The sequence below is a fragment of the Apostichopus japonicus genome, chromosome 5 (assembly GCF_037975245.1).
Source record: "Apostichopus japonicus isolate 1M-3 chromosome 5, ASM3797524v1, whole genome shotgun sequence".
NCBI classification, from domain to species: domain Eukaryota; kingdom Metazoa; phylum Echinodermata; class Holothuroidea; order Aspidochirotida; family Stichopodidae; genus Apostichopus; species Apostichopus japonicus.
This window is the reverse complement of record NC_092565.1, coordinates 6509826-6742722: the sequence shown is the minus strand read 5'-3', so window position 1 is coordinate 6742722 and position 232897 is coordinate 6509826. Positions and strand designations below refer to the sequence as shown.

Below are 232897 nucleotides of genomic sequence, written 5' to 3'. Positions count from 1 at the left end.
AGCCCCCTTTAGGATGACATTACAACTATCACAAATGGTTTTGTTGGCGATGGGAACATTGTTACTTCATATCAGATTCGTTTCGAGTCCTTACTTGGTACTCGTTTTTGAGCACTGTTGCCGGGACTCGTCCTCATGGATTTGTACTCGTATTTTTTTCGGAACATTTTAAAATTCAGTATAGATACTAGTACAAGATTAAATACGCGTACTCACGCTTATAGCCTTCTACTCATAAACTGGTACTCACATCGAGGGAAATTCTACTTGTACTCAGTCTGTTGTACTGGCACTACATGCATGACCAAGGAACTGGAATTTGCGTGTCATGAACTGTGTTTAAAAATAAGTATATTGAAAGGGCGCCATCTATTAACATCTCGCAACGCCAAGCATTGGTATCCTTGTGTATATGCATTTGCTTGTTACCGGATAAAGGAGACGTCTCGAAAGTTTCATTCAAGTTATCGTCCCCTGCCATTTCCAATCTATCCAATGTGTTTATTTTTATATATGATATATGTGAACTCGAAACATGAACAGCAAGTTTGTGCAGATTATGGCAGTTTTAGATCAGGGCAGAACGTCAGTGCGTATGGAAAGCCGTTTTAACATTTAATAAGGAAATTCAGATATCTCGAAATAATTTCAGATATTTAAAATTAAATTACAGATATCTCCAATTTATTTAAGATATCTACAAATAATTGCAGATATCTTAAAATCAATTTCAGATATCTCGAAATACCAGGGAATTTCAGATATCTGAAATTGAATTCGAGATATCTCGAATTCATTTTCAGATATCTCGAATTCAATTTCAGATATCTCGAATTCAATTTCAGATATCTGAAATAGAATTTTAGATATCTCGAATTCAATTTCAGATATCTCGAATTCAATTTCAGATATCTCGAATTCAATTTCAGATATCTGAAATAGAATTTCAGATATCTCGAATTCAATTACAGATATCTCGAATTCAATTACAGATATCTGAAAATTCTCGATTAAATGTTAAAATGGCTTTCCATACGTGCCATTTTAACATTTAATCGGGAATTTCCGCATATGCATTACAGATATCTGGAATTCAATTGCAGATATCTCGAATTCAATTTCAGATATCTCGAATTAGATTTGCAGATATCTTGAATTCAATTTCAGATATCTCGAATTCAATTTCAGATATCTCGAATTAAATTTAAGATATCTGAAATAGAATTTCAGATATCTCGAATTCAATTTCGGATATCTCGAATTCAATTTCAGATATCTCGAATTCAATTTCAGATATCTGAATTAGAATTTCAGATATCTCGAAATCTATTTTAGATATCTCGAATTCAATTTCAGATATCTGAAATAGAATTTTAGATATCTAAAATAAGAAACAATTTAAGATATCTGAAATTCCCGATTAAATGTTAAAATGGCTTTCCATAAGTGCGTTCTCAATCTTTCGTCAGCGTAGCTTTTAAGAATGGTAGGGCGCCCTCTCATACAGTAACCTAAATGATTGTCTTCGGTAGCCTTTACGAATACGTTGTGTATCTGATTAGGAATTGTTTCCTCCAGATAAGGGAAATTCTCCCTTTGGGTCAGAAATGGCTTCAAATGTGTCATGCGTAATACACATAACAGGTATCCACGTTACGAACTGTTTTGAATAAAAGTTTAAAAAAAGCCGGGTGAAGTAATAAAAGTGCAAAAGTTCATTGAATTGCAATCATCATATATTTTTTATTGGCTGTACTTATTAATTTGGTTTTGGAAAATTACATAATATAATATATTGTGACGTCATGCATGGACATCAAATCAATTGTTCTTTTCGTTATCGTTGTGTTTTTTTTTCTCTCACTGTTGCAGTTATGGGACTCATCCGAAGTTGAATTTTTAATTTATAGACCCTTTCTCTTTCGATACATACTGTGAACAATATACAGAAGCATGATCCATCGTATATATGCGACACGGGTAAGTGCAATTATGATATACCTACGCGTTTTTGTATGTCTCACGTGTCCTTCATCGTAATTGGGACTTGCGCATGCGCACTTAGCAATGCCATAACGACTGATTGAAACCATACATCTTCTACCTTGAATATGACGGACTTGGAATGTTTGACTGAAAGTTGTACTTTTTTCAGTCTGTGATGAACACATGTTCTGTACTTCGGATAAAAGGCGCCCGAAGTACAACCGGAAAGGAAAGAGGGGTGGGCGTGGCTTGTAGCTATCTCAATTCGATATGGGTGTGCAGGTTCCAAATCGCGGAACGGATGAAATAGTACAATCGAGAAAGTAAAGCCTTTTTAAATTTGGTGAATAAAAAGGAATGAAATTCAGTAAGTTCCTTCTCCACATCCTACCCGACTTCCTCCCAGACTTCCTCCCCGACTTCCTCCCCGACTTCCTCCCCGACTCCCTCCCCCGGTCCCCACTTGACTTCCCAGTTTACAACAAGACCCACCCTTCACTCTTTTTTATATCGCTATAAATACTGAGGGCAGATAGCGGGTTATATAGGAGTTAGCAATCAGTAAAACAAATGATAGTAATTTGAAACTCTGCAAAACAAACATAACCCAGCGCTAAAAAAAAAGAAAAGAAATATTTGGTCTCTACTTGGAGCGAGGACGGTGACTACTCCCCCTTACATTCACTACAATAATACCACCCTTTTCTCCCCCCCCCCAGCCCACCCACGACCCTCACCTCGCAAATCTCATCCTGTAGCGACACAACAGATCACCTTTAACACACACTAACCATTATGACTTATTTGCTTAGTCAGTAATACAGATTACTTGAATAGACAAACTATTTAATCCTCCCAGGATTAGCCGTGGATTACGCGGGTATATATGGATAGGATCAATCAGACAGATAAAATCTTCAAGTTTAGGCAGCTAGTAATGCAAAACACACCTGTTTTCCTTCTTTCGGAAAAGTTTTCGTAAACACGGCTACGGGAGTGTGAGGTCACGGTCCATGCGCAGAATGATGCGCTAAGCCAGGTTTCTTCCTCTGATATATATAGTGGCATGTAAGGGGTGGGGACGGTGGGAAATAAAGCAATCCATTGTCAAAATTCTGTAAGACGTTTGACAGTATTCGGTTGCTTAGCCTAGCAATATCTTAAAAACTTGATCGGTTAATACAGAATTTGACAGGATTGATAAAAGTTTGAATGATTTCGGTTTACAAGGTCTTCTGGTAAAGATCAGATCTTTCCGGCATGCAATATAGTCAGTTTTGTGGTGAGGAGAGGAACGCTTTGAAACCCCCAACAATTCGGTCATATAAAGAAATTGAAATGTATTCAGAATATGGGCGTTTTCTCTAAGACATAAAATCACCTTTTTCAACGTCCCCTTACACAAACCCACCACGCTCACTCCAACTTAACCACCCTCAGACAAAACCCAGACCCTCACACAATTAAAACTTGATTTTTCAACCAAAAAGTTCATAAAATCCGACTGCAAGCATGGGTTCAGAGAAAACAACAACAACACCCCCCCCCCTCCCTCCACTCTCCAACTCAATCTTTTAATTGTTATTTACCTACAAGTAACATCTTTGGATGATGAATGGCTTTCTGACCCTCCCCTCCCCTCCACCAACCTTCCCATCCCCTCCCCAACGCATCAAGAATAACCTTATTATGTCAATAAGGAAAGATCGTACATTGAAAACTACACATGTCACGGGGACCATATCCAAACAGGGGCCGAACTGGTCTTATCGTTACAATCACTGGTCACAGCTGTGAGGGCTTGGGTTGGCAATGTGGTTACTTGATGACTGTTTAGGTGTCGCCAAAGTGGGACGAAATGGAGTCTTTACAACCCTACATTTACTGACCCCATCTTTTGCCTTTACATCATCAGCCGCAGATTGCAGCGGTTGGCTCCTATGGTTGACCCTGTCACATGAACTAACTTGACGAGTTCATGTATATAATTCAGTTTCGTTCCATTTACATCATTTTATATGTCGTATGTAGGTTATATAAACGTCAGCGCACTTTGGCGACACAGGATCACAGAATACTTTAGCCAATTAGTAATTTTGTACTATCAGTATCCCTGTCGAGCGGAGTAGTTAGTAAGCATGCGCAGTAAAAAGTTTTGGAGAATTTTGGCGATGACATTTCTCAGTATAAATATTAGTTTGAGATGTTTTAGCATGTGTCAAATAGTGAAAGAAAGTAAATGTCAAAAAGTTATGACATGCTACACGAAGTAATGTCCTCATGTGCTACCGATGTTCCTTTGGTAAATCAAGATCTCTAATGCCAATGCATTTGGAACGCCAGAAGGACCACAGCTGTTGGTGATGATGTAAAAAGTTCATTGTGATCATGTGGTATTGACGATAGTAACGTGAAAGTTCTCTATTATAAGGGTCAAAGTTCACTATGATATGTTAAAAGTACACGAGCATGAAAAACACAATGACATTGCTAAATATGATGATAATATAAGAGTACATGATGGTAATACGAAAGTACATGATTGTAATGTTAAAGTACATAATGGTAATATAACTGTACATGATGGTAATACAAAGTACATGATTGTAATACAAAAGTACATAACGGTTATGTAAAAGTACATGATTGTAATACAAAAGTACATGATGGTAATGTAAAAGTACATGATGGTAACACAAAGGTACATAATGGTAACACAAAGGTACATGATGGTAACACAAAGGTACATGATGGTAACACAAAGGTACATGATGGTAACACAAAGGTACATGATGGTAACACAAAGGTACATGATGGTAACACAAAGGTACATGATGGTAACACAAAGGTACATAATGGTAACACAAAGGTACATAATGGTAACACAAAGGTACATGATGGTAACACAAAGGTACATGATGGTAACACAAAGGTACATGATGGTAACACAAAGGTACATGATGGTAACACAAAGGTACATGATGGTAACACAAAGGTACATGATTATAATACAAAAGTACATGATGGTAACACAAAGGTACATAATGGTAACACAAAGGTACATAATGGTAATACAAAGGTACATGATGGTAACACAAAGGTACATGATGGTAACACAAAGGTACATGATGGTAACACAAAGGTACATGATGGTAACACAAAGGTACATGATTATAATACAAAAGTACATGATGGTAACACAAAGGTACATAATGGTAACACAAAGGTACATGATGGTAACACAAAGGTACATAATGGTAATACAAAGGTACATGATGGCAACACAAAGGTAAATGATGGTAACACAAAGGTACATGATGATACTGTAAAAGTACATGATGGTAATACAACAGTACATGTTCTGTACACGTTCTGTCTGCTTGAAATTGCTGTGTAAGTAGCGACCAAGAGCAAAATGATGGACGTTTGTAATTGACAATTTTGGTAATTCAAGTTCGGCTTTTGCAGAAAAGATTGGAAAATTACAAAAGCAAATATGTTGACTGGCGAATTTTGGCATGCTTGGCGAGCTTAAGATCTCTGCGCTCTTTTGATCTGTGGAAATTTTCCGGAGAACCATATTTATGTATCAATACAAGAATCACGGAAAAAATACTGTTGAATAGAAAAATCGTGTTTCGGTTATCAACATAAAATCGAGTTTTCCTTTCCATTTTGTTTTTCGCTCTTTTGAATGAATCGGATGTTTGGTTTTAGGACTCGACAATGATGCACCGGTAAGAAAAATAGCTGTCGACTGTTTTTCTTTGATTATCAGATTTTTGTTAATGCTGATATCAAAATTTGTATACTTATCAGGTCTATTGGGAAAAGAATGTTCTTTTTTTGTGGAAACATAGACATGCGAAGATGGGGGCAGAATTGGGCGAATGGGTTCGGGGAGGGGAAGGGTCGTGACGTTTTTAATGAACTTGACAAGAAAATCAATCCCTTTTAACCCTTCATAAATTATACTGGCGGAACTATTAATACACCGAATATTTCTCATATAAAGAATGTAGCCGGAGAGTGATATATAAATATAAACACATATATAAATTGATATATATATATATATATATATATATATATATATATATATATATATATATATATATATATATATATATATATATATATATATATATATATATATATATATATATGTATATATATATATATATATATATATATATTTATATATATATATATATATATATATATATATATATATATATATATATACCGTTATAGCGCTTTGATATCTGCATCTTTTGATCCATAATCTGGAGGCAACCGTCGCAATTAAAAGCCGCCATTTTAACTTCTACTACAGATATTCTAACAGGTGTTAAAATATTTTTGCTCCTGTTATGAGGATTCATAACATCCTACCGTCCCCAGGCTATGATTTCTGAAAGAATTTGAGGGAAACTCTTTTGGTTGTCGAAAATTGATAAATTTTGGCAGCAAACATCAACAGTTTTCAGCGATCAAACGTTGTTCTTTGACCACAATTTGTTTAGATTGGTCACCCTCATGTCAGCGAGGTCAGAATCTTTGACGACAGCGAGTGTGACACGCTAACGGCTTCATGACCTCTTCAGGTCAAGTTTGTGACGTCACTGTACTGTCGGATTCAGAGGTGAGAGGGATATTGCTGACTGGTTATATTCCGTACATGACGACAGCAGTAATTAGCTCGGTATATGTTCAGTACAATGTATTTGAGTGTATATGGACATTTAAAAAAAAAAACTCCAATCGATTCACTGAGTACATGTAAATATTTAGCATATTGTCAAGGTGAACAGCTTAAACACCGTAACGGCTTTAAAAACAGTACCAGTACTCTTTTTTTTTTCGTTCTTTTACTTGGACTATGACATATCAAGGCTAAAACTTCCTACTTATGTCACCTTTTTAAGATAGGAGATGTAGGATATCAATATTAACGTGCTAGAATTGCGATACATGTTTCTCCTGGTTCATCCAAGTAATTTTGGGAAGAGTGGGATTTTTAGTCAATTTTGATACGGTACATGGGGATGTGATACGTAATAGTTCTTTCAGCTTGACTATAGCCAAAGCTTGCTGTCAAATATTAGTCGCGGGAAAGTTTTAATTTTTCCAATTTGATTTTGAGGTGATTTGATTGATGACGAGTATGGAAGGTGTCTGAGCGACGAAACGTTAAACGTTTTTTCGGGGGGGGGGGGCTGGGGGGCTGGGGGGGGGTTGCGTCAGTTTTACCAGACCTATCGAGCACTTTACTCAAATAAAAAGTCAGAAATGTATATCACTTTACTCAAATAAGAAGTCAGAAATGAAGCCGATTCGATCTACAATATTTCGTCACCCATACCCTTTTATTACCCCCTTCATGTTTAGCAATAATCACATTTTATAAAACAAAAGAAGTAAAATGCCAAAATATTTTCTGGCATCGGTTCTGGCATTGTTTGAAATGAAAAACACTAATTAGTCGAGTAAATAAACAGATATGTCGTCATGGGATTCTCGTATCGTAATAGAGTATCAAGAAATTTGTACGAATCGATTCAAAGTGCTGCTTTTCTCAAGTATCCCAAAACCCAAGGGATGCATCGAGATATACAAGCGGATCTACAGGAAAAAGACCCTTTTCAGGAGCATAACGCGGGTAAACCCTGCGTCAGTAGCCGAAATCGTCGAAAATCTTTAGATCTTTTCCGACAATAAAGAAAAAGCCCCCCCCCCCAAAAAAAAACAAATGTCTTATGATATCGCATTGCAACTAATGAGTCTCGATACTGTATCGAAAACAAAATATGGACAATGGGCGACTGACTTCGCCTTTCCTTGTCTCTCTCATCTGTTCCTTCTTGAGATATAATAGGCCTTCTTTATAAGCCTCTTGTAAACTGTCTCACGGAGAGGCCCCTATACACGGTACGGACGAACAAATGATCGCTTAACCATGCAGCAACATGGCTGTAAAGTTTTATACGTCTGTGTAACTTGACTACAAAATAAATGATACAGTAGCTATAATGTGAGACAGAATCATCAGGTTTTTTTCTTTCTCTTTTTCGGCATCATACCGTACATTTGTCGCCGCATTCAACCGTACACACACACCCCGGCCGCTGACGACTATGTCTCGCGGTGTAGCCCGTTTGATGTCAATCCGTTTGCCAGTTCTCGCCGCAGGGGGATTTCCCACGTTCCACCCTAATCGGACGCATGGTGAGCCAATTAAAGAGTCATGAAATATTTAAAAAAAAAAGTAAATAGCCATCCAGGTAATATCATATAACTTGACAATTTGTCAGAAATATTAAAATAGACGCTAGAAGTATTATATATAGGCCTGTATATATTATATATGTAGGCCTATAGTGCGCGAACCCTTGAGATTTTAGCTTCATTTGACTATATAACCCATGAACACCCGCGAACCGTAATAAAAATAATAATCATAATAATAATAATAAAAGTCCTGGTCGACAAATACACCAGTGTACTTAGCTTTGGGGCATAGATATAGGCTATAGATTATTACCCTTTGTCATAATTTTTGTATTTTCTTGTATTTGTTATCGATGATTATTGATGAACATTCACATGATTAACCCAGGCGCTTCTGTTACATTTGACGCTAAGCATAGATGAACCATCCTACTTTTGAAGATAGAGGGGGGGGGAGAGGGGGGAAAACGATATAAAAAGCCGGTTGGTAAATCGTTAACCACGCTGGGCGCATTATAAGAACTATGTTAGATGGCGAAGGTATAGGCTTGGGCTAGGCTAGGCACGTTAACATACCGGACCATCACCGGCGGAGCTATCTGTTACATTAAGTCACAACTAGATAGTACATAGGTCTACCATATTGTCAACTGTAGTTATACGTTCATGCTTACATTAACCCCCCCCCCCCCCTCCCTCTCTCTCTTCTGATGGCAGCTGTCTTTTCGACAGGATTCGATAATAAATTGTCAAATTCATTTCTAAATCATTACTAGTCAAGTTTCATATTGCAATGAATAAAGTTTAGGATGTGCCGTTGATAAAATTCTCAGCCCCACCCTCCACCTCCAGCCCCCTCCCAACCTCATCACCCGAAACGGGAATTTTGTCAATCCAGATATAAACTGAAGGCCAGTCCAGAGGTGATCCTTTCTTTTCTTGGGGGGGGGGGTGGGGCGGGGGGATAGCCTATTCTACGCATCCTTGTGTAATTCGCAATCATTTCATACGTACCCGTATATTTGTGATGATGATGATAGTTCATATTTCATAAGTCATAATATAGAAGTACCCCCGCCGAGACTATATATGCCTACATATCCCTTTAGATGTTGGATTTCCAAACTCTTCTTTGTACAAATCAATTAAAGATGGAGTGTTCTTTCCAGATCTTGAAGTCGAATTTAGCGGGTTTCGTTGATAAACTGATAATTAAATAAGTTTCTAATTAAGCTTTATGTGTGTCATTAATTTGCAGGCCGAATGGAAAGTTCAAGTCAGTCATTGCAACTTTCATGGAATATAAGATTTTTACTTTTTTTCAAGAGTAAATTTACACTATACAAACAAATATTGCCGACCGGCTTTCGTCGATTTGCGTATACCGTTTGACGCTTATATAGTGTACGGAACGCCATCTGTGCCACAAATGTATGTGAAAGATATATCAGCTTGTCAGATAAAAAAAAAAGTTAACAGCAACATATCATTATTAAAAATCAACATTTTAATGCTTCAATATCAGATAATATATCCAAATATTACCGCTCAATATCAGAATATCAAGAATAAAATCAACAAATTTAATACAACCGCGATTGATGAAGTTGAGACCGGCCTACCATTATATACACAGTAACTAACTATACATGAACTATATATATATATATATATATATATATATAAATAAGCCTACTATATCACAACGGGGAAAAATGCTGAAGGAGAGCTTTATTTAAACCGAAACCAACCCCAGGCGAGAATATTCATTCTGAGAAAATCTTTTCGAGGTCAACAGACCGTTTCACTTTACTTTGTTTTCCCATCGACGAAAATTAATTTGAAATTCATCCAGTGATCTTTTGGGTAATCTTCTTTTTTGACGGTACATGTTGACTTAACCGAGTTGGCAATCATTTCCTGGGACGACCACAAGATTATAGTACGCCCTCTTTTTTTTTTTGGTCTATCGGGTCATTCACCTGTTTTTCAGACTCTCTCGTCGCTTGACAACTAAATAAACTCTTAGGAACGTCTTGGCTTTCATGATCGACAAATATGAACAAATTTGTGCATGTTTGTTTAAGGTAGGATTTCGTCACTGCCCTCAGGTGTTCCGCTCTTTGGTGTCAAAGGTCACACCTCAGGGGCTTAGTTTAATACCTAAAATACATTTCTTGGCTTTGAGTTTTTTTGGTGAGTTTTAATTTTTCACCCCACGAGACATATTTTGTTAAATGGCTCCCGAATCTCATGCAATGACGACATAACATGCACGGAATATATAGCGTAAACTTAAGAGACAATAACGTTGGACCTAAGAAGTATTTCATGGTTTAAGAAAATTTACTTCAACATTTTCCATGGTCATTTAGCTTAAATCCACGAGACGTTGATAAAAGAGGTAATTTGTTGTTCTTTCAAAAACAGAAAGTCCAGAGGAAATTTTAAATGTTGACTGACTAATAAAAGAAGGACACGTACCAAGCATCGTAACGAAAAACTGATGACCTTTAACCCTCGGTCGCAACACTCTTGCAGGTATTACACTCGTACCTCGTTTTAGGCGTAAATTGGTCGGCTACTCGATTCTTGTGTCGTTGTGCGGTTACCATGCATGCAACCCCTACCCTAGCCCACTCCCAGCTCACTCCACCAGCCCACTCCCCAGCCCACTCCCTAGCCCACTCCCCAAGCACATTCCCCAGCCCTCTCCCTTAGGCCACTCACCCAGCACACTCCCTAGGCCACTGCCCCAGCCCACTCCCTTAACCCACCCCAGCCCACTTCCCAGCCCACACCCCTAGGCCACTCCCCAAGCCCACTCCCCAGCCCACTCCCCAAGCAGACTCCACCAGCCCACTCCCGGTGTAACATGTTCGGCTAATGTACCCTACCGAGAACAACATTTCATGCCTTTTTCTGCGATATGTTTGTTTATTCATAGCACATCCCACTGTTTCTTTAGTTTTTGGTTTTTATGAGTCATAATAAAGAATAACACCCATTGCCATCCTTGGACGCCTGCTCATACAAAAGACATTCAGAATTCCACCGTCGTTCTTCGGCGTGCGCATTTTGCAAATGGTATTAGTATTGACTTTGACAAAACCACCAAAATATGGTTTTCTTGTTAAATTGGAGAACTGTAAATATATAGTGGGCTGATCAATCACACTAATCAATCAATAGATATATAGGATGATGAAAAAACAACACGTTATCATTTGTCATTTGGTTTTGCCACTCCCTATATCAAGGCGACCCCATTCTTCATTCTGTCAGCAGTTAGGGCGAACTTTGCAAACAGAGGCGCCGGGGAAAGAACAGAAACAAGCCTATTTACGCGTCATTACACCTAGCGTTAACAGAAGTGGTATATAATATATATATATAGATATATATATATAGATATATATATATACCAGCGTCCGCTCTATAATGTCCCCGTCAAATGGTTCGGAACAACTGTGTGTGCCTCTCCGTCGGATCACTAACTACCTTACAAACAAAGCTATCTTCTGATAAATACTTTGTCGAGCTGGCAGTATTCAGTTACACTTCCAAGTTAAATCAATGTCACTTCAAAGTAATCTTATAACATTTGTTACGAAGGTCTCATTATTAATATACCGCTTTTGGATGCTACTATATAGTTCGACAAGAGTTGGGAATTTCAGATCCGCTATGGTGTCCATCCATCTTATTCGGTCCCCTCCCCCCCCCCCCCCCCCGAGGTCCTCATTTGACAAAGAACCGTGCACGGTTTGCGGCAGATATTTAGATTCTGAAATCCGTACAGAAATGATTCTGTCGGGACTTTTATTGTCTTCCTGTCTGTTGATGTTTTTTAATGTTATGATTCACTGTTAATTTGTGGGAAATGCCAACTGGTCCATAAACAGGAGAATGTATACCTTAAACCTTGGATCCAAGTTTAGATTATATTACCTTAAAAGTCATTAGCCTATGCCCAAATTAAAGAATGCTAAACAAAAAAAAACACGTGAAAACAATTGAAAGTGTTATTTCACTCCAAGTCTGGTTGTCGGCTCCAAATTATGCCAAGGCAAGGATGACGCCCTGACGCAATTAAATGAGTCAGTAACAATGTTTTGTTGCTTTTCTCAATTTTCTAACCAATATTAGGCAGTGTTGGCGAACTTTAATGGTTGGAATGTCATGAAATGTGTCAAAGTTGACGCGAACAATTTCGGCTCTGTGGCCAGTATTTAACAGATATAATTATGTTCTAAGAATGTCCAACCAGACATATATTTGCATTCTTAGGTGACCACATAAGTTAAATATAGACTTCAATTTCGAATAATTCAAATTTAAAAGAAAACAAAACGTCCACAAAACAAGCTTCGCTCCTTATACCGTGAACCCCAACAGTGAAAGAACCGCATATATGGACCCGAAGGCGTTGTCTGCCCTCGCCTGTAAAAGTGCAGTGAAGAAATAAATAATTGAGAGTGGCGTGATGGCGTAAACAGTGGCGTAATATCGTTCTAGTGGCGTATCCTGCTATAACACGGTCATGGAAAGAACAATAAAATGATTAATTAATGGAAATCCAATTTGTACTTTGCTGTTTTCATATGATCTATATTCTATGCATCAAGAAGGAATTTCGAACGGCAAAGATTAAATGCGTTTATATTGTTTAAGGAGAGATATGGGATGTGAAGGGGAGGGGGAGGGGGGGGGGGGCCGAGGAGGAGGAGGTTTTGGGAACATATCACCATCATCCCCTCCCATACCCCGTCCCTTTCCATCCATGCCCGTTCCATGCCTTCCAATTCGGTGAAATATCCCACAGTGAAAGAGCGACAACGTACTATACCTAAACTGAATACACAACAGTAGGAATTCACGGCGCAAACTCAGAATATACCATATACTTATACAATCAACAGACACGGGTTGGCTTTTCACCCGCACGCAGTGGCGTCGCCATCATTCGAAAGTTGGATGGGGTGGGGGGGGGGGGAGGAGAGAAGAGCAAAATGAGAGTAACTTGGGGGGGGGGCACGAAATGATGGTAATGCAAGCTGGCCCGCTATAGGACCCCTGTACTCCACGCCCGTTTTTGGAGATAAGAGGTATAGATATACGGTAGTCGATATAAGTCAAAGAGTTTTGTTTCTTCATGCCTATATTTTCTTTTTTGTGGAGGGGGGAATGTGCACCAAGCTAACCTAAAAGTTTTGGGTGGGGTTCCCCCTCCCCTTCCCTACCCTTCCGTTGCGATGCCATTTCATCCACGGTTTTCTCCATGTCCTATACCGCACCACAAGTTCACAACATGACTGATTTACCCGCGTTCTAGATTTCACGTCTCAAACAACACAACTTATATAACTACGAAGTTTGATTTATAAAGTTTCACTTTAAATTTTTAAATATGACACTTGTTCGGAATTTGAACCAACGAGACCGATCGTCATGGAAACTAGATATTTTCATACCAACTAATTCGACTTTGCTATACGTAAAAACTTTCAAAATAGTCAAATGTCATATTTTGGCTACATTGAAATGTTTACACCAATATGTTAACCTATACGCGTCATCATGTAAAGCACCATATGCTTAAATTACATCCAGATTATAACTGCTGAGTGCCTGGTTATCTTACCGGCCTGAGATGTTAGTTTCATCAGCAATGTTTCGCTAACGTTTTCCCCTGTGAGAATCCATTATGAACGATTGTAAGAACGGGGAGCTATATACCTTCAATTTGATGGGTGCGTTCTTATACATTTATCATTATTATTATTTGGGGGTGGGTCAGGGGGTTCTTTGTCAGTCCAGACATTGTTCAAAGACCCTTTCAAAATATTCAATGCTTTACGTCACTAGTTCGTGGGGTTTCGATGGAAAATCTTTTTATAGGGAAGTATAAGATGTTATCAGTCTTCCGCCCCTCCCTTCCACCTACGCCCTCACCCTGTTACCACTGGTCAACTCCTTTTGCTCATCCCGCGTGGAACATTGGCGTTATATGACAAACAGCACAATGGTTTCTGGGAGACTAATAAAAACCTAAACTAAACGTCGAGTCTCATCTTTAGTGCAACGGTGCGTGCCATGCATTCCCAGGCACATGCTCCTAGAGTAACATCATAATGGTTTCCATCCCACCCAGTCCACCCCCCTCTCCCCCTCTCCCTCTCTCTCTCTCAATGTCTATTGTTCCCAGTTGTCAAATAAACGTATGATGCTACGAGCGGCTGAAAACCACTGAAAACTAATTATCAAACTTGCAATGTCAATCTTCAGATATTTTGTTATATTAATTGAACACGATACTGTTTTGATAATATTGTGATTTATTGTTTTAGGTATTTTTTTAATACTGTCTTGATACTGTCACGAACGGTCTTGTACGGATAGTCAAATGTAAGATTACTGATTCTTTCAGGTTTTTTTTCTCTCCTTCTCGTGAAGGGTTTGTGTTTCATATTACTTTATTTTTCTTCATGAACATATATAGAATATGCCATCCTATCCTCGACATGTTTTTAACTCCAAACTATTGACATGCATGAAAGCACCATGTGGAGTTCGAAACCACATCAAACCTTCGGCGTTTAGCAACGATCTGTGATATGGAATTGTCTCTCCTTCCTCCCTGCGAACTTGACAGTCGGAAATTAATTGACCTCCTCCTTCTATCTCTGTTTATATACCAGAAACCTTCTTGTATTTGTCTGGATGTCGGATATATATATATATATATATGTGGATATATCTGGTGTACAGCAGAAAACAAATAAAACCCAGTGGTGGTATATGGGTTTGACGGAAATGTTGAATCTGACATTACGATCCAACAAATTGGCTAGGTTCCCCAAGGAGCCCTTCCTTCGTGATTGACAGCCCTAAAATACATCACAGGTGGGCCGGCCGGACTCATCAAGTTCATATAGCGCATGATGTATATACCGTCGAGTTGTGAAAGTCAACATATCGTCGTGGTTTGCTGGGGAGGTTTTATATAAGTTACCATCAACGTAACATTACTCGGCCTAGTCGAAGCAGTGACGAATTGCTTTCGTATCGTTTTTGACACAGACCCAATTGTCACATTTATCTAACTTATGTGACAGAGGTCTTTCGTTGTGTTAAAGAACCCCCTGCCCACACCCCCCCCCCCCCGCCACCTCCCAAATAGCTAAGAATATGCTTGTTTCATTTTGGGAGAAATCCTACTTTAAAGGTAATGTCTGGGAGCTGTCATCATTTTACAAGCTGTGTGATGTTATGTTGCTTCTTGGGAACTCAATCTCCTTTTACTATTTTTTCTTCTCCATATTTTTCACAGTTAATTTTTAACAGGGTTGACAATGAAACAAATGTCATGACGTGATGTGAAGAAATTGAATCTTTTAGATTCAGTATTTTGAAAATCTCATCTCTGTTACAGAAAATAAGAAGGTACTAAATAAAGTAAAACCTCTCAAACTTGAAGCATGTGTTGTTGGCTCGCGTGATGTCATATTCAGACTTGCACAAGTCAGCAATCTCAGTTGTGCATGAAGGAATCTTAAACATGTATACATTATATATGTTCGAATGGGGGGAGGGGGTTGGGGTGGGGGAGTTTTCGTCATAGCTCTCTCTCTAACACGGCCGTGATGACAAGTTGGGTTCGTAAAAGGTAACAGGGTACCGTGCAATGTTTCGAGGTATTAGCATCGATATTATATCATTTAATTTAGCAAACTCATTGCTAAATGCTGCGTGGTAATAATAAAACTACTCTCGTCCAGTAAACAACGCAAGTTTCAAGGCATTCGTACAATATTCCAGTGAATGTTATCCCCGAAAATATGTAGAGTCAACGAAAATAAATTAAGAAAATTCTGCATCGTTTTCGCCTTTTCACACCCCTCCCCCTTTCCCATTCCCATGTGTTCTTCATGGAACCGGCTTAATCTGGATACATCTATTGGATGGTATGTACTAAGTGACATTGTGTTACCTTTGATTGACTCTTCCCTCCCACCCCAACACCCCTCCCCACACCCCTCTCGTCGTCGACGCAGGTATACTTGTTATATATAGGCCTAATATCCGTATCATTTATTGACAAGCCTGCGTGACAAACCCGTCAAACCTTCTTCGACCTTATGTTTTGTCAATTGTTAAAATTTAAAGGTCCAATAACTTGTATAATTAAATATGAGATCACAGAAATGTTACCCTTTTTTGTCTTAAATGTTAATGAATAAACAAAGAATTATTTATTCCCTATTAGACGTACTTTTCAGTGTATGGTGTTGATCATTGATGGTGGCCGACTTTATTATGTTAACTTACTTCCGGCAAGACTGGATAAGCTCCTTCTTTGACCATTGTTCTGAGAACACCTGTTCTTCAAAATGTTCTCCCTTCATGAATCAGATATATTGTATGTGTATACAGCCCCAATAGATTCAGGAGAGCGCACAGGAATATTCGACTGGACGATTACGTCATAGGGATATCTAATTCAACACGTGACCATCTCTTACAAGGTGAGACCCTCCGCGGTACCTATATACTACGCCGCAAAATCTTGAAGACCTCCAGGATTGAATAGCAAGTTATCACCCACCATTAACAACACATTCACTCTTTAGTAAGAAATGCGCCAAGACAATGGGCTTTTAGCTCTCTATTCAACTCCGTAAGCCTTTATGTACATGTCACCGCTTACTCGACAAGCTGCTCTCACAAGACAATCTCCCTTGATATAACCGCAGTCTTATTTCTTTGCTTGCAGTTCCCTGTTTACCAATCTGCTCTGGAAATTTTTCAAACTAGACTACAGTTGGTATATATTCTTCACTCTTACCTTGAAGAGACAAGTGTATTTTAGTAGACTTCGTGGCTATGGCTATACGTAACGGCAAAGATTCAAGTCTTTAAATCTCTCTTATAAGTCATGAGCAATTTGAAAATAAAGAAAACTTAGCCCCCCACCCCCCCCTCGATGGCCGAATTATGTAAAACGATTTGTTTGCTGCAATAAATCGCGCACTTCTAGTCGATCTCTTTGTGTTATAGAGTATATTTGGAATGGTAAAAACTCCAATTAACTTTATGAGATGTCAACTAGTCGCTTAGTCCCTCATAATCGTCACTCGAAAGGACAAAAAAATCGTTACTTTTTAGCAGAGGAACCTAACCAGGTTTTCCAAGTATCACTTTAGGTAGAATTTCAGCCTTGAGATATCATAGTCCAAGCAAAACAAGAAGCAAAAAAACAAAACAAAAGGGGGTGGGGGGGGGGTAGGCTGGTAACATTTCTAACTTTCTATGTCTATTCCGTTATTCAAGTTTATTAGCTTAAAACTATGCGAAATGTCTGGAATACCCCTTTAATGCTAACTGGATGATGACGTCAGCATGTTTATGTTAATCCATTTTTGTACCAATTCTATAATAACTCAACTGAAATATGTCGCATGGAAGAGTACCCTCAGAGGTCATGAAACAACATTTGCCCATCGCCAATTTGTAAATGCATTGTAAACATGTTATTTGAGGACATATAAGACTTATGTTTTGTGTTGCATATGAGGCACTGGTCTAATGGTTTGTGTGTTAGACTAAGTAGTCCAGTCACTTTAAATGATGAGCATCCCATTTCTTCAAGGGTCATTTCTCAAAAGTAGAAAGTGATACAAAAATACAATCTGGAGAGAGGGGATGGGAGGGAGGAACATTTGGGAGGGAGATGGGGGAGGATGGGGAAAGATAGGTATAAGTTCATCAACCAGGCCTGACCGCATGTATTTCTCTGCCCGTGCTTTAGTATACAAATACACCATCCTAAGCATGTACAACATATAATTCCCTGCCCACCTTTCTATAACTGCTGCTTTAAGGAAATCGCCTTTTAACATCACATAATGGGAAAAATCAACAACAAGCTTTGACATGATGGTTTGCGCTTCCACACGGTCACCATGGACCCATTCGGTGAACGTGGTGTTTCCGTGGTTTTTCAATAGGCATGTAAATATCGCCCCAAGCATGCAATGCAAAGACGTTAGGTAAACAAATGTCAGATTTAGTCGCCGTGGGATAACACTTTCCTAATGCACGGGGAGGGAATCTAATCGCATCCTTCCATACCGGTCAGTGGGTTTCGTCACTGCGGGGTGTGCCGCGTATATACCTTAACAGTATAGCCTGTTACTCCTCAAATCGGAATTTTGTTTAGGCTGAGGAAGATGCAACTGGAGTCAGCAACATCATTGGAAGCTTTTTAGGGAACATACCTAAAAGGAGGTTACCGTGACGCATCATTAGCCTATCGCGCATTTGGGTGTAGTTATATATATTATTAATCCATTTGGATATAATTATCATAGCCTAAGCTATATGATTATTTTCGCGAATGAGACAAAAGTGCCCATACTAGGCCTATATAGTGTTGGAGTAGTGTTTCCACATTCCAATGTAAATGTCAGTCATAATTGACACATTGTGATCTATATATATATATATATATGACATTAACTGAAACCACGGAGTTATTCACCGCTGTTTCAACAATATCTTATACGTATGGGATTAATTCAGTGGAAGATCAGTGTCAAAAATCCATCATCGACGGAAAATAACTAAATTTGGTTTGCTTTTTCTCTTCTCGTGTTTTTTCTTCTTCTTTCTTTCGAAAGACAGAAAAAAGAGTAAGTAAACAAACCCCGCGCCAACGATTTCGCTGTGTTTGGACAAACAGACTCCTTGGTGAATAATAAGTTTGGAAGAACTCAAATATGAGCCCAAGTTATCGTTCAATGTCAGCGAAACGTTTAACCTTTGATTTCACGTTGTGCTGCCTCATTGCACGCAGTTTATAAACTGTTGGTTAAAGTTGTCTTTCTATGTGAGATGACCCAAGTATTCTCTCGATCATACATAACCAAAGTATGTCGAAGAAAGACTGATGAGAATTAATACTGGAAAGGTTTTGCCAAAACCAAGAACTTGGAGATTATATAGCTTGTGTTTTTTTTGTGTGGAGTCGAGTACTCTCTATGTGGCATGTGACTAAAGTGACAGCAGTAAGTGAGTAAAGTTGAACTGGTATGGAGCTAATTTTGTTATTTAATTAATTAATTAAGTTTTTTGCATTTCGGGTGTGTTGGACAATCCTTCAAACGGTTATCTATATACATTAATTCTGCAACGTACTATATTGCTAATATATGTAGAATTTGGAAGGAAGGAGGGAAGAAACGGAATTTTCCCAAAACTAATTTTCAGGAGCCGCCATTTTCATTTTTACTTTATTATATCTCGTTAGAAAACGGAGGTACAATATTTATTTCTGTGGATTTTTAATCTATTCAATGAATTATTATACTCTACGGTAATTGACTAATTATCTACCATCGTTGACTGGAATCTTGGAACTGGAAAAAGGACCGGAAGTCGTTTGTCACTGCCTCCTATTTTTACAGGTAATTTACAGAATAATTTACACGTCTTAAAATTGTATCTTCCGATCTCAAGTGTACTCAAATAGCCCCCCCCCCCTTCCCCATTGTATATTGTTATCCTGCCATAGAAATTAACAAAAATGCCATAAAAATTCTCAAAAGCATTCTTTCGCGATTCATATAATTCGCATACCTTGCAGGTCTCCGAATTTGAGCTTGATATAACTGCTAGGTGTTGTAAAAAGTAACGTTTTTGGAAGTTTTGACCATTCAAATTTGTGCCAGACACAAACAAGGTTTAATTTACACTCGCGTTCGTTCGTATTCAGGATATTGAACTTTTAAACAATGTAGGAACTTAACCGTTCCCAATCCAATTTAAAAAACAAGAAAACAATTTGAAACATAACATGTGTTTTTCTATTGTGCATCAAAACAGATTACACGTGCTTACTTCAAGTACAACCGCCCTAGCTGTGTGTTTTATATCATGTCTAATAAACTAATTTACCGTTATAAGCCTACATGTGTATCGCTGTTCCACGAGGGGAGAGGTAAAAAGTACAGATATATATCCGTGCGCGCAAAGATCTCCATGATGCGTGGGTGTGTAAGCTTCGCGCTCCTTGCTTACCTTTTATGCATTCGAAGCTCGAACTCTCCATCCCTTCTCCAGCTACTAGCATTTTGGTCACACCTATCACACCAAAACATCCAATGAACATCCTATGTAAATCACAAACGGGGGATGCTACTTTTACAATGGGCCCTACCCACTGGGAAGAGGGAGGCGGAAGGGGGGGGGGGAGTTGAGGGACGCGAAGCAACTGGCAACCTCTAAACTAGCAGTACGTAAATGTAGTTAAAATGGTATACACGATTGTACCATTTTGCACCTAACGCAAAACAAAATAATTCTCATAGTCATAGGAAAGGGGACACCGCTCCTATATCGCCTTCCCAAGACGGACCTCGGCCAACTTTTGCGAAAAGATAAATCGAATCCTAGCTACATGCTAGCAATCGCAGTAATAATAGCACCATCAAGGTACCAACTCCAGCACTCTAGATTTCGCTATCACCAAGAAATGTGAAAGCTTCCATTATTTTAGCTTGTCATAACTGAGCCATGCAAATCTTCTTCCATAATAAGTGGAAAGCCTTTCACTCTATGAAATACATTTGGTTACCATCTTTTGGATTATTTCATAATCAATATGCTATCCAAAGTAATAATCAATACGAAAATTTTGTGCTTCACAAATTGTATGTAATTCATCCTTCCTGGTGCCATTCCGGTATAGGGGTAAAGATACAGTTTACGTTTTCATGCATAACTTTTAACGGCGAATTTTGTTGCAACTCCGAAGGCGAATTTTGAGATGTATATATCTTTAAAGTGATGCACCCCAAACCCATATACGGGGGTTGGCATAAATACAGAAGTAGCCCATAAATTGAGAAGAAATTAAACCACTCCATTGGGGTCTGTTATGTCAACTGCCAAGATAATCATACAAAAATACCGAGCCGTTGTCATACCTTTTAGCTTTCTATCTCACCCATAAAGAGACAGATTTGTCAGAGAATAAATCTAGTTAATTTCATCTGGCTAGATTTCATTGTGCCAAATTGATTCAATTTTGGACTGTTCAAACGAACACTGTATGGGGAGTCACTGCGAATTATATACGAGCCGAGTAAAGTTGATAAGGTCGTTTATTTAAAGGGATATAAAGAACAGAAAAATCTTGTTCCGTTTTGGGTCCTGTCTGGAAGACGTCATTTTGTAATTATAAATGTGATGTCATATAGTATAATATATACTTATTGAAACATATACAGGTGAAGCATGCACTCAAAACGGGCTAAATTCAGCATCAAAGGGGGGGGGGGGGGATCACAAACTTATGCAATTTAAACTCTTTCTTCTTCGTATTTTATATTGCTTCCTTGACATTTTACAACGTCGTTAAACATGGTTGGTTTTGTTGCTTGAACATACGTTACACAAGGGGTTGGTTATAAATGATCTCTGGCACGTGGCAGCCATGCATATAGAGTTCACCGTTGTAAATTCCATACGTCAAAATAGGCCAACAGATTAAAGGAGTTGAATGTTGCTTTCGAGATGGGCATCGGTTGAACGTCGAGATGGGCAAAACCTCCTAACTTATACATATGAAGATGGGGAGAGCAGGAGGCGGGGGGGGGGTGGTGGTGAGATAGAATAGGCAGGGGGGGTGGTGGTGAGATAGAATAGGCAGCAAAGGGCAGTGCAGGGGGAGGCATCGGTAGGGGTGGGTTAATACCGCGCTCAAATTGGTTTCGTAATTTGATTTCAAAATGAGGAAAGCTCGGAGGTGTCCAGCTGCTTCAGACTAAGAAGCACAAGTTTTGAACTATGTATCCAAGTGACTATGGCCCCGGAAGGCCGGTTTGAAGTGAGGGGGCTGTTGATAATTAATCACGTACACACTTATCATGGTGTGTGACTGGCAGTGAAAAATATGAGTGGGGAGGGAGAGAAGAAGGGAAAATGAAGGAGAACCTCAATGTACGGGAGAGAGATATCAAGAGCCTGATCAGAGGTTCGAAAATGTTGACTGTTTTTAAAGACACTTTTTACTTTTGCTTACGAAATTGCCAATCAAGTTTCCGACATTGAGCTGAGATAAAGAAAAAAACCTATTTAAAGAATGACCTTGTGTGGTCCGCAAAATAAGTATATATCGCTGCATATCAGTCAGTGTAGTAACAGGCTAATGTCTTCAAGACTGTTACCTTTCAAAATATACCGTTGCTCAATGTTTGGAATAAACCAATTGAAACTAAACCAAAGAGGATATCCGTTCCTTACATGATCCATTTCTATAATTCTATAACTTTACGTCGAAGTCTATATATATGTCTTCTGTTTATTTTGTAGTATTTGTGTGTGTGTGTGTGTGTGTTGCTAATGGGCTGGGTTCTAAACGCGGTCGTCCAGTCGTTTAGATTGATGAAAGAAAAGAAAAGTTCAACTTCGGTAACAGTGGTGCATTATTGCTACCATGGATGTAGGAACATTTGATAACCGTGTTTTTGTAATGCTCTTTTGACACAAATCCTGTGTTCGGAGTCAGCCTTTAACAAAAATGTTATAATAGGATTTCGGGTTTCATATTTTTACTTTCCAAAGACACTGTAATTCCTCTGTTCAACTTTCTCATAATCGTATCCCGACTTAATACTATATGTTTGTCATGATCCGTGTATTTCGTGGAGTGTTCCTTTAAAGTAGTAAGGTTTAACGATCGATTTATAAGTGCTGTTCCTACTTTTCGTGAAAGATTTATTGATGTGACATTTATTATTTTTGCACCTGGGATTCTATTTTCTCATCTCAAACACATCTGAGAAATATATATGTAGAATTATATGGTTGTGTAACAGGTAATAGCATGTATGATTGACATGCAGTCTCCGAGCGCCAAAGTTATAAGTTCTCGCATGTACTAAACATATAGATATAAAATAAAAAAACTTTTTGTCAGAGCGATTGGTAGACATTGGTATGAAATTATGCGTTACGAACCTTTAGTGTGACGTAGGGAGGTGACAGGCTAATTATTAGCAGGATATAGAACTGCACCTTGGGAGATTGGTAAATAGGCTAAATTATTCTATATGAATTATTATCATTTAATTTCTCTCATCTCTGATACGGCATCGCTCTAAACCTTCTATGATAGGAGAGCTTGCCTGGCCATAACTGAAAGAAGTTCACTGATCCTAGAAAGTAAATCCAAGTGTTAAAGGTTCCCATTGGGCAGTTGAGATTCAGTGTTGATATGTTACAGCGCAACGAAAAGAAAATTCATGTGTGTTTACAGTGTTGGTTTATACTGTCTATATTCGTTTATTTCCGTTATCAAGAGTCAACACATCCATGTTTGATGTCTGGACTGCTCCTTTAAGGGCAAAATCGATAATGACGTCACCTCCTCACGTCAGAGTCTCCTCTCTCCCCCCCCCCCCCCCCATCCACACTTGTATTTTCACACGTAACCAGTATAGGCTTATAACTATACGCAGTTGATATATGGTAACGGTATTAATGATTGTCTCCAATGAACGAAACTTTAATACAAAATCATCAAAAGACCGGATTAACGATTAAAAATTAAAAATTGTTAGTTGGAGATGTCAGTCTGTTCTCAAATCATTACTGCTCTATATCACATGTGATAGGACAAACACCAACTTCATCGTGAATACAGGTTAGTTAACAGATGAGGGGGCGGGGGGGGGGGGGGAGGGGGTCGGAGATGGAGGGGTAAAGCAAATAACAGCCAATATGTCGACTTTATCTATAACTGTCAAGAGAAGATAAAATCAGGTTAAAGGAGACAATTTCCAAGCACAATGGAAAGGAAACCAAATGTTCCTATAACAAGTTATATTTCTCTTTTCCTTATTTTGAAGTTGCCTATCTTGGAAAACTAATCCTCCGTATAACGATAACTTTGAGGTTAGATTACATCTCATTATCCTTGATCCTATCTTTACTCTCTTTCTCTACACCATATAGTTCCCATGGAGTAATCCAGATAACTCCCTGCCTCTCCCAAGGATGTCTCAGCTTTGGTAATCGTCTGGAAAACACTTTCCTTCTTTTCCACCTCTTGTTTCTTTTCATTTTAAGTTTACTTCAGAGGAATTCCGTATCGTCTTTCATTTCACTGTACAAATTATATACTGATGCACAGAAGCTTATCAGGAACTTCTCAAAGCTATTGATGTCCTTCACTCTTCGACATATAAAATGAATGTTATCGCAAGTGGCCTTACGTCTCAGTATGGCGTATGTGTATACATTCTTGAGATCGCACGAAGTGTGCAGATAAAGAGGGTGGGGAGGGGGGGGGAGAAGGGATTATTTGATCCTTCGGTATAGCCAATACGATGGTAAATAAAACTGAGGAGAGGTATTGGATATAGCCAATGGCATATACCACACAATGCGAGGTGTATCAAGGTATCAGGGGCGTGTGGGGGGGGGGAGGGATTGACCAGGGGTCATCAAGATACTTTTTGAGATTCAACTGCCAGCAAAATTTTAGACGCCAAATGGTGCATTCTGAAGCATATTTAGAAATTACATATATTAAAATAATAGCGTGCTCTCATAATTACTCTGGATATGTCTCACAGTTAGAAATGGTATACACCCCCCTACCCCACCCGGGATCATTTTACACCTGCTTTAGATAACCCTCAGCTAGCAATCATAGGCCCTATATACGAAGTTAGAGTTTGGGGGGATTAGTTGCATGCATGATTTCGTAGTAGCGTTCACAAGATATTATGTACTGTCGTAACCGGTTTCACACTTGTAAGTGGTAAAAGCTGTACACTGTCAGTCAGTGACTTTATACGTCACAATGTAAATAATCATAACATTGAATGTTGGGGGGGGGGGGGTGGGGGTACATGCTTGGGAATACTGCCATCTGTCATGCATGGAGCTCGATCCTTCTTCCACTTTCTCGTCGTTCTAGCATGTCGTGCATGCAGTACGGCTCCCAAGGTCCAAACACTATATCTCCATATATATCACATCAAAGTCGCCGTGTATGATATATATACACACATCCATGATTATATATACATCCACATGCAAGGCTCTCGTATTTGTTCGACTCGTTATAAACTCGATTTATTTTCACAAACAATGGAACACTTTTTGGAAGGTTTCTCGGTGGCACTTGTTAAATAACGTCATCATATAGTTTCCACGGACACCATTTTTGGTTTTACTGATGTACACACACACACAGTCATCCATCATGGGAGGTGTATATACTACTTGCGCGATTGAAGTACTATTATAGTTCGCAAACTAACCACTATTTGACTAAGGCTTACAACCAAAGCACTGCGCAGCGTGTTCGTCATTTGGGGGTTTCTTTTGTCTTATTGGAGTTTTGAACTTCCACCTAATGATCTTTCTAATGGGTTTGGTAATTGATGGTTCAGCTAACAACAATTTTTTGTTTGTAAACGATCTTAATTAGGCGGAAAATTCCTCCCCCCATTTCGCAGTCGCGTAACACGCCAGATAAATCATTCTGTCAAAACCAATTCAAGTTTTTATTTTTTAAACTTTTGTCTTTTTCGTATATAACTTCGATCAGCTATAATAGGCATACATAGCAGAACAATGAGCATGCAGGAGAAGATAAAGATTTTAAAGTCGAGGTTAGAAAGTTACAAAGAATTTCAACGTTTATTCGTTCGACCAATATCATACACATTTACAACTCCCCCCCCCCCCCCCCCCATTTGTCAGATGCATTTTGTTGTGGATAGTAAGTTTACGAAATTCTGACCAAACCATGCAAAGCTCACACATGATTCATCTGCGTTTTCTTAATTATAGTGTTACAGACGGTTTAGCTTAATACAGAAAATGATTTTTCTTTTTATGCCACAAATTTTAATTGTGATGTTTGACTTTTTGCCAACCTCTGTGAATTTCATATATTATAAAACAGACCGAATACTGTCTGACTAATCACAAACCGATTCAACTCGACTGTCGTGTCCTACTTTTTGTGATGGTCGTGAAGATATTTTATTCATAGCAATGTAAATTAGCACATATATCCTGAGTCCATTCGTTTCAAAACGATTCGTCGCATAAACGAGGGTTTTTTTTTTGTTAATAGAATTTTATTTATTAATTTTGAAAACGTAAAAAAAAAAGGTCATTTACCTTAGTCTTTCTGATTTGAAGAATAAAATAAAAATTAAACGAATGCTTTGAGTAAATATTGTTATGGAAGAATTAATTAATAATAATGATAATGCAAAAATCAGTTTCATAGCGGGATATATTGTGTAAGTCTAATTGCGACTTAAACGCTGACGTATACTGAAAACATTTACACTACTTCAGTATTGTTACCAGAGCATAATCGATGAGATTTCAGACATCTGACCCGCTCACTTTGATTTATATCATTAATAATTGCACACACATTGTCTCTTTGTGGTCATTAGGAGGACACATGTACCATATACCGCCCCCCCCCCCCTACCAGGACATTATATGATACAATACACAGACAGGGTCAGTACCGACAAACATGTAGGCAGACTATGCGCAAGTGGGAATGAATGGAACTTGAAAAGCGCCCTCAATTTAACATTCTAGGTTGTGCAGTGAATACTGCATGACTATGCCACCATATTATGACCAACATTGCTGAAAATCGAGCCGTTTTTCTATCATATGGCATTTCTTCGGCAGAAAACTGTGCCTATGTCCAAGACTTTCTGTTCATACATAACTGCAACTATCGAAATATGAAGTACTGGTCTTTTTATTCCAAAAATTGTCATTTTGAGTTGAATTTTGTCACATTCTGACCGGGTCAAAATGAAACGCGTGAACCGTTTACCTGATGGAAGATAAGATATCTTAAAATATAATCTGCTACTTATAGGTCGATCGACATCGATATCACCCAGCCACAACGAGCAAATAAAACGTGATATTAAGTTATGTGGGACACACATTTTTGGCTGTATTGATTTGAGGACCTACATTGAATGTATAGGTGCAGCCCACCTTAGGGGTATGTAATTCGCCTATATAGTAGTCTACATTGTGTGGTGAGAATATCGAAAAGTTACAACCGATAGAGGCAAAGCAAACTCGACACTGTAAATGAGGCTGAGCGTTTATTGACAATGTTGTTTTGTCTAATATTTCAATGATGCCTGGAAATGAATACCGGGTAGGTCTCAACATTTTCTCTTCAATTAACGTAATAGCTCCTAACTTTGCCATCTTATAAATTTGAAAAAAAAAATGAAAGATAAGCATCTCAGTATATGCAGCCGTGAAACATGTTGAAGTTCTGAATGCATCTTGACACCCAAACAGTGCAGAGAGAAAGAGCTTTAGCATGCAGTGTATATAGCAATTCGTTCCCTGCAGGATTCACCTGGATTTGTGAAAAAGTCCGACAGAAGTGGTCGTCGATATTATGTATATGTGTGCCTGTCCCATGAAGACCATTCAATCGGTGACGGTGCTTATCTGTCGATTATAAGAAGGAAGTTGGGTTTCATTTGAACGCTTCAGTTTGTTTGGTTCCTTGTCATTATTTACACATTTCTCCTGCTATTATCAAGTTTTTTCCCCCCTTCTTTTGATCTGAATAGTAAATGCATCCTTTTCCCCTAAATTCTGGATTCCACTAAACACAATAATCCCGATTTAGCCGAGGCCTCGCGGGCCGATTTCCTATTTTTCAAAGCTTTTTCTTGCATAAGCCCGAAGGCGAGGTCTTACTATTTTTGTCGGGTTTGACGAGCTGCATTCTTTCACACTTGATAAGTTTTGGTTCTTATATTTTGCACGCTGTGTGTACATGAGTGTATATAGTAGAGGTCGGATTCACAATCACATTGAATGATATTGGAATTTCAATGCAGAAGGTATTATCATACAGTTAGCAAGACTTTATACACTGTCAGGGAGTTGATAGGCCTTGCATAGACTCTGCAACTTCGTTTTCGCGCAGTAAACCAATATATGCATACTTCGTATAGGGAGGTATTACCTATATATGTATCGTGAGAGTATGGTAACAGCTAACACGGTAACTTTGGAAAATTTGCGGAAACCCTTTTTTTCAGCAACATTATTTTCTACCGTATAATGTAACCGCTGTTTGTTAATTCTTTCACGAGTAAACTTTCAAAGAACAGTGTCCTTGATTTTATGCTTGTTTGCTTTCTTCTTTGGTGATGAAGTATACATCGGTATCGAGCGATCAAATCACATGTTGTGAAAGGTTGTGAAAGGGAAAGTTATATCTAGTCCATTCTTCTACCCCCACCCCCCCCCCCCCTCGATTGAGTAGGAGTTTTAGGGGAAGTGCACAGTAAATGCGACGATTTACAGATGGACAGGTGGTAAAATTTGAAAGTTGAAATTTCTGAGTGTTTCAGAATGGAAGAAATTCCCAAATTGTAAACTTGACAACGGTTCGGTTTACAATTCCATGCATTTTCCTAAACGGACCCAAAAAAAAAGTGTAAAAAGGTGAACAAAAAAAAAAGCACGGGCATTCTTGTGGGCGAGAAAAAATCTTGAAAAACAAAGCGATCGCTCAGCGGCATCTTTCCTGCAGTGGCTGGGTTTGTCACTAACCCCTTTGTTGATATAACCCGGAGATTTGATCTCAACCAAGGAAACTAGATTTGCTGTCAGGGCAAGCACCCTGTTGTCGTCTGCGCAGAACTCTTGTGTTTTCCTGTCGCCATTTGAGAACAAATCATGTTTTCTTAGCTTTTTTGATAGCGAACGCTTGAAGGCGTTCAACGATACAGGATTGGTGTCGTACATATCACCTTTCTGTTGTCGATTTGAGGTGCCCAAAAAATAGCAGAAACTGGCAAGGCATCGTGTATATAGCTTAATATGTGATATGAAGACCAAATATATACGTTACGGTTACACGGCTTAAAATAGTGAGATGGTTATATGCAGAGAGCTTTCAAAGTCGCACTGCAGTAACACGGATTTCTTTATACATAGTCGATGTGTCGTGTGTTTTACGGTCATAACTTGTACCTCAAGACTTTAGTTGGAACATTATACAGGTAAGAGAGCCTATGCATATAGTTTCTTTGGTTATTATGTTATAACTGCTGTGGACGATTGCTTTTTGGTTACGAGTCATATAACTGGTTTATTGCAGAACTCATTATCTTGTGATATATAGCCAAGACTCTGATCAAGTATGATATGTCATGTGTGTTTAAATTAAGGCTACAGTACCTCTTGATTATCGCATATCTGTGACTGACATATAGTTGATTGTATAGAACAGCAGTATGGGAACTAATTGCGTGCATGGTCAAACAAAATGTATCGTTTATGAAAAAAGCTATCATAAACTTATGTAACCTATATTAAAAAAATTGTATTATTTGGAATAATAAGAGATTTGTCATTTTGCAGGTTTGTCTTTTCACATTCACTGAGCAGCTTAGATTTAACTGTTCCAATTAAAACAAAACACAGAACGAAGAGGTCATGCTGAAAGTTTATAATATTTTATTTGATATAGTAACATATTTCCGGACGGTTGATGTAAGCTTTAAATGTGTCTAAAAGATTGCATTATGTATTGACCAACTGCCAGTAGAAAAAAGAAAAAAAAAAAGAAAAGGTCGTTTATATGTGTTCACTTAAGCATTATTTCAATTTATTCTGTATGTTTGCCGTTTCATTTGCAATCGCTGCAAGTAGTTACCAATTGCTGTTGTAAAAAGAGTAAACAACACTTAATTCGAAAGAAAGAGAACCTCCCTTTGAATGTGTGTCTATGCATCAATCTTTCGGGAGTAAATTCTTTCAAAATTGGGTCCTGTGGTGTGAAAAGACTATGTTTTAAGTCTAAATTGAGAGCTGAAGTCATGCCTCTTTTAAAAGAGAAAGACTTTCACTTCAATTAAGAGTGATAATCCTCAGCACTCTCAAAAAGTGAAATCTCACTGTTTGGAATAAAACAATGTAAATAAACACCCGTATAGGAGATTTGGTGGTTGAACCCCCCTCCCCCTCCCCCTCCCCAAAGTACAAAGAAATACTAAAGAAGGAAAAGTCAGATACTAAATGGTGCATTCGGAGACACAATTAGACAATAAACTAGATTTGGAGTCATGTATATACGCAAGGTTGTGCGAATAACTACTTTTGATTGTTATGAGGTTGAGTAGGGACGATAGGGGGGGGGGGTGTATACCCCTACTCTGACCTTTAAGGAGTCCTGGGCCCCTGAGGAGAGGCCTAATTCTTCTCGTCTGAATGTAACAAAAATCCACCGACTGAACGTTTTTCTTCGACTAACGATGTAGGTGGGGTGGGGTGGAGCCTGACAAGACCATCGCCTTTTTTTCGCACACCACTCCCCCCCCCCCCCCACGTAAGAAACCGTACATCAAGTCTAATGACACATGGAATATACCTTTGTAAGGATGTGGACGGATTTCTTTTAATTCGGTCTGTAACTTCAAAGAGTATACAATATATATATACGCCGTACATACGTGTCATTTGTGTCACTCACCCCCTTCTAAAGAATCTCTCTATAATGATGCATTCATGACCGAAGTCTTGGATATGAATATTTTACACCGTATCGTTAAAGGAGCTGAAAGTATCACGGAAACAAGCTACATCATAGGGTTTGTGACATTCGAAGCGTAGTTTTACGCTTCGATATGCTTACTTGGACAAAGACTATTGTGTGACTAGTTTGTTGAGATAACGTCTGGGACAGATGTTTTGAACTGGACTCTCATAAAGCATGAAAGAATTATTTGCGCTTAGTCAAACAATGTTATCACACCTATCGAGTATCAAGTATATGCGGTACCGTAGCCTATGACTCAAAAAATAAGGTTTTAGTGCGGAATAAACTAGAAGACATCGTCATAGCTGTTTCCACTACGTGAATGGGTGATGGGGAAGTAATCTAAATTATTTTCATTGTTTCTCAATACTTCGTCACCCATGATATATATTTTCATGAAGGTATTAATAACATAGAAATTAAATTTATAAACATTGTTATGATATTTCAATGTCAAATAGAATCGACAAAAAGGAACATAAGCACCCCCCCCCTTCCCAAAAAAGAAGTTACTTTAGCAAATTTGTGGCTTTCTCAGAAACTAAAAATGAACCATTTAATGACCCTACTGTGACTTTCCGCCCTAATATATACATCAGAAGTAGCCTAGCAATATCCTATATAGTTACATTCATAGGCGTACGAGGCGGGGGGGCAGGGGGGCAGACTGCCCCCCCCAAATTTCCAGAGGACAAGAAATTCGGGCAAAAGTCCTGAAAAATTCGGGCAGCATAAGAGGAGAAAAAAAAAGTATATATATATATATATTTTTTCTCCTCTTAGGCTGCCCGAATTGTTAAGGACTTTTGCCCGAATTTCTTGTCCTCTGGAAATATATATATATAAATATGCAGTAGCTTGCCCGAATCTTTTTCAAATTTTTGCCCGACAATTCCATGATTTTCTTTATTTAGCATTATGATGCCCGAATATTTCCGTGTAACACCACCGTAAGCGCAGTTCATCTGGGCTACCACGCTTTTTGAAATCAATTTTTTTTTTCTAACTAGTCCTGGACCAAGGGCGGCGGAACCGGGGGGGCACGGGGGGCACGTGCCCCCCACTTTTCCTCAGGTTAAAAATGTGCCTTTTTTCTACATAAAAATTGAGGTGCCTCAAGTTAGCAAGAGGCCAGGGAACCAGAATGAACACTCGGGAAGGGCCGTTTCCGGCCATCTGAGGGCTTTGTAAAACCAACAATTTTCTAGTACGCTCCGCGCCAACCAATGGTGGCGCTCCGCTCAGATAGTCGTGCATACAACTTTGCAAATCCTGGCTAAGCCCGTGACTTTTAATGAATTTCTGTGGGTCAAACTCAAAGCTATTTCGAATGGAAAAGATTTGTTTAGATATTAACAAGAAAAAAATTCTAATTCGGAAGATTCCTACATAAGCAACTAGCATGATTTCACCTCATTTTGTCTCAAAAGAAAACTTGTTCTTTGTTTCCCAATTTGCGCATTGGATATTGCAGTGCTAGTATGCATATTTTCCTTTGGGGGGGGGGGGGCGTTGATGGAGTGATGTGTTTACACAAATAAGATAATACAATAAGAGTTATAAGGGGTACTAAATATAAGGCTGCATCAGTCAAATCGAATATCTTCAAAGTGCCCTTTCATGTCGGTTCCCCCCCCCCCCCCAAGATTAAAAGTGCTTCCGCCGCCCTTGACCTGGACATCCCCAACATGAGTGTTGGGGAGGGGGTGGTGGGGAGGGGTGCCTACAAGCCTAGAAGTACAGGTTTATCATATTCTTTGTTATATTTTATACTTTTTTGTGAGACAAATTGCAGTCTCACCCGACACAGCGACATTATCCCGCCTACGTGTCGTTGAACAATGTATGTTTTTCTGGAGGTAGCTGAGTACTGTGTTAAAATAATAAATAAGGTAACTAAATAGGAGCTTAAAAAATATACTGTCCCATTTTTCCCCTTCAAAGTGATGTTACCATTTTTTCTTCTTCTAATTTACCAAATTTTTGGGGAAGTGTAAATTTCTAAAACGTGAGATTATAAAATAAAGAATGTTTAGAACTTTAGATGCAACTTGCAAGGCCTCAGAAGTGCCGTTTCCGGCAATCTGAGAGGCATTGTGTGCCAAAAATTTTCTTGTACGCTACGCGCCAACCGATGGTGGCGCTCCGCTTAGTGTCACGGGAACTTTCGGGCACAAAAAGTTCTGCCCCCCCAAACTGAAATGGTCCCGTACGCCTATGGTTACATTCGCACTGTACAATATAGGGACTGAAAACACTAATACCAATATTCCTTGCCAAACTTGTATGTGCGTGCACCATAATTTATTAATTTCCTTATCCTCAAGATGTTGCCTATTTTAAGAATGTGAGGCCTACCACCGCATTCGTGATGATGACGTCATTCTTTCGCTACAACATAATTATTTGTTCTTGGTAATATGTTTAGCTCTGTAACTTCCAAACAAATCGGATAGCTTTCAAGGTCATCAGTTTTGCGCCGGCCCCGCCCCCACCCAACCCCAATATGATAAAATGTCAAGTATTGGTCAACAATGCTCATATTTGAACAATCACTTTATTGTAATTCTCAAAGCGGTTTTGCCTTAATGAGACATGTAGAATAAATGTATTTGAACCCTCAACTTTATCAGGAAAACAACATGCTAGTAGAAGCAGAACCTATAAGAAAGTAAGCTACTTGAGTGAGACTGCTAGCAATTCTTCGCGCCAGTTTTGGATGACCTTTAATGACATAACATTCCATTTTATCGAAGTCAAATCACCAATTTGAGAGAGTACTCTGAACCTTACTAGATGTATCTATGGTAAATATCGGCACTCTGAAAGCACAGTGATTGCAGTTGCAATGGGATATAGTATTCACACTGCCTTTAATACAGACCAACTTGATAGCTCAGCCTGGGTTGCTGTTAGATAACCAATTTCATAGTCGACCAGTCTAAATTGTCCATCTGTAATGAAAGATTACTTTTAGCGGTCTAAAATGTGTTGGGCGTCAAGAATTAAATGCTAAGCGGTGGAAAAATACTCATAAATCACACACAAATCGTCTTATCGAACTTCCTTGTGGACTATGCAAAGCGGGAGGCCCCGATAGCACAAAGCGCGCCGCACGATCAAGTTCACAACCCACATACCGTAAATCAAGGGGAAAGCTTTCAAGCTGGGTTCAAGTTTGGCAGAATTTTCGAAGTCAAACAGACTCCCAAATCAAAACCGATGGGCATATAGAAAGGTGTTTTATTAATGTTAGATGTTTTAAAACCAAAAATAAAAGTGTTACAAGAACTTATAACTTGTACTCCTTACGCTACATGACTTGATTGGCGAAGAGTGTGACTGCGCTATGCATTAAACGTTTTAAGGTCACAAAAATTATTTAGGTGCCACGTTCATCGTCATCAAATATTAACTTAGTTGATATTAGAGGTAAAGTGTACTGAGAAAAAACCCAAGAGCTCGACTTTGTCATTCTTATCTTTAACATGGCAAGAAGTGCGTGGACTTTATCAACAAAGCTGGGGAGTGTTTGTATTACGTGTGAAAGACAAAATAGCATCCATTGATCTTCGTTTGTGCAGCGAGCGTAACGCTAGGCCTCTGTACTGTACTTAGGGCTGCCATTGTGAGTAAGTGTTTTACACACAGCGCTGGATGATAGTGGAATGTTTTTATAGTCACCGAAGAAGTGTTTTTGTGAAAATATACGTGGGGAGCTACTTTATACTTCGTTCAGTCGGTTACCATTGTTTCTGAAAATCATGGATTTACTGTAGATTGCAATCATTTGAGTGGAAGCCTTTTGAAATAGGGGCAACGTCGGTTTGGATGTGGTGTTGTGCATGGTAGTTCTTTTTCACACAATACTCTTTGAGTCTTGGTCTTAACCCACACTACCAATATTATGAGGAAAGTTTATTGGTACTATTTATAGATGGCAGAGGACTATTTACACTCTTTCTTTGCAGTAATTCCTGCGGAAGTTACATTTGCCTTCCATTTTAGACAGAAAACATTTCGAGCAATACGTTACAGTTATCTGTAGTTGTGCTTCTGTTTATGAACTTGTGAGCAGTTCTTTTCTATTATACGGTATATATACATATTACTTGACATGACACTAATTAGGCCCTAAGCCAGTTAGGCCTAACGTTAGCCTAAGTTAACAAGTAACATATATTTAGCAAAATTTAATTTACCAATGACCAGTTCTGACTGGTTCAACAGTTTCATTTCTGGTAATTAGTCTGCAGCTTTGGACTTCATTTGAGTGTTAATTATTTATTATTAAGTAAATTGTTATAAGTTAATTATTAGTATTAGTATATCATACATTTTGATTTATGCCATTATGGTATTTATTGTAATTTGCAGTGTGGACTAACAAGTAACATTAAAGAAAATTTATATAGGCTAAGTGTACGTATGTATGACATGTACAAGTTTCGATCAAGTTAAAGCTAAAAGCTAACATAGCGCATCATGCAAACATTGGAATGTTTGTATGCAGGAAATCATATTTTGCCAGTGGTATACAGAAATTCAAATTTATGAAAGAAGGGATATGACACAGGCATGATTGTGTCTTAAAAAAGTCTATAAAATTGACCAAAAAAAAAAGAGAGACTAACTTCTTATAAGTAGTGTTTGAATTTGTTTGTTGGTTATGAAGCAGGAATGCTTTTAAATTTAAGTTTCGCATGTTGATTATACATTAATAAATGGCAATATTTTGTTTCTCTGTGAAAATTTGAATGGCAAATATAAATAAACGATCAACAGATCTACACAATACTGTAACAGTTTATTTTAATGGTCTACTACGTTCTCAACCATACTAATCTGTATAACTCTTAAAAATAGCACTTTGATGCTTAACATCTGGTATTGCAAGGAATAATACATCTCGCATTGCATTGCAAAATGCAATATGTGCAAACTGAAAACATATATTATAGCAGTTTTAGTTTGTACAACTACATTATATTTTGAGTATTAAAAAAATGCACAATTGCCCACTCTAAATTATTCCCGCCATGTTGACATTTTACATTTTCTTCTTCTTTTCTTCAGATTGGTTTGGCTGGTAACAGTAACCAGTCAGAAATTTTGACATGGCACCAAATTTTTTGCTCCTTGTGCTGTTGGGGACTTTTGGGCAACTTTCCTCTGCTGAAGTTCGAGGTAGGGTCAGGACACGATATTTAGTTTGTTGGTTTTTACAATTTAACAGAATTGGATAGGTGGATTGAGTAACATTTATTTGTGTTTCATAATTTGAATTGCATTTAATCTTATGGAACAGTGTTAAGATTGTATTTGAAGGCAGAATTACAAGGACTGCATGTATGCAATTTGTATCTCAATCTGCGGAGCTGTGACAGATAAATAGCATATATATACTGTCCTGTTATATGTTACCCTAAATATATTACCATGGAGGTTAAAACAGATATTACCGAGGAAGAGTGACCCTGGGGTGTGCACACTCATGTATGACACCATGGGATACGCACCATAAAGTATTTTGCAGTTTCGGCAAGCTTACAGTGTATACTATCGTGGTAATTTGGTTTAAGGTTGTTTTAATTTGTAAATTCTTGCTAGTAAAGTAAGTACTGTATTTTCCAACATATTTGCCAAATATTGTTGCCATTGAAGTAGGCCAACTGTTTTAAGCTACTGGATATAATTTGGTTGAACTGGGCAATTTATGCAATTTAACCCAAGCACACTTTCTGTCTGATCCCTACATCTATGATTATTAATTTGAATATAGAACAAATCTATTTTTCTTGGAAAAGAGGACTAACTGTTCTCTCTATTAGACAGGTCTCTCTCCTCTTGAGTTATGATACTGTTGCACTTTCTCATCTACCTGGTCGATGAATTGGTAATATTTTAGCACTGAACCCTGCCCAAAGCCCCCCCCCCACCCATCTCCCTCCTCTTAAACCCAATCTTTGAGGCACCATTCATGAGGTCTACATTGTCTTTAATCTAATACATGTGAATCTTATCTAGCATAGGTTAAAAGACAGTTTCTTCTAAATCAGAAAAATTGCAATCAACTGATAATTAATTAGTCAAATCATGTAAGGAAAAGTAACATTTTGCCCCAAATGATCATTATGATGAGGCCTACATTTATGACAGGCCCATGTGAAGGTTTACCAAACAGATAAACTTATTGCAGTCTTTGCAATCATTAATTAGCCAAATAAAGCCAATGAACAAGAACCGACCAATATATCCCATATAGTTTAAAGGGGCCTTGTTAAGAATGCAACAAGAACACAATTCATGAATAATAATATGTGGACAAGTCTTTCTGCGTCTAATTTACTCAACCAACAGCTTCAAATGAAACTGTTCATTGCTGTTACAAACTCTTGTTTTAAGTAGTAACACTTAGTGCATGTATGTGGTATTAAAAAGCACTGTCTTCTACTGTATGTTGATGTAATTTTGCTAGTTAATGCAATTCTTTTAAAACTAGAAATTTCTTTCCAGGACAAGTGACTAAACTCGAGTGCTTCATTCTTCGGTTTGATCTGAGTGATACTTTGATAACCGGCAATTTCATTCATGATTTATCGTTTTATCTGTATTGCTCTTTTATTGTTTAATAACAGTTATTAGAATAGATTTCAGAGCTAGCTCCCCAGTCCGATCTCAGTTCAATGCATGGCTGTCTAAATTTTCTCTACCACTCTTGTCATATATTTGTTGCAAGCCATACCATTCTCTGACATTTATAGCCAAAATCTACCCTTGAACAACGTTGTAAAATTCAAAGAAGCATCTATAAAGAGAGTTTATGGCTTGTTCAAAGTCAACACGTTAAGGACAGCATTGACTCTGTGACGGCTATCGACTCTGTGATTGACACATGAATAGTACTCTGCATTGAAGCCAGCAGTATACCGTCGCGTAGGGTAAAGCTCTGACTGAAAAGGATTTTATGGTTAAAGTTTATTGCAGATTCATGGCTTTTTAATCTGCAATTCTAAAGATTTCCAAACAGGTTTTTTCTAAGGCTGTATATATATATATCTAAGTTTATTTGTTGACAAATTGTTCTCAAAGACAATAAGTCTACAATATATGAAAGGCTCTGGGATTGGAAGTCGTCGTCGTCGGACAGACGGACACACTGACAGGTTTACATAGGAAGGTAGAGATCATAATGTGTGGGGTGCAGGTTATAGGTAAGGCAGTGTGTATTTTGCAGGGTGTTTGCGGCAATAATATTGGTTTGTAACTTAGTACCATGATAGAGAAGACCAAGTATTGGGTTCATTAGCCTATGCTGGCGTATAGACTTAAAGTATCAGATAAATAGAATGTCTTAGGCTGAGTAAATTTGTGTGAAAAAGTTTCCAACATGTTTCTTTATTTACTTACTTCCCATGTTACTTGGCATACGTGTGAATTTTGCAATCGGCCACTGGATTACATTTTCAATATTTCATATAAATTTGTTCTCTTAACAAAGGTATAAATGGTACATGTCTGCAAGTCAGTGAAAGTCAGGCTGTCATATAGGTTTCAATTAATATCATAATAGATCTGATTTAATCAGAAACTATTAAATTTGAGGTCAAAGGTCATCTGCATTCAACATTAAAGTCAAAGTAAAGTATGAAAATCTTGTAAACAAGGTAACTCAAGTAGTACATCTTTCTTGAACTTCATACTTACTATGTAGATCCAGCTTGGTGAGTGCAAGAACCCTCATCCAGGAAGGGAAATCTGGTTCAAAGACTTGATAGTCTTGCACACACTCACCTCTTAGTGCTGATTTGGGTGTGAGATATTGTGCCTTACATTTCCCATGAGGGTAACAAATGTTAAAATTTAAAAAAAAAAAAAAAGTTGTGCAAAAAATGAGAAATAAAGTGCTAAGTTTCCTTGAGGGTAGGGTAGGTTTGTAGGATAGGTTTCCAGGATAGGTTTCCATGGTAATTAATACATGTACCATGTTTATATGCCGAAAATGTCACAACTCGTTCCGCTCCAATATGTACGCAGAGGGAGGGGGGCTTTGGGGATTTCTACTCTACTTGCTGGACATTTTTTATTCCTTGAAAACATTTCACTTTGACAAAAATTCTGCAATGTTCAATCTGTATTTGATTGCTAGCTTGTGGCACTTTTAGCACCAACACCCAGATCTGTGCAAAATACAGTACATTTGCTCATACTATACTACAGTGTGGTTTGTACTTGGTCAAACAGAGATGGCCCACTTCACTCAGTGTCATTCGAAAATTTATAGAGCTCAGAGGTAGATGTACCATCATCCCATGACAATTTTGCTGCATTTGCAATAGTAGAATTTGTGTTTGATAGCTTAGTTGGGGAGGTGGGGGCCGGGGAGGAATGATCAGAGCGACAAGCAATTTATGCAATTGAGGACTTTCTGAAAAATTTTCGCATGATCATTTTCTTGAGCTAGAGTAATTGCATATATCAGCTGGGTATTTATTTATTTATTTTCTTTTTCTTTCCAAACATGATGTTATTTTAAATTGATGGTAATTTAATTTCTATGGGATTCATTACCTGGATCTATTAATGTAGCACGACTAATATGAAATAAGTTGAAAAAGATAAGTATATTTCACAATTCACATGTGTCTGTGTGACAGAAAATATCTCACCTGGCACAAAACACAAAAAGATCTATTTAACAGATTTGTGGAGGATCAGTGAAACCTGATTTTGAATAACACAAGGCATGAAATATACACACATGTGTAAGTATGCATGTATGTAGGATCTAGACAAACAATAGTCACTCACAGCAACGACAAAATTACTAAGGCCCGTATTTGTGCCACTGTAAATATCCACCAATGTTCAATGTGTAACCTAGCCTGTCCTCATTATAGGCAACACTGATTCGTCACCTTTCAAATTGAAGAAGAAAATACTGGTTGTTCGTCTGCCATTGTACTCCACCATTTGCCACTTGAATAAAAAAAAGAAAAGAAGAAGAGGTAGGGAGAAAAGGCTTAAAAAGCAAGAACAGGTGATAAACATGACCACCGTACAAATCCAGGTTTTAACCCAACCCCGTTTTCCCCAGAGTTTAAACTACAGGTGGACAAGCATGCACGGAGACCCGGTACTGTATTGTGTTGGATTTCAAAAAAAAAAAAAAATCAACTCCATGCACAGATGACAACAACAACGAAGTAGAAAGTGCTTCCTGCCACCGGTCATTTCTTGGCAGATAGAAAAGATAGATGATGTGTGCTTCAAAAGGTGGAGTGGTTAAGTCCCCCTCATTTCACAAAATGAATAGGATTACATAAGGGTCTTTTGTAAGGGGTTGATGGGTAGTTAGAGCTATGGTAAAAAGCCTTTTGTGTGGGGGATTAGTTCACAGAATAGCAATTATTTGAGTGAAAGGCTCTTACCAAGACACAGAGCTGAATTGACAGGGGAGTGAATATTAACGGTCCAATAGTGTATGGTTTCTGGAATGTGAGTGAGGACTTTTGCAAAGAAATGACATCTGTTTGTCACTTAGTACTGGTGATGTACCATAGTCTCAGCAAGTGTATTATTATTCAGAGCCATTGACATTATATAGTGTTACACATTTGACGTAAACATCGTCACATATGATCACACGGTCACAGTCTCGATGTGAGGGGACTGGGGTCGAGAGTGGATCAGCTAAGTTGTTTGGTTTTCGTGCCAAGGCGCAAATATCTTGGGTGACTTTTCTTAAAAAGTATTCTGAGCATTCATAAATTACTTAGTAGTCCTGAGTGGAGTGAATGGTGCTGCTTCAAATTTGATGAAAATAAATATATAATCTGCTATGCCGAGACCGTTAATCGCAAGCTACTGTAGATACTTATGACAAGCCTTTAGCAAGGTAGATGAAGTAAGCAATGAGTGGTTTGATAGGTGAGAATTAGTTGAGAAACTTGAGACAAGTGGAACACTAGTAGTTATTACTCAAAGTTTCCTGGTATGGAGAGAGGGGTTGGACTAAATACAGTAGTACCATAAAGAAATGCTTGGAACAAGTTTTCTGCTCCTCCTCTAATGAGGGTTGTTATGATAACAACACAAAGAGAACCCTGTTTGTACATACACACAGTCATATAAGCATGTACATATGTACACAGTCACATACACACAACCATATAAAAGCATGTACACACTGTCATACACACACAAACACAGATGAAAATCTGAGTAAACCTTGTACCGTTTAACTCTTTCCTTGCTTGTGTAAATAATGCTGCTATGTATTAAAAGTCTGTTTTTTTTTATTTATTCCCCCCAACATTAGTACATTTTTTATGGTATGTATAGCTCAAAGCAATCTTGATTCCCACTCATGTCACATCCATAAAGCATGCCGCGTCTCGTTCAATTACCATGTCAATCATAAATACACATTGTGAATCTTAAACCTTGGAATCCTTGTGCGGGGACGGGCAAGATATAAATATATATATATATATATATATCGCAGCCGATCTGTGATGCAATTAAACTTACATTAAATGCTGCACACCAGAATTTGATGGAAGCGTCTAATTAATGGTGTAGTCGTGTGCCTGTGACAGTCAAAGCACTCTCGAATTTACTGCCAAAAGTACAAAGCTACTGGCAGATAGAAGGGGAAGAAAACAAACTTCTGATTCTTGGGATTATTGAAGGTTAATAGTACCGATATGCTAAACTATTATAATGTATGTTGTCACGGTTCCTGTTTATATAGAGAACTTTGAAATCAACCCCCTTATTCGTCACACTCAAAACATGTTGTGTTTGTTTTCTATGTGCCCTTTTTGTCCCCGCTTGTGTACACTTCCTCACAGCCAAGGTGTCTCAAACTTCAACTGAACTGTCTTGATTTATGACTACAAATCCTCCTGCCTTGGTATGCAGAAATAGTAACAGGGATCAGGGTATAGTCAGAATTTATTGTCATCAATTTTGTCAGGAGTTTTCTCTAAGGTGAGGGTTGTGAGAACTCAGCTGGCCTAATTGCAGTAAATCACTTGCAAACGAGGAGTAGTAGTAGTACAGAGCCCCCCCCCCCCCCTCCACCTAAACCACAAGTTGTAATTTCACAGGCTAGAAAATGGAATTGAGTGTCAGCCGTCGTCTGTGACCATGACCAGAGCGTACTCTACAATATGCTAGGTATTGTGTAAACAATAATCCACATCAAAAAGGAAGGATAAGAGCTTTTGCTTATTTTCACAAACAGGTGAAAGTGAAGGCTAAAGAAACCCACCCCAAGGTAAAGGTGACAAAAAAGTACACTGCCATTGATTGGTGCACTCACTCTCTGCGGACAGAATGGAATATTGGTGAAACAAAACTACCCCGGTTTAAAGAAAGATCTGCATTTTGTGTGACATTACAGAATCTGTTGCAAGCGAGGGGATGCCATATTTCATATTTTTAAATGGAAGTTAAAGGCAACTGAGGTTTAAGATATGCTACTTTCATAGTCCATCTACTGTAATGGCATCAGGAGTAATAACTGTGCTTGGTATTTGAAGTACTATGGACACCTCCTACTCAGGTCTGTAAACAATTTGCCCCATATTCAGTAGTACGTATCTGTTGCGTGTGATAATCTCATTCACAATCCGTTGAAAAGTTTCGCAAAGCTCTTTTCGTTTCCAAGATGTACCGCACATTTGAAAGTTTTGACAAATCTGTGAAACTCATTAAATACATGCAAACTATGACCAGGAGTGTTGCGCTGAGCATCAAAATTTCTTATCTTAGCCCTTAATTAAATTAACCCCTAATTACAAGCCCTCATACATTTAATGTGATGTTCATCTATTCAATAAAGACAAATAAAATATTTCAAAAAATCGCTTTAACCCACAAACCTGAACTTCAGTGACCTTGAAATGAAGGTTGTTAAAACAAAGGGATTACATATCAGAAAATTAGGCAGTCACTCCCTGTACATCATCAATGTGCATATAATTAGCTAATGTTTATTCATTAATAAAACTAGAGTTGAGAAAAGACTTTTTAAAGTGGTCCATCTTTGATGGATTTTGATGGGAGTTTGCAGCTATTTTCATGATTTCTAATTCCTAATCGAATGATTAGGACATTGTTGTTCAAAGGTGTCCGTAGACCTTTAAACGTACAACGTCTGCAAATGAAAGTATGAAAAATGACATTTTTCCACAATTTTTCCACAATTTTTCCAAGGTTGGATTCAATGGTGTTAAAACACTCTACATGTGAGCTGTAATCTGGTGTTAACCACCATACCTCATTTATGTATCTTTTTTTCCAGGTGTGAATTTGTATGGCTTGCCATCCACAATGTTAGAACCTAGTGTAAATTGCAGATTTATTAGTAAATTATACAACCCATGGAAAATACTGCAGAGATACTGCCTGTGAGGGATATATTTATTCTTCAGTTACTTGTGATATTTGAGGTACCCACTGAGAGCGTTTTGGTCTTTTAATTTGCATCAATTCTGCTATTTAAACTTGCCAAGAATAAATTCCAAAACCTTGTAAGATTTAGCTGTTCATCCAACTGTAGTCATTCACAGGCTTTTTAACTACATTTCTGTAGCAGACTGAATTTTAATTAGCGAGTAATTAATAATTTACCATTGAAACTTCCATATGAGCATCGCTGCGGCAACTAGAAGAACAAAGCTGAAACTTAAAACGGTTATTTGTCCCGTAAAATGACCTTGCAAATGGTCACCTTGTTAGTATTCAACAACATCAGCATGTCCTAAAAAGTTAGCAACCTGTAATGAACTTACCAGAAGTTTTCAAATTTCTCTTCAAGGAGAAATTGGAAGAATATTGTATATCCCTACGGCCTCCACATTATTCCCATAAATATACATTGAGGGTCAATGGTAGCATTTAAACAATTGTCAATCTCACCATGCAGGGAGCTGCTTCTCTTACTAGAATAGCAGCTCCCCTGGTCTCACTGTCTGAGGTAGTGCAGTGAAAAAAAGATGTTCAAAGGATGAAAAGTTTTCCCCAATATATCTGGCCATTTTCTGGTCTGTCAAACATATTTGGGGAGAAACTTCATGACCTATGCCCTGGGTCCCTTCTGAGATTTCCTAATGAGTTTGTGTGTGAAATTATTTGACAGTATCTAGCTTTGTTTAAGCAGGCAGAACAGTTCAGGATGATCTTATCATGAAATTCCCAGTGAAAAAAAGTGTAATAAATTATTATCTACTGTACTTGTGCAAATTATAGATATAAATCTCGTTAAAAATAAATACTAGGAAAATTTGGCAGCCATCCAAAATGATAACCAAAAGTAAATGAGGGTCACAGTACCATTGATGTTAGCCAAAACACAAAACAAAGAAAGAAAGAAAACAAAAAATGCCATATATTGATGGCATATAAAATTTGATGGCATATTAATATTTATGGCATATATTGATATTGATGGCATATAAAAATGCCATATAGCTATATGCATACTTGTCTTCTACAGTACTAATTCTGTTCTTGTTGCGTTTATCATTGTAGGGACACAACTACTGTACCCAGTGTTGGGTTAAAATGCTTCAAAAATAGCTTTTGAGTGCATTTTTCTTGAAATTTCAAATAAACCATTGATAGAATTGATTTCAAGATGTAGTTCACTTCAAACTGGGGGAGATTCTACACATTTAAATGTGAAATCACCTGGGAGAGAACCGTTTACATACACAGTTAGTTAACAATGTCCCCCTGAATAAAATACTTGAAAGGAGATTTTCTAGAGCTGTTTTCAGTGTGTTGATAATCTTGCTAGCTCCCCCTCCTTATCTGTATACCATCCAAAGTGTACTATGTCAGAGCATTTTATTATTGACTGCACTGTAGTTTATTTCCTTATCAGTTTTGAAACCATGATATCACCTTCAACATCAAGTTTATCATATTACCTACTTGGAATGTCAGTTCCCTGATGTCCAGTTTAAGGTATCTTCAAAAAAACAAACAACTTGTCTTTGAGTCAGGTTGGACCAAAAACAAAAAGAAGATAAAACCAAACTTTGGTCTTGATATATCTGATGGAATGTAATATAGCTGGAGGGTGGTGACCCAGTTTCAGATGGCTCCCCGCTCTAATTATTGAATGTAACTTTTATATTTTCTTCTTCGTTAAAGTAGTATTTAAATGGGAAATTAATCTGATTGCAGTCACACAGCGCCAGTATTTACTACTACTTCTGAGGCCTATTCATGCCTACATTATTACACTGACCGTATTGCATCGTACATTAGTTTGGGAATGTTTGGCATTGGCACTATATAATTAATTAGCCTCCGTACGATACAACCTTTGTCACTGGTCCTTCATTGCATGCAAGGTGGGTGGCTTCTGAGTTCTGATAGTACTATACTGTAGTAAAAACAGCATGCTTCATGTTGAACAGTATCTTAATTCCTATATATACTACATCAAATTACTCTAGAACTTTTGAGTCATTTAGCAAACAATAAATAACAGTCAAAAGTTGTAATATTTATATGAAAGTTCAGAACTAGAAGAATGAATCTAAAGTGACTACAAGTGTTTGAAATAGTTTTGCTTCTCTGTGTGATTTTCCACTCAACAACCCTTTATCACCCTTTAAATTTGAATCTGAACATTGTAAACACTAACTAAAGTTACAAATGCATTCTAGGCAATAGATCCATGAATCAAGTGGCCATATATTTGTAAATTTTAACTGGCATTACGTCTGTCCCTTGTACATGAATTTCCTTTTAACCTTGCTTTTGTCTTCCCAATTTCAGTGTGTAACCTAACGTTCCCTCAATGCACTTATTGATTCGCTCGGTGTATCACCAACACATCGTGGAGTACAATGCACTTAGCAGACTATCTTTGAGCCGTATCTGAAATATTTACTCCGAGAAATATATATGAACGAGAAAAGAAAAGGAAAAAAATTGAAAGCATTTTTGCCCGTTTCCTTTCATATCCTCACATCATATTCCACCACATGTATTGAATAATTTTTGTTTTTTTGTCCCTCTGCCACTCAAACCTGCCAATTTTGATTTGACACATTTAACCCGATCAATATTTTAGGCCCTTTTTACGGAATCTAGATTTTAAAATTGAAAGCTATAGCCAGTTTCCACTCAAGACTGCATGATAACCGTCTGTGATTTGATTGGTGGCAGCTGAAAAGTGCAATTATGTCATCGGGGTAACTACATGAGAAACCGTAAAACGAAAAGGTAGAAAAAAAGAAAAAAAGAAGCAGAATGCCTGGGAAACACTTTCTTCCTCAGAAGAAGATCAATAAATTTTGGTGGCTCAATGGTGAAAAAATCCTCCATCAATTTGTTAGTATTTTCGCCCAGGTAGAAATGAAGAGAAATTGAATTCGGATTGATCGCGAGCCCGGAGTCAGTTTGCAGCTAAATCGGTTAAAAGGGAAGAAAAAAAGAAGAAATAAAACTAAGTTAGCTTGAATCATCAAATTACAGTGTTGGTTGCATCAGTATATCACCACAGGAGTTAATGACTTGCTATGAATCATAGATTAGAAAAAAAAGAAAAGAGAGAAAAAAGGGTGAGATTGTGACCTTAAGTAACCCATCTATGTTAAAAGTTATTACAATGTGATAAATACTGTGTATGGTAATCAACAATTTATTACAGAACCCAAATTAATGTAGAATACTACCCCCAAGTAACTTGATGATGATGTTGGAAGTTAGTTATCACCTGCTTTTCATACAAATATGCATCACCTCTCTTCCTCTCCCTCTACCCCCCTCCCCTCCAAATTTTTTGACTTCCACATGGCTTACATTTCATACACATGTGCAGAGTAGTATGTACATATACTTCCAACCTTTCAACTTGTAAGTCACACAAAATGTTGTTAACGTGATTGAAATGATACTACCCACCATTTTGCAATTTTTTGCATTTTAATCTCTCGCTCTGTACTCCCAACAATAATTCCTCACCTTAGATCCCTTCGCAGGACAAGTCAGACATCAGTCAACCTTTGGGTTTATGCTTCTTTAACTTAAAACACACAAAATAAATGCCAAAAGCATACTAGAAAATATAAATTGCAGAATATCTTTTCTCAAAGTATATATGCATAATTTATGTGCCTGTGTTCATATTAACATCTAAATATACATATTCTAAAACCCATGCTGATTTGTTGGTAAATACTGTAGTTGGTATGGAAGTACAGTACAGGCTTCAGTACCTTTTGTATGGTATTGAAGACACTTTGTATACAGGTATTGTTGCTGTGTTTTTATTGTATTTATGTGGATTTTGTTGAACATTGCCGTAAAAGTTCTAGTTGTTTTCAAGTATTTACCAATATGCAGTAAAATTTATGTTCATGACTGTTGTGACAGAGACATAATATTCAATGACATACGGTCTTATTTTATGGGAATTTCAGAAATTTGGGTACATTTACAGTAGTCTGTATTTCAACTAAAAAGGGGTTATGAACATCGACAAAAATAAGTGAAACAATGTTAAATTTGGGACGCACAGAAGACTTGTTTGATATGGAAAAGCAATAGTTAGGATATCACTGTACTCAGTGCCTCAAAGTTGGTGTTAGGAAAATTATGTTCAGGATGAAATTTAGGATTTCGAAGTATAAAAATTAATTCTCCTTGAGAATGCAGAAGACCTCAAAGTAAAAGTGGTTAACTTCTGAATGTTAGTTTCGGAAGAATAGAGAAATTTGGCAGCCATGTCCCAGGAGTGGGATGTACAGGGGGGGGGGAGGGGGGCGTAGTGCTAAAATGTGTCCAGTCATGTAGTTTTATAGGTAGATGGGCGAGTGCACTTATTAAGATTGGAGAGTTAATTACCTGGTTAGATTTGATCCATCCCCTGTAAGAATTGTTCGCTTGTTTATACTCAAAGGGGTAAGGTTTGTGAATTTGATGTTCAAGATGCTGTGCACATAAATTTGTGCATTGCATATAGGTAAGCTGTATGCACAACTCTATGCAGCAATGTACAAACATGTGTGTTGACTAATAAGTTGTGCTCTGCCATGCAACCTGGACGTAAATTTGGACGTAAATTTGGACGTGACCTGTGACTCTCTTTGACGGAAGCATCCAGACATCGTCACCGCGGACGGTGGCGTAATGCGTCATGACATTTTATTGTCTTAGCTAATCTCTCTAGCGGGGTGAACATTTTCATTCCTGGCAGGAGGGGAGGGACAGCACCATATTGGTTTCTTCCTGCCTGGTGGAAAGTCATCCTCGATCTACGGCCGACCCCACGGTGCCTCCGAAGTTTCATTGCTACACACACGGCTGACAACGTTCACTCCCAGTGCCTCCCCATGTCTACAGTGCATTAGTATCGATCATGTGAGCGGTCCAATTCGGTAATCAAAACCACAATCAGTCAACCTCAAATTACTCCAATTTCTCCCACCCGCCCCTAACATGCTGTGATTTCATTTGGCGGGTGAACAGCGGGGGTACGGTAGTAATGGTGGTTGACCCATAATGACAGGTCCCAAATCCATAGACTGCCATCCAGAGTCTCTTGATTGGTAACCTGCAGGGTATGTTTGAAGATTACCCACCAGTTTTTTTTTTTTTTTTTTTTAAATAGCTTTAAACTTTTGATCATGCAGCTTGCAGCCCTAGCATGTGCTATCCTATCAAAACTGCCAAGGGCTGTAAATTCCATTTGTGGCAAGCACAGTGGCAGTGCCGTATGCATGGAGTATGTATTATACACACACACACATGTTTGTATGTGCATAGTGCAAGTCAAATCAATTTCCATGAAATATGCAAGAACACAGAGAAATATGTGACCTTACTGAATTAAGCAGATTCATAGTCGCTACAAAGGAAGGCATGTATGTGAGTCATTTTGAGGATCCTAGTACAGTATGTATCAAAGGGATATAATGACTTCTAGCTTTCTGTGGGCTGAGCGTGTGTCTGTCTGTCTGTACTCTAAGACCTACTCTCAGAAAAAAAATCTGTTTTTGCCGACCATTTTGGTGACTGAGAGAATAACTTATCCAGCATTACATCACAAATATCCATGCATGGGTCAACTCATATTTCCTACACAAGTGCAGGGACTTTGCAGTTTTTGTACAGAGAAACCATAGTAATTTATTTGGAGATGAACGTTACAGCCGTCAAAACTGCTGCACCAAATTGCAAGACTGATATTGACTTCATTCCTCACTTACCTGTCTCATAAACATACATACGGTATGAATGTACTCTGATCTAGCTGCATTGGTAACATCCTTGCACTGCGCCCCCCCAATGACCCCCCCAACGACCCACCTTTGGAGGTCACAGCCCATGTCCTTCCAAAGCTATCATTCCAAAGGTACAGTACTGTATTGTAACAATGCTTTCTGGCTGGAATTTCATCCACTTGAATCCAACTTCCAAATTTCATAAAAATGCAGAGTTCTTAATAAAGAACTTGGAATATTTTCTGTGTTCCTTCCATCAATTTTCTCACAGACTGCATTTGTAATATCCTTGAAAATTTCTGTTTATTTTTTTCAATATACATGCTTGCTTTAGTTCATTCAGTTGTACGTCTATTAGTTTTGCCCCCTGTAAACAGGATTCAATTTTGCCTTTGGTTCCCCTGCAAAATTTACCTAGATTTAATAGCCATGCCTCTGTGTGAGTGCAGTTGTAATCTGTTATTCCTCTAACTTATATAAATTAATTATTAGTAATTACTAATTATGTTTCAAAACTAACTAAACAATCCTGCAAAGAGAAATATAATGAAAATAAACCTTTCAGAAAATAAGCATATATGTATCAGTAGAAATACTGTGCAGTACTGTACCTATAAATATGTTTGGGCATTATTTTCTTTTTCCAATGGACTATCTAAGTCTGTTTGGTGTTTAGTTTGATGCCATCATTGTCAGCCAGAGCTGCCAAGGTTCATTAGTCATTAATGAATTCACACTCCTGTCAGTCAAACCAACTATCAATTGGCTAGAATTTAGAAAAGGCATGATATCCCTCACCCTTAAAAAAACACCTAGCAAAACACGAGAGGAGTCTTTTAATTATAGCTAACATTCCTTTATAGTCCCAATAATTGATGTGAGTATGATGTGCTACAAAGATATATCTGTGTGGTGCATTTCACATTCACTCGATGACAGAATGATCTGACAGTAAGCAATTTAGTTGTCAAGAATATGTTATCCAGTGGTGAACTTGAACTTCTGACTATATCTTGAACTCGAATTCTGTGTCAAGTTTAAATCCATTTCTCCTCTTCCCCCACCCCCACTCTCTCCCTCTTTCCCTCCCTCCTCTCCCTCCCCAAAAAACAAAGGAAAAAGTAAAGAAATGGAACCCATGCACTATCATTCAAGGAAAGATAAAATAATGAAAAGGGATGTTGAATCAATACTGATCAAAGTGAAGGCATGTACATTGCAACTTGACCCATGAAGACTTAGTCTCCTTAGCCAGCCAATTTTATTGATGTAACTCACTAACCTCAGATGCCTTAAAGGATCATTTCTCACAAAAATACCAAACTTACTATATAAGAAATACAACCTGTACTTGATAGCAGTGGGTTTTTAACATTATGTACTTAAAAACTTGTCAAATATTAATTTTACATGCCTGAAGTCATCCTTTAAATAAATCCATGCCTGTAAAACAGTCACAGCGCCTCTCACAATCGCAAATGAAAAACCGGAACGCAACCAGTCTTTGCATACCATATGCCTCCCCACTCTTTTGACTTTCTCTCTTAGGACACAAGATCATTGTGTACATTTCCAATTTGGAAGGTATATATGACTAGTACCTTAAACCTAGCCAGTTTGTTGGTAGTTAGTCTTGGCTGTCAAAAGTCATTACATTCTGTGATGAACTTGCACCATGGGATTCATTAGGCTAGGCCAAGGTTCACCTCCCCTGTCACAAACTTGTCAGGCTGGCAGTAATATGATTTTAATCAACATAACTCATTGCTCATTGGGAGGTACTGGGTGTAGATGAGTCCAAAAGTGGAGGAAACATTTGATTGAAATGACATTTTTGGATTTATTCTGTGGGTTGTAAAAAGAGAAAAAGGAAAGGAGGTTTCTTCATTTTCAGAACAACAGGGGGAATTTATTTATTTATATAGATATGCCAGTGCCTGTGTATGATACTAACTGCATTTGACAATTTAGTTACAGGTGACATTAGTAGGGGAGGTTTCATGATTAGAGTTATTAGTCCACCATCTGGCAGGACAACAATTGCTGAACATTTCTCTCCTCCAGGTTGGATATTGGTAGAAGTTCTATATAGTAGTATCTTCTAACCTCAGGCATTTTAATGATGAATATCCAGGGTTATCAAGGCTGAGTTGGAAGGGGGGGGGGAGATAGGGGGAGGTGGAATAGGAAATGGGGGAAAGGTGGGATCAATAGATGGGCAGAGGCAGGGACGATACTGTAGACAGTAAACTGTATGTTAGATAATTGTAATAATTACGTGAAAACTTATGTTAATTAGATATATATAGCCAAATTAAGATGTTTCGAAGCATGTTAAATATTTATGTCAGGTACTTATTAGTTTGATATAGCATACCTGTCATTACATTCTCCTCACTACTGTCGTACTGCTACATCCTGCAACTGTGTTATATATAGACTAATGTTGTCATTTAGACGATTGTAAATTAACCCATTGTACCTACAGTAGGACCATGGGATTAAATCTTTCAGTTTGGACACATCAAGTATGAAGCTTAATACCATTGGTGAGACTTTATACTATACTGTAAGATACTGTACAGTTGTTGTGATTAGAAATAGTAATTCTGGTCAGTGAGATTTTATATTATACTGCAGATAATACTGCGTTAGCTGTGTGATGGTTTGTGATTGGCTTCAAATGAATTTGCTTAGAAATGATAACTTTAGGAACCATTTGACATAAACATAATCATATGTGCCCTGAACAATGAGTGATGGAATAACATAATTACTACAAATAATGGATCTGAAAATGCTCAATACAATGAAACTCCCAAATACCATATTTGTAGGTCATCAGTACGCAAGGCCCCAGAATTTAACCTGCAAAAAGTTGCCAAACATTTTTAAAACAAAAGTAACATTAACTTCGCTCCTCTCTTACCTGTCTCCAGTCTACTTGTGCACTTTTTTCCTTGTATATTTTAACCAAAACTGTTAACATTTTAGGTGTAGGATTGAGGGTGCAGACTGCAGTGCTATAATGCCACCAGATATATGGTAGGCTAGGTAAATGAGGAAAGTGCATATGCACACAGGAGATAGGTAAGAGAGGAGTGTAGTAGAGCTCCCAAACCAGTAATTTTTTGTTGTTGATAATTTGGAAGGATTTGTCACCTTTCAAGTTTTTCCCAGTTTTCAGTTAGACTGTCATTCAAAGCCTCTCCTTGAGGAAGAATTTATTATGATAAGATATATGGTGGCAGTGAATTGCTTACTGAATATTGAGCCTGGGCATTGGTGTCCAGTATTTGACTATCTAGCATGTATCTCTGCGCAATGTCCACGACCAGGATTTGTCGAAACTGTTCCTCCCGTTTTGCTATTGAACTGTTGATATGAAGGTACCACCTTTTCCACCCATAGCCCCAATGTTTTCATAGGAGAACAAAGGCTATACAGCCTTTCAATACCCCATGGTGTGAGAATCCATGACCTAACTACCCTAAGAATGCAAGCAAATTAGGAAAAGCAAACACAACATGGAAATGAATTTGAAGAACTGTGGACAAGCTGTAAAGGTCAGAGTGACAAAAAATAATATTGTGTTCTTGGGTTGAAGTGGCAAATTTCTTCATCCTTTTTTCCTTCTATTTTTTTTTCTTTCAATATTGTTGTGAAAATATTATTCTAAGAAACCTTGCCAAATTGAAAGAAGGAAAAAAAAAAAGGACTCAAGGAAAGAGACAAGTTCCATATTTGACTATTTTTGTGGCATGTCTGAAAACTGGAGTTTAGGAGCCTTAGTGAATTGTTGTTCATGGGAGTCCTGATATGGCCAGGCTTATACTTGGAACTTGTTATTTAGGGGTGGGGGGAGGGGAGAGGATAGGGTAGAGAAGGAGTGGGAGGGGAGAAGTGCACTTGAAGAATGGTTATAATCTTCAAATCTTCAAACCTTGGGATCTTTTTGCTCCTATTTGTAGTATTGTCTTCCACGAGCTGTATATATACTGTACGTCTAACAATAATCTCTCTTCTCTCTTCAGGACCGCCACGAATAAACGGTCCAATAGAGAAGCAGCACCAGAAGACACCGGTTGGAAGCACGGTACGTTTACGCTGTCCGGTGATCGCCCACCCGCCCGCCCTTACGATGTGGCAGAAAGACGGAGAGACGATAAACAACATCTGGGAGAGATTCAAAGTGAAAGAGGCGGGGCTGAGAATAGAGAACGTCGTCAAGGAAGACTCCGGGCAGTACATCTGCCGGGGAACGAATGGGTTCGGGACAGTCAGTATTAACTTCACGCTTAGAGTCATAGGTATGTACAGAAAGCATAGTCGGTGTAGTCTGTGTGAGATCTACAGGGGGGGGGGGGTGGTAGGGCTATGATTGTAAAGTTCTCTGGTTGGTTTAATTGAACTTTAATTTAAAATTGTAATAAAGATACCAGCAAATCCTAAAGTTAATAAAAATAAATGGAAATTTTGCAATTCAGGGTAGTTTGCAGTGTAAGGACACCACCCCCTCCCCTCCCTTCACAATAATCTGTGATAGATATTACACACTGTAACAGCTTGAAGACGACACAAACCAGAGAAATACTCAACTTTGGCAATTAATTGGGTGAAGTGATTTGACTCTTCTGACATGGTCTTTTACCATCCACAGTTTCTCTAAATTTATGACTCATCGATATGAGTACCCGACTTCCCGATCTCCGACGGGGTTTGCAACAACATTGAAGCACAATGGTTTGCGCAGAGAAACTAGAGCATTGCTGTTGATATGTTCTGTTCTGCTTCACTGTCCACGGTCATACATGTGCACACTGTAATTAATTGCTCAACCTATTCACATACATTTGTCCATGGCCAATTCCGTTTATCGTCGAAATATCGATTTGATTTGATTATGCTACGCTACCACGTCTCCACCGTTTTGCCATTCTGTTTGGTTTTGCCTTCTTGAGGAAGCCAGTCGATTCCAAACAATAAACAATAATACTAAAAATTGTTAGCCAGCGCCACTGTGACGCTCTTCCGTTGTTCACAGCTTGATTATTGAAATAACACAACAAAAGGTGGCCGTGTCGTAGTCGAATGTACTAGCTGCTACTGTAGATATAATTATATATCCTTTATTAGAATATTTCTTAGAGCTGTAAATTGACAATGGGCACATTCAACACTCTAACAAGTTCTTTTCCACAGTAGAGAGGAGTTTTTTGTAAATTTTGTATTAAAGGCACGGGTGATAAAAGATTTGTGGTTAGGCATGTTGGGCCTACCGTAGTTTCATATGGAGTAATACTTTTAAGGTGTTATCTATCAAACAAGGTTCGGTATTCAAGTCACAGAACATGGTGTTGAAAATATTTATAGGCAAATATTTGGTCAATGTGGTGGTCCAAAATGTGAGATCTGTGTCTGTACCTTCTGAGAATAATTATAATAATAATAGTAACTAAGATTTATAATGCGCTAATTATAAAAAAAATAGTTGTCCAAAGCGCCAATTATTGGCCTATCGTAGTTACTCACTCTGGGTGATATATCCTGTGCTCTGATTATAAGATATGATGGACTCGTGATTATAGTTTGTGATTATCTGTAAACTCCTAAATAGATGTAAATTTCTTACAATGTGAGAAAAACATCAAACTTTTATAGACAGTCTTAGTGAAATACTGACCTCAAAATGTTACATTAGATTAATTGTTTTATATTGGGAGAGGGTTGGAAGGCAAGGTGACGGGGTAGGGTACTAGGGACACAGGGTAGGGGGAGGGGAAAGGGCAGGGAGAGGTGAAGATTGTGAAGGGTGAGAGGGTACTATGCTGTTTGCTGTTCAGATGAAATCAAAATTTGTATTTTTGTTCAATACTTCAAAATGAAAAGTATATTATCAGCATAAAATTGATGAAGATAAGATATGACAATATTACTGTTCAATGCCATGTTTTCTTTGTGACGTAAAGTCGTACATGTTCCACCAGTGCTACCAGTTCAGAGAGAACAGTGTAGCAGTGCATAGGGACGGACTGCACACATGTCAGTACATAATACAGTCTATATAATTTCTGGATTCCAGATGGTGCTATGCATATATATTGAAAGGAAACTCAAATAAACAAAACACTTTAAAAATTAAGAGCATTGCTGAAAGCCATCAAGAGCTCTCCTGGCTACCACAGTTGGTGAACCAGATCGTTTGTCGCACTTGCCTTTAAAAAGTTTACCTTCTTCAAGTTTGTTAACTTAAGAGATTAGTGCCATTGTCAAATTAAGTGTTTTGGTCTGCTCTGTAATTATGCCATAAAGAAACTAAAGAAACAGCCAATGAATCATAGAAGCGGGTAAAGTTTACTTTTGGTGTTTAAGCAAATCATCAATTTAACCCATCATCAGGCCTGCCCATCATCGATCAATTCATATCTGTTCGATTGAACTTAAAAGGGAATTGGCATTTCTTTGCTGTTGAATATGCTGGCAAGGACCTACACAATGTCACAAAAAGTTTTACACCTACAGCTTTATATGATAACTAGAAACCTTAAGAGAAGTTTCCCACAAAATTATCAGCATTTCACTTTTAGGCCGGCTGGAGAGGAAAAAAAAATTAATTATGGCCGCCTAGCACTATAATCTTTATATTGACCGCTTGTATTTTTTTTTCTGTCACAGAGATATTGCTCTGTCTTCAAAACTTACCAATCTGGTAAATCTGTGATATTTTGATTACTGCCGGACCTTGGTGTTTCGTGACTTTTGAAGATGATGTTTTTCATAGCTTCCAAGGTTTTATTCCCCATACCTTAAAGCATGTCTGATTTTATTTGATGAACAATTTAATGTAGATTTTCAATTCTTCTTTTCATCCTTTTTTCCCTCGAACACCGACAGACGAATCGGATCCTCCAGTTATCGAACCGCAGGTTCCTTCCTCCGGTGAAGACGTGGTCCTGGAAAGAGGAGGAGAAGGTGAGGAGGGGGATGGTAGCAAGGTCTTCCAAACAATCAATGAGAGATATCACACACATATCTATATATATACATTACATATCAATTGCTGTGCATAGTTAGTAGAGATCTCACATGTATATCGTCAGCAGTCAGTATTATTCACTGCAGCTCTGATCTGACATTCTCGTCTCCGTTATTAACGCGAATGCATTTTTCCGTGACGGTCTTACTCAGCGTACGACCCTAACAGGTACCCTTCTTCGTAAAACCTTTTTTCTACCCTGCCGTACTTTTTCTTCTAATGTCTGTACTCCTTCACGAATGTACCATCCCCACCCCCCTACCTCCCCCATTTTGTAGTGGAGAAAGCTATGTGTAAATGCATTTAATATACCGCCCTCCCAACTCTTTTTACAATTACCACCAGCGACAGTGGCTCTGTGCTAGATAGCAGGAGATTGTGAAGCATATGTCTTTGAAACCTATCAAACTACAATCTGTTATCGCTCTTCATGTTTGATAGCTCCACCGGTGTTCAGTCAGCCGGAGAGAATGGAAAAGAGAAGCCTGACACGGCCGATGAGGAGCATCGTCAGGTTGAGGTGCAAGGCCTCCGGCAAGCCCAAGCCGAACATCATGTGGTACAAGGATGGCAAGATCATGCCGGAGAAAGATCTGGGCCTGGAGGACTCGAAACGGGCCTGGGTCCTCAGATTGGTCAACGTGCAAGAGGAGGACAGTGGAGAGTACATGTGCCTGGTCTTCAACAAACACGGGAGAATCAACGCCACGTACATGCTGGAAGTTATAGGTAAACGTTTTGTATTGAACGATAATGCTTAAACCCATTGGTGTACCAGAGGTACTCTTATGACACAGTCACACTAAAATGGCAACACATCTACGGTACGGTCATATATGAATATATTTCCGTCGAGAGGTGTATCACACAGTTTTGTCATTTGGCAGGTCTGTTGCAAAGTGTTGAACTTATAATTGTGACACCTGTTTGGTGGTTTGGTGTGTTGCACAAAAAAATAGGTTGGATACCAAACCAAAAGTGGTAACGGGGAAACCTCATAGTGAGTATCGGAAGCATGAGTGTTCTTCTAAAAGAAAAAATAATAAAATGCTGGGTGTAAAAATAAATTACCTCATTGTACCTCATAGGTATGGACCTCAGCTGTTCAAACTAATTTACCTTATGGTAAGTATATATCTAAAATATGACTGTTTGTTTCTAAAACAGGATATGACATCAGCTTTCCTCTGTTGGTTTTGGGCATAGCTGGGCAAACCCCATTAGAAGACAAACACCAGCTTGCACAAGACACCACCACCATAAATTGCATCTTCTTTAAATGGACAAACTATCGTTAATTTATTCTCTCGTGTGTTGTTTTCAGAGCCATTTACGGAGAGACCGGATTTCTTTGGTGAGCACCCAGTCAACACCACCGTAGAGTACGGGGGGACAACTTCCTTTCAGTGCCGTGTCAAGAGTGACGTCAAGCCGCACATCCAGTGGCTCAAGAGAGTGGAACCCCACAACGCCTACCTCTACGCCAACGCCACCATCGACATGCACGGAGATAAATATGTGGTGATACGGACGGGCGATGCGCTGTCCAGGCCGGGAGGTCTGTACATGAACAAGCTGGTGATTCCTCACGCTACGGAGGAGGACGCTGGCATGTATATCTGTCTCGGGGCCAACGTTATCGGATTCAGGTTCAAAAGCGCTTTCTTGGAAGTCTTACCTGGTCAGTATTTTTGCAATGCTCATCACCCCCCCCCCCCTCCTCCCTCCATCCTCTTTACTCCTCTTAAGGAGGTTGAGAGAGAGGATCAATTCAGTCAAAAAACAGGGAATAACTTGTCTGGGTTTCCACAAATATGGAAATAGGCACACACAAATGATATAGTTTATAGCTCTTGTTTTATTTTTTAATAGCCAATGTTTTACCTTCAGTCGGCTTATACAGTGAATAGCTGATGACTCCAAACCTGGCGTGCAAATTGTGAAAACTATTTCTTCTGTTAAAGCAAGTCCACACAGCTTTGAATAATCATGATTATGCTACAAGATTAAAATTCTTACTACAATAGAAAACTATATTTGTTGTATTAGATAAAAACATATCAAGCTGTAGAGAATTGTAGTCATGTCTTTGAAGTAGGCATGTAGTAAATTTTATTTGCAGTGTATGTTGTGATTGTAATAGTGGCTCCCATATTTATGTCCTCATAGGTTGTTTTGTGGTTTCACGTCCCACCAACATGTGTCCCTCCCCATATGCTGTGGATAAAATTTGGGTACTTAGTTGTCCAAAGCTTGTCCATTTCCTATGAAAATAAAGGATGTAGAAAAATGGTTTGCCATTTCCGTTGCTGGTGGAATGTATTGCCTTCGTTGGTAAACTTGAGACTGAGAAAAGAGGAATACAAATTGAGAGGCTCAGAAAGGCCGTTTTGAGGTCACAGAACTGGAAACCTAGGTAACAAGATGTAATCTGTTGAGGGAGATTTTGATAAATGTTTTACTTTGTACCTTTCTGCAGAATTACCGTTTGTATTAACATTTCACAACAATGGGGCACATTATGTTGGGCTTTGCAGGGGAATGATAGCCTATACCAAGGAATCACTGATATGTTATTCTTTGCATACCAGCAGCCCTGTGAAGATACCATGCTGCCCTGCAAAACATAATCTTGTGGGAACGAGGTTACGCTCGGTTCACTCAGATGACGGTTAAAATATTAAGCCAGGCAGTGTGATGTGCTCTTCATTGTTTTAGTCTGTCCAGAGCTGCAAGCAATGCATGACAATTGAACATAGTCCTGTGGTGCCAACCTGCAGTGTCAGAATTTAAAAATAAACACTCAACTGGTCACTGTTGAGAAATATCTGAAAACTTGGCAAAACTACTAAGATTCATGAGTCTTGTTAAGACATAATCTTAGGATAAAACTATGATTTCAGTGATGTGTCAGTGTAATTGTGTATAGCACTGATCAAATGAGATCTGCGATATTCTGAAATTGAACGGTTAAGTAAGCCGTTCAAAATATACAAACGGTCTTTCAGTATGTTCAACTGTTAAGGTTCCAAACTACGTCAATTTAACTCTGATGGACATTCCGTCATTATTCCATGTGCTCCTAGTTTCGTGGAAGCGCTGCGTTGTATATCCGCACTAACTAGATTCACAAGAAAACACCATCAGGGTTCAGTTCGTACATGAGTAAAGAAGAGCAAGATAACATAAGGTGGAAGGCGGCGACTTGAAAGAGAAGGCAAGTATTTTTCGAATATTTTTTTCCCTGTATTTTATATGAAAGCATCGATTTCGTTGTCGTTAGGCACGAACGTGTTCAAACACGTTGTCGTTAGGCATGTATGTGTTAAAACACAGTGTTGTCACATGAAGGTTCGTACAGTCTAAACACCTACCTTAGAACACTAGCAACACTCTTCATTGTATTAAGTTTTAATATTGGTTATACTTGTTACAGGCTTTATTGATTGTATTTATGCTAAGTAATATTACAATTTGGCCAGCTGTTTTACACCCAGTTATTTTAAATGCGCAATATTATCATTTTTCTTCGTAATCCTGTTTAATTTGTATGTATATTTATAAAAAAATTATAATAATAAATTGGGTAAGGCATGCATACTACATGTCAAGGTTAATTGGGTAATGTGTTTATATTGTATTTATGATAACATCAGTAGGTAGTTCATTTGTATTATTTATGCTATTAATGTTTTTTTCCCCCTTTTGCAAACAATTCAAAGTTTTCTTTTGCTACTAACAGCTGCTCCTCTCCCCACTCCTTGTTTGTATTCCTGTCTTAAAGTCACTAATACTTGATGTTTAGAAAATAAAGTAGTATATTATATTATGTATTATTATATATATCCTAAAATATCAAACGTTGATATCCATTGAAGAATGTATCGCTGGTAGTCTTTAAGAAAAGGTTCATCATCTTTCAAATATTGTAGGATGTGCACTCATTTCATTTATAAATATATATGATTCCTTGGAATTGTGAAACTATTTGGATTTGGAAGTGGAAGTTTCGTGCCATGCATGTAGTGTTGATCGATATTTGAAATATAAGCATCTTAGCGGTCAAGTTTTCTACTCAAAACTAACCAAGTCACTGCTCATCAATGTTCTTACTATGCTGCTCATTTGAATGAGCAAGGTGCTGCTCATCAGAATAATAACCTGGGTGTTTGTCAGTTGGCTGAACGGATAGGATCAATTCAACTGCTCATTATTTGAGGATCATCTTGCTGCTCACCAACCATAGCATAGCTCTGTCTTTAATCTGATCAAGTCGATGAGTGTGATCAATGAACTGCTCGTCAGAACTTCACCAAGTTGCTGCTCGCCAATGACTTTTGCTCATTATTGTCGATTCAATCAGGTTCATGAGTCTGCCTAATTAGTTGCTCTGACCAAGTTGCCGCTAACGGAATGAATTTTTGGTTATGGACAATTCAAGTCGATGAGTATGTTTAATTTCAATCAGAATAAGTTTAGTGGCTGCTCTCCTGTGTGAAAATGGGAGATAAATGTTTAAAAACTGGTAATTTATTGAAGTTTCCTTTCTTCTTCACCTTAGCTTCAGACGAAGGCTGCAACAAGAGCAACTCTGACGCCACGGTAACCAGCGAATCCGAGAGCAGAGATGACTACTACAAGGGATTCTTCCCGCCTCTCCGAAACAGATCCTGCAAGAGGATAGGGAGGAGACAGGCCATGTTGGAATGGCGGGCGCTGGAGTGCGACCGGCTGCAGCTGGAACAGGAACGGGTCGGGGTGGAGCAGAGGTACATGACCATCCGAAGGAGACGTCTGGAGATGCAGGAATGTCGTCTCTGTCAGCTCGAGAGCCGGCAGCTCCATCTACTGAAGGAGGCGGCCCTGCAGAGGGAGCAGTTCAGAGTGGAGAGAGAACGTCTGGTGTTGGAGGTGTTGAGATTAAAGACAGAACAAGAACGGCTGAATTTGGAAGAAAGAAGAAAGTGTTCCTCTGAATTCCAAGTCATCTACTGAGGAGATCTTCCTCCTCAGGAAATTTACGGCTTAAAAGTCAGTGAAAAAAAGGACAAATTCTGTTTTATAAGACTGAGGTATACAAAGTCTTCCTCACCTTTGATGGACGGTTAAAGGTAACCCCTCGCGTGTCAGATGGCTTTCCATGGCAATGAAACATGGCAAGGACTTTTAGTCTGGTAAATGGAGTGATTCAAGTGATGCAAGGGACAATTTCTCAGCTTATACAGAGAATTAAACTGAGTCTTATCTCATCATTGGCTTCTCAGGAAAACTTCATTGTATGGACTTGAACCAACTTTTTGACAGAGAGTTATTAATTCAAACTTTGTATGGAACTCCTAGAAAAAAATAACAGCAAGGCATAATATGTGCATCATAATATGATGATAATCATTTCATTCAGGTTTTCCTATTAAAAAAGGGAAAAGAGAACGACGAAAAATCTTTTAAGAATGGAGCAATTGTGTTTTGGTGATTCTGCATTCCTCGATATTGTGCAAGATTTGATGTCTCCGGTGGTGGTGGGGGGGGGGGGGGGTAGTGTGCAAGAGCATTTCAAGCGTCCATTGAGGGGAAGGGTAGGATGGGGGAATTGATTCTCAAAACAAGGAGATAGGAGGTGTAAAAAATATCATGGGATGACAAATTTTCAAATACTTGAGCTGACAGTTCAAATATGGATGAGATGTTTTATCAAAGGGGAAATAATTAATACAATGCTCCTATGTTACTAATACCTTGCAATCATTGAACAAGGGATCTGCCATCTCTCAAAGATTGGTGTTGATTGTAAGGTATCTCGTGTAAAAGAAAGGTTGTTTTCAGGAGTAGGCTACAGTTTAGGGCAAACAACGGTCTTATAGTTTATATTTCTGTTTGTACATGTTATAATGTATCTCTAGTAGTTATGAGGCACTTAGTCCTTGCAGTGTTGTGAACTTGTGATTAAAAATTTTAAATAGTTTATATTCCATAATGGTCAGTATAGTATGCCAGAATAAATGTAACTTTTTTGTTGTTTTCTGTTTCATTTCATAATTAATTTGTCTTTTGTTTAAAAGGGACTACATTGGTGACCCCACAATTTATGTGATTAAATGGATGGATGGATTATAAGTTTAATGTTAAATTTGAAATTTTTCATGCCAGGTATTTTGCTTTTACCTCAAAGATTTGTATCTGATTTTATACTACATTTGAACATCTCACTCGTATGTAAACTTCATATCTTTAGAGTAGTTGGAACACTTTAGCCAATCCAAAGTCAAAACAATAAAGAAAGATGTTTATTTGTCATTGTACAAGATCTCACACATCATCACATTCTGTTTGTTGAAAGTTATTATATTATTACATATTTGACTGAAAAATCTGGCATCTCTTACTATGGTCTGCTTTGTCCAGCCAGTGTAATTGGTGGGCCTCAGAAATTGAAAGGGGCATTTCTCAAATATTACAAATGGTCAAGAAATTCTACCTAATTTGGTAGCAGTGACTGTTCAGTGTCTACAACATATCAAAATTAAATTTTCTGCCATAAAAGTCGAACACAAGATTTTGTGTCCCACAAAATTTTATTTGCAAACCTTTTGATAAAGTCGTTGGTCATTCATTTTTTTGAAGGTCAAATGAAGTAAGCGGAAATGAGGAATTGTGTCTTCCACATTCTTATTTAAATATCATTTTATTTTTTAATGATCCAGTAATAGCAATAACATCAGATTAGGCTTCTGGTACACATACAGACAGCATGAGTATAAGGCACAAGTAGAATTCCCCTTGGTGTGTGTGACTGCAAGAATGAATACAAATTTGACTTAATATTTGTGCTAGTATCTAAACTACATTCCCAAAATAGCCCGAGGTACAAATCCACGAGGGGCAAGTTCAAACACAGGTGACACAGTGGTAGGATACAGGTAGCAGCTATAGACTTACTTCAAGTCCCCCAAAGCAGACAATGATGGCCAATTCAAATTGCAGCTATTTTAAGGTCGTTTGAAGTTCATTCTGTTACCAAAAATTGCCGGAAATCTCCATCTGTCGTTCCAAAACCAACACCTTCATAGCATTTTGTAGTTTACAGGTATATCGGTAATATGGAGCTGAACCTTAAAAATGTTTGTGGATTATGTGAAATAAATATAATATTGAACCTTATTATGAATAGAATAAAAGAATAATTAATATTGTATTCCTACAAAATCAGTAGTATTTTGATCAAATTTTTAATATAGAGAACATTGGGAGTATATCAGATATTTTCATAATGTACTCACATTTCAAGGTTAAATCAAGAAGAGGTTTATGATAGGAAATAAAAAGGTTTGGAAGGTCATCTTCAATGATCACATGACAGACCACCTGTTATGATCCATTCCTGGATTAACAAAAAAAGGGTGTTTATGTTACAAATAGTTTTGGAAAAAAACAACATAGAATTTAGAATCAAAATTGCATCCACAATGACAGTCTAATTATCTGCCACGGCAATATTCCTTCAGATGAAAGTAATTAGACTCAATTTGCTTTGTTTAAGTTGAAGTTGTAGCAGTTGAAGGTAACTTAATTGATAAAACTCTCATGCTAACAAGCTCGTCTGTCAATACTTACAGGAACTGCTCAAAATCTCCGATCGTCACACGGCTGTAATATAGTAAGAAATAATTATCTTGAAAAACAGCTCAACAATTCTTTTAATTTCCTTCTTCTTTCTCTTCTTCATTGTGTCATAAATCCTCGACAATGTTCTCTCGAGTGGACATTTATCTCAAGTTGACAATCTAAATATAATTACGTTATCTTTGTAAATCCTGGGGCGGGCGGCATAGTAGCTCCAATTGGGTCTTATTTACGAAAGCCAATGTTTACCCGGTGGCTGACATTTACAGCCGGGCCTCGTAACTAATGGGTCTTATATGGGAGCTGTGTCTTTGATTTGGGGTACTTGAAGTGGTTGTTAAGATATCCTTAAACTGTGTCAGTTCAAAGCCTCCCCCAAGATAGAACAAACAACATTGGGGCATCCGTCTGTTTTAAGATAAGGAGAGACATACTACTTGAAGATTGACGGATGTACTGTACCACTAACAGGAATGACATGTTCTTTGACTGCAGTGTTTATGTGTGAGTGTATGAATCAGCTATGTCTGTATTTATGTTATGTCTGCTAATGGAAAAGTCTGAGCAGTCAGTCCCCTAACGATATTAAGATGGAGGAACTTTTAATTTGATGAAAGGGAACCAGACAATGAGGCAGCTTTTGGAGAGGATGCAGTGGCAATACCAGCCTTTACCATCAGGTGGAGGGGGGGGGGAGGCAGTTGGGTGTGGGAGGGGATAAATAGAGCATACCAAATTGGGGCAAGAGGGAGAATATTTTACAAAAAAAAAAAAGCCTATTGCATTTCACAAAGATACACTTTGCAATCTATTTTTTCAGAATAACTCATTGGCAATATAAGGCTGTTTTATAATATTTTCCCACCTCATCTATGGGTGCAAGGGGGAGGGGAAGGGGAGGGGAAGGGGAGGGGAAGGGGAGGGGAAGGAATTCTTATTGAGGGTGATGTAGCCTTCTGTCCTCCTTAGTTATTGCCACTGAGAGGACTTGTGGTGCTGAAGGTGTTCTACATGAAGTCCACACGTCAACCACGTCCTCGTAACTCAATCCCATCCTCAAGTCACCCAATATAGACAAGAACCAATCTGCAAGATATTGGAGAGGGTGGCGGGGGGGGGGGGTGGCAGGAGGGAAGTTGGGCTGGGATATGGGTAGTAGAGAATTTCTCTTTTTAAGTTTTCCTCAGCACTTTAAATAACACTATTTTACCATATTCTTTGTCTAAGGTTGCATATAACTTAAACAATTGTTACAATTGTAAAGCATGTTCATTGAGATTCATTTGTGACAATTTTAGTCATTACTGCAAGCATTTTCCATGTTTCTTCGATGCTATTGTTCCTGTGGGCTTCATCACCTGTATGAATATTAATCACCGTGTAAAGGTAAAGGGAAGAGGGAGAATGGGGGGGGTTTTAGGTGTGCAGGAATCTGAGCTCTCAATCATTTAGACTTTCTGGGGTATTTGTGGGGCAAGTTCCGATGGTGGTTACCAGAAGGGGGTCTGGAAGGAGTTTAAGAATAAAACGTTACTTTTGGGAATGAATATTAGCACCTTGGTTCGTGAGCATTGCTGCTCTCTCTGTAATGGCGGACAACCGCCATTACTTGGCAGCTTTTTGATCTGGAAGTAACAAACTTTCCTCTGTTCTGTTTTTAGATCCCAACAAGAACACTTTATCGGAGGAGAACGCATCTGAGCAGATCGACCGGGCTCTCTCTACGCAGGCCAAACTCGTCCTCATTGTGGCCGTGCCTCTCACGTTCGCGCTCTTATTTGTGGTCGTCGTGTTTGCCTGTACTTACAATCTCAACCATTCGCAGGGTCAGTCCCGCCAGAGGCAGTCACTTCAGAGGACGTGCCCGCATCCTGACAAGGACTACGAGGACAAACTCCAAAAGAATATCAGCTATCACCATAACTTTACGAGAACTAGCGGGAGTAGCCCGTATCTAGGCCCTGAGCCTTCAGAGTCAGAACACAGTGCCCTGACGTGTTCCCACAGTAATCTACCGTCGGGGGGTTACAAGACGAGTAGTGACAAGGTGTTTGGGAGGTACGTCGATATGCCCTTCCATCCGCCGAGTCTTTATTCCGATACGACGTTGAACAGTCAGAGAAGTTTATCCAATGGAAGGGTGCTCAGCCTCAGTAATCAGCATCATCTCGTCACGTGTTGATTTTGTGATTTTGGAATCGACTGAAGAAAGGGCGAGGACGAGGTCACAGCGCCACGGTTTCACTCGGTGGACGAAGACCAGGAGCAACATGTGACCTCTAGTGGTTGAATGTGGTTTGTGATCAGTTTGGCATTGTATAACTGCCACATGTTTGCAACAGCTGTCATTCTATATGAAACATCTCATTGTGATAGTGACTTGGGCTTAATTCTTATGTGTATTCAGAAATGCAAGCATAGCTTGAATTGTTTAGTAAACCACGATTTTCATTCATTGTGAACAACAGATGTAAGTGGAGTCCCTAGAGTTCCCTGAACATATGAATGGCAGAATGAAGTCCTCACACTGTACCTCTGTATGTGACAGAGTAATATTCTCACCCTGTATCTAGGTATGACAGTACATAGTGTCTTCACCCCGTACCTGTGTATGGCAGTGATGTCCTCACACTGTTACTATGTATGACAGAGTGGTGTCCTCACACCCTTCCTGTACCCTATGCATGACGCAGTGATGTCCTCACACCCTTACCTACGTGTGACAGAGTAATATCCTCCCATCCCATCGTTCCTATGTGTGACAGTGGTATCCTCACCCTGTATTTATGTATAACAAGAGCCCTCACCATCTGCCTATGTGGTGCAGGGCGATTCCCTGTCCCTTCACACAATCTGGAATTCCCTTTTATGATCTGATCAGACATATTGTGTTTATTTATCATATCAAGAGGGGTTCTTTGTTATTTTTATTTTGCAATATTTTGCTCATGAATAGATGTCAAGGGTGTCCCCGTATTGGGAGCTGACTAAGACTGTGTGGTATATATATGAAATGAACTAACGGACTGCCTCTGTGTTCCAAACCGTCCATCTTCATTGTAAAGTCACAGTATTGCCCACATTCGAGTAATGGCTGTGAGAAGTACACTATGGCTACAGTACCTCATCATATAGAAATGTCTTCACCAACAAAAACCTCATCACGACTTACAAGAAGATATTCGACAGACCTCATTAAAAAAATACTTAACAAGTGACGTGTTGAATGATAACATGTGGGATACCTCATTCTATGAGTGGTGAAAGAATCCCATCCAGGTACATCCTCATAAAGGTGTGATATGTTGAATGATTACATGTGGGATACCTCGTTGCATGAGTGGTGAAAGAATCCCATCGAGGTACATCCTCATTAAAGTGTAATATGTTGAATGATTACATGTGGGATACCTCATTGTATGTGTGGCTACAGAATGCCATGGAGGTGCATCCTCATCAAAGTGTGATATGTTGAATGAGCACATATATGTATGAGGGATACCTCATTGGGAGTGTGTGGCTACAGAATGCCATGGAGGTGCATCCTCATAAAATTGTGATATGTTGATAAGCACATAAATGTATGTGGGATACCTCATTGGGAGTGTGTGGCTACAGAATGCCATCGAGGTGCATCCTCATAAAATTGTGATATGTTGATAAGCACATAAATGTATGTGGGATACCTCATTGGGAGTGTGTGGCTACAGAATGCCATCGAGGTGCATCCTCATAAAATTGTGATATGTTGATAAGCACATAAATGTATGTGGTATACCTCATTGGGAGTGTGTGGCTACAGAATGCCATGGAGGTTGGTTTTGGTTTAGTCTTAAACAGGACCTCATCAAGAAGATGTCATGACAGAACCTCATTTAGTAGATATGGTGATTGAGTACATGTGAGGCATTCCTCACTGGTCTATCAGCAGATGTGGAACCTCACGAGGTAGAGAAACCTCACCGTTGAGGACTCGGTGACAGAAGCCCTCATAGACAGGATGTGAAGATGCGATGAGAGCTATACCTTATCCAATGGTATCATCATAAGAGAATAAATGCGAAGGGTGTGTTGAAGAAGATTTTGTACATAACGGAGAGAGAACATAGAGGTATAGATATAAACAAAAATATCCATATTTGTTTTTAAGTATTTATTTTCAACATTTTTAAGGACCAAAGGGTATGCTTCGTATATATTAACAACGTCGTTAAATAATCAGTGCCAAATGTTTGCAGTCGTAATTAAACGTGTCCCCCTCGTGGAAGGAGGGCTCTCTTCCTCTTCTGCAGGCGGACATTTTGTTGAAATTTTTTTAGAACTTTTTTTGTTTCATTAAGTCAAACGATCCAAATCATCTCATTTCTCAGGAATAGTTTTGTAAGTCTTTTTAAGAAACATTTCTTTTTCTCTCTCTTTGTCAAAAGCTCACATGCGTGTTCTTAATCAAGAAAAATGCATTGAGGAGTTTATAACAAAACAAGTTTCAAATATTCTGAAAACTTTTATTTCAACTCAAAAACTTTGTGTTGTTTGCAGATTGGTGGCTGGTTGGGCCTTGGCTGTATCGTGAATTTGCTGCTCGCTGAATTCCGTATATATATGCCCCCCAATCCCACCTATCACTACCCAGAAAGAATAGTTCGTGCCAACTCTAGGTGCTTTGAATTCCCATCACGTCATTACCTCAGCAGTCAAATTTTGGTCGATTTTATTTTAATTTCTGTTCGTATAATCTTGCAGTGAATTATCAAGTTAGGGTTCTGCTTAAGATCTACACACAAAGCTCATTGAGTATAGAAGTTCGTTCTTTCCAATAGGACCCTTAAAAAGTTTCTCACCTTCAAATTTGTGCTCGTTCGCTGGCATTATAAAATGAGGAACTGTGGCCCCTCGAAAGAGAAAGGCCGAAGGAGAGACCTATCTGCAAATTTTGTGGTGTGTGACAACCGTTGCAGCTTGAAATCAATTGCTGACAAGACCGAAAAAAAGTATTAAAGTTACAATTAGAAGAAAGCGATATGATTACGTTGCATACTAATCATTAGCGAGAGAGAGAGAGACTACCGAAATTGGGTACCCTTATTTTGAAGGGCAATATAGAATATTGTCTATATGTATGAGTTATACAAAGAATCATGCGAAGGGGAGTATTCCTCATTAATCAAAAGAGAAGAAATAAATTATGCCTATAACAACTATTGAGTTTCGCCAAAGAAGTGCTCTCACCTCTGCCCTACGCCCCCCCCCCCCACTTCCTAACACTCACACACTCTCTATATAATTCAAGAAATTAGTATTTTTAGGTACAGAAGTACTATTGATAAAGAAGATGGTTAAAGTACTAAAATGTAAGCATTAATTTAAGAAGGTTAAGATTTTTTATCTCTACTTTGTGTATATTTTTGAAATGTATATTTGTTCATCCAACAGTTCCTTTTTACAGTCAAATTATTTCATGTCTAAAAGAAAAAGAAGGGGGAAAAAAACGTTAAAAAAGAAAAAAAGGTGAAACTAGAAGAATATATGTGTAGATTATTTGTTTGTAGCAAACTGAAAGAATATTATGGAGAGAGCGAGGGACAGATATATTTGAACAACGGGGTGGGGGGCGGGGGGGGGTGATGCGTAAACTTTTGCATTCTCAGCTTGCACTAGTTTATGAAACAGAAGCTGTGATTGTCAGCCGATGAAGAGAAACAGGAAGATTTACAGCATAGTAATTATATGTGGTAGGTTATCGGGGATTGGAAATGGGGGGGGGGGGTGTGAGGTTGGTAAATTAAATATATTTTTTTGTTATTTAAACCATCTGTTGAAAGATAGGGATATGCTACTGCTAAATAATGAAAGTACTTTTCAAGGTTGAAGACTTTAGAGATTAAACATTTATCAACAATTATTTTTTCCCCTTTCGTTTAGTCTGTTGATTTTCATACCATCTCCAAAGTTATATGATTTAAACTCAGTTTTTTTCACTATCTTTGTATGGTTGAAACATTACCTTTACCAGACATGTTGTCAGTATTAAGCACATTTTGTGCCTTTCTTATTTGCTCTTTTTGATACCGTCTCCTGAAATTATGTCTTTTATCTAGGATTCAATTAAAAATGAAAACCCAAACAGGTCTCCTCACTGATAAAAATATTAAAGGTTTAGCTCTCGGCCAAGCATGGCATGTTTTTGTGTCTACAACGTTGCATCAGTAAGGAAACCAAAATTTGCTTAATATACAACTTTGCATATGAGAATTGGGACTGAAAGTGTATCACATAAAAGGAATAATCATCGAATAACTCGAGAAAAAATCTGGGCAAATGAAAAACTTATGGTTATTAAATTCAAAAATTGTCACTTTCGATTTCGTAAATTGTTAAGGAGATGAATATCCAACATAAAATGTCACCTTACTATAGATGAGAGAACCAGCTTTTATTTATTTACTTTTCTTTCCTGGAAAATCTATCAAAGTTTGGTCATTGTTCATGCAGCTTCATCCTGAAGGAATTCCTGTTTTAGGTTTTTGCTTTGTTCTGTTTTTTTTTTTATATGACTGTACTCTTCCCCCAAGGGGTTAGGAGTTAAATATTAAGGAAAGCCATGATGTTTACTTAGGTTGTGTTCTGTTCATCAAATATGCAAGATAATATATCTGTATATAAAATGGAAAAGAAATTGTAATTTGTATTGTTTGATGTGTTTTGTCAGTGATTGGTTATTTTTTTTTAAAGAGTAGGGGTAGCGGAGCTTGGGAGCAGGGGCATGGGAATCCCCTCTACCGTTATATAGCTTAGAAGGGTTCCTATTGTGTTAACGAAAAACCCTTTTACCACTTTTGTTTCTCAAAATGTGGCCTTTTGTTGAGAAGGTAAGAAAAATGTTATTAAAAGTGTCCTTTTCTCCAGAAAACGAAACTTACCACTCCCGTGCCCCAACCAAAAGAAGAAGAAGAAATAGACAAACTCATATCTTCTGCATATAAAATGCTATTTAGATGGGATTATGAAATAATAATAATTTTGTGCAGCAATCAACTTCAACCACCGGAATATCACATTTTATGCTGATGTGATGTCCTCAAGAAGGTTCTGATTATGCCCATGGGCATTTTCCCTACAATGTAAAGGTGACTAGACGTCCCCGATTTTAGGGGACAGTTCCAGGATTTAATTCACATTCCCGAATTAAAAGTGATCCCGGAAATATGCCCGGGTTGTATATACTGTTATATCCCTTAAAAGTAAAGTCTGCAGTGAGTAATTTCTATTTTACCTATTTGGCCTCCCGTTGATACAGACATCTTAAACGTAAGCTGTGATCGTTTACAACAACTAATGTAAAGTTCACACACGACGATAACAGAAACCATATCATATGTAGACGAATTTCACCGAAAGCCTCAAATTCACATGAAACGCATCATGTTGCCCCACGCGATGTATTATATGATTACCAGTTACCTTCTTTGTTTTTTTTGGCCTTGCATTTGTTAACTTGGACGGAATACTTGTTTCTAAATGGGGTGTTGTAAAGTGGGGCATTTGACCACCACCTGGCACAACCATTAAAGGTACAGTGTTGGGAATGGCCTAACCATTGATGTTAGCAAGTCGGGTGGTGGTTGTAGGGGGAATCAGCTTCAATATCGCATCTCCTTACCAAACTATGCTAGAAAGTCAAATATCGTTCACCCATATTCAAACTTCACTTTTAAACATTTGTCTCTCAAGCCCGTCCCTAACCCGTCATAAGTATGGTAGCGAATGGCGTGGGCTGTCATTCTACTTTCAATATCCAATACCACAACATTTCCGACGTTTTGAGCCAAACATAGGCCTATTATGCCTTCCATTATAAACTTACACAAATCGAAACATATTTTAAATGCCTTTATCGTCTTTTTACACTTTTGAAAGGTTCCTACAATCACAATATTATGATGAAGTGTAATGAACCCTTTTGCAAGGAATGAGTAAATTAAAGTTTTCGTTAATTGTAAGCAAGTCAGCGGACACCTGTTTGTTTTGTAAATAGAATGAGGTCCGCTGTATAACACTGTACGCCCTATACACACAGTCAAACTCTATTGACGATTTTTATAGCAGAGAAACAAGGATATTTCTCGTATAAAGCATTTGTGTCACTTGGAATTATGGAATGGATTCATATATTTTAGTCGTTCTACCAATGGGCGTTAGGTAAGTCATGTTCTGTCTTTATACGTTTGGGGTTTGGGTTATTTTTCTACGGCAAGAGCAGGTGTAGGCTATTTACAGGTAACATGTACATTACATATTGAGATTACCGATTGCGCGATGAACTGTATGCGTACAGTATGGATACGTTTGTTTACAAGTTTGCATACATGTTTTCTTTGGCTTGTTTATAAACAAACCTATCAATTGCTCATTATTTACCAAAGGCTTTATTCCTGTAGAAAAGTTGTCATCATAATAATATCGTAGCGAACCTGTCAAAACCTGTAAAAGATAACGAAGGCCGTCATGATTGGTATCGCTCTGTGCGTCTTTATAATGGATTATATACATCAATTTAATATAGTGCAGGGTTGTAATCGATTTCAGCCCACCCGAATGCGTGGCATTCCAGTCCTCTTTGTTCGAGTCTTTGTTTCTGAACTACCCAAGTTACCAGATACCAACTGTTTGTTTAATCAATTTTCGAATCAAAAGTTGTTATCTCCAAAAATGTGTTCATTCTGGTTTGCATAGGCTAAGCTATAGGCCTATATAGTTTTTATTACGAAGTTACGAATGTTACGTTCACAGAAGATTTGCTTAATGATGTGTCGCAGCGGAAAAAGGCCTTAAAACTAAAAGTACCCATAGCGAGATAAGCCATCTGGAAACTTGTCCGGTGGACACTGGACTTTATAGCAACCGCGTAGCCAGGGGCGATGGGCGATTCCCCCCCCCCCACCCCCACCAAAATGAGTGAAAAGAGCAAGAGAGAAAAAATGCACTGTATTGATTGGATTGCATCCATTTGTAGCACTGAAATTTCACGTTCATGGAATATCAAGGAGGCGAGTACTTCCTTCAATCGAATTAAGGGCTTCGATTAATTCACATTGTAAACATGTCCAAAATCAACTCTATGATAACCTTAGGCGAGCAAAACCATATCAATTGAAGTACTTAGCAATGTGCTGTAGTGAACTTTTTAGTTCCATGATGCTGATCGTCTTCAACCGTGTGTTCCCCCAACTATGTGTTGTTTTCAATTGCAATAAATAACATGCTACAGCTAATATGGTTATTGGGAAGGAAAGGGATTGTTTGGGTAGGGATTTTATGGGATAGGGGTGCTGGGGAGACCGTGGATCAGTAAAGCCCGCCTCAAATGCCATCTTGTATTCGGTTAAAAAATTGGCGCGTGATATTTCAGTGCAAAACAGGCAAATACAAAAGAAAGGGGAAAAAAGTTATCCTCTTTTTGAGGGCGTTATTTCAGAACCGACCGCTGGAAGATTAAAATTTGTTCGTGAGGTTTCGAAAACACGGAGAGTCGACATACCAGTTATGATATTGAAGTGTTTGCTAAAAATATTGTTTATTTATTAAAATCCATTACATTCTTTCATTTAAATACTGTTTCTATTTTTCGTAGACCAAACCTCCAGTTTGTAGTCAAATGGTTTAAGGAAACAAGCATACATTTCTTAATATTTATTTACGTTGAGAACATTATCAAAACCGACTAGATGATATTTTAACAGTCACATTAAATGAAAAAAGAAAGAAAGATAAGAAAGTTGACCGCACACAATCCCTTTTGAGAACCCTTTACTTGTCCGACAACTCCTCCCCTCTCAAATGTGTTCACAAACCCAGTCCTTATTATTGGTAGAAACTACTGTCTTGAACAACTTCGACAACACAGCTAAGAGAAAAACATGCTTCCATTTTGGGAGGTATCACATTAATGTGTCTTCACACCGGGACTGAAGACTTGATCAAGTGTAAATATGACATCATCGACCTACACACGTGCTTCAGTTGTTTATGTCTTGCTGAACTTTGACGATGGTATCATTTTCTGTAATGTTTTGGGGACTTGAGACTGCTGAAACAGATTATTGAACCTCATAACATGATCAAATGATGGCATGAGTGTCATTGTCAACGGTGTAAACAATCTTTTTTGAGTATATGAAAAGAAAGAGAGACATAAAGGTTTCATATCCTATTGGCTGCAATTCGACATCAAAGAAAACAATGACAGCTCACAAACCCGACATTTCAACTAGGAGATCAATCATAAACGGAACTTGATTTTCCTTAGCTGTAAGGAGAAGTTGTTCTTCACAAAAAACCCTGTCATATATATATGACCAACTTAAAGATGATAGTTGGGTTTGTGTCCCCTTAAATTAAATAGCCAAGATGTTGTGATGAATAACAGTTCAACGTTGCGGCTGCCTATATTCTAAGTTTGTCGCTGTAACCGGCCGTCCGCCCTTATAAAAGTTTCGTTTTCATACCTGTACGTATACGTATACTTCTCGTTTGACAACCCTCTTCCATCATTCAGTCTATTTTTAAATAAATCGTGTCGTATTTGGCTACTATAAGTTTGATCCAAGTCTGATCTCGTCTATCGAAAGAAGCGTATAACTGAAACCCCCATAATGTAATTGACAACTAAATGCATCTTTTTTTGTTAACATTGCACTCGTTATTCTAACCAAAGATCCATTTGAGGTGAAGGAAGGGAAGGAGAATAGGGAAGGATGGGGCAGGGGCGGGTTGGGGAGGTTCATCACATATTAGCCCAAAGCCTTATCGACATGTATGACCCTGGAAAACCCTATTTTCCATGCAGAGAGGAAAGAAGGGGGAGGGAGGGGAAGAGGCAAGGGTATGGATGGTGGTGTTCAATTCACCTCTGTGTAAACCCAGATGTCTCTAGATAACAATACCCCATCTTCTGAAAGGTCTCTAGGTAACCTTATCCCTGCTTTTGATGGGTCTTTATGTAACCTTACCCTGCACCTTTTGATGAATCTCTAGAGGTAAGCTTATCCCACCTTTTGATGGATCTCTAGGTAAGCTTATCCCACCTTCTGATGGGTCTCTAGGTTGCCTGATCCCACCTATTGATGGATCTCTAGGTAAACTTATCCCATCTTCTGATGGTTCTCTAGGTAACCTTACCCCACCTTTTGATGGATCTCTAGGTAAGCTTTTCCAACTTTTTGATGGGTCTCTTGGTTGTCTGATCCCACATTTGTATTGGTCTCTAGATAACCTTATCCCACCTTTTGATGGATCTCTAGGCAACCTTACCACCACCTTTGGTTACGACCCCTCACCATTAAAGTAACATATATTAGTACAGGCTACAGTACATCCATGCGTGTTCTCCAGTCATTTCTTGCACGAATATTGTTTCATGATGAAAAGCTTAGTTCCAAACGTTCACTCGTTATCAATTTACACAAGGACCAACAACAAAAGAGGTGGTACTGTGTTTATGTTACTGCTTGAAAGATAACTTTAGGCACACATTTGTGGTATGTTGTAAACCGTTTAAGCAAAACAAATATATATATATATTAAAAAACGGTGCTACGGCAGTCCAACTTATATTTCCATGTATCGTTTCTCATGCATTTTGTTGTATAGATTATGCTATTGTGAGAACATGTTGTGCTTAGAGGGTACCGGGTATAGGTGTGAGAAATATGATATATATATATAAATATTACAAAGACGAAAACGAGAATCTAAAACAAAATAATATAATTATGATTAATATAAAAAAAAGTAAAGACTTTACACAGTAGGTAACCTTATAATAGTAGCTAGTTAAGCAACCAAAATGACCCGATAATCTAAGACGAGTTTTGCACGCATCCTTCGATAAAATACCGCACACATACAACATTAACTTAGTATTTCGGTAACGAATAATTTCGGAATAAAAACAATTCCAAAAAAAAGTCTCAGCAATTTAATATAGTACTCACTGTGCCAAAAAAAGAAGACCTATTGAAACAAATTAAAGGCCCATCTATCTCTTTGATATTTACTTAAACATGATTGGTCGATTCAAGACAGATGACGTTTTTAAAGTGATTTTTGCTTTGGTACTGTATTATTTAAGACGGAATATGTGATGTTAGAAGAGAGTATATTAGGTATGTTTTACATGCTAATCGTGGAACGGAAATTTGACGACTAATATCTGATTTACATTTTCAAACGTTTTTGTTTCCTTAACAAGGAGACGTTTTTCTATTGGTTATTTCATGTCACTGCCCATGGATGGGAGACGTCCAAATCTCTTCACAGCCAATCGAGATAGAGAATTCCACGAAGAAATGAATATGCATATTTAGTCTCTTTGCGAATATTGGGATAGCAGTTTAGGCTCAAGAACGTGTTGCGCATGCATGCAAAATGGTCTGCAGGTCAACCATGACCAAACATACATCAGACATTCCAGTGTATCGTGTACTTGTCAACCTCACATACGAATATACACTACCTACCGTAATTTACATATGCATGCTGCATAGGCTATATCTATTTTAGAAGTAATTTTCAATTGAAAAATCTTGTTACTTTCTCTGTTTTGATATACACCTTTCACCATAAATAAACAGCCAGATAGAACGAATTGCTTTATTAAAGCGGTCACGGAAGACTATTGGTGCGGTGTGAGCTTAATAAATTGTGCTGTGCATAACATGCATGTCCGTAATGAACATTCATAAAACAGCCGACTGCTATTCATAGCCTGACTAGTTTGTTTTCTTAAATTACAATATTTATAAGAATAAAATTCTAAGAAAAACATATACCAGAACCACCACAAAGATACCGTATATGACGCTCGCCAGTCCAGCTTTGTGATAAAAGTGAATCGAAACTTTCGTCGGTGCAATTTCATAAATGTTGACAAAATTCACTTAACTCAGAGTCTCTTTCTTCATTGGTTACCAGCGCCACCACTTAGGCAGTTAGGCACATATACGTCATCTGCAGTCATTGATCACCACAGTGTAAACATTGTTGAACATTATATGAAGAAACCACCTCTCGTCCACACTAATCGACTTTTCTTCTGTTGCATAGATTAAAATATTGATAAATAAATGTTAAAAAAATGATACCTATGTGAATAACGATGATGGTATGTTTCTAGGTTACACAATGGTGAGTAGTTATATGTCGACTTAAATAGGCAACCCAATTTTCTTAATGTGTGACAGACCTTGCACAACTCATGGGATTTTTTTTTCAATTTTCATATTGAAGATTTTGTAAAACATAAAACAATCCTCACGTAGAGAGTTTGACTTCACATTTCCATGTGTTGACTAAGTTCCCTATAATCAGCACCAAACTTAGCCGACAAAGAATGTAAAAGGAATCATCAGGTTTCAAAAATGTATTCTTTGTTTCCCTTTACATTATTATAGACAAATTATCGATAAATGTAGGCTAAGGTATATAACTGAGTCGATCAATCCTTTATTAAAATTAAATATTTATTTAACACAAGTAAATGATTTCTATAATATTCCAAAGTTTTATTTTCGAAAATTTGATATCCTGACCGAAGCTAAATTTGAGTTGTAAGAGAGCAGAAAGTATTGAATATATATTGAAACTATAGGCGTGATACACCCCCTCCCCCTCACCCTCCCTCCCCTCCACAATAAAATGAAAGAAATTCATTCTGTTGATTATTTGTTACATGCTGTCTTCCTAGCGCGTTTGGATTTGATGCAGTACTGAGCTCATATTCGCAGATAAATGATCTGAAACGTGCAAGCTTGGAGTGTTGCCATGACGTAACTACTACGTCAGCGTTGCCTCCCTGCACTCTCCACCATAGCAAGCTAGAAAGTCGAATAGTGGTCGATTATTGTTGAAACGCCAGCAAAACATTTTCTCTCCACCTTCATAAAATCATTTTGCTTTTGCCGAGAAAATATGTTCTCTTATTGAACAGTGTCGGAGAATAAAGTAATAAAGGAAAGAAAAAAATGTCCTTTTAAGGCAGGTATTTATGTAAAAACTTTAAAATCATATAAGAAACACCTCCACCTTCATCAGTATAGAAATATGCCTATTTACATATATCAACCAGGAAAAACTTATGAAATCAAAGTTTTCAAAGATCCTTGAAACTTAACCGGTAACATGAAATAAGTTGGCAACCACGTGTCACTCAGTTATGAATATTCATTGAGTTTTACCTTTTAATATAAGGTTCTTTGCCCTCAGGTGCAAGCTTACATACTAACTATACCTTATATTAAAGACGCCATGAGACTTGCTAGAATCTGTTGTGTTTTTTTTTTTACCTATTTTCTTTTACAATACTCAACAATAATATACCAAATATGATAATGCATGCCATTATTTTTTTCGTTAAAAATATTTTTTCTGTATAATTTTGTAACAATTATTTCTGTATTATTTCTTAATTTTTTTTTAATATAGGATAACTCTACATTCTTTGTACAATTTATTGCAAAATGAACACCAAACTCTACGTGAAAAAAAAACAAAGCTACGGATGAACCCTATGCATGAAATCCAAAATTTTCATCCTCAGACTGATATCCAAAATAGAAATTGAAGAATAAAAGAAGAACTTGCAACAATCCATAATTGTGTATAACGAAAGCTTTTAACCTTTAACGATAGCTATGAAGTCGCCGCATACAACAATTTGTCAATTAGAATATACCACATTCAACGCTCGTTGCGCGTGGTCCATTTCCTCCCTCTTTCTCTGACGAACCTACTATATATTCCAGCCAGTGGAATACATCCTTGTGTACAATTTTGCCCTGAAGAATGCGTTCTTGCAACGCTAACAAACTGCACACATCAAATACCAACATAGCGCCACTCCTCTAAATGCTCGAGGCATCAATACCCGAATCTTAATCAAAATTCGTCGGTGTAAAATTTTTCGCTTAGCACAAAGTCAGCGTAACGACGCAATGTAAGCATTTTTCTTGCAAGTGTACCTTGTTGTAACCTTAATTAAAGTTGAATTGTAATACGATGAAAAACATTGTACTTAGCATACCAAGAAAGAATATCACCATGAAAATGCGATCCACCACTAGCGCAACTTGCTTCCAATCATTTTCACAACGTTCAACTTTTTCTTTTTCTAATGCCAATTCTCTCATCAATCGGAATTCTTCCCGAATGGATTCGAGAAGACTTATTTCGCGCAACCGGGTCGAGCTTGCCGATCTAAGTGCGTTGAGTTGTTTCCGTGTGTCCAGTTCGTTCGCGGAGGGCATAGAGTTATCCAGGCGATCTTCCCAGCCGTTCACAGCCGTGTCTAACGGCTCCATCTCGATGCTGGATAGCGCCTTCCATCTTCGTTTGCGGTAAGTCTCGTACTCCCGCTTCTTAGTGGTACGTCTCATCATAAACAAACGTCCGACCCGACCATGAACGATCCTACGAAGCCAAGGGGGTACTTGATGTGTCTCCGGTCCCCTGTGGTGAAGATTAAGAACCACTACTGACATCGCCAGCGATAGGGATACCATCACCATGGTTGCGGCGTAGTAGATACCTGTAGAGTAAAACGTTGGATAAACAATTGCTTTTGACGTTTCAAAATCGTTCATCGTTAAAAGACAATTGAAAAGACAATGCACTTCATTTTGATGCCATCAGAGAAAGTGATGACTAGGGCGACTAAACAAGCCTACCGTAGCTTGAAATTTAACTGTCCCATCCTGTCCCTCAGTGTGGCCTATAAGACGGGGACGTATAGGGTGGAGAGGATGGTGTGACAGTGGCGTGCGTAAAGCGGGATACTTGTCCCTACTTCTATTATAAGTCTGGGGATTTTTTTTAACATTCAGTCGGGAAAGAGATTGACCTCTCCCATGGGCTCAGGATACCATTCCAGAAGGGTTGTTCACACTACTTTCCCGACCCTATACGCCCTCCTTCCCGACCCTATATATACGCACGTCACTCGTCATTGATATCCACAGACGTGACTTGGGACTTTCCCGTCTTGCATGTCAACACAGTTTCATAGCTCCATCTTATATATCCTCCGTCTAATCATCCAGTGTTCTTCTTGGAGCATCAAACATCGTCCACAATATTATACATCATCTGATCAACGAAACGTGCAGAAAACTTTTGACAACTTACCTATAATAGGGACAACGTCTGTAGGTGGTAGTAGTTCCGCGACGATCAGGAGAAAAACAGTCAGCGAAAGCAGAACAGTTATACCCAAACTGACCTTCTCTCCGGATTCCGGAGGCAAGAAAAAACTTAGAAATGTCGTCCCAGATATTAGAAAGCAGGGCATGATCAAGTAGAAGACAAAGTAAGTCGGTATTCGATGAAGCTTGACAGAGTATTCAACAAAGGTATATGGGACCGGTGTGTCATCTTCATAAATGACGTAGTCCTCCCGTCCGGACACTGTTTCAAAACCGATGACTTCCCATTCACCTGAACTTCGAAGATACTTTTCGGCGGAACCTTGAGTTTGTATAAGAGGAGGAAATAGGACACACAGTCAGCGATTTCCAAATTGTACTTATATCGTGAAGGATTAGCTCGTGGAAGCATTTGTCGTTCTATCGATCAACATCTGTTGACAGGTCACCACATTCTGGCAGCTATTATGTGATATATGCTATGTATGGATGTGATCCACCTTTTACAACACTGGACTTAGCTTCAACTTATGAAAACGTGCGAACCATGTGTGAGATTGATTCATGTAACGAAGAATAGTAAATTGTATAAAGTAAATAGCATTTATCAAGATCATGATGAATCTTGTTTCAAGCGTGAAACCAAACCAAATAAAGAAAATGTAAACCTAAAACCTTGAAATGAAATCAATTCCTGGAAGAGAAAGTGGCGCTTTGGCTTAAAGTTTCTTCCAAATTCTTCACTCTCTCAGACCACTGATGGCATCGGAGGCAATCCTAGATGGGGTATATATATATATATATATATCATTTCTGTATACCTTACAGAATGTCCTAAGTAATTTTGACTATCAGAATTAAAATCTGCCCTATGCAATCGTACCAAAAAAGACCCCCATCAAATACCTCCACCCTTCAGCTTGTGTAAATATTTAATGCGAAGGACACTTTTCGAAACAGGACATATGGAGAAGCAGGAGAATGGTATCCTATGAGCATACATGGGAAAATGTTCATTGGAAAGGGAGCAAGAGTGGGTGGGAGAGGATGGACTAGGAGACCTACCCGTTCCATTCAGTGTTATTTCGTCCGCTCCGTGTTGCCATGGGCCAAAGGTCAGGGGACATTCTTGGTAATCGAAGGGGAAGTTGGTTACGTCCATGCTACAATGGGTGGTGATGATGGTTGGTGATTGCCAAACCACTCTACCGTTTGAGTATACACTGCATATAGAATTAGCCGTGTAGTCTTCATATCTGCTGCCAGCACTACAAAATACATTGACAAAAAGCAAAGCAAAAAATAAAAATAAAAAAGGGAGTAAAAGGAGAAAAGAAGAAGGGGGATTACAATTTGAAACGAGCATAAGTATACAAGAAACGAGAGTCCTGTGAGATATATACATATCGTATATTGAATTTCGAGGAGCAAATTTATTCATCAGCAGTATCTATGTGTTACCAAAGTGTCAAATGCTATTCCTCTGGGATGCTTATCTGTGTCAGAGTATTTCATGTTTGTAATAAGATCTTCGTTTGCTCGCGTACCCTTGGTGTTACGGAGCTCTTTGTGTTGCTTGTCATCATTTTATATTATACTAATTGGTACTCAATTCCCGTCGTACCCAGTGAACAATTTCCTTATGCAGACTATAAAGCCTGTAGTCACGTCTCAAATCAAGTATAATTCAAGGAAAGGAAATGAATCGTATCAAAACTTCCTGATTCTGTGTAAATGGACCTTATCAAGTTGCAACTCTTGGAAATATGAAGAGCTGCAATTCGGGATATATTTTTTTTATATTTCAGCTGACATCTGTTAAGTTAATTTAATGTTCATGATTCCATCCTCCATTTATTCATCACATTAATAAAAATAGAGTGAGTTTGTCTTTTTTTTTCTTTGTTCATTTAAAGCTGTTTGGTGTCCAAATAGTACTGATTAATTTAATCAGTTATCATTAATGTCAAATTCTTTTGACCCTTCAAAAAAAGGGGGGCGGGTGTGGGAATGAAACGGGTGAAATAACCCAAATTTCCTGAGGTATGTAGTAAACATTTGGGATTTTCACATCTGTTAAAGGAGAAAAATTTGAATGCCAAAAGAAACAGTTTATGAAAGTTATCACGGCGCTTACGTCAAATTCACAGCTCTTAAAAGTCTCTGTTGTGGGAATAGGGCTAGTTGCGGTCAAATCCCAGCCAGTCATGCGCAACATTAAAAAGTCAGAGAAATTTATTTCGAAGTCCTTTTTGGGAGCCGATGTTTCCCATTATTACTATCTTACTTCTTAACTGGCTCACTAAGCGCAAAATCATCGCTTGACTTTACGAACTAATAAATAAATAAATTAACCTAGTTGATTCAAAAGAATTGATATTTGTTATAGTTGCATAGTATAAGAGTATGTTTACTGAATTTCCTAACATCAAGTTAAAGACAGAAAAAAGGGGGTGAAAATGTATGTTTGACATTTTGGTGGATTTTTGAGAGGTGAAATTAGATAATTTTCACATCTACCTAAAACTTTAGTAAGGGATGTCTATCATTCTGGCAAAATTTTGTCAATAAATCATCAACCGATAAATAATTGGAAAATATATCAACAAATATAAACGTGGTTTGCTAATAAAAAGAAAGGAAAACCGTTCACCCTATGTGAAAGTAAAGTACATTATCAACGCTATGTCAATACTGTCCATACAGACATGTCATTAATTGAGTGAGGTGTATATACATTTTCCCCATAAGTAATTTTTTCATAAACTATGTGAATATTATTGTGAAGTGTCACGTGTATACTAATGTATAGCACTTATACTTGTTGTAGAGCCACAGATCAGGCATCCATACTATATCCTTAGATATCTTGTGAATCCTTTTTTTTATATTTATATTGTAAAGTGTCTCGTGTATAATAATGTACAGCACCGCAGATCAGGCATCCATACTATATCCTTAGATATCTTGTGAATCCCCTTTTTTATATTTACATCGTAAAGTGTCTCGTGTATAATAGTGTATAGCACTTACTTGTTGTAGAGCCACATATCAGGCATCCATACTATATCCTTAGATATCTTGTGAATCCTTTTTTTTTTATATATATTTATATTGTGAAGTGTTTCGTGTATAATAATGTATAGCACTTACTTGTTGTAGAGCCACGGGTCAGACATCCATACTATATCCTTAGATATCTTCTGAATCCCCTTTTTTATATTTACATTGTAAAGTGTCTCGTGTATAATAATGTATAACACTTACTTGTTGTAGTGCCACATATCAGGCATCCATACTATATCCTTAGATATCTTGTGAATCCCCTTTTTTATATTTACATTGTAAAGTGTCTCGTGTATAATAGTGTATAGCACTTACTTGTTGTAGAGCCACAGATCAGGCATCCATACTATATCCTTAGATATCTTGTGAATCCCCTTTTTTATATTTACATTGTAAAGTGTCTCGTGTATAATAGTGTATAGCACTTACTTGTTGTAGAGCCACAGGTCAGGCATCCATACTATATCTTTAGATATCTTGAAGTTAGTCAAACCATTGTAATCATCAGGATCCCAAGTTAAATACTCATCAAACCAGCGCTGTTAAACAGAAGAGGGAAAAAATGGGAGTTGAAAATATTTATTGATAATGCATGATGTTATAACCCAGACTGAAACCCATACCCGCATATACATACTATATACATAATCAAGTGTTATGACCATGAGCAAATTTAACACCGAAGCATACACATTCCAACATAACAAGATGATGTAGTGTTATGTAGCTAAATTTATATAGTAAAGATGTTAACATGGTATAGTGGGGTCCAACCCGATCCACACAGAGAACACAGTATAACTACTATAAATCTTAAAGTTTTGTACCAGAGTAAAGACTGGATCGTGCAATAAATCTGTAACATGTGCTGTTATAGGATTACAGTAAGAACAGGATATGTGTAATCCAGTATGATGCATTTGTTGGGATTAAACATATCCTGAGTTCTCACTGTACTCGTAATAGCACATGCTACCGATTTATCAGCAAGATCCAGTTTTTACTCTGGTACAAAACTTTAAAATTTACAGTAGTTACTATAATCTCTGCAGTGTGAATCGGCTGTGGAATCACAGGAGATTAGCTCCATACGCATAATAGATTAAGTTAATTTCAATTGCTGAGCGAATAACAAAGTTCCTTTAGTATGTTTAAAAGACTTTCTCAACTGTCTGTTGTTGATGTTGTTGTTTATTGTCAACAGCGAGTCAACACGATCGCGGTAAAAGTTGATCAAACGGATTAATGTAATTAAAATATCGAAACGCAATACTCAATACTTCAAATCACTCACTAAAAAATACTTTCATTTTCGAGTTCCAGTTATTAATATTTAATGTGAGTTGCACTCAACAATGGCTGGCATGTTCGATATATTACTTTAAAGTTGAACTTAAATTTGCTTTTTGTTTGATTCCATGTTCCCTCTCCTCCTCCTCATTTAACCGATCGAAGAGCCATTTAACTACGGATTCATATAACCAACCAGTTTTATTTTTCGTTATGGATGTAGTTCGATAGTAAGATATATAGCATTTGATTAGATTTTTTTCCACCAAAGCATGTTTCCTCCGATGCTATATAATCCTTCTAGTTCAATGGTTTGATCATAACTGTACGCAAACATACATTGCACAAACTAACGTCATTAAGACCATTGAGACAGACTGCTCGAAAAAAAGAAGGTTTAATGGAGAGCTATAAGGTCTTCGCAATAGTGATATTACATCTACCTACTTGCCGCATAATATTGAGATTAAGTCTGCCAAGAAGTAATATAATATGCAGCTAGTTCAATTAATCTAGATATTAAAAAAATAAAAAGTCAACGAGCTGTATTTTATACTTTTCACGCTCGGTCATGCATTCATTTCAGGAAAGTTCAAATTCCGAAGAAAAGAGAAAAAGAATTATATGTGCATATATACATACTGGATTATTGCGTACATGATTATCTTCTGTACCCCTGTGTTAATTGGTAGACAAACAGACAGATAGATTAAACATATAGTCAGATATCAGACAGACAGACAAACAGACAGATAGATAGATGGAAGGAATAAAAGATTATTTCTTTAATTAGTAGTATTCTTTTTTTTTATCATTAACATTAGGACCAAACATCTTCGACGCATGAATATTACATGCACAAGAAGTGTGGGGGGGGGGGGAGGTGGAGAAAAAATTATAGCATTTACACTCGGGATATATTGATAAGAATGTCTTTGTATTTCACTGAGCGTCACTATAATGTTCACTAGTAGCTACCGTAGTTTGTGAATTCATATGAGGAAAATTATTAAGTTTCTGGATTATTCTATATAAAACAGCTACTACTTGCCACCATACGATCTCAAAGACCACGAGATTATTTCTTTACTTTGTTTTGCGATTTATCCTTTTAGCATACCCTTTGTCATATTAATATTGAGATACATGTTCTCAAGTAACTCAAACAAAATTATTTCTCCATCGTTTAAATGGTGCGGCAATTGAGTCACTATTTCAAACAGGTTAAGGCTTAGGCAATTATTGAGACAATTTTCGTCGTAACCTGTCATATTGTATGGTTGATCTTCCCCAATGGGATTCATATGATTATGTATGAAAATGTTATCGAGAATATATAGACTTGTTAAGAGCTATATATGCAACCATCTAAAATTGTCAATAATGTATTTTCTCCCTTTCTCGATACAAACGACAATTTGTTATTATTGCTCCGCTCTGAATTCATCTACTTTGAATAGAAGGGGAGGGGGGGGGGGGGAGCAGAATTGCTTTTAGAAATAAACTTTTACCCCTTACAGTCTTCCCTTTCTCACATCCTGGTGCGACATCAAAACAAAACCCAAATTTAAACTACAAATAACACCGCAAAGAGAAAGCTAGAATAACGATTTTTAACAAATTTTGCAATGCCTGCCTTACAGATATCAGATAACTTAGTTTACCGCGACACACTTTTCCTGCATCCGCGGTATACTGCATACCTATTCAGTTCACAATTAATAGTTAATCAAAGAGGAAGAAAAAAAAACGATTTACGTTGGACTTAAACTGTCTATTGTTCCATCGGTTCATTCTTAACTTGATGTAAATGAGTTCTTTGAAGCCATTTAATCCGATTTTAATTACAAATTAAATGATTTCCACACAACCTGATGCTTATATAAGTGATATATCTGGACTCTTGCAACACGACTGTAAACAGATGTATGAGTAAACAGTAGACTAAGTTGTTAGCTGAAGCTGTGTTATTATAGTGCAATATACATGTATGTGTGAAGGTATATATGTGTGTGGGGGGAGGGGGGGGGGCAAAAGTGTCTACTTGTCTGTTTTAATATTACTCGTGACGTACGTCGATGTAAATGGACTAACTCACTGAGTGCTTAAATTAGTTTCATTTTATTTATTTTTTAAATTTTATATCTAGGTCCTAATAAATACTCTGTATTATGATGTAGTTTTATTTCGCGCGTGTTATCGGCATTCCAGTTATTTATTCTTGAAGGATAATAGTATCCGTCCCAAATTGTGCTATAGAAAGTTTAAAAAATGGTCACTCATATTAAACCGTCCACAACTTATTGGATTGTCACAATCCTAGCTAACTTTTTCACTAACTTATTGAACTGTCTATTTCCATAGACAATATGTATTTGGAAAAACGTGGTATGTTAGATCCTCAAGAAAAAAAATTACTTGTGAAAACTGATTTTAGCAGGGTACAATTTTGGCCAATACTGATGATCTTAATGACTATATTAAGTGAGAGGGGCGGGGAGTTGGGGGGGGGGTGACCTCGTCACTGTAACAATGTTGTAATCCATCATTATTCTGGTATGTCTGGTCTGCACTGGTGCACCGGTTACTGCTACCTTTTTGTGGGCGTTATTTTGTTTATTTTTATTTATTTATTTTGGCGGGAGAACCGACCGTTAGGTTGATAACACAACTACAGCTGTTTAAGACATATCATAGCAAGTATTGTTTTTCATTTAACTATATTATGTCTTTAACAACTATCGGAAAGTTACGTAATTTTCCTTTGTATGTTTCTTTCATACATGTGTTTAATATTATTACCATGGAAACGTGTCCGGGCGACGAAATGTTGAGCACTGAATGACGTTATTAACTTATTCGCTCATTAATCTTCCTTTGGTAAAGAAGGAAAGCAAAATGCTAGTATATCAATTTCACTCTTTTATTTTGGATCAATACTCGCTAGATTTGCTGATATTGCTTACAAATCGCACCTCAAAAAAAAAAGAAGCTACTTAAAAGTGATCAGTAATTGGCCCCAAATTTTAAACAAACTAAAACTGTTTCGCTATACGCGATCTTTATCAGTATCCCCGCACATGCATATTGTTCTACAGTAACAAAACCTTTAATGTATGGGTTTATAGAAAGTTGTCTGGAAAAAAATGTAATACCGAAAGTAGTAAAAATTATAAAGATACTTATCTTTTGGATGAAATTTCAGGCCTCTGTTTGGACATATACAAGTTATAAAATTTGCAATCGGGAGAAAGAAAATCTGGATGCAAAAATCTTGATTATGCTGATATTTATCATTCCTTTTATAACCAAAAATAGAACTACTTGGCTTATCAACGGCGACCTCGTGCTAGTTTTTATATTAGTTACGACAGCATTCATGGAATACTATGGATATGTAATGATCACAAATTATGATTTCTGGCGGGAGGTATATTTTAACACATACGCCACTTCAATAATGAATTCAGTAAAAATGTTAGTATTGATACGTCATATATAGTCAAGACAAGAAAACAGAAAAAAAGAGTGCTACTAATGAGTCGTGTAGCTACAATGATTTTCGAAACAAAAAGTAATAATAAAAATTCTTTAAAAATATGCATTGTATCTGGAATGCTCTTTTAATGCTAACTTGATATAATGACGTTGGGCCGCTTGGGTCCTCAGAGAAAAAACTAAATGTTAGTCTATTGTTTTCAAAATTCTAATAACAATTCTTACGTTTTTTTCTTTTTTATATTCTTGAATGGAGTAGAGATATAACCCTTATTGCATAACACTCACCTGGACACCCCAAGCTAGAGAGGAGAAGGAGGGGGACGCCAAAAATACAACAACATGGAGGATAATAGTTGAGAATGATTAGATGTCCTGGAATGATGTATAAGGGAGATAGCCTTCCTTGAGAGGCAGGTGAACATTGCAGGCGTATGGGCCTCGTAGACCGACAAAAGATTATAGGTGCAGAGGTGAGTTTATATTTTATTGATATTTATGTGTGTAACGTATGATGAACTGCAGACATTACGAACACATATGTCGGTTCATAATCGTCAGTTACAGAATCGACACGAATTCCGTATACCTAACATATTATCAACAAATATATACTATTGGGCTGCTCTCAATTGCCATGCATCGTAACTGATGTTTGTTCCAATTCAGGGTACTGATCTTGATTTTAGCCAGTAGATGTTTTGTTTTCAGCACCTGCGATTTTTAGCAAGCGCATGCTGAAAGCTGCAGATATTATATATGCCTGTTGGTACATAAATATAAGCCGAGCTGGAAACATTGTTTGTTTTGTTTTTTTCAACGGTATAACAAATATATCCAAATTCGTTTTTTTTTTACCTAATCAGAAAGCATCGAAACCAGCACGCATGCTTGTTGATTGGTTGATCGCTTCGGAAAGCTGTTTCGTTGAATTTTAGTCTGATTGGTTTTTTCTCACTTTAGTACGAAGAGGTACTTTTCACAGTAAATACAACATCAACAAGATGAAGTTACGTATATTCGGCGAAACAATAAAAAAGATGGTTAGGAATTGTAGGCTTTTTGAAAAGTGCCGAAATAGGAAATAGTTTATGGATATAAGTGGTTGAAAGTCACATCGGAATGTCCCAATTTATTTACAGTTAAGCAAGTGACGAGTATTCCGGATCACATGTTTTGTTGTTGTTGGTTGAAATCCAATCACAAAGCTTCACCTCTTGCGCAAATGCAGAATGCCCCCCCCATGAAAAAAAGGTTGGCGTCTACTTGCCCTCATCTCCCTTCACTGAGATCTGTGCGTATAACGTCATACAATAGTAATCCCAATATCGCTCCTTGCCCCACCCCGACTCCACATCAACCATCACATCTATACCTGCTAACTTCTTATATGCACTTTTCTTAATCGGGATTAATCTTCATATCGATATAAATATCCGTTCGGCTTTAATCGAAAAAGAACTTCAGGGTCGGTCTGCATTAATCAATGGGTTCCCAAAAACAAAGCAAAAACAAGAAAAGATATCATCATCAAATAGTTGAAAGGAATTTCAAAAAGAAAAAATGGACTACGAGATTTCAACTTGAAAGTAATCTTGGCCGAGAAGAGGCCAAAATTCAGAATTTGTTAAAACAGTTCTTTGTATTTTAACGACTTACCATTGTCAACCAAGCGTTGATTTTAAATGTTTCAAGTCTTTCGTCCTGAAAAATGCAAAGAAGAAAGAAGAAAAACAAAACGGAGAATTGTTGAAAGTTTTCGGTTTGGTTACTGCATGCGCTAAGTTTGAGTAAAATTGCTGATCAAAACCCAATTAGCTGCCTTCAAGGGATATCCCCGTGGCAACCAATGTGACACTTATATGGAAGATATAATATATATATATATATATATATATATTACTATGGATCATACCTTAGGTCGACAGTTACATTGACTTTCACACTAAATTCAATCTAACCCTAACCCTTTTTTCTAACCCTAACCCTAAACCGACCCTAACCAAAACTTTTAAATGAACGTTTTATATATATATATATATATATATATATATATATATATATATATATATATATATATATATATATTGTAATCTCCTTGTTGATTTTATCTTGAAACAAGATACATTTGGAATATTTTGCTCACCAGTTAATATTCTCTTTAGTCAGAATTTCATCAAAATGCACCATTTTTGTTAATAGAAATAATATATTCCTCTATGGATAAGATATGGATAGAAAGAAAGATAGTTGTCGCAGGAAAATTGATCCATGCTTGGGGCACAGCTCCACACTTGAAGCACGACATGCTTGGTGCACAGCTCCACATTTGAAGCACGGCTCCATGCTTGGAGCACAGCTCCATGCATAGAACGATAAAGTAGAATAGACCTGCTGTAATGATAGCAAAAATGACATGCTGTGATGGTGTCTCTGAAAGACTATATAACTGCACCACCTACCAGAACAAAGAAATGTTGTAGTGTGTGTACATATACTCCCTGCAAACATGATCATAATAACTTGTTCCATTTTCAAAGTAGCTTGGAAAATTAAAATGAACTGTTCATATGCCACGGACAATGTTTTCTTTTGCTTTTACAAAACAATTGGCAATAGTGATAGACATTTGAACAACCTGAACAGGAAAATATTCATATTAATAATGCCTTTTGAACTAATTGTAAATAATTTTGACCCAGATGAGAGAAAAAATGGGATCGTGGAAGGAATGTACCAGCAATAGAAAATCCAGTGTACAAACATGGAAAAAGGAAGTGTATCATTTATAACCAGACAAATACCATCTATTGTTTCTTGTGTTATACAATTGCTCAAGTTTTCCTGAAAGAAACTGATGGGACTTGAAGCAAGTCGACACTTACGTCACCACACTTTTTCTTCTCTCTCTCTGGAGGTCTCACCACTTGTAATTTAATTGTTTAGGCTATTTTAGGATTACCTTCCTGGAGGATGCTTCCTACATCTAATTACAAGGACGTATCAAAGTTAAGCACGTGACCTAACTGTGTATAGTCAAGCATATATATATATATTACAGACATGTATGAGTTATGGCAGCCAAGTTGTTTGGAATATATATTAATATATATATATATTAATATTTATATATTTATACTATTTATTCTAGGATGTCATGCCGGTATATATTGTATGTAAACGATTTCATTTTTCTTAGCCACGGGTGCGGCATTCACTTGTCAATGAACTTTTAGCTAAACCTTTAGTTAAATGCAACATTAGAAGCTTTCCATTCATGGTCTGGTTAGGTTTATTTTCGGTCATCTCAAATAAATGGAAACGATAATGATGATGTAGATCCATATTTCTTCACTTTTGTCTTTCGTACTCACAGTCTGTCTGCAACTTATTTATCCTCTTTAGGTAAAAATAAAATTATACCTCCTAAAGCGACAGGGAAATAAAATGCAATTTCTGGAACTGCCATGTTATCTCTATGTTATCTCGATTGCGACAAAGCCTAAGGCCTCTGAGGGTGCTCTTATGAGATTTTAACAGCTTAATAATTGGTCGTCGTGTAGCGCTTTACTTCTGAATTATTTTGTTTGTGTATGTTAGTTACCATACCCATGTATATATATATATATATATATATATATATATATATATATATATATATATATATATATATATATATATATATATATATATATATATATATATATATATATATATATATATATATATATACATATTTATATACTGTGCTGCCATATTCTGTAATCGTCTGTGATCAATTTGTCAGTATTATTCAAGAAGTGGCATTATTTCCAACCCTTTCTTGCCACAGGAAACCTCTGGGATAAATGTAAGAAACAACGCTGCTAGTGTTACACAAGATCTCGATAGTTATGCAGGAAATGAAATATAATAGCCTGCCGTGTGACCGGGAAATTAGAAACAAACCCAATCAATTCCCATAACAATTCCTATAGCTATAGTCAAGTTCCCTATTAACAAAAAAATACAATTACTACTAATAACAAAATCCAACTTGTAGATGCTTTTGTAATATTTTTCTCTTTGTATATAATTACTTATTAATTATATAAAAACTACTTGGTCTAAAAGACGAATTAACTAATTAAACACTTTTAAAATGAACGTCGTTGAACTGGTGCCACAAACATAGAAAGGAGTTTTATGTATGACCACTTGAATCATATGATTTATGTATGAGTAATGCTCGCTAGATTTGCTAAAATATACCCATAAACTGGCAACCAGTTTCGCTGTATACTCCCATATACAGCTTGTTGTATTCAAGGACATCTGCTGGCTAATTCTCTCCGGATATACCTGTTACTTTCTCTAAAATTCGAGTGTATGACATCAGACACCTCTCGACGATAACTTCGATATCTGACGTCAGAAATTAGGCTAGTGATCGGGCATTTTAATTAAGTACAATTTAATGTTAATGGACGCATGATTATTTTCATCCGAAAGCAATTGATTTTGATTGCAGATTTTATATAAGGGGAAGATATAGGAATTACGTCACGATTACTACTTACGATGAATGAAGGACTAATAGGAGAAAAAACAATTAATTGACTGTTATTACTAGTTACAAAATGTCTTCCTCGCCACAGTGAATCAAAGTAAGCAAATATTGTAAGCAAATAAATATACAATATGAAGAAAACATTATTATTTAACCTCAAGCATAGTGTCATTAAAATAACTTATTTCGACTAAGCTTCTAAATGTACCACCCACACCCACACCCCCGCGACGTTAAAAATGGATAAATACTTCAGTTATAGCAAATGATGAGTATCAAAAACAGCAGCTACCTAAATTTGTCACATTTTTAAACCGATTTCTCCTTATTCAAATCCCCCCCCCCCCTGCAAAAAGCCCTGTAAATTCCGAAGTATTTCTTTTTTAATTTAGTAGATGTTTTGCAATTTATCATCCATTTTGTAATCTCTTTTTGTCATATTTATTCATGAGCCTACTTGTGCGACGATATTTTAAACCAGGCAATCATTTTATGGATTGCATGCAAACTCTTTTATGAGTTACAGAACCCTGCAGTCACGGTCTTACATAAATGTGAGAAAACTATTGCGCAGCAAGTGTGCCTATACCACGTTGGTTTCCAATAGTGCATTGAGGTTTTCACTTCAGCATTTTTAGTCAATTATCAAAATCTATTTAGAGTAGGTTGTATAAATCATCCCAAAAGCAAATAAATGAGGAACAGTTAGACAATGGCATAATCGCCAAGGCTTAAGGTTAATAACTATAAATTCACTGTACTGTATATAACTAACATGATAACGTTAAAAGGATAGGCGAGAGAAAAGTTGTGGTCTAATGGTAGTATGACATCTATCAAGTATGTATCTATGACATCACGGCCCTATGTTCTTCAAGTTCATTTATGGTACAAACTGTGACAAATTTAAACTATCAATATTTCAACGATAAAAACACCCCCCCCCCCCACCCCCAAAACAAAAAAAACATGAATTGATTGGACTTTTCCCCATAATGCTAAGAATATGTTCTTCTTTCTTTTGCCCAAAACTTACATTTTCCTTTTAGACTATTCTTCTAGGACCTCACTAGATCTCTCTCGATGTACCTCTATGTACATATTATATATCAATGCATCTAACCCCAATATTGGTAAATAAATATATTAACATATATTTATAAAGTTTTTGAACTTTGAGATCCTAGACAAAACAGAAGAAGAAAGAAAAAGAAGGGGGGGGGGGGAGAGAGAGAGAAAAAACCCCGGATGAAACCTAACTTAACGAGCTACGTTTTTATTTGTTAGTTTCAGCAAATTTTTTATATATATACTTACAACATCTAACACCTGGGCTACGAAGAACTGCATTTCTACCAAGGTGGCTTTGGACGCATTTCGTACTGGTCGCACAGATCTGTCGTATTTGCCAGTAGTAAATAAATTTCTCCGAAGCCTCTGGTGGTCTTCGGATGAATAAACGCCTGGAACGAAGAAAACATCTCCTGAATAAGTCACGTCTACTTTTATTTATATAGGATATGCAGTTAAGCACGAAGAATTGTCTTCGTTATAGTCATCATCATCGTCATCGTCACCATCATCGTCATCGTCATCGTCGTCGTTGTCATCGTCGTCGTCGTTGTCATCGTCGTCGTCATTATCATTATCATCATCATCATCATCATCATCATCATCATCATCATCATCATCATCATCATCATCATCATCATCATCATCATCATCATCATCATCATCATCATCATCATCATCATCATCATCATCATCGTCGTCGTCGTCGTCGTCGTCGTCGTCGTCGTCGTCGTCGTCGTCGTCGTCGTCGTCGTCATCATCGTCGTCATCATCGTCCTCATCATCGTCGTCATCGTCATCATCATCGTCATCATCATCATATTCATCATCATATTCTTTAATAATATTAAAAATATATGCTGGGTCCATGTTATGAACGGAGTTGGATGTGTTATATAGCCATGACAATAGTTTACAAGATTGATCTAGCACCCCAAGCTACTTGAGTTAGCTGATCACTACCGGCACACTACAGTAGCTACCTGAGTTATAGCTGAAGACTCCGAAGACACTAGCTACTTGAGTTAGCTGAACACTACCGGCACACTACAGTAGCTACCTGAGTTATAACTGAAGACTCCGAATACACTAGCTACTTGAGTTAGCTGAACACTACCGGCACACTACAGTAGCTACCTGAGTTAAAACTGAAGACTATGAATACACAAGTTACTTGAGTTAGCTGAACACTACCGACACACTACAGTAGTAACCTGAGTTATAACTGATAACTACGAATACACTTGTGACTTGAGTTAGCTGAACACTACCGGCACACTACAGTAGCTACCTGAGTTATAACTGACTACGAATTCACTTGTGACTTGAGTTAGCTGATCACTACCGACACACTACAGTAGTAACCTGAGTTATAACTGAAGACTACGAATACACTTGTGACTTGAGTTAGCTGATCACTACCGACACACTACAGTAGCTACCTGAGTTATAACTGAAGACTCCGAATACACTAGCTACTTGAGTTAGCTGATCACTACCGACACACTACAGTAGTAACCTGAGTTATAACTGAAGACTACGAATACACTTGTGACTTGAGTTAGCTGATCACTACCGACACACTACAGTAGCTACCTGAGTTATAACTGGAGACTATGAAAACCCTAGTTACTTGAGTTAGCTGATCACTACCGACACACTACAGTAGTAACCTGAGTTATAACTGAAGACTACGAATACACTTGTGACTTGAGTTAGCTGATCACTACCGACACACTACAGTAGCTACCTGAGTTATAACTGAAGACTCCGAATACACTAGCTACTTGAGTTAGCTGATCACTACCGGCACACTACAGTAGCTACCTGAGTTATAACTGATGACTACGAACACACTAGCTACTTGAGTTAGCTGATCACTACCGGTACAATGTATCTACTCGAGTTAATCTAGTGAGGTGTAGAATACATGGTAATGTAGGTAATACATATTCTTGAACAGTTGCTTTAAGTGTAATAAAGGGTATATCTTCTTGGACGTCAACAATGACACGAGACTTTTCTATGGTGTGCATTGGAGAGGTAGATGCAGAAGAACGCGATAGATCAACGCCCCCCCCCCCCCCTCGCTTGCCCAAATGTCCTCTTTTTATTACTGGAGGGTACTTGAGAATGATCTTCAAATTCTTCACAAAACCGGATGTTTCTGACAACTCTTACCTCCGGGTTTTACATCCCCCTCCATCATCCGTTGACTTATCGATTTTAACATGACTGCGAGACCTTAATGTCCTTCCCCAGAGAAGACTGAAAACTGTTTTCTGTTCAATCAAACCCTAGAGTTCTTGTTCCATAAATAGCAACATATGCAAACTTTCCTTTCGGCCAGTTTATTTGAATTGGAGCCACTCAGTTCATATCAATACACAATTTACCACTAAGCTATCCAGATGGCGGCATGGTCTTACTTGCCCTAGTTAAAGTAAGGACTAGATTAGCGTGTCTTATATGAGAGTGGTTTGTTAGAGCGCCCTATTGCAAAAAAATTTACTTTGGGGTACCTGCTTACAAAATGGTGAAAATATGTCCCACCACTTGCCTCATAGAAGTTTCTTAAAGTATGATAATCATATATATATATATATATATGTAGATATATATATGTATATATATATAGGCCCGTGGTTCGAAGGCCCGTGGTTCGAATCCCGGTGGAGGCTGAAAGTTTTTTCACTGTTCTTAATTTTCCAACTCATTACGATTTTCATTTATATATATATATATATATATATATATATATATATATATATATATATATATATATATATATATATATATATATATATATATATGTAGCTATTTAACATCATTTGCCTCTTGGTTGGTCTCATATGTTAATTCCAGAGAAATTTAGTTGAGAGAATAATTAAGAATAAACATTCAAACGTAAAACAAAGAATTGTTACAAATATTCTAAACCTTAGAATAAATCAACAACAATAAACATAAATGAATCTTAAGAACGTTTTATTGCCTGTTTTACTGCCTTATGAATATCAAATAGCCTATATTTATTCTGTCTCACCATGGGGATAGTATTATATTCCAAAGGGACTATTCTAAGATCAGCAACCGCTTGTTGGGAGAAAATCAGAAAATAAATTGACAATATACATAATATTTGCTTTTAGCAAGTACATGATTAGAACGTGAATGCAAAATGTCAGAGGGAAGAATATTTTTAGTCGAAAGATTTCGGTAAACTCCTTCCTAATCTCCTTCCTGGAGCTTTTCAGGAAAGCGTCGCAGTTTTGCCTTTCTTGGTTAACTCACTTCGATTAAAACTCGTTTGGCTTGGTAGATTTATCAGCATTAACTGACGGCCATCATACTAGTTTTTAGCCTAACTTCAAACCCTCTGTTAAAACTGAGCGCTTTCATCGCAAGCATATATTTATCAATCCTATTTCCAGTATATTTCGTGTTTGTTTCTTGTCTACTGAAGATGAACATGCATGCACCCTGTCCTCCTTTGAAGAGCCAATATCCTGCATTAAAAGAGCAAAAGGAGAACCCTACATGCCGTACGTCTGCTGAAGATAATAAAATGAACATAAAGGATGATCACTTGATCCTCCCCGAGAACGAAAGCATCCTCTCAATCCTCTTTAATGAAAGCAAAATCGATTTCTTATTCTTTTATATATTTACAAGAACTGGGACACTAGGCAATCCTATGTATTTTTGTTCAGTTAGCGAACATTTTGTTGTAAAAGGTTATTGGGCCTCACAAGGTGATATTCTGTTTGACCGACGTCTAGTATACCGTAATCTGCCAAAGACATGCGGCATCGAAGCCCCCTTATATACTTGTAAAATAACTATTTTCCTTCCTGAAATGGACCTTTTCTTTGCCAAAACAATCAACTGTCTTAACCAAGAACTGATTTAAAAAAAAAACTTTACATTGACTTTTTCTTAATGACAGAAATAAACATTTCAATATAATAGTAGTGTAGCAGATTTTAAATATATAAAAGATATCAGTAAAAGTTTGTTGAGTACAAACAATACGCTTACAAGTTTAGAGCATGCAAGTATTACCTGGTCATGGTAACGTATACTGCCTTGTTTAGAGTTTCTCCAATGTGTGTCACCCCCTTAGGCCATTGCGCTATGTAGATAGAGTATACACCTTATACCTTTTGTCTGTCGGGCTTTAATTGTACAGGTGTTTAGAGAGCTTTTAGAGTTTCATATGGTTCTTCAGAGATTTAGATAAATTCTCTTTTTCGAAGATTATGTCTTTCAATGCTGAGGATGGGATATGCAATATTGCACCATCTATCCGTCGCCGCCATTGATAGGCTGTAAATATATCTTTTGACCACGGGGTTCAATGACACGACTGCCTTGCAATATGCCAGGCTAAATGTCGGTCAGATTTGTGACCTTTTGTACTGATTGATATGTACTCATGTGAAACAGCAGAGCCATATTGAAGTTATGTAAAACCCAGGGGATAACCTGTCAATCCTATCGTTCAAAAGCAATGGATGCCTATGGCAATACATACTATATCGAGTGAAGTATCATACTAGTATCATCATTGCATTCTAGGTCAATAATGTATACGTCGCGCTAATTTACGATGACATGTATAGGCTAAGCATGTACTCCATCTCTTTGAGTAGCTGCACAGGTGCTTCTCAATCGCCAATTTTTCTATTGGCTAAGAAATGTTCACATTGTTCTCTGCGTGATCCCTGCATGCGCACGGCATGACCTCTGCGTGACACCTACACAACGATTGAACGTTACTAATCACGTTTGTCAAATTTGTGTTTGTATAATCTAGATCAATTTTAATTTGATTACATTTACAATTTACGTTTGATGAATTGACTGTATACTATAAAGTGCGTTCCGGCTACTGGTATTAAGCATTCACTTGGAAATCCCTTTCATTGAGAATTGGGTAGCTAATTAGTCAATATTATTGTAAAAACAATATAACAGGTTCATCCTTTGCAGCTGAAAGGAGATTCTATATGTACTAGGTGTCAGGTAAAAATGTGTCAAAGTTTAGTATACGTCACACCTGTCAAAATAACAACTTCCTCCCGTTAAAGCATGAGTTGTACAGTGGTATTCATAACCATATTCCATGAATTCCAGGATAGTCTGCTAGAGGTTCGATGGCCGAGGAAGGAGGTATAATGTCTCTACCATTTGGAAAAGGTTGCATTGAATCCCTGTGAAAGATCGCATTTGCTTCAAAATCCTGTATTTTGTCCATAATTGAGGTTGCAATGCTGCCTATCCATTCATCCACCCCTCCATCCACGGCACGGCTATGCTCTTAATCGGATAACGTCAGAGAGTATTTAAGTTTCGATTTGTTACAGTCCAAGAGGAAAGAAAAGTGTTAGTAATATTTAGATAGCTATAACCCAGGGTTTCCCTAACTTTATCACCCCACGAACCCCCTGTGGATGTCAGAGTTGTCCACGAACCCCCAACTTTTCGAGACACGATCTGAGTCATTATTATACTATCATTTTCAAGCATGAATTTATGCTAACTTTGCTTTGTGTCGGGCAGAATGGAGGTCATCTGGAATATCCAAAATAATAATAATTACTTTGGCCAAACTTTCAGTTACTTTCTCAGCTCTTTATCTTCACGACGTACTGTCATGCGTTTACCAACTTCACCAAAGTCATGCGGCCTGATTCTGTTTCATAATTCAGTTATTTATCACATGCACGGTACGGTATACTATTATGGAAACATATGCCTATGGAACGCGAAAAGAGATTGTCGATAGGTACGACTTTTGTACATTACTTAATTATATGACATATAAGATTTTAGTTAAACAAAAATTATTTAGTTTTGACTTTCAGAAACGTCTCACGAACCCCCTGGGATGGACTCACGCACCCCCTGGGGGTTCATGCACCCCAGTTATATAGGGAACCCCTACAGTATAACCCAAGAACTTCAACGGGTTTAAATATATGCTAAATCTCTGAAATGCTCCTTTTATGGTTAACTATGATGACGGTCGTCGGCTCCTCTCTATAAGGCTTACTTTTAATCCAATTTTATTTTATAAAATTCCAATAACTATTAATATGAACAACGAGGCACTCCGATATGAGATTCAGCACCATTTGTCCTTGACAAGTTTGTAATGCATTGTGAGCCTGATATTTGAGACATGCATGTATACTGAAATCTTATATTCCCCCTATTGAGTGTTGTGACGAATCCGAGGAACTGGCCACCTAATGGTCTGTACGCCACACTGATTAATCTAAACCACTGATGAACCCATGCTGATGTTAAATGGACAGTTCTCTCAAATTAAAAAGTGCTATAAACAAAATAACAACCTTGGTCTATAGCAATCGGTATTTTAGCGATAATTTTGGGGTATATTTCAAACAATTGCAGATTGGCGTTCCATAACAGGGCAGGTCAAACCGATGGAATCAATAATGTCAAGTTTCAAGCTTTCTAAATTATTATGAAGGAAAGTTGGCCAATATTTACCTATAGATATTCAGTTATGTTGGATAATATGACGATATTCGGCAAACGATTTCTTTTCTGTAAAATTGGAAGAAATCATTCATTAGACTTTCATTATATCCGATTACTTGGAGAACCAGAAATGTAGAACTGCGTCTTTGTGATATCACTTTACAGTATTGGCCCAATGAGTTATTCTTTGCCGATTTTTTAGTATTACCGGAAATTTAATACCAAACGAAGACAGCTGTTTCTCCTGGGAAAACATGTGCCAGATTTAAATATTTTTGCAAATTATTTTTCCTTTCAAGGACATATTCTGGGGGTTGAATTTCACAATTATTTTACTCTAGTTATTCAAAAGTTTGGAAATAGGCAGCAATTTTTAATAATCATTCTGGCCTGCTCATTAAAATGGTATTCGCTGTGAATCATTGCGGCATTTTCAAAAATATGTGATTTAAAAGCAAGTAAAGCTGGCGACATTACCATCTTTTTTTGCAGGACGTTATATGTAAATTTTTTAATCATACTATGGTCGTTGCATGGATTACGATAAATATTCATATAAAATTTATTGAAAAAAGAAGGCAAGCACATTAATCATAACTTTAGTAACAGACAAAGCAATTGGTAATCAATATTTACTGACCTTCGCCTTCATTTTGCCAGATGTTTGCTAAGTTTTACAACTGAAGTATTTCATAACTTCTCCACATACACAAAATAATGACCTACATTTCTAACTACCTCCCATGCAGGATGCTTGACAATTAATTCGATTTCGCCAAAGCAAATTAACTGAATCATTCGTTAACGCAATATAGGAATGTTACGTTTAATGGGTGGTATGTTATAGCTAGTTATGTTTAGTTATATACCACAACGCGGGAGATGTTATCTATATTATATATTATATCATGTCTTTATATATATATATATATATATATATATATATATATATATCTACGTAACATATACCATTATACCGCCACTCATCTTCATGAAGGGAAACATTTGTTTTTACAACTGACATATGAAATTATGTCTGTATCTGCCCATATTTGGTGTGATACATTTAAGAGTTTCCTTGTCACTGACATAGTTTGTTTAGATTTTGGAAGTAAAATAGTTCAGTGTCTTTTATATTGGAAATTCAAATATTTATGACGAAAATTTGTCGAGATAAAAGATGTCGAAATTTTGACTTAAAAAGTTGATTTACAAAAAAAAAAAAATCATTTTATTGTTGATGACAAGTATATATGTTTCTTGTTTAGAAACCATTTCCCTTTTAAGTACCTCATCAACTACATATTTCACATGACATTTAGCCCCCCCCCCCCAATTTTAAACACCTCCCCCTCCTTCACCCATCCACTCACCAACCTGTATCCCCTGAAAGCACAAACATTCCGTGTTTTTCTCGAATCACACCGTAAACCATACAACCATCATCAATTTACGTATGACTTCGCATTGAAACTATACCTTGGAGCAGTTTCAATTATGTAATGTCTATCGAAATTGTCAAAACAATATTAAAACCTTTGTCGTTTAGTTTTGTTTTGTTTTGTTGTTTTGGTTTTGTGTTACATATATATGTTTCAATACATTTGTGGAACATCGTTCCCGTTATTTTGCCTATGGCCTTGTAAATTTGTGCACTTAGAAATTTATTACATATGGCACAATCATTAATTAGGAGCAAGTTTTAACCTCGGCATTTCTCGATTCTGTGTCCTTTGCCTTTTACAGATGGCGCCTTCGAGTTAAATAGCCTGATTACATTTATAACCAAAAAAAGGAAAATCTTTGAAGAGTGTCATTGACTTTGAATACTTGTCATCTAAGACAATGACGTAGTCTCTAAGGAACCAATCACTATCAATGTAACTTTGATACGTTTATGTTCGATTTTTTTTTAATAAGGAAAAATTTCATTTTCATCAATATACTGTTTGTTTGAAATTAAAATTTGAGGTGGAAAGTTATTCGACGTGCAGTTATATATAGTTTATGTGGGTTTTTGTATAGGATTATATGTAGCGTTCTCCCGGCTTTCATGCGTGTATAGTTGCTATACTTGTCCATTCTAACACTTACAGCTTCTGCATCAATTTTGATGCATTATATGTATATATATATATATATATATATATATATATATATATATATATATATATATATGTGTGTGTATATATATATATATATATATATATATCTATATATATATTATAAAGTTGGTTGGTTGGCGTCTATCTTGGCGCAGAGTGCTCTATGTCCGGTGGACACAACGAAATATATATTGAGACTAGTTGAGACTAGTGTTCCACTAGTCTCAACTAGTCTCAACATATATATATATATATATATATATATATATATATATATATATATATATATATATATCCATTTAATTGCAGCAAAATTGCACTTTTGAATTTTTTTATGAGATTAAATTAAAACAAAGATTTTGGCACAGAATAGCTTTTAGTTCTTCGAAATCTCACATACGGACTATCAATTTCAAGGCGTCTGTTAGCAGACTAACTGACAGCTAATTGGAAGTTTGACACTGCTAATACACATGTGGAACACTGGGCTATAGGTATAGGGTTAAGATAAATTTGAGCGGATCCAGTAGTCAACTTAAATGTGTTTAAAAATATAACCTCTTAGCAGCAATATACCACCAATAGCCTGAAAACCCCCGTTTCATCATTTCTCGCGATGCATGTAATTGTAAAACATGACAGACTAGATAACATGTCATGTTTTGCAGACCCCCAAGTTGCACAAATTGGGTTACGCTTGTAAGCATTACATGTTCTATGTAGCTCCCTGCAGTAAAAATCTATTTTGAATCTATATTCCTCTCTCCTATTTCTCCTTCATCCCTTCGCGTCGTAAAGGGAAGGACACAACTTTCTGCGAGCTGTTATGTAATTATAAGACAGTTGCTAGATGCGATGCGAGAGAAATCTCGCCACGCCAAAAAAAAAAAAAAAAAATCTGGGAAAAAATTATAATCAATGGTACTTTGGCATACGTTGCAGGTTTTACAATTTCACTAATAGTATTAAATATGCTTGAAATAATATAATATATCGATTTTTTACTTCTTGTAGCGACAAACCTTCCATGTAACTGCTATAAGCGCTGTTACAGTGTACCGGTATATATACTTTTATTTGTAAATACACATATATATTTCTTGCATGCACAACATACCCCCTATACACAATGTCCAATATAGGCTATACATTATACAGTAGATATTTATATATCTATATTTATAGTGGTTCAACGTTGAAGCCTTGACAAGCGTTTATAAACCTTATCGACCGCTTCAAATGACCTTACATCAGTAAAGCAAGACTATGATAACCTTATAATCTATGTGGAAACATATTATAGGTATCGTCGCAATGTCAACGTGCTCTCTTAAAGGGGACACACTGGTTCATGTGACCGAGATTATTGTGAATAACAATTACCCCAAATAGTCACTTCTTGTTCCGTTTGGAAGGTATAGTATCCTCTTTTAAAACTGGTATCTGCAGGCATTTTGTAAATATGTGTTGTCACAGGGCCACTAGGATCTGAAATCTTTTGTTTTACGCTCTTGTTTTTTTTTTTCCATATTTTTTTCAAGGTAGAATGTCGACATGTTGTGTTGAACCCTGAAACCAATACCATCAGTAGGTCATATTAAGAGGCTCGAAATATTTTAGAAGCAGCATTTGTAAAACTCAACTCCATGACAGACAATAAACATTGTAATAGACACTGCAGCAAAAACTTAAAGTATTGGTCCAGCACATTTGGCGCGGTGATGTCATATTTTGACTCGAGACTTGATCAAGTCTTCAGCCTTGTGTGCGAAGATACACATTAAATATGTGATATCCTCCAAATGGAGTAAGATATTTCTTAGCTCATTTTAGGGGAAGCTGTTCGTGGCAGTTGTCTGTTTCACATATCACAATGATGATGGTTTAGGTTTGTTTCTCCTTTAAATCAGGGAGGTGGTATACAGATGGAAAAAAAACATTAAAAAGATATATGTGAGTTTGTGCGTTACCGCACTTAACCTTGGAAATATTTCGACCCATAAGTGGTGATCTGATAATCAAAGCATGTAACTATAGGATTAAACAAAGTTCAAGGTTCATTCTCTATAGGGTAGCCGCCATATTGCAATGGGGGAATATCTCACCGGTTTATTACTATTTAAATAGTTTAATTTTGTCTGTCCAACAGCGAAATTACAATCATTTTATTTCTGTAATTTCTTATGCAAATATAAAATTAAAATTACGATTTTGAAATGATTTGTTGTTTAAAATTATTATAAAAAAATTTCTACAAAATGTGGGAAATATGTAAATTGTGTTATATATTGTATATACGTATCGAAGTAAAGGCTAAAGTCAGCTGATAAGAATATTTAACGTTAACGATTATTATTATTTTGCCGCTTGGAATTGTAAAGAAAAAGACTAAAATAACATTCATTTTGAACTTTGGGAAAATGCCCCCAATTTGTAGCTATTCATTTGACACGCACCCTAACGCCTGTAAGCTTCCCAGGAGGTGGATCACATCTTTTCGTGCCGTTTATGTTACTTGTAGGCGCAATGTGAAGGTCTAATTAAATCCAAATAATCTCCCATATTAGAAATACTAAGTAAGGAACATTGTGCATAAAATTATGAAAGCTTATTTATATAATTTTGTATGTGATTCACGTTGTTAAAATAACGTAAAGATAATAACACACAAAGTAAATGTTATCGAATAGCATTGATATTTGCGTCTAGAGCAATAACCGTGCATTGCGGTATCATTATGTTCTATACCGGCAATTTAAATAAATACGGTAGCAATAAGAATAATATCATTTGAACAGAAACTCAGAATACATTAAAATTAAAATCGATAAAGTTCGCGGTGACTGTTAGATAAAGCAGGACAAATATATCGATAGGCTATATGTATATTACAATCGTTAAGCGTTAAAATTCACATGTAGATGGCGTCTATGTAACATTTTCCCAGGCAGACTACAACAGTTCGGTATCATGAAAAGGGTTTCGACACTGTTTATTCAACATGCTTAGGGACACAACACACGGGTTTATATATATATATATATATATATATATATATATAAATATAAATAAATATATAAATAAATAAATATATGTAAATATATATATATATATACATATATATAACATATATATAATACATATATGTATAATATATATAAATATGTGTGTGTCTATAATATACATATGCATATATATTCATGTATGTATAGACATATATATTTATATAATATATATCTATATATGATATATGTATAACATATATATTTATAATATATATATATATATATATATATATATATATATATATATATATATATATATATATATTTATTTAGGTATATATATAAATATTTATATACTTTCTTAGTTTGAAGGAGAACTCTACAGGCAAGCCTATAGTCTCTCTGAGGACTTGGAATTAACCCCAGAGAAATAGAAAATGAAATTCACCTCTTGTACGCCTCTAAAACTCGTGAATTTAGTTACCATTCAAATGTTTACCAGCAACAAACGTCAGGCTGAAATTTTATCAACATATTATATCATGATACGTTCAAATAAATAGCCCGTCAAAATTTCTTCAGGCTTACATCATACCATTTGCGGAAACATGTATATTTTGTTTACAGATTGTATATCAGGATAAATAATTAAAATTGTTTGCATGAATTTACTTACTTGAAACATGAAATATATTTCTTTCTATTATGGAAAAATTCATGGTTCAATATGGAATCAATGGTGTTGAGTTGTTACGATGGATTACGTGAGGGTTTTCTACAGAATATTAGACTCTTAGTGATGATATCGAAATGCCATTTCATTAAAGGATAATTTTAAGAAAGTACTTTGATATGTTCTACACTATTAGTTACCACTGTCATCAGTACAGATCGTGTATCTATAGCACTTGAAGTTTTGAGAAATGACCCTTTTAGGAGCTGATGTCCATCAATTAAAGTGACTGGACTATGTAGTCTACCATTAAGACCGGTAGGTCAGTTCTTCAGATTCACTCACAATACTCAATGAGAAAACAATAGACTCTTATGGCCTAAACTGACATCATTACTATCTGCTACAAACTTTTCAAGGACAAATGGTGTGAAATATTATCCATATATCATTGCTCTGTTATTTATATGAAGGTAAGCAAAGATACGTTTTAGTTGATTTATTAGAATCTATAAGACAAATGATGAATGGTTACTGCTTCAGGGCTGCAATGTATAAGGGGTTGACGTCATCATCAATTTAGCCTTAAAAGAGTATTCCAGTAACTTAGCATATTCTAAACTGTCTTGAAATCCGAAATATCTCCATAGAAACATTATTAGTATTAATTTCGGTTTGTCCTTTTTGGTTTCCCGTAAGGGAAATCTTTGGAGTCATTCTTAACGACCTTGCAAAATTGTGAGGGGGACCACGGATTGCAAAGTCGGTAATGACTATAACGCAGATCGCAAAGTCGGTAATTAATTTAACGGTTATAGGTTCGCCCAACATGGCAGCATACAGAAACGTGGTACTCAAAGCCGAAGCCAAAGTGAATTAACCAGGTCACACACCCAGAGTGTATTCAAGCAAAGTTCTTCAATACCGTCCTCATTACCTTTCGGGAAACATTCCATACAGTATAGTTTTGATTCTTTCTTGGGCTATGACATAATGAAGACTACAATTCTACCTAAAGTCATCGATAAAAGTTGGAAGATATCAGAAACCTTCACACATGGAATACAAGTGGACTGTACTGTACTGTAATAACACAATATGTTTTAAAAATCTTTGTCATGAGGTGACCAGTCAACTTGAAGTATCAATCCATTAAGTCAAGTATGGCGAACTGGGCTAAATTTGCCTATATAAACCTCATGCATGTTATTTGAGATCACGTTGTGACTAGTGTGTATACTCAACTGCCGCTAATATCCGGACCAAAATTATCCTGGACGGTCTTCCATGAAACTATTACTAATATATTTCAATAACATTGTACTCAATATATTTGACTTTCAACCAAATTTGGTCAAATATATTGAGAATGTGCTGAACTAGTGTTTTTTTCATCAGCTGTATATGCGTGTACGTCATGATGACGTCATAGTTTTTTACGAAACGGAATCAAAATACTAGAGGGAAGAACTCTGAACAACGTCCGGTCACGAGGACGCCATATGTGACTGAACCTTATATCAGCATTGTTAATTTGACTTGCAAATCAGTCCGCGGTTCTGGCCTGTTGCTTCCCTCTCTGAGGTTTAATACCTATCATTTATCCTCCAGAAGATGAGATTTTGCCCATCTTGATTTCCTTATGGGTCGATCTCAACAAGTAAAAAACTAAGAAAATGCACATGCTCAGAGAGGAGCATTATTGTTGTTGCGGACACCAAATATGTAAATATTTCAGATATATCGACCTACGTATAGCCATGGGATATGTTTGTAATCTATTCGTTATTAGACAAAGAGATACATATTCGAAAGATACATGTTGTGCACATGCGGTAACATTTATTGGAATAGGCCATTTAATTTTACATGTACGCTTCTTTTTGCTCAATTCAGACTTGCACATTGTAAGCCCTTCGTTGAATACGCATACATGGTTCAATATTATGGAAATCGTCGATTCTAATTTTCTGGCATATTATTCTTTATTTATTAATTTATTTCATATATTTTTTTATTTTTAAGAGTTCTCAGTTCTACAAGGCTCTTTATATTTCGAATGTAGTCTACTAACTTCATCAAGTTATCTAGTTAATGCTTCACGCACAAAGCTGTTTATATTTCGAATGTATATATAGTCAACTAAACTTCATCAAGTTATCTAGTTATAATGCTTCATGCACACAACGCTTTCATGCTAGACCATTTCGTTTTCTTGAAACTTCCCTTGTTACAATTTGATCTTCAGTATATATATATATATATATATATATATATATATATATATATATATATATATATATATGGAATATCGAACTTTGACCTTAAGAAGTGCTTCTATTACGTCATTGGAGGTAATCTAATGTTTTCTTGTCACTTCTCATGACAGTTGGCAATGAGCATTCATTGATTATTTCGTCTTAAGTTGTAAGTTGTATGCGAAGGACATCTCGACATATATAATGTGATAAAATCTTCCTTAGGGAGAGTGTGGAGACAGAAAGTACATGAGACCTTGATAACGTATATATACTATACAATCATTACTGTACAATGTAGCCATACTGGGTTTTGGTAGCATACGTTTCTTGTGGAAAATCACTAGAATTTATACATAGCCTAGCTATATTGATTGCACACAGATTTCATTATTATTATTATTTTTCTTGCTAAGTTTACGGCGTTCAGTGGCGTCGTGTGGAATTTATGCCGGTCAATGACACCATTATGGAAAAAAAAAACTCTATAAAGATAATGGAGAAATACTTGACCAACATTTTAGTGCATAATGCTTCGAAACAATCTGGATGAAAGACTTGCATTATTTAACTAATGTTTTGACAATTTGTCGAATATATCTGACCAGTTGATATTGGCTAGTTTATCATGATTTGAAGGTAAAGTCGGTTACATTGTTATAACTTTAACTGTCAACATAGCACAACTGTTCATAGGATTGATTGGATGCATCTAAACACCCAATGTTAATTTAAAGATATGTCGATTTTAGATGTAACAAAACAACAAGCAAATGTTTACACAAATTAACAACAAATGGCTTTATATAGTGGGCCCATGTTACGAACGTTAATATAATCATTGCCTTAAAACCGTTACCGTAAAGTTGCTCTTGTTTCGATGTTACGACGAAAGACCAAAAAAAAAAAAACTATATACACTGGGTTTCACTGGGTTCATATACAGTTTCGTCATATTTTGGCCAGTGCGTTCTTCATTAGAGACATGTGCCTTTTAGAGAAAATGCTCCCATGTTTGTTTTTGAAAGCATAATATTCTAAACATGAGACCCAGCTGTTCCTCTAGATTAGCCCCCCCCCCCCCGCCTTCCCCCAACTCTCTCTCACCAGACATCTCTCCCCCTATCCCTTCCGCCTCAAGCATACACACATTCTCTCTGTATGTCTGCACTGTACACGAATTACCATGCAGGTATTTCTAAAAGGTTACTAAACTCTTTCCGATTAGGGCTTATACGAGCAGGACATAGAGATACATTTATTTTTATATAGTATATTTAAGTACAGTTTGACACTAAAACAACCCATCTACCGATAATTTATCGATCGGTTTAAATCTCTGGGTTTGTGATCCTTACCATCTGGTTATTTCATACAGTATATATTGTGTCGTTTATACCATATAGTCACGAACAGCTTGTGTTATAATTATACTAATAACATGATCAAATGAGACCCAATTTGAAAAGACTGAATCAGGCGATATTATAACACTATGTTAGCGGTTCTCTTATAATTTTCTACGAGGATCAATCAAAAAAAAAAAAGAAAAAAGGTTGGAGCAAAAGACCGTGAACCATACACAATGGAAAGTTTCCTAAATTCCTAGATAATAATTATAATAATAGTAATGATCATGATCATGATCATGAAGCAAAACCAAAAACGGACGAAAAAACAATTATTCATGGTTAACATTGATGAATGTTTTCAGAAGTTTTTTGAACGAAGCACAACCATATTGAAAGAAGTAAACTCATGCTTTATTCATTACAACTTCGGCTGTACGATTTTTTTCACTTCTCGCGAATAAATAAATGTTCTAAAAAAATTACAGGAATAGAGCAAACTTCGTTTTTCTGTATCATAATGCAAAAGACGTCCTTATCTCGGTAAAACGTTCATTTTACGTTTTCTGTTTAATTCTGCTGGCCCCACTCACACAGACGCCCACATCCACATACAAACACTACGTGTTTTATACATATTCAGTAGTTGAGTTTGTTCGTGTGTTTTAGTCCTCAGCTGAAAATCATCCTCTTAATATATCATAATAAGGCCTGTCATATATTTCACGAGGGACGTTTTGCGATCGATTTAATTGAAAATGACCACGATGAAATTTCTTATCCTTTTTTTTGAGATCTTGAGGCCTATCGGATGGGTTTCTTCTCAACTCTGTGCCAGATTTTGAAGATTGCTGCAGGTAAGGGAGTCTTTCCCTTTACTAAAAGACATTTTACATATCCTAATGGCACTATTTTTTTAACACCTTATGAAGGAAAAACACTGCGCCTAAGACAATGTGCTTAGTGAGCTGCACACACATTGACCCTTCTAAAATAACAGCGAGGCATACCCAGTGGTGAGGGGGGGGGGGTGGTGGTGTTGGTACAGGGACACGAACATATACATATATGTGTTTTATATTATGTAACATCATCATAACTGGTTATTGTCTTAGTCCCGCCAGTGTATAAATAAATCCTTCCAAAGAGGTGGCATTATAGCCATATGTCTTTAGGCTCTGTTATGCCTTCTATGGAAGTATAACGCATATAGACTTCCATGCAACCACTATCGCCATTAATGATCACAAAATTACTTCCCGAGTCTATATGTTCACAGTTCGGTTAACATACGTTGACGTACAGATGGCTGCCTGCCTTCATACGATTATGATGGAATAGAAAGTTATAGCATTGATGGTATACCATACTACTTTTAATGGGTATGCTGTAATGTATCGGCATTCTATCACTTAATTTACAACAAGGAATGCATATGACCAATAGCCCAGCCATGCGAACTGACATTATTGATAATATTCGTTTGTGAGTACATCACTCACCATGCATGCAGAAGTGATGTGACAAAATGGACTCCGTTAATGAGAGACTGAAGTTAAACAAGAGACATGTGAAAGATTAGTGTTTAGAAAGCTTTAATGCTTGTGGTTAAACTAAGCTATATATATATATATATATATATATATATATATATATATATATATATATATATATATATATATATATATATCTATATCTATATCTATATATCTATATATATATATATATATATAAATATATATAAATATAAGTATATATAAATATAAATATATATATATAAATATATACGTATACATATACATATATTGATAACAACTCAGTGAACAAATGATGGGATGCTTTTATCATGTTTTTCTTTTTAAATAAACAAAGAGAAAAAAGAGACTAACAACAATAACTGAGATTTAATCTTAACTCTGTGAAAATATAGTCTATTAATATACCTCAGAAATATATCTAACATTTTACATTTTTTTGGTGAGTAAGGACCCCCACTCGGGAGTCGGCTTCAACCAGCCCTGTGCTACATCCCATTTCCTCTGTACTATCCTGGATCAGTCGCTTGTAACAAAGCAAATCTGTCTGTTAATCGCTTAATGAGGTATAACAATGGTTAGTACAAATACAGAAATAATATTTTGTATCCCACAAATTAACATGTTATTTTTGATTGTAGGTTTGAAGTTCCATTCCATTATCATGATTCCATTATTCCTGATTCCAAGTTGTCGACTGAAGTAACAGATAGTGTCCTTAGGGAGAACTTTTCTACCTCAAAAGGTCGAAACTTAACGACAAAAAAAACACTTGAATACTTAATGGAAAATTTTTACACTGAACCTCGGGTAAATTTTTGGTAACTAAATTAACGCAAATATCCAAAAGCAATGGAGTAATGCATTAGTACGAATAGTCAAATATTCATTAAAATAATAGAGAAAGTCAAAATAGATTTTGAACATTTCACCACTTCCCCCCCCCCCCCCCTTTTTTTGATTCAGTTGGATATGTGGGTATTGAAAGAAGTATAAAAAGAAAAAAACAGCCATAATCATCATAAAAATTAGATAGTGTCTCCTCACTATATGTATCGCTGATTAGAGTTGCTTTAATGAAAAGTAAATATATATACAGTATATATATATATATATATATATATATATATATATATATATATATATATAAATATATATAGTTATATATATATATATATATATATATATATATATATAGGTATAGAAAGATTGTAGCCTATATTTAACGATTTTAAGAAGCGTATTACGAAAAAATGTTAGAGTACTATATATGTGTAATCTCCACATAAAAACAATCGGCCTATTCGATCTACCTTGCTTCACCCCTCTCACCCCACCCCAACCCCAACCCCACAAATATTTAACTACGAAAGTCCTGATAAAATGTTGAAAGCATTGACACACATGCAACAGACAAAGTTCACCACTGACATTGGAGATTTGTATACACTTCCAGATACGAAACACATTAGTTTTGTCACTTGCATAGTACTGTTTAATTTAATACTTTGGTTATGTCAAAGGCTGATTGACACTTCTTATTTTGTCAAGTAAGTTGTCTGTTACTTGTACAGTTTTAGGTTTATCTATGGTACCAAAGATCTATTATCTCTTTGGCGACGTCGTCTGGTATTCCTCAACAATTCCATAGTTGATTCGAAGATAACATGAATCAATCGTTGCAGCAAAAGCAAAGCTTTTAATTCTTAGCGGTGATGGAAAGGACCGGGGGGGGGGGGTTGGTTGGGGGTTAGGGGGTTAGGTTAAAGGTGCGTTGGTGGTCAGGGGGAACGAATGATACATGTATACTTGGTATATTTTAAATGCCTGTTACTCGCTTCAGTTTGGTTAATGCTTAAGATAGTAAAACACTCTAGTTTCTTCTTTTGTTTTATTCATTGACTTGTTGTTTAAATCATTTATTTGTTACTTATTTTATAATTACTTGTTTTTTACTTTACTTTTTTCCCCTTCAATAATCGTGTATTTGTTTCCAAATTACATAATTTGAGGCCCAATGCAGGGCTTGTGCTCCCCTTCTGCATAGTAAAGCCTATAGAGTCACATAAAATACTATATATTCTATGTAATATCATTACATCTTCCGGTTAGTTTATCCAACTTAAAAAGGTTCTACATTATATAGAGCCGTGACGTTACAAAAACATGGTATTCTCGTAAAATTTAGCAAGGTGAATACAAAAAAGTCAGTGAAAGAGAGAGAGAGGGGTTTTAATTTCCACGTAGCTTCTATTTGATCACATCAGTTCTATTCGCTCTTAACCGTTTGCTATAGATTAATACGGAACACGTCTGATGAGAGGAAATATATAGTTGTCAACCATCGGCATTTTCTTTACGTTTCAGTCTCGTGTAATGGTTTTGATGTTCTTAGCGTTATGTCATCCTTAGGCAAAGAAGGGTATAAGAACTCGAATTAATCCATACCACTGGTGATTGATTGAATTAACTTCCCACCGTATAACCATGAGTAATATTTCGCACTTTCTTTCGTTCTCTCTCGCTCTTTGGTACGTCAAATATTCCTTCAGAATCGCTTCAAGTATGGAATAAGGCTAAAACATTTTACCGGAGCAGAAATGAAAAACAATTTAGTGATTGTGCTGTTCTGTAGAAGTGGACTGACTGTATTGATTAGGACCGCCTTGAGGCTATATGAGCGACAAATGGGTGCTTTCTTAAACCACCTACGCAGATCGCATGGAGTAGAGCATAGACGTACATATAGATGTATTATACATATACATACATACATACACACATACGAAGAAGATACTTAGTATAGATTTATCGTAAAACACGTCCATAAAGACTTCACAGATGGTACCGAGAAGTTTAACTGATTTGACTCGATTAGTTATTCCACACTTTCACTAGTATTTAATGAGTGAAAGGAACAATTGTTCTTTAAGAAATTGGAAAAGAAATGTGGCAGACGTATCCAAAAAATGGTTCAATCATTCAGTCACTCAATCATCTAGTCATTCATTTAGTCATCAATGCATCCAACCATTCAGTTATACCAATCATCACGAAATCCAATCATTCAATCATAGAATCATTCAATCATGCAATAACGGTCACATTTATGCTAAATATTGCATATTATTATATTTAAAAGTAGTCACGTTAAATCGCGCAAGGCATTGTACTGTAATATATATAATGCATGATCATTCAACGGTAACACGTTGTGTTTTAAACCTTGGATAACACCCGTGATACTATACGAGAGAGAGAATTGTCTCAAGGATTTTACCTTTTTTTTTTCTTCTTCTTCTAGATATCAAATTCATAATGCCGTAAAAGGCTAACTGTGACGATGAATATATATACTATTGGTTTAACACATGTTCTTCGCAAGGACAAAATAATGCGGGGATTTTTTTTTTTTTTTTTGGCTTGCGTATTTTGAATATAAATCACTATGGGTAACATATAAACATATACAATTAGCGAGAATAACATATGACTTGAAAAGCGTCTTGTATGGAAAGGGATGTCTTTAAACTGAAAATTCAATTCGATTTTGTTACAGACAGTGAAAAGACGTTGCTATGTAGTGCAGGTTCTATTACTATACCACTTTTGAGTTTTGAGAATTTTGACCCGTCAATCATATGAATCTCATCTGTGAAAGTGGATGGAGTGCCAGTGCTTAGTCTAGCAATGGCCATTACGCCAGTTCATCAGTTATGATAAAATACTCAGTTCGGAGAGAACCAGACTTTTAAAGCATCAGATGACACAAACTTATATATATATATATATATACATAGTCTTTATATAGACTATATATATATATATATAGTCTATATAAAGACTATGTATATGCTACATATATATAGGCTATATATATATATACAAATATATGTATGTATATGTATATATATATATATATATATATATATGTACGTACAGCCTGATCATGTACTTGGCATAGAAACATAAAGAAGAAAGAGAAAAGAAGGAAACACTAGTTATGTTTCAGTACAGGCTAAGAGGATCATGCATATAGTATAGTCTATAGCGTCAACGTTTTCGCCCAGGGTTAATGACTACCCATAATTCATTTCGTTTTCCCTCCATTCCTGTAGGCATTGACGTCACTAAAACTTCATTGTGGAGGAGAATTTTGTTCGTTTGTCTGTCGTTAATTGAAGCCTGTATGTAGTTTTTACCATTCATGTAAAGTCAAAACTAGGACGAATTTGCAACCGTTCTCCTCCCCCATTCCACCCCCCCCCCCATCCCCAACCCGTTCTCCCGCACGCCTATGTCGTACTGTTTGTTTATCGTATTGTCTTCGAAGTCACCCAACTCAGTTTCTTACACCATATAAACGGCCGTGTTGTGCTCATTCAAGCTTATAACGCTGATGTACAGCGAGATCTAAATAATTATATATTATTATATATGGTAGGGGTGGGGTTGGGGGCATGGGAGGGGGGTTATGCTACAATGAAGATCAGCTCACCGCTACATATATGTTCGTACCACCATTTAATGATAACATTTATGACAAGCAAGCACGCTATCTACCGTAGCCTATACGTCACCTGACAGTTTACAATACCGTACAGAGATAAGTCTAATACATACACATGATTAACCATCTTAATCTAGCCAGACACAGACAAAGTATTTGATAAGGCCAGAACGAGGTGTGGTACCTTACATTTTGTCGATTCTGGGGAACTGTTTTCTATGGGGGACATAATATTGGCCTATGTTGTTGTGTTAAACAACGCATTTCCCATGACCGAGTGTCTTGTAAAAAGGGCAAATGTTTACGGCATATGTCTGTGAAGTATAACCAGACATATACAGACAGCCATTAATGTCTGTAAATCAAGTAAGGTAGTTGTACTTAAACATAAGTGATGCATTTAGTATTCCATATGACACTCATGTTTTGGCATCTTCGTCGTCTCTGGGGGGTGGTAACGAGATAGGAAACGCACATGAGCGTAAGGGAGTGCTTGACTACTTCATAGGCAAAATGTAATTGTCATCGGGACATATATATATAATATATGTGACGTGTCACGTACATTAGTTTGTCTCTTGTGCACACTAACTACTAGAGAAAACATCCAGTCATACGAAATCGAATTTAAGGATCACTCGACACAGTATACGATACGTACCAACCATGGAGAGTCTTGTGACGTGCTCCCAAGTGCTTCTACTATATTATTTAACCCTTTTGTCAGTTCGAAGAGATAAGCGTTCCGTAAAACAACAGAACGCGACTATAACTGTCATTTATCGTTAAATTTGAGAATAATAACTTAGGGTTTGGATGATAACATTGTTAATATTAACTTTCCCTCTCAGCTTTGATCTGCATGGCGAGGAACTTAAAATACAAGAGTTATGTTTTCTTCGGTCCTCCCAGTTACGTACGTCCATATGATATTAAGATCTCGGTTGTAAATATGCTGTAGTTTTCATATCATGTTCATATTCTTTAAATAAGACACGCGCAAAAATGAGGATATTATGTTGGAGACAATCAATTATGTATAGAGGCCATGATAATTTCATAACGCCGTCCAGCTAGAACCACGCGGTATCTTTTGAGAATCGTGAAAACGTAACAAAAAATCAAAAGGGTTCTAAATATTCTATAACTACCGCTTGTAACAGAATATCAAATAACAACCAACACTCATGTTAAACCTGTCAGCAGATACTACATGTGGAAAAAAATTACTAACAGACGAATTCATTACTCCAAGGCTGTTTCGACTAATGACTGGTTAGGAGTCTAAACAACTGTCCCTATGTTTGACTATTAAGTACACCTTGTAAAGATGTGGACGAAAGTATTGGCGAAACCTTATAAGAGTATAGTCAGTGGTTAGTACAGTCAATCTGTACACATAGGGTTGTGTGTGTGTAGTATTGTCTGTTTGTAAGTCCTTCTCAGTATAGCAACTGGTCATAATTGTAACACATGTTAGAAATTATACCAAACATCAGTTTTAACTGATTAACGGGTACTCACCTTTACCAGTTTTAACTGATAAAGCCATGGCTGATTACATATACCAAGAAGTCTTCTTGTGGAGGGGGGGGGGGGAGCTCACAACTCCCTGCCTACACCACTTACCTTTCGCTTGAGTTAGTAACACCCAGCTACAAACAGCAATTAGCAACAGAAATATCAAATTCTTCATCTTCATTGGCGGTTGATGTCCAATATTCTCCACCGCCCGTTAGATCTGTTCATTAAACCAAACTTTTCCGAGAGAATAACAACCATTCGGTTCTCCAGTTTATGTTAGACTGGTTAAAGACATCGTATTACCTTATACCACTCTGTATTTCGATGAAACATCCTCAAATACCATTAATGAAAAAGTCGACAGCTTTTTTTTCCCCGGCCCTCTGGTGACATTGTCCACGGTACCCGATGTTACTTCTGTGTTCATACGCGTAATCCATATAAATAGACAGAAGAACTTTGAAGAGATTGATTTAAAAAAAAAAACAAAAAAACTCAAGTCCGGTTTTAATCCAGGTAAGCATAACCACTGCTTCGACGTCCCATTGAAATACTTTAATGAAAGTACTTATCCACATTTACAAGTCAAAATCAGCTTTTCAGTAAATTATTGCAAGAAAGGGTCTCAAGTATCATTTCGAGCCTTGTTTAATATAATTTCTTCCTTCGACATGATAGCACGGTGTTGTAAAACAAAAGGAAATCGCCCCACGTTGATGACAAAAGTCTTAGTAGATATATATACATTAGATGTCGCTCATCGCCAGACTTACATTAACAAAAAAGAAAGTTCCATTTTTCTGAGCGTAATATTTTTCTCCTCTGTAAAGAATCTTAACTCCCTGCCTTATTCTGTTTTTAGCTATACTGGAGAGTTATAGAGATTGTGCCCGATGACGAAGCGATGAATATTCAGTAGATTAAATTTGTCACCAGTGTACTTGCTCCAAAAAAAAAAAAAAATAGCGTCAGATTTAATCCAGTCGATACGACATTTCGTAATTCCCAGTACCACGTCTTCGCTATCTTCAGAAGATGCCTTTAATAAGAGCCCGACGTGAAAAATGCCCAAGAAATATCGACGAGTTTAAAGCGTGTCTTCTGAAAGGGAGGAAAAAGTCTAGTAGCTGCTGAAGTATATCTTCCTTTGAGGGTTGCCTCTTTGTCAAATATTTAAGGAGACTCTTGACCGGGATCACGAAGGATTCATTAACTCCGCCCATGTATCACGTTAATTGATAGTGAGACGAATTGATTGCGCACACACACACACATGTCCGTTTCATTACCACCTATTAGGCTATTGACCGCACAGTGTGGCATGCGTACAATTTCCACTAGAAACGGACAAAATGATGCATGCGCAGTGTGCAGATAACAACAAGTCTCAACAATTTTCTTCCCGTTCGTCTTCCCTGTTTTTCCCAATTTTGATCTATTCGTAAACCCCTCCACAGTTGTTTATTTCCTTCAAAAGGGGAAAAAACTGACGGTTTTGGTTTGTAACACGCTTGCGACCTTCAAAAACACACACACACAAATTGTTTGACTGGAGTGTTGTTGCCTCAAGAGAAGAACTGTAAATGTCAGTTTAGGAAGGTTCTCCCGGAACTGAGTCGCTTCTTACTTTTTCCTTGAGATTTTATCGAGAGAAGAAAGCATCTTCGAGTCAAGCGCACAATATTTGCTGTCTGTCAGGAACAAAACCTACAAATTACAACAGTCTGTTTCGCTCTTTTTGCGTTTATCTGTGTCACTGTTTTTTTCCTAATCTATACGAGACGCTGACGCCGTTCAAAACATTCATTCGTGTGTCGGCGTAGATTTTCTCGGCTCTCCGTGACCTGGAATTTCGAAGGTCGATTCTGTTATGCTTTCCGTGATCGAATTTTGAGGGAAAATCGTCGGTTTACCTAGAAGCGACAGGTGGTTAAACCCGGCGAAACCCACACTTGCTTTTTGCTTGCCATTTTGGTAAATTGATCGTGATGAATTGATGGCGGTGTTTTAAAATGATACCCTTAGACAAATTCATGTTCCTCAAATAACCGTTTGCCGTATCCAATTACTATATCGATACTTTGTTGTATATAAATATATATGCCTATAAAATCAAAACAAAATGCGTGCACAAAAAATATCGACGCAAATAAAGCATAAGGCACGATGTAAGAAAAAGAAGAAGTTCCAACATGAAATCGTTAAAAAGGTGTCAAATTCCAAAAATTTCGACGCAATTGCATTCATGTCATTCCAATTAGGAATATGATATACCTATATATACCTGCGTGTTATCCAAATTATTCATGTATATAAATGTCATGTTTCGAGTGATGACGTCCACTAGATACAATGATGTCAGTAGTTATATAACAGCATACCTTTCACTGTCAATGAACATGCAGTGATTCTAAGGGGATATTCTACGATATAGTGTAACTGCTTATTATACGTCACCGTAATAAATTGACATCTTTTGTCGAGTATTATTGAAAACAATTTTCAAATATTCGAGTTGCTTCTTAATTTTATCCAATAAAGAAGAAGATATTTATCGATTCATGAAGTTACACTTACAGGAAATTTCTTGTCTCTTGTTCTCTTTCCTTTAATTGAATCCGGGGTGCAGAGGGCCAATATTTAATTCGATGGTCAGTGAGAAGAAGTGTATCACCTTGATTATAGGGGACAAACATTCCCGATAACATAAATTGTTCTGTGCATGTATTCCGCACCACAAACTTCTTGCGATTTTGTACGTGTCTTAACAGAGGGCGCTTTACAAATTAAAGAAGCAAACAACAACAAAAACAAAAGGTCACCTGGTAATATAACAAACATCGAAAAGGTTCCTTCTTATAAAACAAAAAGAGGCAATTCTAAATTAATGAAAATTTGGCAATTTTCAGGTTTTTCACAAAATGGGGGATAACGTGTCCCTGTGTCACCCCCTAACTCTGACGATCCTTCAATTAGTTGGTTTGGTTTATAAATTTCGCGTTTTCTAGGGCTGCTGGACCCAAACAAAAACCCCAAAATACTTCACTTTCACTGAACCAGCCAACAATTACAACAGATACTTCAAACTTACCAACACCAGTCAAAACCCAAATATTGATAACGGGAATGTATTAATTTTTCACGTGTCGATCTTATATCTAATTTTTGTTTAAAGTATGGAGCTAGATTATAGCTGATCGGAAAGATAAGGCCATTCGAAAGATCCAAGCAGTTTATAATGTGTATTAATGCTTGTTACGGCGCACATCATTGTAGACGCAAAGAGAGAAAAAGTGACTATTTTAGACTTCATCGGATCAAGGTACCGGTGACGAAATCGACTCATCTCTTTTTTTTTTTTTGTCTTTCTCTAAAGGGATGTGCATTTATTGAGACATGGCTTGGTGAAAAAAATACAGCTAAAACCCAGTTCAAAAATACATTTTGCTTAAGCTACTCACCCTGATTAAATACAATGATAATATAAGGCGCAACACTATATAGCTACCCTTGGTCGGATTTACCATATCGGTCATATAAGCTCGAGCCCATGGCTTGGCTCTTCAACTAGAGGGCCCTCAAAATTTGAGAAAGCAACAGTAAATGAAGGATACGAATAATGACAAAATTGAGTCTAGTAGGAAAATCTCGCTGAATATTAATTAAGTGTATACCATTTAGATAAACTTTTTCTTTTGCGCTTTCATGTTACTTTGGTAAATACGTGGTACGCCTACATTGTGAATTAGTGAATGAATCGAAAGCTGTTACTACACAACGGCTCCCCACACTGCTTACATTATACACAACTATATCAAGTACCAACTTGGAGTCAAAATGTATAACATAACCCTTTTCTTGATTGCCTCTTGGGCATGTGAGCGGCTCAGGGACTTCGAAATGGTACTCCGACCTTGAAACTTTCCAGCCACATTGTGAGCATGTCAGACTGACAATACCTACAGTACAGGCCCTCGGTATACTGGCCCCTTCTTGGAGATGCGCACTTCATCATAAACCACAACTGGATGGAGGGCGGGGGGGGGGGGGGCTTGTTTCAGCCATGGCACATAGCTTCCTATAAAGGGGTCTATATAGATTTAAATAGATCCTCGTCGAAAGGATAGCGCACGTCTTCAGTCGTATAACTTTTATCCTACACTCATCACGTGAACTTAAATTATAAACAATTCTACCGCAGCTGTCTATTGTTTATTGGAGAAAATCTAAACATTGTTCAACATAATATATGATAGGCCGTGACGTCACAGGGACTTCATTCAGGGAGCGTAGGCATCTATGCACACTGTGTGACGTCATCACAGCGGTTGGGAATGGACGAACAATATGTACCCGTATATGGTGTTGGTAGAGAGGGAGCCGGTTGGGGGGGGGGGGGTGAATTTTAGGGAAAGGTAACTTCACTTTGGACGGCATTATAAACCTATGGATATTTATAAGGACACTTGCATCAAACATTTGTTTATTTCCTAAGTCTATTGTCCGTCTCAGTCAGACATCCATCACCCTTCCATCTCCTAGCAGACAAAAATCTCATGCTTACGTCATGAAAGATTAACCCAAATTCAAATTCCCTCTCTGCCACCTCCTCTGGCTGTCTGGACCTCCCCCTCCCCCCCCCCCCCCACCTCTACTCCACCCCGCTACTCAGTACATATCTAAAATGAGGCACTGGTTAATTCCTGTTCATCTAAGTCATAGGGAATGTCGCCATCTCTCACACGAGTTTACCTTGCCTCTTGAAATGATCATATAATACCGTAGAACCGAACAGCCTGGAAAGAAAATCATTATTCCTTCCCATTACCTCTACTATACAGAATCGTTCACTTAACCTTGTGCACCCATCTCAGTGTAGTTATACGAAGAAAAGTTACCCACTTTTCCTACAGGGACAGGGGTGGGGGGGGGGGGGGCCTATAGGCGTTCATGTAGTAGACGGTGTGGGGTGTTGGGGGACAGTTAGGGGAGTGGTATATTTACGTAAATGTTGTTGATCACGTGGATAATTTATTGTAATATCGGAGTTCTATAGTGTTGTCATTCCAAATTAAAGAGATGCAGACTATTAGTCTAAACCACGTCATTCTCAAATCCTTTGTTGTCAGAGTTGATGGACCTCACGAGCAGTTGATCCTGCTGTGACGTCAGTAGCAATCTATAGTTAAGATACATGGAAAGTTAATGCATATATAAGATTATGAAGTTGCACAACTATGTCATGAATGCATATATATATTGAGTTAATTTACCTATAGTAACAATACGGCGCCAGTGGCCGGCACGAACCCTTATTGGTTAATCCAGTTTCAGTGGAGTTTGATTCTAAGGAAATCTCAAGATCTTTCCTCTGTTTCTATTACTCTTAACGTACGTTCTTCTGCGAAATATGGTTTGACTTCATTGAAAAATTAATTGTACATATTCGTCATTGAAATGATCTATTAAACGCTTCTTTTCACTTTCTTTGTGTCGCAAGACGGCATCGTAAATCCCTGACATTCCCTCTTTTTGCGCTCGGTGACCCCGATATTCACCTTCATCACCTGTGCGACTAGTCACCAGTGGTGATTGTTGTTGCCTGGGCGAGGGGTTTGCAGGGGGTGGGGGGGGGATCCCCATATACAAGATGCTGATAGTAGTATTTTACAACTTATGAAGTACTTTATGTTCAAGATTTTCACACTTCTGGCTCCCCATAAAGATCGGCAATTTTGTTAGCGTATACATGCACCCAAAATTCACATAGGCTATGTTCTCGATTTTATTTACGTATGCAAATTATCTGTGATTGGGTTTCGCGATCTTAAAAACAAACCAAGACCGACTGGCCCCAATTATATGAGGCGCGAACTAAAAAACAGTTCTGTAGTTCGCTGGATGTATCCAGGCGTTGTAATCCAGGCTTTATCTACAGTTTTCGGCACTTGCAAGCCTAGTTTTCATACAATCTGAGTTGCGATTCTTAGGGTTGAGCGGGGGTGTGGGGGGGGGGTCTGATGGGTCGTGACTCAGTTCTCATAGGAGATTGATGGGACGTGGACCAACATATTTGCCCAGACCAATTCATAAGGAAAATGTTAGATGAAACTTAAGTCATTGCTAGGCCTATACTTATCCGCCATTTTCGACCTCCCATGTAGGTGATATATATATAGATGTATCATCTGTTTCAGTTTTCATTCGAGTCTTGATCGACACATTTGTAAACAATTTCGCACGATCCCAGTTATACGATGTTACGTTTGTCATCAGTCAAAGTGAAACATTACTATCTGGTCTTGTTATACGGTTATATCGTCTGTTGATTTACGTGTTGTCAGTCGACCGATACGTGTTAGGAAATATGAATTACATATAGCCAAAGGGACATAGACAATGTAGACAATTTTGCAAAAATGTGTATTTTTCCCAATGTGTATTGTATTGGCTCTTCATAGGGCAGTGGATTTATTCATACGGCTTTGTTTTCATGATACAGTGAGTAATTATGTTAAATAGATATACATTAATAGATAAAACACGTCTTAAAGATTGAAACAAAGAAACAATGATGGGCGGATCGAGGATTTTATAAAGAAATCTCCGCCCCCTCCCCCAACATCCCTACTCCACCAACCACTTTTTTTTTTTTAAGTGAGCGAAAAGGCTGACAAAACTATTGGTATTCAAATAAATCGTGGAATGCATATATACGTTACCTAAGTTCGGTGTGCTAGGCTTCTATACGCAGCCTTTAAAAGTATCAGGAAGGGGAGAGACGTCAGGAATTAACAATTGAGCAAGGTGAAAAATTCGTAATTATGTTTGTTGTATTGGACATTAGTGTGAAGAAATGTGGGACGCAAAGACGCCTATATCAGAGGTTAACCCATCATTCTTCCATCCAGGATGGATAATTTTAATTGCATGGTAACTGCAATGTTTCGTGTCGCTAACAAGAATCTATATATTGCATTCGCAATATATATGCCTTATATAACACTTTCTCTTGACACCAATGTCGACTGATCTCAAGTGTCAACTTTTTCGTATATATATACACAAAGACTATATATTTCTGTTCAAACTGATTGAACAATTATACGCTTTCCCGTCTTCTCTCACAGTAAAGAGGAGAGAAATTCTTTTCCTTTCGTTTTTATCTTTTGTTTATAATCGAATTGATAAAATACATGTTAGTTTATTTACAGGATTTGCTAAACATTTCAAGGTAAATACATTGATTTTCAACACCTGCATTTTACACAGTCGTCTTCGTATAAGACTGTCATTCTGTTTATCAATGATACCTGGTTGTCAAGGTAACCGTTGGTCTTCCTGACGTTGACAATAACCTCCATGTGATGGTCGACAACGGACACCCTTTGCAGAGTAAATTCAATTAAAGTGAAGTAAATTGGGCTATGGGATTTCGGAAGTTTCTTGTTATTGCCGTGTTGACTGAAACACTCAGAAGTTAAATCAACATGTTAATAGGGAAAAGCAATTACAGTAAAAAAAGTGCCATCATATTTGGGTAGTCAGCCTTTGAAGTTGTCGTATCGATTCCTTCATAATTTGCCATCCTCTCAACAAAAATCGAAGGTACGAACTCCGACTCCAAAGAGCGGACTGCTAATTTATCCAATCTCAAATCGCTCTGGGTCTTGTGACATTTAGTTGTCGACATTACGAGATCCCAACTATACCCAGGAATACCTCGTAAGTTTTTTTTTCAATACGAGAAGGAAAGATAATCAATATTCACAAATAAAGAACCCGCGATAACGGGCACCGACCAGATACTTAGTCCTGGGAGCTTGAGAAAAAAAATCACAGCTGAAGTGTTGAAGAATATTTAAAAAATAGCTACAGAGAACAGGAATAAATCTTTGATGTATATTCCTGCAGGGAAAATCCCTGTATCTTTATTTAAGTAATGACGTACATATCTGTCACTCGATATGTCAGTTTGCTCAAGTTTGCTCAGTACGATATTATTTACATTATTGAATAATATATAATTTGCAGACGAATCCATATTGATTTCTAATATTATTTACTCCATTATAAGGTGCTTCTGTGGGTTAGGGACGGACTCTTATACAATATATATATATATATATATATTCGCAACGAAAATCTGTTTCTGGGATATAGCAGTCCCGTTGCTGTTGCGACAAAGTTTCAACATAATGTTTACACTATTCCAATGCCATTATGTATTTCCAGGAATTGATTAAAATCAGGAGAACTTGAAATAAAAATTACAACTCATTACCAAAGGGTGTGAGCAATATAGGTGTATTATTCGACACGTTATGATCTGTACCGCACGCCAGGTCCTTGTACCAAGGTCAGTAAATAACGGCACACGTTAGACGGGAACTATCCGCTTGGTTTTATGATATTTCTGGCAGAAATGGATTGTTTTTTAGTGTTACCGTATAGTAACCACATCATAGTAAGGGGTTAGACATAAAGGTTGATATCGAAGAAGTTTCGGTTTTCGTGGTGGTGGTTTGTCTACGTGAGATGTGTTTACGTAATTATCAAATCCGCTGTAACACATTCATATCCTATAGCACTGCATGTATATGACTAAACAATTTATAGCGTGATATGATTGTGAGTTGATTCTAACTATTATGATAATTATTTATTCTTAAGGGTTATCGGTATATGTCGGTTTTATTGCCTCTATTTTATTCATGTGGTGTACTAAAACTGTGCCCCATAATCGCCTCCCCTACCCCACCCCACCTCACCCGCACAAGGTTATAACCGTTCCCTGCATGTTGGAATCGGGTAGATATAAACCAAACCCATTACATTCCATTGACTTGCTGCTATTTCACGAAACTTGTTTGTCGGTGTGGACAAGAACAAGAGCAGATATACTGTGTTTAATTCATATCTTGCACTTACAAAATTTTATTCACAATTCAAAAAGTTTAAAAAAAAAGAGGAAGAAACTGTGACGTTTCTACCGGCAACTTAACGCGTTAGTGCGTGACCTTAATGCGACAGTAAAAAAAAAAAAGCAGGAAAAAACGAGAAGAAATTTGGCTTTTAGCATTCGTGACGGTAATAATTAAGTGCTACCGGGGTGCACGTCACATGGTCCTCCATGGATAGGTATACACGCGTGTTTTTTTGCGTGTCGCCTAATTAAACTTAAGCTGTCTAGCCTTCGGCTTTCGTGTCTCTTGAAGAATTATAGACATCGCAGCGCCATCTCGAAAGCCGTCATACGACTAATATGATGACAACATTTAATGTGAATATTTATATTTTGTTTCTGACATAAATGTAACTTCTTCGGAGTATGTGGGATAAATGAAGAATAAACAGTAGAATTATGGATTATAAAGAACAGGAAGAAAGAAAGAAAACAGAGCTCCTGAGCTGCAACACACATTTTAAGTCCTTTTACGTGCTAGTCTGCTCCAGTACTCAAATGCTTCGAAATGCTATTAAAATAATCAATTCGAATTTTAACAAAATTGCCCCGAAACAGCATAGGACAGGTTGTAGAGTCGATTTGATCGCAGAAGAACATAATGTAATTTTAGCTTGTCAAATATTTTAGGGGGGCATTTCGTTTTATTGACGCGAGTACATACTGGAAGATGTTTTGAACATTTCGGTCCCTTTCAAGTATACATTCTCACATAATCACATTATACATACACGTGAAATCAATTATCGAATTTGTAAATGTAAGCAGAAACTTCATGAAATAAAAGGCAAAAAAAAAAAAAAAAAACGAAAAACAAATAGGTACTTCTTACTTTTGTAAAACTAGCTTCTATATATATACATTTGATTGCACAAGGACCTGATAATGTTGGTTTGGCTTGGTATATAACTCAACGTCATCTGTAGAATATCCCGCTTTATAGCAAAATAACATTACTGCTCCAGTCAAAAGAGACATAATGATAAAAGACGGTGACAACTTAGAAAGATATCAGTGTCCCTGCATACATGCATGAGTTTGTTCTTTTACTACATTTAAAGTGCAATAACATATATTCTCAAACAGGTTTTGAGTAATACAACCATTTTGCCCATATTTTTATACAATTTGAGGGATATTTTTCTCATTATAAGAAGTGCTCTTATTGCATGTCACAATAACTTGGATTGTGGCAGACATTTTTTGTTTGTTTAAAATATGAAATTGCAACAACAAGGAGAAATCATATTACTAAATAATGTTTGATGTAGAATGGTTCTTCCCGGTTTTACTTTTATCTTTGGTTTCAATCGACGTTTGAAGAAGGCAAATTCACTTCTCATATTTCCAATCTTCAATGCCGTTCTAAATTGTTAAGGTCGCAACTGCACCCATACACTAATAACATCGAATCCTCCCTCCACCATGGTACCGACGTTTCTATTAAAAGGTTGTATCAAATTTCACCGGGACTGTTCATTTCTCCTTAAATTGGTAGCTTAAATATAATATATATATATATATATATATATATATATATATATATATATATATATATATATATATATATATATATATATATATATATGTATATATATATATATAATACTTATATAAACAAGAGTCAAGTTTCCATCCTGTTGCGCAAATGTCTCTCAATTTGCATATATTTCTGCAGTACTTTCATCCTTTAAATCTTCAATGTGACATTTCGTATATAGGCCACTGTATAACAAACTCGCATATAGGCATATACATCTACTGGCAAACATGTTTAGGACAAAGAGAGGAAAAAAACTAAAACCAAGAACGGTAACTTTGAGGATTGTTCCCGTGACGAGATCTTGTTGCGAATAATTTCTGAATTAAAATGGGGCGAGATCATCTGAGAATGGATATATATTCATTAAATATTCATTGCTAACTAAGACCCGAGTCTCCCCTGTGGTTACATATATCTCTTTTCTAGTGCCACTTAACAAGGAAGTATACACGAATCTGAGAATCTATACGTGATGAAAACCAGGTTGATTCATTTGAAACGTTTAAAGGAGACACAAACCCTACCATCATTATGTAGTCTGTATTGAATATAGAGATAATTGTCTTGCACTGCTTCCCCCCCCCCCCCCCAAAAAAAAAGATGACGAAAACCTTCTTTCATTTGAGATATGATTCTTTCCAGACAAGGCTTAAGACTTGATCAAGTCTAAATATGACGTCATCGCGGCACATGTGCTTCATTTTCCTATGTGTGTCTTGATTTATTTCAATGTTTATTTTCTGGATGGGAGATGGATTTATAACAAATGTTAAATCTAAACAAAGGATTGCAGATCCTAACATGAACTAATGATGACATTTTGTTTCAGTCTCAGTTTACGGTCAATAAGTTTCCAACAATTTTATTTTTTTTATTTTTTTGAAGGTTCGACCAGTTAATTATAGGATAGGAAGTAAAACGTGGAAGAAAGGTCTATCCCTTTACCTATCGATGTTCTATACGTAATGGTCAAAAGCTTTAATAAAAAAGAGAGGTCACCACTATGGAATCCTTTACGGGAGGTTACATTTGGCCATATTGCTCTCTTCTCTCTTGTGATGCTGCATGGCGTAGAAAATTCCTCCACATTTGATCAAAATAGGCGGGCTATTTCAAGCACTCTGCGTTTCTAAGTGACATTCGGTGTCAAGATATCAATGAGCTCCCTTGCAAGAATTCTCTAGGGCAAGGATGCTTTAGTGAGCCCCCCCCCCCCCCCCGCAATTGGGTTAGTGCTCTTGCCTATGGATTGCCATTTTTAGTGATTGCAGGTAGATTACACCTTCCATGGATAACTATAATAGTAATTTACTGAACTTCCCTACTTGGGGGTGGGGGGGGGTGGGGTGGGGGTGTAGTCGTTTGGTAAAGAGAGTTTGGGTTGGGATAGTAAGAGTATAATGACGTCAAGAGCCCATCCGACCCTGGGGACAATTATGTCACTGGGCCTTCCTCTTTGAAAGTTTTCTTTTCTTCTTAAATACATTATGCAAAATGAGAATAGATTATTCTTTCACCTATAGTTCCTGTGACCTTCCAATTGACTACTGGGCCCAGGACCCCGTTTTAGACAATAGTATCGATCCGCATTACTGTGTACAGTGACGTCATAGCCAGATAATGTTTTTCCTTCCTACGCACGAGGTATAGTCCCTATAGCGTACAAAGTATCCTCGTAAAACTGGCATCAATTGCATCTTGAAAGATTCACTTTGAAACGAGAGGCGAGTTCATAGAGTACACAAAAGGTATCCAATTCATACCACTTGAAAATTAAAGAGGAAAATTCACGTAACTCTGCCCAGTGACAACTTAAGTTACATAGAATAAATTGTATGAGGTTTTTAGCTTTGATTTGCACTCTTCAGAATTCCATTGATATTTGATTCGGTTTTTTCTAGAGGCAAAAATGGCCAAGTGGATCGACCATAACATTATTAAAGGAATAGCAGTTACGCCATCATCGTTAACATGTGTACATAAGAGAATGGTCTCACGAGAGGGTTTATGAAATGAGGGTTACATTACCGGCGATCGTGCTAGGTGTCATAAGTAATCCCAGGTTCCGACTTGACCCTCGATATAAGGCCCTGGTATAGAGATGCCCCATGCATGGTCACATAAATCCAAAACTAGATTATAATAGTCAGATATTGACAATATGACAACATTGAACAAGGATATATCTCAAAGGGTATACGATTTTTTTTTCGCTGTTCGAAAGAGTTGCTGATCACAAGTATTTCTATGATACGCGATAAAGATGATGGCTGTAGTTACTACTCCTTTAAAGGTTAAAGGTCGTTTCCATATAATGGTAAGAGAAGAGATTTTAAGTACTTTAACGATTTAAAGGATTTAAGCCAAATTGTCATAATACAGTTAGTGTTACTATCAATCAAAAACGTATCCATGACATTACAACCCCATCTGAATAATGAAATACTGTTATGAACTTATACTTACGTCATAATAATGTGTTAATGTTTCAGGGAAATTCTAAAAAGGTTCAAACATACTATCCATCTGGCGGTAAAGACAATATGTAAAGCTGTTAACGCACGCAATTTGCAACGCAATTTCTGACGTTATAGTGCCATGCAATTAAAGGATAACAAAATTAATCTTTGTAAGTTGTAGATCTTTACAATACACTGCTGTCAATCCAGGTTGTGTTTCCCTAACACTCAATTTCCTTTTGATAATGTTCCTTTAAACAATAGTTGGAGTAGATCAATTAAAGTGGCTGGACTACTTAGTCTAATAGGGGAAACACACTGACCATTATGTTCAGTGTCTAATATGCCAGACAAAATTCAATAGGAAACGTAAACTTCAATTGTCTCAAATAACAACGTGTACAAATGTACCACAAATTTAAATTGTACTCAAGTAGGAGCTGCACAAATAGACAGACTCGAGTACTACAGTAGAAGTCTGGTTCCAGAACACCTATAAATTCTCCAGCATCCATGTTTTGCTTTTTAATGGCTTATGATTATACAAATTTTAGCGCACGTATCATGACATAAAAAAAAATCAGTTTTATTGTTGAAAAGGGAAAAGAAAAGAGCTTCCGTTAAGAGATTCTGTCATATAGGAAGCTGCAAGGTCTAGTTTCGTCTTACGCATATGTAATGAATTATAGTGGTTTTCATGCGCGCGAACATGGCAACTGCATGACAACAGGGATTCGGGACGGTTTCAAGGAATCAAATCAGTTTTGTAAGCCAATCACCAGCGATGTTATACTTATTCCCATTACAGAAGGTAATAGGGACATTAATAACCATATAATAAGATGCTCCAGGGGTTTATTCTCTTTTGTTCTTCTTCTTCTTCTTCCTTTTGTATTTAAACGTTCAGATCTTTCTTAGAGCGAGGTATGATGACTGATGATGTCGTTGTGGAAGTAAATAGAGGTAAGCAGCATGCTTACTCAGTCAATGAAGATGTTCACCATGTCACCCGATACACACAGAGATCACAGTTACTACTGTAAATCGTAAAGTTTTTGTACCAAAAGTAAAAACTAGATCGTACTGATAAATCGGTAGCATGCATGTGCTAGGTTTACAGTAAGAACGCCGTTTTGTAAATTTGTGATGTCACAGTACTGCTAGCATCTGAAACCTTTTAATTTTGCTTATCACATTCTGAAGGTTACATTGTTAACAGTATTAACACTGAAACCAATCCATCATTGTAGTTTATAAGTTGATACCCACAATTTTAGGCTAGGCTATAGGTATAGGCGCTGTGACAGTATAATAGGTCGCCTATAAGCTTGCTAACTATTAATTAAGGTGACCATATTTTTTATCCAGGATTTCCGGAGACATGATATTAATGTTGTTCCCGACACCTATGTTGACATCAAGGGCTAACACCTACACTGTCCTTCTAAAGGAAGCCATTTTGAGGGACTTTTTTCGTAGCCTTTAATTTGTGAGCCATATCTGAAATTTACCTTGGGAGACCAAACAGGTAAAATTGAAATTAATCAGAGCCTTTTAACAAATTCCATGATATATTTGGGGGCGGTATATACATTCCGGTGACAATTCTAATCCGGGGATGGCACATGAAATGCGGTTACTGTCCCCAGAAATCGGGTACGTCTGGTTGCCTTACTATTAATGCTTGTGACATTAACGCAAACTGCTATTATGGTTGCGATGGACACTGCGTTAAGTATTCCCTCATGAACATGCTTCGAATATTAAACTTACACTCCACTTTAAAAGAGAAATTTGAGACACTGTTTTTCCAAATCATATTTCTGTTGCCTGTCTAACAGACTTTGTAGATTATTTTAGTTTTTATTCATCATTACGTAATTAAATCACCATGCATTTTTAGTGAATCTCACAAAATCCACCGCGATACCTTCCAGACATTTAGGTAACTTCGTAATACTTGAGGATTCAAAAAACTGAACTGTTTTCACAGATTCTTAATGAGCAAACTGAACGATATCTAATTTCATTTAATCTGACGCAGAGATGGTTTTGTGAGTGTAGCGTGACAACAACTGCTTGATAATCCGTGTGTTTTTCTTAATGATCAACAAAGTCTGAAATTTTCACATTCTCATACTTAGTACAGTGAGTCAGATGTAAATCTCGTAGAGGTGTGTAATGTATACAAAGAAGGGAATTGAGAGCAAATTTCTATCTCTTCCTCAGATAAAATATATTTAAGTTGAAAAGTAAGAAAAGTTGAAAATAAAATGCTTCAATCGTCCTGAAGTCTTCAAAGAATGAAATGGTCGGCAAATCGTGTAATTGAAAAGACACGGCTTGTTTCTGTAGGAATTTTATTTTTTGCACGTTCTTAGCTACTCAGAACCAGAGGGGTACGAATTTCAAATCATCAGATACTCAAAACATCGAGGGTCATAAAATTTGTTTCATTCACTTAAAAAAGTTCATTCCAAATATTGATATTTAGTTTATGCTGGAAGAAAATGGTGAACACGGTTAATTGTTAGCGAAATGCTCCAAAACTGCAATTAAATCGAGTAGGTTTGAAATTTTAATGAATATCTTGCAATGCACGGTGAGAATGGTGTTATACATTGGTTGAACAGTACGATAGCTAGGTTAAAAATGTTCGCACTATATACGTGTTAGGATATATGTGGATCGACGGTGACGACGTGATAGAAACTCTTACTATTGGCGTAACTGGCCTCGAATTTTAGCTATATATAAATATATATATAAACACATCCCGCTCAGAAAGAATATCGTATAACACTTTAACTTGATTGAATGGGATACTAGTTGATTATAAGGCGTTCCTCATTGCTAAAGTAAAAGCAAATGAAACAATATTTTTCACACTCGGGAAGTGAATATAAGTCTAACAGAGAAATTTGATTTGATAGGCCCATCACCTGTCCCATGCTTCGTAGACTGTAAGATCTTCTTATACCTCACATCGAATTACAAACAAGCTACGCAAACATGGCACTTCAACTGTTCTGTGCCCTTCATACTGTATTCGTATTTCCTGTGTGCTTTCAAGGGTAAGCGAATAAACCTAACAGGAGTGACGGAAGTTATCATGTTTTCCTCGCACCAGTAATTCAAACATCACAACTCTAATCAAATCAATCCATCGCCCTTATAGAAGCCACTGCATGAATTCTTTTTATTTGATTGTCAAATTGCGTCTGTAAGTTAGTCACTTGCAATGTTCGTTTCTCAGCAGGAACGTCAGCGCCAAAGGCGATTAAATGTGAGTCAAGTCAAAATAAAGTATCAAGTCTTCGTTTGGTATATTATTTTCTTGGGAGGGATGGGGTTGTGGTGTGGGGGAATGGGGCTTTTTACCCAAAGCATAAGGCTAAATGTATTATGGCCAAATTCCTTCAGTATGGGATGCAAAAATCATACATTTAAGTAGAAGCTATCTTTACAAACATATGTAGGCATGTTAAAATTGGCGAGCCAATTACAGACCTGCGTATTGCTGGGGGCAGTGAATGGGAAGAACTTGTTATATACGGTATACAGGGTTAACAGTATCCTGCCTATACTTGGTGAAAACTGACAGTGAATCTTCGTCTGCTTGTTGATTTCATTGAATGATTAATAATAAATACCAAAGTATAATCACCAGTTATGTTAATATAGCTCTTTTCGGGTGGTTAATATATTTCTATCTTTATTATTCACTTCTTGGAGGAGGTATCACTTAGTTCACATATGGAATGCATATGAAAGCAACAACTTCAACCAAACATTCGGTTTCTTGCAGCTTCTGAGCTCAACATATACTGTTCCAAATAGATCAATATAAAGTACCAACACTTAGGGAACATTTCACTGCTCAAAGCCATCATACAATCTGATGCCTGCACCTACAGTAACACTTCCATTCATAACAGATGCACCTAGACCTATTACCTGCCCTATATATATTTATATATATATATATATATATATATATATATATATATATATATATATATATATATATATATATATCCTATAACGTTAATACATTTATATTCAACGCGTTTGCCTCCTAGCTCAGGGCCACTGATTTATGAGTAGTTGTACGAGTATGGCGAAAGGGTCATAAAGAGGCAAGCACATCACTTCAAAACTTGCATCTTTCAAAGATTTATGAGCACCAATCATTGCACTTTGAGACCGTTTTAAGTCATTTCAAATAAGTTTGCTCCTGGGTTATCAATAATGGACTTTTTTAAGAGCTTTCAAAAAACAAAAACGTTTTCAGAAAGGTCTTTACTCTGACAGGGTAATTGGTGTGCAGGTTACTCTGTCCGGCCGTCACGTGACTAGATTAGTTGTGCAAAACCTGTGCCGCACTAGAACGAAGAAACGTTATTGTACTAGCAGCTACAGTGTACTCCAATTTCATGTTTCTCGAACGTAAACGACTATTTTACTAGCACAGTGCGTGCCAAATATAAGCGAAAGAAAGATTAGCGTAATGGGACTAACCTTTAGTATATGATCAAGTACAAAATCCCAAATTCACTTATATGCAAATATATATTTTAACATTGGCCTATATGATAGTATGACATTTTATTAAAGTCAATCCACACATTTAATTTCATTGCATTAAGTTCATAATCATTCCAATTTTTGAGAAATTGATAGATTGATCGATGCAAGTAGCAGTGTGTGAGCCTGACTGACACTCTATGATATCGATCTTGAACACAAGTTAGAAACAATGTTATTCGTATGAAGTAGAACATTGTTATGTAATTTCAAATACGGAACGATAATGAAGTACACAAGAGCGGAGAAGTTAATCGAAAAACAAAACAGTCAATTGTTTTTGCTCTTTCCGATGAATCTGCTTTTGTTATCATTGGTGTCTTCTTCTATACAGTTTAGCAATACGGATTCCTCTCATTAACACTCTACTCGACGGAATGTGTTTGTCCCCCTCCCAACCCCCCCCCCCCCTACCCCACACACACACACACACAGACTGGAAGAATTTTCTGATCTGTCTGTCTATCAATTGATTAACTTTAATTATCAACCGTGTTTATATTCAATCCATGTTTAGCCTTTCCGTAATAGCTTCCATTCGTTCTTGACGATCAGTCAATAACCAATCCACGAATTGCAATCACAGAAACCTAATATATGAAAGGCATCCGCTTCTGCTATTTTCCACGGGGCCTCGTCGTGCATATATAGTAACCTTCATATACATATCAAGACCCCTTATTTTGTTTTCGTTTTTTTTTTAAAACAATGTCTGCTAATCAAGAAGACGTAAAGGTTAAGTGTATGTCACACTGTATTAATTATCATTGACCTTGAACTCTGACGTAAAATAGTCGGTACTTGGTGATCGAACTGGTCTCCAAGACGGCAATCATGAAATACGGGTTGTTGATATTCGGGAAATGAGTTTACCATTACGGAGTATCGTATGTAGCCTATGTATGTATGTGTGTATAGAAAAACTCCGTGATTTATTTTTTCGCAAGAGAGTGCATGTTGTCGATATAGGTTTTATACTACCAAAAATGTATGTTGAAAACATGCTCACAAACTATAGAAGACATGTCCATATACTGTTGTTGGGGGGGGGGGTGCGGAGGGGGCGGGGGATGTGATATTCGCATGGCTGGATTATGTTAAAGTGTAACAGACAGATTTTGTCTTTGTTGTCATACCAGTATAAATTTTGAAATTATGAAAACGAATGGCACTTCTCATGAATACCGATAGGTTCAAACCAAACTTCAAGTGTTTCTGAAAATAAAAAAAACACTTTTGATTTACTCCTGACGTGCTTATATTAAATTTGCAACATTATGGTGTTATTTCTGATATGTTGATATCGAAAACTTAACATATTTATTGTAACATTGAGGCATGCTGGTTTAATTCCTACATGCTGATATATCTCTTGCTGAGATCGTTTCCCCGTAACATTTTAAGCACAGATGGCGTTCCATAGTTACGACAAGTGAAAACATTACCGCTATATCATAATAATTGTATCATATATAACGTGATCGACTGGAAAGCCTCGGTATGCATTTTGGGAATCCCCCCCCCCCAAAAAAACAGAATTGAAGAATTGGAGAGAGGATCCATCTTTTGTGTGTGTATGTGTGTGTGGATACTAGCATAAGTAGCATATTTAACTATTAATGATGGCGACTATAGTTATCGTTTATTATAACGATATTTTATAAAGATCATATGAACTATCAATCATGCCAAATTTGTTAAATATTGTCAAATATATTACAGCACCGTTATTTGCCACAGAAGTAGTAGGCTTTCTCCTCTGTCAGAACTAATATATATATATATATATATATATATATACTTGCAGACATGTAGACTACTGACTATACGTTGTCCTTGAATAGTGACATGTTATGCTTTTGAATTTCATGATTAATTGTGGATCTCGCCAAAGATGAAATTAAGGTGTAATGATTTTAAGTATGATGCATGGGTACGCATGCGTCATAACCTACTAATCGACTTTTACGAAATCTTATGATGACCCTAAGAGCCATCTAGAGTGCGGAGCAGAGATTCCCAACCTAGGGTGCCTGTATACGCACCCCTGGGGTGCAAGGCAAGACGCTAGAGCGCAAAACTATATAGATATAAACAAAACTTCACCTACACAAGTCTACACAAGAACACACATTCATCCACGGTTGGTAAAGAGGGTTCAAACGCTTTTTCTCTCAATTGCTAAGGGGCACGAGTCGATGAAAAACTTAAATGGACTCACACAACAACAAAAAATAGAAAAATAAAAGGATTAAATTCTAAGCATCCCGCATCCTGTACTTGACATTCTGTTCCTATTATCGTGTTCGAGATAAAAAAAAAAGAAGAAAGATTTGAATTTAACATGTTGTGTTACAAAGTGCACTGTAAACAAACAGGTGTGATGTCATAGATGTACACTGACAAATTTGTCTTAATGTTTTATTTTTAGCTGTAAAATGTGCAATGAGATTTTATTATTCAAAATTAGGACGCGTTTACATCACAATGCGTCACAAAAGGGTAATGATAGCAGTTAGTATATATATATATATATATATATATATATATATATATATATATATATATATATATATATATATATATAATATATATAATATATATATATATAATGATTTATATATGTAACATTAATGACATGGCGATTAACTTTGCCAGTATGTTTTTCTTGCAATGAGTGCTTCACGACGCTTAGATAAATCATGACTTTTCCCAATGCAAACGTCAGAGAGTCTTGATGTAAACATGTCGATGAATATATCATCACAAACCCTTAACGAAATCGAAATGTCACTGATACGGTCACTGCCAGCCGCCGAATGTGTTGCTAATGCATGTGACATGACTGTGTAGGCCAACTATGCTCGTACATATATCCTCTATGCATATGCATATTATACATAATCAGCACCGGATTAAAGCACAGGCAACAAAGGACAAGTGCTCCTTGCCCTCCCACACTTAGGGGCCTGCTACAAGAGTTGACTACATGTTATAAGAAATAATGTTATGGAACATTATTCCAAGTGTAATAATAATGTTTATGATAATGATGATGATGACGACGATGATGACGACGACGACGACGATGATGATGATGACGACGACTATGATGATGACGACGAGGACGATGATGAGGGTGAGGATGATAAGGATGATGACGATGATGATGAGGATGAGGATGATGAGGAGGAGGAGGATGAGGAGGATAAGGAGGATGAGGAAGATGATGACGATGGTGACGATGACAGTTTAAAGGCTCCAACACTCTGCATATGCCTACTAACATTCACGCGGACCACAGCTAAGGCCTATATCCTTTTGAGACTAGGACAGGGGAAGAATCTTAGAGCGATATTAGGTAATTCAAAACTGATAGTGTACAAACATTTGGAGAAAATGGAATGCATGTTCGCACCCCTTGTGCTGTTAGTGAAAAGAAAGTACACATCGCTAATGTGTTGTTTCATTGGTTTATTATACCATAGCCACTGTGAACAAACTGTTTTGCTTGTGTGTGTTGGTTTCATTGACTTATTCTATCACAATTACCTTGTGTGTGTATATATCATATATATATATATATTTATGATTATAATTATAATTATAGCTGCTTATATGGGTGGCATTATGTAAGGATTGAACACTAAGCACATATTAACAGTTCACATTATCCGTCCTACTTGTTTCACGCGGTGTATTATTCAGCTAGACAAGCTTATTACATCGAATACGGCATTTATACTAAATAGCAATAATAATAACAACAATATATATATATATATATATTTATGAACATGTATGTTTGTATATATATATATATGTATATATATATATATGTATATATATATATAAATATATATATATATATATATATATATATATATATATATATATATATATATATATATATATATATTGTTTTTTATTTTATAGGTATTATTTATTGATATATTTTAAATGATGGTCTGTCAGCATGGTGTATCATGTTTGATTATAAAATGAAATACATACTCACTTTTAATGACATCGGCAATTATCTATTTATTTGCATTTACTACAGGTACACATAACATGCGTGGGACTTGAATCATGCAATAATAATATCATATTTGCCGTATTCGATGTTATAAGCTTTTCTAGCTGAGTAATACACCGCGTGAAACAAGTAGGACGGATAAAGTGAACTGTTAATGTGTGCTTAGTGTCCAAATCTTACATTATACCACCCTTAAGCATCTATATGTATAGGCATATGTATACATACATACATACACACATACGTATATATATATATAAATATATATATAGAGTTGGTTGGTTGGCGTCTATCTTGGCGCAGAGTGCTCTATGTCCAGTGGACAGAGCGGAATATATGTTGATACTAGTTGAGACTAGTGGAACACTAGTAGTAGTAACTCGGAGTTTCACGCGTTAAGCGATCGTCAGACAACTCCAATAAAAAAAACAATATTGAGTTGTCTGACGATCGCTTAACGCGTGAAACTCCGAGTTACAACTACTAGTGTTCCACTAGTCTCAACTAGTATCAACATATATATTTATATATATATATATATATATATATTTATATATATATATATATATGACGTCATAATATAGCATTATATGTATTCCTTAGTTTGTTTCTCTATTATTGTATATCATTGTGACTGTTTATTTATCTGATCTATACGCCAGACTTGTAGAGCACGAGTACTATAGCGTGAGTAGAACTCCCTTTGATGTGAGTACTATACTGTAGGAGTACAAGGCACTAAATACGTGTGCGAGTATACGTTATGCATTATTCTGTACTAGTTCATGTACCACTATATCAAAGTGTACAAAGTACAAGACTTAAAGTACAAATCGATTTGCATACAAATACGTGTCATTGTAGTGCGCGGTTAAGTTACAAGTTAGTTGTTGATATTCGATGGAGGGGTCTTTGTTACTGCAACCCTTTTGAAGTTATTTCGGTCACGAATAAGCCAGTTCGGCGTTTGGTCCTTTAACGTAGACCAAAGCTAGGCTTTATTTATAAACAGTACTGAAACTATCATGCGTCTGTAATATAAATGAAGAAATTTAGACTAAAACCATCACAGATTAACCGGACGACACGCGCCTGTTCCGGACGTGACAGAGAATATACAGAGTCCTGGACACTGATCGGTAAAATTGAACAACACGTAAACGTTACTGTATTCTCGCCTAGTTAGTGAAATTTTACGAACATACGGTGGTTTACGAAGGTCCAATGCACTATTAAACTAACGAATACAAGTCTATACATGCACAAATGTAACGCTCTCTCCGGTATATTAACAACTACTTGGTCGATTTTCTGGCCCTGATTTGTGCATCCAAAACACGTAATATACTCTTTATACGTACGGTACAGCTAGTTGTGGAAACTAGCAATGACTGTGTAGTATATAATGCCATGACATTAACATTTGTTGATATTTGTTCTAACTCAAATGCGCTCAAATGTATATTTATTTATATACATATATTGCACTATGCAGAAGTCGAAATTAAGACAATACCGTAGTTAGAATTTTGTTCACCGCTACCGCTGGTGCGTACAAAGCTGTTATCGCTGAACGGTACAGTGAAGAATGAATGAAGCATGATGCGGGTATGAATCTATGTGTGTGCAACTTTCCTGTCGACCACAATTGAAATTGATAGCTTTGGTTATATATGTGTTTAAATGTATATCTATATATATCTATATATATATATCTATATATATATATATTCATATATATATATAGCCTATATAATATATTATATATATGAAAATCCCCGGTCTTTTCCATGTCAAACATAATTGATGAAGGTTTTGATCGAGGGATGAGGAGAACGGGATTTAAAATCTAACATGTCTTCCATGGATAGGGTTTTGTGACTGATTCTCTTCTATTTCTTTGCACTCACAGTGTGTAACAGTAAAGCGACTATTTGACATACTGACGCTTTTAACCTACAGGGAATTGTCCAATAAGCAATCAAAGGAACGAACTGGTAACTTAACAAATTTCAGTACAACAATCATGAATTTATAAAGACGCTTTTCATCCCGGTCATAAACATGTCCAATTCCCTGTAACCTGGCAAAGCAATTGATATCAATTGAGACATACAATCGGGTTGGATTCGACAAGACTGATACTATACATTTTTGTGCGAGGTCAATACCCTACAGTGCGTTGTCGCTGAACTTTGATTTCTCATCACCATTCATAGTGGTACACACAATATATACATATATATATATATATATATATATATATATATATATATATATATATATATATATATATATATATATATATATATATATATATATATATATATATATATATATATATATATATATATATATATATATATATATATATATATATATATATATATATATATATATATATATATATATATATAGCGGGAGGCCCGTGGTTCGAATCCCAGTGGAGGCTGAAAGTTTTTTCACTGTTCTTGATTTTCCAACTCATTACGATTTTCATATATATATATATATATATATATATATATATATATATATATATATATATATATATATATATATATATATGTATATACATACATACCTTAGATTTACTTGAATCATGAAACATGTACTTTTATTCTCCCAGATAAATATCTCAGTTCATATACCCCCTACGCGGGATTATATTGATCTCTATTACTTTTCATACCCGTATATTCGAGTTATATGTGTGAAATTTTTCATCACTAGTTCATGGACCTCCCATTGTGACTAATACCAGCGGTAATACATTTTTACCACATATGAAAGGGTATTACTAATCTTGTTCAAAGTTATAGCAGAATTGTTCTAACTGTTAAATATAGATAATGTATAATTGATATATATATATATATGTAGATTTATATATATATATATATATATATATATATATATATATATATATATATATATTATATATATTATTATATAATTTTACAGAATTTATATACGCACGGAAAATATATTTAGTACCAATTCAGTAGAGCCATAGCCAATCATATAGTGCCCTTGAGCTGTGCGAATAATCACACGGTAGACCTGAACACCATAACCACGTGTTTTTCACTTTGCCCAAATATTATTACTACAGGATTGCGTTTGATTTGTACATATTTACAGATTATTAGCAGTCTAGCTTCTTTACACTTTTACCCTTGAGTTTATTTAACACGTATATACTACAGAAAGTACAACGTGACACGAAAACGACAAAACGCTGTTAATTTAGCATTCAGTATTTCTTAGTTCCACCTTTATCTGTCTGCAAACAAAATAATGTTAAAACCACGTACGAATCGAAGCCAGAGACAATTTCAAATAGTATTTCATTTGACGACCACCTGGTATAAGGTAATTTGACTCTCTTTTATGGATCGAAAATGCCTTTCGGAATTTCGTCATTTTCTCCTCCAAATATAGCGGAATTAGGCAACCAATCCAGGAGGAATGAACGATTTACTCTATAGGGTATTGGAAGCTTAATATCATAGACTCTTAATTAAATTACTTAAACTAACAACTATAGCCAAATACGACAAATACGATCATGTAACTTGACGTCATAGAAAAAACCTATGCCCATACAAAACGCCAATGAATTTAAAAAAAAAAGCTGCACTCTGCCTTGCATTGTCATTTTCCCGTTATTTTTATCATTTATTTGAATTATTTTGTAATGTTGACACACATGTTGTTTACCACTCAATCAATAGCAAATAAACATGTGATTACCAAAAATTGCTTTTGCGTTGTAAAGCCATTGGAATGTTAAACCTCGCTTAATTTAAATAGAGGAATTATTTTGTCTCACAATATTAATGAAAATGGGGGGAAATCATCATGAGGTGAATTCCTTTCGTATATTATATTGCAACATCTGAAGATTGAATCTGGGTGTGAGCTGTGGTGGGTTAGGGTGGGGTGCGGGAAACTATTTTCGAGAAGGAGGAGGATATTTTACTTTGATTTGGGTCGAGGAAAGCCAAAACATTCTGCCTCAAAACTCCCTATATCAAGAATATTTGAACCCTCTGATGCGCCTTCCAAAACTTCCAGTATATTGACTAAACCCTGTCAACAAAAAAGAGCCCTGTTTTACTTTTAATTACAAAAAAATGTTTGTTTTATGTCAATAACAAAAAGGCATTTCTTAAAGTCAGTAACACAACGAAAGAACACTTTGTAATAACAGGAAATGGATAAGGGTATATTTTTCATTAACAGAAAAGGAGCAATTGTAACTTATGAAAAGCATTTTCCCAAAAGTATAACGGTGCTGATTCCCCCCCCCCCCACCCCCACCCCCACTAGACTCCGCCGCCCGTCAACATACTCAAAGTGTATATAGCTTTAAGATTGAAACGTTCATTCTATATACTATATTGAAAAAATAAATAATCAAGGGGTCCACATTCATATCGTGAGCATCCTTAATAAAGTGTATCATGAAGGCTTGCCATCTCCCGACACTTCCTCCCTTTCGAGAGGCAACCTCTTCCTTAAAGTCATCAACACGGAAGTACTCGTGGATAGCTGAAGAGTAAATTGCGTCAGAGAGGCCAATTTTGGGTGGTAAATATGGCCCCGTTCATAATTCAGGGAGCACATTTCATAACATTTATCGTTACAGTCCTACTGTGAATATATCATATTCCCTTCCTTCTGTACCGCAACGCACTGTGAGCAGTGAAATTAGTGTAATGGTATGAATGCATTTGGATACAACAAATATAGACCTACGCATAATGTATTAGTATACCTGACAATATAGATATATATATACGGCTGTTTAACAGATATGTTTTTAATATAGGCCTTGCATGAAACCATGTATAATAAAGTTTAATTATATTTTTATTGGGCAAGGAGGGGAGGGAGGGGGGGGGTGGAGGATTTTATCGTTATTATGAAAACTATTTAATCGATTGTAATGTGATGTGTGCATCTTCATTATTTCGAAGACATGTTTAATGAAAAGTTAGTTTGCTCCGATCTGCTACGATCTCATTTTGTTGGCAGAAAGGGGGGGGGGGGGGGTAGATTGGTTGGTTTGGAGCCGGGGCGGGGAGTTGTGGTGGGATACTTATAAGCTCTTTAGGGTATATGGTACAGTTGTGGCGTTGGGTTTATGATCTGTTTAACGAAGAATATATACATTCTCATTGGACACTCTCACGCTACACAATTGTCCATTAGCAACATTTCAGAAGGCAAATGTGACTATTAAGTATAGGACTATGTAGAATGATTTCTAGAACAGCGGGATACATACGTAGCCTGACTTTTAATGGACAGCTGGGGAGTGATATGACCGAATCACTAAGTGAAAATTCTGTGGTTATTTCAGTACCGTCTGCACGAGATCTTCTTCGATGCAATTGTCATAAATGAAAAAAAAAAAATACAAAAAGACCACAACAGCATTCGCGTGCTATAACATATATAGTTCAAACGACTATAACAAGAAATAACAAAATTTAAGAAAGGGATTATAGAAACTTAAATATTGCAACAACTATGCATAAAATATTGACCCTATATTTAACCATTGTCATACATTTTGAAGATTATATATACAGCTTTGGCTTGAAATATTCTTCTTTCTCGGTTAAAGTGGGAAACCACCATTAATTAATATGCAAGGACTTACGTCGATATCTCGAAACAGAGTTAACAAAGTCGACAAGTTTTCGTCAACGTTTATAATTTGTAGTCTACTTGTAGATGGTTTCACTTGCTTTTCTCCTTTGGACAATCCCATCCTCTCGCTGGTTTATTCATTCATCACATCTGTCGATATATTAACTCTATATGCTTGACCAGGCTTTTATTTTGGCCTCTGTCGTAAATTTACTCCTACGTCGATAAAGAAGTAAGACTTAATTTAATTAATCTGGTTTGTTAGCAGACGAATTTTGTGTCGTTATCTGTTACCATTCTAAAGAACCCTTCTTTTAAATTATCATAATTATTTACTTCATCCATTTCATTTTAGTTTGTGTTTTTAGTTCAATATAAACCTTATACATTATTTCTACATATATATATATAGAATGGCTTCAGTTTTTACGTACGAGAATGTTAAAGTACCCAAAGGACAATTTCCCTCTTTTGGTATCTATTTTACCAGACAGATGGCACCGTGTTAAAACAGATTCGTTCGAATGACCTGTCTATTACAGTTGTCCGTTCGATCATTTTCTCCTTGGGGGGGGGGGGGGGTCTTATATGTAGTTGCTTCCCAAAAAGTGATTTAGAATGATTGAAACGTAAACCTCAACTCGGTTATCTTCGATGTATTTTACTATTGATTTCCATGAGAAAACATAATCTCTCAGGTAGAGAGAGGTCAGAGACCTAGAAAAGCTATAGCCGGCGTAGCATGCTTTCTCGGACCCTGCTTATAAGATCAGTGTTAGTTAGGGATTGGAATTATTTTCATTCATTCGTTCGTTCGTTCGTTCGTTCGTTCATTTACAAATTTTCTCGTAATACCTTATTTCACTACATAACGTTCGTTCAAAGGACTTACCAACTGAACGGAGTCTAAGATTCGGGATTGAAATCACGCCGTATTCAAGCAACGAAATAGGCCAACGCAGGGGCTTGCCAAGGATTTCAAAGATTAGGGGGCACCAAATCCAAAATTGCCCCGACTGACTTAGGTAGAGGCCTGAACCTTCATGGGAGGGCCAGAGGCGCATCAAGGTTGTTGTAAAGGAGGCTGGGGCTGCTGTCCTGGGGGTCATTGAAGCCGTTAGGCTTTGCGGAAACACCCGTAGGAGTGGTCCAATTCTTCTCCAGATGAAAGCCAAAAAATACCCCCGACTGAACCATTTCCCCCCGACTAATGATGGGAAGTGGGTTCCATACCACCCCTCCCCCACTCTTGCACACGCCACTGGGACTTCGTTGTGATCATATCGAACATCTTACAAAAATGCATCTAACCATAATCAAACGTGTATAGCCTAACAAAAGTGTATGAAAAGTGTCAATTATTAAATTAGTTGATCTACAATGGACACAGCTATACTTGATAACATATGACATTAAACATGAAAATGTGTTTATGAGTCTTTTTCAGATTCTGGTGAAAAGGTATTAAACGACCTCTGTCCATAAATACTTAATGAGAACTTGTTTATAGCCTCTCACTACTTTAATCATGCCTGCGATTATCTTAGTTTGTACATGATCAAATCCGTATATGGTTTTGGCGGCAAAAGGATTGCTACTGGATTTTAATTCAGCAATGAAATTATGTGGGAATGATTGAAAGAATGATTAGAACCTTCACTGCATGAAGAAGCATCGCAGCTACATTCTATTCGAACATACCGTAAAGTAATGATTGGTGGGCTGTTTCTAGAAGGTGATCTTCAAAGACAGTTAGAGAAGTAAAATCAATATGGAATGAATAAAATGTTCTATTGCAAGCAGACCGCCGATACAAAATTGGAAGAAATTATACCCAAAAGGGACCTCATCTATCTATTTTCTGGCGGATTAGTTTACGTGGCCTGTCTTACACCTGTAAATGTTAAAGTTCATGTCCAGTTTGAGATTAGGCCACTGAAATGCTTACGTTACTGTATAAAATCAAAGACTTAATTTGCAATAAAACACATACACTCATACATATATACATATATTTATATATATATATATATATATATATATATATATATATATATATATATATATATATTTATATATATATATATATATATATATATATATATATATATATATATATATATGATTGGATATATATGATTGGATCAGACGTTTTTGGTTCTGCTCGAACCTTGGTATAACTTGAACTATAAAGAATATCTATGGAGAACTTGCTTGAACACAGCCATGTATGACTTGAGAATGTTACTGGTAGTATCCTTGCAGTCGTCCCGTAACGTTTAACTTGGAAGCCATATACAAGGCACTAGCTTCCTATTTGAAGGTATGTAATTCTGCACATACTGCACAGAAATTACCGGTACCCCCACCACTTCCCCACCCCATCCCCACCTTAAACACTTTTGTTGTTGTAAATGTAGTCTCGATCAGTACTGACTCTGCCTGCCCTCCCCCATAGTTAAGTACAGGTCCTCCCTAAAAAAAAGTCTAGCTACCCCCACCCCCGACTGAAACAAAAACAATTTCTTATCTTTTGATTTCACCAAATAAAATAAATGGCATAAAAGTAGTCGAAGTAGAAAGTGTTACATAAAATGATCCTGGCTGGAAAATAAAAACTGTTTACGGACCAAGTTGTTTCGATCCTTTGTTGTTTCGATCCCTTAACGTTGAGCTTAAAAATTGATTTAGGGTGTGTGAAAGTATCAAACAACCTAATGTCTGCTTTAGGTTGTGTGAGAGTATCAACAACCTAATGTCTACTTTAGGGTGTATGAAAGTATCAAACAACCTAATGTCTGTTTTAGGGTGTGTGAAAGTATCAACAACCTAATGTCTGATTTAGGTTGTGTGAAAGTATCAACAACCTAATGTCTACTTTAGGTTGTGAGAAAGTATCAACAACCTAATGTCTGCTTTAGGGTGTATGAAAGTATCAACAACCTAATGTCTGCTTTAGGGTGTATGAAAGTATCAACAACCTAATGTCTGCTCTAGGTGTGTGAAATTATCAAACAACCTAATGTCTGCTTTAGGGTGTGTGAAAGTATCAATAACCTAATGTCTGCTGTAGGGTGTGTGAAAGTATCAAACAAACCTAATGTCTGCTTTAGGGTGTGTGAAAGTATCAAACAAACCTAATGTCTGAAGAGTATCCGTATATTAATACATCCCAAAGTTTGAAGAATAACATTGTATTTTCATGTAACAGGGAATCATGAAACAGTTTTGTCAGTGTGCATCTGTATATGACATCAATCCTGTGTGCTTCAAGTTCACCTAATTGGTATACAATAACATGTAAACAATACGCTCTAGTAACGGTTAAAGAAAAATTCCATCGCTAGGCAATGAAACTGGTAAACAAAATTGTTCATGGTATCCGTTAAGATTCAAGTTAGAAAATGCCATGCAGTTGCAATATTATACAAAGGTACAGGTACAACGCATAAAAAACATAAAATATTGCGTAATGTAACACCTGGCGTTTTAAAATTAATGTTAATGTTTAAGGGTTGGCAGGCAAATTGTAAGAGTGTAAGAGAAAATTGAGGCCTTCGGTACCTGGACCTGATAGATGATCGCCTGTCTTGCCATATCGATATTAACAGCCAGTATCACCCTCATAGACATGCCCATATCTCATCCCAATACTATTTACAACTCCAAAACAATGCACAGCTGTACTGTGTGGTAAACACAAATAGCTCCTATTAAAGATAATAATTATATATGATAATACACATGTAGAAATCAAAATTATAGACTCAGTGTTGCGTATCTCGCCACTATCTATATTGACTTCCGGTATCCCACTCATATCCCTGTCCATATCCCACCCAATAAAAACTGCCAAACTTAATATGCAGCTGCTATAGTAAACACATCCACTTGCAATGCAATGACATCGCAAAACCCCTAAAAATGAAAAAGTTTGACTCGGTGTTGCACTTTGTGACTATATATTGATATTGACAGCCAATATCACAACCTAATGCCATCTCAAATAATTAATGATAATGAAACCAAAATGAAATATTGAATTTATATCTGTGCAGAGCTCTTCTCTCTCTTCTTATATTTCTCTTACGAAAAACGGGATTTCAAATGTCCAGGCTTTCGGACAGTTCTATCCAATAAGCTCAAATTAATTACAGCAATTTTACAAACGCTTTTCTCTGGGGTTATTCCTTATATATCAAATATTTCCTATCTATATATTCTTCTTCTCTTTTTAATCACAGAGCGTGCATGTGCGTACATCTCAATCGCTCAGCTTCATGCTACACATTTGATTCGAGTCGGAACGGTTCATCACCCTCTCAGGAATTTGTTAATTTCATTTACCTCATGAGAAACAGCCCCTTTCGTTTTGTGATAAAAGAGAGAAGCAGTGATGGTAGAGAGAGAGAGACAGAATGCGGTAAGGTACATGTTTGACGGGTTTTCTCCCATTAGGCAAAATATCAAACTGCATGGTTACCAAGGAGTGAAAATAAAAAAACGATCAATTCCTATACAGGCAGGCTAGATTCTTGTTACACCTGATCGATGGTCACGTATATGGCTTGTGTAGTTATTACTATAACAAAAATCGGATGAAAAACTATACGCCAAGAAAACAAATCATACTCCCCGAAGGAATGTTTGACTTTTAAGAGACTTCAAAATCTCGTCAAAAAAGATGAAGAAGATACTTCAGGGTGGACTGGTCGTCTATAAAATTGGTAAATTGTCACGTTTAAGTAGAAAACTCGGTAAGGATTGAGGGAAAACCCCAACCTAGTTACTACTCTCCCGATAAAAGATCAATATTAACATTAGGCAATTGCACAATTCTAACTTATAGCATTAGCGTAACCCACATTGCTGTTTGATTGAGGAAACGAAGATAGGCTATAAAGGCCTACTATAAAGCTCACTCTCTGTCGGATGAAACATAAATTTTTACGACTTATTTATTTGTTTATTTAATTATATCTCATCTGCTGTGTTTTTTTTTAATTTTTGGGGGTCTGTTATATCTTCAACGAAGTAGATGTGCTGTTAATCTCACCAGCATTATAAGTGATGGTAAGGCTATGGGCATGTGTATGTACAGGTGTATACACCGGCGGCTATATGCTTGTTGTTATAATAGGCTCTGGTTAGGCTATTGGCTATATAAAAATATGCTAGCTGTTGCAGGCCGTCCGCGTCATACCATGGAGGTAAAAACCTCCATGGTCATACTACGTTATGCTATAGAATGTACCACAGTATGTGCCAAATGTTTGGATGTTTATTGTAATAAATTATGGTTAGGCTATATGCTGATATAATTCACAGCTGTATCGGCCAGCGGTGATACGGTTATCACCATGAGTTTGTTACCTTTTTATATGTCTGAGGTCATACGCAGAGTTTGCTATATACACGCGATTTTCATTGGCTAGAGCGCGTTTCGACGTTAACAGTAGGCCTTATGACAGCAATTAATTGGATCGTCGCCGCATTTCTGTGACGCTTGCTCGAAAACTTTTATAGGCGTTGTCGAACTTCGACGACGAATATGTAAACTGATTGGTTGTTTCGAACACACGTACAAAGACGTCCATTATGGCTCAGTTGGCCTGCCGTAGACGTGATTCGGGGATACACGTTCGACTCCGCCTTTGCTCAATGAAAAATCGCCGACTTCCGATCCCGATAAGACATTGCGTTACTGATATTTTAAGAGGCGAGTCGATATAACTTCATATGGGCGCAGTCATTTGTAATGACTGCATGGCACGGTAAAATCTAAGAGGGTGACAGGCTCGTACCACGGGGGGGGGGGGTGGGGGGGGTTGAAAATGGATGTGACGTGTGATTTTAAAAGGTCCCCATTTTCCCGTGTAGAGAATGGTCTTTCGTTTTGCTGGGGCCTTAAGAAAATGTCACACGAAAAATCGATATGGTTGCAGCTTGCATCTAAGCACTCTTAATTATACACAAATATCCCCTACTCCCAGGAAGGTGTGCAGTAGAAAGACCGACATTTTCAGAAAATATTGCACCACCCCATATAAATTCAGCATACGAGCTTTGGTAACCTTAGTATGACATAGAAACTCTTAAAGTGATTCCGTGCGTTTCGAAAAAAAAAAGAATTACATTTAAGCTGCTTATCTGACGAACCATGAAAAATGAGAAAGTTTCACCAAGCTTATTTTGCCAAAAAAACGTTCCATGAATTAAGAAATTAATGATGGAAAGTATCAAAAACAAATTACCCATTGAAGACAGATTTTATTAATGTATTCTGTTACGCCATGCCTCTCGATTTAAACAAGCCAATGAGAGAACGCACTGTAATGCATATTCAGTACCAACGAAGTTCTCCTTGCTCAAAAACAGCTGATCTCTGACTAGGCTACTAATAGTATATATACTAAGACCTAGGCTACTGTTACTATAGTACGCGTATAGGCCTAATAGTAACAGTAAGCTCAAGTTCTTACTGGCATTCATTCGATGAAGCTAAACAAGGAACACTGCCTTACCATCTTTATTGTATATTTAATTCAGTAATAATAAATAATCTCGCTTCCAAAGTCCTATGATATGAAAATAGATGTCCGGTGATAAAACTTAACGCAGAGGAATAATTAAGTGGAGTAAACAACCGGAATCGCTACTAGTACAGTACTACTACTATCTAACAGGATTAGTGTGTATTGTGCACAGTATCCATACCTTACCATTGCATTATCATTATTGGTACGGAATACTGCTGACGCGACCATGGAGCTAAATATATAAATACAGACAATGCATGAGGCAGTTATTTTTAAGACGCTAAGAGATCACGAATGTGGGAGAAGCCCACAAGGGCTTATGGATAACAACTTCACGTCGGGTGGCTTCCAACTCAACATTTTAACTTAAATTTGGGGAATCTAAAACTAATACTTGAGTAGTGTGCATGTGTTACACCGGTGACACCGTATCTGTTGAGTGTTGCATATTCATTACTGAACTCACATCTAGGCGTGGTCTACCTCGTATAATGAGGTTTTTTATCATTAAAATGACATATTTCACCCGACGCGCGAACAACACCGGTGGTACATTGAAAAAAAGACATAAGATCAAACATTTTCTAATGGTTTTGCTCTCTTTTTATTTCGGTACGCACGGAATCACTTGAAGTCCTTGCTTTGATCGATGATTTCAGTCTAACTTGTTGTTTGTCTTGTTTTTGAGTTCTATGGCTTTGTAATCGGAGAGTGATGCGTAGGTCACGATTTCATTAAATATGGATGCAATTTGTCACGCTACATGACGAAGTAGATCTGGCTGTGTTTCTGGGGCTCCACACAAGGTAACCGTTACATCCTAACACTGATTTTGGAAAAGTTTTGTAGAATCCACAGTGAAAATTAACTCAATTAAATTTGCAATAAATCCGGTTCTATTTCACCGGAGGCTGCGTGAGCCTCTACCTTTTCGAAAACATGGGAAAGTGCCCTTTATCGTAAAGCAAAGCCTCACCCAATTCTACCTTTTTAGGAAAACTTAAAAAAGGGCCCCTTGTTTTGGTTAATGAAAAGAACGATACCATTATTGTTTTTTATCCTTTTTTTGATAATATCAAGAATGCTCTCCGTTAGATATGACAAACAAGGATAACTCTTTCTCCATAATGTACAAATGGCGATGCAGTTTTTGCCGGTAGGTGGAACTGGCGGTGGACTGGGGAGGAGAAGAGGTTCCCGGGGAGGAGGCATGTGCTCTCCAATTCTGAGTCAGCCTCTGATGGCGTCAGCCCCTGACTGCCGTTAAACCTGACGGTCATCAATCCCTATAGCTGACGTCAGCCCCTGATTTTCGTCACTCTCTGGCTGTCGACAGTCCCTCATTACCGTCGCTCCCTGAATTCCGTCAGTCCTTGTCGCCGCAGTCAACCCCTGATTGCTGCAGCCAATCCCTAATTGCCGTCAGCCTCTGATGGCGTGAAACCTTCATTACCGTTGCTCCCTAATTGCCCGTCGGCCTTTGACGGCATCAGCCTCTGACTGCCATCAGCCCCCTGATTGCCGTCAGCCCTTAATTGCCATAAGTCTCTGATTACCGTCAGCCCCTGTTTGCCGTCAGTCCCTTAATGCCGTCAATCTCTGGTTGCAGTTAACCCCCCGACTGCAGCCAACCCCCGATTGCCTTCAGCCCCTGATTGCGTCCGGCCCTTGTTTGTATATATCGGTCAGTCTACTAAGCAAGCTCATAATTCCATTCGTTCAATCTATGATAACAGCCTTGTAAAATCGACCAACTTATTGACCTTCTATAGAAGGTCTGTTTGCACTAAATTCGTTGAATTCATGTCGTATTCATCGGTCGACGACCGCAACATTAAACCATGAAAAGCTTATCTAGATTTAAACTTTTCATTTCACTCAGTGGAAGGAGCGTTTCAGTCTAGACTTCTACCGTCGTTGTGACTTCTCTATAATAATAATATTAATCATAATAGTTTATGATAATAATAATAAATAATTGTATTTTTTTCCTAGATCTATATACCCTTTTCGAAGTCTTAAATTATTGGACGATAATTCCTAGTTCGGTTATGAACCTCGTAATAATCAGCTTAAAGTTTAAGACCATGGCACAATATTAATCAAGAGCGTCAAATGAAAAAACAAAATGGAGCCTCGGGTTTTGGAGAAGGCATATTCGATACAAGCTGGTTGTTCCAGAAATTCATTATTACGATTATAATCTTCCTCTTTCTATATACCGGCCAAGCATTAGCAGTCATTTCACTTCTCACGTTGCCAATTTCGAATTGTCCCATACATAACAAATTGTAACATTTGAAGTGTTTTTCATTTTATCAAACGGTAACATTAGTTATGTTTGCGTTAGAGAGATAAATAATACTTCTACGGTTGTGTAAAGCAAATGTTGGAAAACAACTAGTTTTGGAGAATGAATCCCCTTCTTCCAAAAATCGTAGTGACTTCTTCTTAACTTTAGAATTCCGTTTTGTAACTGTATTGTTAATTCATAGACAACCTTCAATTACGTTACGATAGGTAAACAGGTTACCATTGGCAGTCTTTTCGTTGCAGCTGCACGTAGCCATTTTTTGAATGGTCCCACATATATAACAAATTGTGACAATTGAATTAAGGTCTTTTCGAACGATATTTGCATAGGAGAGTTGAATGTAAACTGGTTATAAGAGTCCCAAGCTCCTCAAATAGTCGTTGTTTCCTAAAATAACTTTCTTTTCAAAATCGGTAATTTGTCGATTGCACATCCGGGGATTTCGGTGACCTTAGGTCAAATCGCAGCGAATGGGGTGAAAGCATGTACAGTGAGTGACGTGTGCACACGTATCGTTCGTTACAGATTTGTGTCTCAAAACAAATTGCGAATCAGTGAGATATTCGAAATATATACAAAGTGTACACTTTCAGAACGCATAAAGAAGTGGGCAAATTCTTTTGCGCGAAGCCCGCTATAGGCATAAGAATGCCAGAATAGTACTCAGCGGAAACGCCTCTGAACCCCTGTTTTGCTTTGGATGTTTTGAACGCTCAATCTCTGTGAATTGGCCAAACGTTTTGGAGAAAAATTACATCGTATATGATTGTGTGATCAATTACTACCCAATAATAAGGTTGCATAGAGTATGTAGGGGTCGGTTAGTTCATGGTTATTAAACGGAATGCATAGCGAGGCTTTAATATATATATATATATATATATATATATATATATATATATATATATATATATATATATATATATAGATATAGATATATATATATATATATATAAATATATATATATATAAATATATATAAATATATATATATATATAGATATATAGATAGATATAGATATATATATATATATATATATAGATAGATAGATAGATAGATAGATAGATAGATAGATAGATAGATAGATAGATAGATAGATAGATAGATAGATAGATAGATAGATAGATAGATAGATAGATAGATAGATAGATAGATAGATAGATAGATAGATAGATAGATAGATAGATAGATAGATAGATAGATAGATAGATAGATAGATAGATAGATAGATAGATAGATAGATAGATAGATAGATAGATAGATAGATAGATAGATAGATAGATAGATAGATAGATAGATAGATAGATAGATAGATAGATAGATAGATAGATAGATAGATAGATAGATAGATAGATAGATAGATAGATAGATAGATAGATAGATAGATAGATAGATAGATAGATAGATAGATAGATAGATAGATAGATAGATAGATAGATAGATAGATAGATAGATAGATAGATAGATAGATAGATAGATAGATAGATAGATAGATAGATAGATAGATAGATAGATAGATAGATAGATAGATAGATAGATAGATAGATAGATAGATAGATAGATAGATAGATAGATAGATAGATAGATAGATAGATAGATAGATAGATAGATAGATAGATAGATAGATAGATAGATAGATAGATAGATAGATAGATAGATAGATAGATAGATAGATAGATAGATAGATAGATAGATAGATAGATAGATAGATAGATAGATAGATAGATAGATAGATAGATAGATAGATAGATAGATAGATAGATAGATAGATAGATAGATAGATAGATAGATAGATAGATAGATAGATAGATAGATAGATAGATAGATAGATAGATAGATAGATAGATAGATAGATAGATAGATAGATAGATAGATAGATAGATAGATAGATAGATAGATAGATAGATAGATAGATAGATAGATAGATAGATAGATAGATAGATAGATAGATAGATAGATAGATAGATAGATAGATAGATAGATAGATAGATAGATAGATAGATAGATAGATAGATAGATAGATAGATAGATAGATAGATAGATAGATAGATAGATAGATAGATAGATAGATAGATAGATAGATAGATAGATAGATAGATAGATAGATAGATAGATAGATAGATAGATAGATAGATAGATAGATAGATAGATAGATAGATAGATAGATAGATAGATAGATAGATAGATAGATAGATAGATAGATAGATAGATAGATAGATAGATAGATAGATAGATAGATATATATTTATTTATTTACATATATATATATATATTAATTAATTGTTACATTGTTTGTCACCGTCATATTCCTAGTAGGAGCAGAATAACGTTAAATTAGTTCAAAATGCTGGTATATATGTAGATACACATGACATAACAATTAAGGGCTCGTAACGGCATGCATAAATTAAGAGCTAGACGTTGATTTTGTTTGCATATATGCCTATAACCGAAAGCAATGCATTTGACATTCCAAAAGCAGTTATAATATATTACGACACTAACGTGGTTTTGTTGTTGTTATAGAAACTATAATCGATATGTTATCAACCGCAAGTATATAAAAAAAATAGTTAGGGGTAGGGATACAAAGCACTGGCCTAATACAGTGAATATATTTGTGTGGTCTTACGCATCACTTATTCAATGTATATATATATATATATATATATATATATATATATATATATATATATATATATATATATAATGTCCGACCAGATGTAATTTAGTAATCTTAACTAACTACATCCCATTAATTATTATCCACCCCCTGCCACACCGGGGTGACCGCATGTGTATTTTATCCCGGGGGAGGGGGGGGGGGTTGTGGGACGTAAGATTTTATTGTTAAACCTTCTTAGGTAGATTCTACAATAGTGTAGAATTTTTTAATATTCGTTCATTTTTTCCAGCCAACATTTTCCTTTATTGATATTACCATATTGTCGATTAGATGCATCTGAATGCAATATCCGAATCAGGGAGCACAGTTGTCTGATTGTAAAAACAATTAGGATTTCAGCAAATAATCAGTTAATATATAGGCTTATATGAACTGAACATTGTTAGATGGTATAGTGTTATCACGAATTCATATTTAATCATACGTTTCCATATATAACTTCATATTTAAACGTCGACACTGAAAGCAACGTTAATTCAACGCTCTTATAACAGGCCCTTGGCCTTCCCTACGTCCCCTCCCCCTCTCTTCCCCAACCCATCACCTGCAACTGATCATATCCGTAGAAAATATGTTGTATATATGGCAGTATTCCAAAATTAACTAATCCTCTAAACATCCTTTTTTTACTTTTTTTTAACAAAATGTTCTGTGAAGTGGTGAATCTTTGTCGAGAGAAAACTGATTATTTTTTTTGTATTTTTTGAGTCCCTGAGTTGCTCATTAATCGCGTATGTGGTTTGCGATAACATTAAATACGCTACCTTAACTGAAATGACCGAACGCAGCATGTGTTGAATATGTCGACGTATGGTATCGAATCCTTTTTATATATAGAGAGAGAATCACATCATGAATGAGTCTTTCAGTATGTATACGTTAAATGTCACCTCAATAAAATCATTCAATGTCACGTGATATTTATAAAACCTGAACAAATGTCAAGCTTATGTGAGTATGCCTTCGATCGGCCAATAATTCAAACTGTAACAGCTGCACAGGTTTTTGTGCGTTAATTCTGTATACACACATACACACAAGGCTTGTAATTCTGAAAGTGCCTATGTAGTTGTGTAAATTTATTTCCTCGTCGGATTTTTTTTTACATTTACTCTATGAAAAGTTATCAGATTACGGCACTTTGTAATAAGAGTTGCAGTGTTGTATAACACAGATATATAAATATATATATATATATATATATATTTATATATATATATATATATGTATATATATAGTTACACCATGTAGAAAACGAAAACTGTTGTCAATTCAAACGAAATTTCTTTTGACATCTAATGCAATCTAATTTCAAGCTACCCCCGGAACTGGCTTTATCAATATTAATAACTACCATTTTTCGTCATTTGAAACTTCCTCATACAAACAGTTTCCCTCTATATACGGTAATATTAATATTCTTCCGTTCGAAATCGGTAACGAGTTTGCTTCTCCTTCGGGAATTCGACGTTCTGCGGGGGGGGGGGGGATCCTGCGAATTCGTCATCCAACGCAATAATGACGTGTTCATCAAACGCTTATGAAAACGTTGGTAACGGAAAGGATCTAGCAAGGGGGTGAAAGTGGGGCCTTATAAAGGTTAATATATCGTATGATTTCAACTTTGTGCGTGAGACAGTTCGTAACGTTTAACGACAGCTGAAGTGGTAGAAAATGGTTCAAGTAGATTCTTATGTCGCCAAAAATCGGAAGATAAGTATCTTATGTTATGCAAACCTGCTGTTTCATGGTTTGAACCCTATACAAACCAACCCAGATTATGATACTCATGTGCAAAAGATTACACCCGGTAGTATTATTGACAAACGTACCACAAACGTTTGATTATTTCTGAATATTTCTACTTATTCAAATTTGTTCAAAAATACATTCATCACTTAACCAGCAAGTTCAGTCGCGAAATGTGTGTTGTCTTGCTTTTTGTTGCGGTGAAATTGCCTCGGTCTGGGGGAATGCATATTTGCTACATTTAGGTTAAGGTATACCAGAAATCTAATGTGTTAATTGGCAGTAAACAAATATATTTTAATCGATGAAAAAAGGATTACGCGCAGCCTAAATAAAATAAGTAATCAAAAGGCTCTATGCAGGCTTATATTCTGAAAGTAAACATTATTATTATTTATCCCATATTTTCACGACCTCCTTATTGACCCCACGCCCCTGGTCTTAACCCCGGCCTAACCCATAGCCGAATTCATAATTTTCAAAAGGAGAGTTTATAGTTGAAACCGTCCATTCCTATGGACTAGTAATTTCCCCCAAAAAAGAACAGACAAATGAGATGTGGAAATGGCGCATTCTGGGTTATAATATTACTAATACTGGGGCATACTAATACTATTTATGCTATATACAATGTATATCATTTGGTCTACACACAAGGGTGCGCTAGTAATTATACTAGTTATTTGTGTGTGGAGTGGAAAAGGGGACGTACAACTGTTCACCATACACACCACCCCCAGCCCGCGCCCTTGACAGCCCCCCTCCCCCTACCTCTCTTCTCGCTAGGCCTGAAAGTGAACTCCCATAGGCTATATTTGTGTACATTTTTGTCAGCACCTATATACATAGCAGGCTTCATTTTAATAAGGACGGAGTTCGCGAGTATACTTGAGAGCAATTCTTTATACAACTTGATGATCAAGTCAAGTAGGCTATGTAAATACTTGCCATGCTGAGTGCAGATTGGGGTAGATTTTACTGGACCCTTGTCCTGTTATACCCATCTGCTCTCCCAATTAAGTAGATATCCGCCGGGTATCGCTTCTCAAAGTGCGTTATACTTTTAACTTTGACCCTGAAGTATTACATTCGCAAATTAACACAATTAAAGTTTGATAATTGTAACCACGGGACTGACTGTCGATCATGGTATATAGCATCATGCATGAAATAAGAACACGGTCTTGGAATTCCGAGACCCCGACAACCAATTGATAAATGATTAAAAGATCGCTGTGCTATATTTCTCCTCCTCAAGATGGGCCCTTTCTCTTTATTTATGCGCGAAATCGTTATAGAAGTAAGCCACTGTCGCGTTGCAATCCCTAGCACAATCTTTTCTCCGACAACCGAATTCTGAAGTTTTGCTTTAATTATTGAAACGTTTGGCTTTCTATGTACTTATCTATCCATGGCGTATACTGGTATAAGTATAATAAAAAACAATAAGCAGCATGCACACAAACATATATATATATATATCTGCATACAGGTATGTTTTACATCCAGACTGAGGACCCATTGTCTCTCTCCCTCCCCATTGTTCAAAGCAACGTACCGCAACCTAACAATACCTCTATATAGTCAGAATACAGAGCAAGTGCATTCACCCCTCCCCCCCCCCCACACTCACCCACACTTGTGTAACGGTATCTTTCCTCCGTCGTCTGGGAGGACATATAATGCCACGAAGGCTTACAACAATTCTCATTGTACTATATTTGAGGTCTATAACTATATATGTCATTAACTCCCAGACCTCTACAACGATTTGTATATGTGTCTACATCAAACTAATAACATCGGATACATTTTTTCTCTGGAATAAATAAATTAAAACATTTTAACTATATATATATATATATATATATATATGTGTGTGTGTGTGTGTAAGTTCCTAATTCTGTTAGCTTGTTTTCATCTAATATACATATATTGAATCCTTAGTCAACCCCGCCATTGCCCCCTTTGTGCTTCATGGACCGTGTCCCAATCCACCATGTCCCATAAACAAAACAAAACATTTGTTTTATAATTATATGAATATGAAATAGGTATGATAAACAATGATAAATCATAGCTGCTATTCCAAAATGATCTATTCTTCCTTCCCCCATCTATCTTTCTCAATCAGGCTTATTCCCTCTACCCCCCCCCCCCCAGCCCTCTGCCCAGTCTATACCCTTCCCAATCCCGCTTATTCAATCTGCCCCCTCCCCTTCCACCCCATCAATACCAGGCCTATTAACACTCAGTAATGTTATATTACCTACATCTCATAGACTCGGTTATTTGTAATATATATAGGTATGATTGATAACGCAATAAATAATAAAAAATATGAAAAATAATAGTAATAGGAAGACAAAGATGGTACTTACCTTGGAAAGCTTCCAACTGCAGGAGGCAGAGATATAATAATCCAGTTATTAGACCTGACATGAAGTAAACAAAGAACTTCTCACCGTCTGTCTTGAAATAATTTCAAAATTTGAATCAAGTTAAAAAAAAAAGCCGTTGAAGGTTGGGCACCAATTTTCTTCCAAACCGTTATTTCCAAATAATGTTGTTCACTTTGTGTACTATATAACTCATCAACTGTGTTTCGACCATGTGTTTCCTCCCCAGTTTGGTGGGGTTGTTTCTATCCTGTGATGTAGATGTATGTGCTTTCACAGACCAGTAATACGACCATATCAAAAACAAAAGAAGATAAAGAGAAAGGAAATACCGTTCTTTTGTTAAGCGATGCATATAGCCAACTATCACATATAGAATGAAAAATAGGGGGGGGGGGGAATCACAGACAGAAAGGTGATATGGAAAGATTTTGAAAATACAATAAGATGATACTATCACTCCCTTGAATAAAACTGGGTCTTTTGTTGTTGTTGTTGTTATTGAAAGTCACAGCCGCGATTAAAAAATATGGTGATGTCTGTATAAAAAGTTATGGCGGTTGTCCAAATCACGAATTAATTTAGCGCAAGCCAGTGTATAGACAGTGTATAGAGATCAGTTAGTGGTGATATTCCACATCCACTGTAAAGCTTGTCACACTATATCACATAACCACATCCACATAATCACGTTATGCTGAGCTGGACGTTGAGTGGAACCCCGGGTTTTCAAATCAGCTGGAGAATCAACTGTGCAGATCGTATTCGCGCGTTTTCATTGATTCTTCCAAGGGACAAAACTACAAACCAATTCATCAAATCGAATGTGGATTGGTTTACTTATAGAGCTATATACAATTGTCTATATGAGAGAAGAAAACAATGATTTTTTTTGAGGGGAGAACGTTATTTTGCATTAACTTATTTGTTTTTTTTGGGGGGGAGGAGGGTGTTGTTTGTTTAATTAATCATTAATTTTCCAAAATACACATATATATAACGAAAGCTTGAGTCATGTGGTAACAGCCAGGTTTAAAGAACGTAATGTCAAAATTCCGCATAAGGTCTGAATTTATTGATCACTGTGATCACCTGTCAGTATTAAAGCGTGAATGTGAGCACGCAATGTATATCAACATTTATTAGCTTTGTTGTTCTTGTGTTTTAATGGATATGTAGATAAGCAGTTATGAATATGTAAATCATCAATTAAAGTGGTTTGGGACTTGTCTTTGTCTAAAACTAAGACCATTATTAGGTCAGTTTCTTCAGATGCAATTCAAACTCAATATCATAAGACATGTCACCCCAAGACTGCTCTGTATAGTTCATAAATGAGAAAGAACGTGCTATAGATTGACTAATTATATGTTATAAACCAATGGATGGATTAACGTTAAATAGTTATGTCTGCACCGAGGAGGTGACGTCATCATCAAGTAAGCCTTAAAGGAGTATTCCAGAGATAAAACGTATTTTAAATTTGAATATATTGAAACCGAAATACCTATGGAAATATTAAACTGAGACTAGTCGGGGTTTATTATTATTCTTATTTGGGGGGGGGGGGGGTGAGGGTATTTCCCTGGACTATGACATATCAAACTTATTTTTTTTCTCGAACGGTCATCCTTTAGTTCTATAATTACCTGTAAATTATATAAATATTTGACCATTTAAACGTGACCAATCAGAGACGGGCATTGCGGGTTTCTTTAGTATTGTCTATACCCTACTTTATACGCCTTCCGTTACATGCAATCTTTTATACATATTTTTCTTTAATGCCTGCTGCGTACTACACAAAAAGGAAAACGGGACCAATCGAAAGATTTTCTTGACATCCGAGAGAAGTTGCAATTGGTCTAGGGGAAAAAATTAGAATGAATGTTTCGGTACAACAGATTCAATTTTCTCTTTTTCTCATGCCTGACACATTGACGTGAACAGAAGTCACTGTGGCTATTAATCACACGATTCCCTTTATTCTTTAAACATAAGCTTTTCTTTCTAAATTCTCTGTTGCTTTGGTAAAATGTATAGCCTATGAATAACATTTCTCCTGTTGCAAGTGGGTTGCAAGTGGGTAGCATGTCAAAATGGGTGAGGAAATATGGGGATAATATATAACGATAGATAGACACTGTATATAGACATGCATACATACAGGTAAACATATGGTAAATATATAGATAGACAGATATACCGATTGACAGGCGGACAGATATACACACATATAGATAAGATAAGAGAGACATACTGACAGACATATAAACATATAGACAGACAGAAAACATATAGACAAAAGGATAACCATATAGACAAACAGATAGACATATAGACCGATCGATAGACAGGTAGACAGATAGAGAGATAGACAGACATATAGATAGAAAGATTGAGAGACAAACAGACGTACTGACAGACAGATAAACATACAGACAGACAGATAAACATATAGACAGAAGGATAACCAGACAGATAGACAGATAGACATATAGACCGATCGATAGACAGGCAGACAAATAGAGAGATAGACAGACATATAGATAGAAAGATTGAGAGACAAGCAGACATACTGACAGACAGATAGATAGACATGTAGACAGACAGATGAACATATAGACAGAAGGATAACCATACATACAGACAGATAGACATATAGACCGATCGATAGACAGGCAGACAAATAGAGAGATAGACAGACATATAGATAGAAAGATTGAGAGACAAGCAGACATACTGACAGACAGACAGATAGATAGACATGTAGACAGACAGATAGACATATAGACAGAAGGATAACCATACATACAGACAGATAGACATATAGACCGATCGATAGACAGGTAGACAAATAGAGAGATAGACAGACATATAGATTTATATTTATTTATAAGCGTACAAGGCTACGTTCAGCAATAGTAACGCTAAGATGCGCCGTACAACATGAAAAATATTGTCAACTATAAGAACACAAAATTCATGCGCATGTCCCTGTCGTACGTAGTTCTTTAGTCACGTGATACACATGCAGGGCACATCGAATTTGTGTACCCCAGAGGAGAGGGTGGGTATGCTAAATGGATCCTGTGGGCTACACGGAAACTTCGTACACAATCCGGGGCCATAATACTTGAGATAGGGACCGATACTACCATGAAATGCGGATCTTACATTATATACACAAGTAAAAGTTTTACGGGCACGTTTGTCAATCTGTTATAATGAATTTTCCTGTCGTGAGTATACATTATATGCATCTATACAAAGTTGCTTAAGTAAATATATATATATATATATATTACATATTTTCCTTGTCATAAGGTTTGTGTTGGCCGCATCCATAGGATCTTGAAAATCTTTTCGTGGGGTGGCAGAAAATGTGTCCGCGAAATGCACTTTGCCCATGGAAGAGGTATACCTTAAGTATGCAATGGTACTTTCCGTGTTTCCTGTACACGTTTACGATGATTTGATTATCTGAAGAAAATTTATTAATGATAAAAATCAAGACCAACACACCGCTTTTCGATTGAAGATTTTTGAGGGAAATTCAAAAGTCTCAACCCACAATTCTACTTGCACATGGCGGTCCGAAAGGAATGGGAAGAGGGAGATTTAGAAATGTTTCTATAGCCTAGTCTCATAAGAAAGGTTATTTTGATGTGTTTTAACATGAATTCCGTAGTCCAAGCTAGATTTCTTACATTCATGAGCATCGATTCTGAGGGGGTCATACGGTCCTGGTGGTTCTTGACTCAGTTCTCATGGGAAAGATCCTGCTGCAGTGTCGTGTGTTTATATAGCATAGCGCCTAGACATTGCGCTATTTCCAAGTAACTAAATATGTGGAACTGTACGCCCTCCGTTAGTTGCTGTTAGTTGCTGTATACAGGGTGTCGTCCACACCACAATTAATTGTTCTATCGACATACACACTTAATTCGTCACTTTCCAAAGACCGCTATAAAGGTTTTGCAACCTTCGTGTCCTACCTTGACTTGGCTTGGGCTTTCATGGCACATCCAAAATTTAACAACCATGACCGTTTAGATTTTGAACTAGAAAGGATGAAAGTTTAGCATAGAGAATTCCCCCAACACATCTGCCAGCTCTTTTTGAGGGCTATGATCTTCCTCTGTAACCTAATTTCTAAGGCGTCTTTAATCATCACCTTCAATCCACCTGATATTTAGACCATCAGTAGTTTTGTTACGTCCTCGTCAACAACTATGTATCAATAAGAATAATGATGACTGGACCAAAAAAATGTTAAAATGTAATTTCTTTAGGTCCATTGAGAACCGTTTTATAATCTTACTGTGCGATGGTATAGGCCTATAACCTATAACAAAGCACCGTAGATTGGTGACACTACGGAGTACCTTTCTGATGGCGCTGTACTGGAAATTAGTGATTCCAAATTATCAAGGATCTGAAAATAGAGACATATTCATATATATATAAATATATATATATATATATATATATATATATATATATATATATATATATATATATATATATATATATATATATATATATATATATATATATATATAAATTTATATTGAGTGGTTCACGATCTTTAAAAATCACTCCTATGCCATTCCTGGAGGACTGGTGTCTGGAGGACTTTGCCATGAAACAAAATATACTTAAGACACTATAACGGTACATCCGAGGCATAATATTTAGATATATAATGATGTGTCTAATCGCAAACGTTCTGCTAATAAATACAGTTCATTGTTTTGTAGGTTGAAATGTGTTGGCGGAGGGGGGAGGAAGTTAACACCCCCTGGAAACGCGCCTGAGGTTGTCTCGGGCCTGGAGGGGTGGTCTAATTCCGTCCACACTGAATGTCAAGCAACCACCTGACTGAACGTCTTAAAATAACCTTTTAAGATGTGTCGATATATTGTTTTGTTTTTTCGATTTATCCTTCCGTGTTGTTTGGCTTCGATATTAAATTTGTGCCATGCAGGAACAAACGGTTCTATATCGTGAGGGTAGTATAGCAAATTGTATACGTTATCAAAAGACAAATGTTATATTTAATAGACACATGTAGTCGAATAAATTTACGTCGCGCATCCTGAATTTAGCTTAGGGTATGAAAATGAGATTCAACTAAGAACAAAATCAGGCCATAGCTGTTTGCCGCAAGAACCTATACAAGGATCGATGAATCTTTTATAAGTATAGCGGGAGCCAAAGGGTGTAACAGATAGATATTACAAAAAATTGATCAAAATTAGAAATGAAGCAACGCTAGGTCATTCTATTAAACGTTAATGAATGGGGGGTGCGGTGGGGTGTGGGTGGGGAGAGTTAATTGTGTTAATTAACTGATTATCATTATTATCACAACAAACGTCTAATATGACATGTTTTTGAAGTGAAGCAAAGTGTGTAGACGTGACTTTGCAACAATGACGTCAGAGAAAGACCTTGAAAGCAGCTAAGACTTCAGCTGTCGTCTGTAAAAATCAGGGAGTATCTTCCGTAGGCATATGTGTAAAGAATGTATAAATATATATATATATATATATATATATATATATATATATATATATAACTTCAAAGAAATACACGATTTCACCAATGCAACCTATAGCAACAGCCAATTTCAGGAAAAACTACAAAGCAACAGTTATTTTCTCTCCAAAATGACCCGTGTGCAAGTAAGTTCTTACATATTTGTCAATAAAATGACATCTATGAATGTTATAATTACTGAAAGAGCAACTGCGCCACCAATTTTATCACCAGCGCCACACTGTGGGTTGGGTGCACTGATCTGACCAGTGATTGGGTGTCCGAACTTCACAATACTCTAGCAAAGAAATACCAGATCCACAATCACGAAGAATCTTCTTGGAATACAACGTGAAAACAGCTTGCAGGAAGGATAGTTTAGCCGTGTATCATAATATAACACAATTCTCCCACCATATCAAATATATTTTCCGGTGATTTAGACCAGAAGATATAGTTTTGGGGTGTTTTAAGGTTTAGGTGTCCGAATTTCGAAGTGTCCATGCTACTTGTATACGATAAGAAGCGTAGGCTAGACAGCACTAGGCCTTATTACTGATATTATTAGTAGCTCATGAACTAGTAGGAACTTTCCGCAATCATCCACACTAGAGACCATGGTTCATGTACAATTAAACGATGCACAATTAGGTTAGGCTTAAGGTATTTATGTAAATTAAACCACACTGGCCTAATTCGAGTTAACGTCTATGGGCAGCAAGAGCTGAAGTCACTTTTTGGCAGTAACCAGATTTTTGCTGATGAGCACACACCAATCTACAGTGTATTTCTGTTTCTGTTAGTACTCTTTACTCTCGGATATCACAACGAGGATGTTGTTACGCAGGGCATCAGTGCTAAGTATCACTAACAAACAATGCGTGGGCAATCTAGTTTTAAACACCTCAAGACTAGGACTCTCCTTATCGGCCAAGGATTGTGTATTCCAGTCTATTATAGTCCTAGGATAGAAACTATACAGAAAAGCACCATAATTATGTGGAATTTGAGTATCGCAGCCACGTCTCCCTGGTTTCAAGAAGGGATTAGTCTTGTTTGGGACTGCAACTAGGCCATTAATAATTTGATTAAAAGCATGAGTCTGGCCCTTTTCCTTCTTTTTGTGGGGGTTCCCATTTCAAAGTCTTTATGACCTCAGTGACGCTGGATTGCCTACGGAAAACACAAGTTACAAAACGTGCTGCCTTCCTTTGATTTTTTTCGATTTTATCTTGATCTGAGACGTTATAAGGGTCCCAAATCTGAGCTGCATATTGAAGAGTAGAAGGACACATAGACATATAGGTAGGGTTGGGCGATATTTGCTTTTTAACGTCATGATAAATGGTCAAAAAAATAGTGAATCAGTTTGGTGACCTTATAGCATTGAACTGACTTTGGTGGCATACGTTAGTAGTTGTGAAAAGTAGTAAAGTACACACTCAAATGACGATATGCAGTTCAAAATAAATTGCATGTGTTTGTCCTCTCTGTTTTGTTTTTATTATTTTACTTCAATTTAACAGTAGAGGATATTGAGAAAATCTTTTCAAACACAGTAACAAGTGTCTCACCCTCATGCGTGAATGGTTGTATGCTGAATGTCCTACTAACAGTACCATTCATTGATCTGTATAATTTCAACATTTCAATATTTTGAGGTATTGGAAGTTTTGAATATCCTAATATTACTCATTAAATATGTGACTCATATGGTATGTATGTGTCTACCTAATGTTACTTATATGTGAAGGTGACACAAAATATTGTTTAGTGGAAATCACATGTATACCACCTATTTATTCATGTACATGTCTTCTCTCTGGTGGTAAATCCATAACTATATTAACTCCCAGGAATAAGATGGAGCAGTGACAAGTGTCCTACTACAGTATGCACACGCTAGCTGCATGCTAGGTGTCATATGTACAACATTCAGTTTGTTGTAATTGCTGTATTTTCTTCAATATATTGCAAATTTTATTATGGCTTGCATGCAAAAACTCCAAGTACGATCAGTGGCATAGTGAGAATTATCAGCACCCAGGGGCAGGGGGGCCATATACCCTGCACCTTTGGGAAAGTTCCCTTGCTCCCCTCCATATGCCACTGCAAGAAATAAAGGGTAGTTAAAGAAGTGTGCTTACTAAATCATTCTGAACAACACATGTGTTGAATGACATACTTTAGTGAGGTGTCCAACAGTACATGGCTATGGGCTGAATATTGTACATGGACTGATTAACATACAGTACAGTCCATGTAAGTCTACCATGAGGGCTACTAGTCAGAAGAAATCACACTGTTGTAAATTAATTATTAGAATACAATATTTGTACAGTGAATATGATGTTCTTGAATATGGAGTCAAAGGATACCTGAAATTCTTATATGCCAAACCATCAAGATCTACCTATCAATTTCATGTTGAAAGATTTAATTTCATACTTTTAAAATCAAATTGTACATGGTTCTTTTATATTGGTTTGCAGGTACTCTGGATGAAGATAGTGAAAGTAGCGATCTTGACCAAGCATGTTCTTCCAGATCAACCCCAAAGAGAGTTTGTCCAACAAGGCAAAAAGCATTGTTGCCTGGTAAGGAAAATTATTATCCTTAAGCCAGGGACATACTGTATGCAAGGGTCCCCAAACAAAATCCAATCTGAAAAAGGTCCACTTTTGCGCTAATGGCACGCACACAGTCCCACACATTGCTGGATCTCTGTTGACCGCACATGACCTTTGACTGCCGAAAAAAAAATAATAGAAATAATTCATTCACTATGGGGCATGGTGGCTGAGTGCCTTGTTTCGACTCGCAACACACAGGTTGTGAGTCTGAGTCCCACATGTTGAATGGTCAATATGTTGAATCCTTGTGCAAGACACTTTACTCCATTTGCTTCAGTCCACCCATCTCTAAAATGTGTGCTAGCATCGGCTAGGGGTTAGTTAGCAACGGATTGACGGGTTGGGGGAGCGTTTCACTCTAATTTCACTTGCATCATGGAAACCAGGTTTAAGCACTGACCTTATGAGCCATCTGGCACAGAAGAAAACCTACCTACCTTCTCACTATGGGTAACCTACCCACCAAGCACTGTATAAGCTCAATTGAATTTTACCTCATTAAGATATATTGTTTGCAAGGTTTTTATGTTTGACCTCTGTTAACCTCCACATAAAACAATATGGATGATATAAACACTCTGAAGAATACACATACCAAGTATGAGCTCAATTGAAGTGTGTCTTTTCAAGATAAGGTGTTTACAAGGTTGTCAGTGTTTGACATCTGTTGACCTTTGAGAAAAACAATAGGGACCATATACTCACTATGAATAATCTACATAACAAGCATGAATTTAATTGAAGTTTGTCTCAAATTATGATGATTAAAAGGTTAACAGTTTTTTACCTCAAATGAACTTTGACCTCAACCAGAAGCAATAGGGACCATTTACTCACAAAAATGTATTCTACCTACCTAGTATGAGCTCGACTGAAGTTTGCCTTAAGTATCAAGTTATTATGTTTACAAGTGGCATCACATGCATGTCACTTACATATACACATATACATCCATACACAAAAGCGTGACTGCATAGACCTGTTGCTTTTGCTTCTGCTCAAGTCATAGTTGTAGTCACCCTAGAAAATACTCAGTAAAGTACTGTACTGTATCTTAAATTGATTCTGAAGAATTGGTCGTATGATGCTAAGATCAACTAGAGATAGCTATATTGTGCTGACCACCTTAGCTAGAGAAGAGCAGATTGGGGTTTTTCAATACCTGTTTGCCAAAAAGATTTACACTTCAGTAAAACTACTACCAGTGGCAATTTAATTTACCTGTTGTGTTCATGCCTAATCCTGCAACAGATATCATTCATAGAATTTATAATATTTTTGTTCCAGTTGATCTATATGAGGAGGACTATGAAAGTGAAATGGAATCTGATACAGAGTCTTGGGAAAACAGCAACAAGCAATTGAAGAGATTACACAAATCCTTTTACAATTTATTATGGAACAGTGTGTATAAATGTCATAGCCTAATTTAGTTTGTTACGTACTAAATCCCTTTTGTTTAAAAGGCTAAATCAATGCATTGCTAAACCACTGTACATGCTCGTAAACAAAAAAAAAAGGGTCTTGGAAAACCCAGTCCTACACTTTTAAAGAAGATAAAGGGAAGATTATAAAGTCCAACCTTCTTTTTTCCAATACTAATCCCATGTTAAAAAAAAACGTGTTTGAAACTTAAGGAATGTAAATACCAATTTGGATCACATAAGGAATGCAGATACACCAATGATATCTAGTAGTGGAGATATAAGCTAGCAGTGGAGATTCAGACAGAGAAATTTACGAAGTTGACTTGTTCAAGAACATACACCTGCAAAGGTCATTAATTGACTCTCCACTTTTTTTCAACAGGACTTCCTGGTGAGTATGTTATAATGCTAATTTGCCTTTTTTTTAACGATCCCTAAAAACATGCACATATTTCTTGAACAGGTCTCTTCTACTTAGTAGCCTCCTCCCACCACACACACAAATACATGTCCATTATAAATGTATCAGAAATTCATTTGGTCTATGTGTATCATGTGCATATGGTTGTATTCCGATACCTACCATTCATTTAGCTGTATATTTTGAGAAACTTTAGTGAGGTGTCCTACAGTACATGGCTATGGGCTGAATATTGTACGTGGACTGATTAACATACAGTACAGTCCATGTAAGTCTATCATAAGGGCTAGTCAAATTGAACCTCATGGAACTTGAATGCATGTAAGTATGGGTGTATGCGTGTTTGTGAGGGAGTGAGCAAAATTAAGTATGTCGCAAACTCCTCCTAGATCCGAAGTCCTGTCAAGTTCAAGCTTGGTGGGTGGGTGTTTGACCATGTTAACTCATGCCTGTCTGATTGAAGAAGTCAAAGGGGTCAAAGGTCAAGAAATCTAAACATTGGTTTTTAGCCATTTTCTGCATGCCAACTTGTTGGAAAAAGGCACTAAACTACATTATATGTAGAGAATGAAGAGACAAAGTTTAAAACAAGACAGATTTAGCTGTTTAGGCTTGTAGTCAACGGGTCAATTGAGTTAAAGTTTAAATTGGGCTAAATTGTGCAAAAGAGTGTGTCATGAACTTCTCCTAGACCGTAAGTCCGATCAGGTTCATACTTGGTGCGTAGGTGCCTAACCATGTACTGTACACTTGATCTTGGATGATTGGTATAAATATCATAGGTGAAAGGTCAAATACCCAGAAACTGTAGCCTTTTCTGCTTGTCAGTATGATGGGAAAAGTCATTTAACCACAAAATATGTAGACTATAATATGACAAATTTTAAATTAGGACTGATGCAGTTGTTAAGGGTCAAGGTCAAAGTTCATTGTAGATCCATTCCATCATAGAAGAGATGAGATGCCATGGATTGCCATCTTGTCTTATGCTTTAATCGTAATATATGCTAAGATCCCATAACAAGGGAGTTTATTAGGCAAGTTTGATTCGTTTCTGTTTTTCTCGACAGGAAAGATATGATTGATAAAGATGGCTACCTTCAAGGTATGCAAGGAATTAAGATGACTAACGAAGCAATCCATGACAGATTGAAGGTGAGAATGCAAAACTATTAATTAATGGATCATTCAACTGTCAATTTGAGTATAGTTTTATTAGTTTATTGTAAGTTTAATTGCTTTGTTCAAGGGCTGTGCTAACATTGTTGGTGTTTAATATCATTAGATGCAAGGTAACATTGCGACTAACATGCAACATCATGTAACATGTTGAAAATGTCAAGTTTCATTGCTTACACTACATTTTGTGTTTAATAGAATGCTAAGTGAAACTACCCACCTCTGTAGGTGACGAAACATATGGAGTTTTAATCGGCAAGCTCCAGCTCATTCATTTGGGCTTAAATTTCAACTCCTACCCAACAGAGAGAGTAAGTGGTGTCTGCTCCTGTAACGTGACAATAGCATAAGAGATGGTGGTTTGAACAGACCTTATGGGGGAAAGTTAACACGACATTTAATGAAAGTGAAAATATTCCCATCTTGGTGGGGTGGATTTCATTTCCCCTGTGGGTTGTATAACAAAAGAGAAATCTGTAAGCAATGATTATTAATCCATCTTTGTGGGATTGATTATTGATCCATCTTTTCTGCTTAGACGTTGAAGGACAGCGTAGTTAAATCAGAGGATTCCGTGAAGAGACTGGTAGCAGAGATCAAGATGCTAGGTCAAAGGGTCGTTCAGTCTCATAAAGCCGTACAGAAGGAGGAAGAGCCAGGTACATTTTCAAGTTTCTTCCATTTGGGTTTGGTACGTTGAGAGTACAAGATGGATATGATGCTGGCATTGTATAAAGTTATTGGTAGCAGTATTCTGGAGACATGGGTTGTCGGACTATTGTTTGCGAGAGGGTCACAGATTCAGTCATGTGTGAAGAAAGTTTGAATGAATTTCAAAACTAACCAATGAGTCTGTCTTGCATACAAAGATTTACTTCGCTGCTAAATAAACCCGAGCGCGTTTAGCAGGAGTGTCAAGCATAAATCAGGGACGTTTAAAGTTGGTTAAAATGTTCAATTTATGGTAGTTCGCAAGCGAAGATGTTACCTAACTTATATGGAATTGATACCAAGTTTTTGTATTGAATTTTTTGTCCCCGCCAACCCCACCCTGAAAAGAAGTATCCCTAACTGTGATGAAATATCACTTAGTAAGATTCAGTCTTACCGAAGGCGATGGAGTACAATAGAGTTGAGGAGAGTGGAATTTTCTGAGCGTTAAAGAATACATCAAGTTTATTTCCTTCGTCCTCAGATTAAATGTAAAGTACATTTGGTGAATATTGTAAGGATAAGAGGCTCGTTCCCTTTTTCCTAGAACTGACTAAGTATTCACACTAAGCAAATTGCTCTTTTACCCATCATGAAAGTAGCTGTGCAGTTACTAGTGTATTGGAAACAATATTTTACCTGCCATTAGTTTTGCCATATGCAACTGTGCATTATTTTTTTTGGGGGGGGGAGGGTTTCCCTTAAATTGTATGTGCATTGTGTCACATTTGTTTTGACAAGGCTTTTGTTCTGTGCAGTGCTAATTTTTTCCTATAATCCCAGAGATATAAATATATTTAGAGAAAAGTCTTGAAAAGGGTGTAACAGTATTAACGTCGGGTAGGGTCAGATCTTTCTAGAAACCCTACACGTAAAGAGACTAGGAGAGAATTGGTCGGGAGAGGGAGGGGGGCGGGTCTTGGTGGAATATTTAGGGACATTGCAGTTATTGTGTGTTGTTCTCCATCTCAATTAAAGACCTGTAAATTATTTGTAAATAAACACCCAGTTACTTAGTATTTTGCTGCATTAGATGCACTACCAGGGGTGGGACCTAGATTCCCCATCTCTTAGTTTTTGTCTGTAACCCCACCAAAACACATATCCAGTACCACTAACACCACTCGGAACTCTGTTGCTCCATTTACCCGAGCGAATCTTGCTATGAAATTGACTGACTTGCTACACAAGTGCAAAGATATTGTGCATTTGTTTTTTCCATTAACAGAAACTCTAGTATTATCATCAATATAATGATAAACAAAATGGAGAAACTTTCAGCACATGTATTCAAAATAGTAAACACTTACACTTAATTGCCTCCACTCCACCCACCACTTTAATATTTTGGCTTTGCTTTCTGATTATGGGCAGGTTTGAGATGCAGTACATTTCTCCATCCGTGTTATTGTCAGATAATGAAATGAGAATAAGAATTAATAAAATTGTAAAAGAAATGTTTCCTTCCTCGACAGCATGACTTCATATCCGTCACTTCTTCAGTATCTACCTAAATGACAATTGTAGGTTGAATTTTAGACACAATAATGTCGTAGTCCACCAGAACAAGGTTAATTTGAGATTTTACACTCATACACTGCTGATCCAGTTAAAATATGCTAAACCGTCCGATATGTTCCTTTAAAGGCTAACTTGATGATGTTATCAGCTCTTCTAGTACAGGCTTTAATGTTAACCCATTGCTTTTCAAAAATTCTAATAACTCACTCAACCAAAGCATGTTCCTTTAACTTGATATTAAAACAACAACACCCTTGCACCCATTGAATGAAAATTAAACACCATCTGTCCAAAAGTTGACAAATTTGTACTACCACTGTAAACATGTCATATGAGACAGGTAAAACTCTTTTTGTGATTTTGTGTTGGATCTGAGGAACTGAGCTAAATGTTTAAAGTATTAGACTAAAAAGTCTTGTCACTCTGAGCCGATGAACCTCGGCAAATTAAATGGTCGTTCCCTCAAAAATTAAAAGTAGTATACAAAATCCAGCCTGTCCTGATAGCACTGTTTTTCAACGGTTCACAACAAATTAACTGAGGTTTGTTTCTAAAGTCATCTTTTTTATGAAGTTTTCCTTCATGTCTTTCCATTGTAATAAAGCTTGTAAATCTATTGCAACTCAAATACTTTTGGCCTTCATGTTGTAATATATTCCTTTTTTTTACTTTTTTTTTTTACATTTTATTATAAAATTCTGTAACTACTGTAGTTGATACAACAATACTAGACATTTTACTAGTAGATGGGTTATAAATGAAAAAAATAAAATTGACATTTCTGACATTACATAAGCTAGGGAAATCATTAAATTTTCTTGCATCTCTGTCTGTGGCTCCGACCCCCTCCCACCCAAAAAAGTGTTACTCCCCCACCCCCTCCCATCACCCAAAGCAATCTGTGTTCACCCTTAAAGTTATTGGCTATTGTCTTCAAATGTAACATGCATGATCTACACTTTATGCAGAGTACTTTTGTCTACATGGCTTGTGTATTCCTATCTAGTAATTTTCTTTCATACTCTTTTTTTGACAGAACCACCTATGGTGTCCACCATGGAACAGCTCCCGAGAGACCTCCAGCAGACTTAAATTTGAAAGAGACTTGGGAAGATGACGAAACATCAGACAGAGACAATAAATTGGAATCCCAAGCCCCTGTAGCCGATAGTCTCAATATGGACATGAAAGCTTCCATCTCATCTCCGAGTAAAGTACGGTCTAACTTGGACTGGATCAGGAAAGGCAAAAGACTATAACCTCCCGAAGGCAGAAGAAGACAGAAAAGTTTGTTCCAATTCTGGTAGCGACGTGCCGAACGCTTCATCAATCCAAAGAGACAAGCCGATGGAAGTTTTCTTCAGAGGGATTAGAAGTAGGACTAAAGTTGAAGAAGAATTGGGAAGTGATATGATCCAGCTACCAGATAGTCCTGCCGGTCTCCAACTTTCAGGATCACAAACTTTTTAAGCCACCGATGTTGCAGCTTCTTTAAAGATATATATATATATTTTATATATATATATATATGCAAGCTTTTCTACTCTTTTTTATGTATGACCATGTGTGTAAATATTGAAGCACTAAGGATATGCATTTTTTTCCCTTAAAATAGCAACAGATAAAGGAGAAGACTGTTATGTAAGCTGTACTTTAAACACTTAAAATATTGCTTTCCTAAACTTTAAGGAACATTTTGGCAGAATTTTTTCTGCAGAAATCTATCTATATTTCATGCATAGTCTTGAATACTTCTGCAATACCATTAGAACATCTCTGCCCTGCACCTAAAAATACAGGTGGTTTTTCTCTCTTGCATGTTTTCAAAAGTGCTCTTCTCAAGGGTATCGTATCTCAGATTTACAGATGGAAATTATGAAAGGTTTTTCGTTAAGGATGGTCATGTGATGATGCTAAAAGATAAGCTAATGCATAAAAAGTCTGTAAATTCAGAATCTAGGAATATATAAGTATCCTCTGCCAGGAATCTTGGATTGATTCCTAGCCAAAAGGCAAAAAGAAATCTAGGCGTGTATGTATGCAGGTAAACGTATGTATATGTGATGTTCCAACTTGTAAACGGGGTGACTCACCAAGCATATCTTGCATGAATTTCATGCAAATTAGGAAGTAACTTTACAGCACTGAATTATTTGGCTGCTCCAGTTATTGAGCGGAGTCCAAGGTCAATTGAGGTCATCAGCAGCCAAAATACAAAAACCTCATTGTCGAGTTTAGTGAACATCTGTAGCATCGGTAAAATGTCATAGTTAGGTGATAGGTCCCCCTCACTGAGCATTACACTTTGAGCAGTTCTGTGAAGAGGTCAAATGTAAATTGGAGTCATCAGCTGCCAAAAGCCTGAAATTCTTGTCGACATATTTAGCTTCAAAATCAAAGCTGCGATTATCATCATGCTCAGAAATGTACAAGAACTGAATGTTCTATGAAGAGGTCAAAGGTCACTTAGGGTCAAATTCTGACCACGTTGATAACTCCAAAAGTTAAGTTCGGATGAATCGCACACCTGGTATGGTGGTGCCCCCACTGTGAGTTCTCCATTGCAAACATTTCCTTTTGGTGAACATAATTTGGTCAACTTCAGGTTTAGTTTGTGAAGTGGCTCAAATTACAGATAGGTCTGAAGTAACCTTGAACAATGCATAAACAGTCAATCAGGTAAATGATATCTGCTTCAGAAGTGATAATCATGTGTTGGATGATCTTAAAACACACCTCAAGTGATCCCTGGCAGTTGTCACTAGTTTATTCTCAAGGGGGTAAACAGGCTGTCTGAAAAGTTGCCTTCTTCTGTGCAGTATATATATATATATATATATATATATATATGTATATACTATATGGCTTTGGTTTTGAAAATATTTTAGTGTATTGAAGGGGTAGGTTGGTGGCAGAGCTGATTTGCTAACACAAAAAAAGATAAAAGGTAATGTCCATTTGCTCATACATATTTAACATCTATGGGTATATGTTTCATATAAAAGGAAGACTGTTCTTTCTGGATGTTAAACCATTTTTGGCCATAAAACTTATGTACTGTAAAAACGTTATCAGTGACTGAATAGGTTGATGTCCAAAGAGTGAGTTAGTACATGTTTTGTGGTCTAGGGAGCTTGAATTGTCTGATTATTTCTTGTTCTCACTTAATTCTTGAACAAATGTTAACTCACCTGATTCTACATCAGTCAGATAGTCAAGTGGGATTTTGTGCAAATTATATGGCAAGAAATCACAATTCTTTGCCCCCTGTCTAGAGAATGCTAAAACTCCTCTCTTTCGGGGGTTTGATATAGATGCAATATTTTGTTAGCACTTAGTGGACATAGTTTATTTGTAAGTTTTGGTTATTTGTTTTTACTTGTAAGCTGCAAAAGAAAATGTGAAAAATCGGTGGTGAGTTGTTTTTTTACTTGTGCTTTCACTGGAAGAATAAAAAAGAATAGTATGAGTTGAAATTGAACCAGGAACATTGTGATGCCTATTTTTTTTTGTCTACCACTAAACCATAAGGTGAGATGCTACTGCTGGATGCATTTTAAATATTTAAAGATCCTGTTGTTGGGACTTAGGTGTTTTGAAAAATATCCCCTCCACTGAACCTTGGTCAGGAATAGAGGAGACCTCTCCGCTGAACCTTGTCAGGGAGAGGGGTAGTAGCCAACTCGGGTGCCGCTTGGGAACCTTGTCAGGGAGGGGGGTAGTGGCCAACTCGCTTCACCCGCTAGGGAATCTTGTCAGATAGAGGGAGGCCACGCAACTTACATGCCACTTGGGAACCTTTTCAGGGGAGGGGTGGAAGCGAACTCCTTTTACAGGATTCACTCCCTCACCCACCCGGGGCTTGAACCATGCTGCTCAGTATCATTGCAGACGGAACAATCCATTACACCATTTTGGTTCCCAATGAAATAACCTTCGTTTCTTACCTTTATACTTCCACCAGCTCCAAAGAACAGAAAAGTAAAAGGCTCTGGTGAGGTCTTGAACTCATGACAGTGTGTTTGTCTGTCTCTCTCAGCCCAGAGCACTAACCACTGCGCCACAGCAACTGTTGAGAAATAATGTTCGTTTCTAATATTTCAACTTCAGAATGGAATGAGGAAATTGCAAAAGATCAAAATGCTGGCTCTGGGACTCGAACTCATGACAGTGTGTTGTCTGTCTCTCTCAGTCCAGAGCACTAACCACTGCGCCACAGCAACTGTTGAGAATTAATGTTCGTTTCTAATATTTCAACATCAGAATGGAAGGAGGAAATTGCAAAAGATCAAAATGCTGGCTCTGGGATTCGAACTCATGACAGTGTGTTTGTCTGTCTCTCTCAGCCCAGAGCACTAACCACTGCACCACAGCAACTGTTGAGAAATAATGTTCGTTTCTAATATTTCAACATCAGAATGGAAGGAGGAAATTGCAAAAGATCAAAATGCTGGCTCTGGGATTCGAACTCATGACAGTGTGTTGTCTGTCTCTCTCAGTCCAGAGCACTAACCACTGCGCCACAGCAACTGTTGAGAAATAATGTTCGTTTCTAATATTTCAACATCAGAATGGAAGGAGGAAATTGCAAAAGATCAAAATGCTGGCTCTGGGATTCGAACTCATGACAGTGTGTTTGTCTGTCTCTCTCAGCCCAGAGCACTAACCACTGCGCCACAGCAACTGTTGAGAAATAATGTTCGTTTCTAATATTTCAACATCAGAATGGAAGGAGGAAATTGCAAAAGATCAAAATGCTGGCTCTGGGGCTTGAACTCATGACAGTGTGTTGTCTGTCTCTCTCAGTCCAGAGCACTAACCACTGCGCCACAGCAACTGTTGAGAAATAATGTTCGTTTCTAATATTTCAACATCAGAATGGAAGGAGGAAATTGCAAAAGATCAAAATGCTGTCTCTGGGGCTTGAACTCATGACAGTGTGTTGTCTGTTTCAGTGTTGTCAGTTTTTCCGTTTTCTATTGTTCCTCTGAAGTTGCAAACTTTAGCGAAAGAAGTGTCATAAGAATGCGCTCGACGCATCTTGCCAGTGATACGTGATTTCAAAGCAGTCAAATCAAACCTTTGTTTGTCATCTTGAGTTTTATCTTGACATTTAGGAATAAATGGGTCAAATTTGGGCAAAAATTTGGGCAAAAATTGCTTACGGTTTTTTTAGGTGAAAAAAAACTTTTTGTCGCAAAGGCGATAAATGTGTATCTTTTCTGGTAGTTCGCGACACGCTGATTACGAATCTGAAGTTTATTTTGGAATTGGGTGTTGTGTGTGGGCGTTGGTGGAAGGGGGAGACAAAAAACCTGATTTATGAAAAAAATGGAAATCATATAGACAAAAAGCCTTCCTCGGTCAAATAATTACACGAAATTGGTGTATAACAGAGACAAGAGTGTCTTCTACTTCACGTCTAATTTTAATGTCGATGGGTGTTTCAGAGAGGACAAGAGAGGGGCTGGAAAGAGGGGTTTTCCAAATTTTGCACTTATAAAGAACACATATTTCTATCTTGTACTTTGGGACCACGTATCTCCCGAACGGAAGCAGATATGGACCTGGGAGTTGCAGATTTGGGCTCCTGAGCATCGATTACCCCCTGTTACGTCTTTTGGGCTAAATCTATTTTGGGTCAATTTTTGGCAATTTTTATTTGCGCCAAAAATGGGTTTTTGGTCTGAAAAGTTAAAAAAGTACCTCTTTTTGGTACCCAATTCCAAAATAAACTTCAGATTCGTAATCAGCGTGTCGTGAACTACCAGAAAAGATACACATTTATCGATTTTGCGACAACATTTTTTTTCACCTCAAACTTGAAAAAGTAAGACCGAAAAACTTTTACGACGAACAAAGGCTTAAAATCCTTTGTTGTCCCTCAAAGTTTTTCGCTTTTCTATTGTTCCTCTGAAAAGTTGCAAACTGAGCGAAATAAAAGGGCGCTCGACGCATCTTGCCAGTGATACGTGATTTCAAAGCAGTCAAATCAAACCTCTCTTTGTCATCTTGAGTTTTATCTTGACATTTAGGAATAAATGGGTCAAATTTGGGCAAAAATTTGGGCAAAAACTGCTTACGGTTTTTTTAGGTGAAAAAAACTTTTTGTCGCAAAGGCGATAAATGTGTATCTTTTCTGGTAGTTCGCGACACGCTGATTACGAATCTGAAGTTTATTTTGGAATTGGGTGTTGTGTGTGGGCGTTGGTGGGAGGGGGAGACAATAAACCTGATTTATGAAAAAAATGGAAATCATATAGACAAAAAGCCTTCCCGGTCAGATAATTACACGAAATTGGTGTATAACAGAGACAAGAGTGTCTTCTACTTCACGTCTAATTTTAATGTCGATGGGTGTTTCAGAGAGGACAAGAGAGGGGCTGGAAAGAGGGGTTTTCCAAATTTTGCACTTATAAAGAACACGTATTTCTATCTTGTACTTTGGGACCACGTATCTCCCGAACGGAAGCAGATATGGACCTGGGAGTTGCAGATTTGGGCTCCTGAGCATCGATTACCCCCTGTTACGTCTTTTGGGCTAAATCTATTTTGGGTCAATTTTTGGCAATTTTTATTTGCGCCAAAAATGGGTTTTTTGTCTGAAAAGTTAAAAAAGTACCTCTTTTTGGTACCCAATTCCAAAATAAACTTCAGATTCGTAATCAGCGTGTCGTGAACTACCAGAAAAGATACACATTTATCGATTTTGCGACAACATTTTTTTTCACCTCAAACTTGAAAAAGTAAGACCGAAAAACTTTTACGACGAACAAAGGCTTAAAATCCTTTGTTGTCCCTCAAAGTTTTTCGCTTTTCTATTGTTCCTCTGAAAAGTTGCAAACTGAGCGAAATAAAAGGGCGCTCGACGCATCTTGCCAGTGATACGTGATTTCAAAGCAGTCAAATCAAACCTCTCTTTGTCATCTTGAGTTTTATCTTGACATTTAGGAATAAATGGGTCAAATTTGGGCAAAAATTTGGGCAAAAACTGCTTACGGTTTTTTTTAGGTGAAAAAAAACTTTTTGTCGCAAAGGCGATAAATGTGTATCTTTTCTGGTAGTTCGCGACACGCTGATTACGAATCTGAAGTTTATTTTGGAATTGGGTGTTGTGTGTGGGCGTTGATGGGAGGGGGAGACAAAAAACCTGATTTATGAAAAAAATGGAAATCATATAGACAAAAAGCCTTTCCTGGTCAGATAATAACACGAAATTGGTGTATAACAGAGACAAGAGTGTCTTCTACTTCACGTCTAATTTTAATGTCGATGGGTGTTTCAGAGAGGACAAGAGAGGGGCTGGAAAGAGGGGTTTTTCAAATTTTGCACTTATAAAGAACACGTATTTCTATCTTGTACTTTGGGACCACGTATCTCCCGAACGGAAGCAGATATGGACCTGGGAGTTGCAGATTTGGGCTCCTGAGCATCGATTACCCCCTGTTACGTCTTTTGGGCTAAATCTATTTTGGGTCAATTTTTGGCAATTTTTATTTGCGCTAAAAATGGGTTTTTTGTCTGAAAAGTTAAAAAAGTACCTCTTTTTGGTACCCAATTCCAAAATAAACTTCAGATTCGTAATCAGCGTGTCGTGAACTACCAGAAAAGATACACATTTATCGATTTTGCGACAACATTTTTTTTCACCTCAAACTTGAAAAAGTAAGACCGAAAAACTTTTACGACGAACAAAGGCTTAAAATCCTTTGTTGTCCCTCAAAGTTTTTCGCTTTTCTATTGTTCCTCTGAAAAGTTGCAAACTGAGCGAAATAAAAGGGCGCTCGACGCATCTTGCCAGTGATACGTGATTTCAAAGCAGTCAAATCAAACCTCTCTTTGTCATCTTGAGTTTTATCTTGACATTTAGGAATAAATGGGTCAAATTTGGGCAAAAATTTGGGCAAAAACTGCTTACGGTTTTTTTAGGTGAAAAAAACTTTTTGTCGCAAAGGCGATAAATGTGTATCTTTTCTGGTAGTTCGCGACACGCTGATTACGAATCTGAAGTTTATTTTGGAATTGGGTGTTGTGTGTGGGCGTTGGTGGGAGGGGGAGACAAAAAACCTGATTTATGAATAAAATGGAAATCATATAGACAAAAAGCCTTCCCGGTCAGATAATTACACGAAATTGGTGTATAACAAAGACAAGTGTGTCTTCTACTCTTCGTCCAATGGGTGTTTCAGAGAGGACAAGAGAGGGGGGTGAATAGAGGGGGTTTTCCAAATTGTGCACTTATAAAGAACACGTATTTCTATCGGGTCCTTTAGGAACACGTATCTCCCGAACGGAAACAGATATGGACCTGGGAGTTGCAGATTTGGGCTCCTGAGCATCGATTACACCCTGTTACTTAATTTGGGCGAAATCGATTGTGGATCGATTTTGGATCAATTTGTGCAAAAATATTCAAGAGGCACACCTACCTTGAAGACACCCTTGTCTTTGTTATAAACCAATTTCGTGTAATTATCTTAAGTTTTTGCAGGATTCTTTGATGCATGTACAGGAATCCTTCATAAGCATGCAGGATGTGGCCAAATCCTGGCATAAGTCCTCCACAAAATCCTGCAGGATTTTAAGCAGGATTTTGTACAGGCCTAGTTTGTATGGGTCCAGCCGCAAAAAGATGAATTGATGATATATAAGTCGTAATAGATAATTCCCCGATTTATATATATATATTTGTTATCTAAGGGGATGGGTAGAGTCATACAGGCTTACACTATTTATAAAGGATTAAATGATTTCTGTACCCAGAACTGTCCCAAATGATTTTGAAATGTCTCGCAATCTAACAATGATGGTTACCATAAGTTCCCTCTTAGGTCCGTCCATCTGTCCCTTATGACCATAACGTAATATAAGTTTTACTCATTTTCCATATTTCTGGTGGCACCGTCACCACTTCCTTGCCTCATATGTATGACGAATTTGTATCAGGTTGCGAGAGTCAAACAGACCCGATGGGGCGTCATATGTCCCCCATGCCTAATTCCCTCGGGTGCACAAATTGACCATAACCTGTATCCCCTGAGGTCCCCCCTTCCCTTGTTTTCTAGCATCTCTTGAAGATTAACATCAATGGCTTTCTTCTTACTAGCATGCAGTTTAGAAATTTGGCCCTTCAAACCTTTGTAAATGCACGAATGAATTGGACAACACATCTTATAGTTCACCGCTTTGCATGAATCCTGCAGTGTCTGTACATGTTTGAAGAGGATGACAGATATAAGGGTACCTCATTTGCTCATATCACCAACCCCTCCAGCGCATCCCACTCAAACCGTTTCTGCCTTCTCGTTCCCCCGACCTTTCCCCACAACCCACCCCACCCCACTCAACCCACTCCCTTATCCCATTGACTGAAAAATGCCAGTCCAGCCATTCTCTCTATTCTGACACAATGAAAACAAAACATGAATTGAAGGCAGCAAATAACAATATCATTCCTTTCTTTATTTGCAATGAAATCAAAAACTGTAAACTGTAGCTCATAATTCAACAGCTTGAGGGAGTAAAATAAAAAAGAGAAAAAAAAGAAGCCAGCTCTTATTTCGAGGGGAAGGGTAAAAAGACTTTTCAAGGTGTTACAAAATATTGCATTACAGTATAAAGAACAGCATTTATTTATATTGGATTAAAAATGAACGATTTGAATGGGCGGTTCAGTTATTTTGTTCGTACAGTTTTTTGAAATACAAAGGAATTAAAATATGGACATGATGCTCTTAGAATAATTTGAATTAAAATAATTTATTCAAGGCTATATTTCAAATTGAAGTATTGCAGAAGAAATGCAAGTCAGCTGATACGATAGACCAAAATATTATGTAATTTATGCAATTATCATTGTCACAATTGCAAGAAAATGAAAAGATACACAATTAAAATAGAAAAAAAATTACATGGCGATATAAAAAATCTCAAGAAAATGGTGACAAAGTTATTAAAATATCATAATGACATATGAGCAGCTTGGCAAAGGAGGTTTCAAGGTGTAAATGAAAAAAAAGAGAAATAGGTTTAACATGGATAATATATTTGATATATTTAATTCAAAGGGTGGGTACAAGGGCAGGGCTATATTATTTTATTGACCTCAGGTCATGATCAGGGGAGGAGGGGGGGTGGTCTAAAGTCCCAGACCAGGCACATTTATCTGTGATGTTTTATTTTGGTATTTTTTAAATCGATAAGCAATGCAAGGTATAGGCTAATGCCCTCCAAAAAAGTTATTATTCTTGGACAAAGTGGTGCGAGAAGGAAAAAAAAAAGACCTAACTGCTTTTTTCCTACTTTGCCTATTCAGATCAACAGGCATGCACACGGAGGGGAGGGGGGGCGGCACATGGGTAAGCAATCTATTATCCCCATATTGACAGGCTAGTGCCTCTCTATAGTTGGTATACCGAGGTCAAGGGGGGGGGGGGAATAACATCCTAATTATGCCAAACTAGTCGAAATGGTATACCTCCCTGGCAGTGCAACAAACAAACACCATCTTTTCCAACTTTTAGATCATGGAAATTATATTTCCAATACCTAATAAATAAACTAGATTTAACGAATAATATTACAAATTTGCTTTACAGAGTTTTTCTCTTCTTAATTTGTCACCTCTACCCAGACCTGTCAAACTAGTAAACCAATTTGACCATGTCATTACAATTTTATTTCTGTAAAAATGATAAGCGTACAATTTTTCTTTCATAAGTTAGCTACTCTGAATTACAAATTTCAAGAAAGAAAAAAACCTTTATCATTTGTCCTATCGCTTTAATATTACTACTTAATTGCACATAAGACATCAGTTTGAATTTTTTTGCCACTGTATTCTACTTTACTAAAAAAAAAAAAATCTGTTTTTGTAACAACCATTGCATGATGTTGCTTTTTTTACTGCAAGTAAGTGAAAATGTCTTCTGAGACCGATTACCGATTAAAAATATATTTCTCCTGATTCATCAAAATATGGTCCCGGTAGTATTCCAATGTCTCCTACCCAGACCACTGACAGTGTGACCTCTCATCAAAATGAGCAAATCGCAGGCTGTTTGCTGTATATTTTAGCAACTTTCTCTATTGTTTCTCTCTTGCACACGGTGCAACTTATTCTTGGCAATTTTGCTTGCCTTAAAAACGATTTCAAATTGATGATCCAAAATGCTTTTGTCAATGAGTAATCCAATCAGAGGAGGCATTTATTAAAAAGTTTAAAACTTAAAAAGTCACTGCTTACAAATGCCCTCAACTTCCAACACATACTGGCTATAAAAAAATATAAAATTCTTGTTCATTGCTCTTTAAATATTTGTTTCTTAGAATTTAAATATTTAAATTTGGCATGGTCAATTGAAATGACAGTTAATAAGCAAACAAGATGTTTTAGGTCTAACTAATGTTATAATGATATAGCTTAGCCATTAACATCCATTTGCACTCAGTTAACTGTTTTTTCAATGGTGGTTTTACCTATTTTGTTACTTTTGGCTTTTTGCCAATAACTGATAGTTCAATACCAATGCCAATCTGATACCGATAATTCAAAAAAAAATAATGTAGCCTAATATTAGTCAACATTATCTGTAAGTTCTTCTATTCATTTCAATCATTTCATTGCTGCCCATTTCAATGTTGTTTCATACTTTCCTAAGTTTACTCGAAATGAACCATTTATTCTTTCGTTAATTTCTTATCAATTTACGTTTGCAGGTAGACTGGCAGGCCTTAACAACTATATAGGCTTGGGGTATAGCCTACATGTTTTATATACGAACCATTGTTTAAGGACACAGTTCAAAATGTGTGTACCACAGGCTTTAGTAGGTTTGTTGAAGTGCCACACAGAATGGGGGATTGGTTTCTTGACCAACTTAGGGTGCAACTTAATTAACTCTAACAAAAGCATCATTGGTAAATAAATTTTTACTGATACCAATACCAGACCGATAATCGGTACAACACACTATTGAAAGGTAAACCAAAACAAGGTCAAAAAAACAAAGGTAATCAGCTAGTTGAAGTTACACATCTTGAGTTAAAATGCACTTTGCAGTGTTTGTAAAAAGTACTTGTACTAGTGTATAAGCATATAAGTACTTGTAGTATAATAAATATAAGTACTTGTTTTAGTACTTGTATAAGTGACTTCAATGCGTCCGGGATAACTTTCTCAAGGTAGGTGGAATATGGCGATGATGTGGCCAAATGATTAACCGCATGTTCCACATTTTTAATGTCGAGAAATTCAACAGCAACAACAGCGACAACAAAAAAAGAAAACACTCGTTCAAACTTTTTGGATGACATGAAGAATATCCACATTGCATATTGTTAGACTAGACCTTTGGGTTGCCACTCCTGGAATGTACCTTAGAAGGGAATTTCCCTTTCTCTGTCTTGTCGTGACGCTTATCTGGCCGCCTTCTGATGACATCCCTCATTGTTTTCTAGAAACAGACGAAAAAAAAGTGATTGATTTAGTCATCTAATCCTCAAAATGGTTTATATGCAAGTGAGAATCTCATTATTTCCAAAAAAAAACCTTATGAAAACAGATTGGAATGAATTCTGTGTCTGGTACGTCTATTTATTTTAATGGTCATGTTTATATACAAAGTCGCTCATTTCTTAAAAACAACGGGAACTTTTATGAATTAATTTTTCGAAAAATTCTTTACCGTATAAAAAATTATATATATCAAAAGCACATCCGAGCAAGCAAGAAAAAATCAAAGATATAAATGTTACCTTTCTTTTCCCTGAACTTGAGATGGAGACTTCTTCGATGAAGTTGGACGGTACTAAACCTTTTATGCCATTGACCTACAAAGAAATTTTAAAAAAATTAAAGGAGAAATAAACCCTAGTTTTTTTTGCATCCGTTCTTACGTTTTGACAGATGGTCTTATCAGTAAAAGCAAAAGAAAAGCATAAAAATCCCTTCTTTGATGTGAAAAAACGATTTGAATGTAGTTCATGTGTCGCGCCATTTTGTTTGAATTGAGCCAGTTCCCGTATGTACCGTGACGAAAGCAAGCCGCATCGCGTATTTCAAGACAAAATCGTTGCCAATCCCTAAAATAATTAGAATTGTACTTTCAACAATAGTAATGAATAAAATATCGATCAAAAAATATCTTTTGTCTTTATTGATCTGTAAAAATGCTTAAAAAGTGTGTGAAATTTGTTATTGTAACGAGTATCAGTAGAAATATAAATTTTGCGATCTTTTCAAGGATTTGATTTTTAACGTGTATAAATTAGATTGCTTTCAACACGCATACCGTTCTCAGTCCTAGCGATAGCGTTACTTACGTCCATCATTGCACTGCAATATACTGTCGAGCAAATATCTTCAAAAAAGAAAATGGAAGCCTTTGGATTGGAATCGTATCTTTGCGAACCAGAATATTCAGAGGAAGAACTGAGACATCGAGAGGAGGAGTTTGTGCAAAGAATCAGTCCGCGACTGTTGTTGATGTTGTGTCAAATTCCGTTGCTGATACGAATACCGGTTCCGCAAGCCACTGCGAAGAATCGTGTCTGTGTGCACTCTGTTCGCCATTGGAAAGCGACAAGGGGAGAGTATGCTGCTATGGATTGTTCGCGGAAAAAGGTTTGTTGAACGCAGGAGAAAGTCTGACCAACAGACCTGAATTCTGCCAGATATTTTTGCAGCCAGTTCATTTAGAACTCTGTTTTTTAAATTTCTTGAGGTACAAGAAGAAGAATCCTTTTCCTACGGCTGCTGAGAACATAACGAACAGGTACTGTACACCTCAGTGAAAGTTCACTCTTTTCCGGATATTTTATTCCATCTGGAATAACGAAATATCTTTTTCCTTTTTCTGCTCCCTCTTCCTCTCTTCGGTTAACACAACCAAAGGCTTGGCATTCAGGCATTTTAACCGGTGAAATAAGCGAAGCAAGATGCTCGAACATAGTGTGAATAGACTATAACTCGTATGCAAAGCTTCATTGTTTTGAAGTTACGATGAGGCTAGCCTACGTCACTTTTGAAGCGCCCTCAATCTCAAATTAACAAAATGGCCGTTGTTCAAATTGGTAAAAAAAAAATAATTGGAAAATTCGCGTAAAATTCAGGGAAACTATATTTTGCTTTGTAATTTCATAAATGGTATCAGAAAAATATCCCCTACTGCATGTACACTCCAAAAACCCAGAGTTTATTTCTCCTTTAAACATCTATCTATTTATACTTTGATTTCACCAGATATAGAGAGTAAATCCCAATCATCATTTTGTGGAAAGAATAATCAAAGATATATAAAAATTCACGGGGTAATTTTACCTTTCTTTCCCCTGAACTTGAAATGGAGACTTCTTCAATGAAGTTGGACGGTCACTAAACCTTTGTGCCATTGACACAGACGGGATTGTAAACTATCCTACCTGCATTTATCATATACCCAGACATAGAGAGTAAACCTAACCATCATGTATTGGTCTATGTGATAAAGTTGACATGATCGAGTCTAAATATAACATTATCAAGCCACATTTGCTTTCAATTTTGTGATTAATTTCTGCACTGGAAATGAATTCTGCAAATGGTGTAATCGGGTCATGTCATTTTCAGGTATTCTGACCAGTCATCGGGTCATTTTCAGTAGTAATCTGGTCAAGTCTGTAGTTATCGAGTCGGCTCATTTGCAGTAGTAATGGTGTCGAGACATTTTCGGTAGTTTACCTAGTAAGTCAGGAGTCATGTCATTTTCATTGATTCTGACCAGTAATGGGGTCATTTTCAGTAGTAATCTGGTCAAGTCAGTAGTTATTGAGTCGGGTCATTTTCAGTAGTAATGGGGTCAAGACATTTTCAGTAGTTACCTAGTAAGTCAGGAGTCTGGAATCATGTCATTTTCATTGATTCTGACCAGTAATCGGGTCATTTTCAGTAGTAATCGGGTCATATTCAGTAGTTATCACGTGGAGATATTTTCAGTAGCTTCCAAGTCGACTTAGTTTAGGAGTTATACAAAAGACGAGACATTTTCAGCAGTTATCAAGTCATTTTGGCGTGTCAACTTGGATCACGTCCAGTCTGCAGTAAGCGTGACTTGTGAACCAGAAATCTAGGCCTGAGACTTTACAAGTAAATGTCACAAGGGAATGTTTATATCACAAGAGAAGTTTCAAATCTAAGACATTGATTCCCCTTACAGCTGATGTGCTGTATTAGACTATAAATGTTGTCATTTGAACCTGGTGAAAACTGAGTAACCATTTCCGTGTATTAGAAAGTAAAAATTGACAAAAAAAGAAAGAGAAGGGGGAGGGGGTTGGGTTTCCCTAATGGCCCAATTATATCAGAAATCTATCGTAATCTTTACATCTGAATGTTTAAAGTTGATGTTTTTACGCTATATTACTTACTGATCCATGATAAAATCCATCTTTTCTCATATGGCCCTGAACTCGAATCATATCCCCTTCCTTGAAACTCAGCTCCTTCTCTGGAGTTTCATTGGGTGAATGCTCCATTGGATTGTACGAATACACAGCCATGAACTGAAAGAGGAAAAAGATAGTCAAAATGAGTGGCTCGGGTTTGGCATTAACTGATGATTGAAGTCCTCTGACTGGAATCTAACACTTGCGATAACATCTGGTCGATTATCGGGGTTTGATCGACAATCCGGGCCGAAATGCGATGCCATCATTGCACAATCGTCCCTGTATCAAATAATTCACTGCTGATTCCATACATACATAACCAACAATCCTTAGTCGTTGGGCGGGAATAATCTCTAAGTTTGATCAAAAAATAATTAAAATTAATTTGGGATTGTACATTTCGATATTATTGTCTTTGTGTGCTACAACCCATAATGCACTACTAAAATCATCTATAAACAGAAAGAGTCCTTGGAATCGGGATAATTATGAGATAACTTTCCCCATAACTGTCAATTCTCAATCATAATGAATTCATAACATTACCTCACTTCTTGCCCTTGGATTTGTTATGAACCATAGATATAACGGAACTTCAAAATCCTGTAACAACATCACCCCTCCCATCACAACCCTTCCCCAATGGCCCCTGGACCAGAACTTACCATTCTTTGTTTTGATCTTTCCCCAGCCATAGAGGAGGAGGCCTCCGTGGAAGGTTCCCTGGCAGAATCACTCAGGCTGGAATCTGACATACCCGATACCGACACGTCACTCTGTGGTAACGTAAAGCTCACCTGTCTCACAGGTGAGGCATTTCCATCGAGAGAAACCGTCTGAATGCCAAACGTTCGGATCACCTTGAGATTCAAATTTGTCACAAGTGCCTGAGGTGGAGTAATGATGGCAAAAAAAGAATGAAGTTTTGATCCAGGTTTACAAGGTTCTTCTGGTAGCTTGAAGCTAAATGGATTTGCAAAAATTGCATGAAGACTTTCTGCATCTTAAGGTCAAAACCACATCCTCATAGCAATTTGTATTACAATGAAATGAATATTTTAATTTTTGGTGATATTTTGAAATTGCATCTGGCAAGAGCATAGTAGTAAATACAAAATGTCTTTGCTTTCTAATATGTCAATCATTTTATTTACAGAAGATTTTTCACCTCCTAAAAATGTGGAATATTTTTCTCTTCAAAATTTTTGTTACCCCTGCCACTGGAATATCCCTTTCTATCCATCTCTAAATAGTTATCACCTTCATAAATATATAACGTGTCTGGAATGTGCTCCATGGAGGCAAATTTTTGGACTGAAACTGTTTACTAACCTTAAACTAACCATGCATACAAAATCTTTGAAAGAATTCCATCTTAATAATAAACAGAGAAAATCCAAACAACAGTTACTATCTTTGATTAATTGGTCAATACATTTGTAATCAGGTCATATGATAAGCCACAAAACCTGTAAACAATAGCACCTAATTGATTGATGACATCAGCTCCTCAGCACAGGACTAATATGTCACTTCCTTAAACATTATTTAATTTAATTCCTAATTAACCAACTAAAACATCGTTTTTTGTTTTCTCTTTCAATTTCATATGAACAACAGAACACCTTGGATAGCCACTCAACATCATTTTTCCTTAAAATTTTAAGTCATATGTGACCATAATGTCTACCTTTGATCCTATTGAGCTTTGTGTTACATCTGAGGAGAACTGACTGATTAACTTTAAATTGCAGCCCCTGAAATGTTTCAAAGGTTTACTTCTCCAAAACATTGAAAAGTGGTAAAGACATGCAATGTTGGACTGATGGTAGTAGACAGTTTAGTATACATGTAGTCAATGACATGACCATAATGGGCAAACAAACAGTTTGTCAAACTTAACTATTTTTTTGTGCTTTAATGAACCATCATTTCAAGGCAACCGAATAAAGCAGGGATGGGCAACCTACTGCTGCCCGCGGGCCACATGCAGCTCGCCATTGATTTTTTTTGCGGCCTGTCAGATGTCTCAAGAAAAAGGAAAAAAATAATCTATTTTAAATCATCACAAAAAACGAGCTTCTCAGAATTTATTCGCACTAATGATGCTGGCAGGTAAACCTATTATCCCCATTAATTATCAACTGTACTGTATTGACATTATGTTTTTTTGAATACAGATTAAGTACACGCACCAATTGCTTGAAAGTCCTCTGAATCAAAGGTTTGAAATCAACAGGTGCGGTTAGGTGCGACCCAGTCAATTTTTCACTCCTTATATCTGGATCATTCATTCAAAAAGGTTGCCCACCCCTGCAATAAAGGAACAAGTGATCGATACAGTGCTTACTTTAGTCATACGAGGACTGGTCACCAGCTGTTTGAGTTGCCCGTTCACGTAGATCTTGTAACCGGCGATCTCCTGTCCGTTATTTCTAGTCATATCATCTAACGGTGGAGGTTGCCAGACGAGAAGAGCACTGGTCTTACCGACCCTCTTGTCGACGGAAAGGGAGTAAGGTGGGTCCGGTGGTATAGAATGATTTATGGGTACCGGTAGTGACCACGAGGGTCCACTAAATGGTCGAATGTGAGATGATGGCAAGGAAGAGGAACTGGCGCTATTTGACAGGTGATGCACAGGAGCTGGAGGAACCCTTGGCGGGGTCATAAAATGTAACGATGTCTGTACAGGTCTTTGATTATACACATTTTGACTTGGAATGTTTGCACCAGAGGTTGGCGGGAATCCATTAGGAAGAGGAGGAACCTCTGTTTGGTGGTAAGTTCGGGGCGTATCACCATGTCCAGGTATACCACGTGGTATATTCAATTGTCCATTATTCATCCCAGTGGAACCACCGGGAGTCCTTATTGCACTGACTCCGGTTCCACCTTCATCCACACCGATCCTTACTGGGTCAGAAGGCAGAGAAAAATTCCCCATCGTATCCAAAGAATGTCCGCGATCCAAACTGGACGTTGATGAGGGTGGGTCTGCTGATCCAAAGTCATTATTTCTTGTTCTCATTAATGGTGGTCTGATGTGAGAGGGTGGTGCAGAGACACTATGCTGATTAAGGTGCCTGACCTTTGACCTTCCGACAGGGAAATCGATACTATCGTCAGCATCTGACTGGACCAGTCTCTGTAAGGTATCATCACTTGCAACGGGAGATGGAGTCTGCAAAGAAAAAAATCAACAGTTTAAGAACTGATTTCCTGATAGATTACCTGTTGTCTTTTACTTGCATTCATTTACTTGCATTCAATAAAAGTAAGAAGTTCCTTGGGCCTGCTGCCAATTCAGAAAAAAAAAGACATATCGGTATCGCCAATCATACCCCATCAGTATTGAAAAAATATATAACTGTTACTGAACTTGTGTCCTATGTTAGATTAGTCTGTCTGTGAAGAAGATTCTGCTAGGAATAAGTGGTCATTAAAATTAGACTGCAGACTAGTGCTGATAGTCGACTCTTTCTTTTGTAGTCGATTGATCGCTTTTCTTGCGATTACTCGGTTACAGTTATGATGTCATCACTGTCATTTCTACATTGCAGAAATACAGTCAAACAAATCCTTCTCCATGGTGCACTGTCCCTATTTGTTCTTTCAAGTCTTAATGTGTGATGTCTAATTCATGTTAAAACATCTACCAAACAAAAACTTAACAACTTTCAATCTATAACGTTTCTTAAAATCGTTCATGTTAAATCAAAATTTTTCGAATGAATCTATGTGGCTACTACAACTACTAGCAATAATTAAAGCAAACATGCAAACAATGAATAGATGTAACACCTTGTAGCGGTGTGTTGATTAGTATGCAAGAGTTTTCTGTAGGATGTTCAATGTGCGCAAAAGCAGGCATATTGAAATTAAACTACACCGCAATTGACACACTTGAACAGACATCCGATAAATGTGAACCAGGCCAGTAATCGTCAACATATATGAAGAAATACTTTGGCAATCGTAAAAGATTTATAACTTACAAATTTGCGATTATACACAATGATCAAACATTGCTAGGACTGAATGTTGCACTGCAGAACAAGCGTATTACTGACAAGTAAATGCATGAATCTAACCAGAGCAGGTGCTTGCTGATTAGCACTGTGAGAACCTGTACTTTTGCGATATTTGCTGACAAACTGCTTTAGTGTTGTTTTTGATAGGTTAGGCTATTTTTCAAAAGCAGTTTATGTGTAGCGCTAGTTTGTAGTCCAGTAATCGCAACTTAGGTTTTGAGCGCGATGAATCGAGCTTCCAAAGTGTAATCGTGACTACTGGCGAGTAATCGATTACCACTATCAGCACCCTCTATGAACCTCCTGCCCCCCCCACCCCCCCATGCCTCCCCCAAACAATATTATGTATTCTAAACAATAAACATTCCTTTAGGCATCTCTTACCTTTCCCCTTGTCCTATCCTGCATCCTACCAGCATCTCTCCTACCAACAGTTTGACCATTTAGTAACAAAGGAGACATTAATTCATCACTTGCGCCTAAACACGGAAAGACTTTTCCCGTGGTTGGCTTGGAGGCTTCCCTAATCAGTTCCTGAAGAGTGATCTCTCCGTCATCGTCATGGTCCTCTAAGCTGACCTTTGACACATCATCATGCATCACGTCGACATTTCTCGATCTGTTTTTCCTGGCGTTGACCGACGACCCTCTGTCACTGACAGATAATTCGTAGATCGGCAACTGATCTTTCAAACTCTCGATCTCCTCAAAAATTTCTGATGCTCTTTCCGGGTTGCTGACGGCTGCCTGGGCGGCCATTTTCCTAAGGGTGCCATCCTTCACTTGGAACTGCTTCAGCAGGTAAGCAACTTTGGCCTGATATATTTAGAAAAGGAGGAAGAAGAAGCAGCAAATAGAAAATATAGAAATAGAAAGTAGAAAACAGAAGAGTTCTACATCGCCTTGAAAATTTTGAAGCCGTACAGCAAAGCATGGCCCAAATATATCGAAACACCTGAACCCTATCTTCACCCTACCTACATTCCTACCTACACCACTGCAAAACAGAAAAAACAGACCTTGTCAAAATATAAAAGTATATTTCGGAGAGGGAGGTCACTCCACATTATCATGTTTAAAATATTTCTTGGATTTGATTCATTTACATAACAAGTCTTGTACGAAATGTTTATAAGTTTAGACATGCTGATTATGTATAGAATATTTGTTTATCATATTTAACAGCAAAAAGAGAAATTGATTGATCAGAAATATTGGAAAAACTAAGATATTTCTGTCACTAACTGCTCGTTCAGGATAATCAAATGCTTCATACAATTTGAAAATTATATCACAGCTCTAGATATTTGAAAATATATGAGACATTGTACAGATGATAGAATTGTACAGAAAATCCTACAGAAAGAGTAGATATGAGAAATTGTACAGACACACTTCGACAAGCCACAAAATAAAGATTGCCCAAGTTCGTAACTGTGAAATAGTAACATATTTATGCAGAATTTTGTTTTAACTGTATCCATTTTTACCTTGAGAGGTGCAACCGACAACTCTGCCTCATGCTTCTTGCTCTCCAGATCATTAAACTGAAAACGAAAAGACATGGGCAAAAAAATAAATCAGGTTGAATTTCAGTAGTAAAATATCACATCAAGGGATGTCAAGAAACGGGATGTGACACCCCCTGCTCCACCCCCCCCCCACCCTCCCGATCAGTAATTTAACATCACTCTGAAATGAAAATGAGAACGTACTATTTTTTTCCCAACATTTCGCTGGTCCCTATCAAAATTTTCCCCGCTTCCCATTAACTGACCCTGAGCTGAGGAGGTGTGACCCACAACCCCCTATTCCCGCTCCTCCCCCACCCTCCCCACACCCCTTGTCAGGTCTGCGCAGGGATTTTCTAATTTCAACTTGATTCACATTTTCAATACCATTAATGTTCCACACGATATGTTGTGCAGTGCATTTGACCTCATGACTCCTTTAAGATATACAAACCGAATATGGTGATCACCATATTTGTCGCTGAAAATGAGGGCGTAATATTATTTATCCATCAGTTTCAAGCTCATTCGAACATATTTAATTACTAATAATTGATATTTATTTCACCAAAAGCTGTATAGAACAGATATCTGGGACATTGGAAAGATTGATACTTTGATACACACACCACTATAAAAGATTTATACAGCCAAGTTATGTTATAAATGGCCTCTGACCTGTTCTTTCATATTTTCGTACTCTACTTCCAGACCGTCCTGAAAGTTCTTCTCCCTCTCCAGTTTGTCAATTCTCTTCTGTAGACAATGGTTGTCCTCTAACAGTCTCAGCTCCTCAGCCGTCTGTTTGAATATAAAATCATACATCCACTTACGCACACAGAAGGCCACATAGGCAACGGTTACGTCAATTCCCCTATACTTGCTATGACATAGCTAGTGAGATCTGGGTTACAGTGGACGAGTAATACACATGTATATCCAAGGACAGGTCGGTGAGGGTGGTAAAATGGTTAAAAACATACAATAGCAACAGACCTTCCCCTCTGGAAGCTACTGAGCTTGCTACAGCATCTTGGTGAGATCTTTGTCTGAGGCAGACTGATCAGTTACAGAGGACACTTGAGTTATAGGTCAAAGGTCATAGGTCAAAACAGTAACAGTGGGGGGAAAAATGGGGTAAAGAACACAATTGAAGGAACTGGACTGATCCTTTGGAAACTTTTTCAGCAAGCTATAGCATGTTGGATAAATTCATCCACAGAGGCAGAAGGTTGACAAGGTTACAGAGAACAAGTTAAAACACATAGGACAGCTCGGTGACAGTGGTAAGAAGGGGTAATATAAAGACCACAATATAATAGGAAACCAACCTTTTCCTCTATAAGCTTTTCCGCTTGCTCCAGTTTCTTGATGAGAGAGCCTTTATCCTCCTGAGTTGATAAACCGATCTCTAACTGAGATTGCAGATTCATCATTCTCTCCTTCAGAGGCTCTAATTGATCAACCTGTTTCATCAGCCTTCCATTCTGGCAAGAAATTATAAAAAACTTAAAAGAATGAAAAGACTTAAAAAACCCCGACTGGGAGATTGTTAAATAAAACCACGGTTTGAAACGGTGCTCTGCCCAACTAAACTATCTGCCACAAAGTTAATCATTAAATACCAAATGTGTGTTCTATTCAGGATATGGTTTTTAAAGTTACCCAAGTTTATTGTGCATGTAGGATTAATCAGAGATCGCAACCTAGTTTTATCAATACAATTAAACATTTTTCTGAGAAATTGTCTGTATAATTCAAACTATGACACCTCCACATTCACAGAAACTACAATGACAGCTAACTTGTTCTCTTTCTCTGTTGGAAAAACCAGATTGCACCTCTTTCTGGCTTACTGATGGGGTTGTAACTGTACAAACTCTTACAGGCAGTTTTCACAGCATTGCAGGTGTTACCAATACTACCTGAAAATATTCCACCCTGGGGGTTCATGTTCACCTTTGGTAAAAATATTAGCATCTCTCTTTCTTTCTCTTTCAAGCTGAAGCGAGTAGACTTACCTGTTCCTGAAGGTACTCTTTCTCGCTTTTCCAGTTTTCGTCACCCTCTTTCTTCATTTCTCCGTCCGGCAGGTGTTTTAGCCGTTCCCCTAATTCTTCCACTTCCCTTTCCTGCCAAGAAAAACACCCAGATACAATGTTGGATGGCCAACTGATATTTTCTGCAAAGACTTGTCAAAAGGTTCAGCAGTGTATGTATGTGTGTTTGTATTTTAGATCCTCCTGCAAGCAGGAACTTGCGAAGAAGCCTCATTGGCTTATCAAAGCCGCAAGCTGACCGAAGTCAGTCTCTTAGATTCATTGTACATAGAAATTAAGCATGAACACCACACTCTGACTGAGGTGCACTCTAATAATTCAGGCTACTAGCCTTTGCTACTTGAAGAGCTTACCCTGCATCTCACTGTAAAATTGCCGTCCACCTGTAGAAACTAGTGAAATTCAGTTAACCTAGAGTGACAAATCCAATAGGGTTGGATTAATGGTATATAGGCCTCTATCTATATATCACTTTCTTAATATCAAACACAAAGAGAGATTTAAAATTTACACCAAACAAATCTCAAACTCTCAAAATTACATTGTAATGCTCATATCCATATCTCACTGTATACATGGCTATGTATATTTAAATGTTCGGTTAAAGGCAACTTAGATTTTATAAAAGCATTTTTAAGAAAAATACACATCTAACGACCAAACCTTTGACCATTTGAAGTGCACTGTAGTTGACTTACCTTTGAGAAGAGAGCCCTGTCCTTATCGGTCAAAGTTTGCTTAAGCCTAATCTGTTCTGCTTCCAAAAGTCTCAAGCTCTGTTCTTTATCCTTAAACTGATCTTGTAGCCGTTCCAGCTGTAGGGAAGAATTAAATCACAAACACGTTTGAAATATTAGCTTCGCTCGATTCCATTGGCTTGTCTAATACTTCCACACATGAGAAACATCAGCATTGCTCATCATACCCAACCACTGAACTCCCAACAAAACTCTCAGTTACACATATTTAATATCCATTAGTCACAACTGAAACTAAGGGATATTTGGTCAAAGATTTATTCTACAGGAATTTATTACCGCAGTGATTTGCTTTGTCCTATTAATATCAAAATTCTTGCAAAAATCAAATTCTTTTCAAGTTGAATTTTAGTATTTCATCTCAGGGCCATTGGTTGGTTCTGAAGTATTTATATCAAAAATGAAAATAAGGACACATTATATCGATGCTTAAAAAATGTCTTTAAACTAAATCCCTTCATCTGCTATGCAGGCGCTACGGCCCCATAAACTTGCTTTGTATGGAAGATCTAACCGTAGAAAATACATATTGTAAAATACAACATACTCCAGAGGCTGCAACCTGTGAGCCTACCAGGTCTCACAGGGAATCAAAGTTATCTAAATTTGAATGGGTTTATGTGGATGCAGCTAGTTACATAATTTATATACCTGTTACATAATGAACATACCGGTTGCATGCAATGACCCATATCCTAAACTGTCTTGGGTACATAATTTACATATTAGACTCCCAAGCATAAGTCATGCATATATATAGTGTGCATTGCAAGCTATATCCAGGCATGCACAAGTACTTCCATCCTTTATATAGGTTTCTGCTAGACCCCTGTGCAATGTTAGTTGTATGAACTACATGGGTTCTTTCCCTTTTTCAGGCACTCTTTCATAATTAATAAAGGGTTGCAAGATTATACCATGCAGAACTAGTTCTATCTATAAACTAGGTTTCTACCAATGCCTATGCAGTTTTAATAATAAAGGTTGCAATGTACAGCCATAATGAATAGAGGGTTGCAAGCTTATACCATGCAGAACTAGCCCTATCTTTAAGCTAGGTTTCTACCAATACCTATGCAGTTTTAATTATGTAGGTTGCAAACTATAGCTATGCAGAATGACTTCTACCTAGGTAGAAACTCGGTTTCTAGCAATATCCATGTGTTCAGTTACATAATTGTTGATTGTATGAAGTCAAAGCAGTCTTTAATTACTTAAATATTCATTAAAAGCATTATACATTTATCAGAAGCATGCACACTGTCTGTTTCTCTCACGACAGATCATGTGATAATTTTAAATTGTCCAAATCAACCGCTGGATAGTGGAACTGCAAACTCGATGCGTTGTAAACGTGGTGTTAAAAATCGCATGGAAAGCATCAAGAGCGTTAGAAAATTAATGAAAAATCCATTCAATTTCTCGAAATAGGGTCAGTATTAGTTTTATCAATATTGTCAAACACACAAGAGCTTAGATGGATAAGTGTGCAGGAAGGGGTGGGAAGGTAGGGTGATAGGAAGGTGCCAAGAAGAGGGTAGGTAGGAGGGTGCATTTACATATTGAGCAAATGAACTATATGCAAAATACCTTTTCCTTTAGTTGAAACAAGTCTCCATTTTCTTGAAGAAGCTTTATTTGCTTTTCTTTCAAAGATTCCAACTAAATGAACCAGCCATGATGAAAGAGTAACAACAAATGACAGTGCAAATGGTATGGAAATTAACCAATGGTATTGACAATACAACAATAAAACTACACTATTAAATTCACTTTCAGGAATGGGAGGGGCTTGGGTAGGAAGTAATTTTTATCATGTGCATACTTTTTAACACTTGCAGCATATGGGTCTAAGAACTGGGTAGCAAACATTTGTCTCCACCCCACCCCCCCCCAAAAACAAATTGTCAGAAAAATGTTTTTTCTAGAAAATATGTACTGCCTTCCCCCCCCCCCCCCCCTCAGCTATGCCCTGTTGATATTGATCAGTTCAAGTCATACTAAAGTAACATTAAATTTGGCTCTCTTTCTGCAATAATGTTGACAATACATCATATCCAGCTTTTTCTAGAAGTGTGACACTATTAGCCATAGTTACTATGTTTGGAAGTAATTGCTTGCATTGGTAATATTTTCTAGCCATAGAGCAACTCAACTCTTATAGGCAGTACAGAGAGGGCAGTTAATTCTAAATAAAAACTATGTTTAGCATCCAAGTGGGTGCAACTGCCTAATTTTCTTGTACAACTTTTGGTAGAAACTGTGAATGATAGGTGGGGGGTGGGGGGAGGGGACCGCCTCGTACTCGCCTCACTAGACAATTCCTCAAACGATGTAAATGTGATAATGGCTGGTAGAAGAGAACTGATTTTACCTGTAACTTTAATGGGGTGCTTTCTGCATCTTTCTTCTTCATTTCTCCTTTCAATCGTGTGATCTGCTTCTCTTTCTCTTTCAAGTCTAATTCTCTTTCTTGCAGCTAATTTGCAAAAATAAGATTTAATGTTTTCACTTTAATTCACTTTTATTTAATTACTTAAAGTTAATCCATTTTAATTCCGTTTGGCCAGCACAGCCTATTCTCCTCCCTCCCTCCCTCCTCCTCGCTCCCAAACCAAAAATAGTACTTACAAAATGGCTAAATAAACTTGGAATTGTAACTGAACGAAATGTATGGATTTCAAATGACAAATGTCTTATTTTAAAAGCAATCTATTGAAAATAAAAGCATCTCATAAGTACACTACTAATAGCAGAGTATAAGTGAGGAGATATCTACACATATATGAGCATCTCATCAATTCATTACTAATACCCATACTGAAGTTTCTGCCATTTATTTTAGCCCTGGTTAAGAGGGCACCAACTAGTGGAAGGGCCCCCTACATGACAAAAGACCTGATGTAAATATAAATATACCTCTTCTTTAAATAGATATACCTCTTCTTTAAATATAAATTTACCTTCTCTTTGTAACAAAGAGCATCTTCTGCCCCTCTGGCCTTCAGAGCAAGATCCACCTTCTCCTGTTGCAGGTTACCGAGTTGCTCATCTTTAGCCTTTAACAAGAAGAAACAATACCTCATAACAATACAAGATTCATTTACATCAGAAATGATGCACAGAGTAAAACAGCATGAAATACCAGTACAAGCATCTGCCTCTTACCAAGAGTGAGATGATTTAAACTTGCCACGGGTAGTGTATTTCAAAACAGTGCGAAACAGACCGAGTACGTCTGGGGTACAAGTTCACGCTGACGAGTACAAGCAACTATGCTAGAATACCAGTGAGTACTCACTACAAGTCTGTGTGCCATGTTGACTACAGTTATAAATATAATAAAGCAGATTATTAAAACTTAACAGCACAGACCAGAAGAGTCATTCCATAAAAAAAAAATATAACAATGAGATTTCCTCTCCTCAATCAAATATTTAAATAGCGTTTAAAGTTGTTAACCTCTTGAACCATTGCTCCATTCAACACTTTGTGTCTAGCCTATTACCAAGGAAGGGTGAAGGCGGGGAGGGTGTAGGCGAGACGGAGAAGGGGTAGGATAGAGGGGTAAAGACTGCATGGATGAAGAAAGTTATGCTGATCAAATGCATCTAAGTTCCTTTGACTGATACCTAGACCTGCAAAGTGCTGCTAGAAAATTTTTGAAAGGAGGTGAGAGGAAATGACTGACCTCAATTTCATCTTCCAGATCCCTCACTTTGACCTTCATCTGTTCCGTTTCGTCCATAAGTTTAGCCCATTCCTCCATCTTGACATCTTTCAACCAATCCGGAGCATCCGGTTTAGTAGCAACAGGAGGAGCAGCGGACTGATTGGACTGTGTCGCCTCGATTTGATCGTTCGATGTCATCTTTTCAACTTCACTGACATCAAGGTCGATTTCATCGACGGGAAGACTCCCATCGTGGGTGGAAAAGGAGAGCTCAAAAACGGGTGGAGGTTGACCTGGCAAGGGTGGCATGTCGGGACTATCGGGAACGGAGAGATTCGACGAAGCCCTCGGTGGAAGAGTGCTCGGGAGAGGCGGGGCATCGGAGAACTCCTCGGTTGCGAGAGCAGACTGAATTTCTTTCCAGGTGTTCTCCTTTTCGTGCAGACCGAGCTCAGGAGGCCACATAGAGGTGTTCAGGAAAGATTCGGAGAGGACATCTGATGTCAAAGGATGGGCTTTGATTGGAGATGGAGACTGTAGGAAGAAGACATCATTTCCGGCATTCATCATCGATGATGCATGCAGAGGATAGTTCCCACCAGGAAGTTGGCTCAACTCCGTGGGTTCGGGAATGGCACCTAAGAGCTCTTGCAGAGTGATGTGTTGGTTACCTGTAGTTATCCATGCAGAGAGAGAGAGACATCAAAGATAATTTATATCAACAAATGAGATGATCTATTGTATAAATGTAAAGAGACAAAACAGCAAGCAACCGTTGGTGTGGTTACCAGCAGCATATCACAAAAGTGAAATGCCATCAGTAGCTGCCCCAACCCTTGACTGTGTTACAAGTACTAAATGTTTTCAGAAATAAATGATTACATGGATGTTCAACATCTCCAAAACTATTCCCTGAGAGGGCAAACATTTTCATCATAAGCAAAGAAAAATGCTTCTTCAATTTTTGGCATGAATGACCATTATTTTATTTTCTAGCAATAGTAACTAATATATATATATGTATATATATATATATATATATATATATATATATATATATATATATATATATATATATATATATATTATTTAAGTAACTGTAGCAAGAAATGACTTGTACAAGTGACACATTCACAGGAATTTCATGTCAAACATTAACTTACAGACTGTTTCATCACAAAAGTTGTTCCATATTTTACTTGTTTCCTATGCTCAGTTTGAAAATGTTGAAAACTTAGGTATGGCTTGAATGTGATCAAAATAACAAAAATTATTAACCATGTGCAAGGTATGAATATTTGCGCAATAGGAAATCCCTTAAGGTTGTCCATGCATGTTGTGAAGGAAAGCTTCCAAAAGTGTCAAAGTTTGCATGCACTAAATTGATCATTTGTATTATGAAGACAACAGTATACAGAAACCATAAATCCACTCACCAGTAGTCACTAACTGTAACTTCAGAGTTTCAGACGTAACTGTCTTCAAAGGCTGCGTTTGCACCAGTTTGTGATCCAAACATAATCCAGCGTCAGCTGTCGGCAGAGCCACCTAAGAACAAATCGTCAGAAAGATTGCAAATTGCTGGAACATTGAAGTAGCGCTTTGCAATAATTCAAGCTGAAGCTCACTTTTAAACTTCATCATTGAAAATTCATAATTGTAAAACTGATGTCAAATAAAGTATTGGGAAATACATTTACAGTTTGTGTGTTTTGAATCCTTGTAAAATCTCTATCAATGAAAAAGATAACTTGTTTACCCTAAGTTGTTTTAAACAGAAGAAAAATCAAGGTAGGCCACAAGGAGGCCTTCTATTTAAAGTGTTTTTCTGTACCCTTTCTCTGAAAACCAAGACTTTGAAAGAAAATATTTGCCAAGCTGCATATGACAACACCTCTGAAAGCACATGTCGTTCTGCAATATTGTCAACCTCACACTAACTATACAAACCATGACAAGAGAATGCATCACAACACTAAACCGAGATCTCATCGAGATCCTGGTCATCAGACAAAGACAAAAAGCTCAATTACAAATCAAACGTTTCTTTGCAAGAACTGAAATTGACTGTACTTTGCAGTATATAACTTGTTTACAGAAGCAGTTTAATTCACAGCTGTGCAGGCAGGTGACCCTTTGTGCAAATAAAGAGAGTAAATAGTTCAATATTTGCCAAACAGCAGAAATACAGGCCATAAGCTATTGTACTATGCCTCACTGACACAACTGTCTGTTAAAACTGGGTATATGTCTAATGAGTTTTAGAACTTTTCCCATCAATTTCGTTCTTTTCTGAGTTACTTTGTAACAAATCACACTGACCACAAGTTACATTTAACAAATATAATAATCATGATAATAATCAGGCAGTTATGTTTATGATACTTAAGCGACCACAAATGTGGGAGTAGCCAGCAAGGGCTTATAGATTACAACTTTCACATCGGGTGACGTCCAATTCAAACATTTTTAACTCCAATTTGGAATCTTTTAAATTTAGAAATTCATTTCAGATGGGAAAACCGTAGACTGCTCTTGGATGCAAAAAACCAACCTTACTATGACTCAGCCGGGAATCGAACCCAGAACCTCCCGATTGCTAAACCTCATCCCTTCAAATGCCACCACCTTTAACCACTCGGCCACACCACAGGTTTAATTTCATCAGGATCATTGCACCAAAACATAATCCATATATTATTTACTAAGAGGTAATGAAAAAAAATGCAGTATTAAGGTGTTCTGATCGAATCAGTTTGAATGTAAACTGGCAGCATTTCCAAGCGGCTATGGCAATTTAAAGCCCACACACGTGTCAACCAGACCCATGAAATAATTTTTATCTGGTCACAAAACAATTCTTTTTTTCCCCCATGTCTTTCTCTCATTTTTGTGACTTTCTTTTTCTTTTATAAAAGGCAAAGATCACTTTACCGTGTCAATGAGTAAAGACCCTCTGCGTCCCTGAAGGTAGGCTTCGTGTTTCTCAGAGACCTCTCGTAGAGCTTGCTTTAGGTGTCCAACCTCCTTCATAGTTGTGTTGTAAAGTTCTTGGTACTTTCTCAATTCCTGTCAAAGACAAGACAAGGTGAAGACTTGTAACTTAGATAATCGGTCCGGCATGGTTTTCAATGTATATTGGTGGTAATAGGTGACTGTTACATTTCCAAAGGACAGTGTGGACAATGTCATAGCCTCGCACAGGCAGTTATGACCCTACAGGGGTACACTGTCAACCCAATTTAACAAAGTTTACCCATGTTTCTTTTCAGTACTGTAAAGCTCCTTCCCCACCCCTCTCCCCCCCCCCACCCATCCCTCCTCTGCTTCTTCAAAAGAGAGTGCAAGGAAGTATTAAAGATTTCTTTTCACTTTGTCAAATAGGTTGGCAATCAGCTTTTGATACATTTAAATAAGTGCTAAACAAATCTAGGCCCTGCATCAAACAAAGATTCACATACCCAGCTTGATATGCTGTGTTGCCATGGCATCATATTATCGATAAAAATTTCACATATAATAGTTCCAGAAAATACAACAATTTATGTTAGACTTTCTATAAGACAGAGCATGTATTGTATGTAGAGAGCTACAAGGGGAGCATAATAACTGATTCGATGCTAATTACGATGTATTAATTCTTTACCAACTCATCACAACCAACGTTCTGCTGGTACAAAAACGGCAGTCTTTCCGAATTAGGATAGGTATCGTCAACTCTTCTAATATTTAAGTTGTGGCTTTTCATCATTTTTTCCCTGCATGTTTACTCCATTTTTGCATATATAATGAAGGAATTTCAGGTTCGTGATCTAGAAATATGGACAGGAAAGTATTGCAACTCCCAGAGTGGCTTGAAGGAGAAGTTACCTTTGTAGTTTGGTCCAATTTGACCCACAGCTTGCCAGCATTAGCAAACTGTTCACTGTCATTCGAGGAATCCATCAATTCTTCTGGATCATCCAAGCCATCCACAGATTGGGCACGAGCTCTGAGCTGCTGGTACTCTTCCTCTGGTAATGTCACCTGCAAATATGACAATGTATGACAGCTCAGGAAACAGTCACATGGCCATGGATTGGGGAATGGGGATTGGGGGGGTGGGGAAAGGGGGGAGGGTGCAATGACATAGCTGATCTCTCTTTCAATTAAGGGATAGTCTCTCTATTCTTCCCCAAAATTAGGTAAACTAGTTACAAACACTGGCTTGTGATATATGCGGTGTTTGGCCTATCCCACTTTATTCTGTCCATACAATACTTGAATTTCTATTTAATTTTAGAATACATGGTCGTTTAATTTTTTTTTTACTTCTGTTAAGCTATCATAGCTGTCAAGCTAGAAAGACCATTCTATGTGCTACATTAACGTATATAGCTTTGGTTGGATCACATGACCGATGCAATGATATGTAAAGCTTGCAGCTGCCTGCCCCTTCTGATTAAGACCCAACTTGACTCAACCATGGTTACGTGGAAAATCATGGATAGTTGGGCAGTGTGCATGCGCTTCAGAGCTGATCAAGAGTTAGAAGGTTTTAGTGGCGCTGGCTTCGGTCGGGAAAACTGAACATATAGCAAGTACACATAAATCTGTCATCCATTCATCACAAAAGAGACACACCTAAACTTTATCAGTTTAATGCCAATAATAGGCACAGCCCCAATTGTAATATGCAAAGTAGGCTAGGCCTATGTTTCTACAATACACGGTGTTTGCTTTGCAGCCAATATTTTAGCACAAACAGTGAAGGAATTTCTTCAGGTTTTCATCAATTATGGATAACACAATTATATATTTTATCCAACATTCTCTGTTTATACAGCATAGCTAAGAATGCAAACTAATCGAGACTCACACCGCATATCTTAAGGATAAAAGTGGCTTTCGTCATTTTGCTTCTACACAAACAAGAAAACTCACCATGTTGTTGGAATGCAAGTTCTGACGGACTTTCTTAAGTTGTTCTTCAAGTGCTATTTTACTCCTCTTTAGGTCTTCGATGTGGATGTTGGCGAGATGAAGTTCTTCCTGTATGTCCTGGAGATCTTCATCGGTATGGATTACCGAGTCATCCTCCTGCAGTATGACAAAGAAAGGTTGAAACAAAGCAAACTACAGACAGAACACTGGCATGTACTCCCTTTCTTTTTTACATTCTTTCGTTGCTTTAATTTAAGAGCATGCTACCTATAAAGCAACATCATTGAGGTTGGCTTGTATGTTCGACACATACTGGCCATTTCCATACTGACAGAAGTATACGCTGAAGACAAAGCAAGACTCATTCCTTTCACAAATTTTGAACCTGGTGCATGCACATGACACTAAAAAATTCTTTGTAAAACTTTAAGAGGTCAATTCTGTATATCTTAGAATACTTGTTCTTTGCCTACCACAATAAAGGAATATGTATCCCTATCCAAGCTTCACACACCATCCTGTTAGAAAACCCTAGTTACACAGTTACTGTACTCTGTAATGAGCTGAAACTGGTTCTCCACTTACCTTATCGTCTGGTTTCATCTTGTTATCTTCCGGATGAATCTCACCATACGTCGATGTGTCGTCATCTCTACCAATTTCATTCTTCCGGTCAGCTACTTGCTTTGATAAGGTTAAATTTTCTTCCAACTGTTTCCTCAAATTTTCACAAACCTCTTCCTTTTCTTTCCGTAATGTCTCCAATTCCTTCCTAGCCTCCTGGACATTTTCCTCCTCTAAGATTAGCAATGACGAAGTAGTTTCCAGGTCTTCCTCTAAAGACTTGATTCTTTGTATCTGCTCTTCTACTGTCTTTGAACTGTCTTCTAGATCTTGTCCCTGTTTCATCAACTTCTCTTCTCTCTCCTTATCTAGATTGAGCAGTCTCTCGGTTTCTTCACTCATGCAATTGTTTTCCTCTTCAAGAATATTCACTTTCTGCTTTAAATCTTCCACCGTGTTATCTCTCTCTGTCAGTAACGCCATGCAAGACACTTTCTCCTCCTCTAGAGCCACGACTGTATTCCGAAGAGTCCCAGCGTCGTCTCTCAATTCTTCTGACCTTTCCCTTTCTTTATTTCCTTCCAAATCTCTCACTAAACCTTCCAACCTCTGAGTTTCCTGTTCCAAATTCTTTTCTGTCGTCAAAGACTCTTCTAATTCACTCATTAATTTCATCTCAGAGTTTTCCAATTCTTCAATTCGTTCTTGTAACATCTGAATTTGCAAACCACCACCTTCTTCATCATCAACCTCAACATCCGTCAACATCTCACCATCGTGGCTTGAAGCGCCTTGAGGAGGATGACGGCTAGCTGAAGTTTCCGCAGCACCGTTATCCTCCATCCTCTCGAGATTCCTCCAGAGTGACTGTTCATTTTCCAGGTCTTCAATCTTTTGTAAATACTCTGCCTCCCTTTCCCGCATGATGGCATCTGCCTGCCCAAGAGTCTCCTCAAAAGCGCTTTGCATAACTTCCAATTCTTCGATTCTGACATTCAGAGCATCTTCATTGTCTTCCAACTCTTTTATTCTATTCTTCATCTTCAATTCCTCCTCGAATCCTCTCTGCATCTTTGTTACTGTATTCTCAGTGTCAGCTAGTTGTTCTCCAATTTCTTCCAATTGCTGAACCTTCTCCAATAGTATTTTTTCACTATTCTCTAACTCTTCAATTCTATTCCTTAAAGCAACAGTGTCTCCTCTCTCATCATTTTCTGTACCATCCATTTGTATCATCTCATGTTTGCTCTCAGTTTGTTGAAATGCAAACAAGTCAGCGTCCATATGAACAGGTACCACTTCCTCTTTACCAAAGAGAGGTTCATCACAACATTCCTTAATTTCTTCTTCCTCGTCAAACTCTGATGTGGAACTCTTCTCTCCCTCAGTATCGTCATCACTGAAACGAGGCCTAAAATTACCTTCTTCGAAATTGTTCAGTATTACTTGTGTATTTTGGCTGACTAGAGACCTCTGCATTGCTACATCCAGTTCATTTTCTCCAAAGGAACATTCGTCGCTGATATCTGCAGATGTAAGACTCGCCTCTTCCTCTGAGGCCTGTTCGAAAATGCGCTCCTCAAAATGCCTTTCTACAAGCGTTTGGTTATTTTTCTCTGAATGAACCTTTTCAAAGAAGATTGCATCTTCTAAGTAACCATCTATGTTTCCATCACTGTGTAAACTCCGATATGGCATTGCACTATTATACGGTGCTACAGTGCGGACTCTTATGGGCATTTCAACCTGTTCCACTTTTTCCAAAGACTTTCCTTGCCATTGCATCACATCAATTTCTATCCTGCTCTCTACTTGGTTAGGATGTCCTGCACTGGGTTCTCTTTCAACAACAACCGCCTGTGTCCTCTTTGGGCTATCGACTTCTACATGTTTGGCCTGCGAAAGCTCTTCGACTTTAGAGAGCAAGGCATCTCGCTCTTCTTCCATGAAAGTAATCTGTTCCTGAAGATGCTTGACCTCCTCTCGGAGAGCATCCGCCTTCCCCTCCAGATCTTCTTCACTTTTTGTCGCAGCTTCCCTTTTGTTCATCATCTCCATTTCCTTCCTCGTTTCTTTAATTTCTGACGTCTTCTCTTCAACTTCCTCTTTCAGTTTCTCGCATAGGGTCAACACTTTCTTCTCACTCTCGGCAAGAATGTCCACTTTCTCCATAAGCTCAATCTCCGACTTTTCTAATTCTTCAATCTTTTGGACTAACCTATCGTTCTCCTCCTTCAGATCCCTACTGTCTTCAACATCTTCTTCGATTCCCCTAATAGCATTCTCCATCTCTCTTTGCATTCTGTCATTCTCTTCCTCCTCTATATCATCTTCGAATTCCTCAAAACTGTTTCTTCCAATATCGAGGGCACCTAAGCCTTCATCTAGAAGTGAAAGACCACTCTGATGAGTGCTACCCAAATTACCAAGACTACGACTGGCCTGCATCTCCTCCAGCTGTTCCTCTGCCCCGGAGAGTTGCTTCCTCAGTTCGCCTCTCACATTTTCAAGTTCGTTTATCCTTTCCATTGAACGTTCTGACTGTATTCTCCATTCTTCATTATTTGCCTCTAACTTGTCCAGAAGTCTTTGCTCTGATCTCTCAAGTTCACCCACCCTTTCCGAGAACTTTGTTTCTGTGTTCATTAACTCGGACTGAGTGTTCCTCAGTTCATCCTCTTTGTCTGTTAAATCCTCCTTTAGCATCTCAATTTCCTTCAAAAGTTGTCTTTGAGACTTCTCCAGAATCTCAACTTTCTCTATCAGCATATCCTGATTTTCAAACCCACCATCTTGCATTAGTTGTCTTAGATTCTCAAGCTGCTGTTCCAAATATTTGTTCTTTTCCTCAGACGAGGCAAGTTGCTCTTGTGAATCTTTATCGTTTGGCACCTCAGACTCATGTTTTGCTTTCAAATCAGCTTTACCATCATCGGTGTCCTGACTTTGACCCTCCCCTAAGGCAGCCTCAATTTCATGAAAAGTCAAGAGCTGTCTGACTTGAACCTTCAAGGATTGATTTAGTTTTTCTAACCTCTTAACCTTCTCCTCTAAAGTCTCATCAGCCTTTCTATCAGATTCAGATTCGTCTTCACTTGAAAAGAGCAAGGAATCCATTTCGCTAGTGTCCAAAGATATCCTGGTCTTACATTCTAGCTGTTCTTCCAACATGTTATTCCGTTTTTCCAACTTGTCGATTTCGTCTTTGAGGCTTTCTTCCATCTTTTCACGTTTGTTTCCAGTCACGAGGAGATCCAGACTTTCCCCAGTGGTCAACCCATCAGCAACCACCTGCATATTAGCTTCCATCTCTCTCACTTTTTCCATCAGCTTCTTTCTTTCATCATCAATGGTGTCAGCTTCCTCCTTCATCTTTTCCAACTCCTCCACTTTGTCTTCCAGCATTTTTTTATTGTCATTCCGGGAGAGCTCGGCATCCTTCACCTGCATCTCCAATTGCCTTTTCTCCTGACTGAGCTTCTCGACCAAGGCTCTCATCGAATCAATTTCTACCTCCAATTCCTTTAAACAGTCCAAATTTGACATCAGACCCTCATTTTGTTCCTGCAAGGTCGACAGTTGATCCCGGAGGTCTGTCTCAGACTGCAGCATACCCCAAATCTCCTCCTGCAATTTCTCTTTGGCCAATGTCTCCTCTTGCAGCAAGTCTTTTTGCGATCTAACTTCAGCTTCCAGCATCTCAATCCTCTGGTTGAGAAAGCCTCTTTCTTCAAACTTCTCCGTCTTCTCTGAAGAAGATGGTGGTGCAACTGCAACTGGTGTTGTCACAGATATCTGCACTTCTTCCCATACTTGTTGCTCTACGACAGAGTAAAAGTTACTATCCTCCTGTAAGCCACCTCTAGCGAATATTTGCCCCGTCTGATCAGAGGAACTGTCATTACTGGTTTCATCGTCGTCAGTTTCATCGGTCCCAAACAAATCTTCACCTTCCTGTTTAATTCTTTCCAACTCGTCCTCCAATTCTCCAATTTTGATCTTTCTACCCTCCAGATCACCTGCTTCACCATTCTGGTCCTTTGCCGGCTGTACCAGTCCAGCTCCACTCATGTGCAAATTTTTTAATTTTCTCTCTAGTCCTATTTCTTTTGCAGTCATCATCTGCAGCTCTGCATCCTTATCCATTAAGTTACGAATGAGTTTTGACTCATTCTCCTCCAGGGAATGCTTCTGCTGTTTCAGGTTCTCTACCTCTTCCTGTAGGGCTTGAACACCGTGTACTTGGTGTTCCACATTTTCAAGTAGCTCCAACTCTCTACCTTTAGCAATTTCCAATTCTTTCATCAGTCTCTCAATCTTAACTGTCTGATCTTCTTTTGAATTAGACTCTTGGTCAGTTTTATCGACTAGCTCATCTTCTTTGGCCGCATTTAATTGACTTTGCTCTCTGTTACATAAATCCTGGGTTTCTGCCTCCTCGGGCCTTTCCTGTGATGCAGTACAGTACTCTTCGTTTCCAGCATCTTCTATAACAATTCCTTTGGATGGAAGTTTAAGCAGCTCAATCTCCTGAGTTAGTTTTCCATTTTCTTCTATTGAAGAGCTAAGGGATTCTTTCAGCGAGCTGAAGTCTTTCTCAAGTGTACGTTTGGCTTTATCCAGTTTCTCTCTATATTGTATTTCCCTCTCTAGTTCTGCCTCCAGGTGAAACACCTTTTTCCTTGATTCATCAGTTATAGTAAGCAACTGGTTTTGAAGTTTATCTGCATTGGTCCCTGCATTCTCCAGCTTAGCTTTCAGATCATCATTTGATTCAATCAGCATGTTCATATTTCCAATCAACTTTTCTATTTCAGCTTTGGAGTCTGATTTTTGCTGGACTAGATCCAGTTCCAATTTTGAAACCTCTTCCTGCAAACTGCTTGCTATATGACTGGATTCTTGACTGTTAGCCAACAATCCTTCCAGTTCCAATATTCTTGCATCATTGGACTCTTTCTTCTGTTTGTGTTCTCGCTCACTCCTTTCCCATTGCAAAATTTTCTTCTCAAGTGATATTAGCTTATCCTCAAGAACTGTATTTTCAGTACTCAACTGATCATTACTTGTTTCCAAGGATGTTTTCTCAGACTGGAGTATCTTATTTGTATCCTCCACCCCTTCCATATATGTCACATGGGCAGTTAGAGCTGTATTCTTATCTTCCATTTCCTTTAGCTCTTTTTGTAAATTGCTGAGAATCTCCACTGACTTTTCCAGTTTCTGCTTATCAACATCCTCCATTTCAAGCAGCTTAGCATCCTTATCAGCATGACTGCTTTCCAAATTTATGACATGCTTTTGCATATCCTCCAGTTTCTCATACAGGACTCCTTTTTCATTCATTAATTCATCAATCTTCTTCTCTTGTTCTTCCACTGTGTTTTTGTTTTCAGACTCAAACTTCTCCATCTTTGTCATCAACTCGACCTTCTCTCTCGTTAATCCTTCAATCTTCTCCTCTCTCTGTTTTATCTCTTCTTCAAAGTTACAAATATCTGCGGTTCTCTGCTCATTTAATGATTGAACTTCCTTCAGCAAATCTTCTAATTCTTGGTTGTCTCTTACTGCGAGCTGATTTTTCTCTTCTAAAATCTTCTCGAGTTCTCCTTTCTTCTCTTTCATATTGTCTTCCATCTCAGTCTTTTGCTTAGAGAGTCCATGAATAGTTTCCTCCAATTTTAATTTCTCCTCTGTCATATTTGCCACACTGTGCTTTAGACTCTGCTCCTCCGATGACAGGTCCTCGACCAGGCCTTCAGTTGTCTTCTGTTTTTCTTGTAAATCTTTTAAAACAAACTCCAATGTCTTAATCTCGTATTTAATAGATTCTATGTTATCGCCTTCTGTGTCGACTTGGGAACTTGTAGTCTTGGTAGTCTTTTCCTTCTCGAGAGCATCTTGTAATAATTTCTTCTCACTTTCGGAATCCTGCAAATGATCCTCCATCAATTTTCTCCCCGATTCAATCATGGCAGACTGCTCATTCACCTTTCTTTCCATTTGCTGTAATTGACCGACCAATACTTTTTGTTCTTGCTGTAACTCTTCGATAACATTTCGTAACTCCTTTTCTTGGGTCTCCACATCTTCTTTGGAAATATAATTTTCTTTCTCTTTTCTTAATCCTTGTATCTCATCCACATGCTGATCATTAATCTCGGACATTTCGTCTCCGCTTTTTTCCAACTCTTTCACTTTCCTCTCCAAATTACTGATGATCTCTCTAAGATTTGTTTCCTGATCTTCCATCGTTCTCTTCTCTGATATCAGTTTGCTATTCTCTTCCTCCAAAACACAGATTCTTTCTCCCATTTCTGTTTGCTCGTTTCCGCAATCTGCATTCCTCGATTCTGCAATCTCTTCTGTAGCAAGAGTGAAGGGCCCATCGCGAGGAATTTCTGAATTGCTAGCCACTTCTGTAATGTCTGCCATTGGAACATTTGCTGCCCCATCTTCATCAGGTAATAAGCCACTAATGGAATCATCGTCACTAAAACTTATGTCACTTCCATCAGAATTATTGCTATCTTCCTCCGAAGACATGGCTCTCTTCTTAACTCTTCTCCTTCTCGATAGACAAACCTGCACCTCTTTCTCTACACTGCTCCTGTCTCTATCTCCATCTGCATCATGAGTTAGATCTTCTTTTACAGTTGCACTTCCTCTTGCATCTGTGAGGTTGGTACTCCTCTCCCTAAGTTCAATTAATTCTTCTTGTAAAACAGCCACCTGTGTCTCATAGTCCTTCACTTTCTCCACCAGATCAAACTCATTTTCAAGAAGTTCATCAAGTTTCTGCCAAAAATAAGATAATTTATAAACTAAGTTTTAGACACAAAATTTACTTTGGTACAGTACAGCATATAGACTTTTCTACACACTTTCATCAACTTTCATCATTCCAAGTGACATTTCTATAATATTAATATATTGAGACATGAACATTTAAACATCAGGCACGTGTTAGTCTAGCAGACAGACTATTTAAACAGCTCCTCATAAACTAAATAAACATGAACAGAAAAGTGTAAGGCTTTTATAGGGTAGAATTATGTCTGCAATGTATAGGAAATTTGTTCAAGCATACATGGTGTTTCAATTCATCCTACTGTAGTTTTTGTTGCCTACATGAAGTTGAAATAATTTTATTTTGTTGCATTACTAGCCTTTAAGAAGCAATGGATTAATGCCAGGAATTTAACATGAGGTTACCTTATCTGTAGCCATAAACAGCTTCCAAAAACTGATTACAAATTAGAAATCGAATTTTACAAGGCAGATCAGCACATAAAGTCAACACAATGTGAGATTGTCTTAAAAATCGAGAGACCCTTGGTAAAACTGGTAGAGTTGACAAGTTTGTTACTGACACTATGTTCATTATCTATGTAGTATAATTGGACCAAAGAACTGTGTGTTAGGCTTCTACAGTAAGATTTTCATTATCTACATTTTCATGCCACTATATAATGTTAATTACCTGTAGATTAAAATTAGCTTCTAACTATAGTCAGCTTCTAAAGGAAGTTTCTTTTTCCTGCCTGTTTTTGCCAGCACTACTTTTAATTACAGTACCTTTCCAGTACAAAGTGGACTGAAGAACAGTATATTCAGTTTCTAGTCTGTTATTTTGTCCATACTTGAATTAGCCTACTCTGATAATATTGTATAACATTATATGAAATATACAAGTCCAGTTTTAACAGTCAATATATTATACAATAGAATTTGAAGTTGCATGCAGCAAGAATTAACATGTAGCATGAACAAATCTGGATTATCCAGACCTGCAGTGAAATCTTGCATCATTCAGGTGTAAAATGCAACAATGTTTCTGATATACTACACCTTTTGGACAGTTTTTTTTTTAGTACTGTGTCTCACGTTATTGAAGAAATTGTTATATGTATTAAAAAGTTACAATTATTGCAAACTACACCCAGGTACTGATAGCTTTTTTCATTTGTACAAATGTAAGCAGATAGTCCAGTTTTTACAGTATCCTTCTCTTAGATATGCTAGACTAATAAAATACACAGGTCTGGAAAACTTCCATTAAACACTACAGTATATCCTCATGTGCAAAAACTGCTTTCCTTGACTTAATATGCACCCTTCAATGCATTTTCACAGTGTAATCAGGTGTAAGACTAGTTTTATGGCACACTTTGGACCCTCCATGTTACTTCATTACGCTTTAATACTTACACAAGTGATTACATTAGCAAAATATTCAAGCACGTATCTATTACCCAGCATACTTAACTAAGTCTGTACAAATTACCAGCTTAAACGTGTCACAGCTACAGTGACGTATAGAACAGACATGTACAAGTTCTACATAAAAACTAACAGCCACAAAAAGTTATAAGTACCTTAGCAAAGAATCTAAACACCATGTATGTTGCAAATTCATATCATAACAAAAAATAATAGAAAATTACCTTTCTTTGATATGATCCAAAACCAGAGAAAATGTACACAGAGCTGGTTCAAGTATCAACCACTGAAGATAACACACATTCACTGCATAACAACTGTCCCATGCAATCTTATAACACCAAAACATCTTTTCCCCCTGTCCTTCACTTTTGAAATTCCCTTTTTACACTCATATTACCATAACAATAGCCATCTTTATAATACCAATACCACAGCCAGGCCCCCTTTCAACAGAAGCATTGTGATTGCAAGGACACAAATCCAAGAAATCAATATTAGCTTACAACTGTGTAGAAAACTGTTACAGCACGAGATTACTAAATCAATATTGACATCCCTACAATTGCAATGGAACAAGCTTACTAATCATTGAATGGCACACACTAATTGGGAGAAGAGATTTTCTAATTGGGGAAGTTAATCTTTGGACTACAAAATTGAAACGAAATTGAGGTCCATATGTAAAATTTGTGAGAAATGGCAGTGGTATTTGGTTGAAAACATTTGCTGAAGTCCATTTTACACTTTTGTAAACTATAACAATGTAGGACCATGAAAGCTGCAGCTGGTTCACATTCACTGTGCTGTTCTGAATATATCACTTGTGTAATATTTGTTATCTATTACTTTAATTATGAAATCATCTGAGAAGCAACTGTGGAAAGTCTCAATTGATTTCTAAATCTAAGAGCACCTAGTTAACCCTTTATCTCCTCCTACTCCTCAATCCCCACCCCTCCCCCAACAAGAAAATGACATTTGTACCTTATTTGTGACTTTAATAATCTCATCTTTTTCTTCTAGCTTTGGTAAGAGCTGAGTTAATTCATCAGCGAGGGTTTGGACTTCTTCCATCTTTTCGTCCATCAAGCTCTGTAATTCTGATTCTTTCTCTTGTAATTGCAAAAATTTCTACAAAAAAAAAAGTCAACATTTCGTCCATCAATCACAATATCTCAACAAGCTAGATTTGATACAAGAAGTCATAATTATGAGATTTACTCTGTGATTGTAACTGGAGAACAATTACAGATAAAAAATAGAATAACTAGAGAAATGCATTTGCCATGAAAATGTGGAGCCTGACCAAATTGAACATTTCCTTGCAATCTTTCCTCCATCTCTTATATGTAATTATAGTTCTTCACATACCAGACACCCTTCTTAATTTATTTATTAACATTTCAAGACCCCTGTAGAACTGCTAAGAGCAGAGCAAACTAAGAAGATCATCAAACGTTCCAAAACAAAGTTTGAAACTATTGACAGGAACATAGCCAACTTTTTCACAAGCAGTACAATTTCAATATATGCTTAGAGCAATTTTAACAATGTGTTACTGATCTTCACAAACTAAATTCAGACACACAGTTCAGAAAAACATTGATTTTGTGTTCACTTTGGAAAAAAAACTGAATTTTATGATCAGAAAATAAACAAAGAGAATCCAAAATTCCCTCTTAATTCTGGTATTTCACCATCGCAAAACCGGCACCTTTTTAAACCTAGCAGGGTTGCTATGAATTCACAAACTTTTCTTGTGAATGAAAATAACCATTCATAACAGTCTGGGCTAGTGCCAGTGTAACAAACACAATTTGCATCGGTCTAGTAATGTAAGTGGAAATCTCCGAGTGATAGAGATATATAAACTCTTACTACTGGACACACACCAACAAGGACCTTGTATTGCACATTTGCATAATTGTGAAAGAGGTATTTTAATTTATGCACATGCCGTCAACTATGAAGGACGTAATTCCTATATAATTCCATTTTCCGAATCATCACAAGTGGTGTGTTTTCATTATCCAAATGTCACATCTAATTACAAGCTGACGTTGCAATTTCCTTCTGTCCTGTAACAGTGTAAATATTTTAGTGTCATTTCACTTCAATAACCATACTTCTCTTATCTTTTGCAGGATGCTAGTAAATTTAGACATTGCTTGATACAATAATACATCAGAAATTACAATAAAGTTGTAATAAATATGTCCGCACATAGATTGAGGAGATGCCGTAGAAATATTAGCAGAGAAACTTGTACACGGAAAATGGGGAGAGCAATATCCTGTTAATCATTGCATATGCATACTGTTAGGAAGAAAAATTAACCATTTCGATTACATTCAAAAGATAATTTACTCTAAGGACCTAGCTCAAATTGGATATTTCATCAACACTGGATCAGACGACTGAAGGCAACTTTTATGAACTTGATGGTGGAGATTTGGGGTGAGGGGTGCTTACTATATATCAATACTCAAATTATATATATAAGAAAAACTTACTATTTCAGAGAATGCCAAGATTGACTTCAGGTTTTCCACCGAATCCTGGTAATCGGAGTCCAGACTGGGGATCTGTTGAATAGCAAAAAGGTGGATTACTTATGTGACCAAAGAAACATTTATACAACAGATGACAAGTGATGTATAGTTACAGAAATTGTCCCAAGGCAATTGAATTGACTCAAAAGGGGCAAAGAACATGAAGAATTAGCAGTAAAACTTGCAAAAGTCGTATTACATTAGTATACTTTAGTTGAGACATCTTTCTCTGATCTCATTGCAATGTTGTCCGTTAGGCCGTCATGCAGACTGCTACAGGATGCATGGAAATGGTGGGTAGTCATTCTACGTAATATCATCTGGGCAGATGTCCTTTAAAAATGTCACAAGTGTACTTTGGAAATGAACTCTGTACTCCATAATAATACAACATATTACAAGTTAGATATAAAACAAAACAAACCCATAAGGTATGTAGTTTACTTTGGAAGACAACTATGTACTCACATAATAATACAACATATTATAAGTTAGATATAAAACATGACAAACCCATAAGGTATGTCACAAACCTAATCAAATCCTGGGACTGTTGATTCTTTTTGGGGTGGAGGGGAGGGGGTTAAGTTCTCTAATAAAACAGCTGATATGCAGAGTTTTCCACCTTTTCTGCCAAGAACTAGCAACTATTAATGCCAAACATACTGGGTATTAGTTCAGACTACCATTGTAATACTAGTGAAACTGAGCTTCTCTTTGCAGCAAATGATCCTAATTGCAGGAAGTTAATTAATCAACTTGAAACAAAATCTTCAACCTTTTGGATTTTTTCCTCTCAAACTGTAAATGTAGAATGTAACTAATCATGGTCATGAACTGAATTGTAACAGTATGAGTCATATACTCTCCCAAACTAAACCTTAGAAAGTATATATATATATATATATAATTGAAACATAATTGAACATAATTAGCAAATACATCCCCAGGCAATGATCACTAAAATCACAAACCCATTCCTGGGCAGGCTAAACTCAAGTCTGATCAACATTTACATTTTGTGATTCAAATTAAGCAATGAAATGCATATATCTGCTGTAGATTGAAACTAACAATCATGAGAAATGAGATTTTAAATGATAAAGAAAAAAACTGTTTTTACTGTTACCTTTTCCTGACTTATTTCATCAACTTTCTGTTTAATCTCCGAAAAGTCAACATCCTTTTGAAAAAATGAAAATGAAGCAGAGTGAAATGTAAAGAACATTTTTCCAATAGTAATAAAGCTACATACCTCATCTGTATGTATATGAAAAAAATATGTATGTATGTTTATATATATATATATATATATATATATAGATTATATATATAGATATATGTATATATAGATATATATATATAGATATATATATATATTTAGATATATATATATATATGTATATATATATATATATATATACAAATGACAGCACATAAACTTGATCAAATATGGATTTACAAATCACCTCGAAAGCCGTACCGTCTCTGGATGAAGAAGGAAAAAATCCTGATCATAAAGGAATAACGCTGTTCACTTTATTATTATACCGACTTGACTTACTGTGTTGAAAAACTAAAGGCACTTTAAAACAAAAACAAAAAACTACATCCCACCTTGGGCAAATAATCGACGAGGCTTGATACAGTCACAATCAATCACTCACTGAGTAATGCATTGAAAGTACACAAAGTGAGCGTTACTAAATTTTCAAGAGATAGAGAGATGCCTCTTCATATTTACATTCTTTTTCTTTTCACTAAATATGCACAGGGTAAACAGTTCTATAAATATACATTGAAACACTATATTAGGCCCATTATATCAACTAGGTGTGTGCTGATATCAACAGTTTTGGGTGTATAATTTTGATCAAACAAGACAAACTTTTAACATGTAAAAGTTGAAATTGCACACATTTTTTTCACAGTAAATTTACACCAATTCTACAAAAAAAGAATTGTAAACATTCTGAAATATTTTCAGACGTCAAAAATGGGTGAACCTAGACAGATGAAATTATTAATACCAATAAATAAATTAAACGATTTAGAAGTTATATAAAACATAGATGATGAAAAAAAAGTGGATTCATTTGTAACATTTAGGATCTGGGGTCACTTAAACTACTACAAACCAACTAATTATCTAAAGCCTTTTTATTCAAAGTACGGGTCCAGACCCATTTAGGACTAGCCTTCTCCCCCCCATTGGGGAGGGGGCCAAAAAGTTTGAAGAAAAAAGGAAATTGCCAATAACTGTGAGAAAAATCTTGAACATAAATTACATCAAAAGTTGCGAACCATTGAATCATCTTAACATCATATTAAAGAAACATCTCATAGAGGAGGGGTCTACATCCTCCCTGAAGAACGGTTTCCTTCAGGCCGCAACATCTGCCACTGGAGGGTTGCCATGGAAGTAAAAAAATTGGGATCACCGAGCAAAAACAGTTTGAATGACAGCGATTTTGAGTTCAGCCAATGACAATACATATGTTGATTTCCTGCCTCAAAACTAGTTTAAATTGGTGGTGATTATTGTTTGAAGTTAACATTTAACCTCTTTATTGTTTTTCCCAAAGGGCAGCTTGAGCTAATCGTTAGGGTTCGCCTCACTTAATCTTAGGGATTTACTTGAAGAATTATTATGTTGCCTAGTAATAAGCAAATAAGTGAAGACTACAAAATATTTAATAATTCAAAACAGAGCACTCTACCTTTCCTTCGTAGGTTTGCATATATTTTAAGACTTCCCTGAGTAATTCTGTCGTCGACCCTGGTAAGCCAGATAAATCCTGCAACGAAGAAAACACGGAAATCATTTCAAAACAAAATGCAAAACAGACATTTTTACATTTTCACATCATAAAAAAAATGCAAAAACTATATATATATCTATATCAAGGTATAACAGCTAGGTAAAAATCTCGCCTGGAAGATAATATCTTTTATAATTTTTGCAAAATAACTTAATACCTACTTTGGCTTGTTCCTTGCAATTTCTTTGTCAGCAGGTTATATTTGTCAGATTTAAAATCTGCAAATTTGATGAAGGGATTGTCTTTAATCCTTTACTCGCAAGCGAATATTCTTATTTTTCTTAAAAGAGTTCAAACAGGGCATAGTACTTCCAACATCCTTGAGACATATTTCGTTACTTGTTTTGCTGGGTGTGTGTTTATTTTTATTTTTTCAGGGTTTTATAAAGAAGGAGTAAAGAAATCTATCTAAGCCCCTCTTGAGAAGTATCAAATTTCTTAAGGCTGTTGCTAATTTATACGACGGAAGGGTAACACCCTCATTCTATGCCCAAATATTTATTGCGGAGGTGTCCTATAACTCAAGGGTTGGGATCAAAGCATTAACGGTTATCTTCCGGTAAAAGCATTCATGGCTTAATTGTGCTTATCAACAGCTACGGTCGACCAATCACTGCTTGACGGGGCTGTCCTGCCATTATCAATGCAACGTAATATTTTGGTAATTAAATTACATGGTTCACAAACTAGCTTCTGCCCTCCCCCCCACCTCACTTTTCAAGTGGAGGAGGAGAAGTGGACCCTATGACTTTCCCTTCCCCTCCTCTTTTCCCATACCTTGTTATGTAAATATAGTTTTGACTTAGTGTCAAATGTGCATGATGAGTTAAATATTGTGACCATTAGAGCATATCTAACAATTTTAGGGTCATTACAAAGTCCCTCTGGCTAATGTCCATTCTTAATTCCAAAACAAAATCGTTCACCATACCTCTCCGTGGTTCTGGTCAGACTCTGTGGCTTCAAGAAGCTGAAATTCAAGCAGTTCATTCTGTTCCTTTGATTCGTGAAGTTCTGAGAGTAATATTTCCTGAGAAGTTTCCATTTGGAGAAGCTGAAATTCATTGAGACAAAGAAGAACAAAATGCAAATTTTGTCATAATTGGATGATAAATACTACAGAAGTGTCACACGATGAAAATGATCATCCCAAATACTACTTTATTAGAGGTAAAGTTATTGATGAACTGACTTCCTCGAGACCCACCAACTACACTTACATTTAATTAGCATATTAATATGCTAATTCATTGATTCACAGATTCTAAAAACTAAATTAAACTATGTTCCCATAATTTTATATCAGTAACAATGACCCACCAAACCAGTGGCTAAATTTGAGGTCAGCCATCCTTTGTCCATTGTCAACTTTTTGAAAGAAAGAAAAAGGAAACCAAAATGGTTCCACTTTCTTCTGATTTATTTCTTTAATACAAAAGGTTATCAGTGTCTGTGATGTAATTTGGAATTTTTTTTTTCAAACCTTGATTGAAAATTGCATAATATTACTTTTATTGACTTTTTCTTCTTCTTGAAGTGTGAAAACACTTTTCTGTGCTTGCTTTAGTTATTAATATTGTACCCATTATTAAAGGCATCTGGAAAAATATTTTTTAGCTTCTGGAGAGAATCTGTACATTTACACAGATATTTCATTTGCTATGGTGATATCAGTGACACTGCTGTTGACAGATACATTAATTAAATTTCATTGATTTACTAAAAAACTTTATAACATATGTCACTCACATCTTTGTGATAAAACCAAAATATCATGGAGATATTGTTTTAATCTACTACCTATGTAGTAAACTTGCAGTATTGTTTTAATCAATATCTGCAACAAAACTATTTTGTGTAAAAGTAAGTTGGCCTGACGTTTCGAATCTTCTTCAGAGGCTAAATGACAAGTAACAGAAGGGACAAAAACACGCACAGAATACAGACAAAGTTAATGAGCACGGTGAACACAATGAGATGGATGAAAGGGGATTATAAGTGGACAAGGGATGGAGAGAAGAAAGCTACAGGGGAAGAGGAGAGAGTTTGTACACAAAACTATTTTGTGTACAAACTTTGTCCTTCGGGTCATAAACTGTTGCCGAGGAGTGTAAATGACTTTCCAATGCGTGTGATGCTGTGTTTTGCGTTGTGCATCATTGTTGCGCATATCAAAGTGCGTGTGAATTGCGTCCTTGGTTTAAATTAGCCTGTATTCTGTTTGCTTCTGGTTTATTCTAATTAATTTATTCACAGTAACAATAACGATTGATGACGATTGACGTATATTTGTTTTGTAACGATAATGATTTTTGACGATTGACGTATATTTGTTTTGTATAGGATTAAAGCCAAAAGTTTCATGAAATGTGTTTTTCCTTGATGACGATTGACGTATATTTGTTTTGTAACGATAACTATTGATGACGATTGACGTATATTTGTTTTGTATAGGATTAAAGCCAAAAGTTTCATGTAAGTTGTTTTTAAACCTCTTTGATGTATAAACGTATAATACATGTGTAATTTAGGAATGATTTTGTGTATAAAAGGTACATCACATAATCAAATGTGTTTAAAGATATTTGCATTGAGAATTCACTTCCATGATTATTGCCTTTGTGTAAAGTTATGTATTCGTGTAGGTCATTGATTATTGTCATTATTGTTTATTATTAGTTCCATTTTCCTTATTCCCGACCGTTTCTTATAATTGTTCATATTTATGTAGTCACCAGATAACAGATCAGGGTAACAGATAACATATCAGATTAACAGATTAGATTAACAGATTCAGAGTAACAGATTACCAGATCAGATCAGATCAAATCAGATTAGCAGAATTAGTCTAGAACTGATTTTAAATATATACTTAATTCAACGATTTAATATCTGCGGTGTGTGAATTTTTGGATGTGTTGCGGTCGAAAACAAATCTGAGACTAGGAGATTTACAAGGAGAGCTTACCTGCGACTTAAGTTCCTTGACATCTTCATCCATTGAGCCCCACTTACTATCTGTTGCTGTCAACATGGAAAGGCTCTCTCTGGACTCAAAATCTGATCTACTCAATGGCTGTAAAAAACAGAAGATCTTTGGTTGGTTACTAGGTAAAAGCCAGAGAGTTTGGGAAGGAAGGACATGACAAACTCCAATCTACAGCTTGTTTTCATACAAGGTTACGACTCTAACCTACTGTACTAGCGGATAAGCCACTGGGATAAAACACATTAGGTTTGCCTCCCGAATGGAGATTATGAAGAAGGGAGAAGTGATCAGAGTATCAGATGTAGGATCAGGAGGCACAGTGCCAAAGATTTATCAATTAATTACTGCCAAAGATTTATCAATTAACTAGTGCGAAAGATTTATCAATTAATTTGATTAACTAGATGGGAAAGTGCAAAGCTAGACTTCAGACAGGTATGAGAGGCAAGAGTACAAATGAACAATAGGCATTCTAATTTCAAGTACCACATTTTGCCAGTTGAAGATAGTGTATAGTGCCACCAGCTTGTGGCAAATGCAATGCAAACTGCAGAGGACGTATCATTAACAAACAATTCTACTCAACACCAACAGAAAACCTACAAAGGAATTAACATTGATTGCCAGATCATGACAAGGGATCATTAGGGGAAGGAAAATGGACATTGTTATTACCCTTCCAAGGCTGTGTATTCCGTCAGCCTCTGAGAAGGCCAGGGATGAATTCAAGGACGGACAAAATTCTGACTGGGTCTCCGATGGCAGACTATTTCTTCTACCGAATAGCTGACGTTTCTTGTCAACCTGCAAGAAACCAAAAGGAAATCTAATACTTATACACAGAAACAACTAAATGCAAGATTGTGCTAATAAATAAAATAAAATTGTGCACCTGTCTACTACATGATTGCAGATCATAAAATGTCATGCCATGGATTCAGAGTTTACGTTCTCAGTGATGGTAACAATTCAAGATCACCCCCTCAAACTGGTCCTCGGTCAGACCATACTGTATTTTGAACACATGTATAGAAACAAAAACTTGAACGTCACTTCTTGTCTTCAACTTCACCCAAAAAGGAACTTCTTCTGCAATATGTCATGATAGCAGAAGAACTTTTAAAAGCAGCTTATAAAACTGCAAAAAGACATTTCAATCCTAATTCTACTTCTATCCTTTCTTGATGATTCTGAAACAAATTTACCATGGCTGCTTGTTTAAGTTCGACAATTTCTTCAAACTGTTCGTCCATCTGTCTTCTGATTCTCCCAAGTTCCTCTTCCAGTCCTGCATCATCTTTCATCCCCTTTCTTACATTCGGCCGCTTCTTTGAAGCTTTTGGCTTTGTGAGTTGGTCCATCTTTTCAGTAGTCCATGGACTCTGTGGCCTCTTGGAGTGGTCCCTCTTCTGCCAACAGTTAAACCAGATTTTATAAATCTACTGATCAAACTTGTCATATTTATTGGATTTTCATTTACAGTATATACAGTATATATGTCAGAAACTCTTCATGAATGTAAACCAAAGATTGGTCAGGGGAAGGAACGTACTGTACCTTTTTATCTATATAATACTTAAATTCATGGATTAATACTTCCATATTAAAACTTATTAAGCTGGCTTTGGATGAGTTTGCATTGTTGCAATATTGACAAAATGGCAAATACAGTATTATTTTTGGGTGAACCAGTGACACTTGACCAACAGTGAGTACTTAAAAAAAATTGGTCATTTTTTTCCCCTTTATGCTTTATCAGATATGAACAACTTTCAAACCAGATAAAGTGTACAGCAACAAGGTCTAGCTGGCTTAAATTGCATATAGCATTCTGGGCAGAAGTCATCAAGTAGAATAGGATTAACTACTGTATCAGCTGACTAGCACACCATTTTATAAGTTTTTGTACAGAACTTGAAAGGTTACTACCTTTCAAATTCAATTTTGTGGTGAATCTTACCGATCTATTCAGTTCGCCCTCCAACATTTTACACTTCCTTTCCAATCTCTTTTGGCTAGCTTCGGATTCCTGCAACCTTCTCTGCAATGAATCCGTCACCTGGCGTGTCGGTGTGCTTGCCCGGGAAGGTGGGCCTAACTTGGGTAAAGACCGTCGGCTCTGTGAATTCTCTGAAGGTACGGGACTACCTCTTGGCAAGGGACCTTTCCTTAGTGATAAACTTTTCTTGGCAGAAACATTTTTTGTCTGAGTTGCATGTGAGTTGTCTTCTTTCTCAGTTATTCTGCTAACATCTTTTGCAGATTTCTTTGAGTCCTCAAGAGATGATGATGAGAGGGAAAAACTCTGCAATGAAGAGATGACACATTTTGGGTTAAGTTTTGTTCCTCTTTACGTTTATAATCATACTCCATATACATATATAGACTGCAATGCTTATATCCTCATATCTGATACTTTGAGTGATGACTGCATGTACTCTCAGAGAGGTGCGATGTATAAAATCAATTTTAGGGCCATCGAAAAACTCACACACAATTTGTTGTGATATAAATCATTTCTGGTCAGGGAAAATATGTCACAATATGATGCATGCAGTACCATATACGATATCATTATAATATATCGTTATTTATGTGATATATCACATTAGCCATATGCTACATATTCAAATGGCCAAATTGTTACACAATGTAGTTTAGACTTCTCAGTTTTTCGCACACAGGACTTTCATATATGCTCAGTGTTTGCCGACCAACCAAAGCACGTCACGTCTGCCGTTAGTACGAATAAATGTAAAAGGTGAAATACAGTAATTCCCTATGAGATGAAACTAGACTAAAAGTACACTATACGGATGCTCTAAAACTGCTTTATATAAACAGAAGCATCTATAGAAACCATTAAGAGTACTACTGGAGTTCTAGTGACCATCCAAAAGTCTTGCGTAAACTACCAGGTCTAAAGTCTCAAAGGTCTCACAATCAGAGGACAGCTTAGTACAATAAACACACCAAAGGCAGTGCACCAATATATATTACTGTATGCCTTCATTAAACAGTTACAAGAACTCAATGCACATTAATATCAAGGATTAATTTTAGCATTCAGATTTGTGCCTTTTGCAGCAGTCTTGAAGGCTCTGAACATTGTCTCTGTACTATAAAAGACTACATAGTGTATATGATCTGTAAAGAACATTGTACATACAGTACATCTTTGGATTTTTGCATATTAGCGTATCCATAGCAACTGTGACCATGTTGCATCTTTTGTGATGCTTGATAAATTATTCGCTGACGTTATACTGTAATAGGCTTACCCATCTTAATGCCGACATACATGCTGTGCCGACATACATGCTAGATAATAGAAACAGATGAGCCCGATTGTAAAGTACGGTATTTTATGTAGGCTGCTTAGGATGTAAAGAGATGAGTATATAGGTCTAAAATTTACAAATTATGTCTTATAGTGGAGTTGTCCACTGTGTAAGTGGAACCAGTAGGCATATAATTATAAAAATAAAAAAAAGTGGAAAAGGGAATTGTTGATTATTAAATTTGAGCTGTTTGCATTTAAAGCCAAAAACATTTTTACACACAAATATAAATGGTCTAAAAATTAACAATCCTTCACAGAAACTTTACAAACTGTGGAAATTGGCAGATTTTTCTCTTTCCCTATGTACAGAATAACAATTGCTTTCACAAGCTGTTGGACACAACTCATAAGTAGAGCAATTCACAGTGTACACCCTGTATACATCTAACTTCCACTTGGCCATGACCTAAATATGCCAATTGTTTGCAGTCGAGACTTAATTAGCCGTACTTTGCGTGCTACACTGCAAAGTCTGCATGCCAAGCCGTGTAGAAAACTATCAAGACCGCACGGACAGAATGCTAAGAACAAAATCAATACTTATAACAACTGAACTCACTTGAAAAATATTTGCACGATCTCCGCTTGCTACTGCTGGAGTTAATGGTTTGGATTTTAAATGGAGTGGCATTTTGTCATTTATTAAAGACCATATTAAACAGCTATTGTATGAATCAGACGGACAGTATCACACACAGAAGTTTAATTTTGGCCAAAGGATACTTGACTGTACTACATACAAACTGTACATGTATGTGTTTTATCATTAGCTAGCTCAGGCTTACAGTTTATTTAAATACCACACTAGACTGACAAACTAACCCTACGATCCTATGGTCATTAGTTTCTGATGTAACTTAGGAACTACAGAATGGATACAAACGGTATTAACACTGATGGTGTGAAAAATAAAGTACCCACTGTAACTTCCGTCTTCAGTAAATCTCACTAATAAATTATTGCAAGGTTTTTTTTCAGTATTTTGCGTACAATTATTACAATTCTACCAGCCATTCTCTAAAACTAAGGTTTGTTTTCCTAATTACGAAGACGTTCTTGGTTAAAACATACTAGATTAATTTCGTTCAAGTCAGTAAAAGAATAACACAGTAAAAGCTACTTCATAGTGTATTTGCTATTGTGCTTAATATGTAACTTATCCTCCATATATGTGGTACGAACCAAAAACCAACAATACTCTGCATATTTACTTAAGTGACAAAGATGACATCCAAAGCAGTCAGGAAGCAAATACGAGGAAGCTTCTCATTTTAAAGGGGTGGGGGGGGGGTAGATTGGTGGGATATTTGGAACAAGAAGAAGTCGGAATTCTTACTAGATATATATGTGAATATTACAGTGCAATATTCAGTGCAAATTAATGTTTCAGAAATCATTGAGAATGGATTAATGGAAAATTACACTTGACATGGTAATGGTACTCTACTGTAACAATCAAAGAATTTCACTAAAATACAGATTTTCACAAACTAGAAAAACTAAATACTGTAGGTCAGCAGGGCATGAAACCAATCGTTCTGATGTCTATAGTTGGAACCAACCACAAGTCAATAATTTCTTTACTCTTTACAAGAAGTTAATAAACATTGGACATTTTGTCATTTGGAGTATAACGTCCCACCGACAAGCTTCAATGATATATCTGATTCCAAGCATTTATAACTGTAAAAACATCTAGGTTTCTATTTCTATTTAATGTGTATCTTATCTTTAAGAATATTAGAATAAAAATATCTAGTATACCCTTGATCATCAAAATAGTTACCTTTTATCACATCTCTTCCAGAAAAGAGATACAGTAAAATATTACACCGTTGAGGAAAACACAGAGAGCAGCCTGATATAATAATACGAGACAAGCCTTTAAATTAAAATGGACAAATATCTCTAAAGATTCCTTTCCTCAACACAGTTCATGCACAGATATACTACCGTGTGCTCAAGTGTTTCAGCGGTCCAGTGCACAATAACTACCGAGTTATAATGTTATTGCTTACAAGTATGTTCGCATTCACACAATGAATTGCAAACAAACAATGAAAAATATATATTTCTAGGCTGCCAGGAGTATATAATTTATCACCCTAGACAATATTTGTTTTGACTTTTATACATAACTAGTAAAACAATTAAGAGGGTTTGACTATCTCTGTGACTGTGTGACATCCATGTTTGATCTTGAAAACGAGATAAGGTGTTTGTAAATGTATTTTGAGAATTCAGAGTAAACAAATCTTGAAAGGTCATCAGTTCAAATCAATACAATAAACTGATGTCTGTTATTTGAGGCTGTGCTTCAGTGACATGAAGGAAAATCCAATTGAGTGCAAAGGTTAATGTCATGAAGGAAACATGAAACTCTGATGGTTTTACGGATCACTGGCTGTGATTCCTGCTCAAGAGACTAAATTTAAAAGTAAATCTAGGCAAATACGGTAATATGGAACGATTTATCCTGCATAATAGTATGCAAATTTGGGGATATTGCTATGTATTTTAGATCCTCCTGCGAGCAGGAACTCGCAAAGAAGCCATCATTGGCTTATCAAAGCCGCAAGCTGACGGAAGGCAGTCTCTTAGATTCATATTTAACGTCCATGATTATGAATTGTCAATTGTCAACAAGTCTGTAACTGGACGACATACATTAATCTTGGAGTGACTCGAACTCCAAAATATCCATATATATGCACAGTTGATGATCTATGCATATGCATATCTATGCATATATCTATGCATATGCATATCTATGCAGATCTATCTATGCAGATCTATGCATATATCTATGCACATATATCTATGCCATATTATCCCATATATCTATGTTCCAATATAACTATGCACAGTTTGCACAGATGTAAAAGCAATTCTACTGTACACAGGAAGCATAGTATTTTATAAGAGACACAAAGTTCAGATTGTTGACAACTGATACACAAACTTTGAACACTAACTTTCATTCCCTAGTTAATTATATACATGGTACAAAATTGAGGCTTCTTCCAAATCTGTTTTTTAGCTTTAAATGTGACACATACAAATGCTGTTTAAAAAAAACCAAAACAAAATGGCCCATTTGAAATACCCGAGATGTCACCAAACTGTTTCTAAATTGTCGACACACTCGCAGAGGTTTTTATTTCATAAATACAGCTAAGAACCTCTGTTTTATCAACACAATTACTGAACCTTTGTTTCTTTTTGCACTACAAGAAAAACAACAGAAAAAAAAAACATTGTTTGCAACCGTGTACGTAGCCTAAATCATAATGGGCCTATGTTGTACCCAGAACTTGCAAGTTCAATATTTCAGAGGTGATACCAGGTCCACTTGGTAATTTGAATGCTTTCTTTCCCTGTGTTAATTCCTGCAAAAATTTATGTGTTTTAGATTTGGAGAGGAAAAAATCCCCTTAATAGGTTATAAGGTACATGTACAAAATTCATTGAAACAGCAGCTGAGGTTAAAAAAAAGTAGAATTTCACAGAAAACTGACAGACCTTATACTGTTGTTAAGTTGCAACCAGGTCAAATATACAAGTATTATCCTACGTACAAACATCTGGTAATATTTGACTGTCAGTTGTAACAACATACTGCATACACGTACTACATACACAAACCTTGGCAGTACAGTGACTAAGTATGTTTGTTTACAGTACATGAAGAATGTAACTGCAGCAAAGTGTGCTCACATAGATCATACAACTTCTGTTGATGATACTGATGATTCTGATGATACTGATGATTCATTCCATAGATTCCATAGTTGATGATTCATTCCATAGAATAGAATTCCATTCTTCATATGCCTCCCTCCCCTCCACCTCCCCCCTACCCTTCCCCTTTCCATTCCTGTCCCTACCTTTCATTACATAACCACAATGTTAACTACTGTAATATTAATTTTCAAGCAGCCATCAAAATTACAAACTGACTACAGATTACTCAATTTTTACTCTAAGGCAGATTTTAAGCTATATATTACCTTTGAGAAGGCATAAAATATCTTCTCATATCAACCACATCTCATATTTTTGTTTTCTTTTTTTCATGTGGGCATGCATTGTGCTTATAAAACAGCACCTTTCATCACTATACAGAATAATCATAACCATATAAAAAACTTATCGTACCTCAATTCCGGAAGCGTTTCTCTTTGAGTTGTTCAAATTCTGAGATGACTTCTTTTCCCAGGTGTCTCTGAGTTTGGTAAGGTTCAGCCGATCTAGGGCAGGACTCTTTTCCATCGTCGATGTTTGAGCATACCCCGTCTGGTGACCGAGCTCCTTCTCCAACTCGGCAACAATTCGATCTTTAGCTTTTATCTCATCAATCTGCACCGTTCATGAAACGGTAATAAAATATACAAAATCTAAAAACCTCACCATATATTCAACCTTGACGGTCTTAACAACCTGTTCTTGCTACTATCGCGTGGTAAGTTGTCAGGCAATCATGACAATTTAGTGTTATGCAAAAAGCTTAAGCCTATTTGCATGCATAATTCTAACATGAAAAATGCAAATGAAAAACATCATTCTGGGTTTATGTACAAAGCAGTCCTCCAAAATATTAACTGGAGTCTTGTTTTAACCTTTCAATTCATTTCTGTACCATGTTATGCTGTGGTGTGTATTATTACACCGTCACTATGCCTAGCTAGTTAGCACCACTACACAATGTCTGTCACTCTCCCTCTCTCTCTCTTAAACAAGGACAGTTCCCTTAGCAGCGGGGTCCAATTGAATGACACATTTACCAAATATTCCCCCTCTTCTCCTCCTGGGAATAATTTATCCAGTATTGCATAAAGTAATGCTATGCAAAATTGGCAAATTGCTATACAAGTATATGGGATGTGTATAGCAAGTTTATGTACACAAGGAGCCATGTAGCATTTACAGTAATAAGAGAGAGTCCAGAGCCTTCAAACCTGCTACCATATGTACACAAACTATGAATGCAAAATTATTCCATGGCCCTTGAGTCATTAGTTCATCACTGGCAGTTGAATCTCAGTGACTGAACCGAGTCATTATGAAAGTGTTCACTTTGTAGCCTACTATGTCTTATTCAATATTTTTGGTATTAAATCACTCCTTCTGCTATGAGAATGGCCCACAATTTTAGCACAAAAAGAACAGTTTATTGTCATGATTATGTCATTACTAGCTACACAACAGTATCAAAAAAGAGTGCAGAGTTTGTTAGATCAGTTACAGTAGTTTGTTCTATATTCCAAAATAGATTTCAAAATGACTCTTTAATATTCAATACATCCATACTGCTATCAAAACATTGCATAATAAAACCATTACGATCTTTGCAATGAATTCTATCCTTAATCAGAGCCAGAGCGGTAATATTAATTCCGAAACAGTAAGAGTCCATAATCTGGAGCAGTGGATTATCTAGATTTAATAGTTAATTTCCCTTTCAAGCAAGCTAAATCCAGAAATACAAGAAGTGGAAAGTTGTTGTCATATTTACTGTACTGTCTAGCATTAACTATAAACTCAATAGATGACAGCTATATAGTGTTCATTCAAAAGTACAACAATCACATGACAACAACTTTAGGGATTGCTATTGTGTGATGCCTTCCTGTAGTGTGTAGTGATTTTTACTCACACTGATTTGGTGTAAACAAACTACAAAAGGTGTTTATTGATTGTAATGGTGCAATAACCCCCCTCTGTATTGATTTCTTGATTCTACCTCCTGAGGTGGTCTACTCCATTTAGAGTTGATATATCAATCTGCCAAAGTGGTCTCCTATCTCAGAAAAAGTACCCAAAAAGGGGGGACAGGATAGACATATTTTTTTATTTATCTTTCAAACAGGATCTGGATTTTTTTTGTGGCTTAGTATGTTGAAGTGCTTGAATGGAAAGTACATGTGCTGCAACAAATTAAGGCAATTGAGGCAACTTAAAAAGACCACTTTAACAGACCATCAAAGACCAGCTCATGAAATTTGTTTAACTGTGAGGAAAGAGGCATGTTTTTGAAGTGACTGACACGGAAAGTGCCATGGATGGCCAATGAGTCAGCTATCTAGTGAAGGGTAGCATTTTCACAGTGAACACCTCAAGCATATTCCCCATACAATGCATTTCATTCCAGTCAATATGCTAATAACTTGAAGTAAGCTTTGTTTAGAACAGTACATTCTTTTAAATAGCATGGAATAACTACGTAATTGTTCAAATTAATTTTTTTTTTGTGTTTGAAAAAAAATAATTGATGTTTCATTTATAGCAATTTTCAACCTTCCTTTGAGCAACAATTGTTTTGTAAAGTGCAAAGAAGTATTTACCAAATTAAATGTTTGTTGTAACCACACAGTTAAATCTACTCAATGCAATAATAGTTTTAACCGCCTTGATATCAAATTTTTAAAGCAAACTTTTCAAAACCAGTTGAGGATACTGCAATACCAAACAGCACAATAAAAACAAACAAGCACAGAGCATTTGAAATTTTACCAACAATCAAAATTAACACACACAAAAAAAGAAATGAAATTACCAGGATGATAATATCCTTTCTGGCTTCTTTCCTAAGTTGTTCCATTTCTCTTTGATGTTCATCATTCAATCGTCTCAAGTCTTCAGAACTACCACGACTGGCTAACCTTTCCTTGGCTAAATCTTCCTCAAGTCTCTTTCTGTTTTTGTTCAACTCTTCAAT

At 37.0% G+C, this 232897-nt stretch overlaps 4 protein-coding genes across 33 annotated transcripts in view; 2 read left to right on the top strand and 2 right to left on the bottom strand.

Moving 5' to 3' along the window:
- The first annotated feature begins 18534 nt into the window (after positions 1-18534).
- On the top strand, positions 18535-70451 carry LOC139967448 (fibroblast growth factor receptor-like 1). Of its 10 annotated transcripts, none has more exons than XR_011792994.1 (8): positions 34312-34960; positions 35942-36052; positions 53154-53429; positions 56014-56091; positions 56597-56884; positions 57480-57836; positions 65437-67220; positions 67314-70451. XR_011792994.1 is itself a non-coding variant. In XM_071971273.1 (7 exons), the coding sequence occupies exons 2-7, from the start codon at positions 35983-35985 to the stop codon at positions 65955-65957; spliced, it is 1590 nt and encodes a 529-aa protein (XP_071827374.1). In that variant the 5' UTR covers positions 18535-19685; positions 35942-35982; the 3' UTR covers positions 65958-70451. The 10 variants fall into 10 exon arrangements, 8 of the variants coding, with proteins under 8 accessions (XP_071827374.1, XP_071827372.1, XP_071827376.1 ...); XR_011792995.1 differs by having other exon boundaries at positions 65437-67313; positions 67590-70451; XM_071971273.1 differs by lacking the exon at positions 34312-34960 and adding an exon at positions 18535-19685 and having other exon boundaries at positions 65437-70451.
- Positions 70452-77470: 7019 nt separating this feature from the next.
- LOC139967446 (neuronal acetylcholine receptor subunit beta-3-like) lies at positions 77471-160618 on the bottom strand. 2 transcript variants are annotated; one of them, XM_071971252.1, is made up of 8 exons: positions 159845-160618; positions 117023-118018; positions 93692-93837; positions 89485-89529; positions 83467-83576; positions 81037-81239; positions 79955-80293; positions 77471-79358 (listed from the first exon to the last, which is right to left on the bottom strand). In XM_071971252.1, the coding sequence occupies exons 2-8, from the start codon at positions 117093-117095 to the stop codon at positions 78805-78807; spliced, it is 1470 nt and encodes a 489-aa protein (XP_071827353.1). In that variant the 5' UTR covers positions 117096-118018; positions 159845-160618; the 3' UTR covers positions 77471-78804. The 2 variants fall into 2 exon arrangements, with proteins under 2 accessions (XP_071827353.1, XP_071827354.1); XM_071971253.1 differs by lacking the exon at positions 117023-118018 and having other exon boundaries at positions 159845-160617.
- On the top strand, positions 88075-176548 carry LOC139967447 (uncharacterized). 16 transcript variants are annotated; one of them, XR_011792992.1, is made up of 6 exons: positions 148400-148597; positions 167899-168003; positions 169327-169857; positions 170958-171042; positions 171605-171725; positions 174335-176548. XR_011792992.1 is itself a non-coding variant. In XM_071971267.1 (6 exons), the coding sequence occupies exons 4-6, from the start codon at positions 170965-170967 to the stop codon at positions 174413-174415; spliced, it is 312 nt and encodes a 103-aa protein (XP_071827368.1). In that variant the 5' UTR covers positions 165528-165552; positions 167899-168003; positions 169327-169857; positions 170958-170964; the 3' UTR covers positions 174416-176548. The 16 variants fall into 16 exon arrangements, 14 of the variants coding, with proteins under 14 accessions (XP_071827361.1, XP_071827359.1, XP_071827360.1 ...); XR_011792993.1 differs by having other exon boundaries at positions 148400-148602; XM_071971267.1 differs by lacking the exon at positions 148400-148597 and adding an exon at positions 165528-165552 and having other exon boundaries at positions 171605-171757.
- A 6191-nt stretch (positions 176549-182739) lies between these two features.
- Positions 182740-232897, bottom strand: part of LOC139967431 (uncharacterized) — a 52619-nt gene continuing 2461 nt past the window's right edge. For 2 of the 5 annotated variants that reach the window (XM_071971200.1, XM_071971199.1), the window contains exons 3-33: positions 232736-232897; positions 230338-230538; positions 224797-225141; positions 224042-224245; positions 223512-223640; positions 222816-222923; positions 220779-220901; positions 219746-219823; positions 218155-218208; positions 216987-217058; positions 215458-215604; positions 206269-213045; positions 205684-205839; positions 204631-204786; positions 203695-203829; positions 202197-202308; positions 200779-201431; positions 200051-200146; positions 199462-199566; positions 198678-198749; positions 197028-197144; positions 196291-196401; positions 195601-195756; positions 194948-195070; positions 194249-194305; positions 193143-193574; positions 191075-191908; positions 189390-189611; positions 188704-188838; positions 186055-186129; positions 182740-185753 (exon numbers count right to left, since the gene is read on the bottom strand). The exon at positions 232736-232897 is cut by the window's right edge and continues 13 nt beyond it. In XM_071971200.1, coding sequence (XP_071827301.1) covers positions 185643-185753; positions 186055-186129; positions 188704-188838; positions 189390-189611; positions 191075-191908; positions 193143-193574; positions 194249-194305; positions 194948-195070; positions 195601-195756; positions 196291-196401; positions 197028-197144; positions 198678-198749; positions 199462-199566; positions 200051-200146; positions 200779-201431; positions 202197-202308; positions 203695-203829; positions 204631-204786; positions 205684-205839; positions 206269-213045; positions 215458-215604; positions 216987-217058; positions 218155-218208; positions 219746-219823; positions 220779-220901; positions 222816-222923; positions 223512-223640; positions 224042-224245; positions 224797-225141; positions 230338-230538; positions 232736-232897 — 12258 coding nt within the window. In that variant the 3' untranslated portion in view covers positions 182740-185642. Of the gene's footprint in view, positions 185754-186054; positions 186130-188703; positions 188839-189389; positions 189612-191074; positions 191909-193142; positions 193575-194248; positions 194306-194947; positions 195071-195600; positions 195757-196290; positions 196402-197027; positions 197145-198677; positions 198750-199461; positions 199567-200050; positions 200147-200778; positions 201432-202196; positions 202309-203694; positions 203830-204630; positions 204787-205683; positions 205840-206268; positions 213046-215457; positions 215605-216986; positions 217059-218154; positions 218209-218494; positions 219028-219745; positions 219824-220778; positions 220902-222815; positions 222924-223511; positions 223641-224041; positions 224246-224796; positions 225142-230337; positions 230539-232735 lie in introns of those variants that run through there. The other 3 variants (XM_071971203.1, XM_071971204.1, XM_071971205.1) reach the window with 3 other exon arrangements.

Excerpts from the sequence above, each read along its gene's own strand:
- LOC139967446 (XM_071971252.1), bottom strand. The coding sequence starts at position 117,095 with ATGAAGATGAAGAATTTGATATTTCTGTTGCTAATTGCTGTTTGTAGC. Across the intron at positions 83,577-89,484 it reads TCAACGCTTGGTTGACAATG|CGCTGGTTTGATGAGTATTT; the intron begins GTAAGTCGTTAA and ends TCTGTTTAACAG. Across the intron at positions 80,294-81,036 it reads AATAACACTGAATGGAACGG|GTTCCGCCGAAAAGTATCTT; the intron begins GTAGGTCTCCTA and ends TACAAACTCAAG.
- LOC139967448 (XM_071971273.1), top strand. The coding sequence starts at position 35,983 with ATGGCACCAAATTTTTTGCTCCTTGTGCTGTTGGGGACTTTTGGGCAA. Across the intron at positions 36,053-53,153 it reads TTCCTCTGCTGAAGTTCGAG|GACCGCCACGAATAAACGGT; the intron begins GTAGGGTCAGGA and ends TTCTCTCTTCAG. Across the intron at positions 56,092-56,596 it reads CCTGGAAAGAGGAGGAGAAG|CTCCACCGGTGTTCAGTCAG; the intron begins GTGAGGAGGGGG and ends CATGTTTGATAG.
- LOC139967447 (XM_071971260.1), top strand. The coding sequence starts at position 167,942 with ATGTTCTTCCAGATCAACCCCAAAGAGAGTTTGTCCAACAAGGCAAAA. Across the intron at positions 171,043-171,604 it reads CAATCCATGACAGATTGAAG|ACGTTGAAGGACAGCGTAGT; the intron begins GTGAGAATGCAA and ends TTTTCTGCTTAG. Across the intron at positions 171,758-174,334 it reads GTTTCTTCCATTTGGGTTTG|AACCACCTATGGTGTCCACC; the intron begins GTACGTTGAGAG and ends TTTTTTTGACAG.